The sequence below is a fragment of the Nycticebus coucang genome, chromosome 3 (genome assembly GCF_027406575.1).
Source record: "Nycticebus coucang isolate mNycCou1 chromosome 3, mNycCou1.pri, whole genome shotgun sequence".
NCBI lineage: Eukaryota > Metazoa > Chordata > Mammalia > Primates > Lorisidae > Nycticebus > Nycticebus coucang.
Window position 1 is genome coordinate 583251 of NC_069782.1, and position 239894 is coordinate 823144.

The 239894-nt window shown below is 50.6% G+C and overlaps 10 protein-coding genes and 2 long non-coding RNA genes across 25 annotated transcripts; 4 read left to right on the top strand and 8 right to left on the bottom strand.

The window, feature by feature from the left end:
* Positions 1-4234: 4234 nt before the first annotated feature.
* TRABD (TraB domain containing) lies at positions 4235-14703 on the bottom strand. 3 transcript variants are annotated; one of them, XM_053584444.1, is made up of 10 exons: positions 14491-14703; positions 8433-8495; positions 7997-8063; positions 7211-7377; positions 6677-6817; positions 6023-6133; positions 5792-5931; positions 5408-5580; positions 5225-5336; positions 4235-5081 (listed from the first exon to the last, which is right to left on the bottom strand). In XM_053584444.1, the coding sequence occupies exons 2-10, from the start codon at positions 8457-8459 to the stop codon at positions 4904-4906; spliced, it is 1116 nt and encodes a 371-aa protein (XP_053440419.1). In that variant the 5' UTR covers positions 8460-8495; positions 14491-14703; the 3' UTR covers positions 4235-4903. The 3 variants fall into 3 exon arrangements, with proteins under 3 accessions (XP_053440419.1, XP_053440418.1, XP_053440417.1); XM_053584443.1 differs by having other exon boundaries at positions 4235-5054; positions 14405-14650; XM_053584442.1 differs by having other exon boundaries at positions 14405-14646.
* Positions 14704-15585: 882 nt separating this feature from the next.
* On the bottom strand, positions 15586-31446 carry PANX2 (pannexin 2). Its single transcript, XM_053584445.1, has 4 exons — positions 30865-31446; positions 21578-23032; positions 20325-20647; positions 15586-15686 (listed from the first exon to the last, which is right to left on the bottom strand). The coding sequence occupies exons 1-4, from the start codon at positions 31088-31090 to the stop codon at positions 15663-15665; spliced, it is 2028 nt and encodes a 675-aa protein (XP_053440420.1). The 5' UTR covers positions 31091-31446; the 3' UTR covers positions 15586-15662.
* Positions 31447-33061: 1615 nt separating this feature from the next.
* Positions 33062-91435, bottom strand: MOV10L1 (Mov10 like RISC complex RNA helicase 1). The gene is made up of 27 exons (XM_053586548.1): positions 91430-91435; positions 91087-91249; positions 84436-84548; positions 83722-83909; positions 80858-81001; positions 80366-80604; positions 79710-79842; positions 77376-77570; positions 74797-74911; positions 69300-69477; positions 68757-68827; positions 65102-65193; positions 60933-60991; positions 60128-60225; positions 56258-56262; positions 54329-54432; positions 53620-53798; positions 52715-52865; positions 51698-51815; positions 49022-49121; positions 48402-48566; positions 46422-46595; positions 39832-39981; positions 34919-35026; positions 33856-33993; positions 33652-33743; positions 33062-33377 (listed from the first exon to the last, which is right to left on the bottom strand). Exons 1-27 carry the CDS (start codon positions 91433-91435, stop codon positions 33368-33370), a joined length of 3288 nt encoding a protein of 1095 aa, XP_053442523.1. The 3' UTR covers positions 33062-33367.
* A 7186-nt stretch (positions 91436-98621) lies between these two features.
* Positions 98622-99125, top strand: LOC128581501 (SH3 domain-binding glutamic acid-rich-like protein 3). The gene has a single exon (XM_053584447.1). It carries the CDS (start codon positions 98622-98624, stop codon positions 98901-98903), a length of 282 nt encoding a protein of 93 aa, XP_053440422.1. The 3' UTR covers positions 98904-99125.
* A 20640-nt stretch (positions 99126-119765) lies between these two features.
* MLC1 (modulator of VRAC current 1) lies at positions 119766-135438 on the top strand. 7 transcript variants are annotated; one of them, XM_053585350.1, is made up of 13 exons: positions 119766-119809; positions 120062-120127; positions 120229-120412; positions 121348-121437; positions 122664-122717; positions 122986-123087; positions 125152-125253; positions 125566-125637; positions 127815-127931; positions 129137-129193; positions 129835-129957; positions 132562-132726; positions 133430-135434. In XM_053585350.1, the coding sequence occupies exons 3-13, from the start codon at positions 120233-120235 to the stop codon at positions 133502-133504; spliced, it is 1137 nt and encodes a 378-aa protein (XP_053441325.1). In that variant the 5' UTR covers positions 119766-119809; positions 120062-120127; positions 120229-120232; the 3' UTR covers positions 133505-135434. The 7 variants fall into 7 exon arrangements, with proteins under 7 accessions (XP_053441325.1, XP_053441324.1, XP_053441326.1 ...); XM_053585349.1 differs by having other exon boundaries at positions 119772-119913; XM_053585351.1 differs by having other exon boundaries at positions 119772-120127; positions 132565-132726; positions 133430-135438.
* Positions 135439-135581: 143 nt separating this feature from the next.
* On the bottom strand, positions 135582-136855 carry LOC128581952 (spidroin-1-like). 2 transcript variants are annotated; one of them, XM_053585356.1, is made up of 3 exons: positions 136353-136855; positions 135988-136059; positions 135582-135713 (listed from the first exon to the last, which is right to left on the bottom strand). In XM_053585356.1, exons 1-3 carry the CDS (start codon positions 136782-136784, stop codon positions 135687-135689), a joined length of 531 nt encoding a protein of 176 aa, XP_053441331.1. In that variant the 5' UTR covers positions 136785-136855; the 3' UTR covers positions 135582-135686. The 2 variants fall into 2 exon arrangements, with proteins under 2 accessions (XP_053441331.1, XP_053441330.1); XM_053585355.1 differs by having other exon boundaries at positions 135988-136855.
* A 243-nt stretch (positions 136856-137098) lies between these two features.
* Positions 137099-189727, top strand: TTLL8 (tubulin tyrosine ligase like 8). The gene is made up of 13 exons (XM_053584663.1): positions 137099-137254; positions 141852-141943; positions 144616-144754; positions 145353-145426; positions 149273-149401; positions 149538-149652; positions 150289-150414; positions 154278-154464; positions 171507-171655; positions 174420-174660; positions 176040-176475; positions 177361-177853; positions 187503-189727. Exons 1-13 carry the CDS (start codon positions 137191-137193, stop codon positions 187661-187663), a joined length of 2406 nt encoding a protein of 801 aa, XP_053440638.1. The 5' UTR covers positions 137099-137190; the 3' UTR covers positions 187664-189727.
* LOC128581605 (uncharacterized) lies at positions 155726-171704 on the bottom strand. The gene is made up of 2 exons (XR_008378888.1): positions 170015-171704; positions 155726-155931 (listed from the first exon to the last, which is right to left on the bottom strand). It is a non-coding gene; the product is annotated as an uncharacterized LOC128581605 (long non-coding RNA).
* Positions 189728-192142: 2415 nt separating the features above from the next.
* On the top strand, positions 192143-205755 carry IL17REL (interleukin 17 receptor E like). Of its 3 annotated transcripts, XM_053584660.1 has the most exons (16): positions 192143-192867; positions 193741-193768; positions 198228-198377; positions 198583-198692; positions 198878-198992; positions 199225-199269; positions 199499-199638; positions 199878-199949; positions 200021-200078; positions 200461-200624; positions 200691-200735; positions 200985-201042; positions 201282-201445; positions 201641-201727; positions 201841-201898; positions 203214-205755. In XM_053584660.1, the coding sequence occupies exons 1-16, from the start codon at positions 192760-192762 to the stop codon at positions 203330-203332; spliced, it is 1521 nt and encodes a 506-aa protein (XP_053440635.1). In that variant the 5' UTR covers positions 192143-192759; the 3' UTR covers positions 203333-205755. The 3 variants fall into 3 exon arrangements, with proteins under 3 accessions (XP_053440635.1, XP_053440636.1, XP_053440637.1); XM_053584661.1 differs by lacking the exons at positions 192143-192867; positions 203214-205755 and adding an exon at positions 192874-193463 and having other exon boundaries at positions 201841-202772; XM_053584662.1 differs by lacking the exons at positions 192143-192867; positions 193741-193768; positions 203214-205755 and having other exon boundaries at positions 198241-198377; positions 198790-198992; positions 201841-202772.
* On the bottom strand, positions 194943-201288 carry LOC128581604 (uncharacterized). Of its 3 annotated transcripts, none has more exons than XR_008378886.1 (3): positions 201110-201288; positions 197548-197667; positions 194943-196631 (listed from the first exon to the last, which is right to left on the bottom strand). It is a non-coding gene; the product is annotated as an uncharacterized LOC128581604 (long non-coding RNA). The 3 variants fall into 3 exon arrangements; XR_008378887.1 differs by having other exon boundaries at positions 197548-197671; XR_008378885.1 differs by having other exon boundaries at positions 194943-197671.
* A 3276-nt stretch (positions 205756-209031) lies between the features above and the next one.
* On the bottom strand, positions 209032-210283 carry LOC128581606 (deaminated glutathione amidase-like). Its single transcript, XM_053584664.1, has one exon. It carries the CDS (start codon positions 210279-210281, stop codon positions 209373-209375), a length of 909 nt encoding a protein of 302 aa, XP_053440639.1. The 5' UTR covers positions 210282-210283; the 3' UTR covers positions 209032-209372.
* A 12608-nt stretch (positions 210284-222891) lies between these two features.
* Positions 222892-227048, bottom strand: PIM3 (Pim-3 proto-oncogene, serine/threonine kinase). The gene is made up of 6 exons (XM_053585189.1): positions 226830-227048; positions 226619-226728; positions 226464-226514; positions 226014-226383; positions 225034-225210; positions 222892-224959 (listed from the first exon to the last, which is right to left on the bottom strand). The coding sequence occupies exons 1-6, from the start codon at positions 226912-226914 to the stop codon at positions 224772-224774; spliced, it is 981 nt and encodes a 326-aa protein (XP_053441164.1). The 5' UTR covers positions 226915-227048; the 3' UTR covers positions 222892-224771.
* Between the last annotated feature and the right edge of the window lie 12846 nt (positions 227049-239894).

Below are 239894 nucleotides of genomic sequence, written 5' to 3' on the forward strand. Positions count from 1 at the left end.
ATTCTGCACCAGAAGGAGCACCAGGGGGAGGCCAAAGCTGAGTGTGGACAGGCTTTGGTCAGGTGCCTACCTGGGTAAGGCCTACCTGGAGCATGACTGCGTGTGTGCACCAGTTCCCCTGTCCCTTGTGGGTGCCTCCTGCCACCTTGGATTTTTCCTTGCTTTGCAAATCTCTCTGGGGCCCTCTCCTGCAGTGGGCAGAGTCCTTCCTTTTAAGGAGCATCCTGAGGCCCATCCTCTCTGAGCCTCTGAGCCTTCCCCACCTGGCCTGCTGGTGGATCCACCCATTGGTTCCCAGTATCTTGCTTTGTAAGATACTGCCATGGAGATCTGGCCAGAGCCCAGCATTACCTTTTCCTCAATCCCATCCACACTCTGGAATCTGGTGGGAATGGGTTATAAGGGCCTGAGGGGACAGATGGTGGGTGATAAAGGTTCCAGAAGGTCAGTATGGAAAAGCAGCAGCTTCCCTTAGCTCTGCTGACTGCCTCTAGTCTCACCATTGAGCTCCTACATGGACTCCTCTGAGAAGCCCTCCAGAGTGCTGTTGGTAGCCTCAGTACAGTACAAGAGGCTGGGCTGAGTAGTCCAGTCCCTTCCCTATTCTGACACAGAAGGAAGCAAGGGCCGATATTAAGGCATGAGCACTTTTTTTTTTTTTTGCATTTTAAAACTATGATTTTGTTTTTTTGTTTTTATTTTTTTTTAATTAAATCATAGCTGTGTACATTACTGCAATTATGGGGTACAATATGCTGGTAGGGCATGAGCATTTAATGAGCAAGGCTTTACCTGCTCCATCCCAGCATGGCACCTAGGCCTCCTGGGTCTGAGTCCTATGAATGCGCAGCCTGCCAGCTTGCAGGGCCTGTTCGCCACTGCCCATGGTCCAGAGTTGGTCAGAGGGGGGACCCCCTGCATGTCCTGCCCATGGCCCATTGAGGTCAGCCTGGCCACAGTTGCTGTACCACCAGCCCATGCCTGAGTGATCAAAGCTGCAGCAGGTGAAGATGTGGGCTGCATCCATGCAGAGTGTGCAGCCACACGTTTAAGTGACTGCCTTCCTGGCTGTCACTGTGGCCCAAGCCCTGGAATGCATCCCTCACACAGTGTGGGTGGTGGGCTCAGCAGCCCCTCACGCCACCAATGCCCCTATGGCTCCTCAGATAGAAACTGCCTCAGCATCTGGGACACCCAGGGCAGGTTCTTGGGGAGCAACAGACTTTCCCAGAGTGAAGGCTAAGAAAGTCAGGGGTCTCAGATCCCAACATCCTCTCCCCCTTCTTGCCTCCTTTAAGCACCCCCCCTCACATCCTATTACAGCATCTTAGGAAAGGAGAGCCCCTGCCCTCCCAGGAACTCACCAGCATTCTCTTGAGTACAGACCCAGGGTCAGCCAGTAAAACTGGGCCTCCTTGTCAACATGGATGTGAGGTTGTTCAAGTCCCTCAAGTCTATGCTCAGTTTTGTCTGCAGGTCCAGCTGCAGGTCAGGTCTGAGATGTGCTGCAGCCTCAGCCAGTGGTCATCTGTAGGAGTGGGCACTGGGCTCAGGCCTGCACCCATCCTCTGGCTGCACCTCCATTTTTGTTTGATCTGTTCTAGATACCCTGCCCCTCCCACATCCCACCTCCATGTTCCTGAAGGGCTCAAAGGTAAAGCCCTATGCCCTGTGGCCAGCACTACCTCCTACCTTCCAAGTTTGAAGCCCTGCTTGTACTTCCGCCAGCACCTCTCAAAGTCCAGGGGCTTCTCCCTGCCCCAGTCTCAACTCTGAATCACTGTCCAGCCACTGTCCTTATGCATGTAACACAGAACCCGGCATGGACAGAGGTAGTCACTGCCTTATCCCATCCACATAAGCCTGCCCTTCCTTCTCCCTTCTGAGAGGACATCCTCACTCCCCTAAGCACTTTTTAATTTGAAAAATGCATAGTTTTTCTTTCTTTTTTTTTTTTTGCTTATCAATACAGTACAAGCATGCATTATAACAGAAATTCAAACTTTCAAGGATGGGATAAAGACCTATGGTACGGCCCAGGCCAGCTGTGCTGCTCTCTTACCCTCATCCTGGGCAGCTTCCCTGCTAGTCTTCAGAGTCCTTTCTTATTTGTGAAAACAGCTGTACCCTGACTTCTCTGCTCATTCCCATAGGGGTGGACATCTAGGTCTCCCAAACCCCTCCATTAAGAACAGTGCTCATTGTTGAGGCTCATGCCTGTAATCCTAGCACTCTGGAAGGCCAAGGCAGATGGATCACCTGAGCTCAGGTGTTTGAGATCAGCAACAGCGAGACCCTGTCTCTACTAAAAATGGAAAAACTAACTGGGCGTTGTGGCGGGTGCCTGTAGTCCCAGCTATTTGGGAGGCTGAGGCAAGAGGATCGCTTGAGCCCAGGGTTTGAGGTTGAGGTGACATGATGCCAAGGCACTTTACCCAAGGTGACAAAGTGAAACTCTGTGTCTAAAAAAACCAACCAAACAGCACTCAGCAAACACCTCTGTGGCCAGGTGTGTGTGGAGAGAACCTCAGGAAGGAAGTCACAGCGTCCAAGGTGCCACCCACAGGGCCAGGCTTTCCTCTTGCCAACCACAAACATTAGGGCCTCTTTTGTTTTAGCCAAACTGATGGGCATAAAATATCTCATCAGCCACTGGTTCCCCCACACTGCAGGGAGGTGTCCCTGGACAGGCTGCTCACCTGGAAAGAGGTGCTGCCCCCCTCTGGCTGTATGGTGTACACACACCACTGTGGGCCCAGGTCTAGTTGTCCTCTGTCAGGGATGCAGAGCCAGGCAAGGTTGGCCTCTGAAGATCCAGCAAATAATTTGCTAGCCTTGTGCTGGCAGCCAGCTGCCACTGTTCATCTCAGGACACACCTGTCCCCTCTTCCAAGTGGCAGTGCCTTGGTCCCCTGGATGGCTTCTGCCCTGCCCTTCCCAGCCCTGGCCAGAGCTTTGACTCTGCATTTGTCCCACTGCCTGGATACCTCTTATCCATGGGTCTGATGTGGACCACAACTGCTGCCCTGGCTCTCCTTGCCTTCCCCAAGCCCATGTGTCCTCCTGACAAGTGGCTAGGGAGGCCTGTCCTGCTGATGACCTGACTGGGCCCCCAAGGCGTTCCTGGGCAGGGAGGCACAGACTGGATGGGGTCCTACTTCACAATGCCCCACCAGCCAAGAGCTTGGGTTCCCAGCAACTCCACCTATGGTTGTGGAGCTAAGACCTGAGGTGAGGGCAGCCTCACAGCCCTAAAGCCCCCAGGCCCACCTCTGCAGTTACTGAGGCTTACCTGTTGGCTATTCTTACCAGCCCTTGCCATGCAACATTGAGCTGATGTAAGCCAAAGAAGTAGAGGACAGCAAAACTCAAAATAAGGTGGGCTGCCAGACACATGGGAAGGTAAGAGAAAGGGGTAGAAGGTAGGGGAAGGCTGGGCTCACCTAGCACCCACTGGTGAAGCCCCCGCACATCCACTTCCCTCTATCTGCAGGACAGCCCATGTCATGCTTAACACTGTCAGTCTTTCTAGGCATGTCCTAGTTGCTAGTCCCACTGGACCTTTTGTCCAGGCCACCAGCTGGCTGCACCTCCTCTCCACTTCAGGGTGGGGTGCTGAGCCAGGGTCAGGCTGGGTGCCAGTGGCCCAGGACCCGCATCCTCGAGGAAAGGCAGGTGACAAGTGCCCTCAGCATCTGTGGTGCCGGGAGCACAGAGAGATGGCCAGGACCTACACCCCTATCATCTGAGTCCCATTTCCACATAGTTCACAAAACAGGAACTTCCAAAATTAGAATTTATTTCAGTTTCTAAGGAATGAATCCATGAGTGTGGTTGCCCCCACACCCCCTGGGCTCACAGCTGTGGGCGTCACCTGATTTGACTGGACACAATGACAATCAGAAGTCACCCTGTGCTGGGCTGGGGAGGGGGCACAGCTGGTGAAGCCTGAAGAGATGAGGAGGGATGGCCCCAAACAGATGGTGGCCCACGCAGGAGGGCTAAGCAGGGCAGCCCCATCATGACCCTAAGGCTGAGGCCACCACAAGCTGTCTGTCCATTGAGGGTCAGGTGACGCCTATGCTCTCCAGCTGGGGCACAGGAAGTTAGGTTCCAGCCAGGACAGCAGCTCATACCTGAGGCATCAGCCTGGACCTCCAAGGCTGACCTTCATCAGGACAGAGACCCAAAGAAAGGGAATTCCTTTTTGTCTCACTTAGATTTAAGGCTTATATTTCCTGACATTTGCTTCAGTTTATTTTTTTTTCACTGAAGTTAAAATTACCTGAGTTAAGATTTTCAGACATTTAAAATAGCCAAAACACAGAATATCTGCAGGCAGAGGCAGGGCCAGAGAGGTGGTAGGACAGGCCCAGGATACCAGGGTGTGTCCAGGGTCAGCCAGAGCTCCTGGGGGCCCACACTAAGGAGCTGCAGGGGGCACCCAGCCCTTCCCAAATGTGTCTGGCCCAGAACCCACTGATGTGTTCTGGGGCCAGATGCTCCTGCAGCTGGTGAGGACTCAAGAAGGCACAGTGAGGTAGGGACAGCAGCTGGCTTCCCAACACCCTGCCCCCTGGGGGAAGGAGGGTGCGGTGGCCTCAGCCCTTCCCTCAGCCCCTGCCACCCTGGGAGCTGGGCCATCTGGTCTTGACCTGGGGATAGCCTCTGCAGCCTCCATGGGGGAGATCAGGGGAGCTGCTGGGAAGCCCGGGCTCAGACAGTTAAATAATCTTTTATTTGGGTGGTGTGGGACTAGAGCGCAGGTGTGGCTGGCCTAGACCCCCACAGGGGGTGGCAAGGACCTCAGGGGTGCTCGGCACCCAGGATGCTCCCACGAAGCCCCTTGGCAGCCACTGGAGCAGCCCCTGCCCCAGCGTGGTCGCTCCCTTGACAGCGCCTCCTACGTGTGTGGCCGGGCCACGGTCACCCTCTGGAGGCAGTGCTGCGTGGCCGGCAGCGACAGGACCAGGCTCACAGTGCGGCGGCCCATCCAGTACAGGCCGTAGCCCAGCAGGCCGAAGAAGGCGGCCTTCACGGCCAGCCGGGACACTCTGCCGGAGATGGACGGCGGGGGGATGCTGGGGAGGGAGGGAAGGCTAGGCCTGGTTGGTGTGGGTTCCCCTAGCCCCAGTCCCCACACTGGGGACCCCTGGTATGCTCCCTGGGACCCGGCCTCCACTGGGGGCTCTCAGGGTGGACTCAGCCCCGGGCAGGTGCTCACGTCATGATCTCCTGGATGTTGAGGTCAGCATTCCAGTTCTTCTCAATGCCAGGCACATGGCCCATGCCCACCACACCCACGACCACAGCGGGGACACACTTCCTGGGCTCGGCTGTGGGACAGCAAGTCAGTGCAGGCCCAGGAAAGCCTGAGAACCCTGAGCCCGTGGGGACGTCAGCTCACCATCAGAGGCTCGCGGAAGCTCAAGGCGCCGGGCCGCCTGGCGCAGCACATAGGTCAGGTAGATGTCGCGCTCTGAGACGATGGTGCGGTGCAGGTCAGGGAACTCGCCGATCATCTCGGCCATCATCTGCTCCAGCAGGTCCTTCTGCTTACAGCGCTCCACATCGTCCTTGCTGGGGCAGAAGGTGCAGCTGCTATCTCCGTGGGATAGGGTAGGGACAGTGGGGGCTGGTGCTGTTGACCCAGGGCAGGGACCATGGCACTATTTGTTTGGGATTCACTTCAGTAGGGAGGGGCAGGGAGGGCCTTGTCTGAAGAGGCTCGGCTGGCTGGGACCTGGGCAGGTGTGGCTGTGCCAAGGCCACTGTTCCCAGGCTGCCCTACCTGATGGGGTCTGACAGGAAGCACAGGCCCCAGGCCAGCCTGACCTTCTGCCAGAAGGAGAGCGCGGCGATGGCCCTCTTGAAGGTGACAGGGATGGGCCGATCACCCAGGTGGAACTTGCAGAAAGGCACCTTGCTGGCCTGGAGCAGAGGTGGGCATTGGGGAGCCATGGGGGCCCTGGACAACTTCCCCCAGCCACCCCCCAGTTGCCCCCAGCTGTGCTCTGCCCACCTCCTTGAATGCCTCCCTGAACTCGCCCCCAGGGGCCATCCCCAGCTGCTCCGTGATGTGTGCAGATACTTTCAGCAGCAGCATCTGCATAAGCCCAGACATGAGTCCATTCTGTAGGGAGAGAGGGGTGAGGCTCAGCTGCGCACAGCAGCGGGGCAGAGCTGAGGTGGAAGGATGGTGGGTAGCCCCGTGACCATGGGCATTCTGGCCTGAAGAGTCGCTTTTCAAAGCTAGCCAGCCCCTCTTAAGAAAAGCCCTTCATAAAACAGTCAGGGATTGAAAAGGGCCATCTCACCATCACAGATGCCTAACCCTGGGCAAACACGCCGGGTACAGGGCCTTGCCAAAGCAGCCCTGTCTCTCCCATCTGCTTGCAAGGGCCAACAGATAGTGGCACAACCCCAGGCACCAGTCCTAGGCAGGCCACGTCACACTGATCACAGCACAAGGCTAATGGCCTCTGGGTCTTGTGGGTCAAGGCAGGGTGGGTCAGTACTTCAAGGAGTATACTTGCAGTAGGGGTGAAGCTCCTTCAGCAAGGATGAAACTCTGGAGACAGGCCCACCTCTCTCCCTTGGACCCACCCTAAGCCTCCAGGTGTAATCTGGGCTCCAGGCGTACAGGTGCAGAGCAGGTCCCCAGCCACCTGCGCACCTGCCTCACAGCCTGCTGCAGCTTCTCCAGGCTGAGCTCCTTGGCCTCGCGCAACAGTGTGCTCTCATCCATCTTCAGCATGGATACACGGTACTGGCAGAGCTCCACCACCACCACGTCAGGCTGCACCTCCCGAATGGTCTGCAACGGCCAGGGGTCAACCCTGTGGGCATGCAGCTTGCCCCTCAGTGCCCCCTGCAGAGCCAACGCAAGTAACAAGAGGCCCCAGCCAGGGGTGGCCAGTGCTGGCGCCACCTGGCACTGCCTCACTCTGCTGCTATGACAGCTCAACTCTTTAAGCAAAGAAAGAAATAAAGCTATGCAACAGGCTCATTTATTAAAATAGAAGACAGAGCAAAGCCTCACAGCTCTGTAGCACACAGGGAGGGGGTCGGGCTCTTGGAGTGGCCACTGAGGCACTGGGCCCCTGTGAGGCCCTGAGTTCTGGACATAGGAGCTCACCATTAATTAGCCCGTGTCCCTGTCATTGGTGGGGTGGCCAGTGAGGTCAGCCCAGTCGACAATGGCACTCACCTTCACAACATCCCTCTTGCTGTCGTCACTGAAGTGGGCCGTGCCCACCACATACACCCGGCTCCCATCCTCTGCCACCAGCTGGGTCACAGTGCGTGGCAGGTTGGGCTGCTCTTGCCGCCGCTTCAGCTTCATCTCTAGGAGTAGGTTGAAGGCGTCCACATCAGCTGCAAAGACAGCAAAGGCCATCACAACTCTGGGGACAGCTGCTGGCACAGCGGCAGTCTGGGCTCTGAAGACTCTTCTGGGTTCTCAAGATTGCATAGGTGTGGAGTGGGGGCTGAGACTCAACATGAAACCTAAACTCACAGAGGCACAAGCTCCCTGTCAAGGGTCAGGGTCCATGTACCTGGCCAGCCCAGGTGACAGCATGTGCCGTCTGACCACCTCTGAGCCTGGGTCTCAGGAGCCCCTTATCTCAGTCCATGAGGGTGAAGGCCCAGGCTGCTGTGGGGAGTGGCATGGACGGGGGACAGTGGGGACTGGGTGCCCCAAGGGCACTGGCCTATATCAGCTCAGCAGGGGGAGGGCTCTGAGAAGTTCGGGCCCACCTTCAGGAGCTGGGGCTCCTGCTCTGCTCACCCCACCTGTGCTCAGGAGCCTGCCCTCTGACATCTGTTCTCCCTGTAGCCCAGCACCATGCAGTTGGCCCTCCAGGAGACTCAGCCTGCAGCACCTACTTGGGTCTTGGCCGGGGTCCTGCTTGCCCAGGCTGCTACCTCCCCACACCCTACACCCCCATGTCTCAGCACTGCAAACATGTTGAGACCCCAAGGAAACACGTACATAGGTTCTGGGGTTCTCCAGAAAGCACCCTGGGCACTGGCTCCGAACCCCCTGCCGTCACGTCGGCCTGTAGATGGAGGGAGAGTTCAAGTCCAGGTATCCAGGGGCCTTGGACTGCCAGAGTCCATGTGGCTGCTCCAGCAACCTTTGGGCCCTGTGGGTCACATATTTGCAGGACTCCACTCCCTTGGCCACCTGGTGGTCTCTCCTTTCACCACCAATACCTGGTAAGGTTACCAGGCCATCTCTGCCGCAGGGCCCCTCTCCAGCAGAAGCGCTTCCAGACTCCAGAGAAACCTTGTAAATTTCTTCTTTGCAGAGAAGCAGCCAGAACGACCCCAGGAAGCCCCACCCCGGGTAGCTACTATACAAATGCTACTTGGCCCTGGGACTGAGCTTGTTTAGGGAGAAGACCCTTGCAGACCCTGCCCCTCACCTCTTGTGGCAGCTGTTCCTCCTCCATAGCGGGGTGGTGGCTGCCTGCGTGAGTGGGGGGAGCCTGGGGAGAAACGAGGTAGCATCTCACCTGGAGCTCCAGGGCCTCCTTGCCCTAACCACAAGTTGCCTCTGGCCAATCACAGGCTTCTGAGGCTTAGGGTCCTTTCAGGAGGTACCAGGCAGGGAGAAGGGGCATTCACTATGAGCGAAACACAGAGAGGGGTCTGCAGGGTACAATGCTGGGGCACAGGCACCTGAACAGAGCCAAGACGCCCCAATCCTCACTCCACCACTGTGAGCAAACACAAAGGAAGAGGAAGAAGCAAATCCCTGTACCAACTGTGCAGAGCTCCTGTGAGTGGGATCATTTCAAGAGAGTAATGTGGCCGCTGTCCTGAGGCACATGGCATGGACCCTACAGCCTTTGTAATAAAGTCACTTCAAAGAAAGTCCTAACCCCTTCAGTAATCCCAGTGCAGCTGACAATGTCAGTACAGCTGCCAGCACAGACAGCAGCAGACTCAGGGAAAGCAAGTTAACGTCAGAGGAGCTGAGGCTTCCTCAGCTTAAAAGACAGGAACAACGCGGAAGGAGTCAAGTCAGAGGCCCTGATAAGGCCTGAGGCTGTGCCCCAAAGAGGGCTGCCAGGCACACATGGGTCTTTGCCCACACTCAGCAAGAAACCTGCAGCCTGGGATGGGGGTGGGACACAGACACCAGAGGAACCACTGCAGAGCTGGAGAAAGGAGCTTGGTGCTGAGGAAGAGGGTCATGTTGAGCATTAGAGAAGCCCATGGGGCCAGCCATGGACCTGTGTGGCCATGGAGCCAGGATGGAGTGATGCACTCACAATGCCAACAGGCTCCACACAGCTCCCAGTGGACAGGTGTGTCACCACCTCATGGGGTCGTTAAAACATTCAAACCAAAATTTGGAGCCTCACACAGAGCCACAGGAGCCAACGAGCATGCTGACCACACAACAGGGACAACTAGCACATGCACACACACTGTCTCTCTCCACAGACAGTGTGGAGAGCATGGAAAAGGCTGAAGGACACACATAGGTCTTTTAACAAACACTGCAAAGGAACAAGGCCTTTGGGGAGGTGGCCGTGAGCAGCAAAGGGCCAGAGTCAGACCCTGACTTGATAAAGTTGCTTAGAAATGCTGAGCCCATCAGAGAAGCCTGCCAGGGTGAAAGGTGAGACATCAAGGAACTATGCTGGGCGGCGCCTGTGGCTCAGTCGGTAAGGCGCTGGCCCCATATATCAAGGGTGGCGGGTTCAAACCCGGCCCCGGCTGAACTGCAACCAAAAAATAGCCGGGCGTTGTGGCAGGCGCCTGTAGTCCCAGCTACTCGGGAGGCCGAGGCAAGAGAATCGCTTAAGCCCAGGAGTTGGAGGTTGCTGTGAGCTGTATGATGCCATGGCACTCTACCAAGGGCCATAAAGTGAAACTCTGTCTCTACAAAAAAAAAGGAACTATGCTAACTGGCCTTCAGTTTTGTTTTAAGCGTCTGCATCCATCAGAGTTACATGTCTGAGGCTTCTGGGATGTGCTTTGGAGGAGCCACTATGGGGACCACGCAGGACAAGCCTCTAGTCTCCACCCAGACACCCGCAGCTGCCTGGGGCACTCCAGTTCCACTATTGTTACACAATTCTCACAACTTTCAGAATAAAAAGTCAAGATGAATGATAGAATGTGATACTCTCTCAAGCTCCTTTCCCCTCTGTATCCTGCAGGCACATAGTTGCAGCAAGCACAGACCTGCCCCCTAGGCAGGTGTCTAGGCTTGAAGACCTGGGTTTGGGTCTGGCCCCACTGGTGATCCAAGTCACTGCACCTCTGAGCTTTAGTTTCCTCATCTGCAAACAGGATGGAGCTCTTAGCCAGGTGTCTAGGAGGGACTCAGGGGCTAAGACAGGCAGGAGTAACTCCAAGCAAGGGAAGGGTCTGACAAATCCCCACCTTGTATCCAGGGAAACACAGATGAAATAGGAAGGGGGCAGCCCCTCTGAGGGCAGCTGGGCCTCTAGGAAGGGAGACCCACCCTGTGGACTTAGCCCAGAGCGCTTGGAGCTCAGCTTTCCACCTGAACAGCAGTACCCTCCTCTGCAGCAGTTTGAGTCTCAGCTCCCACCCCGCCTGAGGCATATCCAGGAAGTGGCACTGCTAGCACTAGTCAGAGCAGCCAGGCCTCTGCCAAAGCCCGAGCCTTACCTAGGGGCTTCTTCCCTATGCTGTTTGCAGGGCAGAGACCTCCCCTAAAGCAAGCACCAATCGAAACACACAGAGGGAGGTGTGCTGAGGCTGGCTCTGCAGCCAGGGCCCCAGGTGGGTGGCCTGATGAGTCCAGCTGAGCACAGACAGCGAACAATCCCCACTCACGAGCAGCATAGGCAGCCAAAGCATGAGGAAGCGCTTCCAAAGCATTGCGTGGTCTGTGGGCCAGCAGACGGGCAGCAGCCACACCACCTCCACCCTTACCCTAGGGGCACAGCAGTCAGAGGTCTGTGGTCAGGCTTGGCCCTGGAGTCTTGCCCAGGGCATGCCTGTGATGGGGCATAGGGCAGGCCCTTGCCATAGGGCAGCCCCCTAGGGGCTGGTCCTGTTCTGGCCATGCCATGAGGTGTGGGATACATGTGTACTGGTCTCACAGCAGTGTGTCTGGCCAGGGGCCAAGTCTTGAGTCACAGGATGGTAGGGCCCCGTTAGCCCCAGCCCTGGCCCCTGCAGCTTCTCACGAGGGGCAGTGCTGCCTGGGAGGAGTTAGGCAGGAGGGCCACTGAGGCCCTTCCAGTGCAAGGAGTCTGTGACTCTGAGCATATCTCCTGTGACGCCACTGCATCCTTGCCCTCTCCAACTCTCTGGTTTCCCTCCCTCTCACTGCAGTGCCTGGCTAGCCTTAGGATGTGACTCTCTCCGCCTACCCTGCTCAGATAATTATGACTGGGACCCATGGCCCTACCAGCTGAGTGGAGGTGAGCAAGGGGCTGTGCTCCCTGCCCCCATCCTGCTGGCCCAGGTCCAAGTTCCCTGCTCCCTGTCTGTGTCCTTCCTGGTTTCTTCCCACACGATGTCTGGACTGCTGTCCCCACAGAGTATCACCTGAGGGTCTCTGTCCTTTTCAGATGAGCTCAAGCCCATCAGCAGAAACCAGCAGACCCCCTGCTGACACCCTGGGGGGATGAATGTCTCCTCTCTAAAGCCCTACCAGCTGGCACAGCTCTGGGACACTGGCACATGGCTTCTGGTCCTGTTACCCGGCCACACTATGAGGCCAACATGCCAGGAGCTCGTGGAGCCAAGAAGTCAGAGGACATTTCTGTAGAACAGCTCTCCAGGATGAGGTGTGTCCCTGGGATCAGGCAGGCGCTGGACACCACCAGTGGAGACTTCTCCTGGGCAAGGCTAGTTAGCAAATAGGCCAGGTACCAGTGGACTCCAGACCTCCACTGCACACTGTGGCACCTCAGGCAAGGCTTCAAGGTGCTAAGCCCCAGTTAAAGGAGGACTTGCAGCACCTACCCCTGGTCCTCTCTTGGTCAAAAATACAGGCCACATTCCAGTGCTATTTCAGCTGTGACCCTTGACCTCTCTGAACTTTTCTGCTGGGGTATCCCACAAGACAGAAAAGGAGACTTGACACTGTCTCTGAAAATTCTTTTAAGTACTGTTTCCTCATCCATAAAAAGGAATAACACTGCCATCTGGTTTGGGGAACTATTTTCCTCCACATGAATGAATCTCTTGCAGGCTTCCAAAGCAAAAACCTCAAACCGAGAATTCCCACTAACCCCTAAGCCTTAGGGCCTAAGGGCACACATCCAGAGAACAGCAAGGCTCACAGGGCAGAAAAATCTCTCTCACACCAAGATCTACCCAAGATTGCAGCCCTGGGACATAGGACCAGAGTGACACCTGTTCAATGTTTGATAAGGTTGTTGGCATCTGAATCAGACTGTGAGTGGTAGGGTGTGGGCTTTACAGTGACCTCAGCCACACCTCCCACCTGCCCAACTCTTTCTTCTCCTGGATCGAATCTTCTGCTATGGATTGAATTGTGTCCTCCCAAAATTCACAGGTGAAAGTTCTGACTCTCAATGTGACAGATTTAGGAGGTGGGACCTTTGGGAGATGATTAAGCTTAGATGAGATCATGACAGGGTGCTCAGGAAAGGGTCAGCCCTTTTGCAAGACTAACCATATCCCAGGTGGACCCCTAATGTGAGTGGGCTTTTCCTGTCCTGTGAGCCTGGCTCTTTCTCTTGTGCACCAGACAGGATGAGTGCTCTTGGGAGTTGGTGAGAATTCTCAGACATTTGAGTTTGTTCTCCTGGAAGCCTGCAAGAGATAGCAGGCTAGGCATAGTGACTCATGTCTGTAATCCTAGTACTTTGGGAGGCTGAGGCAGGAGGATCGCTTGAACCCAGGAGTTGGAGGCTGCAGTGAGCTATGCTGATGCCACTGCCCTAGGCTGGGAGACAGAGCAAGACCCTGACTCAAAAAAGAAAAGAAAAGGAAAAAAAAAAAAAAAAGAAGGAGGAGACAGCAGCTAGTTCTTGCTCCCCCATCCTCCAGGTGAAAATATGGCAACAGATGTCAAGAAGTCAGGAAGAAGGCCCTCACCAGCAGCCAATTGGACCACCTTGCCTCTGGATGCTCAGCCTCCACAACTATGAGACAATAACATTTTTTTTAAGTTCTTACAATATTTTGTCACTGCAGCCTGAGTTAACACTCAGGCTGTCCCCTTCCCCAGCTAAAAACTGCCTTCTAGATCCTAGCGTGGCTTAGCTCTCACCAAAAGCTGACCAGCACTAAATGGAGTTCCTAAAAAAACCCTCATCTCTCAACCAAACCACTGGCCCTGCTCAGAAAGCCAAGGGTCTCAACTAGACAGACCTGGGGGTCACAGAAAGAAATGACAGGCTGGGAGGTAGCAGGCTGTGGCCCAAAGGTCCAAAACCCTCTGCACACTGTTGCTGAAGCCCAAGCACCTATGGCCACTAGAAACCCCTCCTGGGTCTGATGGGACCTGCATATGCAGGTGTGGCAGAGGTGGGAGTGGGGGGCTGGGAAACTCAGTCACACCTGAACTGGAGAGGTCTGAAACCTCCTTGGCCAACAGCAGGCCACCCCTCCTGGGACCGGGTCACTGTCCGATGCCAAAACACCAGCAGCCTCAACACTACAGTATCGTGCAAGGCTGTGCAGCAGCACAGGGGGCAGAGACCTTGGAAGAGCAGAGCCACACAAGAGCAGCCAGCCCCGCAGCCTGTACATCCTCCTCCTCAAGAGGCCACCAAAGCTGGGAGGAGTCCACCTGGAAACTCCCAAGCTGCCACGACCCCGAGAAGGAACCTAGCGCGTCTGAGAGTTCCTAGTTGTTTCCGGGCTGCCAATGCTGAGACAGCTTGGACTCCTCATTTCTTGTGACAGTTTTGACAAAGACTCACATGTTAGCTTTTTATTCCTCAGTTACAAAAACCTTTTAAGGTGGAGGCGGGGAGACCTTGTGTCTACTCTGGCCATATGGCAACCTTGCTTTGCTCCACTTGAAGGGCAAAGGCGCCTACAGACAAGCAAACCCCAAGGTCTTGGTGGGACCAGGGGACGGCAGGGTCCAGGCTGTCTGCCGCTGCCCCACCCCCGGAAGAGGCCTGGGCAGCCCTCCCCTCCCCGCGGGTCTGCGTGGGGAACTCAGGTCCCGCCGGTGGCGCCTCCTCTTGAGGCCAAAGCCGACCCTTCCGGTTCCCCAGCCGGCAGCCAACGCGGGGCGGGGGGCGGCAGGAGCTGAGCGCTCCCCGCCCGTCCCCCACCTGATTCGCCCAACCCCCCACGCCGGACCGGCTCGCTCTCCCCTCCGACCTGACCCGAACCCCTTCTGGCTTGACCCGCTCCTACCCCGACTGACCCGCGTCCCCTCCCCGCTCCGGCCTGACCCGGGCCGGTCCCTACGCACGCGCTGTCCGCCCCGCGAGGCCGCCGGGCGCAGCAGGTCCCTCGAGTCGGCCCGCCCAGTCCCGCGGCCCAGGACGCGCAGCATACCAAGGTGAGGCTGCAGCGCTCCTCAGCCGGCCTCCATGCGGCTAGCCGCCCCCACCGGACGGGGCGGGTCGGGGCCGCGGGGCGGGGCGGCCGGACGGGCCGGACGGGCCGAGGGCGCCGGGCGGCCGCGCGGCATGCCGGGAAGGGCAGTCCGGAGCGCCCCCCACCCGCCCGGCGCTGCGCCCGCCCCGCCGCCGCGGCCTGCACTTCCCAGGGGGCCGCGCGCGAGCCGCCGCCCTGCTCCGGTGGCCCCGGGTCCTAAAGCGCGCCGGCGGGCAACCCGGGTTTTCGGTTCGAGTCCCGCCGTTGCGCGGCACCGCGGCCTTGCGACGCGCTCTGCAGTTGTCGCCGCAGCTCCCCGTCTGTGGAATGGGGATAATATTCACAGGGCGTGCGCAGGATGGGTTTGCGTCAGATGATGTTGAAATTCAACTGTTCTGTGAGCCGTGAATTCGGCACGAAAGGGACTGCCGGGAGGCCGTGGGAGGCGAACGCGGGCTCAGGAGCCGCGCACGCGTGGCCTCGACCCCGCCCTTGAAGGCCCCTCTCCTCCGCAGGGACCCAGCCGGCCCGTGGGCTGGGGTCCTTGGAGGTCCAGCCCAGTGGCCCTGAGGACAACTCGGCGGAGCACGGGGCCCAGCGCTCTAGGAACCTGGGCGGGGCCGGGGTCTTGGGCCTCTGGGATGCGTGGTTGGCACCCCAAGGCCGCTGCTAACAGAGGTGCAGGACGGGAGGCGTCCCCTGGGGGCCCAGCTGGCTTCAACCATCCACAGTGCTGACCCCCACTGGCCCCTAAGACGTGAGGGCAACGGTGGGGGCTGTGCAGGGAGACAGTAGGGAGGGTCCCAGACCCGCGACCCCCGGGGGCTACCCCTCCCTCCTGGGCAGCTCACTGGGGGTCCTGCGCATAACATCTGGCTTCTACAGCCCCAGCTGGGGTTTTGGGCCAGTCTCTGCAAGTAGCTGCTGTGTCCTGCTACCCAGGTGCCCATTAGAAGGGCAGGGGGCCTCAGCAATGAGGACCCAGAGCCGGTGTCCAGCTGGCACTGGAAGAGTTACCTACCATCCAGCCACCAGGTCTGTCCTTGGCCTGCGTGTTGGTCCACTAGGACTCAGGGCTGTGGCCAGCTTCCTTCCAGGTTCCAGGAGAGGTCCTGTCCCTGCCCCAGGCTTCAGAGGAGCTGCACCCTGATGACCTGCAAGGGTCACAGTTTCCCATGTCCTGAGTCTGCAGGGGCTCCTATTAGGTCTGGCACTGTGGGACCAGGGTGGGCTCCTCCCAAGGCTGGGGTGGCTGCCCCAAGGTCTTGTGCACAGGTGTATCTGCTGGGCTGCCTGCCACCTTCATACAGCTTCCTGAGCCTACAGGGCCTGGCCTGGCCTCAGTGGGGCCTCTGTCTCCTTGGTCACTGTTCCAGCTCCCTCCATCCATTCCTATCCTTTGCTGCTTTTATGCCAGCACTTTGGGGTCATTTGTACCTTCCCCACTATCTCAGCCACATTCACCCAGGAGGACAATGGGTAGTGTCAGGTCTAGAGCAGACCACTGGCTCCACACCACTCATTTACCAGGTGCTGTGCTGATGTCCACCCTGGGCCTCTTTCCCGGCGTCTGCAGTGAGTCTGGCTGCAATTCCCAGCAAGGGGCTTGTGTGGTGGGAAGAGGCTTGGCCTGGGGGTCTGGGATGAGTACAAGGCTCTCTCTGAGCCCTTCTTATATGAGAAAGAGGGCAGTGCCTACTTGCTCTGCCAGTCTCTGCCCAGGGCTGTGGGGGAAACAGGTGTTTCCTTTCCAGGTGTTTTCGTATGAATGGTGGCCAAACAGTGCCCCCTGGGCTTCTAGAACTGCTCTCCTGCACTCACCAGGGCAAGGTGGCCTGTTGGGGGGAGGAAGACACCCCAGGCTTTGGCAGACAGTGGACACTGGAGGAGAAACTGGAACTGCCCTCTAATCCCTGCAGGAGCGACCTAGACTGTGAGGGGTGGGAATCAGCAGGGGGTGGAGCTTGCGTTCTGGCAGGGAAACTGAGGCAGGTCCTTGTGCTTGTGAGGACATGACAGGGATAACCTTAGTTTTCTAAAGATCTTGTTTCCAAGCATGCTTTTGTTTGGGAAGATTCTGCTCCTTGCACACAGCAGGGTGGTACTAAGGATGCCTCAAGAATAGCCAGGCGACAGGGCAGAAAGTACATTCTGACCCTAGGGCCTGGCTGTGCCAGAGACCCCTTGTTTATTGCTAAGAGAAGGGGCTGCTTGAGTGAGCCACAAAGGGCAAGGAGGAGACACGGGGTGGGAGTGGGGCAGAGGAGCAGTGACTAGGGGCCTGTGCTGTGCCAGAGGGTGGCCCCAGGGCCCTTAGAACAGTGAACAAAAAAGGTTTGAGTCATTTTTGCTGCAGAGGGACTGACTCTGTCCCCACCAGCTTTGTGGGGTGGATATTGACAAAGGGCTGGGTTTGATACAGAGCTAGATGAATCATCCCCATCCCAACAGATGCCACTGAAGCAGGCATCTGGGGCAGTGTCCACCGTCTGCCAAAGCCCGGGGTGTCTTCCTCCCCCCCAACAGGCCACTTTGCCCTGGTGAGTGCAGGAGAGCAGTTCTAGAAGCCCAGGGGACGCTGTTTGGCCACCATTCATATGAAACACCAGCCTACCTCTGTTTCCCCCACAGCCCTGGGCAGAGACTGGCAGGGCAGGTAGGCACTGATGTCTCTCTCGTGTAAGAAGGGCTCAGAGAGAGCTTTGCACTCATCCCAGACCCCCAGGCCAAGCCTCTTCCCACCACACAAGCCCCTTGCTGGGAATTGCAGCCAGACTCACTGCAGATGCCGGGAAAGAGGCCCAGGGTGGACATCAGCACAGCACCATGAAGGTAAAGGGTTTGGGCCTATTCAGCCCTTACTTGACCCCCAGAGCCAGCATTGTCCTTTGAGGTCTCTACCCACCTGCTGCCCAGAACTCCCAAGGCTCAGGAAGACATAGGTCTGGGGGTCTGGGGATGAGATGGCAAAGTCTGCCTGGGAGAGGTGGGAGATGTATCCTCCCCAACCTGCAGCAAGGTGTTGGCTTCTGCAGAATGCCACCTGGGCCTCTCCCCACAGAGGGGGTCAGAGTCAGCCCCGCACAGCAGGGTGGTGCTCACTTGTCACACAAACCTCTTTCCAGACAGGACTTGGTCTGAGACCTCCTGCCAGGTTGTGGCCAGAGACAGGGGTGGACAGGGTGGCCACTACCCTGAGCCCTGGTCCCACCAAAGACACTGAGGTGGCCCCATGGGACCCAGGGCCTCCCATATCTGCACCGCTCTACTTGAGCCCAGTGGCCAGCATCCTCAGCCCCTGCCAGACAATGCCAGTTCTATGTCTGGTGACACCTTCCTGCACCAGCAGGGAAGCAGGGCCTACAAAGCAGGCTGCAGGAGTTGGACTTGTCACACTGCCTGGGCCAGGGGGCACTGAGGGACCCTGGGCACCTCCCATGCCGAGCAGAGCCACGGCATACACAGGGTGAGTTGGGACCTGCCACTGGCAGGGGTGATGGGTGTGGGAAAGCAGTCCACAGATGTGTGGGTGTGAGGGGGAAGACAAAAGCTAGGACAAACACTGTCACCTGAGGCCAGCATCACATGAGTTCCCTTGGGTCACCTCAGCTATCATAGGCCACATGTGGAAATGTCTAATACCATGGGGATGCCGTGCTGGGGAGTATCCTGGGTCAGGGTGCATGAACCACACCCTTTATTTTTCTGGGACCTCACTGACCCCTGCAGAGCATCCAAACCCCTGCCCTTGTCCTCTGGGTTCTCACACCCTGTGCCATAACCCACCTGCCTCCTCACTCTGGCACAGGGGCCAGGGACAGCCTCGCCACAGCATGGCCTCTGCTGCCTGGAAACTACAGCAGGGGCTTTGATCACATCCCCTCTCCAACACCCCACCTGTCACAGGAGGTGGCCCCTCCTTGGGGATCTGAGTAACTATCTTTCAGTGGGGGCTGTCTCTTGATCTGTTGGCATTGCCATGCCTGAATAGTAAAAAGACTTCCATTTTAGGGGGGTGCAGTGGCTCACTCACGCAGTAATCTCAGCACTCTAGGAGGGGGAGGTGAGAGGATTGCTTGAGGCCAGGAGTTCAAGAGAAACCTGGGGAACTTAGCAAGACCCTGTCTCAAAAAACAGGTACGTCAGTCTTCTCTGTTAAAATGGGGATACAGCCTCCAGCCTGTGTCCATGTGCCTTGCTTCTAGGTTCAGGCTGTGGTGGCCACTCTTGGCCACTGCGGTGAGGTCCAACATCTTACCCTGAGTACTGGGATGTTGGGGAACCTGCATATGCTAGGAACACCTCAGTGGGGGAATATCTAGGCCTGCTCTGACCTCAGCTGAGTTTACTCTTGTGATTCCTGCCTATGAGCTCCACCCCACCCTTCAAGGAGCCTCCATTCAGACGCTTGGGTCACCTGCTGTGGCCTGCAGGGCATGAGGCTCCAGGACACTCACAGGACCTGTGTTCCACCAACCTCTGGGCCAGGGGCCACCTGTAGAAATGTCCAATACCTGGTCAATCTATGCCTAGACCCCATGATGTTCCCAGCATCCCCAGACAACACAAAGGGTACCTCCACGGGCCCTTGCAGTTCTCTGGGCCCCTAGCAGTACACCTCAGACTGTCTTACACGGCCAGGAAGACTGGTGGGGGGTCGAGTATTTGTCTCCCCTGAGCCTACGAGCCCAGGGGTTTAGGGCCACACCTGAATCATCACCATGTCCTGCTCCATGAGGGACAGCCAAATGCTCCTGCCTCACTGTGGGTGCAGTGGGAGCCTCCCACTCCCTCCTTATACTTCTGGATGAAGGCAACCCCCCCACCATTTCTCAGCACCACCCAGTGAGTTGGGGGACAGGCCTGGGACTTGGGCAGGAGGCAGAGCACAGGCTGTTATCAGAATAACATTTATTGATATGCTCAGTGCTACCTTGTCAACTGTGCCACGTTGCCTCTGTGGCTGAGGTAATGGGGCGTGACCCACAGGGTGCCAGCCTGGGCTCCCACAGGAAGCGATGTGGGCTTCGGCGGTGGCTGGGGCCTGGGTGGGGGACGTGGTTATTGCATTGGACGCCTTCCCTTGCTCACACGTGGCTCGTGCCCACTCTCATGCACTCACACACTCACAGGCTCAGGCTTGTCCTGCACACCTGTGTGCCCACACTGTTCAAGCATACCCTCGTGCACACACCTGCACACTCACCATTCACACATCCCAAGTCTCCTGATGATAAATGTCGTTAGTAACAGTAATCACAGTAAAATAAAACCTATGTCAGGCGACAAGGAGAAAGTGCATGTCTCACTCTGACCCAAGGGGGCATTGCAGCTCCTGCTACGGAGGGCACCAGGCCCCTGCATGGGTGAGGCCCTGAGCACGTGGCCCCAGGCATGGCTGACCCAGCTGGTGCTACGGTCCCCAACTTCCTTTTGGCTTGCCCTGGGCTGGAGCAGCTGAACTGGGGCCTGTGACAAAAATTGACTAAAAAAATAAACTCTTCATCTTGCAGCCCAACCACCCACAGCTGAACGCCTGGTGCAGGGGGTGGGGAGCAGCTCCCTTGGGCCACCACCTGTCCTGCCCCAGCCAGCACCCTGAGGCTGCCACAGGCAGCTTCCCCATCAAGCCAGGCAGGGTGCTGAACCCCCAGGCAAGCAGTGGAGAGGCTAGGGCTGGGGCAGTGCTGGCCGAAGCAGAGGCCTAGTTGAGGCAAAGCAGGGGCCAGCCAGCTGGGCCACACACATTTTGAGGGGCACCCACAGGCCTCTCAAAACTCTACAGTACTCACGACTGTTCTGGGCTCGTCGAAGGTGGCGATGAGGATCTGCTGAGGGGCAGGGATGGTGATGAGGTCGCCCATGTCCTGGGGCACCCGGGGAATCCCTTCCTCCTCCTCCCGGGCCTCATAAAGCGTGTTGATGTGCAGCAGAGGGTGAGTGGCGTTTCGGCTCAGGATGGTGAGGGGCTCGGCCTTGCCCAGGCCAGCTGGTGACAGAGGGGCTGCAGCAGGGGCCACAGGGGGCGAGCAGACGTGGAAGGGCCCCCCAGAGGGAAGCCCTGCCAGGGATGGCTCTGCTGGGTATGGGATTTCCTTCTCAGGTAGCGGAGCCTCTGCAAACAGCCGAAAACACAGGCATCTCACACAGTGGCCCACTGCCGCCCTCCTGGTGCCCACCCAGGGCAGGCTGGTGCGAGGGTTGAGGGGTGGTCCGTGACACCCTGCAGCCAGCAGCCAGCCTGGGCCAAACCCAGGCCGGTGCCCATTTGCAGACCTTCCTCCAGGGGGTGCTGTCTGCCTGGGACCTTTAGTCAACCATGTGGAGCCAAGGGAGAGTGAAGGCTGTCCCTGCTTTGGTCTTCCTCACTTGCTCCTCAGGGTTCTCTGGGGTCCTACCTGGCCTGTGACTCACTTGTGTACCCTCTCACCTGCCTGCCCTGCCTTTTTTTTTAATTTTTTTTTAGAGACAGAGTCTCACTTTGTTGCCCTCGGTAGAGCCGTGGCATCACAACTCACAGCAACCTCCAGCTCTTGGGCTTAGGCGATTCTCTTGCGCCTGCCACAATGCCCAGCTATTTTTTTTGTTGCAGTTTGGCGAGGGCTGGGTTTGAACTCGCCACCCTCGGTATATGGGGCCGGTGCCTTACTCATTGAGCCACAGGCGCTGCCCCCCCCCTTTTTTTTGAGACAGAATCTCACTATATTGCCCTCGTAGAGTGCTGTGCCATCACAGCTCACAGCAACCTCAAACTCTTGGGCTTAAGTGATTCTCTTGCCTCAGGCTCCCAAGTAGCTGGGAGTACAGGCGCGGCTGCAATGCCCTGCTATTTTTTTTGTTGTAATTGTCGTTGTTTGGCAGGCCCTGGCCAGGTGCGAACCCTCCAGTCCTGCTGTACGTGGCTGGCGCCCTAGCCACTGAGCTACAGCACCAAGCCTACCCGTCCTGCTTTGATCAAGCCAGTTCCATCCTTAACCTTTTTTAGGGTTCCGGTTTAAAGGCGCCCTCCCCTCCCTGGCACCCTGCACAGGCCCCCAGCCCCTACCTTGGGTAGGTGCTGTGGCCAGGCCCAGCCCACGCTCTTCTGCCTGGGACAGGAAGCCTCCTTCCTGGCTCCGTGAGGTGGGCAGAGCAGCAGGCACCGCCTCAGGCTTGGCCTTCTTAGTGCCCAGGATGTAGGGGTGCACGTCTAGCGAGAAGTGGCGGGCGTGCTTCTTGTCGGGGGCAGGGGGCGGCGTGGGGCCCGCGTCGCCCCCGCTGCCCTTGTAGTGGTGAGCCGCCCGCGCGCCGGCGTCCAGCAGCGGGGCGATCAGCGTGTCCGTGGCCGTCTTCCTGCGCACAGGCTTGGGCTTGTCCGCCTTGCTGTTTTCCACGCGCATGATGGCCAGCGGCTCCTTGAAGGGCTGGGGCAGCGGGTTGCTGGTGGGGATCCACTTCATCTTCTTGCGCGGCCGCTTGACCACAGGCGGCTCTGCAGAGCCGTCGGGCTCCGCGGGGTTGGCGCTGGGGTCCACCGTCTGGATGCCCGAATCGCGCACGGTGGGCGTGGCGTCGTGGTTGGACTGGGCCAGCGCGGCCAGCAGCTGGCGCACCACGTTGTCGTACATGAGGTCGCTCTCGTTGGTGATGAAGTCCAGCCGGTTGAGCGACTTGATGTGGTCGCGGTTCTCGTTGCAGAACATGGCCAGGATGTTGATGTCGCAGAACTGCGAGCGGCGCCACTGCCGGCGGGTCTTGATGCCCACCTTGTGCAGCTTGTCGAAGATGAAATTGCTCTTGCGGAAGATGAAGAGGTGGATGAGGTTCACGAGGATGATGAGGTTCATGAAGCAGAGCAGCACGATGTCCACGCCTGCGATGATGCGCTGCAGCTGCACCGAGGGCAGCTTGCAGCTGACGCGCACGGCCAGCCCCCCCGCCGCCGGCCCGTCGGGGGACGCGCCCAGCGCGCAGGTGAACTCGTTCTGCTTCTGCGTGGCGTAGTAGGTGCACAGGTAGGAGATGGGCAGCACGCTGAGCAGCAGGATGAGCAGGTGCCGCGCCAGGTACAGCTTGGCCAGGAAGTTGCTACGGCCCCGGCGCTCCAGGTACTTCTCGAACAGATTCTGCTCGGGGCTCTTCTCTTTCTCGGCGTTCTCGATGATCTCGCGCCGCTCACGCTCCGTGATGCCGGGCCCCTTGGACTGGATCTGCTTCTCGATCTTGGGGGCCCGGCCCTCTGCCGCCCGGTGGTAGCAGTTGTCGATCTCCTGCAGCAGGAAGTTGAGCTCGGAGGTGAGGCGCGTGGAGGCCAGGAACTCCCAGCCCAGCGCCGGCACATACATGATGGCAGCGAAGGCAAGCAGCGCGTAGGGCAGGAACTTGTGCTCAAACAGTGACGGCCACAGGCTGGCGTCCACACCGGGCAGCGCATCCCGAAGCTCTGTCCAGCAGTAGCCACGGGCGTACAGCGCCTGGTCGCGGGTGAAGTTGTGCGGGGTGTAACAGTAAATGGGTTCCTCTGGGGGGCAGAGAGGAGACAGGGCTGGGGCAAAGGGAATGGGTGGGCTGCTCACTTCCTCCCACACAGCTGCTGGCCTTGTGCAAGGCCTGCTGCTCCCCAAAGGCAACCCCCTCCCCCAGTTCTCAGGCTGGCTTCCCACCCGCCACCCCCATGTCCTGCCCATGGTGGGGTAACCTCTACTAGCTGTCAGTTCCTCCAGGCCCCAGGAAATGACCAGAACCACAAACCTCACAGGTTGAGTCTCTATGCAGGTGTCCCAAAGACCTGTGTGCCCCTATGGTGCATCTTAGAATGGGTACAGGCGAAACTTACTAAAGGCAGAATACAATTGTCTACATACAATAACTAAGAAAATGCCATAAAGGCTACTTGGAAGTTTGATGAGAATTTTTCAGATTGTATATGAAACCAGCACATTGTACCCCTTGATTGCACAAATGTACACAGATATGATTTAACAATAAAAAACAAATATGGATTAAAAAGGTTTTTAGATGTATATGAAATATTAAGCAAATGAAATATAATGCCCTAAATTATAATACTTTATTATCGAAAAAATAAAAGTTCTTTAAAAAACAAACAAACAAACAAACAAACAAAAGACCTGTGTGCATGGAAGCCAAGTACTAGAGAGGACCTGGACAGGCCACACCCCTCAGCCAGGGTCCCTCTTCTAGGTCCCGTCCGCTGGGCTCACACTGCCCTGAGATGCCTGCCCTCTTTGAGGAAGAAGGTTGGCTTGGACAATCCTACCTGCCCAGAGAGTCTAAGGCAGCACATCATCTAGGAAAAACCAACATAGGGCTGTCTGCCCTTCAGGGGTGTCCCGTAGGACCCAGTCATTGTCCTGGGAACCCTGGATCTTGAAGACCCTTCAGCAGCAGTACCAGCCGCTCACGTGGAGCAGAGACAACTCCAACCTACAGGACAAACGGTTGTTCCTGAACTTTGTGGCTTTTCCCACACGTCGGTCTGCTCCTATACAGATACAATGGGCAGCAGCCAGTGGCCAAAGAATGTTGTGGACACTGGGGCCCTCACCCTGCTCAGCCATGCACTGGGCCTACATTTTACTTTTTTTTTTTTTGAGACAGAGTCTTATTATGTCGCCCTCTGTAGAACGCTGTGACATCACAGCTCACAGCATCCTCCAACTCTTGGGCTTAGGGATTTTCTTATTTTTATTTTTATTTATTTATTTTGAGACAGAGCCTCAAGCTGTCGCCCTGGGTAGAGTGCTGTGGCATCACAGCTCACAGCAACCTCCAACTCCTGGGCTCAAGCGATTCTCCCGCCTCCACCTCCCAAGTAGCTGGGACTACAGGCGCCCGCCATAACGCCCAGTTGTTTTTTTTTTTTTTGTAGAAACAGAGTCTCACTTTACTGCCCTCAGTAGAGTGCCATGACGTCACAGGACTCACAGCAACCTCTAGCTCTTGGCTTACGCAATTCTCTTGCCTCAGCCTCCCTCCTCATCGTTTTTTTTTTTTGCAGTTTCTGGCCGTGGCTGGGTTTGAATCCACCACCTCCGGCATATGGGGCCAGTGCCCTACACCTTTGAGCCACAGGCACCGCCCTTGCCTCAGTCTCCCAAGCAGCTAGGACTACAGGCACCCTCCACAATGCCCAGCTATTTTTTGGTTGCAGTTTGGCCGGGGCTGGGTTTGAACCGATCACCCTCAGTATATGGGGCCGGCACCCTACTCACTGAGCCACAGGTGCTGCCCTTAAGGGATTCTCTTGACTCAGCCTCCCGAGTAGCACACGCCACAGCGCCTGGCTGTTTTTTGGTTGCAGTTGTCATTGTTGTTTAGCAGGCCCAGGCTGGGCTCTAATTTGCCACCTTCAGTGTATGTGGCCAGTGCCCTACTCACTGAGCTACGGGTGCCAAGCCTGCATCTTACCTTTTAAGGCCTCTCCAGGGTGGAACTAGAAGGCTCAGAGGCTGAGGCCAGGCTAAGCCCATGCGCCCACCCTCTTGGTGTCCACAGGCCCAGCCCCACCCCACAGAAACAGAGACCAGGGAGCAGCCTGTGCCGCATGCTGGGAGACCAACGCTCACCCTCAATGACGCACAGGGCCCCTGTGTAGGAGCTGGGGATGGGCCCCCATGGCCTCCAGCCCCATGCGCCCCAATGGCCCCAGCTCTTGGGAGCCTCAGCCCCTTGCTAACCTAGCACAGAGCCCCTGTCTGCCACTGCCCATGGCACCCACCAGTCTTTTTTTGTTTGTTTCTTTTTTCAGTTTTTGGCCGGGGCTGGGTTTGAACCCTCCACCTCTGGCATATGGGGCTGGTGCCCTACCCCTTTGAGCCACAGGTGCCGCCCGAGTCTTTTTTTTTTTTTTTTTTCTGAGACAGAGTCTCACTTCTGTCACCCCTGGTAAAGTGTCATGGCATCATAGCTCACAGCAACCTCAAACTCTTGGGCTCAAGTGATTCTCTTGCCTCAGCCTCCCGAGTAGGTGGGCCTGCAGGTGCCTGCCACGATGCCCGGCTATTTTTAGAGATAGGGTCTCATCTCCCCATCTGTCTGGCAGCAGGAAGGGAAGTTTGAGACCCTGAACACTTGCTCGGGGTGTTGAACTCGTGAGCTCAAGTGATCTGCCTGCCTCAGCCTCCCAGAGTGCTGGGATTACAGGCATGAGCCACCGTGCCTGGCTCACCCACTAGTCTTGACAGCTCTCGCAGCAGGGGTTCATGGGGAGTTTGGGTTGGGCCTCAGGTTCACCAGAATGTGGCCCAGCCAAGGACAGCCTTGGGGTAGTGCCCACGGTTGAGTTCTCACCCTGGAGAACGTCTTGGGCACTTGTGGACAGTCCAGAACAAGCTCTGCTTGGGAGCTGGAGCTGGGGCTGGGGCAGGAGCTCTGGGGTGTCCACAAGAGGTGATAGGCAAGGTGGGGTGGAGTCCTCAACAAGAAGGGCTCAGAGGAGAAAACCGGAAAAGGCAAAGGAAATCAAGTCTCTTGGTTGAGAAAATGGCCTTTTATTTACTTATTTTTTGTCCTTACAGCCAAGCCCAGGGGTCTGTGGGGAAGAGTACAGGGCCAGGTTTGACTCTTGTCACTAACCTGGCTGGGGTGCACCCTTGCTGGGTGTGGGTACCCAGTGCGGGTGGGTGAGGCCCTGGAACCCCTGGCCTAGGCCCTGGGTCCACAGGGGAATGGGAAGAGGGCTTCTTGCTCTGGGGCATGGGGTGGCCTGTCCCTCTAGGCTGGGTGAGAGCAGAGCCCTGCAGCCCCCAATGTGCCTCCTGTGCTGCTTCCATGTGGACGGGGTGTGGGGTTCCCATTTGGACTCTACTGCCATGTCCCCATCTGTTTGGCAGCAGCAAGGGAAGTCTCTGATGGGCTCTCAGACCCCTGATTCCTCATCTCCTCAATCAATGATTTTAGCATGGCTCTGGAGGCGAGATGTGCCCAGGGGCATATCTAGCAAGGCTCCCTCCTCCCTGGACAGGCCTGTAGCTGCAGAGGTGCACAGCGCTCCTCACTGCCACAGCAGGGTGCTGCCAGGCCTTGTACTGGGCGGGACAACAGTGGAGGCTGCTGGGCTTCAGGAGACCCTAGCCCAGACAGCAACTGCCATGGGGCCTCTAATCAAGGACCCGCCTCTGGGATCTCCCAGGGATGGCAGGGCCCTGCCCACCTGATAGGGTGCACTGGGTAGAAGGAGCCACCCCCAAGGCCCCTTTTCATAGGAGGACAGTGCTGCATGGACCGCAGCCAATAGGGGCTCAGAAACAGAGGATATTTGGCTTCCCAGCCAAGGAGATGGCTCAGCAGCCAGGTGCCCACATGGCCTGTCCACCCAGGGTCCTCCAAGCCCATCACAATGCCGCAGAAAGGTCAAAAGAGCCAGGGCTATCTTCCCGAACACAGCCTCAGGGAAGAGCAAATCTGAACTGTCTGGGCATAATCCACAGGGCCAGGCCTCAGGAGAACCCTTGTCCTCAACAGCATATGCTAAGCCATGCTCTGGGTTGGGGTCCTACCAGGCCCAAGCACATCTCCACTCCTGTGCCTGTCTGGCCTCCAGCCTGTTCCCACGGTGCAGCCCACACAGGGCCCCATGGCTCCCTCTACCGCTGTTCCTCTCCATCTGGGCAGTGGGGATGCCCCCAGGACCCCCTGGCTCTGCACAGGCTGCTCCTCCTACTGGCCAGACCTGGTTACCCCCAGGCCATTACTGCTGCCTCCTTGATGCTTACCCAGGGAAGCCCTGACCCTCCCGGGCTCCCACGACCCTGTAGGCTTCCAAATGGGGTGCTGTAGCCAGTGGGATAATGGCTGGCAAAGATGTCCCCGACCTAGCCTCTGGAACCTGAGGCTGCATCACCCTGCACGGGAAAGGGGCAGATGTGATCTGGGTTACAGACCTTTTTGGACAGATGACCCTGGATTCTCTGGGTGGGATGGGTTAGGTGGTGAGAGGACAAAGAGTGAAGAGGTGAGGACAGCAGGGGGAGGCTCCTTGCTGCCACTTCGAGGTTGAAAGAAGAGATTGGAGGCTGAGGACTAGGTAGCAGTTCCCCCAGAAGATCCAGCAAGGTGCGGCCCTGCCCACTCTGGGACAGCAGCCCCACTTGAGGCTTATCTCAGGTTTGTGACCTGCTAAGTTTGTGTAATTGTTCTGGCAATCATAGGAGGTTAACCAGGGCAACTGGCACTTACTAGCTGCCTCCTCTGCATGCTAGGTGTTGAAATAGCTCCCTATCCTGGCACCTTAGCTGGGGACCTTCAGGGAGAGGGCTGACTCTCTGGCCACAGAAGAGGGTGGATGGAGGGGCCCCCAGCTCTTCCTGAGGGGGAGAGGGGTCTGCACTCCTCACAAGCCCACTCTGGAGACCCTGGGACTTGGCCGTTGACCTGGATGGTACCACATCCTGACAGCAGCCGGCCCAACACTCTCAGGACCCCAAGAGGACCCAGCCTGTGCAGTTGTGTTCATACTCCCCGGTGCTGTGAGACACCTGCCTTCTTCCTTGAAAAAGGGCTGAGCTAGGGAGAACATAGCTCTGGCACTGCAACTCTGCTGTGGTTGGAAACATGGGCCAATTCTATCAGGAAATATCCCAAATCATCTGGCTACTCCAAAGAAAGGAGGTCCCCTGAGGGGCTGAAGAACCTGGTCACCCATTCTCCCTGGCTGCAGGTCTGGGCTCTGCGAGCCTGGATGGGCTCCACAGCTAGGTGGGTTCTTGGGTCGGTACCTGCCCACTGGTCTCCTGGGGGAGGCACAGTGTCTTCCAGAGCCTATCCTTTTCCCGGCCAGTTCAGCGCTCTGGGGGATGGGGCCACTAGTGCCTTGATGGAGAAACCTACTGGCACAGAGGGCCTGGCCCTCCTGAGACGGTGCGTCAGGCTCCAGAATCTGGTCCAGCCCCAGACCAGGCAGGCGCCCAGTGTCAACTGTGGCTGACCATGTGCCCACCCAGCCCTCTCACCACAGCCCTATGGATGATGGCATGTGGTTGCCCACGTGTCCCCATGAACAGACCAGGGCATACAGCAAGGATGCCAGCAGTGGGTCCCCAAGAAGCCTCCCCATGTCGTGGAACAGCTCAGCCAGGCTGAGAGCAGGGCTTGGAAAGAAGGGCCCCAGCACTCACCGGCCACAGCTCTGCACCTCTCCCTGGGCTCACACCCTCACAGACATGGTTCCGATTTGGGGCCTAGGGAGCAGGGTCTGCACCTCCCAGAACCCGGCACCTGAACTTCTGACCATACCCTTGCTAATCTTAACTCAGCCCAGCGCCCCCCTGAGCCCATAAGGCCCCTGGAGTCTACCCTGTGGCCAACTTTCTCATGTCGGGGGGTAACCTCACCCCAAGAGTTGACTCATAACCCAGGGACCTGAGGGGCATCCTGGTTCTGAGTGAGGCGCCAGGGGAAGCTCCTAGGACACTCTGCAGCACCCCAGGGAGCCACTGCCCCGTCCAGCGCTGACTGAAAAAGCAAGAGAAGCAGCTGATGCTTCTAGAAACACAGAGGGGATATAGCACTGTATGTGGACTGCTCATCACCAGGGTAGTGGGCTAGGGACACCTCTACCAGCCCCTGGCTTTTTCTGTGACTGGAAATGATTTCCTCAGGCAAACCTTAGTCCCACCGGGCAGGCACAGTCCACAGGGCAGTTTCAGAACCTGGAGATTTGGGCAGCGGGTACCAGCACCCACAGACCCTGCTCAGAAGAGCTGCCTGAACTTACACTCGCAGCACAGGGAAGAGCCAGGCCCGTGGGACGCAGTCAACACAGACACATCCATGTGCAAATGCAGGTAGAGTGTGAAGGCAGCCCACAGAGACCAAGGACACATCAGGACCAGGATGAAGGACACACTTGGGGAGACCCAAGCAGCCCTGGCACAGTTGGACACCTCTCGTGTGATGAGCTGGACCCAGCAGAGTAGGAGTGCTCACAAGGGGTCTGGGTCCACATGTGCACCCACATCCAAACCCACCCTAAGTTTGAACCGTGTCCCCTGCAAATTATAGAGATCATCCTGGGCCAGCCTGTGACTCATCTCTAAGAAAAGGGATTTGGACAGAGACATGAGGAAGATACCCATGTGAAGACGGAGAGTCTGGGTCCTGTGGCCACAAGCCCAGGGACACCAAGGACTGTGGCAGCCACTACAATCTGAAGAGGAGGAAGGACTCTCCCTGGAGCCTCTGGAGGGCCTTGCCAACACCTTGATTTTGGACTTTAGCCTCTAGAACAGCGGTTCTCAACCTTCCTAATGCCACGGCCCTTTAATATGGTTCCTGTGGGTCATGACCCACAGGTTGAGAACCCCTGCTCCAGAACTATGAGACAGAAATTTCTGCTGTTTCAAGTCACTGAGTCTGCGATACTTTCTCACCACAGTCACTAAAGGAAACTAACTCAGGGTCTGCTGGCCTCGAGGTGACCCCAGCCCCACTATGATCCTGAGTGTCCAAGGGGAGAGACCAGCAGAGGAGGCCTCCTCCACACCCACGATGGACTGTCCAACCCTGATATGTCCACCCTCAGGTCTGGTGTCCACAGATCACAGGGGACACCTAAAGATAAGGCATCTGAGGTTCATAAAGAACCAACAGCAACACGGTGTCTGCCAATGTTGCTCAGAGGCTGAGGGGACAGCATGTGACCCCCTCGAGGGGGGTCACAGGACCTCAACAGTCCCTCTCACTGCACGCTGGCTCTGCTGGGCCACAAGCGCAGCCCATGGGTACCTGGACTGCCAGGGAGGGTGAGCCCCTAAGAGCCCCCTCCTCTGGTGTTGCTGGGGCATTGGGAGGCCCTCTAAGAGGACTCCTACAGTACCCCCCTCACCTCACCAGACTGTGTTCTGCTGACCCATACCTCAGTGTCTCCTGACCTCCCTTTGCCCATCCCTCTGCCCTGGCCCTGTCCCACCCTCTCTACTCAGGGCTCCAGCTCTAGGCACCCCACCCCTGCCCATCAGCCAGAGACCGCTCCACCCCCCTCCTACCCACTGCCTGCCCAGGGCGCCTGCCCAGCAGTACTGGCTCTTCTCTTCCTTCTAAACATCTGGCTGTTCCTCCAATCCTAAGACTCTGCTGTGACATTCTGAAGGCCAAACCCCACATCCCCTTGGCATCTGGGATGGACAAGACAGGTCCAGGACAGGCCTAATCCCGCTGCAAAGCTCAGGGAAGGAAAAACAATAAAACAGAAATGGGGGCCTGGGAGGTGGTCCCAGCGACAGGGACACCTGCGAGGGTGGGGGCGGATGGGGAAGGCCAGGCCACTGGGGTTAGCAGGCTGGAGAGGCCGGGTGGCTGCTCGGCGCCCCGACACCCGCGCCCCCCCCTCACCTGCGAAGTTCTTGGTGAAGACCAGGGTGACCAGCAGGATGGGGACCAACACGGTGCCGATGGTGACCACGCGGTCGAACGGCAATTCCAGCTTCAGCTGCAGCAGCAGCGCGGCCAGCGCGCCCGCCTTGTCGTCCTGCGCGCCCGGCAGGATCAGCTCCCGCAGCTTCTCGCCCGCCAGCAGCGCTGTCGCCATGTCCGCCGATTGCTCCAAGAGGTGGTGCATGGGGGGCGGGGCGGGGGCGGCCCGCGGGGGGCGCGGGCGGCGGGCGCGGGGCGCGGGGGCGGAGCCGCGTGGGGCGCGGGGTGGGCCGGGGACACGAGGCAGGCGGGGCGAGGGCAGGGAGCTGAGGGGGTGATGGGGAACGCCGGGGGCGAGGGAAGCGGGCACGTGTTGGGGCGGGGGGCGCTCTGTCGCTGCCCCCACGGGCAGAGGACAGGGGGGCAGGGGGCTTAGGTCCCGCCGCCGCCCTGGCGGCCGCCCGCCCGCCTCCGCCGCAGCCCCGCGCCCGGCGTGTCCCTCTCGCGGGGGCGGCGGCGGGACCCCCGCCCGGGGCGGAGCGCGGCTGCGGTCCCTGCCTGGGGCCGGGCGGCCCGCTCCCGCGCGGGGAGGGGCTGTTTACCTGCGGCAAGTCCGCGGCGTGGCTCCGCCCCCTGCCACGCAGATGCGGCGCTGCGATGACTTGGCAAAAACCGTTTAAAATTAAATTAGTGACTGGTCCCTTTTCCTCTGGACTCCGGGGCAGGGCGGCCGGGGTTACGTTCGCCCCAGGCGTGTGAGGGGGTGGAGGGCGGAGATGGCGACGGGGACTGGAGTCCAAGGAGTCCATCCACTGTGCCGCAGCCCCGGCCCAGTCCGGGGGTCCCGGAGTTGCGTCTGGCGCTGGGGGAGCCGGCACCGCGGGCGCGAGGCGGCCCCCAGGTCGCGTCCATATCGCTCTGACCCCCACGCCATCAGATCTGAGGTTTTCTGTCCGTACCCCCAGTTCCCGACGGCCGCCTTTCCCGCTGCCCCCTGGGGACAAGTGGGCACCAGCCCTGATCTGGCCGGCTGTCTGCACGACCCTGTGGTTCAGCGACTTACTTCGTGCGGGTCCCCTTGTCCCTGCATACGTGCACCATCTTTATAAAACATTTAGTGTGGTTGGGAGTTTTAATTCAGTCATTCAAGAAGTCTCGAGCCCCAATCCTTATGGCTGTGGGAGAACCGTTGGGAACATGGCTCTGAATCCTCCCTGGCCTGAGGAGGAAGTGTCCTCTGATGTACTGTGATGTGACTCCCCTGTCGCCCTGTGTGTATCTGAGCTAAGACACCACCTGGCTTCCAAGAATGTTGCTGAGGCAGCCCAGTACGTCCAGTACCCATCCTCCTCCCCGCCCAGGGTAACCCAGTCACCTGGGAAAACACTGCGCACAAAGTGCTTCTAGGAGCCAAGGCCACAGATCTCGGTGCACGTGAAGAGCTGTGATCCCAGTTATCTACAGAGCTTCGTACTAGCGGTTTCTGCCTCTCAGCAGAAGCTACCCTCTCTTCTTCGTGCACCAACCTGCCTGTCTTGGAGGTAATGGGCAGGACTGTGTCATGAGGCACCGGACCTGAGCTGGGCCAGCTCCACAGCCACTTCAGGCAGCTGCTGGTCCATGTCGGCCTGTAAGGATGGCAGGCACAGACCAGGTCAGACCCTGACTGCCTTCTCTGGGCTACAGAGAGAGTGTCTGTAGGGGGCATTTCCTGTTGTGTTCCCCAGCTGCTGCTGAGCATATTTAACCTGACAATCTGCAGCTCAGGTTTGGGACAGTGTGGGACTTGCCATGTCAGCCCTGCCCTGCTCCTCCAGATGTCTCAGGACCCATCCTCAGTGCCTGGGGGTGTGCATCTCCAGCCCTGCACTGTTCAAGGAACCACCCACTTATGCACAGAGCTGCTGTCCATGTGGTACAGGGATGGCCACTCTGGGGCAGAAGGGATGGGGAGGGGGGTTCCAGCACAGTCCACCCAGCTGTACCCTCTTGGAAGCAACCCAGGCCCAGGTGAACCCTGTGGCCTGAGGCTCTGTTGGCTCAGGTCAGAGTAGAGGATGGGGCCCTCTCTAACCACTGTAGCCAACAGGAGCCAGAGCTAACACAAAACCTTGGTAGTCACCCACACAGGTGCACCTCAAGGTAGAAAGGCAGCTGGGGTTACTTGGGCATTTATTTCAGAAGTGGATGGCAGTGACTGCCTAGTGCCAAGAACAGGCCAGCTGGAACCAAAGTATAGCAGGAACAACTCAGACTGACCCCATGGCCCTCTCCCACATATACGGCCCCACCTATAAGACAAAGACAGGCCACAAGAGTCACAGGACAGATAGGAATGGTGACATGAGCTAGGTCAGGTGGAGCTCAGGGATCCTTAGGGAAGGTACACGGTGGGTCAGTCACTGTAGATCAACCGGGCATCCAAAGTTTCTCTGGACTCGAGGATCCTAGCATTGCCAGACATCCGGGGACAGGGCAACACTTAGGCACAGCTGCATGTGGAAAAGCAGACAGTTGGGATTCCAGCTGGTTCCTTTGCCAGTGTGGGTTTTACAGAGGTACCGATTTACCCCTTAAGCTGCACAGGGAAGGGTGATGCTGATACCAAGTGTCCAGAAGACAGGGGCCACAGCAGTCCAGGAGGCAGGATGAGCTGAAGGGGCCGGCCTGGGAGCTGAGGCTGTAGCAGGTGTATGCAGGGGTCTGGGGGACACCAGGGGAAAGGCAGAAAGCCCATCCCTCGAGAAGACAAGCAGTGGTGCTCACCTCTGCAGAGACTGCAGCTCAGGAGGTAAGTTGCATCCTGTGTAAACACCATGGGTGATGCTGTACTCTAACAAAGCGCCAAAACAGGGGTCCTGGGAGCAACAAAAAGGAGCCTGGCATTAGTTGAGTGAAGGTCCCAAACCTCCTGGGGGCAGTGCACCTGTCTCAAAGGCCAGTGATAGCCCACAGTGCCTGTGAACTCACTCGCACAAGAACATGAGGGTTTCCCAGCACAATCAGCAAAGCTTTGGGTCTGGTGATTGCAACGTTAAATCTTTTTGAGTTGGACAAGAAACCCAAAAAATAACGATCATCTTCAAATCTATCTTCATTTGACCGTACCTAAAAAAGGACAAAAATGAATAAAAATAGTATTTTAAGTTTTTTGTGGGCATGATAAATGAAAACATTTAGAAATCTTAAACAACAGTATGACTGCATTTTTGGTTCAAAGAGCAGCAGGGTGTGGCAGGGAGCAGAGGGGAGCAGCCTCAGCACCTCCGTCTGCAGGCCCAGAGATGCCCCCCTTCCTCTCCCTGCCCCCACTAAAGGGTTACTTCCAGATGGTAGGGTTTTGGTTGATTTTTTTCTTTTTAATTTTTTTTTTCTTTTTAATTTCAGTGTGCTTGTTCATTCTTCTTTGTTTGAAGTACTCCTTTTTTGTTGATTTTCTTCTTTCTCCTGCGGTGCTGGCTGTTTTTGATGTTGTTAGTAGAGACGGGGTCTTATTCTGGCTCACTGCTGCTCATATGGGTCTTGAACCTCTGAGCTCACGCAATCCACCCACCTTGGCCTCCCACAGCGCTGGGACTACAGGCGTGGGCCACCACGCCCGGCCTGGTTGATTTTTTTTGGTATATAAATTTTCTATACTATCTGCAATTAATATGTATTGCTCAATACAAGATACTGCAACTTAAAATAAAGAGCAGAGTCTAGAGAGTTGGATTAATTTTTTTCTTAGTGGCACCACAGCTGCCGTGGTGCAGCTGGTTGCCTGCCCTCCTGACGTCTGCCCGCTCCTCTCCTGTCTTTTGACATTCTGCCTCTTCACCATTCTGTCCTGGATCCCTTCCTTTTTACTCCTCTGTCTCCTGATCTTTGAGTATAATTTTTAAAATAACTTCCTATGGTTTCTCCTTACGATGGTGCAGGGACATAGCAGCTCCATCCTGCACCTGCCCTTCTGCCTCCCAAAGGACCCAGAACCCCAACACCAGGTGACTTCAAGCACACTGTTTGTCCCTACTAAAAACAGGATACCTACAGTTGAAATGATGATAACCAAATATTCTTGCCCTTGAAACTCCTCTACTGATCCAACCTTTATATCCATTAGATCGACATTTCGCAGAAGGATTTTGATTTTCTCCACCTTCAAAACAGATTAAAAGATTAAAGATGACACTGCAAATCTGACCAGTTCTTTCACACCCAAGTACAACAGTGCTTTTCACGCTGCACCCTATTTCTTCAAATCTAAATTGATGAGAACACAAATCCTCATTTTAGATCACTTGGGGAAAGGAGTCAATATTCATTAGGAGAGCCAAGTTTCATAGGGGAAAATCTTCCCTCTGCCTGCAAGCACATGGCAAGGATGGAGGAAATACATTTGCTGACAAGTGAGAGGTTGAGTGCTTGCTGCTTAAAATTGAGATGAGTATCTTGGTGGACAATGCCTGAACTCACAGCTGATGCAGCCCCGGGATGCTGACAGGTTGCTGTGGCCAGGACTGCAGGGCCCAAGCACAGAGGCCCATGGTGGTAGGGCCAGGCCGAGATGGGAAAATGATTTGAATCCAGGAGTCTGAGACCAGCCTAGGCAACACAGTGAGACCCTCTCTCTAAAACAAAAAATTAGCTAGGCGTGGTGGCAGGTGTCTATAGTCCCCACTACTTGGGAGGCTAAGGAAGGAGGACCCTTTTAAGCCCAGGAATTGGAGGCTGCAGTGAACTGTGATGCTTGTGTCTGGGCTGCAGAGCGAGAGCCTGTCTCTATAAATAATTAAGTGGATAAGGAGACAGGGCTTTAAATCAAGTATGTTTTAGACCTTTGGAGACAGAAGAATAAATCCACAAGAAAGACAAGTAAAATATAAAAAGGATCAATTTGAAATCTCAGAAAAAAAGTATTGAATAAAATAAAACTCGATGGATGGATGAACTGCTGAGCCACAGAACCAGGCAGCCTGCTGAGCAGGTGTTCACCCTGAATGCAGTTCTCAGGGGCCACCCAGACAGGTGAGAGACAAACACCCAGAGGCTAGAGGGTGGACTCGGAAGTTGGACATGTGCCCACCAGCAGCTCCAGAGCAGAGACTGGAGGGGCCATGGGGGCCTGAGGAGGGAAACTTAACATTGTCTCTGCTATACAACACCAAGAATAAGGGAACTAAAATTATGGAAAAAAGACATTACTTAAAGATAAATTAAAATTAGGCAAACTGTAGATGCCTCGCATGCTCAGAAAATCCACCAAAGACAACACCCAAGCAATTTTTTTCTTTGTTTTTCTTTTAGACAGTCTCGCTATGTCGCCCTCAGTAGAGTGCCATACTGCACAGCAACCTCAAACTCTTGGGCTTAAGCGATTGCCTCAGCCTCCCAAGTATCTGGGACTACAGGCGCCTGCCAACGCCTGGCAGTTTTTTTGTTGCAGTTGTCATTGTTGCTTTAGCAGGCCCGGACTGGGTTCAAACCTGCCAGCTTTGGTATACGGCTGTGCCCTGCCCACTGAGCTATGGGTGCCACCACAACCTGAGAAATTTTATGCTTCAAAAGCTGCTGGTGACAACAGTGAAATCCCAGGAGGCTCAGGTCTGGGGCTCCCTCTCTGGGTGGTGGGCAACATTCAGAAGCCAATGACTCCATGAGCCCTCCTGAGGCTGGACATGCCAGGAGACAAGCAGGTCCAGAGCAGAGGAGCAAAGCCCAGCCTGAGGCTTCACAGCCTGGCACTGAGCACAGCTGCTGCCTAACTGCTGGCCAGCCAATAAGCTGCGCAGACATAGGAGTGACCCCTGGAAAGCCAGGCTTAAAAAATAATAATTAAATAAAACTCAACAGGGACATTAGCTGTCACCTACTACGAGGAGAGACATTACAGATTTAGTTCTAAAATCAGGTAATTGCTAAACAAAGAAAACAAGAACAACAAAGCAACAACAATCTCCTGGGGGGAGGTTATCATAATCCAAATTTATTAGAATATATTTTCTGAAATTCCTAGTTTTGAACCAAAGATTATAAAATATGCGAAGAAGGCCAGGTGCGATGGCTCAAGTCTGCAATCCCAGCACTCTGGGAGGTCAAGGTGGGTGGACTGCTTGAGCTCAGGAGTTCAAGATCAGTCTGAGCCAGAGCCAGACCCAGTCTCTAAAAATAGCCGGAGCTTGGCGCCTGTGGCTCAAGCAACTAAGGCGCATATACCTGAGCTGGTGGGTTCAAATCCACCCCGGCCCGCCAAACAACAATAATGGCTGCAACCAAAAAACAGCCGGGCATTGTGGTGGGTGCCTGTAGTCCCAGCTACTTGGGAAGATGAGGCAGGAGAATCACTTGAGCCCAGGAGTTGGAAGTTGCTGTGAGCTATGACGCCACGGCACTCTACCCAGGGTGACAGTTTGAGGCTCTGTCTCAAAAAAAAAAAAAAAAGAAAAAAATAATAGCTGGGTGTTGTGGTGGGTGCCTGTAGTCCCAGCTACTTGGGAGGCTGAGGCAGGAGGATCACTTGAGCCCTGGAGTTTGAGGTTGCTGTAAGCTGTGATGCCACAGCACTCTACCAAGGGCAACGCAGTGACTGTCTCAAAAAAACAAAAGTAAGATAAATACAAAAAGATCCATAGCTAGACACATTATAGAGAACTATTGAAGCCCAGAGGCAAATGCTGAGAGCAGTGTGTGCAGAAGGGCAACTGCTCATCTGTAGTCAGGGCCCAGGAGGCAGTGGGGTGATGTGCTCAAAGTGCTGAGAATAAAACACAACAGATACCAGCCAAGAATTCCACACAAACCTACCCTTCAAAAAGGACACAGAGGCTGAGCTTGGTGGTTCACGCCTGTAATCCCAACACTGGTAGGCCGAGTGGATTGCCTGAGTTCAGGAGTTTGAGACCAGCCTGAGCAAGACCACCACTATTAAAATAGAAAAACTACCTGGGTGCTGTGGTGGTGCCTATACTCCCAGCTACACAGGAGGCTGAGGCAGGAGGATTGCTTGAGCCCAGGGGTTTGAGGTTGCTGTAAGCTATGAAGCCTCGGAACTCTAGCCAGGGAGGATAAGAGTGAGACTCCGTCTCAAAAACAACCCCCACTCCCACAAAAGTTCAAAGACATCCCTGAATTAAACCCAGATAAAGAGTTTGTTGCTTTGATTTAGGAGAAATACTCAAGGCGGCCTTAGTCTCAAACAGTGTAATAGTAACTTTTTTCTTTGATCTTATAGGCCAAGGATTATCACTCATTTCCATCTGAAAGGATTTCTTACAATATTTACCACCTCAAAAAAAAAATAGCAAGAGATTTAAGAAAGGCAGATTGGTCACTTAGTTGGGAAAAATAAAATATAAAAGACTGGTACTCGGGAACATGAATATGTTTGCACCCAGAGATAGCCCAGCACAACTGCGGAACATACCTGGGAACTCTTCGTATCCACAGCCAGGCCATGCTGTGCCACAGACGGCCTTACAACCTAACTGTTGAGAGGCAGGGCTCCTGGTGTGAAATTGCCTTAAATCCAATTAGCTATATGACACTCAGCAAATTACTTACCTCCTTCAGGCCTTTGTGATCTTCTCTTTACCCTCAGAACTGAGCGCTGCCCTCGGGAGGTCCCTTATGGAGGGCACTGGACGTCAGCCGTGTGCTCAGTAAGAGTGTGTCATGACTGCCTATGGGCTCAATCTTTTCTTCTACTTTGTGGGGGTTTCTCTCAGATGCTGTTTTGTGGTACGTATGCCAAAGGGAGACACTCCAGCAGGACTGTGGTCTGTGAACCTGGCATGGCCTGTGCCTGCGCCCTGGCATAACCCCAGAGTTGCCACTCTCAGCTGGCAACTGAGAGTGACAGATAATGTCCCTGTTGAGTTTTACTTATTATTTTTTAAGCCTGGCTTCCCAGGGGTCAGTGACCTCTGTGTCTGTGCAACTTATTGGTATTCCTGAGAGTAGCACCTGAGGGCCAGGAATTATCAACGCCCCTATAATAACATGATGGTCATATGATATGAGAACTGTCCGATTCAAAATGTAATAGCCCCTGCCCCCCACTGGTTTATAGCCAGGGTTGGCAAACTTTTTCTTTTTTTTTTTTTTTTGTAGAGACAGAGTCTCACTTTATGGCCCTTGGTAGAGTACCGTGGCCTCACACAGCTCACAGCAACTCCAACTCCTGAGCTTAAGCGATTCTCTTACCTCAGCCTCCCAAGTAGCTGGGACTACAGGCGCCCGCCACAACGCCCGGCTATTTTTTGGTTGCAGTTTGGCCTGGGCTGGGTTTGAACCCGCCACCCTCAGTATATGGGGCCAGCGCCTTACCGACTGAGCCACAGGCGCTGCCCAGCAAACTTTTTCTTAAAGGGCCAAATACCAAGGATTTTAAGTAGTCCTTATGCTGACTTCTAAAATGTCACCATTTAGAAATATAAGAGCCAGGCTCAGCGCCTGTGGCTCAAGCAGCTAAGGCTCCAGCCACATACACCTGAGCTGGCAGGTTCAAATCCAACCCGGGCCCGCCAAACAACAACTACGGCTCAACCAAAAAATAGCCGGGCGTTGTGGCTGGCGCCTGTAGTCTCAGCTACCTGGGAGGTGGAGGCAAGAGATTTGCTTGAGCTTAGGAGTTGGAGGTTGCTGTGAGCTGTGATGCCATAGCACTCTACCCAGGGCAACAGCTTAAGGCTCTGTCTCAAAAAACAAAACAAAACAAAACAACAACAAAAAAAAACAGAAATGTAAGAGCCATTCTAGGCTCTGGGCTGGAGCAAGCAGGCAGCTGGACCTGGCAGTCAGCTGTCATTTGTTGGCCTCGCATGTAGACCATCACTTAGGTGTGGTCCTGCTTCTTTAGAAACCTATTGCTCTTCAAATGGAGCCTGTTGCTGCCTCTCACAGACCCCAGGGACTGTGGAAGGGCCACGGGGACCTCTGAGAACAAGGCTGTCTGAGCACGAGTACCTGCTTCCGGTAGGGCGTGATGACGCCAATGTTGCTAGCAGACACCTGACTGGAGACACTTCGGGCCAGGAGGCAGCAGTAGCGCATGACCTGGACAGCCTCAGCAGGGTTGAACCACGATGGGCTTCTCCCTTCACGTGCCTCGTTGCCCTGAGTGGATTGGAAGAGAAAACATCATTTATGCTACAAACATTTGCCAAGGGCCAATGGCCATGGAGCTGAAGTAGGTGCCAAGAACAGGACAGGACAGCAGACCCTGCTCTAATGCAGAGCTTACATCTAGTGGGTCAGGTGTCATCACAGAACTGGCTGGAGGACCCAGGGGAGGGAGGAGGGAAGGGCTCCTGGAGGAGGCCAGCTTGTGCTCATATAGAGTGTACGGGTCTGCCTGCAAAAAGCTGTGTATGCTAGGGGAGCTGTAGAGCCTGGGCAGGTAGCAGCACAGTATGCCGGGTGGGAAAGAATGCCAACTCGGCTGACCCCAGGGGGCCACAGCGAGAGCAGATTGGACAGCCAAAGAGGAGGCCACAGCCACGGCCAGGCCATGGCAGCTGCAGTGAGGCCTGGTCTCAGGTCAGGAGCTGCCCACTCACTCAGCCATGGGGCTGGCACTCTTGGCTCACCCTCAGCTGCATCTGAAGCACCGTTTACTCTTGGGTCCTTCCTATCTGAGAACAGATGACACCCCTCATCTCCCAGACATTCTTCCTTCCTTAAAGACCATGATGTACTGGCATAAAGACAGACATGCAGACAAATGGAGAGGAATAGGATAGAGAGCCAAAGTAAACACTCACATCTGTGGTCAAGTGACTAGACAAGGGTGCCAGGACCATTCAATGGGGAGAATAGTTTTGAGACAGAGTCTCACTCTGTTGCCTTGGGTAGAGTGCCATGGCATCACAGCTTACAACAACCTCAAACTCTTGACCTCAAGTGATCCTCCTGCCTCAGCCTCTTAGAGTGTTAGGATTACAGGCTTGAGAATAGTAGGAGAATAGTTTTTCAACTAATGGTGCTGGGAAGACTGGACATCCTCATGCAAAAGCATGAAAATGAACCACACCTTACACCACATATTAAAATTAATTCAAAATGGATCAAAGGACAACGTCTGTAGCTCAGTGAGTAGGGAGCCAGCCACATACACCCAGGCTGGTGGGTTCAAACCCAGCCCGGGCCAGGTAAAACGACAATAACAACTGCAACAACAACAAAAAATAGCTGGGTGTTGTGGCAAGTGCCTGTAGGCCCAGCTACTTGGGAGGCTGAGGCAAGGGAATCACCTAAGCCCAAGAGTTTGAGGTTGCTGTGAACTGTGACGTCATAGCACTCTACCTAGGGCAACAGCTTGAGACTCTGTCTCAAAATAAAAAAATGGATCAAAGACCTAAGCATAAGGCCTATATCTATGGAACTCTCAGAAGGTCCCCAACACTGGATTTGGCAATGCTTTCTTGGATATGAACCAAGAACATATCCAATCAAGAGCATATCACTGGCAGGAACAAAATAAAGACTACATCAAAATAAAACATTTCTGTGCAAAGGTCAGAGTCAACAGAATGAAAACATAACCTACAAAATGGGAGAGAGCATTTTTGAATCATACAAGGTCTGACAATTAAGTCTGTGAACTCATTCTAGAAAAAGTGCTGCATACCTCCTTGCTGAATATCACTATGGTTGCCTTTGAAGTCCTCCCTTGGGAAGCTGTGCACCAACAGTAGTGCCTAGTCCACCCTTCAAAGTAACTTGGGAACTCTTTTTCTGGAATGGCCATCAGAGCTGTTGTCATATTACCTTTGATGTCCTGAATGTCATCAAAATGTCTTCCTTTCAATATTCCCTTTATCTTCAGATAAAGAAAAAAGTCACTGGGGGCCAGATCAGGTGAGTAGGGAGGGTGTTCCAATCCAGTTATTTGTTTACTAGCTGAAAACTTCTTCACAGACAGTGTTGTGTGAGCTGGCACACTGTCCTGATGCAAGAGCCATATAAGTTGCAAAAAGTTAGGGTGGTTTTTGTCTTGTTCATACAGCCTTTCCAGCTTTTCCAAACAGTAAACTTGGTTAACTATCCAGGTGGTACAAATTCATAATGAACAACCCCTCTGATATCAAAAAATGTTATCAAAAGCCAGGTGCTGTAGCACACGCCTATAATCCCAGCACTCTGGGAAGCCAAGGTGGGTGGATTGCTTGAGTTCAGGAGACCAGCCTGAGCAAGCGCCAGACCTCATATCTCTATAATAACAACAACAACAACAACAACATAAAAACAACTGGGAGTTGTGGCGGGCACCTGTAGTCCTAGCTACTTGGGAGGCTGACGCAAGAGAATTGCACAAGCCCAAGAGTTTGAAGTTACTGTGAGCTATGACTCCATGGCACTCTACCCAGGGTGACAAAGTAAGACTTGTCTCAAAAAAAAAAAAAAAAAATGTTAGCAAGATTGCTCTGACTCGGGCAGCGCCTGTGGCTCAGTCGGTAAGGCGCCGGCCCCATATACCGAGGGTGACGGGTTCAAACCCGGCCCCTGCCAAACTGCAACTAAAAAGTAGCTGGGCATTGTGGCGGGCGCCTGTAGTCCCAGCTACTCGGGAGGCTGAGGCAAGAGAATCGCTTAAGCCCAGGAATTGGAGGTTGCTGTGAGCTGTGTGAGGCCACGGCACTCTACTGAGGGCCATAAAGTGAGACCCTGTCTCTACAAAAAAAAAAAAAAAAAAAAAAGGATTGCTCTGACTCTTGATGGAACTTTTTGGTTGTAGAGAATTAGCCGACTTCCATTGTGCACTCTGACACTTTGTTTCAGGGTCATGTTGGTGCATTCATGTTTCTATCACCCCTGGTAACATGGCTCAAAACATCATTTTCCCTTTCCAAAAGGTCTTGGCAAACTTCGACTCTCCTTTGCTTTTGTCACCAGAGTGCTCCTTTAGGACCATTTTTATACACACCTTTTTCATGCCAAGATTTTCAGTTAAGATTTTCTTAACTGTTTCTCTATTGGTGTTCACTTGGTCTGCTATGCTTCTCATAGTCAGCTGACAATTTTGATATACAATCAATGAATTTTTGTAATATTTTTGCCAGTTCTGCTCTTATTGGCTGCCCTGACCTCTCTTCATCAATGATGTTTTCTCTCCCCTTAGAAAACCATTTAGTCCGTTTGTCCACTGCCATTTTCTTCATGGCATTATCCTCATAACCTTGGACTAACACGTCCCTGATTTCACTTCCACAATGTGAATATACTTAACACTATTGAACCTTACTTTTAAAAATCGCTAATATGAATTTTGTTATATGTGTCATATCCCAATTTAAAAAACAGAACAGACAAAGCAGTAAGAATTTCTTTCTTTCTTTCTTTTTTTTTTTTTTTTGAGACAGAGTCTCATTATGTCACCCTTGGTAGAGTGCTGTGGAGTCACAGCTCACAACAACCTCCAACTCCTGGGCTTAAGCGATTCTCTTGCCTCAGCCTCCTAAGTAGCTGGGACTACAGGTGCCCACCACAATGCCCTGCTATTTTTTGTTGTAGTTGTCATTGTTGTTTTAGCTGGTCCAAGCCGGATTCTAACCACCAACTTCGGTGTATGTGGCTGATGCCATAACCACTGGGTGTTGTGGCAGACACCTGTAGTCCCAGCTACTTGGGAGGCTGAGACAACAGAATCAATTGCTTAAGCCCAGGAGTTGGAGGTTACTGTGAGTTTTGACACCATGGCACTCTACAAAGGTGACAAAGTGAGACTGTCTCAAAAAAAAAATAATAATTTCTTAATTTTAAGGATGTATTTGTTATTTTTAAGCATATATAATTTATCCCTTTAGATTTATAAAAAATGAGTGAAGTGCTAAAAAAGCTTAACAAGATGGAGACTTATAGCAGAACCTCTGAATTGATGGGAAAAAAATTCAATGAATCACACAGAAGAATCATGCAATAGAGGAAACACAATAGGTGGGAAAGGCAAAGGTGAAGGAAGGATGTTAAACAAGCAGAGACTGGGCTGGTGCATCTAATTAGATGAGTGACACATCTAAGACAAAGTTGAAAGAAGGAAAGTAGAGGGCAAAGAAATACCAGGTGTAAGAAAAAAGAAGTGGGAATGTTAACATTACAAGGTAGAATCTGAGGCTAAACACACAAAACCAGTATAGCAGGACATTATACACTGAGGAAGATAAAACAATGATAAGTAACATGCACAAAACACAGTTAAATACATAAGGCTAGAAAGATTAGAAATCCAAAGAGAATTTGATTAAAAGCACAATTACAATGTGAGAATTCACTGCCTTTGCCAGTGAGGGGTACCTAACAGACAAATTCTAGGTTATTCAGAAGAGCTGAGTTGCAGTGTCCATGCATTTATTTAAGAGACCTTAAGACAGGGTAGATGCTCTCAGAGCCTCTACCAAAACTGACACCCAATCGGCTATAAGATTTTAAAAGCAACAAGTCAAGTTTATATGCCAAAGTCCTTGATCAGAACCTAATAAAAGTAGAAAATTTTTTTTAAAAAAAAGGCGACCAAAAATTTCTTTGCTACTTGAAAATTAAGAAAAAACTTCTCTGTCGCTTTTTTTTTTTTTGCAGTTTCTGGCCGGGGCTGGGTTTGAACCCACCACCTCCGGCATATGGGGCTGGCGCCTTACTCCTTTGAGCCACAGGCACCACCACTTCTTTGTCACTCTTGAATCAAACAAGAAAATCTGGAGCAAGTCCTGCTGTCTGGAGAGACACAAAAGGGGGCTCCTGAGACTCAGGTACAGCTGGAGGACGTGAACTCACTATTCACCTGCAGGGACTTTCAAACAAAGTAAGTAGAGATAAATCAATAAGGTAAGTTGGTAAAGATGAAAAATTGAAGATAAAGCTGAGAATTGTGAGGCAGAAACCAGAACACATGACCGAGTCCAGAGCTGGTCTCTCAAGTAGACCAGAGGTGGGGGCAGCTCTTCTGCAGAGGAGCAGACTGTAATGGTATCCAACTTTGCCAATGTGGCAAAGAGAAGACTGAGATCAAATGGTCTGTCCACAGTGGAGTTTACCTTCCTTATGGTGGCAAGACCACAGCAGCCTTGGTGGCTCATCCTGCAGTGTGGGTGTGGTGCCAGGAACTAGAGGCACAGGTCTTCCCAGAGCGCCCCCAGGCACTGCTGCCAATGAGGTGGGGGAGAGGGCTGTGCCCAGGAAGGGGCGTGGGGAGGTCCTTTCTGGTGCAGAGCAGCCCTGTGGGGTGGAGGGCAGGTGTGCAGGGGAGCAGGCATCAGGCCCTGTCGTGAGGCTCTCTCTGCCCAAACTGCAGCTAAGCCTTGAGGCGGCCTCAGGGACCCATAGTCTCAGCTCCCATTTTATCCTCAGGGCCAGGAACATTGTAACCAGGCAGTGGCAAGACATTGAGTTATGTTCCTGGATGGGGCTGGTCAACTATTTGTGTTTTATGCTATACACTTTTATTTGCCATAACACTGTAGTATGTTTTATCTAGCAGACTAAATAACTCCTTTCTCTTCTGGAAAACTTTTTGCAGTTAAAACTCCATCCTATGATCATTTTCCCATGAAAAAGCCTTGTGATTTTTACTTAGGTCATATTAAAGATATGGGTTAATGTGGAAAAACTGAAGTCTTTAAACACTGCTCTCTCCATTCACAAATGCACCAGTCTTACCCTATCCACTCAAGTACACTTGCACAGTTTTTCTGTAGGGTCTTACTTGTTTCATTAGGCTCATTTCTCATTTAGAGGGATTCCCTTTAGTATAATTTCGTTCTTTCCTTTCTCTTCCTTTACTTCCTTCCTTCTTTCTCTCTTTCTTTCTGACAGGGTCTTTTCTGTCACCCAAGCTGGAGTGCAGTGGTATCTTCACAGTTCACTGCAGGCTCCAACTCCTGAGCTCAAATGATACCACTGTCTTACCCTCCCAAATAGGTAATAGGTACCAGCCACTGTGCTTGGATAATTTGAAAAATTTTTATAGAAATGAAGTCTCTCTATATTGCCTAGGCTGGTCTTAAACTTGGTGAGAGAGGCCCTGCCATCTGTCACCCCTCCTACTCAGGCTCAAGCCTGTACTGCTGCCTCTCAAGCACACCTGATCCTCAGGGAGATGGCCCAGCAGAGGGTGGTGGTGCTGTCTGTGGTGGTGAGCATCCTGCTACCCAGCTCCCTGGGTCCACCCCGCCCCCCCCCAACTCCCAGCCCCTTAGCTAACCCCAAACCCTACACCTGCAGGAACTTTGCCAGCCTGGTTCTCTTTTCATGCCACTCTGTGGTCATCTGACATGAGTTAAATGGTGCCTGTGATTACTGCTTGGTGCCAGGCACCATTCCTTTCTGGGTAACTCACCTGGCAGAGGCTTTAGAACCTGGGCTCCAGGGTACCAGCCTCTGATAGTGCTCCATCATGTAGAGACCGGGACATCTGCCTGCCACAGGCACATGGCGAACACCTGGCAACTGACTCCATCAGGTGAGACTCACCTGAGTGCAGGGACCCTGACCTGACAGAAGACTTCCCACTACTTTATCCCCATGTGGCAGTGGGTCAATTAATATTTTAAAACACAACTCACTCTCACACCATGGAAGATGAGTGGGAAACCTTTCTGAGGTAACTTCTCCCAGCCCAGCAAAGAGGTCACTACTTTGGGGTCTGCACACACTTCCAGCTCCCTGTGATAGAACAGCCGTGAAGGCAGCGCCAACAGGGCCTCGTGGGATCTGTAGTTCTTCACGAGCTTCGTGACCTACAGGACAGGACAGGCAAATCACAGGCAGATTATCACACGGGCCCCAATTTTCCACCACAAAGGTAGACTCCCAGTGCCTGCCCACCCCACAACTGCCACCTGCCACCAGATCAGCCCCTAAAGGTCCATTTTAGTAGAAAACTGAACATCAGGAAAGGAGAGGAAATTGCCTTCTTTGTTCCTTTCCTGGACCTGGTCATAGCAGAGAAGTCCCTTACATGGTAGCAGAGCCAGGTGGCCAGGCTGGAGGCAGGCGGACAGCTCCCTGGTGTGCTGCAGGCTCATCCTGATTCACTGTCTTGCTACCCCAGGCTCTCAACAAAGCCCTGTGCAGCCTATTCTCAACTCCACTACAGGCAAGAAGAACTCCTGGGCTCTTGGGTCCTGGACCTAGTGACCCTGAGGACTCTGCCAGCCCTGAGCATGCCTGGCTGTGACCTCACCAATGGACGTCACCAGCATGTGAAACAACTTCACAGGGTACCTCCAGCTGGCCTGAGTGTCCACTCAGCGCAGGTAAATTCCTCTTTGGTCCTAGTGTAGGACACCAGTCAACCCCATGACATCTCATAACCCAGGGAACAAACTTTAACTCTGTAATTAAAACATGTCCAGCCTCCAAGGTGCCACTGCAAACTCTGAACTTGATCTTGTATCACAATAGCTCTGTGTTAGCTGGACATGGGTAGGTAACAGGAAGGGGAAAGAACGCTTGCTGCCCTAGAGGTCCCCATGGCTTCAACCACTCTGGGAAAAAAGGTAAAAAGTGAGGCCTCTGGCCAGGCCTTGAGCAGGACAAAACCTTTGTCTCCAGTGTGTCAGGGGTTGGCCTGTACCTGTGGCCATCAGCTGAGAGTGTGCCTTGAAGGTCTGGGTGGAGAGGGTGGTGGCGAATGTTGGCCTTCTCTGTCAGGACATGTCAGCCTATCTCAAGGGCAGCACCCCCTCGAGAGAAGCAGCTGGTAGGTCACAGGGGCATATGGGTGTTTGGAGTGTGAAATGCACCTCTTGCCACAGAAGTGCCCTTGTGTTGCTTCCAGGCCCAGCAGTTGTTCACAGCCACTGCCTTGTCTTGGGGGTCGTTGCATATGAAGCCTTCCTTAGCCTGAAAACCCCCGGCCCCTCACTGCTGGTAATTGAGAATAGATTCCAACCATCCTCCCTGAAAAGCTGCCCTAACCATTGCATCTTGTTGCCTGCCCAGTGTTGACCCCAGTGGCAGTGTTGGACGGGACCCACCCTTCCATGTGCACTACAGGAGATTAGAGAATAAAGCTGCCTGGCTCAGGCAGGGATGCACCTGACAGGCTCAGGCTCAGGGTGCTTGGGGCTCCAAAAGATGCTGATCCCAAAGTCCATGCCTCAGGTCCGAGCTCAGCTGGGTGCCCAGAACCTACATTTTGATGAACTGCGCTCTCAGGTAAAGCTGCAAAAGCTACTTCCTATTTGTCCCACATTAGCAGAGTCACAGACTTGACTTCTCTCTGATCCCACAGAATCTCAGACAACAGCGAGAACCCTGGGAATTCCCTCACCCACAGGGGACGAAAAAGAAGCACGTTTCTCAGCTCCTGGGGCTAGAGGGCGGGTAGAACGAGACCCATCTGGGAGGGAGGGAGGAGGGGAGAGAGGAAGGAATGGCCACATCCTTTATGTATGTCTGTGATGTTCCTGCTGCCAGGCTCAGGGACCAAGGAGAAGGCTGGGAGAGGTGGCTTTTCTGTGTGGGGGTGGGCAGACCCCTCTCCTACACTCCCTGCTCAGGTGGAAGGACTCAGGTAGCAGGGGAGGATCTGAGCTCACCAGCAGGGGGTTGTACGCGCCACAAGCACCGAAAGCAGTTTCATCCCTCAGATACGCTGGTCGGGACATTAGCCTCTCCAACATGGACACGTTCAGCCCATAGGCCATGGCCAGTCTGGACTTGATGACTGGGCCGAGCTGCATGGGGTCTCCAGCGAGCACGATCTGTGGCACACAAAGCAGTGGCTCAGCTTTTGAGGGGGATGGTCAGTGGCCGTGTGCACCGGTTACACATCCAGAATGGAGCACGGGCTGCTTGGGTGGGCCAGGTGCCCCACAGTCACTCTGGCTGCAGATTAGGGCAGTCACAGCTAGAATTGCTACTGCAAAATGACAACAGTCTGGACAAAGGCAGCAGACACACAGGAAAAACCAAGCAGGCCTCAGACAGGAGGTCCCTTGCAGAGCACCCCACTTCTCCCGCTGTCCTGTAACTGCTCCTGCCCACAGTCCAGCCTTCTCTCCTCATCTCCCAAAGCGGTAAGGGCTTGGGGATGTGGCCTGTTTTCTGGAAATTTCTGTTAAGCCCAGCCCTGGTAGGCCCCCTGACCTGGTAGGCATCCCATCCCTTGGGGAAAACAAGATGAGAAGGAAACAGCACACACCGATGAAGGCCTCACCTGGCCACTGATGTCTGAAATCAGCCCCAGAGGAATAAGGCACTCCGGTTCGCTTGCCTGCCCGGCCTCGTCCACAAACACGTGAGTAAAGTGTCCAACTCTAGAGCCAAAGAGTCCTCAGTGGTGATCTCTGTCAAAGCTATTTAGTGACTGGCACCTGTGGCACTACTGGCAAGGCCGTGGTGGACACTCCATGTGTCCCAGGGGGATGCGGGACGGTGGGTCTGGGAGTCACCAGGCCTGGAGCATTGTAGGCCTGACTGGCGATGTCAGCTGCCCTCACGGCAGCCAGTGCTCTACAGCCCATTATGTGCCTGTTCACAGGTTTGGAGAGGAGGAGGGTGAGGGTGCTTCTGAGCACAGCTCAGAGAACCTCCTGGGTGGCTTATGGCACAGGGTTCCCAGTGCACTCTCTACCTCAACATCAGGTTTCCAGAGATTAAGAAAATGCCCAAATGGCAGTGCTGGTAGCTCAGTGGGTAGGGCACCAGCCACATACACCCAGGCTGGTGGGTTTGAACCCAGCCTGGGCCTGCTAAAACAATTGACAACTGTAACATTCGGGCATTGTGGCAGGTGCCTGTAGTCCCAGCTACTTGGAAGGCGGAGGCAAGAGAATCGCTTATGCCCAAGAGTTTGAGGTTGCTGTGAGCTGTGATGCCACAGCGCTCTACCCAGGGTGACAGCTTGAAACTCTGTCTCAAAAAAAAAAAAGGAAAATGCCCAGGTATGAGCCCTGGCTTCACCACTTCCTTGCTGTGTCCCTGGACAGACTGCTTCACCTCTCTGTGCCTTCATGTCCTGTGTCATGTGGGATATGGCTGAGGGGAGCATGGTGTGCACTGGCCCAGGTGCCAGAGCAAGAACAGACCTGACCAGCCCAGTGGTCACAGATGGGACCGCTCCCTCCACCTGGTCCCTTCCTCTTGATTCAGCCTCGAGAGCCACCCTCAGCCAGTGTACTTCCCCAATCTGCCCAGGTCAGTGCTGGGTCAACCCTCTCACCAGACCTTCACCACAGCCAGCCACGAAGCAGCAGTGCCTGAGAAAGCAGATTGGAAGTAGACTACATGTCTGGGCTGTGCTGACACCTGGCAAAGGAGCCAGGGCTGGCCCATCAGGCTGCTGAGCCCAAGTTCCCCCTCTCCACCCTGGACGTAGAAAATTCCACCACCTAGCGCCTTGGGTGTCCCACAGGAGATGGGGCCTGCGCTCAGATAGGTTCTTGATCCCACTCCGAGTGGTGCCTTCAGTGCAGGCCTGGACCTACAAGTCCCAAGATACCAATTGCACACATGCTACCCACTGACTCCCAAAATCAGCCGCTTCCCCACCTCAAGTCCCAATTTCTGTTGGAAAAAATTAACATTATGTGTCTTTCCTAGAAAATAAACATTTAAGTTTTCAATTCTGCATTAATTACAATGATCTGAAGGCACTGTTCCTGCCCCTGAGAACCCCCCATGGCTCCTACTCAGCTTCTCCGTATCAGTAGCCTTCCTGGCTGGCCACCTCTGTCACCTCCCACCTGGAAATTAGTCCCTCAGAGTATAGCGGCAGTCCCTGCACAGAGCCCTGTGAGCACAGCGCCACAACTCCCCGGCCCCTAGGTGGAGCAGAGATTTGTTCCTGGTGGGAATTTCTTCCTCTCAGGCCCTGACCCCTGACTCTTTGGCACACGTTACACAATCTCCCTTGCTGAGACCTGTGGGGGCCAGTCCACTAACCAGGTGGCTCTAAGGCTCCTCAGGGTGTCTTGTCAGAAACACAAGATGCTCAAAATACAAAACACACGGCAGATTTTGAAGGGTGGAACCAAAAAAATAAGTAAGATGTCTCACCAGCCATCTTTTGTATTAAGAACATTTTGTATACACAAGAGCTACTGAACATGCTGAAGGAAGAACTGCTGACACACAATGACAGCACAGCTAGCTGCGCATTGCTCCTGGGTGCTGTCGCCATGTGGTGCCGGTGGATACAGGGGGCCCATTGTGGAGGCAGGTGGGGGCTGCAGGGTAATGGAGGCTCAGGGAAGGCCTGACCCAGGTGGTCATCCTCACAAAACTGGGACACTGTCCGAGGGTGGCCTGGCCAGAAGCTTCAGAGTCTGTCTAGACTGTCTGAGAGGGTAAGGCCTCTTCTGAGGATCCTCCATCTCCCTCTCACCCTCAGCCCACCACACCTCCCCCATGGCCCAAGAGTGCTTTGATCCCTGCTTAGTAACCCCTGGGCATGTAGCCTTCCTCTCAGCTCCCAGAGGGTGTCCACTCATGGTGACCCCTCACTACTCACTCCTGCTCAGAAGCCCTTCCACAGGCCCTAGGCATTAGGTCTCTCTGTCTTGTTCCTTTTCCCCTGATCCTGCTCACTGGTCTCCAGCGCTGCAGTCTTCTTCAGGTGACATGCTCAGTCTTTAGACATAGGACCTTTGAAAGTGCACACCCACCTGCCTGCCTGTCCCACTGTTGGGTCCTTTGTATCTTTGGGGTCTCAGCACAAAGACCATATCCTTGTCCCACCTGGACAATCGTCTCCCCCCGTCAGCCACTCTCACCCCAAAGCCCTCCATCCTGCAATATGTCTATCATCAGCCTCCCCTAAGATAGAAGCCTAGAGGAGATACAGACCTTGTTTTGGGTGATGCCCTGCCCCCTTCGATGCTAAGACACTTACCTCACTCCTATCTGGTAAAAAAGCCCAGCGCTGCTGCAGGTTGTGATTATTATCCGGAAGCGTGAAGCCTTCCAAATGTCTTCTCCATCCTTACAGTATGGTTTGATGGCATCAATGACTGTCTGGGAGAAAGGAGGGGACAAGTCAGTGTTTTTTTCACAGTATTAAGTATTACTTTAAATTGTACAGAATCACAAAGCTGAAAGGAATTCTAAAAGATAACAATCGTCCTAGGCCCTGCGCAGTGTCCATCCACCTTGACCTCCCAGAGTGCTAGATTACAGACATGAGCCACTCTGCCTAGCCCAGCAGTTATCAACCTGTGAGTTGCGACCCACAGGAACTGTATTAAAGGGCCACGGCATTAGGAAGGTTGAGAACCACTGGCCTAGCCAATTTAATCTCTTTTTTGAAATCTCTCTCTCTCTCTTTTTTTTTTTTTTTGTAGAGACCAGAGTTTCACTTTATTGCCCTTGGTAGAGTGCCGTGGCGTCACACAGCTCACAGCAACCTCCAACTCCTGGGCTTAGGCGATTCTCCTGCCTCAGCCTCCCGAGTAGCTGGGACTACAGGCGCCTGCCACAACACCCGGCTATTTTTTGGTTGCAGTTTGGCCAGGGCCGGGTTTGAACCCGCCACCCTCGGCATATGGGGCCGGCGCCCTACTTACTGAGCCACAGGCGCCGCCCTCTCTCTCTCTTTTTTAAAGCAATACTTTTAGAAGTAAACTAGAAATTTCTAATTTCCTTAAAGGGATATTTATAACTAAACCGATAAAACATAACTAAAAAGAAACAATACATTAAGGGATAAAATAACAGAAGAACATGAGAATTTAACAAAGCTAAAAATGCCCACAGAAGAGTGTGAGCTATAATAAAATATTCAGGAATTAAAACTCTCGCATTTGGCAGAGTCATGGTGCATGGCAGAGCAGTTTCTCAAATGACCTTGTGTGGTTACCCCTCTTGGCTTGTCTTGCTCTCCAGAGATGTTCCTAGTGGCAGCCCTCCCCACTCACCTCCTCAAATCTGCAGGTGGCATTCACACGGACCATGGCCGCTGGCCTCAGTACCTTGCTTTCATGCAGTCGCAAACACACAAGGTCAGCAGCACTGTTTGAGGGTGCACAGACCAAAATCCGACTGTCTGGCAAAGCAAAATGTACCTTTAATCCAAGACACAAGAGAGACCAAGGGTTATAAACATTGACCTGTCAGAGTGGAAACCAGAAGTCAAATGTCCCACTGCATAGGCTCATACAGGGACTCAGCTGCATGGCTGAGGTGTAGTCCCAGATGTCTCTGAGACGCTGGCCCATGTGACAGCAAAGGGACAGTCAGCCTCATCACTCTGCTGCTGACACCTGAGCTGGGGTGGGAAGTTCTCTGAGCCCTCCAAGACTCTAAACCACTTTCTCGAGACAGAAACCCAGTCAGATTTACTCTCACACACAAAGGGCAGCGCAGGCGCATCCCATGGTACTGAATGCTAATGGCCGTTGACTTAAGACAATGTGAGAGCAACATGCATTCAGCGTTCCTTGACTGACAATGGGACCGTTGTCGGCTATGTCCATCCGGAGTTGAGGAACACAGGGCACAGTATTTTCATAAATTTCAAATATAAATGGAGTTGCTCAAAATGTCTGCAGAATGGAGGCTTTGGCTACTGTGTAATTTCTCTGTGGCAACATTTCAATGAAATAGTTCACTACTCTAAAAATGACATTTTCTTCTAAATCTCTGCAATAAGCCTTTAAAATCTATGTATATTTTAAAAACCCTTAACTAACTATTATGAAATCACTGAGATTTCTCAAGCTCCTTACAACTTCTGATCCTGCTATTTAAACTCCTGCTTCCTCAAGACACAGGCATGCTTCACGGCAGGGACCACAGCACTCAATGGCGCCGCCTTACCTGCAGGACAGCCTCTATTATGGTCACCGTCTTTCCAGTCCCAGGAGGTCCAAAGAGAACATATGGGAGCGGGCGGCAATCCCCACTCAGAATCCTTTTAACTGCTAACTTCTGATTTTCATTTAGCACTGGATTGAAAAATTCCTTCTCTTTTGCTTTAGGGGCCGGAATTTCATTGACTGCATTCAAAGTGGAGAGACAGTTTCAGTTAGGTCCAGCTGTGGCACACATCCTTGCATGGGCCAAGCATCACCACAGCCGAATTAAAGGCTAAAGCAGAGCAGCCCTTCAGGGTGGCCCCAGACCGAGGAAAACCATGTCCTCCCTTTGATAACTTAGCTTTCTGAGAGGGGAAAAACTGGTCATTCAATATACAGTTTTGCCTTCTATATGCAGTAGAGACATGATTTTAAAATGTTTATATCTCAAAAGAGAACATGACAAAAAAAGTCCATAATATAAGTCTTTTTCAAAGTATCTATCCTAAAACTCTTGAGTCACTAGCCAACGTGAGACCACACCTTTCCCCTAGCTGCTGTTACTGCCACGTGTCAGCTTGTCTCCTGTCAAGTAAAATGAAACCTGAATGGATCCCCGCTTGACCAAGGGAACCCTGAAAGGCCCTAAAGCTGAGCAGATGGCCCCAAGGTGGGAGGTGGGACATGCCAGGCAGGGCCATCTAGCTGCTCCCAGCCTCACAGACACATACCCAGAGTGCTCGTTTCCAGAGTCAGGGCCTCCACCCCAGGCAGGTCCTGGCCACCAGCACGCTTCTTTGCTCCATGTTTACTTTGGTCCTTTATGGTTTTCTTGCTCTAGAAATTACCACGCAAAAAAAATGGTTCAAAGACAAGTTTTGTGTTTACACTGGTTTAAAGAGAAAATATAAATGTCTACTTATTATAATTAACATCCACTTATCAGCTCTACAGATGGGTCACAGGTCAGACCCTTTGAAACATAAAGAGAATACAAAGTATCTGACAAAAATCTGCTAAAAAGGGCTATGCTTCTTTTGCACTTGCTTTTAAACATAAACGAATTTTTGTGATTATGAAACCAAAATAAAGGACTATTACTTTATTTTATTAATGTGTCTTCCCTGGGCACATCCATCCTGCTGGCCCATCTCAGGGTCACCCTCCCTGCTCTCCACAGAACCTCATATGAGAGTACAAAGCACCAGCACCGCCTATCAACTACATTCAAGATTCTGCAAAAGAATTGGTTTTCTGTCTTTAGACATAAATAGAATTTTTTTCTGGACCAACTCAATTTTTGGTTTTTCCATTACAATGTTGTAATTCACAGCTTGACATGTATATCTTTGTGCAATCACTTGATTACTTTCATTGGATAAATTCTAGAATCTATAAAATTGCTACATCAAAAGTTTTCACATTAAAAATGTAGCTCAAAGGGGTAGGGCACCAGCCCTATATGCTGGAGGTGGTGGGTTCAAACCCATCCCTGGCCAAAAACTGCAAAAAAAAAACAAAAAACAAAAAAAAATTTTCCATGTACTGCCAAATTTTAGTGCAGAAGATTATACCAACATAATTTCCACTACTGTCCTGTGAGCTTTATGGAGTGTAACTTGGGACAAGGCATATATATTTGAAGTGTGTGTGATGAGCAGACCCATCCATCTGGAAGTTTCCTGTGCCCACGAGACAGGACCCTGCTGTCACCATGACCAGTTTTCACGCCCTAGAACTTCACACAGACGTCCTGCTCTTCTTGGTCTTCTTTCAGGCAGTGTAACGGACTGTCTAGGACCCATCTGTGCTGTGCACAGCTGGCTCATCCCCTCCCTGCAGAACAGGGCTCCACTGTAAGAACACCACAACCCACCTGTTCATCTCCTGCTGATGTAGACTGATGTGTCCAGTTTTTGACAATTACAAATAAAGCTATGAACTTCATGTATGAGCCTTTGGCCATCTGTGTATGTTTCTCTCTCTAAGGTACACACCTAGGAAGAAAACAGCTGGAGCATGTGGCAGGTGCACCTTCAACTTCCCTAAGTGGTACCTCTCTCCTGCCCTACCAGCAGGGTGCAAGTTCCAGTGGCTCCACACACTCGCCAAAATTCACATGGTCCATCTTAAATTTTGGCCATTCTAACAGGTATATAGTAGTATCATTTCATTGTGGTCTTGTGTTTCTCTAACAACTAATGATGAAACTTGTGAATCTTTTCACAAGTTTATTACCATCTGTATGAACTTGTGAATAACAAGTTCATTTGTATGAACTTGTGAATCTTTTCACAAGTTTATTACCATTTGTATACATTCTTTGGTAAAGTGTTTAAATCTTTGGTCCATTCTGAAAAATAGTTTTCTCATTTTGTTTGCAGAGTATTTTAATATATATTCTGGATACAGGTTCTTTATCAGATATGTGATCTGCAAATATTTTCTCACTCTTTTTATTGCTTTTAACTATGTCTTTTGTTTTTCTAGAGATAGGGTCTTCCTAGTTACCCAGGTTGGCTCTGAATTCCTGGGCTAAAATGATCCTCCTGCCTCAGTCTTCCAAGTAGCTAGGACTCCGGGTGCCTACCACCACGCCCAGCTACTTATATCTTTTGAACAGCAAAATATTTAATTCCACTTAAGTCCAATTTATCAACTTTTTCTTTATGGATCATAAAGCTCTTAAGTGTCACATGTAAAAACACTTTGAAGGGTGCAAAGATTCTATATTGTTTTCCAGGAAGTTTTGTTTGGGGCTTACATGTAGGGCTATGAATCGAGAGTTAACTTTTGGCTCGAGCTCACAACCCGCAAACGCACTGCGTTCACACATCAGCTTGGGCAAAGCGGGGACCCTGATTATGATGGAGCTTTTTGACCCACAACATGACACATCTTTTTATGTAGATGTGTTTACTGTTTACTTCTGTTTACTTCTCATCAAAGTCTGTCATTTTTAGTAGACAGTCTTATATATCTCTTGTCAGATTTATCCCTATTTGAAACATTAAAATACTATATTTTAGAAAATCCAATTTCTTAATAATTTACTGGACATACATAGACATAATGATTTATTTTTATATATTGATCTGTATCTTGCAGCCTTGTCAACATCACTTCTTTGCTCTGACGGCTTCACTCTGTGTTCCCTTTGATGCCCAACATGATGTGGACGTCTTTTCTTTTTGTCTGGTTGCTGGTCTACAACACACGACGTTACACAGAAATGTTGAGAGGACATGCCTTGATCCTGATCTCACAAGGAGAGAGCATTTACTTACTTACCACTGAGTTGGTTTTTTTGTAGGCAGTTCTTTTGAAGGCAGTTCTTTTCTATTTATAATTGCTGTATGTAAGTTGGATTTTGTCAGATGGTTTTCCTGTACCTACTGAAATAATTATGCAATTTTTTTCTTTTTAGTTTGTTAATATGATGCATGACATGGATTGTTAAACCAGCTTTTCATTCCCAGGAAAAACCCTTCTTGGTCTATGTTCATGAATGATGCTGGTACGCAGTTTTACTTTCTTGTCTTTGTGGAGATGTGTTGGTTATCAGTGTAGTGCCATAAAATGACTTTGGAATTAAATTTCCTTCAGTTGAACTGATTGTACATAATTGGTTTTATTTCTTCCTGAAATATCTAACAGAATTTACCAGTGAAGCTATCCAGGCAAGGGATTTTTGTGGGTAATGTTTTTTAACTATAAGTCTAATTTCATGAAGTCAATTTTTAATTTATTATTGAGTGAATTTTGGTAATTTGTCTTTCAACAAATATGTTCATTTTATATAATTTGTTGCCTTTATTAGCACAAAGTTGTTCATAACTACTGTATTAGTTAGGGTTCTCCAGAGAAACAGAAACAATAGAATCAACAGTGTGTATGGGGTGGGGAGAGAGAAATTACAAGAAATGGGTTCATGCCATTGTGGAGGCTAGAGAAGCTCCCTCAGTAAGCTGGCAACCCAGGAGGGTCAGTGGTATAAGTTACGGTCTGAGCCGGCAGGCTCAAGGCCCAAGAAGACCAGATGTTTTAGTTAGAGTCCAAAGGCAGGAAAAGACTGATATCCCAGCTCAAGGCAGTGAGGCCAGAGGAGATTTCTCTTACTAGCAGGGATGGGGGGCGCTCAGCCTATCTGCCTCATGCAGGCCTTCAAGGCACTAGAAGCTCCAGCAGGCTCCAAATCTGTAGCAGGCTACACAGGGCAGTGCACTTCCCCAGTCTGTTTTATAGATTCTGCTGTTTAGTTCTTTCAGGTAGGAAGGTACATCTAGCCCTTGTAATTCCATCCTGGCTAATGTATGGAATGCTCTTTCATTCCCCCTCAGCCTAGCTAATCTATAAGATAACATTCTACATTTTAAAATATTAAGATTTAGCCAACTGACATAAAATGCCACCTAAACGGCAACTTCCCTGCCCTAAACACTCTCCGAGTATCAGGGAGCGGGGTGGACCAGCACGAGGTGGTGGTGGTGGGAGCACTGTGGATGGCACTGCATCTGTGCCAGTGAAGACCCCTTTCTATTTTCAGAGAAAAATACATCAAATATAAAACACACACAGATGATTTTCATAGATAATGTCTGCCCTTTCATTTATGTAGTATTTTTGTACGACTGCATTCTAAAGCTATCATTTTTGCATTTTGGGGGAGGTGCTGTAAGTGGTAAAAGCATTTCTAAATATCAAATATAATTTAAAAATTTCATTATACATGTTCACAAAACCAAATTCCAACAGTCTATTTTAAAGTTATAAGCTCCACTATGGGATAAATGATTTTTCTTGTTAGTAGAATATAAAACCACTTCTATTTCACAGAAATGTAGTGAGCATCTAGGATAATCCACAGCCTGTGAAAGGCACATCACAACTGATGGCACGATGGGCTGTGAAGGAATAAAACACCTCTCTGCAGCAGGCACAGAGGTTGTGAATGTCAACAGTCTGCTGGGTGTTTCCTCCCATTTTCTCTGTATACTCAGTCACATAAATGTACTTTTCTGTAAATAAAAAATATGTAATTTTCTTTTTTTATTTTTTGTAGAGACAGAGTCTCACTGTACCGCCCTCAGTAGAGTGCCGTGGCGTCACATGGCTCACAGCAACCTCTAACTCTTGGGCTTACCCGATTCTCTTGCCTCAGCCTCCCGAGCAGCTGGGACTATAGGCGCCCGCCACAACGCCCGGCTATTTTTCTGTTGCAGTTTGGCCGGGGCTGGGTCCGAACCCGCCACCCTTGGCATATGGGGCCGGCGCCCTACTCACTGAGCCACAGGCACCGCCCAAAAAATATGTAATTTTTAAATAAAACTGTGCGATCATACAAACACCTGTGTCTTGCTTTTCCCCTACTTAATATATTGCAGCTATCTTAGCACTACATATAATGACATATAGACTTTACCACTAAATCTATCTTATTAGTATTTTAGTTATATTTTATCTATGATTTTGGGTTGTGAACTACATTCTTCTAACAGTGATTTTCAACCTTCCTTACCTCGAAGCACCTAGTTGAGTCTGAAGGACTTTGAAGGACTGAGGGGTTACTGTACTCCTAGTTTAATTGAACCTAGTTAAACTTCCACGACACACTTAAATTATGTTGATCAAAACAACAAAAAAGAGTAAAATAAAAGAATATACTTACTGTGCTTTGAACTTCTTTCAAAAATGATTAATGATCTTTAAAAATTTTTGAGGCACACTGGTTAAAAATCACTGTTCTAGTCTTGGCACCTGTAGCTCAGCAGCTAGTGCGCCGGCCACATACAGCAGAGGTAGCGGGTTCAAATCCAGCCTGGGTCTGCCAAACAACGACAACTACAACTAAAAAACAGCTGAGCTTAAAAAAAAAAAAAATAGCCGAGCTTTGTGGTGGGCGCCTGTAGTCCCAGCTACTTGGGAGGCTGAGGCAAGAGAATCGCTTAAGCCCAAGAGGTTGCTGGGAGCTGTCATGCCATAGCACTCTACCAAGGGTGCAGCTTGAGATTGTCTCAAAACAAAAAGAAAAAGAAAAGTCACTGTTCTAATACTTCAGTCAAATGAGAGGTCATGGGGGCGGCACCCATAGCAAAGTGGTTACAGCGCCGACCACATGCACCGAGGGTAGAGGGTTTGAACCCACTCTGGGCCAGCTAAACATTAATGACAAATGCAACAACAACAAAAAAATAGAGTGGTGTTTGTGGTTCAGTGAGTAGGGCACCGGTCCCATATACTGAAGGTGGTGGGTTCAAACCCGGCCCTGGACAAAATGCAACAACAACTACAACAACAACAACAAAAAAAAAAAATGAAAAAGAAAACAGCCGGGCGTTGTGGCGGGCACCTGTAGTCTCAGTTACTTGGGAGGCTGAGGCAAGAGAATCACTTAAGCCCAAAAGAGTTTGAAGTTGCTATGAGCTGTGACGTAAGACTCTGTCTCAGAAAAAAAAAAGTGAGAGCTCATGTATCTAGTAGTGAGTTTATGTTACTGTCTATTAAATACATGAAAGTTATCAAACCATTACCTTGGTGGTAGACTGTCCATCATTTTTGGTGTCTTGTGCATGGTTCCAATTCCCTGTCACTTGGGGAGACTGTAAAATGATTTCTTCTGGAAACAACACTTTTAAAACAAGAAAAGGTCAGAGTATAGGTATTACTGAAAAGCTCAGACATGTTCATGGCTGGACCTAAAGTAATTCATATTGTGTTTATTCCTTTCTGGACCCCCACTTTGTACTATTCTTTTTTTTTTTTTATTGTTGGGGATTCATTGATACTCGCTACTTTGTACTATTCTTAAACTACAGGATTATACCGAGTGCTGCATTTTCTTTCAACAAAGCCATTTCCTTGTCTATCTATAAGTATACAAATGAATTACAAATGAATTACATTACAAGCACCATGAATTTTTTTTTTTTTTTAATTTTTCTTCTTTCTCCTGCGGTGCTGGCTGTTTTTGATGTTGTTGGTAGAGACGGGGTCTTACTCTGGCTGACTGCTGCTCATATGGGTTTTGAACCTCTGAGCTCAGGCAATCCACCCGCCTCGGCCTCTCACAGCGCTGGGACTATAGGCGTGAGCCACCACGCCCGGCCAAATTGCTCATGAATGAATTTTTTTCAGTTATTTAACCATGCTATTTTTAGTTGCTTATTAAGTTGACACAAGATAATTCTGAAATCCCCCAACAGATACTTAAAAAAATTATTGTATAGTTTTACCTTTCATACTATGATTGAAGAAACTGTTTTATACAAAACTTTACACAAAGCCTATAAAAACACTCTGGGAAGATGTAATATTATTACTCTATAAAAATAATACCTTTTACACCTAAGTGGATGACTTGTTCAAGTGCAAAGTGGCACCGTCTGCTTGTGGTCCTGCCAGAAATAAAACATAAAATAACTAATCTTAAGTTTAGAACTATTAAGGCTAGCATTTAGCATTAAGTCACAGAAATCTGATTACATAATCTTTAAATCAATATACTAAAGTAACCTCTACAGAATACTTATAAATGAGGACCAAATTAGAGATCAGGTCCTATGAGGTCTCAAAAGTACCACTAAAAACTTAAATCTGAAGGACTGAGGGGTTACTGTACTCCAAGTGTCTAAACAAAACACAAAAAAACCTTTAAATAGAAATATCCTACATATCAGGATAGCAGGAACTCCTCCCTTTCTGAGAATATTTCTGTTCTAACAGAGAAAGTGAACTAAAATACACAAAGAAAATACAGCCTACGTAGTGCGAGGGAAATATTAAAATTATTGTGTCAGCATTATTGAAAAGCAATCTTGAACCAGACCCCGTAGCTCTTGTGATCCAGCTGTTCAGGAGGCTGAGGCAAGAAGATCGCCTAAGCCCAGGAGCCAGAGGCCGCAGCAAGCTGTGACTGTGTTACCAGGGCCACAGAATGCAACCCTGTCTAAAACAAACAAAAAGACAAAGCCACAAAGAGACAGAAAGCCACGAGAGAAAGATAAAACAGACCAGGGGACCAAGAGGGCAGTAAGCAGAACCCTGGAGGAGGAACAGGAACAGAAAGACACATGGTGAAAGAACTTTCTGGAGCACAAACTGCTGTTCAAGACAAAGACTCAATATTGCAAGATGCCAATTCTTCTTATATTTTAACATCATTGCACAAAGATGTAAGAATATTGCTATGCTGTAATAGTAAAAATCTGTGAGCCTCTGTGCCCAGCAACAATTGCTGGCTGAGCAGCTTATGATGCATCTGACAAGATGACTCTGTCCAGCACTGAACACCTGTGCCAGGAAGGAAGAGCCTCATGTCAGTGCCCTTGACTTCCACCATCAGAAGTGAGAAAAAGAGCAAACGAAACAAAATAAGCAGGAGAAATAATAAAAACGAGAGCAACAATCAGTGAAACAGAGAGCAGGAAGATACCAGAGAACACCCACGAAGCCGGGGGTAGGTTCTTTGATAAGGCCAATAAAACCGACAGACATCAAGCCAGGCTGATGAGGGGAAATGACACAAATCGCCAATATTAGGAACAAGAAATGTGACATCACCGTAGATATTAAAAGGATAAGAAAGTAATATTATGAATAACTTTATGCAAATAAATTAGACAACTTAGATGAAATGGACAAATTAAGGAAATTCCTTACCAATGTCCTATAAGCAAGGATACAAAACTGTACCTATGTCCAGCACCTAAAACTAAAGCCTGATTCCACACTGATGATGAATTACGATTTCATCTTACAGCTACTAGAACTGGAGACAAATATAGTTAACTTCTCTACTCCCCTATGTAAATTGTAAATTTCTTGGACTTCACAAGAATATAGCTACTTTGCCTCATAAGCTGCCACTCTCCCTAACCCCTGCTGCCTTTAAAATGCTGATTGTTCCAACATTCCCCTTGGAAAAACAGCCACAGCTTGTCTGTGGTTCATGTTTTTCCCAAATCTTGACTTAACAAGTGTCCATTGAGATTTTAGCATCATTTCAGTTGAGGTCAACAAAGATTACAAACGAATGGCAAAAGAGCACACAGAAAGATATTCCACGTTGTCATCAGAGAAATACAAATTAAAACCACAATGAAATACCACTATGCACCTATTGGAATGGCTTCACGTTCTAGAGTACAAATGGGTCATTAGAAAGATGGGTCCACAAAACAGCTACAAGCTCTGCTCACCATGACAGAGGCCACATGCCTCCTCCAAAGGCTGCCCTCCAGCCTGGTCCAGAACCCACCAGCTCACCGAGCACTCAGCTCCAGCCACAGAAGCTGTGGAGTTGGCATCCACACTTGCTATGCCTCTCACCTTGAGCAGCATATCCTGGGCCTCATGTGTCTCTTCCATAATCAACAAACATCTCTCTCTTCATCTTGCCCTCCCTGCTTTCAAGGCCAAACATCACAAAAAGGAACAAACTATGACTCTTTATTTCTCTAGTCTGTTACTAACATATTCTAATCTGGCCACAGCCCAGACACTGGATGACTTCTCTGACAGACAGAAAAAGCACTATTATAACAACAAAAAAAAAATCAATAAGTTTGGCTCGGTGCCTGTAACATAATGGTTACAGTGCCAGCCACATACACTGAGGCTGGCAGGTTCGAACCCAGCCCGGGCCAGCTAAACATCAATGAAAATTGCAACAAGAAAATAGCTGGGCATTGTGGTGGGTGCCTGTAGTTCCAGTTACTTGGGAGACTGAGGCAAGAGAATCGCTTAAGCCCAAGAGTTGGAGGTTGCTGTGAGCTGTGACGCTAGAAAACTGCAACAAGAAAATAGCTGAGCATTGTGGTAGGCGCCTGTAGTCCCAGTTGTTTGGGAGGCTGAGGCAAGAGAATTGCTTAAGCCCAAGAATTGGAGGTTGCTGTGAGCTGTGACACTACGGCGTCTACCGAGGGTGACACAGTGAGACTCTGTCTCAAAAAAAGAAAAAAAAAAAAGCAATAAATTTGACTACATTAAAATTAGTACCTTTCAGAGGATATTTTACAGACAGTTAAAGGATACAGAAAGGACTCCTACAAACAATAAAAATTAGATAAGTTAATAAAAAAGAGGGCAAAAGACAGGAGCAGTTCACAGAAGATAAACAAATACTCCATAATTAAGAAACACGGCAAATCCCAGCGTTACAAGCAGTCAGATGTGGGAGTCAAGACTGTGTTGAGACCCACACCTCCCACCTCCCACCCAGCAATTCCACCCCAAATACACAGCAGCTTGTTCCTGAGCACAACACACAGTGAAAATGTTCACGATAAGGCCAGGCATGGTGGTTCATACCTGTAATCCCAGTACTCTGGGAGGCCAAGTCAAGTGGATTGTCTGAGTTCATGAGTTCGAGACTAGCTTGAGCTAGAGCCAGATCCTCATCTCTAAAAATAGCCGGGCATTGTGGCGGTTGCCTACAGTCCCAGCTACTTGAGAGGCTGGGGCAAGAGAATCACTTGAGCCCAAGAGTTTGAGGTTGCTGTGAGCTATGATGCCATAGCACTCTACCAAGGGTGACAAAGTGAGACTCTGTCTCAAAAAAAAAAATTTCACGATAGAAAAACAGACACAGGGAGGGATATTCACACAAGAGCATAAATGCAGTGCCAAAAACAGATGAGCACAAGTTATAAGCAGCAATACAGAGAAATCTCAGTGACAATGTTTAGTGAAAAATGCAACTTGTAGGAAGTACATACAACTTATTCCTTTTATAAAGTTCAAAATGATTAAAACTAAAGGCTACATTTCTCATGTGTATATATACATAGATACAAACTGTTCCTTTAAAAAGTTAAGGGAAAGAATTTTTCTTTCAAAATTGGGGCTCCCCTGGCTAAGCGCCTGTAGAAATAGTGGTTACGGCACCGGCCACATGCACCAAGGCTGGTGGGTTCGAACCCGGCCCAGGCCAGCTACACAATGACAACTGCAACAACGACAAAAACACCTGGGTGTTCTGGCAGGTACCTGTAGTCCCAGTTACTTGGGAGGCTGCCAGCAAGAGAACTGCTTAAGCCCAAGAGTTAGAGGTTGCTGTGAGCTGTGACACCACGGCACTGTACTCTACCGAGGCCAACATAGTAAGACTGTCTCAAAAAAAAAAAAAAAAAAAAAGATTGGGTCTCCTGTGGAGAAAGGGTGGCTGGGTGAGGAAGCAGCAACTCTCTCAGCCACTATATGAACAAGGCCAGGGAGCCAGCAGTTGACGGGGAGGGTACGGCATGAGCCAAAGATCTGGTGCATGCATGGTCCAAACAAGAATGAGTGCAAACGTACACACCTTCACATCTCAAGAGATACTTGGCAACAAAGCTGTTTACATGTGCACGTAAAACTGGCAGATGGAGCCCAGCCTCTCCACACAGCCACAGGCCCTGTGGGCACCCCCTGCACCACCAAGATAAGATGCCAGCCACCGCCCTGACCTGAGGGACTGCCTGATCCAGTGAAGAAACAACTGAATCAAGACTTGGGGAAAGCATTACCTGTTATACGTAAATTCCACATCCATAGGTTCAAAGTTATATGCTTGTTCAAATTCTGGATTCAGTTTGAGAGTTACATCTTCTTCATGAATCTAAGAAAGAAACAAATTATTTAATTTTCATAACATTAGATTTCTTGGAATCATCTTTTATCTATATCCAGCAACACATCATGAAAAGTTTGTTCTTCAGTTTTGAGCTAAATTTGGTTATCTGCAAAATTAGCTGAAAAGGATCAAATTGTTATGCAATTAAATTACATACACAGGAGCTGCTATAGCAGAGCCGTGGTAGAAAGGTCATTGTGAGAGCCCTTGTGGTGGTGCAGGGGACCAGCTACCCTGGGAAACCTCCAGCTAAAACACTTTACATGTTCTTTAATGTTCAAGCAGGAAAGAAAGGAAATTTTTCAGAAAATATGGGATAAAAAATTAGAAGGAAAACCTTGAGCTAAATAAGGGGCTCAAATTCTTTTCTAGGTGACTAAGGCAGTTGGTTTCTTGAGGGCCAGGGCTGACACCCAAAAAGGGCGTCCTAAGCTGTGAGTTAAGCCCACTGTTCTGGACAAACCTGCAGCTGGCGGGTTCACTGGTGTTCAGGCCCCCCTCACTCTCAACAGGAGCCCCAGTACTCCTGAGAAGACAGACTCCACACAGGTCCCTAGGTTCTCCAGAGATCAAGAGAAATGAAGACAAATCCTTGACCAGAGGTCACCAAGCATGCAAAGATAATAGAAGTAGGGTCAGTGCAGGCAGCCAAGGACCCCGTACACTGATAAGACTACCTGAAGGAACAAACGGCATGGAAAATGGGAAGTGGCAACACAAGGACCAGATAAGATGAGAAACACCAGAGGGCAGCAGGGACGTGGCCTGGAGGCAGGGGTTAGCGCTGGGCACTGGACTGGCCAAAGGAGCCACCTCACCCTGGTGGGCACACAGCCCACCAGCAGCAGAGAACAGCTCCTCTAGGGACTGTCCCAACAGCTTGTGCCTTGCTGAGTGGTCACAGGAGGGACTGACATGGCTTTCGGGGACAGTTAATCATTCCAGATGTTGTCTTCTGCATATCACAGCAGCCCACATCACAGCTCTGGCCAGGAAATTAGATCACAGAGAACCAAGTACAGCCATGGTCTAAGACTCAAGAATTTATGATCTTTACTGTGAACTCCACAGCCCTGGAGCAGCAGCTTCAAGGACAGTGGACCTCCAAGGGGCCTGACCCCTCCAGAGGCCCAGGTGACTGCAGCCTCAGCTCTGGATTAGTCCCCTGGGGTGCTGGCTGCCCATAGCCAGACTGTGAGGCTCAGGAACAAAGGGTGGAAGAGGGTGGAGGGTGGTGGGTGCCCCACCCCTATGATCCTGACTCTACTGCTTTTGTGATTTTTGGCACCCAGGGCCTCCCTCTTGGCAGACCCGGTCTACTCTTTGGAAGCCATGATGGTCACTTGGGCATTCTGGGCTCCTTGTGCCACCTTGGTTAACAGCAAAAGTGAGCTATGCAGAGCCAGTGAGTGCAGGGGGTCCTGCAGCACAGGCTGAACAGCTGCTGTTATGCACAGGGCAGGGGTGCCCATTGCACAGCCACATCACCAGGGAGTGCAAGTGGGAGGCACAGGACTGGGGGACCAACTGCAGTGCTGCTTAACTTGGAGAGCCAGGAACAGGCAGAAGGGGAATCACTAATTCTAACGCTGGTCTCACCGTCAATTGGATCAATTCCTCTCTCACATGCTAGATGATGCCCCCCACTCCTCAGATGGTGGTACACAGCAGTTAACTTTTGGATCAAGTCCACAGCTATAGGCAATCCAGACAGTCCCAGAGTGCCCGGAAAGAGATGCTCCCAAGACTTGGGATCTAGAGGTGGTATAGTGGCAAGATTCTGGACATGACCTTTGGGAGAAAGTAGGGTATTTGCTGCATATAGATAAGCATAGGAGTTTGTGAAGGTTCTTCACAAGGTCAAGTACAAGAAGAAGGTGGTATGCACTTTTGTGAAAGAAAGATGCTTTTGTCCTGGCTCCCAGAACCCAAGCCCCCTTTTCATAGTGGGATCGTGGGCTCCAGTGAGCCTCCCCAAGATGCAAAATGTGTCAGGTGAACCTTGTCCTGTGGCTGGAGCTCATGTCGTGACCAGTTAAGGACTCTAGACTTTTGGTCAGAATCCAGCTGCCCTGGGCACAGGGATAGAGGATCCTAAAGGGTGGCCAAAGCACGGGCATCTTGCACTGAGACACAGCCCTGCAGCTGTGCTAGTTTCTGTGTGAGGTTAAGGGAGCCATGTCCCCAAGACCAGCCCTTACACTTTTTTTTTTTTAGTGGTAAGATAGGACTTTTATTAGAATTTAGAAAGGAATCCAGAAAAGCATCAGAGCTTCTGGAAGGGGGAAAGAACTGAAGAACTCCCTCCAGAGTCTCCATGTGGGCTCTTCTATCTAGGGGTCTTCAGACCTTACACTTTTTTGCTGTGATTTACCCAACAAACTCTCCCTGACCTCTGTTCTCCAACCCTGGCTTTCTCACTTCAGGGCAATTGTGGGAGCTGCCCACTAGTCTCAAAACAATGTTCCTTTTGCTGCTACCAGACAGTACAGGCTTCTTATGTGCAGTGAAACCCTAACTGCTGTAACTAGCTGTGCGGCCTAGCTGAGGAAATCCACTCTCCAACTGTGAGGCACCAGCTTCTATGGCACTGCTGAAGCCCTTCATGCCACCTGAAATGACCTTCCATGCCCTTCCTGGACACTACATTTTTGTATTTTGGTCATTTAAGGTCATCTCAGATGCCACCTCCAGCTCCTCTTAAGCAGACTGAACTTCCTTGCAGCAAAGACATGCCATTCCCCTCACCTCCACTGCCTTCCCCTCTGCGATTTTTTACCCTCCTCATCACACTGGAGGCAAACGTGTCTCATGAGTCACTATGAGATCTCTGAAAACCTGCCAAGATTATGTCCTCTGGGAAAATACCACATTGTAAGAATTGAGCCACAGCGTGAACAATGGATTAAGGTGCAGAAGGGAGCGAAGGAGGTGGGAAAGGCCAGAGGTCGCCTCTTCTCTGGATCCTTTTCAGACTCTGCTAGATCTTTCAACCCTTTCTCCTGCCAGGGCAAAGGCTTCAGCATTTTTCCTTTTCCTTTTCTACATTAAGTGATGAGTATGTCTTCTACTTGTGCAGATCCCAGTGCCATAATGAGGATGTGAGCAGTAAAAATCGCCCAAGAGCCGCAGGTGCCACATGCAGAATGACCTGGAGCACCAGAGTTGGGTGAGCCAATAAAATCCCCTCACACAAGCATCAGAGCTGCAGACTCTCACATGTATTTTTCCTTCACAGATTCCACTATGCTAACTCTTCCAGAACATGCAGTGCCCAAATTTTACTCAATGCAAACATCACAACTGAAATCAAACTTAAAAGGGAAATATGTTTTACATGTTTGAAAATTATAGTATTTTTTTAAATATTAAGTTCCCTTTACGTATCAATATTTAAAGATTCACCATAGCTCTAAATTTTCCAAAATATAGCCAACACCCAAGAGAGCAGTTTCTCCAAAAGAATAAGCTGGACAGGATGTTTACCTTTCCAACTGGTTAAATGGTTTCGCTGAGTGTTAATTCTTACAAAGAGAGTGTCCTCTTACCTCAATCACATAGCCGATGTATTCGATGACATGTCCATTGTACTCTTGAGTTTTTAAAATCAATTTATCACCTAGTTAAAAATATATTACCATGTGTAGAATCAATACAAAATCGTAAATTTCTGTACTGTGCTATACTACAAAATCCAACCCTGAAGACTTGCAATAAAACAAACACTACTGGGATTACTACACTGCCTCACAATGTAGATGTGACAAATGTGCTTGCTGTACTAAGGTTGCTGATCAGGCTTTTTGTTGTTGTTTGTTTTTTGAGACAGGGTCTCACTATGTCTCTGGTCTCCAACTTCTGGGCTTAAGCGATCCTCCCTCCTCGGCTTCCCAAGTGCTGGTATTATAGGCTGAGTCACCATGTACAGCCTGCTCAAGTTTTTAGAGAAATTCTAACCCAAAGGAAAAGGAAAGGCAATGAGATAACACAACTGCAGCATGACTGCAGTGGTCCCAGTTAGAAAATATTCTTTTCCCTGAGTGGTTTGTCTGTTAGTCTGCCCAGGAGAACATGCTAGGTAACGCGCATACCTGCATACAGAGAGGGCCTGCTTTCAGCTAACCCTGGGACCTCCAAGACCAGCAAGTCCCCGTTCCTCTTTAAGGTGATGCCACTCATATTATACTCTTTCAGTTCTATTTCTGCATGAATCTCCTCAAGCCACAGCAAAGTTGAAAACTTCTCCTTGTAATTTGACATGTTCAAAAGCTGGGGAAAAAACACGCAAACATTAGCAAGTCAGTGAGAATAAAGCAATACATCAAACACATCCACATCCAGGAAATCTCAGCTCTGGGGTTAGAAAGTCCAAACTGCCTAAATTCAAGGCAAGGTGATCCAAGGTCATATAGTTCATGAGTGCATCAGCACATTCCTGGCCTTCAGCAGGGGTCTGCAGGGCTGCAGCTAGATAGCTCCCCTCTTCAATGCCCACATCATTGTCAACCACCCCGTTGTTGTCCTTTTTCAGGTCTTCTGAGGTCGTTCTGGGAAGGGTAGAGTTTGGCTGCTATAGACATGTGTAAAAAAAGAACAGAACTTCCAGGTCTTGACCAGATGAAGCAATGAGGACCAGACTTTCCTTCCTACCAAAAATAATTTAAAGAAGAATAGAGAGAGTGGAAACATAGTTTATGGTGACCATTAAGTAGCTCAGGATAGTGGCCCTGAGATTCAGGAAACAAGCTCCATGGCTCCTCAGCTGTAGTCTAGACGGAGTTCTCAGGCTGCAGCACAGGGAACCAGAGAGACACATGGCCCCTGAGTTGAAGAGATGGAGCCATTTCCATCAAAACAAAACAAAAAAACAAAGGAAGGGTGTGAGACCTAAATCAAGAATTACTCTAGTCCCACTCAACACACAGGCTTACAAAGTCTCACTGTTTCTAGCTATGGCCAGGCCAGGCCACCCTAAGCCCAGTCCATCTCACTTGCTTCTAAGTAACTTGTGTCCCATAACAAAACTCAAAAATAATTTTAGGAAAACAAAATATTCAACACCCAGCATAGTGTTGGGTGTTGAATTGAGAATGTCTGGCATCCAAACAAAATTACCAGGCATCGGTGAAGAAGAAAAGTACAACCCATAATGGGAGAAAATGCCACCAACAGAAATAGAACAAGGGATGACACAGACACGGAGCTGGACATGAAGACAGCTGTCACAGAGGCACGGGGAGGACCTGGCACGGTAGGTAGAGATACGGAAGACCCACAGGGAACTCGGAGACACGGAATTACAACATCTGACAGAAACACACTGGAGAGATCACATGCTACAGAGAAAATATTGGTGACTTGAAGATGCAGCAATACAAACTATCTAAAAACTCAATGAGGAAGAAAGACTGGGAAATAAGAGCAGCCTGTGAGCCTGAGAGGAACCGAGGGAGGCAGCAAAGGCACCTTAAGATGGGAAGGTTGCAATTTCCAGATTTGAGGAAAACTAAGCCAACACCCCCAAGAATCCCAATGATCCCCAAGCACAAGACCTTGGTGAGAAAAACAAAACCACAGCATACTATAAATTAAATTTCTCAAAACTGAGGATGAAGATAAAATCTCAGAAGCAGAGCAGCTAGAAGCCAACATACATTATGTGCAAAAGAACAGAGAATAAAATCAAAAGAAGAAATAATGAGGGAAAATAGAAAATACCAGGACACGAATGACAACAAAACATACCAGATTCACAAGAACAGTGAGGGAGGAGCTCAGGAGACTCACAGCTGAGAGCTCCACATGGAACTCGTGCTGGGAAAACAAATGGACCCTTGGCTCCTAGGGGAGAGAAAGACTAGGGCAGAGATAAAGAAAAGAACTACCCAGAAAACTGCAGAGAACTAAGGAGAGATTTACAGACAGAATCAATAAAACCAAAAGTTTGTTCTCTGAAAAGATCAACAAACTTCTAGCTAGACAGACTAGGAGAGAAGACTCAAATTACTAAAGTCAGAAATAAAAGGACATTACTACAGATTCTACTGAAATAAAAAGGACTATGAGAGATTGTGGACAGTTATATACCAACACCTAGAGGAAATGGACAAATTCCCAGTAACAAAACCTGCCAAGTCTACACCACGAAGAACTTAGAAATCTGAACAGACATGTAATTACTAGGGAAATTGAATCAGTAATCAAAAATCTGAAAAACAAAAGTTCTGTATCTGATGGCTTTATAAGTAAATTTCTACCAAACATTTAAAGAATAACATACTAATAATTACCTTCCAATTTCCAAAAAATTAAAGAGTAGGGAACACTCCTCACTTCTTGTCTGAGGCCAGCATTTACCCCATATCAAAGCCAGACAAAGACACAACAGGAAAAGAAAACTTTCAGACCAATATCCCTTATGAACACTGGTGCAAACATCCTCAACAAATAAAAAACAAACTAGCAAACAGAATTCAGCAGCTCATTAAAAGGACTATGCACCATGACCAAGTGTGATTTATTCCTAGAGTACAAGGATGGTTCAATGTACATAAATTGTTCAATGTAGCACATTAATAGAATGAAGAAAAACACATGATCATCCCTAGAGATGCAGGCAAAGCATATGACAAAATTCAACACACTTTCATGATAAAACACTGAAGTAGGAAAAGAAGACAACGACCTTGATATGATAAAAGCCGTATGTGGAAAACTCAGTGTGAACAATACACTCAGTGGTGAAAGACTGAAAACTTTTCCACTCAGATCAAGAACAATGCCACTTACTCAACATAGTACTGGAAGCCCTAGCCAGAGCAATTAAGTGAGAAAAAGAAAAAGTATTCAAACTGGAAAGAAAGAAATAAAATGATCTTTGTTTGCAGATGGGGTGATTTTAGATGTATAAAATCCTACAGAGTTGGGGCTGGGCGCGGTGGCTCACACCTGTAGTCCCAGCATTCTGGGAGGCTGAGGTAGGTGGATTGCCCGAGCTCATGAGTTCAAAACCAGCCTGAGCAAGAGCAAGATCCCGTCTCTAAAAATAGAAAAACTAGCCAGGTGTTGTGGTGGATACCTGTAGTACAGAAACACACTGAGGAGGCTGAGGCAAGATAATCGCTTAAGCTCAAGGGTTTGAGGTTCCTATGAGCTATGATGCCACAGCACTCTACTGAGGGAGACATAGTGAGACTCCATCTCAAAAAAAAAAAAAAAAAAAACCCTACAGAGCTCACAAAAACTGTTAGAATAAATTCAGTGAAGTACCAGGATACAAAGTCAAAATACAAAAATGATCTCCATTTCTAAACACTAACAGTGAATTATTGAAGAGAAAAGTAAGAAAGCAATTCTGTTTACAATAGATAGCATCAAGAGCAGCAAAATATGGAGGTGTTAATTTAACCAAAGAAGTAAAAGGCTTGTACAGTGAAAACTGCAAAACATCGCTGAAAGAAGTTAAAGACAACATAACAAATGAAAACACTCTCATGTTCATGGACCGGAAGACTTAATAGTTACTGCCATCTTCATGTTCAGTGCAATTCTCATCAAAATTCCAATGACTGTTTTTCAGACATAGAAAAGCCCATTATAAAATTCATACAGAAGATCCAAATAGCCAAAAAAAAAAAAAAAAGCTGGAGGACTCACATGGTCAAAATTTACTGTAAAGCCACAGTAATCCAAACAGTGTGGTGCTCCCATTCCTTGAGTTAAAAACTCACCTCCTGAAACTGCCTGCAACTGCCCCAAGTAGTTATAAATTACCCTAACACTGCCGTCCCAGACCCTATAGATAACAACGCACAGCCAATTGCTAATCAGTGTTATCCAGGGGTCCTCAAACTATGGCCCGCGGGCCACATGAGGCGGTGTGATTGTATTTGTTCCCATTTTGTTTTTTTACTTCAAAATAAGATATGTGCAGTGTGCATAGGAATTTGTAGTTTTTTTTTTTTAAACTATAGTCTGGCCCTCCAACGGTCTGAGGGACAATGAACTGGCCCCCTGTTTAAAAAGTTTGTGGACCGGGTGGTGCCAGTGGCTCAAAGGAGTGGGGCACTGGCCCCATATGCCAGAGGCGGCGGGTTCAAACCCAGCCCTGGCCCAAAACAAAACAAAACAAAAAAAAAAGTTTGTGGACCCCTGCATGTAAACCAATGAGAATTGTGGACAATCGTATCAGCCCATTCCCTGTCCTTTTTTTGATTTTAAAAACCTGCTTATAACCAAGGGCAGACAGAGCCATAGTCCAGGTTACTTGTGCTCAAGTCTCCAGCTGGCTGTCCTCATGGTGGCTCAAGTAAATGCATTACGATGTATTCTGTGCTTTGGCCTCTTCCGTTTAGGTCATCAGGCACCAGCCAATAAAACAAGTTTCCCATGGGAGACACCCTAGTCACAGCAGGACAACTATGAAAGGGAGGCCCCAGCGCAGGTACACTGCCAACCCTGCACATCTGGCTCTGCTCCACATCCGTGAGAGCAGGAGTGCCAGCTGCTCTTGTGCTGGAACCCCAGTTTAGCTAAGGGCTTTCAGAATCACTCAAAGCCCTATAGAAAGCACCCTCCTGAAGACAGTGCAATGATCTTTCCTCTGTCACAGTTAATAGACTTTCTCTCTCCTGGACCTTCCTTCTACAGCCACTGCACTCAGAAGTGCCATCATCCATGCAGGTCCATCAGGGCCACTACTTCCCTGCAGCCCCATGACATCATCTGTACCTCAGAACGAAGCAGTAGCCCAGTGTAGGGGAAGGAGAGAATGCTCTGGCAAAGGCTGACCCCTGTATGAGGCTGACGTCCCAGCCTTGCTCCCGACCTTCAGGAGAGGCCTGTGTTCTACTATTAGTCAGTGCTGCTCCCAGTCTTACTCAAGAGTCCTCTTTTCATCAGGTCCTTTTTTTTTCCCCCAGACGGTTTCACTCTATGCCCTGAGTAGAATGCCATGGTGGCATCATAGCTCACAGCAACCTCAAACTCCTGGGCTCAAGCAATCCCCCTGCATCAGCCTCCCAGGTAACTGGGACTATAGGTGCTCACCACAATGCTTGGCTAGTTTTTCTATTTTTAGTGGAGATGGGGGGGTCTCATTTTTGCTTAGGCTGGTCTTGAACTCCTGAGCTCAAGGAATCCACCTGCCTCAGTCTCCCAGAGTGCTGGGATTATAGGCAAGAGCTCAGCTCCTCTTCTCAGAGAGAATTCCTGCCTGTTCCTAGTGTGAAGTTCTGTCACGGGGGCAAAGCAGCTAAGAGGCTGGAGCACCTCTTGCCCTTAACAAAGGCCACCTGGTCTGGAGGAGGGAGGCTGGGTTGGTGGCAGAGCTATCCCCCAGCCTGTTCCCTGCCCCAGCCCCCACAGCCCCACTGCATGACCTGGAGGCTGCAGGACACCTCTCAGCACAGGGTCTGGGGCAGAGGGGCTGCTGTGGGCAGGTGGTGGAGCCCAGACATTCCAGTCCCCTGTGGTAAAAAACAAACAAGGTCAGTTCTGAACCCAAAAAGGGCTTTTCCTGCTTTTATCAGAAAACAGTCAGAGTGGTAGGAGGCAAACATTCTACATAGCATCAAACACTTTTCCTACCTCAGCGAGTAGTGGCTGAAAAGTCAGGATGTCAATTTTTTGCTCCACACATTTTTTAAGTCTATCTGGAATGGGATACTGTGGAAGAAAACTGGGAAGTTGTCGTCTTGAATTCCTTAAAAAATAAATTCTGAAGTTAAAAATGATTCTTAATTACTAGGCATTTTATACATATCACAGTTTGACTTAGCCTTTTCTATTTCAGAAAGACCAAAGTTTATCCAAACACTGAAAATAACTAATACAGAATGACTACCCTATAGCAGTGGTCAGCAAGTTTCATCTCAGCTTTGGGACCCTCTCCTTAAATGGCCCCCCGCAGAGCCCCTGCTTTTGTGGACAGAGGCAGATGCAACTGTTCTGGCTTCACAATAGTGATGGGGCCCCCAGGAACCTCCTAAAACCAGTAAGCTTGTCAGCGCTTGGTTTTAACCTTCTATCAGCTGAGTTCTCCCTGCTGAACTTCTAATAAAAGATGTTGCATCAGCACTGTGCCTTGCCAGGGCACAAAGCCACCTGCAAAAGGCTGCTCCGTCAGCGCCATGCCTTCAACTTGCTTTCCTTTGTTTTTTAGGCCTGTAATTTCTGGGGGAAATCTGGTCTCACCCTCAAGCTTCCACCTTTCCCCAGAAATGGCTGTTGGAATTCACCAAATTCCTGGCACCAGCAGGATGAAGCACATCACTGCCACAGGCCAAGTCCCACAGGGTAGCAGGGAGGAGAAAGGGAAGAATGGAGAGAAGAGGTGCTGGGAGGGGACAGTGAGGCTTGGAGGTGGCCAGGTGGCCAGATGGCCTTTGACCCAGAGGTAGCGCTGAGTGGGGGGGAGAAAGGGCTGCCCAGCCTCTGGATCCCATCAGCTGCTGCCTCCTATTGGGGTGCCTTCAGCTCAGCCCTTCACAAGCAGACAGGGAGGTATCCTTTCTATGGTCTGTGGCAAGAGTCCCTTTAGCACTCGAGTGTGAAGCCTACTCAGGAGGCAGTGGGCACTCCTAAGTACTGGTCAAGACCTGGAGACCGATATGAACAAGACAAAAGGTGACCAGGATGACCACTACACGCTTAGGTAAATGGGTCCAGCCACATGGCCAGAAGAGCTAGATTAACAGAATGTTTTCAAGCTGTCTGGAAACCAGGTGAAGGAAGCACTGGTATACAGAGGGCTGCCAGCACAGCTCTGCTAAGTGACAGCCCTTCTATCTGAGAAGGGGTTGAGGTTGAACACTGCAGCTGTTTGATGGGGTCCCAGAGGTGGGCAAGGCCTGTGAGGCACCCACTAGCACCAGTGTGGGCAGCAGACTCCTGGCCTTCCAGTGCACTCAAGTCAGCCTGGACCAGGCACTCTGGGTCACCAATTCGCCAGGAAACGGAGCCCAGAGATGCTCCTGGGCAGTGATAGTACTTTAGTGTTCAAAAGCAGATAACTGACTGGGCTTAACATGCGGCTGGTCTGTATTTTTCCCTTCTTCTAGTTAAGCCAAATGATAACGACAAGGTTGCTTGTCATTGCTTGTACCACTGCACAAGAACCTATCATTACACCCAGTCTTCTGTGCTGTTCTGTAGGCCCTGGTGCCTCAGGAACATCCTGCTCTCTTTCTGAGCTCACTACTTGCTCAGGGACTTCTGGAAGGAGACTGGTCACTTTATAAGCCTTTCCTCACTGTACTCCTCAAACCACATCAAGTAGCCATTATTTTACAAATAAGGCTAAGGCACTTTGCCTAAGGTCACACATTTTCCTGGGATTCAAACAGTCTAACACCATAGGTGAATAACCACACAATACGCCTCTGCTAGCGGATTCTCTCTACAGTTTAGTAAGCATCTATAAGCCCTTATATTTTTTAAACTGTTGCTGGGCCAACATGTGACTTGAAATTCAGAGTTTCCAACATCAGAGAAGTGACACTTCTCATTCCCAAGGAGCACCTGAGCTCACACACCTAATCTGACCTGAAACTAACAGGGGAGCATCCATCCGTCCTGCAGTGAACAGGGGAGTGTTCGCTAGCTACCCTCACAGGTTGATAGTTTGGATTTTTTGGCAGCAAACTTAAACACTACTTTTCGAGCTTTTTGGTTTCACAGCTGCAGAAGAGAACATGTGGACCCAAAGTACTTTCCAGAGATGACACCACAGGTAAAAAATGGGTAGCCCTCTCCCCCTCACCCCAGCCAACCTCATGCTGCCTTCCTCAGTGTCCCTCTTCCACAGGCTCTCTCACGTGACCAGCACTCCTGCTGTAGCTCACCTCCACATGAGCTACACTGAGGTGGTGGGAGCTGAGTACAAACTCCACCCTACTCTGGAAATTGCCTGAGACATGCTGGGCCGAGGGGGTTGGGGGCATGTGGTCCCCTCTTTTGGACTTCACACTGCTGCTGGGCAGGGGTGGAGAGCCTCACCTAGGAGCTCCCTGGAGACCCCAAACAGAGCAGCAGGAGGCTCAAACCTCAGCTTGACCTCCTGTATCACCTCCCCCAGCCAGGCACTGGCCATCATCCGCCAGCCATGTCTGCTTCCCTTAACAGATAAAGGCACCAACCAAAAGCCTTGTTGTACTCAGCTGCTGTACCTTTTCTGTGTAGTCACGACAACTGTGGTTTTTGTGGATGCCAATGCTTGGGAACTTTTAGGCTTTTTCCAAGAAAATGGTTCACGGATAGCTATCAGTGACTCCTCTCCACTCACAACATTTACTTCAAGGTATCGCCCAATTAGGAAATTAGAAAAACAAAGCAAAAGGAGTTCCTTGCAGCGGCCAGAATTTCTTGGAGAAAAAAAAATTAAATTTAGTTTTAATCATAAATAAGATAGGCAAATTCAACATAATTTCTCTTGCAATATATAAGGAAAGTTACAGGGCTTTCAAAAAATAATAATCCTTGGTTTTTTTGCTATTTTTTTTTTTTTTTTTTTGAGACAGGGTCTCACTCTGTCACCTAGGCTTGAGTGCAGTGGGGTCATACAAGCTCATAGCAACTTCAAACTCCTTGGGCTCCAGCGATCCTTCTGCCTCAGCTTCCTGAGTAGCTGGGACCAGTAAGCACATGTCACTGTGTCCTGCTAATTTTTCCATTTTTTTTAGGAGACAAGTCTTGCTATGTTGCTCAGATTGGTCTTGAACGCCTAATCTCAAGTAACCTTCCTGTCTCAGCCTCCCAAAGTGCTGGCATTACATGTGTGAGTCACCCTGCCTAGCCCATCCTTACTTTCTGACAATTCTTTTTACAGAGAAAAGAGAATTTCTAAAATAAGCAATGTAATACTTTCTAAAGATAAAATCAAGGCTCGGTGCTTGTAGCACAGTGGTTACAGCGCCAGCCACATGCACTGAGGGTGGCAGGTTCAAACCTGGCTTGGGCCAGCTAAACAAAAATGACAACTGCAACAATGTTTTCCCCATTAAGTTTGAGAATAACAGAAAACACTATTTTAGGTGCTTGATTTTATTTTTTCTTTCCTTTTTTTTTTTTTTTTTTTTGTAGAGACAGAGTCTTATCTGATCGCCCTCGGTAGAGTGCCGTGGCATCACACGGCTCACAGCAACCTCCAAATCCTTGGGCTTAGGCAATTCTCTTGACTCAGGCTCCCAAGTAGCTGGGACTACAGGCGCCAGCCACAACGCCCGGCTATTTTTTTGCTGCAGTTTGGCCGGGGCTGGGTTTAAACCCGCCACCCTCGGCATATGGGGCCGGCGCCCCACCCGCTGAGCCACAGGCACCGCCCGGGGAAAACATTTTCATCAGAAAAACATTTTCTAATTTTAAATTAGAATTGTGTAACATGACCCAAAACATGCACTACTTTTAACTTGCTTTCTGCCTAATTCATTGCTATGCTCTAGCTGAGTTTCCTCTGTGCATACTACACTTGGCACTCACTTAACGCTTTTTTGGCTATTTCTATGTTGTCATAAGTGATAAAACACTTAAACTAGTTGCATCTCACACAGCCAACTGAAGAGACACCCCCCCCCTTTTTTTTTTTTTTTTGAGAGAAGTCTCACTCTGTCATGCTGGGTAGAGTGCCCTGGCATCACAGCTCACAGCAACCTCAAACTACCGGGCTCAAGTGATCCTCCTGCCTCAGCCCCGCCAGGTAGCAGGGACTATAGGAGCCCGCCACAAACACTTGGCTAGTTTTTCTATTTTTAGTAAAGATAGGGTCTCACTCTTGTTCAGGCTGGTCTTGAACTTCTAAAGCTCAAGGGATCCTCCTGCCTCAGCCTCCCAGAATGCTGGTATTACAGGTATGAGCCACTATGCCCAGCCTAGACTATATACTAGTCAACTATTGTTTGATGTTGATAGGCTTGAAGCAAAGCAGTAATTTAATCAGATTAAACAATTAGAATTAGCAAATTTAGAGGAGAGGTAAGAAGGCCTAGGGCCCAAATGTCTAGTTGAAAGTTGACCACAGACTTTCAAGCAGCTTAGATGGTGTTGGGGATATGGGAGAACAGGAAGAGGGACCCACATGGGCCTGGGGGGCCAGCTGGATGGGACCAACCTACAAGGGAGAGTGGAACTGCCCTGGAGAAGGAATGGCAGCAGATGGCAGCCTCAGGGCTCATGAGGAAGGCAATGAGTGGAGTGGCAATGGCTAAGGAAGGCTCAGAGAAGTGAGGGAGCTCATGCCTCACAGACACCTGATATTCTTTGTGAAGGTGAGGGTCAGGTCCTATGTTGAGGCCCATGGTGGACATCCCAGGCTATAAGCGTCCATCGTCTCAAGTGGGGAGAAGCCCATGTAGCCATTTTTTGACCAGTGCTTTTTCTTATGATTTTGTCACATCAAAATGCTCTTGAATGTTTTTTATGATATCCAACCAAGAAGTATCACAGATGAAACTTTAAAATGCACATGTGCACCTTAAGGAGCTCTCTCCAGACCTCTGATTACGTACTTTGCGTCACATACGACCACCATGGAGGCTTTTTCCCCTGGAGGGACAAGCCCCCCTAGCTCGGGTGCTGTCCCCTGCTTCCTTGGTGAAGTGCCTTCTTTTTCTCCACTTTCTCCTCTACAGGTACAGTCATCTAGGAATGAAATTAGACCCGTAGGTAAGTTTTCCCTCCTAGAGTTATCATTTCTACTGGGAAACGAACACACCCTGTACATATACGCACGTGCTCAGATGCACAGAAACAGTAGGCAAACTCGGATGATGGCTGACAATCCACAGGAAGCAGAAGCAGGAAAGGGCTACGTGGGTAGCCTGTCCATGTCCCCGGGAAAAAGCCACATACCATGTAGTCTTTGGTCCCTGGAATGCCCCATTGGCCCTCCCCGGTTTAGAAGCACTCAGGAAATGGCCAGCACCTGAAGCACTCCTTGAGGCCCACTGGCCATACTACTTCTGTCTCTCTCCCAGCCCCAAAATATCAAGAGAGGAGAAGGGTCCAAAACCAAAGAGCTCTGAGCTAAGGCACAACAGTGGCTGGGGTATTCTGGCCACTGCACCCACCCTTTGCCCAGAGCGCTATGCGAGGCCACCCCAGTCACGGGCCCCAGGGTCCCCCCAGCCCATTCGCTTTATATAGTGAGAGCTCGAATGTCTACCTGGAGACACTTTTCTGTCGTCCACCAAACTGCTCTCTGATGTCTGACAGGTTATGTTTTTTCTATAGTTATTTAATGAATTAATATTTTCATCTGATAAATTCTTCTCAGGAACAGAAACGGAAGATACCACTGGGCACATCTGGTCTTTATCCAGCACTTGGAACCTGAACTGTTTAGCTTTATCCCAGCCAGCCAGTTTACAGCTGACTAAGTTTTGAGGAACATCTCCTTTATTCCTTGAAAAGGAAAATTAGCCATAAATACAGTTAGGATTTCTAAAGCTAAAATAGTCATTTATCATAAAGCACAAAATTCAGACTAGGAAATGGTGACTACAAAGTCTTTATGAATATAAATAAAAGGAACATTTTGTGTTGAAAAGATCTTCATTAAGGAAAAAAATGGGCAAAACTGGTTCTACAGAAATTCTTAAGTTATAGTTTAAAGGCCATTAATGTAACATTAAAAACTTGTAAGTAGTAAACTTACTCAATCCAGATCACCATACTCTTACTTCCTCCTTCCTTGAGTGTTCCAAAATGTGTCATCTGAGTAACTTCAATACCACCTTTGTTCTTTAATAATAGGGCTCCATAGGACTCTTCAGCCACCTCACCAACAGCAGCAGAATCTCTGCAAAAAGTGCCAGACAGAGGTGTCCCTCTGCAGTGCCACAGCCCTCTGCCTCTGCCTAGCCCAGAGGACAGACTGCAGGATGGAGGGCAAAGACTCCCCAAGCCCCAGAGAAGCTGCCTAAGCACAGGCCCAAGGTATCCAAAGATGCAGGCAATCATTTCACACCAAGAAAACTGCAAACCCCATGAAGTCTGGAGAAAAGGAGAACACACAGGTGGTATCTTGCAGGTGCCGACCTGAGAATGGTCCTGACCATGCTCCTCAGTGAACCCTCACTTCCTACACCCTTGCCCCTCTTCCCTCCAGCACCTCTAGGCTCTAGAACAGGAGGCACAAAACTTACTAAACTGACCTTTGCAAAGAGTTGTGTTGCTCTGAAGTATTTGAGAACAATCAAACAAGAAGTTGCTCCTTGGCAAATGACAGGCTTTTACCTTCCCCTCAAAATGGACTCACCTCCTCCCTTTCTCCTACTGACACTACCGTGGGAGGAGGCTCCAGTCTCCTTGCTGCCTGTCCACAGGCTCTTTCCAGAAGGTAAACCTGCCCCTGAAACCATATAAGAACACAGGGACTCTGGGGTGAGCCCTGCCCTTAATCCAGTGCAGTTTCTAGCCACACAGACCTTGGCCTGGCTGGCCCTCTGCTGCCCTGCCTGCCTACCCCCAACCAGCTGGGCACAGGAGCATAGGGAGCAGTGAGACCCTCAGTGTTAGTGGCAGACAGCTGACAATGTTGCTAACAAACGGGAAAGGACTAGGAAGAAGAGCCAGGACGGCCAGGGTCCTGACTCGATCCACCCACAGAATGGGGCTGTTTAGCTCCCACAACTGTTTAGCTCCTCCTCCAGGAGGTGTGGGGCCAGGCAGAGGCTGGTCTGTTGTCTGCTCTGTGCCAAGGGTTAGACTCAGCACTGGGATGCAGAAGCTGCAAGCCCAGGACCAGGAGCCAGAGATCTCCTGGCTCCCCAGCAGTGGCTACACGAGGCTAGAAGGCCCGAGGGGAAGAAGAGAACAGAAATGCTGCTGGGCGGAATCAGGCCTTTTCCCTTCTTTTTTGAGACAGAGTCTTATTATGTCACCCACGGTAGAGTGCCGAGGCATCACAGCTTATAGCAACCTCAAACTCTAGGGCTTAAGTGATTCTCTTGCCTCAGTCTCCGAAGTAGCTGGGACTACAGGCGCCTACCGTAACGCCTGGCTATTTTTTTTGTTGCAGTTGTCATTTGTTCAGCTGGCCCAGGCTGGTTTCAAACCTGCCAGCCTCAGTACATTTGGCTGGCATCATAACCACTGTGCTGTGGGCGCCAAGCCAGAATCAGGCCTTTTTCAAGCTTTCCTGGCCTAGAGAGAAGAGTAAGGAGAGGGAATGTTTAAAGACACAGCACCTCGGGCGGCGCCTGTGGCTCAAGGAGTAGGGCGCCGGTCCCATATGCCAGAGGTGGCGGGTTCAAACCCAGCCCCAGTCAAAAAAACCACACACACACAAAAAAAAGCACCTCCACGGAATGTTCATGTGACCACAGCAGTTGAGCCAGGGCATGCAAGAAGGGGGCTCATAGCCCCTGCCCTGCTTCAGATGCAGGAGGTAGTATAGGTCAGGGAATCTGGCCCTCTTACCTCCTGCACCACCAGACTCAGCAGGCTCGAGTGAAAGCAGAGTTCCTGTGGCTACTTGGCCCTTGGTGAGGGCCATGTGACTGGCTTCCCTGTCCCAGACACTCCACAAGGAAAGTAGAGTCTCATGGGAAAAGACACTTGGTCACCAAGTGGCCAAACAAGCATCTGGCAGGAGCAAGGGCTGGCTGCACAATTCTCCAAGGCCAAGCTCGTACAGGATCTTGCCGTTCTGGCACCCCACTGTACACACAAACCTGTAGGTCATGCAGGCTGCACATGGCTGTTTGTCTGCATCCAAACGCTGAGGTGGGTGAGGAGGCCAAACTAAAACATGTTCTCCATGTAGAAATCACACTCTACCAAGGAGACGGGACAATGCTAGGGTAACAAAGGACCCCTCTAAGCAGCTCAAGGATTGTGAAGAGAAAAGCAGTCAGGGAAGGAGACTAGGCTGGGGCTGCTGTGAGAACAGGGTCTCAGGGAAGTCTCACCACACTCGGACTCCGAGTAGGAGGCGGGTCTCTATGGCACAGACATAGCACACAACTTCAAGAACCTACTATTATATGTGCTTTTAAAAATGCCGAAATGTGGGGCGGTGCCTGTGGCTCAGTGAGTAGGGCACCTGCCCCATATGCCGAGGGTGGCGGGTTCAAACCCAGCCCCAGCCACACTGCAACAAAAAAATAGCTGGGCGCTGTGGCGGGCGCCTGTAGTCCCAGCTGCTCGGGAGGCTGAGGCAAGAGAATCGGGTAAGCCCAAGAGTTAGAGGTTGCTGTGAGCCTTGTGACGCCACAGCACTCTACCCGAGGGCAGTACAGTGAGACTCTGTCTCTACAAAAAAAAAAAAAAAAAAATGCCGAAATGTGAAAGAACAAAAGACAAAGAATCCACCAAAAATGTTGGTCACCAACATAAGACTAAGGATAAAGAGGGACCCTTGAACTCTATATAGTCAGGCAACCTCCAGAAGTCCCTCCTTTTAACAACCAGCTCAGAACCTGGGATGTCTGCTCACTGGGCTTAGAGCAGCAACTCTCCAGAACTCACCCAGGCCAAGCCCTCCCCTCCTAGAGAAAAGAAGTGCCCTCTCATTACCGCCTCTTCACTGGGGTCATGCAAAGTGCTCTCCAGATGTAGCATGACTGGCTGCTTTCCACCACCACTGAGTTGACAACATCACCTCTGCAGGGAATGTACCCATCTGGCAGTTTCAGAGAGTCCAAGGAGAAGAAGATACTGTCTTCGATCACTCCGTTCCTCCCACAGAGGCTTGAGATGCAGACCTGTGGGCACACGGCTGGACGTCACGGGAAGTCCTACAGGTCAGGTCTCGGGGTTGGAGCCCTCCTCCCAGGAAAGAACATCCCCCACTGTGACGCATGTGGGAAGATGCCTTGGCACTGAGATGGTGGAAGGGGCTGTGTGGGCTGCATCATAGTTGCGCTGGTGCCTCTCATGCAAACACCTCCCTTACGCCCAGTCTCCTTTCCCCAGACCACATCCCTCTGCCAGGCAGCTCACGCCATCTTTTATCCCACTCTTCGTAGAGCCAGCATACACCTTTCCCCCAGAGCACTAACACTTCTGTGTGACTACTGCCTCGGCACCTAACTACTCGCACTCTCTAGATTAGCCTCTATTTCCTTGAGGAAACAAAGCATTTTCAACAGGAAAATAGGTTCCTCTTTGGCCAAGACTAAACTTCCTATACCTTGGCTTCCCAACACATCTGGAGAACCCTGGGGCAAGGAAACTATCCCCAAGAGCAGGTCTGGTAAACACAAGAACAACTGCTTGCAGGCACGATACCTTGTCCACACGCTTGTACCTCAGCGGCTTCACAGAGATGGCCTCGCTGCTCCATGTGCCAGGCCGGATCCAGTACTCAGCCTCCACCCAGTCTCCCTTGCAGGGCTCAAAACCTGAAGTGGCCAGGGAGGAAACCCCAGCAACACCAAGTGTACAGTTTACTTGGAAGTTGATGCACAGAAATAATTTCTATCATATCTGTGATATATTTGAACTTAAAAAAAAAATACTTCTACCAGGATTAGAAGCAGGTTTATCAACCTCAATTCTCTTCTAGATTTACCACAGTTAAACAGAACAGAGAATGGTATAGACCAACCATTCCACAGCCTCACCATCCCAGCCTACAAGGGAAGGTGTGGGAATCCAGAAGGAACAAGAAGGGTGGGTGCCCTGCTCATGCCCTGCTCAGCACGGAGAGTCCCAGTTTCAGTCTATCATCTCAAGACTTCATCTGTTCATCATACTCCCTACATTTTGCAATTAAAAACAACCCCCAAAATACTACTACTAACCACCCAAATAAAATGAGTTGCCATCAGAGGCTTCAGATTCTGGAAGGTGCCAGTGCACATGCAGTGGACAACTTCATCAACACGCATCCAAGAGGCAGGTGGCTGTGCCTATGCCCCCTTCCCCAACAGTGTTTGTACCCCTGCCCTGCTGGGAACGCATGCAGGGAGCTCATGACAGAGGTACTCAGGCATCCCAATCCAGGCATGGGAAGCACCCAGTGCCCCAGCCAGCCCCTGGGCATGCCAGAGAGCTAGACTGTGGCCCAAACCATGGTCTGTAGGACACAAAATGCCACAGGGGCTGCCAGTTGGTGTTGGGCTGGTGGGAAACCTCAGGTCCAGCATCGGGAAGCAACAGAGCCATCCTGACAGAACAGAAGGCACATCCACATCTGGACAGGTCTGGTATGGGATGAGGTATAAGACAACAGTGATTTCGCCCTTTTGCAATAATAAGTAATAAGCTCAAAAACCAAAAGCGTAAAGTTTCTCCAGAAAGCTGGTTATGAACCAATAACTGAGCCCACACATCTGTTGACAGTAGACATTCAACCCAGGACTGTGAGAAAACAGAAGGCAGACCCACTGCAGGGGTCCTCAAACTTTTTAAACAGGGGGCCAGTTCACTGTCCCTCAGACTGTTAGAGGGCCGGACTATAGTTTAAAAAAAAAAACTATGAACAAATTCCTATGCACACTGCACATATCTTATTTTGAATTAAAAAAAAAACAAAACGGGAACTAATACAATCACACTGCCTCATGTGGCCCGCAGGCCATAGTTTGAGGACCCCAGATGGTACAGTGCCCTAAACCCACAATGCAACAGGTACAGTTGTAGAGATTGTTATACAGTGTTTACAAACCAAGCCTTCATTTATCACATAATTATTTAACATAATTTTGATCATTTTTTATTCTAACTTTTCCTGGGCATGTATGAAAAGTTGAGCAATAGTGGTTAGTGTGCTAGTTCTATAAACAATTGAAGAAAAAAACAGGCAAACAAACTCTTTTTCCCCCACCAGAATCAGAATCAAAGTAAAGATTCTAGAGCATTGTATTAAAGGAGAAATATCTGACCTTATTGTGAACACTATTATAAATTCAGTTTAAACATCTACTCCAGGAGATTTTTTTTTACAGTGATAATATGATTTTGATGGAATAAAGTATAATACAAATAAGATCCCTACATATTAGAAAACTTATGAAGCAGAAACATTCTTGGTGTAACCAAACATGCTTAGATGTTCAGCCCATGCAATACAAGCTGCAGCAATTGAGTGACAACTCATGTGTAACTGAGCTGCAGAACTGCTGCTGCACAGCTGGTGTTGAGACACCCCCAGTGCAGTCAGCGGCCACGTCTGCTTTTTGCACCCTCCCCCAATTTGTACTTCACAAATCTTTGGACCTGAAGAACCACTTTGTAAATCAACTTGAAGGTTCTATGGGTTTTTTTTTTTTTTAATTAGACCTCGAAATTTTAGTTACACTTTTTCAAAATCAGCTGAAATCTTCAAGCATTTAGTAAATGTAGAGCCAAAACTTTTCAGCTCTTGATGTCTTCTGCAAATTATAGTTACTGAAAATACAGCTTGTAAACAAGGTACAAAAGCAATGGGAGAAATAAACTAGGTCCTGGAAGCGTGACTGGTATATTCAAATTGATTTTACAATTCTATGACTGTTGACTTGAGAATCTCTCATCCTCTAGGAAGTCTTTATTTTTCACTGAGTAGACTGGTTTTCTGTAATGGGATGAATGAAACTGAGAAGGCCTAACATTCAAGCGAACTATCGAGATGACTCATTTGATGAATTTTAGTTCATAAAAAAAATTTGAACAGTTATGTACTCTGAATAGTCAAAAAGAAAACCTGAGAAATCATTTGGGCTTAAATAGTTATACATTTCCATAGGGGAAAAAAAGAGAATTGTTAAACATCTTATATTTTGCAGAATATGCTGAGCCTATCAGTATTTCCTCCATTAAAAATATAGCCCACGGGAAAGATTCAATTAGAGGTGCCTACAATTTCAAATCTGTCAACCTCAAAATGCAACTTTGAAGAAGACTCCAGGCAATTATATGAAAAAATAAAATTAAGATCACACTGGAAAATGTATTTTCAGAAAAATATCACTCAGATGCTAAGAAATTAAAATATGTTAATACATACCAATAATGTAACATCCAGATAATATGAACACTGACTTAATATACCTAGTTATTTTTCTTTTTTAATGAAAGATTTGAAAATAACTTCTGATCTGTTTTTCAAAATTATCTTTTACTTTTATTTATAAATATTAGTTGTCTATTTTTTGATACTTAAAAAAATAAGTTAACTGATGATCCATACTGAATCTCAGAACATTATATAATAGACATACTCTTATTTGACAATGTGAATGTTACTTTCTTTGCATTATTATTATTATTACTGCTTAATATTTTGATGTAGCATTGTTTGATTCCTTTTCTGAATGTATTTATGTTCCTTCGTTCTTTATGAGGTTTTTATTTCTAGTCCTTATCTCAAACATTGTTATCATTATTAAATTTTAAGCCTTTTTAATTTTGTGAAGGCAAAAAAAATGGAAACCTAATAAACACATGTATATGTAAAAATAAAAATAAAGAAAATAACTTCTAACACTACTACTTCAAGGATCTACTAATAAGATCAATGTTAGCCAATGTATAAGCATTTCAAAATATTTTAATTTTAATTAATTTTTATTTTATTTTATTTTTTTTTATTTTTTGTAGAGAGAGTCTCACTTTATGGCCCTCGGTAGAGTGCCGGGGCCTCACACAGCTCACAGCAACCTCCAACTCCTGGGCTTAAGCGATTCTCTTGCCTCAGCCTCCCGAGTAGCTGGAACTACAGGCGCCCGCCACAACGCCCGGCTATTTTTTGGTTGCAGTTCAGCTGGGGCCGGGTTTGAACCCGCTGCCCTCGGTATATGGGGCTGGCGCCTTACCGACTGAGCCACAGGCGCCGCCCTAATTTTAATTAATTTTAACATCTCTTTCACTTCTTGAATGTGTGCCAGTTTGGACAATTATGTGGTTATCCTGGCTGTGGCTAAAGCTGTGAAGGGAGTCAGTCCACAAAAGCTGTGGCCTGGGGAGGGGTGACAGAAATCTCCACTGGGCACCAGGTAGGGAATGCCTATCTCAGACTCCTCCCCTGCTGCCCCCCAACCTCTGCTGCTGCTTTCCCTGAGCACTGAGGGCCACATGGCACGAGCTGGGCCTGGGGAGGCTGTGGAGACTGGTGTGGCAAGGTTAGGTTTCCAGCCTGGAGACTGGGCTCAGAAAACTGGGATGGCACTTCGGGGACATGGCGGGTGCAGACAGGCTTCAGAATAACAACCTGAGGACCTCAGGCACTACGGGCCTGAGAGCACATCCTCAGGCAGCTGCACCATAGAGGCCTCTGGCATAGGGCAGAGCCTCCAGGACAGGCTAGCACTAGGTGCATGGACCTAGGGAAGGCCTCAGGATGGGACCTGGGGCTTCCTCTTAATCCTCTAAGTGGGTGCATAAACTAGTTTACTTAGAAAATAAAGAAGCATCTGGTGTGACTCAGCAGCGTACTGTGGCCACACTGTTCACTATGGCCTTTTACATGAGGACATGCATCATTACAACCTTGCTGCACCTGGCATTTACCTGGGAGAAGAGAAGTGAGACTGGGACCACCATACACAGTTCAAATCCCACTTTTAGCCAGGGGACTCAACCACGGGCCATTCGGCAATGTCTGCAGACATCCTAGGTTGTCACAACATGAGGGTGGGGACAGGACATGGTGCAATACCCCACAGTGCACAAGGCAAACCCAACCACAGAAAGGGATTCCAGATGAAAGGGATCATCCTGTTCAAATATAATTGAGCACACCCATCTCCACAGATGTACCCCCAAAACATTGTAGGCATTCACTCACCTCCCACGCTATAGTTAAGTCTCCACCTCTGCTGCCCGAGTGAACTGGACCTCACTCAAGGCAACCTCAGAAGGTTATCTTTAGGATGGAACCCAAGCCAGTCCAGCTTGCTTCACCCAGCCTCTCCTGCTGCCTGGATTGTGACCCTCGGCTGCATTTCCTTGAGTTCATATGCAGGAAGGAACCCCAAGCCACCTGCCCCAGTTCTCCCACACAACCATGTACAGTATCTGCAGAGCAGAAGACATCTAGCTATTTTATCTGCTCACTGTTTTTGTTCCCATTAGAATGTGAATTCCACAAAGCAGTATCAGCACATTAAGGCACTCCGATATTTGTTGAATTAATGTCAAGAAGAAAATACCATTTCCTGACTCTCCCATAAGCAAATTAAAAAACTAACAGAATTCTTCCTTTTCTCACTTTTAGATCAAAGGTTATAAACAAAGTTTCACGGGGACACAGCCACACCCCCTCATTCAGATATGTCTCTGGCTGCTTCTGGCTACAGATGCCACTGTCCCAGAGAGGACCTCTGAAGAGACCTCTTGGGCCAAAGACTGCACTGCCTGGCCCCGTATGAAGTGTGCTGACCTCTGTTTTAGATTCCCATTTTTTTTTCCACACTATATATTCATCTGAGTATTATTTTGCTATGGTCATTAGTTTTTGTGACTGTTATCAACGGCAGCTATGATATCTGAGCATGATTCTCTCTCAGCCTTGAGAGAGTGACCTTAGTCCCCTTGAGTTTCTGGGTACCAGGAAATTCCCTGGCCTGAGGTTGGGATCCCTGCCCCATCTTCATTCCTCAGGGCAAACCTCTTCTGTGCCTCCATCAGTACCCACAGCATCAAATGTTCCTGGTCTTCTCCATCTTAAGACATCCTCCAGTGAGGCCCCAGGAGGGGCTTCCTGTCCACATGGTTGAAGGGTCTGGATAATAAGCACCTTTCCCAAGAACTGAGGCTTTCTCTGACAGGACAGATATTTTTAAAATCCCAGGTGTCACCAATCAATTTCACCCTGGGACCCAGGGTTAGCAATCAAGGTCAAGAAGAGAAAAAGAGCTCCTGTGGGTAAAGCCAATAGCTCTCTGCCCACAGGCTGCAGGGCCCTGACTATGCTGAGAAGGCATAAAACCTTTCTCCTAGTCATCTACCAACATGAGACTGCAGGGCTGCACAAGGGGATGTCACTGGGGAAGGTACTGCCCCAGGCAACTTTCCCAACTCCTGCCATAACATAACATAACATAATATAACATAACATAACATAACATAACATAACATAACATAACAGCTGAGCCTCCCCTTGGTGCAGAGTGTCTAGCTCTCTGCTTCAACGGCTGCAGGCAGCAAGTGCACAGTAAATAGCTGTTGATTAAATTCAATAAATGGCATCAACAGATTATTTCTATAGGAACAGGAACAAAACCTGAGATCAGCTAAAAACAAAGACAATTAAAAATGGTATAAACCCTTGGAAACATACAAGGCTATCCCTAAACCTAAACGTTTTAAAACATTTGAAGTACTTTATTTGCATTATTATTTATTATTTTTCAGGTCTCACTCTGTCAACTGGGCTAGAGTGCAGTGGTGTCATCATATCTCACAGCAACCTCAAATTCTTGGGCTCAAGTGATCCTCCTGCCTCAGCCTCCTGAGTTGCTGGGACTACAAGTGTGCACCACCACACCTGTAGAGATGGGGTCTCTTGCTTAGCTCAGGTTGGTCTCCAACTCCTGGCCTTAAGGGATCTTCCTATCTTAGTCTTCCAAAGTGCTAAGATTACAGGTGTGAGCCACCACTTTAAAAAGATACTTCATACATATACATACGTGTGACACTGTTGAGTTACATTAGCGACTCAGTCATTATATGGAAGGAACCACCACCCAGACATGAGTGACTGCATCCAACAAAGTCAGCACAACACAAATGAGAGACTAGTTAAAATGGTGACTGCCTCCCAAAGCCCACCCTACACTCAAAAGCCTTTACGTGAAGCTAGCTCCTGGAGAAGCCAATCTAGTCCAAAATCCCTTTGACAAACAAAGCCCAGATTTGATCCTTTCAAAGATGTATGTAGCCATCTCAAATCTAATCCATAACATTTTTTTAAAAGACAAACTTTTAAATGTGAAACAGAGGCCCCCTCCAGTGTACCTTCACACACACTCTCCAGAGAGAAGTACGTGGTCTGACTGATGTAGCCTGCACTTTCCACCAGGGAAGTCACACAGCCAATCAGCACTCGGGGGCTGGAGCCTGAAAGTCCCCCACTGTGGCTTCTGCTATCATCTTCCCATCTATCAGAGACAGCCTCTACCTGCAAGACAGACAGACACACAGCTTTTTAAATCATGATAAAAGACCTTAAGAACAGCATACTACAGACCAGCATTCCTGTCTTAGTACCTTACGGCCGGGAATCCCAAGACCCAGGGGCTGGTGGGTCCTAGGGCAGGTGAGGGGGTGTTCTCTTGGGTATGTTTCATAAAGGCTTTACCCTCATGACCCAGTCACCTATGGAAGCTTCACCTCCTAATAACATCACACAGGGGTTAGAATTTCATCATATGAATTCCAGGGGGACACCACCACTGAGTCTTCAGCAATGAATATAGATATAAAAATCCTGAACAAAATATTAACAAACTGAATGCCAAAGCATATTAAAAGGCTTCTACACCAAGACTAAGTGGGTTTGTCTCAGGACAGAAAGATGGTTCAGTATATGAAAAATAGTCAACATGACACACATTGATAGGATGAGGGGAAAAATTACATGAATGCCTCACTTGATACAGAAAAATAATTTCATAAAATTCAATATCCTTTCAAGATATAAATACTCAAACTAGAAATTGAAGGAAACTCCTTCAACATGTTAAAAGTCACAAGTGAAAAGCCCACAGCTCACATCACACTCATGTGAAAGACTGAAAGCCAGGCCTACTTTATCACCTCTTCTACTCAACATTGTGCTGGAAGTTCTTGAAAGAACAATTAGGCAGGGTGGCACCTGTGGCTCAAGGGGTAGGGCGCCGGTCCCATATGCCGGAGGTGGCGGGTTCGAACCCAGCCCCGGCCAAAAACCAAAAAAAAGAACAATTAGGCAAGAAAAAAAAAAAGCATCCAAATCGTCATAGTAGTAGTAAAATTATCTCTGCACACAGATGGCATGATCTTATCTGTAGAAAACTCCAAAAGTTCTATATTTACAAAAAACAATTAGAGCTACTAAAAAATTCCACAAAGTGGGTGGCGCCTGTGGCTCAGTCGGTAGGGCGCCGGCCCCATATACTGAGGGTGGTGGGTTTAAACCCGGCCCCGGCTGAACTGCAACAAAAAAAAAAAATAGCCAGGCCTTGTGGCAGGCGCCTGTAGTCCCAGCTACTCGGGAGGCTGAGGCAAGAGAATCGCTTAAGCCCAGGAGTTGGAGGTTGCTGTGAGCTGTGTGACGCCACAGCACTCTACCGAGGGCCATAAAGTGAAACTCTGTCTCTACAAAAAAAAAAAAAAAAAATTAAAAAAAAAATTCCACAAAGTAAGAGATACAACAAAGTCAACACACAAAAAAGTTTTATTTCTATTTACTTGTAAGAATAAAACCATTCTATTGACAACATTAAAAAGAATAGAATACTTAGGAATCAACTTAAGATGGAAGACTTAAACACGGTTGATGAGTGAAACAAATACCGAAACAAATGGAAAGACATCCATGTTCATGAACTGAAAGACTAAAGGTGACAATACTACTCAGCGTCTACAGATTTAATGTAAATTCTATCAAAATCCCTTTAGTGTATTTCTATATAAACAGAAAAACTCATCTTGAAATTCATATGGAATCTCAAGGGACCTGAATAGCCAAAGAGTCTTGAAAAGGTATAACAAAATGAAGGTCCTACACTTCCTAATTTCAAAACTTCCTAAAAGCTATACTTGCCAACCACATGTGGCACTGGTATAAGGACAGACACACAGGCCACTGGGATAGAATGCAGAGCCCCAGAGTAATGTTTGGTCCGGCTGATCTTTGACGAGGGTGCCAGAACCACTCCACAGGGACTGCACATTCTCTACTGCTCAGTCTTTTAAAGAAAAACAGGGAAAACTGGATATCCATTTACAAAAGAATTAAGTTGGACCTTACACCAAAAATTTACACAAATTTAAAACAAAAATTAACTCAAAATGGATTTAAGATTCAAATTTTTTAAAACTATAGATAGAGCTCTTTGTAGAAAACTTGGGGGGACAGGCAAGGTGGCTCATGCCTGTAATCCTAGTAACTCTGGGAGGCTAAAGCAAGAGGATCACTTCAGGTCAGGAGTTTGAGATCAGCCTGAGCAAGAATAAGACACTATCTCTACTGGGCATTGTGGCAGGTACCTGTAGTCCCCAACTACTCAGGAGGCTGAGGGAGCAGATCGCTTAAGCCCAGGAGTAGAGGTTGCTTCAAGCTAGGCTGAGGTGATGGCACTCTACCCAGGTAATAGAATGAGACTCTGCGGGGGATGTGGGAATAAAGAAAACACAGGGGGACTCTACATGATCTTAGATTAGTCAATGATTTCTCAAATGTTACATTAAAAGTACAGGCAATAAAAGAAAAGCAATTCACAAGACAAATAGACGACATCAAAATTTTAAACTTCTGTATATCAAAGGATACTATAGAGAAAATACAAATGCCTGAATGAGAGAAAGCATTTGCAAATATATATATGATAAGAGATTACTATCTAGAATATGTAAAGAATTCCTACAACTCAACAACAATCCAATATGAAAATGGGCAAAGGATTTGGATAGATATTTCTCCAAAGAAGACACAGGGATGACAATAAGCACATGAAAAGATGCTCATCAGGGAAATGCAGATCAGAACCACAATGAGACACCACCTTACGCCCACTAGGGATGGCTGCCAAAAAGAGCAGACGAAAACAGCAAGGGTTGGCAACAATAGAGAAACTGGAACCTTCGTGCACTGGTGGTGGGAACATAAAATGCACAGCCACTGTGGAATAACATTCACTAATTCTTCAAATAGTTAAATGCAGATTTGCCATATGACCCAGAAAATGTTACTCCTAGGTATATATCCCAAAGAACTGAAACAGGGGCTCACACAGATACTCGCTCATAGCCAAATCATTCATAGTCAAAAGGAAGAAACAACTCAAGTGTTCATCTACAGATGAATGGAGAAACAAAAGATATATCCATTCAGTGTTTTATTCTTTAGCCATAGAAAGGAACAAACTGAGGACATGGACCTTCAGATGGGGTATGCCAGCCTCCTCTCATCGCAAGTTAGTAACATCCCCTGAGTGGGCCCACTGCTGTCCCAGAAGGAATGGTACCCCACAACTACTACAAGAGGCGGGGAGCAGCTCCAGGTCAAACCCATGGGTCTTTGCAGGTAGGAGTTACTTCTTTTTGAGGTGAGAGAACAAGCGATAGCCCCAGCAGCTGCTAGAGTTGGTTTTAGCTCCAGGGAACTCCCATTGCTTATCTCCCTAAAGTAGATGCACCTCACCCACATTCTGCCAGTCTCATTTGCTGGCAAATAAACTTCTTTCCTTCTTAAAACAAACAAACAACAACAAAAAAAAAACACATGAATTTTTGATGCATGCTACTTGGATGAACCTTGAAAACACTGAATAAAATAAGGGAGATACAAAAGGACAAATATGATTCCATTAATAGGAGGAATTTTAGAATAGGCAAATTTACAAAGCAGAACAGTGAGTAACTAATGAGTACAGTGTCTACTGAGATGCTGAAAAAGTTCTGAGAATAGATCATGGTGATGGCTGCACAATGGGGATGTATGTAATGCCACTAAATTGTATGATTAAAATGGTAAATTTTATGTTATGCATATTTTACCACAAGAAAAAACTCTCAGAATACATTCTAATTTATGCCAAACAGGAAGCATTTTCATACTGTGAAAATACTTAAAAAATCTATTATTGGTTTATGAAAACCGGGTGAGGTGGCTCATGCCTGTAATCCCAGCACTCTGGGAGGCCAAGGCAAGTGGATTGCCTGAGCTCAGGAATTTGAGACCAGCTTAAGCAAGACTGGAGACCTTGTCTCTAAAAATAGCTGGGTGTTGTGGCAGGTGCCTGTAGTCCCAGCTACTTGGGAGGCTGAGGCAAGAGAATTGCCTGAGCCCAAGAGTTTGAGGTTGTTGTGAGCTATGATGCCACAGCAGTCTATTAAAGGCAACAAACTAAGAATCTATCTCAAAAATAAAATAAAATAAAACAAACAAAAAACAAGAACTGTGAGTAGAGATAAAACACTCTTTACCATAACAAAAAGGTCCTGCGTTCCTTATAAAATGGGAATAAGCAAGGGAGAGCTGTCTCACCAATAGGACCAGGATGTGCTAGATACCCAGATACCTGTTTTTCTACATTTTAACATTTCTGCGATCAAGGTGGTTTCAGAATCTGTTTCCATCTTTAATTTTTTCTTCAGACAGTCTCATTCTGTCACCCAGGCTAGAGTGCTATGACATCATAGCTCACAGCAACCTCAAAGACTCGGGCTCAAATGATCCTTCTGTCTCAGCTTCAGCTGCAGCTGGGACTACAGGTGCCTACTACCACCATGCCTGGCTAGTTTTTCTATTTTTGGTAGAGGTAGGGTGTTGGTTTGCTCAGGCTGGTCTGGAACTCCTGAGCTCAAGGGATCCTTCCACCTTGCCCTCCCTCAGTCTCTCAGAGCACTAGGATCACAGGCATAAGCCACTGTACCCAGTCTCCATCTTAAATTTTCATTATTAAATTAACAAAGTGTCTTAAGATTGACAGGAGGCTTAAGAGGGAACCTGCTGGGGAAGGACGATGTATAAGCTACATGACGTCAGCTCAGACAACCAGGTTTTCAGTCCCAGATCACCTTTGTAGGATTTTGAAACTAGAGTGTATCTTTTAAGACACAAAAAGGGAGAACTATGGTGAAATTTGAAGTTACAAAGGTGATCTTTATAGAAAAAAAAAAGCATAAAAAATTTTTAATAACCAGGAGGGCAGTGTAATAAGTCAGTTATACATCTAAGACAAAGGAGGCCGATAACTGCTAATGCTGCTATGGGAAGAAAAAATACAAGCTTACTGTCCACGTAACTCAAGAAAAAGCTACCAAAAAAGCTAAAAATGAAAACCCAGGGAAGCATTAGAAGAGGTGTGACAGTGCAGGGGGAGAGCTGGGAGGTTCTACCTTTCACTTCAGAGTCACTGGGCCAGACCCTCCCATGGGACTTTGTGCAATGACAGAAATGTTCTCTGTGCTGCCTAATTGGGCAGTCACTAGCTATACTTAGAACTTGATCTCCACTGGTGAAACTGAGGAACTAGTTTTAAATTGTATTTACTGTCTTAATAAATTTAAATAGCTGCATAAGGGCCCTTGGCTACCGTATTGAACAAAGCAACTGGAGAATTAGTATTTTTTACTTTTCTATGTAGGCATTATTTTTAAAATTTATGAATGATAATAAGCATTAAGATGGCACTTACTAACTGTAATTGTAATAAATGCACGTCAAGAATTTTACCCTAACAGAAGGCCCACACAGGCCACCCGCTCAGGTACCCCTTCTGGTGGCCCAGAGTTTCTGCTCCCCTCTTTCCCTAATCTGTCAATAAAATCTGTCCTTCTGCTTACTCACATGGTCCATGGATTCATTCTTTGAATCTCCAAGACCAAAGACCCAGCAGAGAGGGAGGGATTCTGGCTAAGATATATATTAATGAGCTAATTCCTTTCTTAGCACTCTCTTTGCTCTTTCCCCTCTGCCTAAAGATCAGATTCAGTCACATCATTTCTTCCCAACCTTCTTTCTCTTCCCTCAAAAAGGTGGCTGCCTCTCTGCCTTTTAGTGAGATCTTTAACACCTACTTATCCCTAAGTACAAGTTCATACATGGAAGAAGAAACTTGTTCCCTTTTACTGATCTCATTATTGAACCACTTCCAACAATGAATCAAACAGATAAACTTAGTCTTTCGGAAAATTTTTCTGTAAGTTCTTTGTCTGAAATTTAACACAGACTGTTGGCACTGTGTTGGAGCTGTGAGCATTTATTAAATTCACATGTTTATAAAGTCTTGACACTGCTTAGTAATATAATGCAATTTCACTCTGGAATATGCATATACTATGTATCAGATGTGACAGGAGGATCGCAGATGCATCAGCTGTTTTTTTTTTTTTTTGAGACAGAGTCTCATTATGTCCCCCTCTGTAGAGTGCAATGGCGTCACAGCTCACAGCAACCTCAAACTCCTGGGCTTAAGTGATTCTCTGGCCTCAGCCTCCCAAGTAGCTGGGACTACAGGTGCCCGCCACGACACCCAGGTATTTTTTTGTTGCAGATGTCATTGTTGTTTAGCTGGCCTAGGCCCAGTTAGAACCCACCAGCCTGGGTGTTATGTGCCTGGCACCATAACCACTGTGCTATAGGTGCCAAGCCGCATCAGCTGGTTTTATATTTTCAACTGAATAAATATTTTATGAGAATTCATAAAAAGAAAACATTTTTAAAGTAGTTAGGAAGTCAATAAGTTTGCTACATTCCAAAATACATTTAAAAAAATTAATACCTGGGCAGCGCCTATGGCTCAGTGAGTAGAGTGCCAGCCCCATATACTGAGGGTGGTGGGTTTGAACCTGGCCCCAGCCACAATGCAACAAAAATATAGTTGGGCGTTGTGGCGGGAACCTATAGTCCCAGCTACTCGGGAGGCTGAGGTAAGAGAATTGCCTAAGCCCAAGACCTGGAGGTTGCTGTGAGCTTTGATGCCACAGCACTCTACCAAGGACGACAAAGTAAGACTCTATCTTTAAAAGAAAAAAAAATTAATACCTATCCCATAAAATAAAAAGAGGTTAATTTGAGAATACAATGTAAAATTATATTAATAATAGAACACATAAAAATTGGAACTAAACTTAAGAAATTTGCAGAACCTAAGTGAAGAAAAGTATTGAACTGAAAACTATAAAGGAAAGTTTAAGTAAATGGACAGACATAAGGTATGGTTGCAAAGACTGTGTATGATTCAAATATCAATTACCCAAGAGGCCATCCATAAATCCAGCACCATCCAAGGCATATCTGAGTGGAGGTGGAAAAATAACACTCTACAATTCATCAATAAATTCCACCCACAGATAAGAGCAGGAAAGGAAACATGCTTATAACTGCAACCATGATACTGGTTGGTAGGACAAGCACCAGGACTGACAGCTACATGCATGTGGGGTTCAGGTGTATGATAAATTCTAGTGTATGATCAAGGAAACTTCCAAACCAGAACTGAAAACGTAACTCAGCTGGACGATTGGCTACCTATTAGAAAAGAATGCCTAGATCTTTCCCTATGCATCAAAATAAATTCCAGAAAGATTAAATATTCAAATGTTAACAAATGCTTTTCAGAGGAAAATCTGAGAGAACATTTACAGTAAGAAGTGGAGTTTCTAAAGATTCTGAAGAGTCTTAAAGCTATATGGAAAAGATACATTTAACTATGTAAAATGAAATCCATAAAGCAAAGTCAAAAGATGATCTTAGGGAAAATATCTGTAATACTTTTATACAATAATTTTCCTTAAAAAGCAGGAGGGAGGACTGCTCCTCCTCATGTCCGTCTGCCTGCGGCATGAGCGGCCTCCACGTCTACAGCACTTCTGTCACCGGCTCCCGTGAAATCAAGTCCCAGCAGAGCGAGGTGACCCGCATCCTGGATGGGAAGCACATTCAATACCAACTAGTGGACATCTCCCAGGACAACACCCTGCGGGACAAGATGCGAGCCTTGGCAGGCAACCCCAAGGCCACCCCACCCCAGATTGTCAATGGGGACCAGTACTGTGGGGACTATGAACTCTTCGTGGAGGCTGTGGAACAAAACACGCTGCAAGAGTTCCTGAAGCTGGCCTGAATCAGGCCACCCTGCAGATTCCCCACTGGACTCCCATGTCACCATGTTCTCCCCACAGCCCTCACTTGGCCATGAATGACCTTATGACCAACTCTCTGCCATTCCTAACTTTCTGACCTCAGAGTCCCTTCCCTGCAACCCAGGCCCCTTCTCCACTCTCTAACTGTAGCCTCCTCTTCTCCATTCAAAGGCAACATTCCTTATCCACTTAGTCTCAGAAATTGTCTTAATAACAGCCCCAAATGCTAGCTGTTCCCAGCCAGGCCTTGGGAGTGCCACTCTGCCTGGCACTAGGTGATGGGCACCACTGTTGGTTCCATCAGCCAGAGCTCCGCCAAAGGCCCCGCAACACCCCCCAACAGGAGCACCCTAGAGATGATTAAATGCCCATTCCACTGGCAAAAAAAAAAAAAAAAGAAAGAAAGAAAAAAGCAGGAGGGAGCAACATGGCAACCAAGTAACAGCTTCTTTGCAACCAGGCATGGTGAGATTGGGGAGAGAAGACTCCAGGCATCTCTGACTTGTGGGCTCGGCCCAGAAACATCCTTTTGGGGATGCAGGGAGACAGCAAGAGGCTTCTAGACCCCGGGAGGACAAAAGCAGTGGAGAAGAGGCAAGTGGTTGCGATTGTTCAGTATGAGGCCATGGTTGCCACAGCTGTAACTTCAACAGCAGCAAGATTGCAAACAGGGAAGGCCTTCCCTGTGGGTTGTTTTGGTATGTATATATATATATTTTTTTGGACTCAGGCATTCAGCTGAACTACTTGGGAGAACTTGGGTGAGAGCGTGGATGACTTTAAGCGTTGTCTAGGGCCCCGGACTCAGTTGCTGAGCCAGAACGGAGCTAATATTGTTCAGCTACGGGCAGGGTGCACAGCCATTGTGGGAGAACTGCCCCTGCAGGCTCCACCCTCAGGGTTGCAGAGTGAGGCTCGGGCTGGGAGACCTTGGGCAAGTGATCTAGTGACTGAGCAGTGCCAAAGGCTGGGACTGACATACTGGGGAAGAGTAGAGCTTTCAGTGTTTGGCAGTAGGAGGGCTGCCTTGCAGTTTTGGCCATCAGGGGCATACAGTGAGACCAGTTTTGGTGCACTGGATAAGCAGGCAGCCACTTCAGGAGAGATCCCAGTGGCAAGTGATCATCATCTTTAAAAACTTCATCTTTGCTAGTGTTTCTGGAACCTTCTACTCAGCCAAGGTTAATGGTTTAAAGTGTCTTTTAAGCAGGCTGGAAGAGATTTAGGCTTTCAACCCTGTGGGGTTGAGAAGTCAGCAGAGGCCTCCAGTCTCCATCTCATACAATGTATCAGCATTGTGCTTAACATTTCATACCCCAGAAGATCACCTGCTGCCCAGACAATATTCAGCCAGATACATATAATACTGCTTTAGTTTTTATTTCAACGTTTTCTCTCTAGATTTTTATTTTTTTTCTTCATTTTTCTAGTTTAATGCAATAATTTTCCATTGTTGCCTTCTTTAATAATAAGAACTTCATTTTTGCTAGTGTTTCTGCCCCTATTATTTGGTTTTTCCCCCAATTTTATCCCATAAGATTTTCTGTTTGTTTGTTTTGGTTTGATTTATAGTATTTTTGTCTTTCCTCTCTATTTGGTGGAGGTAGGGTACTGTGTCTGCTCAGGCTGACAAAGAACTACTGATCTCAAAGGAACCACACAACCCGGCACCCCGAGAGGTTGGGGGTTTTTAAGGTTGGGTCAAAGTACCCTACTGTATACCTTTATTACTCCTGCCTCCCTCTTTCTGTGCCTCTCTTCTTTTTGTCAATATTCCCTTTTACTCACCCCCTCTCCTTTTTCTTTTTTTAAAATCTTTTTTCCCTTCTTGCTCTTCAATCTTCTCATCCTTTTGGTCCTATACCAAAAGGACTCACTGAAACCTTAGGCCAGAGGCATGGTAACTTGAAGAGCAAAAGGAAGTGAAAAGAAAATTAGGGCAAGGGAACAGATAAAAGAAAACACTCATGAGGAAGGATCAGCAGAAAAATCCTGGCAACATGAAAAACCACTCCAGAGCAATCCCCCCAAGGGACCATGAGGTAGCTACTGCAGAGGATTCCACCTGTAAGGAAATGTTAGAAATGACAGAAGGGGAATTTGAAATACATATGATGAAAGCAATGAAGGAAATTGCTGAGAAAGTGGAAAATAACCAAAAAACAATGAAGGAAACTTTTGATAAAGTGGAAAATAACCAAAAGGAAATCCAAAAACAGAATCAAGTAAGAGATGAATGATATGAAGAATATATAATGGATATAGCAGAGCTGAAGGAACTGAAGCAATTAGGGAACTTAAAGATGCAATAAAATATCAACAACAGATTAGACCATGCAGAAGAAAAGAATCTCAGAGGTAGAGGACAAAGCTCTTGAGATATCTCAGATAGTTAAAAAGGCAGAAAAGAAGAGAGAGAAAGCAGAACGTCCACTGACAGAATTATGGGACTTTATGAAGCATTCAAATATAGGAGTTATAGGTATCCCAGAAGGGGAAGAAGAATGCCCTAGAGGAATGGAAGCCATACAAAAGAATATTATAAATAAAAATTTCCCAAATATCACTAAAGATTCACACACACTCCTTTCAAGAGGGGTATCGGACCCCAGGTCGCCTCAACTCTAACAGAGCTTCTCCAAGACACATTGTGATGAACCTGTCCAAAGTCAAGACAAAACAAAAGATTCTGCAAGCTGCCAGGAGTAAGTGCCAGTTGACCTACAGGGGCAAACCCATCAGAGTGACTGCAGACTTCGCTAATGAAACTTTCCAAGCCAGAAGACAATGGTCATCTACCTTTAATCTACTTAAACAGAACAATTTCCAGCCCAGAATTCTATATACTGCTAAGCTAAGCTTTAAAATTGACAGAGAAATCAAATCTATTACTGATATGCAAACATTGAGGAAATTTGTCACAAAAAGACCAGCTCTACAGGAAATACTTCAACCTGTTCTACACACTGACCATCACAATGGACCACCAGCAAAGTAAGCACCCAGAAATTAAAGGACAGAACCTAGCTTCCACAATGATGTAAAAGATAAAACTAAGCAATGAACTTTCACAAAATAAGATGAATAGAACACTACCACACTTATCAATGATCTCAATAAATGTTAATGGCTTGAATTCCCCACTGAAGAGACATAGATTGGCTGACTGGATTAAAAAACACAAGCCATCCATTTTCTGTCTGCAGGAAACACACCTAGCCTCAAGAGACAAAACTCAAGAGTTAAGGATTAGAAGACAATTTTTCAGGCGCACAGAATTCAGACGAAAAGAGGGGTTGCAATCTTGTTTTTGGATACATGTGGATTTAAAGCAACTAAAGTCAAAAAAGACAAAGATGGTCACTTTATATTGGTCAAGGGAAAAATACAAGACATTTAATTCTAAATATTTATGCACACAACTTAAATACTCCCAGATTCTTAAAAAAGACCTTAATTAGAGCAATATGATATTCTATAACATCATATTAACAGGGGACTTTAACACTCCTCTTACAGAGCTGGAGAGATCCTTTAAACAGAAATTAAACAAAGATATAAGGGACTTAAACGAGACCCTAGAACAACTATGCTTGATAGACATATATAGAACATTCCATCCCAAAGATAAAGGATATACATTCTTCTCATTGGCCCATGGAACATTCTCCAAAATTGATCATATCCTAGTACAGAAAACAAATCTCAACAGAATCAAAAGAACTGAAATTTTACCTTGCATCTTCTTAGACCATAGGCATTAAAGGTTGAACTCAACTCCAACAAAAACGTTCAACCCCACACAAAGGCATGGAAATTAAACAACCTTATGCTGAATGACAGTTGGGTGCAGGAAGAAATAAAAGAGGAAATCATTAACTTCCTTGAGCAGTAACAACAATGAAGATACAAGCTACCAAAACCTGTGGGACACAGCAAAAGCAGTCCTGAGAGGAAAATTTATCGCTTTAGATCAGCAATTCTCAACCTGTGGGTTGTGACCCACAGGAAGGGCCACGGCATTAGGAATGTTGAGAACCACTGCTTTTATCCAAAACCAGAAAGAGAATGCAACAAACTCAAAAGCCATCTTATGGAATTGGAAAAAGAACAACAATCTAAGCCTAAAAATAAATATCCAAACTTAAATCAGACATTAATGAAATTGAAAACAAAAGAATTATTCAGAAAATTAATAAAACAAGAAGCTGTTTTTTCGAAAAAATAAATAAAATAAACCTTTGGCCAGACTAACTAGAAATAGAAAAGTAAAATCTCTAATAACCTCAATCAGAAATGATAAAAGGGGAAATAACAACTGATGCCACAGAGATACAAGTGACTATCTCTGAATACTACAAGAAACTCTCTACCCAAAAATTGACAATGTCAAGAAAACAGATCAATATTTGGAATCACACCCTCTCCCTAGACTTAGCCAAGAAGAAACAGATTTCCTGAACAGACTGATTCCAAGAACTGAGATCAAAGAAACAATAAAAAATCTCCCAACAAAAAAATGCCCTAGCCCAGATGGCTTCACACCAGAATTCTATCAACCCTTTAAAGAAGAGCTTATTCTCATACTTCAGAAATCATTACAAAAAACTGAGGAGGGAGGAATCTTTCCCAATATGTTCTATGAAGCAAACATCACCCTGATACCAAAACCAGGAAAAGACCCAACAAAAAAGGAGAACTTCAGACCAGTTTCAGTAAGGAATATAGATGCAAACATTCTCAACAAAATCCTAGCCAATAGATTACGGCTTATCATCAAAAAAGTCATACATTGTGATCAAGGAGGTTTCATCCCAGGGATGAAAGGCTGGTTTTACATATACAAGTCCATAAACATGGTGGCGCCTGTGGCTCAGTGAGTAGGGTGCCAGCCCCATACACTGAGGGTGGCGGGTTTGAACCTGGCCCTGGCCAAACTGCAACAACAACAACAACAAAATAGCCAGGTGTTGAGGCGGGCACCTGCAGTCCCAGCTACTTGGGAGGCTGAGGAAAGAGACTTGCCTAAGCCCAAGAGCTGGAGGTTGCTGTGAGCTGTGACGCCACGGCACTCTACCGAGGGTGACAAAGTGAGACTTTGTTTCAAAAAAAAAAAAAAAAACCCATAAACATTATTCACCATATCAAAAGAAGCAAAAACAAAGACCATATGATCCTCTCAATAGACGCAGAAAAAGCATTCAACAAAATCTAGCATCCTTTTCTAATTAGAACACTGAAGAGTATAGGCATAGGTGGCACATTTCTTTTATTATTTACTTTTTTTTTTAATTTTTAATTTTTTTAATTTTTTTTTTTTTTTTTTTTTTGCAGTTTTTGGCTAAGGCCGGGTTTGAACCCGCCACCTCCAGTATATGGGGCCGGTGCCCTACTCCTTTGAGCCACAGGCACCACCCAAGCACATTTCTTAAACTGATTGAAGCTATCTATGCCAAACTCATAGCTAATATTTTACTGAATGAAGTAAAGTTGAGAGCTTTTCCACTTATAACTGGAACCAGACAAGGTTGCCCTCTTATCGCCATTACTATTTAACATAGTGCTGGAAGTTCTAGCCACCAATACAATCAGGCAAGAGAAGGAAATAAAGGGCATCCAAATGGGTGCAGAGGAGGTCAAACTCTCCCTCTTTGATGACGATATGATCTTATACTTAGAGAACCCTAAAGACTCAACCACAAGACTCCTGGAAGTCATCAAAACATATAGTAATGTCTCAGGATATAAAATCAACGTCCACAAGTCAGTAGCCTTTGTATATGCCAATGACAGCCAAGATGAGAGGCTAATTAAGGACACAACTCCCTCCACCACAGCTTCAAAGAAAATGAAATACCTAGGAATATACCTAACAAAAGAGGTGAAGGACCTCTATAAAGTAAATTATGAAACCCTAACAAAAGAAATCGCAGAGGATATTAACAAATGGAAGAACATACCATGCTCATGGCTGGGAAGAATCAACATTGTTAAAATGGCTATACTACCCAGCTTGGCATCCATAGCACAGTGGTTATGGCACCAGCCACATGCACCAAGACTGGTGGGTCTGAACCCAGCCCAGGCCAGCTAAACAACAATGACAAGAAAATAGCCCGGCGTTGTGGTAGGCACCTGTAGTCCCAGCTACTTGGGAGGCTGAGGCAAGAGAATCGCTTAAGCCCAAGAGTTTGAGGTTGCTATGAGCTGTGATGCCACTGCACTCTACCGAGGGTGACATCATAAGACTCTGTCTCAAAAAAAAAAAAAAGTCTGTACTTCCTAAAGCAATCTACAGATTCAATGCCATCCCTATTAAAATACCAACATCGTACTTCCAAGAGTTGGAAAAAATTATTCTTTGTTTTGCATGGAACCAGAAAAAAAAATCCGTATAACTAAGACCAGAGGTCCTCAAACTGCGGCCCACGGGCCACATGAGGCGGTGTGATTATATTTCTTCCTGTTTTGTTTTTTTACTTCAAAATAATATATGTGCATAGGAATTTGTTCATAGTTTTTTTTTTTTTAAACTATAGTCCGGCCCTCCAACGGTCTGAGGGACAGTGAACTGGCCCCCTGTTTAAAAAGTTTGAGGACACCTGGTTAAGACAGTTCTTAGTAATAAAAATAAAACCGGGAGCATCAGCATACTAGATTTTAGGCTGTACTACAAGGCCATAGTAGTCAAAACAGCATGGTACTGGCACAAAAATAGAGACGCAGACATTTGGAATAAAATAGAAAACCAGGAAAGGAAATTAGTATCTCACAGCCAGCTGATCTTCGATAAACCAAACAAGAACATACACTGGGGGAAAAAAATCCCTATTCAATAAATGGTGCTGGGAGAACTGGATATCCACTTGTAAAAGACTGAAGCTGGACTTGTACCTTTCTCCACTCACAAAAATGGATTCAAGATGGATAAGACTTAAATTTAAGTCATGAAACGATAAAAATCCTCAAAGAAAGCATAGGAAAAACACTGGAAGATATCAGCCTAGGGAAAGACTTCATGAAGAAGACTTCCGTGGCAACTGCAACAACAAAAATTTAAAAATGGGACTTAAACAGAAAAGCTTCTGTAGCTAAGGAGACAAATAAAGCAAAAGACAACCTACACAATGGGAAAGGATATTTGCATATTTTGAATCGGACAAAAGCTTGATAACTAGGATCTACACAGAACTCAAATTAATCCACATGAAAAAAGCTAACAATCCCATATATGAATGGGCAAGAGAGATAAATAGAACTTTCTCTAAAGAAGACAGGCCAAAGGCTAGCAAACATGAAAAAAGGCTCATCGTCCCTAATTATTAGAGAAATGCAAATCAAAACCACGCTGAGATATCATCTAACCTCAGCAAGAATGGCCCATATCACAAAATCTCAAAACTGCAGATGCTGGCGTGGACGTGGAGAGAAAGGAATACCTTTACACTGCTGGTGGGACTGCAAACTAATACAACCTTTTTGGAAAGAAGTATGGAGAACCCTCAAAGAACTCAAGCTAGACTTTCCCATTTGATCCTGCAATCCCATTACTAGGCATCTACCCAGAAGGTAAAAAATCCTTACCATAAAGACACTTTCACTAGACTGTTTATCACAGCTCAATTTACAATCACCAAAATGTGAAAACAACCTAAATGGCCACCAACCCAGGAATGGATTAACAAGCTGTGGTATATGTATAACACTGAATACCATTCAGCCATTAAAAAAGATGGAGACTTTACATCCTTTGTATTAACCTGGATAGAAGTGGAACACATTATTCTTAGTAAATCATCAAAAGAATGGAGAAGCATGAATCCTAGTACGTGGTGGGGGTGGGGGAAGGGAAAAGCAGAGAGGGAAGGAGGGAGGCGGGTGGGGTCTCAGAGTGTGACACATCTTTTGGGGACAAAACAATTATAAAAGGGACCTTACCTAACAAACGCAATCAGTGTAACCTCATTTCAAGTTAACGCACTTTTGTGGAGCCTGACCTACTGTTCTGTACCGGCAGACTCCATCTTATACATGGTTCAAAACTTTGTAGCCCCCACTGCCCCTCCCCTCATACACTGTTAACAGGTCCCTGAGCACATACACCCTCCAGGAACAGAAAGATAAGTTTAGAGTTGCAAGACCTTGAAAATTCCCAGTTTGGAGCAACACCTACTTTTCATAAAGGCTTTTTTTGTGCCCACTTACCCCTCCCTATAGACTTTAATCTGGCAAGTGTTGCTTCTGTAACAGCTTTGCTCTTAGAAACCCCCTCCCCTAACTGAAAGCACAAGTTAAAAACCCTGCTCCCCTGCTTTTCTTGGCCGGCTAATAAAGGACCCTAAAACTCAACTGGACTCAGTGTGCTGAAGTAATTATTTACAATTCTACTTGCATTTGGATACAACACTTTAAGGTTTCAGTGAGAATTAAAATTATTTTCACTTACTAGATTGGCAAGGATTTCAAAGATGAGTAATATTCACATCATTGTCAACAATGGGCTAAAGCTAGTCAAATTCTGCTCCCAAGAGTGTAAATTAGTACATTACTAGATGTTAATTTGATGATAAACCACTAAATTGTTAAACCTGTATACTTTTAGACCTAGCACATCTACAAGAAAAGGAAGTTGCTGAATAACAGAATCACGGATTATCTTTGCTAATCGGATAACAAATGGTGCGGTAACAATCACCTTTAACAATTTTTAAAACACTAGAAGAATAGATAACTTCACTTTCTGAATTATAAATTTCTGCATTGTTTGAATGATTTACAATGATCAATGCTTATTTTTTACAACAGTAATCATTACACGGTAAAGATTAGGAGAGCTGGGGTGGTGCCTGTGGCTCAGTGGGTAGGGCGCCAGCCCCATATACTGAGGTTGGTGGGTTCGAACCCGGCCCCTGCCAAATCGCAACAAAAAAATAGCCTGGCCTTCTGGCAGGCGCCTGTAGTTCCAGCTACTCCAGAGGCTGAGGCAGGAGAATCGCCTAAGCCTAAAAGCTGGAGGTTGCTGTGAGTTGTGATGCCATAGCACTCTACTAAAGGCGACAAAGTGAGACTCAGTCTCTAAAAGAGAAAAAAAGCGGTGGCATCACACAGCTCACAGCAACCCCTAACTCCTGGGTTTAGGCGATTCTCTTGCCTCAGCCTCCTGAGTAGCTGGGACTACAGGCGCCGCCACAATGCCTGTCTATTTTTTGTTGTTGTTGTTGCAGTTTGGCTGGGGTGGGTTTAAATCTGCGACCCTTGGTATATGGGGCTGGCGCCCTACTCACTGAGCCACAGGTGCCACCCCGAGACTCTGTCTCTTAAAAAAAAAAAAAAAAAGATTAGGAGAGCTGGTTCACGCCTAGCCCTTTCGGAGGCGGAGGCTGGAAGACTGCTTGAGGCCAAGAGTTCAGAATGAGCCTGTGCAATATAGGCAAGACCACCATTTCTAAAAAAAGAAAGGAAAAAAAAATTAGCTGGGTGTAGTGGCACATGACTGCAGTCCCAGTTACTAGAGAAGCAGGAGGATCACTTGAGCCTGGAAATTTGAGGCTGCTGTGAGCTGATGATGATGCCATTGTACTGTATCCTGGGCAACAGAGAAACCCTGTCTCAAACACACACACAAAAGCACCCCCTCAAAGGTACATTCACTCACTCCCTCTTGTTCAAGTCATGTCTGAGAGGTTAACTAAATATGAGGAAAGCACCATGAAGCCCCATGGTGAGGATAGGTTGTTCCCAAATGAACACTTACCCTGATCGCTTTCAGTCCATTTGATACTTTATTTTCTTCTACAACTGCAATAACTTCCTGTCCAACATTCAGAAGCACTTTGCTAGTCACAGCTTCACTGGAGAAGTAGATCAAATCATCAATCATGCCATAATCACTGCAGTACCTTGTCACAACACCTTGTACGGTTTTCAGCTTAGTGTCACCTGAGATGGGTAAAAAAAAAGGTTAGAGTAACCACACTAAGCCCTGACAGAGAAAGGAGAGGACACAAGTATCAATCAGGGAGAGACAGGAGCTGAATGGGCCAGATTTGAGACAGGGAGACACTGCCAGGCAGTGGCATGTTCGGAGGGAGGTGGCCCAGATTCTTCTGAGGGGTATAGGTGGTGGCCATGGTGGGGAAAGCCCTGACTTTAGAGCCTGAGTAGTACTGACAGTGCATGTATAGACCTGAGTGGCTGACAGGTTAGGGTGCAGCATAAATTGCTACTCCTATGTCAGCACTTGGGGAGCCACTAACGTGCACTTCTTACTATTATCTACTTCTATCACATCACCAGCAGCAGCCTCAGAAGACTTGGGAGTGTTTCTACAAACATGGCCCCAATAGATGGTCAGGGCTCAGGCAGGCCCTCAGCCACCCAGTGACAGCTCGAGAACCAAAGCAACACTGTCTTCAGTCTATGATCCATCTAATGAGATACAGGAAAATCCCCTAGTACCCAGGCTACACTACAGGCATGGAATCTCAGGACCATGTGCACTTGCACTCAAGCTGTCCTTCAAAGCAAGTAATTTACAGATGAAACTCAAACCAGCAAAGCAAGCTGTTCCAGGCTACAAGTCACTTATACAGGCAGTAGTGCATCTGGACACTGTGGCCTTCACCACTGGCATGTTTCTGGCTTCTCTCAAGGAGAATTTCATCATTCCGGAGGTTAAAGAAAGCAACCAGGAAATTACCACTGTGAATTCTCCTATAGGAGGAATTGGGAAAAAAACATCGATAACCTTAAGAGGAGGCAGCTGTGTAATTCTGACCAATGGGGAAGGGGCAATCTGCCAGGACCCCAAGTACACCTTCAGGACCAGGGGTCCTCAAACTGGTCCCCACGGGCCACATGAGGTGGTGTGATTGTATTTGTTCCTGTTTTGTTTTTTTACCTCAAAATAAGATATGTGCAGTGTGCATAGGAATTTGTTCATAGTTTGATTTTTTTAAACTATAGTCTGGCCCTCCAATGGTCTGAGGGACAGTGAATTGGCCCCTTGTTTAAAAAGTTTTGAGGATGCCTGTTCAGGACCATGAGTTCAAAAAGAAAGAAAAGAGTGCACTTCACTACATACTGAAAGGACAACTTAAGATAGCTGGGATTCTTATTTTTCAGAACTTTCTAAACATACAATTTCAAGTGATAATAATAGAAAAAGAACAAATAGGTAGAGCTGTCTTTTTCCATTACTTGACATAGATAAAAATGCAAAGTGGAAAAAAGGAAGAATGACTTGTAGTGGCACACACCTAAAAACACAAATGTCCAAAAACATGCAATATGTTACACGTAGTGAAGTGCCAGAGGTTGAGGCTAAGGAGGTTCACACTGGATTCAGACAGACCAGAGAAAAACTGAGAAGCCCCAGGTAGCTGTGACAGGCCCCTTATTTAGCTCTTGGTGGCCAGTGAGCAGGCATGGGGACATCCGCCTTCATCTAGCTTGTGGGGGCAGGCGAGCTGGCATAAGCAGCTTCCCCCCATAGGAAGTTCACCTCAACAAGCTGGCAGCAAGAAGTCCCCACAGGCAGGAAGTCTCAGAACCCAATAATAGTGGCCAGAACAATAGCAGCTCCAAATCAAGCACTAATGATGATTACTTAAATAATAGGCACCTACAGCTTAATCATGGTTACTCAGAACAAACTGGCACCTTATGGCCTTAAGGAGAGAAAACCTAGCTGACTAATCTTTCCCACACTCCACTCCATTAGGGTTTCTCACCTCACAACCTAAACAATAAAGTCTCCCAGGGGCTCCTGTGGGGAGTGTGGAGCATTGTATCCACACACCACAATACACACTATGACAACAGCATGAGCAATAGCAAACAAAACCACAACGGCCATTAGATGCCACATGACCATCCACAGGGTCAACCCCTCTGCCCCAAGACAGCCCACCTGATTGTACAAGTCACTAGCAGCTACGGCTCTTTAGTGACCACTAGCCATAATGCTCAGAATTCAGCACACCAGCTGCTTTCTATTGGTGGGAGGAAGGCTGTCCACCACACAGGCTGCCTGCAACCTGAGCCCTCAGTATATCAACACAACCTCACTGGCTTCCCCAGCAGCCGCCCCTAACCTCTGTAGGTATCTATTATCTAAGTAATCATCATTAGTGCTAAGGAATTGGGGCACACTCCTCCTTAAAGGGGGTAGCTTTCAACTCCTTGGGCATTCTGTGCCCCAGCATCCATGCAGGTCATAGGCCCAATACTTCCTGCTCTGCCTGTAAGGGGCTGAGACTCGGAGCACCATGCTGCTGTAAACATGCTCCCCCGCCTCACCAGGGTCAGTGTCTGCTGTGCCATTGCATGGCTCAGTGGTCCAGTCCTGTACCCAACCTCCAACAGCCTGTAGGGTACAGACAGTCCAGGGGCTGTGGCAGTGACACTCTCCGTTGCCAGTAGGGCCATAGAGAGCTCTGAAAGCAGAGCCAGCAGGGCCTCCCTAGCCTGTGCCTCGGTCAGGCAGCGCCACTCCTCTGACTTCTTTTGACTGGGAGAACAGTTTCTCCTCGGAGGCCCGCTTGGCCACAGCCAATGCCTCCAACGCCTTACTGTTGTTCACCTGCAATACTCCACAGCCCCCGAGCTCAGTGGCCTTTCTCCAGACACGACATCTGGAACTCCACTTTCCTGAGGTAGGTCTACTGCTGCTTGGCTGGCCTGGGTGTCCCGACCCCATCCACCTCTAGCACAGCCTCGATGGACCAGATTCTGAGCTGTGAGCTCCACTCCCTGGCCTTCTTAAGTTGCCCATGGAGACCACTCAGCCCCTCACATTTACTCCTCACCTCCACTTCAGAGAACTGACTTGCTGGCAGCTTGGACACATGCTGCTGCCGCCCTTGGGCCCTCTCCATGCCTGCCCAGATGCTTCTGCAGGGCCTCCCTGCTCTCCTTGGGAGCCACCTACAGATGCATAACCTGCTTCTTGAAGGCAGCTGCCTTGACTTCCAGAGCCTTCTGTTGCTGCTCCTCCTGCCATGCGGCCTCTGACTTCTCCACCAGCTCCCTGCTGAGTCCCTGGCTGGAGCTCAGCCAGCTGTGTTCTGCCCAGTTTCCACCTGGTTCATGGCATCCTCACAATGGTGTCTTCTCACTGTAGACAAGCCAGCTGTACATCAGGGCCATTCTCCAAATGAGGAGTCTGTATCTTACCCTGGTTGGGGGACTCTTCTATATTTTTGTCTTGGTTTGGTGTCCTCTGCTTTTTTCCCTCTTCCAGAAGAAAATCCTGTAGGCAAATGACTTACACACCTGGCCTCTTACCTTCCCTGGTTCTGCCTCTCTCTTACTCTGCCGTTTCAGGGGTTGGAATTGCTGCTCTGGAGCAAGCTATTGCTGTCATTTTCTCAGTCAAACCAGGCTGACAAAGTATCTACCCACATCTGAGTGCCCATGACCCTCACTGGCTTCCCCAGCAGCCGCCCCTTCTCTTGCCTTATCATCTCTGCCTCCCCTAGAGCTGCTATGGTGCTAGTTACTTCATGTATTGATCACCTCATATAAGATGACAATACTGCTATCAAGGACCCAAATAGGGTGGAGGGTGAGCTCTGCAGCACGGTGTCCCCATACCAGCTATAAAGTGTTCATCGTCAGCCCTCAGATGTTCATGTTAAACGTGACATTCCGCATACCCAGTTCCAGAATTCTGAACAGGTTAGTCAGTAACGCACAGGACCTAGGAGATCCCTAGCACAGTCTATATGGTGTGGACTTCGGCTACGACCCAGGTCAGCAGGGGTGGGTACCGTAGCCACGGGGCAGAGGGGTGTTGGGGAGGGGGCAACCCTGCAAGTGCTGCTGCAAGGACCGCTGTGTCCCGACAAGGCTGATTTGTCCATCTCTGGGGCACCCAGGACAACACCGTCCACCCCTAGATCCCATAAACACAATGCTGCATCAGCCAGGGACCTGTTAGTTTTCTGCCTAAACTGTTCCCACAGATCCACCAAGTCTGAGCACAGGATGAAAAGAGGGTGTTCCGTCACTGGTGCGGGTGTGGCTGCCCACCCTCCTGGGGTCCTGTTGTTGCTTTTTACTTCTTCTGTTACTACTAGCTGTGCCCTAACTGTGCCCTAAAGCAATGTTCGTCCTCGAGGAGTCCACTGCTGCAGCCCCCAGGGGGGAATGCAACTGCTCCCGGGTCACCTGCCTGGGGGCCACTGCTTCCCCTCCAGGGCTCCACTCTGCCCTCTCTCAGCCTCCAGCTGGTCCCACAGTGCTGCCTTCGTCCACGCAGAGCTATAAGAATAGTGGGCTCGTACCAAAAACACGTTATCCCAGTTTAATCATAAGAAAAACATTAGACAAATTTCAATTCACAAGCACTCTACAAAATACCTAACCATCACTCTTCTAAACTTTTTTTTTTCCCCAGAGGATACATTTATTATATTCTTTATCACCAGGTTGAACTGAAAGGGCAATAAATCATCTCTGAATACATTTATTATTTTCAATGTATTTTCTGTTTATGTCATTCTCTTTCTTTCCGGTATTTCCTCTTTATTTTTATTTTTTTATTAAATCATAGCTGTGTACCTTAATGTGGTCATGGGGTACCCTACACTAGTTTCATAGACCGTTTGACACATTTTCATCACACTGGTTAGCATAGCCTTCCTGGCATTTTCTTAGTTATTGTGCTAAGACATTTACATTCCACATTTACTAAGTTTCACATATGCCCTTGTAAAATGCACCTCAGGTGTAATCCCACAATCCCCCTCCTTCTGCTCCCCTCCCTTTCCCCTATTCTTAGGTTGTAACTGGGTTATAGATTTCATGTGAAAGCCATAAATTAGTTTCATAGTAGGGCTGAGTACACTGGATACTTTTTCTTCCATTCTTGAGATACTTTACTAAGAAGAATATGTTCCAGCTCCATCCATGTAAACATGAAGTGGTAAAGTCTCCATCTTTCTTTAAGGCTGCATAATATTCCATGGTGTACATATACCACAATTTATTAATCCATTCGTGGATGGATGGGCACTTGGGCTTTTCCCATGATTTAGCAATTATGAATAGGGCTGCATTAAACATTTTGGTACAAATATCTTTCTTATGATGTGATTTTTGGTCTTCTGGGTATATGCCTAATAGGGGAATTATAGGACTGAATGGCAGGTTTATTTTTAGATCTCTAAGTGTTCTCCATATATCTTTCCAAAAGGAATGCATTAATTTGCATTCCCACCAGCAGTGTAGAAGTGTTCCCTTTTCTCCAAATCCACACCAACACCTCTGGTCTTGGGAGTTCGTGATACAGGCTAATCTTAAGAGTTCAAGTGCCATTCTCATTCACATCATATCAAAAGTATATGCTATTGATATAACTTACCATTATTGATGTTAATGTTAATCAACTGGCATGAGATATCACGTCTCAAGTTCCTCCACTGTAAAATTACCCCTTTCACGAGGCACCCTGTCCATACTTCCTTCTTTGGAAGGAAGTCACTACACAGAATCTAGACTTAAAGAATGACAATTACGCTCCACTGTTGAGGTCATTTTGAAATAAAAGGTATATTGTGAAAAAAAAAAAAAATAGCGGGCTCGGCCTTGCAGCAGTGCGGTGTTTTTTTTTTTTTTTTTTTCCCAGAAGCCTTGCCCACCACTTGGGGACCGTCTCCATGCGACCCACTGTGTGCGGCTCCATCCGCATTGGGCCACTCCTGGGGGGCGCCCGGGTGGACAATGCCCAGTATCCGCGCATCACGCGGTCATGGCAGGTGTCCCTCTCGGCCTCTCCAGGTTTAGGAGACCCTGCGCTGGCCCACACCATCCTACCCAGGTCACCAGTTGTGCCAGTGTCGAGGCCAAAGAGGCTCGCCAGGGATTCAGGCTGGAGCAGACCAGAGGAACCCAGGGCACACAGCAGGCGCCCCAGAAGGCGGGCAGGAGCCCCGGCCTCGCAGCCACAGAGCAAGGCCTAACCCGTTCTCTTCCTGCAACAGTTAGGAAGCCTGTCCACGCCGCGCTGGGCGAGGGAGAGAGTGGGTCAGGAAGGAATGTTCCTTAGCGTTAGCGACCGGACACAGGCATGTTTCACGGAGCACACGCCTCACTCAAGCGCCGCGCAATGGCAGGTGCGTGGAGACCACGCTGCAGCCTCACTTCAAACATCCGCGTGCGCAAGACACATCCGGGAGACCTGCCCGCGGCCCAAGGCGAGGCCACGCCCGCTCCCCGACTCCGCTCGCCCCGCCTCGCCCGCCCCCCACCGGACCAAGGCCTCCGCAGAACCTGAGGACGCCTGAGGAACGCCCGGGGTTCCGCAGGGCGGGGCGCCGCACCTCCTAACCTGCGCCGCGCCCGCGCCCCCCACGCCCCGCGGCACCTTCCGCGAGCTCCTGCTTCTGCCTCCCGGCGTCCTCGTCGGGGGGGTCCGCCTTCCTCCAGAAGAAGGCCACCAGCTTGGCCGCGAGGCGCAACATGACCCGCTGCCTCGGCCCTGCCGCCCGCACAGGACGCGTAGGATGTCACCACGCCACGCGCACGCGGCCCGCGTCTCTTCCCTCCGCCTTCAGCCAATAGGGTTGTGGCGTCTGCGCCTGCGCCTTCCCGCCGCCGCGCTAAGGGATCCCAGCGCTTGCCGCGACGGTTAGCGGCTAGAGATTGGCGGTTGGCTGCTGTTAAGATGTGAGAGAAGCGAGGCGCCAGGTCGGCGTGACGTCAATGGGGCGTTCTGACGTCCTGACGCGGCGGGTGGGGATTCCCTGCGCTGTGCTTTGTGGGAAGCCCCTGAAGTTGCAGTTCCTCCTTTTTCTCCCCAGCCCTCCCACCCCGCTTTGGCTTCGCGCCCCGTGTGAGATTTGCTGTGGGGCTCTTGCAGGCAGTTTACAGTCCGGCCTGTTAATGGGGTGGACAAGGCTGCTTGGTTTTCAGATGTCGGCGAACCAGCTCCGCTGTCCCCGGGACACTCACCCCTCTCTGCACATCGCATTGTTTGGCGGCGGACCTTGAGCGGGTGGACGTTGCTTGTCGCCTCGGTTTGTGCCTCGGGGCGGGCTGCGCGGGGCTCCCCACTCTTGCTGAGGAAGGTCCGACATCGGGGATCCAACCTGCCCTGCGCTGAGGGGCTGGTCCAGGCGTCGGTGCGACGCGAAGCGCCCCCGGAGCCCTCGCCCGTGGACACGGCCGCCTAGGACAGTTTTGCTAACTTGTCTCTTGAGGACTTTGTGCGTTTTACCCAATGTGTCAAATAGGCCTAAAGTTGCTCATGGTATTTCCTTATTGTCCTTTTCAAGTCTGTAAGGCCTACACGGTGAGCATCTTTCATTCCTAACCTGGGTGATTTAAATCATCCCCCTCATTCTTGATCAGCCTAAGATTTGTAATTTTTTTGTCTTTGTTTTTTTTTTTATTATTAAATCATAGTTGTGTACACAAATGCGATCATGGGGCACCATACACTGGTTTTATAGACCGTTTGACACATTTTCATCACACTGGTTAACATAGCCTTCCTGGCATTTTCTTAGTTATTGTGTTAAGACATTTACATTCTACATTTACTAAGTTTCACATAGATTTGTCGTTTTTATCCACCATGTTAAAAAACTACCTCTTGGTTTTATTGTTTTTTCTCTGTTGTTTTTCACTATTGCAATAATTTCTGTTCTTTATTTCTCACTGCAGTTTGGGGGGCTTAATTTCTGTTTGTTTTTTCTTTAAGCTTAAGTTCGAAAATTAGATAAGTTTGAAACTTTCTCCTACTTTTAAGCATTTTAAAAACTATAAATTTGTCTTTAAACTTTGATTTCACTGCATCCTACAAAATTTGACTTCACATTCACTCACTTTCTAACTTGTGATTTCTTTGATTCATGGGACTGTTCTTTGATATATTATTCAGAGATTTCTAAGTATTTGGTCATTTTCCAGATAATTTTCTGTTCTGATTTCTAATTTAATTTTGTCCTGGTCAGAGAATAAAGTTTGGATGATTTGTCTTGTGAACTATGTGTATTCTGTTGTTGTTGGCTGGGGTGGGGAACTTCAGTTTTGATTCCAATTTTGTTATTTACTGGGCCAGACCTTGCAGTTTATGTGGCAGGCTGGGCCTTGTCTGTCTCCACATGCACAGGGTAGTAAAATTCTTTCCTGAGAGACAGGGAGAGCAACTCATTCCCTGACAGTTGAAGACCACTGAGTCTTCACCTGGTCTCACTTCTGGTGACATACGTGGTGTATTGGGAGGAGACATTGTCAGTAAACAGAGCCCATGTGAGGGCTGACCGGCTTGGGCTTCCCACAGTGGCCATCTGCATTGGCAGTTACTCCTGCAGGACCAGCCCTGACCTGCACTAGCCAGAGCTGCTCCTTGGATTCTGGACTCCTCAGCAGAATCACGTGGGTGTCCCACAGCATCTCAGCCTCTTTAAGCTTACAATGAAACTCACAACCCTTGCTCTAAATCCTCCCACTACCTGACCCTCCTGCCTCCACCCTCACTCAGACCAGACTCAGCCCACATGCCCTCTGGCCCCCACCTGCCCAGATGCTGCTATGCCTGGCCCCTCCAATAGATCCATCTCAGAGTCGTGCAGTTCCCTGTGAACTAGAAATAAAATCCTAAGCCCTTGGCTAACTGAACAGAACCCTTTTGGCCAAGGGGACCACAGAAACACCATAAAACCATGTTCCCAGCCATGGCAGGGTGGGAGAGGCCACACAGCTGTACCCATGCAACTTTCTTTTATGAACATTCATGACTCCTATAGCTTGTTGACTGTGTATATTTGATCACCGCTTGGTGTACCGTCCTGTTCCTTTTGTCTCTTCTTGGCAACACCAGGGCTCATCTTCCCAATCTGTAGGGATGGCCTCCCAGTAAGCTGCTGCCCTTTATGAGATATAAAGTGTCACTTCTCCAAAGCATAAAGCTCGTTAATTGTCTTTTAGTTAACATCCATGTCCACAGGTATCTGGTACCTGGGTGACCCACTGCACCCACCTTGTGTGACCCGCACCCACTCTCCTGCAGACTTGGCCTGCCCTGCCTCCTACCTGTGGCCTTTGCTCTGCTCTGCCAGACTCCCCTCCTTGCCTTCTGCACAACTGTTGCTCAGATGCCTCCCTCCTGCTGAGGCCTGCCCTGACTCTGTAGACAGCAGCCCCTATTCTCTCCCCCACCCCTGTCCTTATTGGGGAAAATGGAAAACGCTGCCCATGGCTCATTTCTCTCTCCTGTGTGCTCCTGCTCTCACTGGATGCGAATACACGTGGCCCACTCTATTCACTACATAAATATTTGCTGAATGGCTGCATAGATGTGGAAGTGTGTGTGGGGCCTGACAGGCAAAGAGGAAGGAAGTACCTTTTAAGAACACTAATTTGTTTGAAGATAGAATGTGAGAACAGGACTTGTTCTAGAAACTATTAACACTGTTGCCAACAGAAACAGGGAAGCATTTCTCAGGGAGCCAGAGGGGTTTGCTCTGCAACCTGTGATTCAAGGCAGTATTTTGCATTTCTTAGTAGAGAGCAACTTTTGAAAGGCATAGAAATGGCGAAATCTTGTAACTTTTTTCTAAACAAAAAGTAACACAAAAGGATTTAATCTGATCAGGCCAATCCCCACTAATTCCATTTATAGCTGTAAAAGACAGTAAAGAAGTTTGGGAGGTTTCTCATTCACTCAAAATAGTTCTTGGCTTCGTGGTTATAGTTTCTGAAAATTTTTTCTTTTCTTTTCTTTTTTTTTTCTTTATTTTTTGCAGTTTTTGGCGAGGGCTGGGTTTGAACCCACCACCTCCGGCATATGGGGCCAGTGCCCTACTCCTTTGAGCCACAGGCGCTGCCCTCTTTTTTTTTTTTTTTTTTTTTTTGAGACAGAGTCTCACTATGTTGCCCTTGGTAGAGTGCCGTGACATCACAGCTCACAGCAACCTCAAACTCTTAGGCTTAAGCGATTCTCTTGCCTCAGCCTCCCAAGTAGCTGGGACTATAGGCACCTGCCACAACTTCTGGCTATTTTTTTGTTATAGTTGTCATTGTTGTTTAGCTGGCCCAGGCCAGGATCAAACCCATCAGCCTCCGTGTATGTGGCTTACCTTACCCCGGAGCTACAGGCGCCGCCCTGAAAATTATTTCTAATCTTTCTGGCTTGATTGAAACTAAGACAAAAAATCACGGGACCATGATTTGAAACCTGATGCTCTGCTCAAGGTTTATGTGGGTTTGTGGTCTGAGGAGCTTATTTTTCAGAACACGCTGGTTCAGGCCTTTCTATAGTGTACACAAAGCCATCAGGGAGCTAGTGTCTCTGGGTGAAACACATTCATGTCCTTTTTCTTCACTTGCTGAGCAGAAATAAAATGTGCAGAGACTGTGCTTGCCAGCCATCGGGGCTGCCCTAGGGAACGGCCCAGGCAGAATCCTAAGCCAGGCAGTGGTCCCACTAGCCAAGTCGAGTGTGAGCATGTTTATGTGGCCTTGTGAAGGAGTTTCCACTCTGTTTTCTCGGGGGAGAGAGGAAGGCTGCTTGAAGAGATGTGGGAGACCTTGCTGGGAAGTTACTTGTTGCCAGGATTCTGTGCTTGTGGGTCCTGTCCTACTTGTGTTTCTTCTGACCCATCCTGCACCCAGCACCCGTGTTGAGTGGGGCCCGGTGGCCCCTTCCTTTCCTAGTTGGGTTAAGGCCATTCTGGCCCAGTAGTTACACAACCACCTCGAAAAACAACCAACGCGGAGCGTTTCCAGGATCCACTCAATTCATCTCCTCATTGAAATTCAGGGAACAGTCCTGCTCCTCCTGGCCTAAGCATGATTTTACTGAGCTTTTGTTCCATCTGTGAATAGTTCTTGCTGGAAACCCCTCGCCCAGAGCTCCCAGCACCAGAAAGCAGGAGAGGTAAGCACTGGGACCAGAGCCGTTTTTCAGTCTCTGCATCAGTTACCACCGGAGCTGAATGTTGCTGAGTCCACAGCATCCTGGGCTCATAGACGACGCTGCTGGTGAACAGCTTTGTACCCACAGGACCAGATCAATGAAGCTGGATTTACAGCCTAAAATTTTGCCCTGAATCCAGAACGTTGAGGTTTGTTTTACAATGAAAGTGATTTCATTCACTTTTAGAATTAAGCGCTTATTTTCTCCCCCCAGATCTGTGGAGCTTCAGTAGGAGCACTGTATCTTCATTAAGAAAGGATTTCTTGAAAATCACTTGCGGTATTTTAATTGAAGTTTTTTCAGAATGATCAAAGGCAATCATAATTCCATAAATAGCTGGTGACACAGTGGTGACAGTGTAATGATCATCTGTCCCCCAGAGCCATGACGCGGGAGGAACCATTCAGGGAGGAGCTGGCCTATGACCGGATGCCCACGCTGGAACGGGAACGGCCACACCCTACGGGCTACAGCACAGACTCGGAGCCTCACGACCTTCAGCTGCCGAAGAGAGTGCCCCTATGCCCCAGTGACAAAGCAGGGGTCTTCTCCATGCTTATGGGGGTGAGTAGCCCAGCCTGCTCCCTCTGAGGGCCAGCCACAGAGCCCCCAAGGGTCCCTTGGCATGGGCACCCTTCCAGGTGTGGCGGGAAGGGGTGCTATCTGACCAGCCCTGTTGCTGCAGAGCTCTGAATGCTGGCCTGTATACTTCCCATGTTCTCTGAATTGTTTTCCTCAATTCCTGAGTATCTGTGGCACCTGCCCCGAGCTGGCCTCCAGGCTGTGGCTGAGTCCCCCCAGGGAGGAACAGTCTAGGGGCCATGCTGAGTGCACAGGATTGTGAACCAGGCCATGATTCCTGCAAAAGGCCCACAGGGAGGGGATGGACGGCAGGGCCAAGGGAGCAGGCCAGGTGGGCAAGCAGCCTGAGCATCTGGGGGCCTTCCCTGGGGCCTTGGGACATTTCCTGTCATACATGTGACTGCTAGATAGTCAAGAGTCATTTCTGCCCAAGTGTGCACAGGGCCCAGAGCCCTGCCTCCTGCCAGGCCCTTCACCCACAGAAGCCCTGGGCCTATAGCCCTGACTCAAACAGTCCTTTTCTAGGTGTTGGCTTGGCTTACTAGTGTAGAGGCCACAGGCTACATGTTGGAAACTGGTGGGGGATCCTGAGGCACCTGAAATCGCACTTCTAGGGTGGGGTGTTTCCTGGAGAGAGGCAGGTGGGGTATCTTCTGGGGAGAGGTACTGTTTCCTGCTTTAAGTATTGACAGGCCCCTTCTCTCCCCCAAATAACAAGGTGGGACCCATGCTGTGACATTGGGTCCATTTCTAGGGTGTGTCCATCCTGCAGGAGAAGCCTGGGTCTGGCAGGATCTGGGTGCAGGGACAGTGGTACTGGGGATGCTGGTCAGTCACTGGAGCCCAAGGGTTGGCCGTTCCCCTCGTGTCCAAGACAGAGCTGCATTTTGACCTGAAATTGCATTGCCTTTTTGCAGAGCTGCCTCCTGGTGACTTCGGGCTTCTCACTCTACCTGGGGAATGTGTTCCCTTCCGAGATGGATTACTTGCGCTGTGCCGCAGGCTCTGTAAGCAGTGGTCCGCAGCTGGTTGTCCGTGCCCAAGCGCATTGGTTTCTGTCACTTGTTCCTCATTCAAAATCTTTTCGTGTGACTTTGGCTTCAAACAGGATTTACTGCTCTTGACAGTTACTGATGAAGCAGGTCTGAGTCTTGCCCCTTAGGATCCAGGGCAGGAAATAGTACTCACAGCCAAGTCCCGCTCCAGTGGGCCTGGGGGCTGGTGGAACCCTGCTGCAGGTTTGGGGCTGTACCCCACGTCCTCCGGAGGTCCTATGCTGTGAGCACCTGCAAAGGTCAGCTGTCTCTGCAGAGACAGAGACAGTGAGAAGAGAGAAAAGGAAAGCAGAGACAGCTGACCTGTACCCCAGCCCTCCCTGCTCTCTGCCTCCCAGGGGTTCAGCCGTCTTGAGTACAGAGCACTTGTCTCCTGGGGTTTTGTGTGTGTGTTGTCAGGGAGCTCCGCTTCCAAGGATAGCATAGGCCTGCCTTGGCCTTCCCACCCCCATGGGCTTCTGGCCCCACCTCCAAGCCCATGGTTGATGGCTGTATCCCCAAAGGTCTCAAAAACAAAACATATACAAGCTTTCCTTAACCCTGTGCCCCACTCGGTGTCCCGGGTTTCTGGGTCTCTGCTCCCTCAGGACAAAACTCCTCAAGGGAATGTGACACCCTCCCTGCCCAGCTCTCAGGGACCTTCCCTTAGGGCTTTTGTCTTCCCTGGAGCAGCACACCCAGCCTCCCAAGCCAGCCCTGCTCACCCTGGCCCAAGGCCCCCTTCTTTCACAACCTTGAGGGCCACGACCCACACCTGAGTCACACCCAGGCCTCAGACAGCTCCAGCCACCAGCCTCAGGGGCTGGGGTCCACCACAGACTGGCTGGCCCTGCCTCTGCCTTAGGCCACAGTGGAGTCCTCCCTGATAACACCTTGTCCATCAATTCCTCTTCCTTTGTGCAATTCTCAGCTGAGACCATCTGAGACTTACATTCTGGAGTCAGAAGCGTGTCTGGCTAGGATAGTATTCATTATCAAACATCTTTTTTAGCTCATCAGACATGTTAAAACTTTTCCCAGAATAAATTATTTTGGAGCATTCGGGGCCTTTTTACGTTAAGTGAGCCCCTTGCCTTGAGTGGATGGGCAACTCTTGTTTTGACAAAGTGATTTGAATCCCTTGGGAAATGTCTTGGTTGTGGTCTGCCTGCAGGCTCAGGGCACTGGTCTCTTTGCAGTGCATCCCCTCTGCGCTTGTGAGCTTTGCAGCCTCCAGGAGGAAAGTCAACGTGGTGAGTGCAGCCTCCTCCCTCCAGCTCCTGTGCTCAGGGTGGTGGCCCCCGCACAGCCCACATCCAGGTGGCATCCAGGGGTGCCAGGAGTGCCCCACAGCCTGTAGAGCTTCCTGCCTGCAAGAGGGGTGGACAAGGCTGCTCTGATTCTTACCTGTCACAAGCTTGAGGACTTTCAGTGAAGGACTAAAAGTTAGTTTGGTGTGATGTTACTGTTTATTTCTTTAGTTATTCAAAGAAGCAAAACCCCTTCTGCCTTGTTTTTCAGATTCCCAACTTTCAGATACTGTTTGTTTCCACGTTTGCTGTGACCACTACATGTCTGATATGGTTTGGATGCAAGCTAGTCCTGAACCCGTCAGCCGTAAACGTGAGTGGTTGTCCTGCAGACCTTGGTGGGTTCCCTACCTGTGTCTTCCAGCTGATACCAGTTGTGGCTGGCCGCCCCCTCACCCCCCATGCCCGTAAGTGTCGTTTGTCCAGTCATAAGCATGTGAAGGTTTATTTATCATAGCTCTCCAGTTAGACAGATTTGAGAGTTTTATTGATGCTACTGAAGAAAAGAATTGTCTGTATTGGACTCTTTTAATTGATTCTGGTGGGTAAATTTATTGATACGCAATATTTTTATTTATTTATTTATTTTTTTTTTTTTTGTAGAGACAGAGTCTCACTTTACCGCCTTCGGTAGAGTGCCATGATGTCACAGGACTCACAGCAACCTCTAGATCTTGGGCTTCCGTGATTCTCCTGCCTCAGCCTCCCGAGCAGCTGGGACTACAGGCACCCTCCACAATGACCGGCTATTTTTTGGTTGCAGTTCAGCAGGGGCTGGGTTTGAACCGGCCACCCTCAGTATATGGGGCTGGCGCCCTACTCACTGAGCCACAGGTGCCACCCGATACGCAATATTTTTGAAACAGTTCTTAAAAATTAGCAGTCACATAATAGCGTATTTCATCAAATCTGTGATGCTATCGATTATAAGGCATAGTAATCTTATGCACCTCTAAGAAAGATGGGAAAATGTTATTTAAATGACACCAAAAGAGAAAAATTCCATATCAAACCAGGACCTGATCAGAGATACCTCAGAAAAAGCCTCCTGCTTTGTGTGAAACACTCAGCACACTTTCTGTCTCAATCTTTTCTTTTTTTCTTTACAACTGTAGCCAAGATCCTGGACTGTCTCAAACAGTGTTGTGTTCAGGATGTCCCTAGCTTATTCCTAGTCTTCCTGAAATATCCAGAAAGAGTCTCCATCCACTTTTTGATATGTAACTTTGGCCACGTTAAAATGTTTGGTTGAGGGTGGTGCCTGTGGCTCAGTGAGTAGGGCGCCGGCCCCATATAATGAGGGTGGCCGGTTCAAACCCAGCCCCAGCTGAACTGCAACCAAAAAATAGCTGGACGTTGTGGCGGGCGCCTGTAGTCCCAGCTGCTCGGGAGGCTGAGGCAAGAGAATCGTGAAAGCTCAAGAGCTGCAGGTTGCTGTGAGTCCTGTGACATCATGGCACTCTGAGACTCTGTCTCTGCAAAAAAAAAAAAAGAAAAAAAGTTTGGTTGAAGGTCTGGTTTGCTGTGAGTTTTTTATTTCAGAAACACAAATTCACGTAGACCTTTGGTATGGCAGCTGCTTTTGTGCATGCATGAAGCAGTCTTTCCTCGGTTCAGCTCATCCACAAGGGGAGCCTGGTGGACGGGATCCTTGCTGGGCTCTCTGTGGGCTGCGCTGGGTCACAGTTCCACTCTCTGCTGCTGGGTGGTGCCAGCAGCATGGCCCCCAGGGCAGTGAACAGAGACTCATGGGTGAAGTGGGCCTGGGTCTCCAATGTCTGGGTTTGCTGTGGGTTTCTCCACTTTCCCCTGTGGTTCTGTTAGTTATTACTTTATGTATTTTGAGGCTCTATTGTTAATTGTACTATCATTCTGCATTCTTTTTAAAATTTATAAGTTATCATACGGTTAATTTGACTTTTTAAAACACAGAGTTCTACAAATATTAATCCATGTACAGATTTATGTAACTGCAGTACAGTCAAGATCCAGAAAAGTTCCATCACTACCCCCCCAAAAAAAAAAAAACTTGTGTTTTCAGTTTTTGGGAAGCATGCGTGGAACTCAATGGACATTTGCGTACAGGTTTTTGTGGGAACAAGAAAGTTCTAGATCAGGGATTGGCAGACTACAGCCCAAGGGCCAAGTCCAGACCTCAGCCTATTTTTGTATAGGATTCGAGTGAACAGTGATTTAAAAAACCAAAGGAACATAAAGATGGAAATAGAAATCGTGTGTGCCTCACAACACCTCCTATCTGGCCTTTGACGGAAAAAGTGGCTGAGCAAGGTCTCCAGCTTTATATAGGCCAGTCTGGGAGAGCATCTGTCAGGAGCCAGTGAGCAAGGTGGGGCTGAAGGGCATGTTTCTTCCTCAGATTAACTTCAACCTCATCCTGCTGCTCCTGCTGGAGCTCTTCATGGCAGCCACTGTGATCATCTCTGCTCGGTCCAGTGAGGAATTCTGCAAGAAAAAGAAGGTGGGTGTGGAAATGTCCCCCAAGGAACGTCACTGCCCCTCTGCAGGGCAGCCTCAAGGAGGCAATGGCAAGACGCTTCACCACTCTTTCCCTAACTTGTCCTCAATAGCATCACCAGGAGAAATATCTGCTAATATATGTAAGGAAAATGTTTGTGTTTGAGCTTTTCCCTCAACCTGACGTCTACTGAGGACACTGAGTTGGTCACGTTTCAGAAAAGGCAGGCCAGCCTCGTCTTCTGCCCATGACGGCTGGACATGAGCAGCAGAAGCTGGGTTGCTGCTGGTGTGATGATGTTCTGTTTCTCCTCAGGGCTCCATCTCTAATAGCTCCAACATCTTGGAGGAAGTGAGGTTTCCAGCTCGGGTCCTAAAATCCTATTCAGTAAGGAAAATGCTCCTTTTCTTTATTTTTTACTCTTCTTCTCATTTTATCTTATTGAGGTGGGGGTTGAGGCTGGGTTAAATCATCATGTTTATTTTTCGAGATGACTAAGGTGTGGCCGTGTGGACTGCACGTGGTGTTGTGGCTCATCTGTGAGGGCTTCTCAGTCTGTTTATCAGAATTGCTAATGACAAAGCACCTTATCTTAAAAGGCGCCAGTGTTCTTTAGTTTTTAGGAGTGGGGCTTGATACTGTTGTAGATAGTCTCACATGGAGTGTCCCCAAGGAATCCATCTTCTCTTGTTCTTGGTGTCCCAGTCTGAGGACAGATTACGGGGCCACTCTCCCACCAGTCAGAGCTGCAGCCTCCTTACCTTTAGTCGCGCCATCTCTCTGAAATGTGTATTAATAGGTTGAGGGACACCAGGGACCCTCTGGTTCATGTTTGCCTGATATGCCTTTCTCTATCTCCCCTTCGACTTTTCTTGTTCTCATGTGTGGGTATGTTTGCTACAGACAGTGTATAACTGCTTTTTGTTTATCTAAAATGTCATTCTCTCTCTTTAGCCATTTAAATTTAGTCTGTTCACTTGGAGAGGGATCAGTGACTTATTTATATTTATTTTTGCCATTTTTACTGTTTTCCTTTTTCCCTGGAGATTTTTTTCTGTGCTTCCTCCCATACCCACCCTTCTTTTGAGCCAAAGCTTTTTCCTTCCTTTTCCCTCTAATTTCAATATTTTTTAAGAGGTTGTCCTTAATATTGTAACCTGCCTGCTGATGAGCCGAGTGACATCTTCACAGGGCAGTGTCTGCCCCTGCTCCCTGGCCTGCCTCCCGACCCTGGCCTGCCCCCTGTCCCTGGCCTGCCCCCCCCGTCCCTGGCCTGCCCCTCCCCGTCCCTGGCCTGCCCCCTGCCGTCCCTGGCCTGCCCCCCGCCGTCCCTGGCCTGCCTCCCGTCCCTGGCCTACCCCCTGTCCCTGGCCTGCCCCCCCATCCCTGGCGTACCCCCTGTCCCTGGCCTGCCCCCCCATCCCTGGCCTGCCTCCCATCCCTAGTCTGGCCTTCCTCCCCTCCTACCCCACTCCACTCTCGGTTCCTGGCCTACCACCTGCTTGTGATGTTTGGGCCATTACGCTTCTTGACTCCCAAATCAAACAACTTCCAGTTTGCTTCGCCCAAGTGATTTTTGTTCCCAACACTTTCCCTCCTGTTTCTTTTGTATTTTTTTCTTTCCTTTAGACATTTCTTGAGAGAGTGTAGTTTTGATAGGCTTCTCAAGTTTTTGCTGGTTTCCTCTCATTCTTTCAAATACTGCACCATTTTTTTTTTTGGCCGGGGCCGGGTGTGAACCTGCCACCTCCAGTATACAGGGCTGGTGCCCTACTCCTTGAGCCACAGGCACCACCTAGTTTCCTCTCCTTCTTAAATAACTTTTCGTGGAAGAGGATTCCAGGTTCCAGCCTCCCCTGAGCATTAACAGCCCCCTACCTGCTGTGGCCCAGTTACCATCCTTTGTGGTGGCTTCTGATTCTAGGGTTTTGTGTTCTGTGGTCATGGTCCCTCAGGTGGGAATTCAGTTGCATCTGTCCATCTGGAGTCCATCCCTGGGTATCCCAAATGCACAAATGTCCCCCCGACACTGGCCCCTCGCCCCCTGGTGCCAGGCTTTCCTGGTCTTGGCCCTGCACTCGGACCTCACGGCTGCTCCTCATGGCTGTTTATATTTATTTTTGCCAATTTTATTGTTTTCCTTTTTCCCTGGAGATTTTTTTCTGTGCTTCCTCCCACACCCGCCCTTCTTTTGAGCCGGTCAAAGCTTCTTCCTTCCTTTTCCCTCTAATTTCAATATTTTTTGTGTGTGGGGTTTGGGGCATTTGCTTCTTTTCCAGTCTCCTGTGGGGGAATGCCCGGGGCTTTAGGTGCCCCACCTGTCAGACAAACGCCTTCAAGTCTGTAGAGAAGATGACTTGAAGGAGATCCCTACTTCAGCAACACCTCACCAGGAAGCCACTGCTGTCCTTGAGCCAGGGATGCCCCCTAGCACACCCTGCTCCTGGGGACTCCGTGGCTGTGTGCTGTGCCCCAGGGCATCTGGGGGCACCCTCACTTCCTGGGAGGGGCATAGACCCTCTCAATTCACCACTGAGGAAATGCTGTCCCTTGTCATCCTCCAGGTCGTTGAGGTGATCGCAGGTGTCTCCGCCATCCTTGGAGGGATCATTGCTTTGAACCTGGATGACACAGTCTCGGGCCCCCACCTCTCGGTGACATTCTTTTGGATCTTAGTGGCTGTGAGTACACCCTGGCCGCCTTCCTGGTCTGCCTGGCCAGGCCTGGGGCCAGTGGCCTCAGATCCGGCAGGGCAGGTCTGGGAACCCAGTTTGGTGCATTGGGACTGAAGCACCAGGAGAGGTTCCTCACTGCCCAGGCTGAGAAATGGCCAGAGAGGCCAAGGACCTGGATTGTGGAAGCGAGGAAGCATCCAAGGCCTGGAGCTGACCCACCTTCTGCTCACTGCCCAGGCCAGTCCCTGCCTGGTGCCTTCACTCTGACCGCCTAGCAGGTGCAGCCCTCCTTGTGGCAGGGCCAGGGCCTGTTACCACTACCCAGGGTGCAGCAGTCCCCTCTATGGGTGTGGATGGGTGAAATCATTACTGGGAGATACAGCGGGTCATGAGGTCATGGAGCTGCTGGGCTGGGAGGGCGGCCATCAGCCCTGGCAGCTGGCACCTCAGCCTCCAAAGCTCCCAGGGCCCAACCCCAAAGTGGCAGCTCCCACCCAGCAGACAGGCCTGTGCTCGGAAATGTCCCTTGATGGGAGTGGCAGGGGCCAAGGTGACTGGTGTGTCCTGGGGCTCAGCCCATGCTCAGGGTCTAGGTGTGGAGCCAGAGGTCAGTATTCGGTGGTCCTGGGGTCCTCGGTGCCCATCACACTGTTCTTATAGTGTTTCTATAGGCCTGAAAATTTACACAGATGGCCAAAGAAAAGCACACAGAGCCTCTTTTAACTAAGACAGGTAACCGGTGTGTGCTTTGGGTAAGAGCTTTATTTTTCAGAGGGCAACAGCCTGCAGGCTGCTATTCCAGCCAGCTGGGATCCAAGCCCAGGAAGAGCCAGGTCTGTGTGTTAAAGAGGAGACGGAGGGTTAGGACTTTACGCTGAGTGGCGGCACATACGTGTACACTCAGGGGCTGTAGGAGCCCTGCGTGTTCATGAAGGGAAGTCACACACGTGTAGGTGTACTGTCTCCCTCCCATCCCATCACCACTGGGAACTTAGTTTTAAGGTGTTTTTGGGGTCCCCCTTGGCTGACAGAGGTCTGTCAGTTAGTAAAGGGCTCAGCATTTATTACTAGCCCACCCCTTCAAGAGGACACCTCTGCTGCCCAAAGCAGCCCAATCCCTCAGGTCTATCTCAGATATGGTAGAGCATTCATTTGGAGCTGGACTTCTTGGACCATGACTTCTAAAATGTTTCTTTTTTCTTTTCTCTTAGTGTTTTCCAAGTGCCATTGCTAGTCATGTGACAGCAGAGTGTCCCAGCAGGTGTCTGGTAGGTGAGGTTCTGTTCCCTGGGTACCAGGGACCCAATGGGCTGCCCCCTCCATGGCCCATGTCATCACTACCTGTGGGGACCAGGCAGCAAGAGCTGGGAGGAGGGCCCTGGCTGAGGCTGGCACCCGCCACCCAGTGGCAGGACTGTCCAAGGGCTCCACTGACCACAGGCTGCCCTGTCTGTGAAAAAAGCAGGGATGAACATTTTGTGTGATAATTAGAGCTCCTTGTGATCAAGCAACAGAGAGGGGAGACAATTCCAAGAGAGTGACACATTGTTTCTTTACAACTGCCATTAAGCCAGGGGCCCCAGTGCACTGTGGCCCAGATACCTGGGCCTGTTCAGCCTATTTCTGAGGCTTGACAGGGCCATTGCTCCATAATCCAGGAAGATTTCAGGGAGGTCAGAGCCCTGGACAGGGGTCCACAGAAAAGTACTATTTTCGAGAGAGGAGAATTGTGCATCCATTTAAAAAACCTTATGTGATGCTCTGCTGTGACTTAACAGGGAGAGTTTCAGCAGAGCCGCACACAGAACCCAGCGCCATGTGACTCCAGCCGTGGGCAGGTGTGGCTGAGCCCTCCTCCCTGGAGGTGCAGGCCAGGGCTGGCAACACCTGTACTCTGCTCTCTGACCAGGTGGAGGTGCTGATCGCTGTGACCAGCCTCACGGCCCCGCTGCTGTCCACAGCCTCTGGGTACTTGTCCTTCAGCGTGATGAGGATCGTGGAGACTTTCACAGATTACCCACCAGCCATAAAAGTATGTATTTTATTTTAAAACTCTCTAGAAACACGGGGCCACTGTGTCGTCAACACACATCTTAGGGAGGACCTGGGCTGCATCTCCTGGGGAACATGGGCCGCACCCTAGGCAGTGGCCGGGCCAGGTGGGCACTGGTCTATGAGGTTGACTTTGCCCCATCTGCTCTGGGTGGAGCTGGACTTAGTGGAGCTGGAGGTTGGATCTCACCTGCTCACCTTGCGTGGGTGGTGAAGTGACACTACCCTGTCCCTGGCCAGCCTGTTTGACGCCACTACCTGTTTGGCCCCACTGCCTGGGTCTGCACCAGTTGCCCTGCTTTTCTGCCGTTTCCACAGCTTGGATCTCCGGTTTTCTCTCTCCTTTGGCACCACACACTTTTCAGATTCTGTCAAGTTTTATAAGATGCTCTGTTGGGATTTCTCCTGGAATTGCATTCTTTCTTTCTTTCTTTTTTTTTTTTTTTTGAGACAGAGTCTCCTTATGTCACCCTCGATAGAGTGCTGTGGTGTCACAGCTCACAGTAGCCTTAAACTCTTGGGCTCAAGTGATTCTCTCGCCTCAGCCTCTCAAGTAGCTGGAACTACAGGTGTCTGCCCTACCACCTGGCTATTTTTTTTTTCTATTGTTGTTGTGTTGCAGTTGTCATTGTTATTTAGCTGGCCCAGGACGGGTTTGAACCCTCCAGCCTTGGTTCATGTGGTAGGTGCCGTAACCACTGTGCTACGGGCACTGAGCCTGGAATTGCATTACGTTTACAGATAAATCTGAAGAGACTCGTAACTATGACTTTGAGCCTTTCCAAGTTTGAATATGTTTCTAAATAGGACTTCTCTAGAGTCTCAATAGCATCACATAATTTTCTCCATAAGGCTTGGGCGTTTTAGGATTTTTATGGTATGTTTGAATATATAAAACCAAGGCTATATAAGAGGTGGGCTCACACTGTGGTCCACAGCCTACCTGCTCTTACGGGCACCATACTATCATTATTTTCCTTCCTTTCTTGCAAGATGGGCTGCACACTATAATCACTGTTCTGTGCTCTTTTTTAAAAACTTGGTAATTTATCCAGGGGTTTCCTCAGTATGCATGGCCCAGAGCTCTTCTGTGTTTTTTCATTGCCCCTGCTCAGCAGCCCAGCAGCCCAGCCCATCCTTGGGATGGGAGCTGTGTCGCCCAGCCTGTTCTGGTCATGGGAGCTGTGTTATTCCCAGCGTCTGCTGTTGGGAATGACGCCTTGATGAGCTGCAAGAGTGCACACTTGACTGTGAGCCCATGGGTAGGGAGAGGGACTGTGGGCCAGGAGGGCAGATGCATTTACTTTGTATAACATCAGCATATTGAAAACACCCCATTTCCCCTCCTGCCAGTGGTGACAGCACTGCCTTCCCTTTGCCTGCTAAGAGGGGGGGTCTCCTGGAGCTTTTGTGACACCCTGAGAGCACATCTGACCCCAGGGTGCTGAGGATCTCTATGCTTCAGGCCACTTGCATTTCTTTTCCAGAAAACTCTGCTGTCTTTGGCACATTTTCTCCTGGGCTTTTGGGAGTTCTGCTAGCATCTGGGAGACCAGCCCCACCCCCCACAATGGGATGTGCAAAAATAGTGGCCTCAGCCTGCCAGTTTTTCATTCCGTTTGTCATGATTTTTGTCATGTGAAAGCTGTTTTGTTTTTACACAGCTAAATTGATCTATCTTGTCCTTAATTGCTTCTGGATTTTAAGCAATTGTTAGAAAGGCTGGTACATGTGCTTCCAGTTTTGGTCACACACATTTCTGCCTTGTTTGGGTCTGTCTCTGTACTTCCTGTGGTTGTCTGTCCCTCATTCTGGCCGCCTGCCCAGGCCCAACCCTGTCCTGTTGATAGAGGTTTTATGACTTGCTTTAATACTATTCCAATAGGACTAAGTGCCCCATTGTTAATTGCTTTTCTTTTCAGAATTTACCCAGCTTGTATTTTTTGTATGAATTTTAGAATCAACATGTGTGCTCTAGAGAGTGGCAAGGTTGTTTTTATTGGCACCACCTTGACACTGGATGAGTGCTGGGCTTTTTGTGTCAACATTTAGTTGCTTTATACTCCTGAGCCAACACTGGTGAAATCCTCACATGGCGCATGGAGGGCGGGGGTGCCTCGAGGATGCTCTGAACCACGGGTCTCAGGCCACAGAGAACCTCTCGGCTCTTCCATCCTCCCAGCAGGGCCCCTGCACCTGCTCCTGCCCTCTTTGGTGCTCCCTCTGGCCCGTGTGCTACTCAGCCCCTTCCTCTCCAGCAGCTGGTGCTCAGTGTGTCTGCTGGTGGCCTGAGCCCCACTGCCTGGGACCCCTGCCCCACTCTCCGTCTGCTCAGGGCCCTCCAGAGCTGTCAGCCTCCGCAGCGTGTTTACCACTGACACAGAGCTGGAAAGTTTAGTTCCTCTGTCTCATATGCCCGCCCTTGGGTGGCCACCAGTGCCTTTGCTGGTTCACTCACTGACCCTTGTGGTTGCTGGGGCAGAAGTGGGTGGGGAGATGTGGACACCAGCATCCAGAGCTGGCCACAGGGCTCGCAGCCTGGGGTCACTCCTGGGCCCCAGCTCACGGCCTGCTCTGCCCACAGCAGTCCTATGACCTGCTGCTGCTGCTGCTGATGCTGCTGCTGCTGCTGCAGGCGAGTCTCAACACCGGCACTGCCATCCAGTGCGTGAGCTTCAAGATCAGTGCCAGGCTGCAGGGCACGTGCTGGGATGCCCAGACTGACCCGCAGGAGCACCCGGCCGGGGAGGTGCGTGGTCGCCCAGTCTTGCTCCCTGGAGCCTGCCCTGAGAAGCCATGGGGCATGGCTGCCTTGCTGGCACCCTTCAGGGCTTGTCACACCACTGTGGGTTTTCTAAACCCCACAAAAAAATCTAGAAGTAAAATTTGCTTTTAATCTGTTTCCTAAGAAGACAACCACACAAACCCAAACCCATTTCTGGAAAACATTGTGGACTTAATGCTTTCAGTTTTGCTCTTACAAACATAGGACTTGGGGGTTCCCCCATCACCAAAGCTGCCTCCCTAACCCCTGGTGAGGATGCCAAGCTGTGCAGGGGAGGGGGCACCCCCCAGCCTACTACATGAGTTCCCCAGAGTGTCAGTGACCTCTGGCCAGCAGGCTCTGGGGTGCATGGTGCCCTTGCGTCTGGGGGCATCTGGTCACCTCTGCCTCACTGTCCTCTTCCTCAGCCATCAGCACCTGCTCCCCTTGGGCATGGGCTGAGTTAGGACCAGGCTCCCCGCTGCAGAGAGCCATCTGAGGGTCCTGTGTGAGGGCATGGGTGACTTGACAGTGGGCAGGCCTTTGTCTCTTTTCCCAGAGGTCCAGGGCATCATTTCCTCTTCTTACACATTCAAACTTCTAAACTAGGAGAATGCCCATTGCTGCTGGTGGTTGGGCAGTGTGTATATGGCCTGGTGAAACAACAGCTTTCTTGTCTTGGTCACAGGTAGCCAGAAGCCCCCTGAAGGAGTTTGACAAGGAGAAAGCCTGGCGAGCTGTGGTGGTGCAGATGGCCCAGTGACTGCAGCATGGGGAAACTGAGTCACAGTGTGGGCCTGGCCCAGTGGGTCACTGCGCATAGACGTTAACTGCCCTTGGGCTGCTACCTTCTAACACAACTGCCGCACGGGCAGATGGGGCTATGCGGTGGTGTCCTCACGTCTTATGTAGTTTAGAACACACGGCTGACTCCTTTGTGCCTAGCCTGGTCAGTCAGGTCAGCACTTCCCAAGTGGCCCAGGGCTCCTGGGGCTGAGGAAAGGCTTTGGTCCTGCCTGCCAGAGCCCATACCTACATGCTCCAGCATGGTTCCCCACCCGTCTCATGGCTTGGCTTGGGCCAGAGTCAGGTATTTGGGTAGACGAGAGACCTCTCAGCCTCCTGTGTCAGCTCTCCCTGTGCCCTGTGTTGTACTCAGCCTGGCTTGGATCCCACCCATTCCAGACTCTTCCCTGGACGAGCCCATGGCAGAGGTTGGCCTCCTGATGTGGGGGGGATGCAGCTGTGCACTTCTCTCCTGTGGCGGGTGTCACAGGGCCTCTCCTCCCACCTCAGCTTGCTGCCACTGCTCTTCGTATGTGAAATCTACATCCTGAGTCTCTGTCCTTTCTGCTGAAATCCTTGTGCATGTCCCCAGATGTAGTCATATCCAATGTGCAGCTTCACTCGACCACGGTCAGTTCAGAGTTCTTTGGGGCATGGCCAGGTCCAAGGCTTTGGAAACTGGCTTGACTGTGTCACTGTGACACAGTCATGCTGGCCGAGGTATCTAGGCGAGTTACTCCCATAGTTACTCCCCTTACTCAAAATGCAAGGTGACCCTGGTCAGAACTTGGAGTCCTCATGGGGTCATTGCTGTGCATCTCTGACCATGTCACCTCCCAATAGGTGCCATGGCTTCCCCCTCACTCACCCGAGGTCTGGCCTGGCCCAGGGACATTCTACATCACTGCAGCTTTGGGGTCTTGGGGGCACTTACATGCTCTCTGCACAGCCTGAGTGGTCACTGCCCACCTGCTGGGCTGCAAGGACAGCTTGGGTGCGAGAATAACCTTGGCTTCGATTGAAATCATGGCCAAGAGCGGGTTAGTATGCCATCTCCTCACTCCGCAGGGACGTCCAGGTTCTCCCAATTGGCCAGACACCAGTAAAGCCACAGAGAGTCGGGGGCACTTATAAAACTGGGACTGTTGCTAATGGTTTTACTGATTATTTTTCTGGCCAGTCCTTTCATGCACAAGGCTACTCCTCAAACTGGTTTTGTATCTTTTCTTCTGGTATGAGGGCATAAACAGCAGCATTAAGGGAGAGGCTTTTTGCTTTTTCCTAACTTGGGGTGTACTAACTGGTTCCCCAGGGGCCAGTGGGGATGTTCTTTGTGGCCTGAGGCTGCTAGGGTCAAAAACTCAGTAGTCTCAGCCCCAGAGACGAAGGCTGGATGGGGGCAGGTGGGCCTGCACAGGAGCCTCCCAGGTGTCTCATCTCTGAGCAGGACTGACTCTGGATGCCTCTGGGCCCCTTGGCATCAAACTTTAGGAATGGGGAACACAGCAAGACATCTGGAGATGGGACCTGCCCTCCAAGGAAGCTCCAGGAGTCAGGAAAAAGCCAGGGGCTGGCCAGGCAATCCCCAGACAGGACCACCACACTCACCCACACAAGTGCAGGCCCTTTGTGCTCAGGCTAGGCAGCCTCTGCCTTCCTGCACCTCTGAGGTGGGAGGCCTCTCCCTTCCCCAGCTGCTGGGCAGGAGTGGAGTACAGGGACTACTGCGGGGCTGACAGTGTTCTGGGGTTGGGGGTGGGGAAAAGAGAGTTCAAGTTCTACAGCCAAAATCAGGCACCTGGGCTGTTAATCCTGGCTCGTACTTTACTATTTTAGAGTTTAAAAAATAGTCTCTTTCAATTTATGCTTTTGTTTGATGCAGTTTACCCTTTGAACAATAAACACTAACATGTAAATGTGGCCTATGGCCTATTCAATGCTGGTCTCAAGATGGGCATGAAGGATGGGCGCGGTGGCTCACGCCTGTAATCCTAGCACTCTGGCAGGCCAAGATGGGTGGTCTGCTTGAGCAAGACTTCATCTCTAAAAATAGTCAGGTGTTGTGGTGGGCATCTGTAGTCCCAGCTACTTGGGAGGCTGAGACCAATCACTTGAGCTGAGGAGTTTGAGGTTGATGTGAGCAATGCCGCCATGGCACTCTACTGAGGGAAACCCAGTGAGACAGTCTCAAAAAAAAAAAAAAAGGCATGATAAAAAGGGAAGTAGAACATGGGGGGGTGGGGGGGCAGCACCACCCCTGTATTTGTTCTTCATTTATGTAGCCCCAGGGGTAGAGTAGGGGGAGCAGGCAAGAGCCCCATGGCTTTCCTGAGTGAAGGCAGGAAAGACACCACACGGGGTTGGGGGGATATCTTGGGAAGGTAAATGGAAAATAAAGTGGATTTTAAACCAAATAAGAGAAGGTTTTGGAAAGTTAATAATAAGGTTTTACAAAGTTACCATGCGTGAAGGCGCAGAATGGAGGGGGTGTCTTTCTGGAGCAATGCAGGTGCCAGACCAGAGGCGGGACAGCTGTTGCAAACAGTCCAGGTCCGGGGGTTGGACAATCCTGACCGCGCCCACGCGGTGGTGGGCTTAGAACACCCGACCCCGGAGGGGACGCTAGGCACAACCCCCAGACCCGGCCCCATCCCTGCCTTCACCAGCAGCTGGGAAGGGGGGGCGGAGCTGGGGACGACGGGGCGGGTGTGACCTGTGCCTCCTTTGTGACTTCGGGGGGTGAGGTGGAGAGCCAGGGCGGGTCTGTGACCCTGACAGCCGCGGGGGCGGGGCCGGGGGGGCGAAGCCACACGCGGACCCCCTACCTCTGCGACGCCATGGCCCGCGCGGTCCCGCGCTGCGGCCCCTGCCTCGGCCCCGGTCTCTCGGATCGCTGCCTGGGACTTTCCCCGGAACCCTGGCCCAGACCGAGCGCCGTGGACTGTGGCCAATCCCGGCCCGCGCCCCCCGCGCGCCGCCCGCGTCGCCCCCGCCGCCGCAGCAGCGCTGGCCGCCCCCGGCCACCGCCCGCGCGCCCACGAAGCCCCACGCCCCGGGCAGGCCGCCTTGCCGCGCGCCCCCAGCCCCGCTGCCCGCTCCCGGGGGCTGCACAATGCATAGTGCCACCCAGGCCCGTTGTCCCGGGCAACCGCAAGACACCAGGTGGCGCGGTGGGTCGCGAGGGCGCCGCGCCAACCACCGGGCGGGTCCCGGGTGAGCACCGCCCCGCCCAGCGCTCGGAACCCAGGCCGGTCCATATCCCGGGCATGATCCCCTCCCCCACCCGCGCCCTCAGAACCCCGGACTGCCCCGCTCAGAACTGCGCCTTCTCCCCTCCTCACGCCTGCCCTCCGCTCTCCTTGGCACACTAGAGCTGCCCATTTCCCTGCGCCTCAGACCTGTAACCCCAGACCTGCTCCAAACACCAGATCTATCCCCCAAATACAGACCCCCCATCCCAGACCTGTCCCTTAACTGCAGACCTGCCCCCAACCCAGAGCTATCCCCCAGCCTCAACCGGTCCCCAACTCAGGCCTGTACCCCAGCCCCAGCCCTACCCCCCAATCAGGACTTCAGACTCTTGGCCTGCTCCCTGGCTGTCCTCCTAACCAGTTCTCTCCTCCAGGGCCCAGAGGCAGGAAGGCTGAGCTGCTGGAAGCAAGCATGGAGCCAGGCAGGAAGAGGCTCTCGTCTGCTTCATCGGATGGAGACAGGAGAGAAGAAAATAGTCCGTATCACCCACGTCCTGTCCACTGGCTTAGACCCAGTGGAGTTCAGATGCGCTGTTCTAATTGGTCAGCTGTACCTAGACACAGGCAGGGGGAGAGTTTTCAGAATGCGGGCGCCCTGTGCAGGGCCCTCCAGGGCTACATACAGGGCCATGTCTGGGGCTGCACAGGGTGTGAGGCCCTGTAGGGAGCTGTGTGTGTGTGTGTGGGGGGGGGTCTCCCACCGCTCCTGCACCCTGCTGAGAATGTGGACAACTCAGCATGCTGCTGTGGGGGCTCCTGATGGTGCTGTGGCGCCCCCACCCGGCCCCGCCCCAGTCTTCATAAATCCCCCTCTTCGTCCTTGGTCAGGCACAGAGTGTAAAATTGCTGGGGGCACATTTAGTTCTAGAAGATTCCACCAGGCAGTTTACTGGTTGGAGTTCCTCCTGGTTTACCCCAGAAACTGGTGTTTTCTTGCTGTCTGGGCACTTGGGGGTGTCTGTGGGCATCTCACTCTGGTTTCAGTTTGTACTTCCTTGACAGCTGGTGCTGGGTCCTTTGCACACATGCAGGCCAGTCATAGCTGCTCATCTGCGGAGGCCTGTACCTCCTCTGAAGGCCATTGATAAATTGGGTTGTGGTCTGGTCTTGCTGACCCGAGGGACCACCTACGTGTGCTAGTACCAGTGCTTTGGCAGGTAGATGTCAGCATGTCAGGACGGTCAGCATGTTAGGACGCAGTGATTCCTTTTGATAATCACAACTTCTTAATTTTATTGAAGTCTAATTGTCCATCTTTTCTTCTGTATCTAGTATATTTTGTGTCTCATTTAAGAAACCTTCATCTGTTTCATTGTCTGGAAGATAATATCCTATGTTTTCTTTTAGAAGCTTTGCAAGTTCAATTTTACATTTAGGTCCATAACCTGCTGGGAATGATTGTTGTGTATGGTGTGAGATAGGGGTCAGTGTTCATCTCCCCCCACCCCCATGAATATCCAGTTGATTCTGCCTCCGCCTTGCAGTCTGGTTCTGGGCTCCATTCTGTTCTGCTGATCTTTCTCCCAACCCTCTTTGCTGCACTGACCTGCTTGAATTGCAGGAGTTTATGTCTTATTGCCTGGTTGTAGAAGCCCTCTGACCCTGCTCTTCTTCAAGATTGTATAGGTTTGCTTGGACTTTTGCACTGTCATACAAATTTTAGAATCAAATTATTAATTTACACACATGTGCAAATCCTGCCAGATTTTAATTGTGGTCACATTGAATCTCTAGATCAAGTGGGGAAGAATTAACATCTTGAATCTCCTCACCTGTGAGATGTACTTCTCCTTTACTTCTTTTATTTCCTTTTTATGTTTTTTTTTTGTAGAGACAGTCTCACTTTATTGCACTCAGTAGAGTGCTGTGGCGTCACCCTGCTCACAGCAACCTCCAACTCCTAGGCTTAGGTGATTCTCTTGCCTCAGCCTCCAAGTAGCTGGGACTACAGGCGCCCACCACAACACCCAGCTATTCTGTTGTTGCAGTTCGACTGGAGCCGGGTTTGAACCCGCCACCCTCGGTATATGGGGCCAGCACCCTACCCACTGAGCCACAGGCGCCGCCCTCTCCTTCACTTCTTAACAATGTTTTGTGGTTTTCAGTATGTAAGTATTCCAGTCTTCTTTTGTTAGATTTACCCCTAGATAGCTGATGGTTTTTAATGTTGTAGATGACATTCTTGAGTTTTATTTTGTAATTGTTTCTTGTATATAGAAATACAGTTTCTTTTTATATACTGTCTTGGTTTTGGGTGACCTTACTAGACACATTTACTAATTCTAAGTAGCTTGTAGATGTATTTACGTTTTCTGTGTGCACAGTCATTATCTACAAAGTTTTCAAGCTTTATATCTTTTATTCCCTTTTCCTGAGTTATTGCATTGGCCATTACTCTCAGTGTAACTGAGAGTGGTATGTACATCTTTGTTTTGTTCCTGAATTCAAGGGGAAAACGTTCAGTATTTCACCATGAAGTAGGGTGTTGCTCTAGGCTTTAAAAGTTCTCTTTTGACTCGGCACCTGTAGCTCTGCAGCTAGGGTGCCAGCTACATACACTGGAGCTGGCAGGTTCGATCCCAGCCCAGGCCTGCCAAACAACAATGACAACTACAACTAAAAAATAGCTGGGCATTGTGATGGGTACCTGTAGTCCCAGCTACTTGGGAGGCTGAGGCAAGAGATCATTTAAGCCCAAGAGTTTGAGGTTGTTGTGAGCTTTGATGCCATGGCACTCTATGGAGGGTGACTCTAAGTGAGACTCTGTCTTAAAAAAAAAAAAAAAGATCTTGTGTCTATTTTTATGAGAGAGATTGACCTGCACTATTCCTTTGTCATTGTAACATTTTGGTTTTTGATTTATGGCATCATAAAAAGAGTTGGACGAGTTTCCTATTTTCCCATTGATGAAAGCATTTACATAAGGTGTTTGTTCCCTTAAATGTTTAGAAAGATTGACTTGTGATGCCATCTACACCTAGAGTTTTCATCTTGGGTAACATTTTAATTATGGAATTAATTTCTTTAACAGAAATTGGCTTGTCCAGGTTTTCTGTTTCTTTTATGTCCATTTTGATAAGCTTGGTCAAATTGTTGGCACGTAGGTATTCATAATGTCTTCTTTTTATCATTTTAGTACCAATACAATCATTAGGGATATCCTTTATTTCATTCTTGATATTTGCAATTCATGTTTTTCCTTTTTCTTCTTGACCAGAGGTTGGAATTATAGGTTTCTCAATTAAAATGTTTCAAACATCCGGCTCGGTGCCTGTGGCTCAAGCGGCTAAGGCGCCAGCCACATACACCTGAGCTGGTGGGTTCGAATCCAGCCCGGGCCCGCCAAACAACAATGATGGCTGCAACCAAAAAATAGCCAGGCGTTGTGGCAGGCGCCGTGGCAGGCACCTGTAGTCCCAGCTACTTGGGAGGCGAAGACAGGAGACTTGCTTGAGCCCAGGAGTTGAAGGTTGCTGTGAGCTGTGACGCCATAGCACTCTCCCCAGGGTGACAGCTTGAGGCTCTGTCTCAAAAAAAAAAAATGTTTCAAACATCCAACTTTTGGTTTCTCTATACTACATTTGTTTTTTATTTAATTGCATTCTCCTCTCACCTTTATTACTTTCTGTCTTCTACTTTCCTTGACTGTAATTGTTCTCTTTCTAGTCTCTTGGGATAGTAGCTTAGATAATTTCAATTTGTTTTCTGTTCTAAAACATGTGCTTAAAGTTATAAATTCCTTCTAATCACTACTTTAGCTGCACTGTAATGCTTTGATATGTCATATTTTTACCTCATTTAATTAAAATCATTTAAAATCTCCATTTGCTTTCTCTTTTGATCCATGTTTTATTTTAAAACTGCACTATTTATTCCAAACATTTAGGAAATTTTCTGGTGATTTTCTTGTCATTACTTTCCAGCTTGATTCAACTATCGTCAGAACACTTGATCAGTATCATTTTAATTCTCTGAACTTTGTTGAGGTTCTGCAGCTCTGCCCATGATCTGTGCTAGAACACGTTCTTTGTGTGAAGAGAATGTACCTGTATTTAACTGGATAATTAACACTTTTTGACCCAAATTTTTGAGGGGAAAAAAAAGATGTGCATTATACATGGGTAGTGTGGCTCAGGAGTGGGGGAACTCTGTGGGCCTCCCAGGCTGCCACACTTTCCCACCTGGGCACACGGGGTTCCAGTCCCGGAGGATTCAGGATCCAGTGGGAGTGGCCAGAGTGGCCTCTGCCAAGCACCGCCATCAGGGGAGGGGGCGGTGGCAGGGCTGGTGAGGTGGGCCATGGCTATGCAGGGCAAAGGCTAAGGCCTGAGCAACCGTGCGAAGGGGACTGGAAGCTCCCAGGGGCTGAGCAGCCTCAGCAGCTCCCAGAATGATTATCTTAGCCACTGCCAGACATATGGGGAGGGAAGAGCTCGGGAAAGAGAAAAGGGGCAGCCTTCACAGAGCTTGCAGCTGTGGGAGAGCAGTACCATCTGCACATTTACCAGGGGAGCCTTAGTCCTCCCCAGATTTGTCTCTCCTGGCCAAGAGCCAGCCACTTTCTTGAGGAGTGTTTTCCTGGAAGTTTGAGCCATAAATTTGGGTGCCCAATATGCACAGAAGCACTTTACTCAGCAGAATACAGTACACATGCAGCTATTGGGTGTGGTGTCTGTGTGTGTCATTGGTGCGTGCTTGTGGGAGTTCTGGCGCCCAGGGTCAGAGAGGGTCAGCTGAGGCATTGGTTGTGGGGGACGTCAGAGGTAAGGTGGGCACCAAGTTGGAGCAGGCTGTGGAGCCTAGTGAGGACTGCAGGTCCCTGAGGCCAGTGCAGCCAGGGCATGGGCAGGCAGGGGACAGATGGTGAGGCATGGGTAGGAGGGTGGGGAAGAGGGGGTGGTCCACCTGCTCCTGGTGTTTGGGGAACCAGGTGTGTGAGGTGAGGAGTGCAGCTGTCTCGGGGTGACAGGGACTTTGCAGTGGGTGTCTCTGTGGTCCAGCACTAGAAGTTTGCTGGCTAACAGCGCTTAGGTGCTCTGGTCCTTGCTTTGATGTCCTGTTTCTCTTTTGCAGAATTAAAACGAGGAATTTCCCAAGATTTGGCTTCTTCTCCCAAATTGGACAGATATAAAATAGCAAGACAATTAACAGAAAAGGCAATCAAGGTGAATCCTCGTTTGGACTCTGTGGGGAGGAGGGTACTTTTTAAAAATGGAAATTTAGGGGCCGTGCCTGTGGCTCAAGGACTAGGGCACTGGCCCCATATGCTGAGGGTGGCAGGTTCAAACCCAGCCCCAGCCAAAAAACTGCCCCAAAAAAGGGGGGGAATTTATCTCGGAATTTGGAGTCTGCTGACCTGGTCCTGATACACTCATGGGCAGAGCTGCCAGCAAGGCCCAGCCTCCCCTGGTGAGGAGGCTTATGTTTGTAAATAACAGAGTTAGCTTGAAAACATCTGGCAATGTGCCTTTTACTGGAAGCACCTACATGTGTGACTGAGGCTGTGTGGTCAGTGCTGTGGCCTGCTTCCCTCCCTGGGTGTGTCCTGCCTGTCAGAGCAGGACCAGTTTCCTTCCTTCTCTTGAGCCTTCCTTGGGCTGATTACATTTTTCATTTCACGTCTCCTCATATATGTTACAAGTCTTACGCTTTGCTTTTGTTAGTTCCATGATTCCCTTAGGAATTGTATTCTGCTAACTTACTAAAATTAGCTTCTTCCAAAGTTACTCCTTTGACCACCACTAAGTGGGATGTCAGGTGGCAGGAGGTATCTCCTGCCAGCTGCCCAGCTCCCTAAGAAGCTCCTGCTGGTGACTAGGCCCGTCATGTGCACAACCGCCTTGGGGGGCAGGCCTGGCACCAATGTCCTCTAAGGCAGCCCAGGGAAGGCCCTTGACCTGCCAGATCCCTCACGTGGGCAGGAACTTACCCCACAGTGTCCAACCACCTGTTCTGTCAGCCTGCACTCCTGGGTGTGGCCTGCATCTTCCTGTGGGGACCTGAGTTGTCTGAGCTACCTAACAGATACCCATAGACTTAGCCACATGAAATAGCAGCCATCTGTTCCTGCTTGGCACAGGTCCTGTGGGCACAGGTCCCTGTGGACAGGGAGCTCTGGATGAAGCTAAGTGGGGTCCCCTGCTGGGGCGGAGGCTCACATCCCTCACATCCCACTGGGCTACTGCTCCCCTAGAGCTGAGTGGGAGGGTCGGCTTACCCTGCACAGGCTGCATCGAGTCCACTGCCTTGTGGAATCTTGCTCCCTCTGAACTGCAGTGGGCAAAGGAGCCCCCCCCATGTGCGTCTCCAACGCCAAGGAAGAACTAGACCTGCAGCCAAGGGCCTGTCAGGTCAGGGCCACCCCAGGCAATCCATCTTTTCATTAGACTGAAATCAGTTGATTAGGGGCCTTGATGGTATCTGCAAACTCCTGACACATTCACCAAATAATGTCAGTGATCATGGGGGACATCCCATCTCTGGCTGTTGCAATACCCCATTGGTTAGAAGCGGGTCATGGACTCTGCTGCACCAAGGGAAGGGACGATGCAGGCTCTGGGCAGCACAGGCCTCTGGGCTTGACCATTTCCCATCCTGCCCTGACTCCTGATTTCAGCACCTGTCACTGACCCCACAGGTGCTGGTGTCCAGACCAAGTTCTCTGTCTTTGTCCACAGCCTGAGTCAGGGCTCCAGCTGAGGAGCCCAAGACAGGTGTGGGTCTGTGTACACCCTTGTGGCCCTCTGCCTGCCACAGCCCCCACAGCAGGGCAGTTTCTCAGGTGCTGAGTGCAGGGTCCCGGCTGCCACAGCCCCCACAGCAGGGCAGTTTCTCAGGTGCTGAGTGCAGGGTCCCGGCTGCCACAACCCCTATAGCAGGGCAGTTCTCCAGGTGCTGGGTGCAGGGTCCCGGCTGCCACAGCCCCCACAGCAGGGCAGTTTCTCAGGTGCTGGGTGCAGGGTCCCGGCTGCCACAGCCCCCACAGCAGGGCAGTTCCTCAGGTGCTGGGTGCAGGGTCCCAGCTGCTCCCACTGGCCTGTCCTGCCACCCTGCTGCCCTCAGGCCCTTCGGGGTGTGAATGGCTCCTCTGAAGCCTCAAACCTTGGGGACCCACACTCCTCCCAACACAAGGGATGGTCACCCTTGTGGGGAAGAAGAAGCTCTGTAGGACAGGGCCCCACCTGTCCTCAGATGCACAGCCCATATGGCCTCCTCTATTCTGGGCTCGCTTCCAGCTTCAGCTCAGAGAGCTTCCCTATCTGCTGCAGCTCTTGGGCTGCTATGTGGGAGTGCAAAGTGAGCGTGTGAACGTGCCAGTGTGCAGGTGTGGTCACATGTGAGTGTGGCGTGTGAGGACGCATGGTGTGTGACCGTGTGCGTGTGTGAGAATATGAAAGTGTGAGCACCTCTGCTCTAGACCCCCGTGAGAAAGGGACGCGGGTGGAATAGTGACTGACCCTCTTGCGTTTGGGGGCATGTCCAGAGCCTTCACCTGCACCCCTGAGCACTAAGCAGCCTCTGTGCTTTGAGTGTGTCCAGGGTCCTTCTCTGGCAGAATGTCCCCCCACTAACTAGGGCATGGCCCATCTCAGTCTGCTTTGAAAGTCCCTTTTACTGAGAAATAGTTAACTTATTGTTCAGTTTTTTTTTATTTTAAAACATGCTTTTTTTCTTTTTTGAGACAGTTGCCCTGGGTAGAGTACCATGGCATTATCATAGCTCAAGCAACCTCAAATTCCTAAGCTCAAGGGATCCTCCTGCCTCAGCCTCCCAGAGTACTAGGATTACAGGTGTGAGCCACCGAGCCCATCCTTAAAACATGCTTTTGCCATTTCAGGAAAAGAAGATCTTCTCTATCTACGGACACTACCCTGTGATCCGGGCGGCTCTGCGCAGGAAGGGCTGGGTAGAGAAGAAGTTCTACTTTGTGCCCAAGGTCGTCCAGAATGCCGAGGACATGGGGGAAGGGTCTGCTGGTAGAGTATCTCCTGGTGGGCGTCATGTCTGCTGGTGCACGAACCAGTACCGTTGAGCAAGGGATCCTCCACAGAGTCCCTCGCACGTGTTGGGAGGTCTGATCCCACCTCTCCACAGCCCCCCTGGCCTTCCCACCCCAGTGTCCATGTCTTTGCTCAGGGTTTCTGTGTCAGCCCAGGCTGGGCTTCCTCCCGTTGAGAGTGGGTTCTCATCATCCTCCCCAGCCCAGCCCAAGCTGTCCCTCCTCTGGCTCTGGCTCCCACAGTGCTGGGTATACCTTGCGATCCTGCCACAGCTGTGTCTGTGTCCTCGGGCCCTGTTGAGGCCAAGGCCCAATGTCCCCTCCTGTGGCCCCTGCTCTCCAGTCCTGGGTTCCCGAGTTCTGAGCCTGTTCATACACCTGTGCCCTGGGCTGCCCCAGGGAAACGTGCAGGGGAGGCTTCCTGATGGACACACAGGGCCCTACTGGGGGTCCCTCATGTGGAGAAAGGTTCCAAGTGGCAAACAGGTGCCATTCTGCCCATAGCAGGGATACCCGGCCACTGTGGGTCTGGCGGTGCCCAGGTGTCCAGGCCTTTTCCTGTGATTTGTTTGCAGCAAGTAAATGTGCTGAAGTCAAAGAAAATCAAGAAATGGCTTTGGAGAAAATAGACAACATCCATGATGTGATGGTACGTTCCTATGTGCACTGGGGTGTGCCGTGGCCCCGCCAAGGGGATCCCATGTGCATTGGGGTAAGCTATAGCCTCACCAAGGGGGTCCTTACATGCTCTGGGGTGAGCTGTGGCCTTACCAAGGGGGGTCTCCTGCTGCCACCTGCCTTGGTTCCCATAGGGCCTGTGTTGGGGGCAGGGACAGTAGCTGGTGGGTGACAGGGCCAGAGAGGCACCAGGACCCTAGGCGGGGGCACAGGGCTTGCTGGCCCCAGGGTGAGACAGACAAGCTACTGTACCAGAGGGTGGGGCCTGGTGTGCCCAGGTCCCCGCACCCGCTGCATGCTCCTAAGGGCTGCACAAGCTGACCTGCAACAGTGTGGGCACCCGAGGGGCTCTGAGTGGCCTGGTTGATATACTACAGGGGGCCTGGCCAGGGGTAGGACAGGGTCTCCAGGGACACAGTCACACCCCCACCTCCCCGGGCCCATCCTGGCCCCCTGGCTTCTCAGGACTCTGCCCCTGATAAAGAGTCAGAAAGATCACCTGGAGTGGGAGGGATGCTGGCTGTGTGTCACGTGGCCCAGATGTCCAGAGCACGTGAAGCTCACACATGGTGACAGAAGCATAAACGGGAAAATGGGCACCACCTGTCCAGGCACTCACAGTGGCCAGTGCATGGGACACCTGCCTGGATTTATTCCATTGCTATGGAACAGGGATGTGTCCTGTACAGAAAATGCACAGAGGGGAGCAGGGCTGCTGTGTGGCTCAGCCGCTGTGGGTGCCTGCCCTAGGCTTACCAAACAGAATAGACACCAGGCTGGGCTCTGGGGACTCCCTGCCTCATAGGTGTCCGAGTGCTGTCCTTATGGGGTGGGGAGGGACAAGGTCTTTCTGGGCCTCTTCAGTGAGGGCACTGCTCCCATATTCAAGGGCCCACCCTGGTGACTTGTCTCCATCACCTAGGGGCTGAGGTCTGGACAGATGCACTTGGGTGGGGAGAGACATCCTGTCTGCTGCTTGAGAGAGAGACTCAGCAGTGAGCTGGGGGACCTGGAGAGGGGCCACAGTTCTGTGGATGACTCTGTCCTACCCCAGTGTAGCAGCTACTGCCCTGCTCTGTGCTTTTATATTCCCAAGAGAATTCACAACATTCTCTGCAAAACAAGACTTCTGTCTGAAAGCACCAGCTCTAGGTGCAGGAAAAGGAGGTCAGACCATGTGAAAAAGAGCAAAGTGCTTGGAAATCAGCCAGTGTCCCTATGGGATGGTATCCCTGTGGGGCCCCATCCCCTCCTGGCCCTCTGCACAAGGCGGGCCCTGTGCTAACCAGGGAATCACAGTGGAATGATCCACGTCTCGGTGTGTTTTGTGTGGGGCTGTACAGGTGCCCGTGTGTGTCATGCCTTTATGTCCACAATGTTGTCTGCAGAGACTGACCCACAGGTGCTGGGTCAGGAGTTATGCCTGGGGAGTAGGATTTCAGAGAATATTCTGTCCTAGCATCTCTTCGTATGGCTAGAATTTTTCGCATGCCATTGCTGTAAATAGAAAAGCAACAGCAGCAGGACCCCCCCTTGCCCTGCACCAGGCAGGAGCTCCACCCAGGCCCCTTCCCCTTCTCTGCCATGCACAGTGGAGAGAGAGGTCACCCTCCAGTCTGCAGCCTGCCTGGAGCTGCTCCTGTGGGCTTGGTTCCCAGGTCAGGAAGCATCTTAACATCTCAGGCAAGTGGTGTGTCCCCAGCCCCACAAAGACACCCAGAAGAGGGCTGAGACCCTACGTTCACCCCACACCTGGGACACCATAGGCACTCAAGGAATGTGCGTTTTTTGCAGCCAAGGGGGAAGAAAAGGGAATTCTGACAGGTACTCCAAGATGCTCCACCCTCCAGCGCCTTGCCCTGCACCTCCTCTTTCATGTCCTTCCTTGCATCTTCTCCTAAACTAGGAAACATGTTTGGAATTCTGACAACACAGCAAATGTTGACAGCAACTTGATCAAGATTTGGGGTGGCCCGGCGCCTATGGCTCAAGTGGCTAAGGCACCAGCCACATACACCTGACCTGGCAGGTTCAAATTCAGCTCGGGCCTGCCAAACAACAATGATGGCTGCAACCAAAAAATAGCCAGGCGTTGTGGCAGGCACCTGTAGTTCCAGCTACTTGGGAGGCGGAGGCAGGAGAATCGCTTAAGCCCAGGAGTTTGAGGTTGCTGTGAGCTGTGATGCCACCGCACTCTACCCTGGGGGATAGCTTGAGGCTCTGTGTCAAAAAAAAAAAAAAAGATTTGGAGTGATATCGAAGAAGTAGAAAAAACCGGTGAAATAACAAGCGTCAGAGTGCATCCTCGGGGAAGGACTTGATGGCCAGTCAGAGTGGGAGCTGCCTCAGGCGAGTGCATGCCATCACCTCAGTCGGTAAGGCGCCGGCCCCATATACCGAGGGTGGCGGGTTCAAACCCGGCCCAGCTGAATTGCAACCAAAAAAAATAGCTGGGTGTTGTGGCGGGCGCCTGTAGTCCCAGCTACTCGGGAGACTGAGGCAAGAGAATCACTTAAGCCCAGGAGTTGGAGGTTGCTGTGAGCTGTGTGATGCCACGGCACTCTACCGAGGGCGATAAAGTGAGACTCTGTCTCTACAAAAAAGAAAAAAAAGCTCCCAGGTTAAATGTGCACCAGCAGAAGCCAGACTCAATGCAGATGGCCAGGACCTTGGAGGGAAGTGTGTTGTTCTCCTTAGCCTCCATTTGATCAGCAATTTGAGATTATTAATGGGAGTTATAATCCTACAGAAGAATGAGATTGGGAGCCAGATGAAGAAGATGAAATTTCAGAGGAGCCAAAAGAAAAGGGTGTGGCTGAAGATGAGGAAGAAGATAGAGAAGAAGAGACCAGTGGGAGCCGTGACTGTCCGGTGGCTGCCTTTAGGGATGTTGAGGCACCCAGTGTTATCCAGACGCAGGAAAAGCCTGTCCCAGGATTTTGAAAGACATTAACGTGAACTTCTCAGGCACTGGACGGCCTGTGAGTTCAATCCTGGAATTTGACCTTGAACCCCGGGCATATTGTACAAATGATGTGTTGACAAAGATATAGTGACTCTCTGACACCCGCCTCCCCTAGAGGGTGAGCTGCACCCTCTGACACCCGCCTCCCCTAGAGGGTGAGCTGCACCCTCTGACACCCGCCTCCCCTAGAGGGTGAGCTGCACCCTCTGACACTTGCTTCCCATAGAAGGTGAGCAGCATCCTCTCATGCCTGCTTCCTGGAGAGTTGCCAGCTTTCCCTAGCGCAGTGGTTCTCAACCAGTGGGTCGAGACCCCTTTGTAACAATGAAAATACATCCTGCATATCAGATATTTACATAATGATTCATAATAGTAGCAAAATTACAGTTACAAAGTAGCAATGAAAATAATTTTATGGTTGGGGGGTCACCACAACATGAGAAATTGTATTAAAGGGTCGTGGCATTAGGAGGCGTTAGGAAGGTTGAGAACCACTGCCCTAGAGGGTGAGCTGTGCCCTCTGACACCTGCCTGCCCCAGAGGGTGAGCTGTGCCCTCTGACGCCTGCCTGCCCTAGAGGGTGAGCTGTGCCCTCTGACGCCTGCCTGCCCTAGAGGGTGAGCTGCGCTCTCTGAAAAGCCTACTTCAAGCCTTCTGTTGTTCTTTGATTGCTTGTTTTTTTTTTTAGCTTAAAAGTAAAATGTCAAATTCAATTTTATTTCTCACCGGAAAAAAAGAATTCTCACGCTGCGCATCATTTAAGCCTGATTTCGTTCTTCTTAGTTGCAGGCCTGCTAGTCTTGAGGACAATCCTCGAATGCTGGGTATTGATAAAGACTTTTTTCTTGCCAGTCTAGGTTGGTAAAAAATGAAATGCCGTACTTCCTCTGGACCATTAAGAGGGACGTGGTTGACTACCATAGCCTGGCCTGCGACCAGATGCTGAACCACTATGGAAAGACGGCGGCCTTCACCACCAAGGTGTGGGCAGGGCATGGGGTGCAGGGCGGGGCTGGTCACCTCCCTGCCACCTCCTGCTAACCGCTGGGCACCTGCATCTCCTGTCTGCCCCCCATGAGGGGCCTCTTGCCTGGCCCCTGGTGGGTGCTATCTGCAGATTGGGCTGTGCGTGAACATGCGGAGCCTGCCCTGGTACGTCCAGGCGAACCCTGACTCCTTCTTCCCACGCTGCTACAGCCTCTGCACCGAGACCGAGACACAGGAGTTCCTGGGTAAGTGACTCCAGCAGGGGTCAGGGACAGGACCACCTAGCGAGGGCCAGTCCAAAAGCCTCCAGGGGCAACATCAGGAAGGGGAGGCTGGAAGCTATGGAGTGAGGTCTGTGGGTTCCCAGATGGCAAGGAGCCTCCCTGGCATGGGCCCGCTCCAGCAGCTCTGCCCTGTCCCTCGTGGACCGCATGTGGCCCCTGCTGCCCAGAGCCAGGCGGGGGCTGGAGCCTGGTGCCACCTTCTGAGATGGTTGCACTCACAGAGGGTCCTGGTGCCATCAGCCAGAGGGGCTTCTGGAAAGATCCCTGTAGGGCACTGCTGAGGCAGATTGATGGGGCAGAAGCTGAGGACAGAGGACCAGGCAGAGGACTGCCCTGGCTATGGTTATGGGGGTGCACAGGGATGATGGTCCTGGGGAGGGAGCGTGTGGATCTGCCCCAGGCCCATGGACAGGGCAGTGAGCAGCTGGGTGGAGGGCAGTTCTGTGCTGGAGGCTCAGGGTGTAGCCAGACTCAGTCTGCAGAAAAGCAGGGGAAGGATAGGCCCTGGGTCGTGTGTGTGGGCTGGGGCCCCTGGGGAGCTTCTGCAGGCCTGGCCCCAAGTTGGGCAGAAGGGGCGGGACCGTGGTGTCCTTTCAGATGACTTCCGGCGCACTATGGCGTCCAGCATCCTAAAGTGGGTGGTCAGCCACCAGAACTGCAACAGGAGCAAACCCAAGAACAAGAGGGTAGAGACCTGGAGCAGTGACCCCAGCAACAAGAAAGGTACGTCCCGCCAGGCCGGTGGGAGGCCTCCACCTGGGACCTTAGATAGCCTGGCTACAGACTTAGTGACTTTTTTTGGTGTTTTAAAAAAACAGATTTTTGTTTCATTGTTTTTTCTGTATTGATTTGTTTCTCAATTTCATTGATTTCGACCCTAATTTTGATTCTTTCTTTCCTTCTTCCTACTTTGGACTTAATTTGCTTTTTTAATTTTCTAAGGTGGAAGCTTAGATCACAATTTCAGAACTTTTTTTTCTTTCCTTTTTTTTTTTTTTTTGAGACAGAGTCTCAACCTGTTGCCCTGGGTAGAGTGCCATAGCACCACAGCGCACAGCAACCTCAAACTCTTGGGCTTAAGCGATTCTCTTGCCTCAGCCTCCCAAGTAGCTGGGACTACAGGCACCGGCCACAGTGCCCGGCTATTTTTTGGTTGTAGTTGTCATTGTTGGCTGGCCCAGGCTGGGTTTGAACCCGCCACCTCTGATGTATGTGGCTGGCACCCTAGCTGCTGAGCTATAGGTGCCGAGCCAGAACTTTTTTTCTAATATACGCACTTAATGCTATAAATTTTCCATTAAGCTTTGTTTTTGCTACATCCCACTTTTCTTTTTCTTTTTCTTTTCTTTTCCTTTCCTTTTTTTTTTTTTTTTTGTTTGACACAAGGTCTCACTCTGTCACCCCAGCTAGAGCACAGTAACATCATCATACCTCACTACAACCTCAAACTCCTGGATCAAGTGATCCTCCTGCCTCATCCTCCCAAAGTGCTAGGATTATAGGTATGAATCACCTCACCCTGCCCCACAAGTTTCCATGTTATGTTTTCATTTTTACTTAGTTCAATATATTTTTTAATCTCTCTTGATGTCATCTTTTGACATGTGTTATTTATAAGTATGTTGTTTAATCTACAAATACTTTAGGATTTTTCGGTTGTCCTTTTCTTGTTCATTTCTAGTTTAATTCTGTTGTGGTCCAAGAGCATAAATGTTGTAATTTCTGTTATTTTAAATTTGTTAATATGTGTTTTATGGCCCACAATGTGATCTATCTTGGTAAATATTCCATGTGAACCTGAGAATATGTGTGTTGAAGGATGAGGTCTTGTACAGAGGTCGATATACCCAGTGGGTTGATGGTACTATGGAGTTCACCCAGGTCCTCCTGAGTTTCTGCCAGCCAGATCCATCCGTTACTGATACAGGGGTGCTGAAGTCTGTAACTGTAATAATGGATTCATTTCTATTTGTCCTTGAAATTGTCAGTTTTTGCCTCACGTATTTTGAGGCTTTGTTGTTAGGCACATACGTTTTAAGGATTGTTAATATCTTTCCGGGGAACTGAACCCTTTTTTCATTATGTAATATTCTTTTTTTTTCTTTTTTTGAGACAGAGTCTCAAGCTGTTGCCCTGGGTAGAGTTTTGTAGCATCATAGCTCACAGCAACCTCCAGCTCTTGGGCTCAAGTGATCCTCTTGACTCAATTTTTCTATTTTTAATAGAGATGGGGTCTTGCTTTTTCTCAGGCTGGTCTCGCACCTGTGAGCTCAAGCAATCCACCTGCCTCCCCGAGTGCTAGGATTATAGGCATGAGCCACCATGCCTGGCCTATAATATTCCTTTTATCCCTGATAATTTTTCTTGCTCTGAAGTCTTCTCTGAATGAAATTAGTGTAGCTATTCCAAGCTTCTTTGTTTAATGTTAGCATGGTGTGTCTCTTCCCTTTGCTTTTAATCTATGTGTATCTTTATATTTAAAGGGTTTCTTACAGGAAGCACATAGTTAGGCCTTGTTGTTTAATCCACTCTGACAATCTCTGTCTTTTAATTCGTATATTTATTTATTTATTGAGACACAGTCTCAGTCTATGCCCTGAGCAGAGTGCAATGGCATCATAGCTCCCTGCAACCTCAGACTCGGGCTGTGGGCATCCTGCTGCCTCAGCCTCTGAAGCTGCTGGGATTACAGGCGCTCACTGCAGTGCCTGGCTGGGTTTTTCTTTTCTTTTTTTTTGCATTTTCTGGCCGGGACTGGGTTTGACCCACTACCTCTGGCATATGGGGCCGGTGCCCTACTCCTTTGAGCCACAGGCACTGCCCGGGTTTTTCATTTTTTTAGGAATCCAGGGTCTCACTTTCGCTCAGGTGAGTCTCGAACTTCTGAGCTCAAGCAGTTCTCCCTCCCCAGTCTTCTTATAGGCGTGAACCACTGCACCAGGCTATTTTCATTATTTTTAAAATTGGTATATGTATACCATTAACATTTAAAGTGATTTTGATGTGAGTGGATTCTTATCTACCATGTTTACTAATGGGTTTTAGTTGTTACCCTTGCTTTTTGATTCCTATTTTTATCTTCTTCTGATGGTTTGGGCTTTCTGCTTTTCATGGGATGACCTACAGCAGGTCACCAGTTATGTTCCCGGTTCCACCGAGCACCTGCTGCTGTAGGGTTTCTCCCTCAGTGAGTGTGGTTCTTTGCACTCACTTTCCCGTCTCTCTGGTTTGGAGCAGTAGGTTTGCCTTTGACCTCACTTGTCTGATAGGTCTAAAAAGAGCTGTTGATGTTGCAGTCGGTTCAGCTTTTCACTTGTTTTTAGGATGGAGTGGGGACTTTCAGGCTCCTTACATGTTGGACCAGAAATGAGACATGAGATCATTCACTTTAAAATGGTTAACTAATTCTGTGTTCTGTGGATTTCACCTCAGTAAAAATAAAAAATAATGCCTGTTGTAATCTCTGCAGCTATGACATAAACTTGGGTGCTTCCTCCTGCTCCATCGTGACCACCCTGGTTCAGTACCCCAGCCAGCCCAGCACCTGATCCCCGGTGTGTGGTGTTGATTTCACATTTTAGCCCCATAGCTAAGGGATGGTGACTGTTCTCAGACCATTGCTCAGATTCCTGAGGCCATCTGAGATCCTTTTTAGTCCTTTACTCCCTGAAACTTGACAGAGATCTTGAGTTGTGTGTTCCAGAGGAAGGTGAGGGTCCATGTGAGAGCAGGTGCACAAAGCCTGAGAAGGGCTTTGGTTGCAGGTCCTGGGCGTCCATGCAGTGCAGGGCTATTCACAGAGCATTCATTGTGTGCCTAATGTGTACTCAGAAAAGGATAGTTTGGGGGAGTTTGTAAGAAGTACTGGCTGGGTGCAGTGGCTTGTGCCTGCTTTGGAAGGCCTGGGCAGTAGGATTTATTGAGCCCGGGAATTTGAGACCAGCTAGGGCAACAGAGTGAGACACTATCTCTACAAAAAATTTTAAAAGTCAGCCAGGTATAGTGGTACCTACTTATAGTACCAGCTACCAGAGGGAGACCCTATCTTTAAAAAAAGAAAAGGAACAAGAAGTATTATTTCACTTTGGCACCCGTAGCTCAAGTGGCTAAGGTACCAGCCACATACACCAGAGCTGGCAGGTTCGAATCCAGCCCGGGCCCGCCAACAATAGTGACAACTACAACCAAAAAATAGTTGGGTGTTGTGGCAGGCACCCGTAGTCCCAGCTACTTGGGAGGCTGGGGCAAGAGAATCACTTAAGCCCAGGAGTTTGAGGTTGCTGTGAGTTGTGATGCCAGAGCACTCTACCCAGGGTGACAGCTTGAGGCTCTGTGTCAAAAAAAACAAAACTATCTCTTTGCTACTGTGAAGAGCTCAGAGTCGAGCTGCAGTGTGGGTGAGGAGGTGGCATACACAGCTGTCTGAGGACAGGGCTGCTCTGGACAGGAGAGGCCAGCCCCCTGCCCAGATGCAGGTGCATCATTCAGGGTGGGCACAAGAAGCCTTGCAGCCTGGAGGGGTGGGCAGCCTTTGTGTTGGCTTGTGGTGCTGGTCCACATCCCGTGTGCCTGTGCTTGGGTTTCAGACCCCGAGAACGTTGACTCAAAGCTCAGGGGCCTCTCAGGGCAGCTTGTGGACACAGCGTGCAAGGTGTGCCTGGCCTACCTGGGGCAGCTGGAGCACGAGGACATCGACAGGCCGGAGGACACCACTGAGGCCCTCACTGAGGATGAGTGGAAGGACCTGACCCAGCAGTACTACTCTCTCGTTCAGTAAGACACCTGCCGCGTGCAGGGCCCTCTGAGGCTCGCTGGACACCAGCAGCCAGGGTGGAACCTGGGGCTCACGTCACTGCCTCATGTAGGGGTTTCTGGAGCTGCCTGGCAGTGCAGCCTCTAGGCTTAGTGGGCATCGGGACACCTGTCTGGGCATGAGGCTACTGTCAGGTGTTGGGGCACCTGTCTGGAGGTCTGAGATGGTTTTAGGGAGCCCCGGTGCCTGTCTGGCTGTTGAAGTACCTGTGTGGGTGTTGGGGATCATAGGTCCTCTGTTGCCTGTCCTGCCAGACCCTCCGTTGCTGTTGAGAGGATGACACACCCGTGGGGTGCTCTCGTCCATGCCACCGGCTCATGCTCCTGTCTGACCCCTTGGTGTCTTGGTCTCAGTGAACCCCACAACAGCCTGAGACAGTCAGGGAAGGCTGGGTTTTTTTAACTTCAGTTCAGCTTAAGTTTTAAGTATTGAGTTATAATTTGAATACTGTAAAACTCACTTATCATAAATGTAGAAGTCAGTGATATTAGCACATTCATGGAGTGGCACACCTGTCACCACGGTCCAGTTTTATAGCATTTCTGTTGCCCATAAAGTCCCTTCACACTTGTCTTAAATCCCTTCCAGCCCTATGCAAACACTCGTCTTTTTCTGTCTCAGTGGATTATGTTTTCTGGTTTTTAATAATATTGAGTCTTCTAATCCATGCACATAGACTGTTTATTCCTCTATTTAGATTTTATAAAATTTATATCAACAGTGTCTTACAGTGTTCAACGCCCAAATCTTGGCACTTCTCTTATTCAGTGTATTCCTATGTATTCTTTTTATACTATTATGAATGGAATTATTTTCTTACTTTTATTGTAGGATTTTTTTGGTATCATATAGAAATATAATAATTTTTGTATGGTGTCCTTGTATCTGGGACCTTGCTAAACTCACTTATTAGATCTAATAGTTTGTATGTGTGTGTGTGTGTGTGTGTGTGTGTGTTCTTTAGGATTTTCTAAATACAGGATCATATTAGCTATGAAGGAACACAATTTTATTTCTTAATTCCCAGTCTGAATTATACGTCACAATATATATAGTATTAATTTTATGTCACACATATAATAAGGACTCACATATATGTGTATGTGTACTCAAAATGGCTGTATGATTCTTAGATGTGTGGTGAAAATCAAGAATGTATATTGTCAGCTCGGCGCCTGTGGCTCAAGTGGCTAAGGCGCCAGCCACATACACCTGAGTTGGTGGGTTTGAATCCAACCTGGGCCCACCAAATAACAATGACGGCTGCAATAATAAAAAAAAAAAAGCCAGGCATTATGGCGGGCACCCATAATCCCAGCTACTTGGGAGGTGGAGGCAGAGACAGGAGAATCGCTTGAGCTCAGGAGTTGGAGGTTCCTGTGAGCTGTGATGCCACGGCACTCTATCCAGGGTGACAGCTTGAGGCTCTGTCTCAAAAAAAAAAAAAAAAAAAGAATGTATATTGTTATCTCTAGAGTGACCACTGAAAACTGACATCAAATCACAGCTAACATCTATACAGGAGGAAAATTAAACACCATACAATACCAGACAAATACAAAAGAATAAAGAAGAGAAAGAATGAACACCGAAGACACAGGACAAGTTAACACCCTTTGTGACGGATTTTAAACTCAACTGTATCCACTGATACTAATTAAATGAAGCAAACACTTTAATTAAGGTGAAGCTTTTCAGAATAATATTCTTTTTAAAAGAATTGACTATGTTTATGAGACATTGAGTCTCTCTTTGTCTCCTTGGGTAGAGTGCCATGGTGTCACAGCTCACAGCAACCTCAAACTCTTGGGTTCAAGTGGTTGATTCTGTTGCCTCATCCTCCTGAGAAGCTGGGACTACAGGCACCCACCACACACCCGGCTATTTTTAGAGACGAGGTCTTGCTCTGACTCTGGCTGGTCTTGAACTCATAAGCTCAGGCAATCCACCTGCCTCAGCCTCCCAGAGTGCTGGGATTACAGGCATGAGCCACCACACCTAGCTGAAACAGCTTTTAAATATGATTGAATAGATACACTGAAAGTTAAGGAAGAGAAAAAAATATGGGAAATAATAGCAGAAAGGAAGCTGGTGTGATGTATTAATATCAGACAGAGCAAGAAATATGACTAAATATATAGACATTTCACAATAATGAAAACACCTGTTCAGAAGGACATAATTCTAAATTTATAAGTAACTGATAAAATAGCTTCAATATATATGAAGGAAATAGTCACAGAACTAAAAGAAATAGACAAGTCCACACTCATAGTTAGGATTTAAACACACTTTCCTCAGTTCCTAATGGAAAAAGCTGGCTAAGAAAAACATCAGTAAAGATGTAGAATCTTTGAGTAACACCACCAACCAACTGGGCCTCACAGAGGGTTTTAGAGCACTTGACCCAGTAATGAAGCAATATTTATTTTTTCAAGGGCACATGGTAGACCATAGAGTGTTGAATTTCAGAGGGTTGAAATCATGGAAAATACGAGTACTGACAAAAATGGAATTAAGCTAGAAATCAACAGCAGAAAGACGATGGGGGATTCTATAAGATCCCTAAATGCAAATTAAGCAGCACATTTAAAAATAACTCATGGGTCAAAGAGGATGTGACAATGGAAATTAGAAAAAACTTATTGAATGAAAATTAAGATAAAAGATTAAAACCTGTGAGGTTCAGTTAAGCAGTGCTTACTGGGAAATTTATACCTTTAAGCATGTATTCCAGAAAATAATAAAAGTTGGCTCGGTGCCGTAGTTCAGTGGTTAGGGCACCAGCCACATGCATGGGGGCTGGTGGGTTCGAGCCTGGCCCAGGCCTGGAAAACAACAATAATAACACCAATAACAACAACAAAAATAGCTGGGGATTGTGGTGGGCTTCTGCAGTCCCAGCTACTTGGGAGTCTGAGGCAAGAGAATTGCTTAAGCCCAAAAGCTAGAGGTTGCTGTGAGCTGTGACATCACGACACTCTACCGAGAGAGACATAAAGAGAAGCTCTGTCTCAAAACAAAAAAAGAAAAGAAAAGAATAAAGATTGAAAACCAGTTTCAGATGAAAACCTAGTTTCACCTCAAGAGATTAGAAAAAGAACAAAAAAAATTAATTCCAAAACTAAGTAGAAGGAGGGGTGGTGCCTGTGGCTCAAGGAGTAGGGCACCAGCCCCGTATGCTAAGGGTGGCAAGTTCGAGCCCAGCCCGGGCCAAAAGTAAGTAGAAGGCTAAAAATAAAAATATAAGAGCAGAAGCTATAATGAAAAAAGTACAGTAAAGAAAAATAATTAAATACAAAGTTTTTCAACTGACAAATTTGATAAACCACTACCAAATCTGGTCAAGGACAAAAAAGAAAATGCAGTTTACCAAAATCAGTAATCTAGTGGGGGACATCACTACAGCACTCAAAGAAATTAAAACAACGATGAAAGGATCTGTTGAATGGCATTATGCCAATAACTTTGGCAATCAAGATGAAATGGACAAATTCTTTGAAAAACATAGCTTATGGAAACATATTTATAAAGAAAATTGCAAACAAACAGATGAAACTACTTACCCAGATTAATTTTTTTTTTTTTAGTAAATCAAGAAATGAAGAAAAAATATTTTTAATTTGATAAAGTTTATCTGTAAGAATCCTACATCAGCCAGAAACAGTGGCTCATGCCTGTAATCCTAGCACTCTGGGAGGCTGAGGCAGGTGGATTGCCTGAGCTCCTGGGTTTGAGACCAGCCTGAGCTAGAGCTAGACTCCGTTTATAAAAACAGCTGGGTGTTGTGGCAGGTGCCTGTAGTCCCAGCTACTGGGGAGGCTGAGGCAAGAGAATTGCTTAAGCCAAAGAGTGTGGGATTGCTGTGAACTGTGACACCACAGCACTCAACCCAGGGCAACAAAGTGAGACCCTGTCTCAAAATAAATAAATAAAAGAATCCTACATCGGCGGCGCCTGTGGCTCAGTCAGTAAGGCGCTGGCCCCATATACGGAGGGTGGCGGGTTCAAACCCGGCCCCGGCTGAACTGCAACCAAAAAATAGCCAAGCATTGTGGCGGGCGCCTGTAGTCCCAGCTACTCGGGAGGCTGAGGCAAGAGAATCGCTTAAGCCCAGGAGTTGGAGGTTGCTATGAGCTGTATGATGCCATGGCACTCTACCGAGGGCCATAAAGTGAGACTCTGTCTCTACAAAAAAAAAAAAAAAAAGAATCCAACATCTAACATAGTAGACCCTCCATAGTTGACTGCCTCCCTACATTGACCACCACTTTAAGTTGACCCAATTTTCATAGACCACACATGAACCACCTGTACTCAATGGAAGACTGACATCTGTATATTGACTACTTCTGTAAGCTGCATCTTGATACATGGACTGTGACACACAACATACAGTATTAATTTTACTTTCTGTAACTGGGCCAGTTAAGTCCACTCCACACCAAAGGGTAGAAGGTGTGGGCTTTGACCTTTAGTTGTATTATTTTTTTCTTTAGTCTAAGTTCTTTTTTGTGTGTTTTATTATTACCACGTGTTGGATAAAGCCTAATGTCTTATTGTTTATCGTGTGTTGTGGAAGATTTTTCAACATGAAGGACTAGTCTGAATTGTAGGTACGCCCTACAATTACTGAAAAATTTTACAGTTAACCAAGACATCATGTCCCAAGGGAAAGAACACAGAGAGCTGATGTCAGGGACCAGGACTGGCCAGGGCGCGGACACGGACCCCTAAGCTACCTTGCTCAGGAACAATTTCTCTTAGGTGCCTGAGGGCTATCTATTTTAGCTGTAGAGAGAGTGTCTTAAAGAGAGTAAAGCAGTTTTAGAATAGATAGGTATTAGTCTTTATTAGAGCTTGGTAATCTTCAGCAGAGACGCTGTGCTGGCGTTCTGCAGGCAAGAGAGGAGACAGTCAGAGTAAGCGGGTCCATGTTAGAATGCACATGCTCCCGACTGCCTTCTCCTCCAGCCTAATATAAGGCTGATCTTGTGCCTATCAACACCACGGGTGTAGAGACTGCCAATTCACCAATACTCTTATCTCACGAGCTCTCATGCTTGGCAGGAGAGCTAAATCCCTCTCCATGCCCTTTTCACCAAGGTGTTCCATTATTGAGCTATACAGGTATTTCTTATAAATCCACTCCTAGCCATAACCTATATGGGTTGCTACAAGCTGACATTGAAGGAAAAGGTTGATCTTCTACATCTTCTGGAAAGCAGCAGCCAAAGAAAGATGGCCGAACGTTTGGTGTTAGCAAGATGACAGCAACATCCAAAAATGTAAACACGAGTACTTGGAGAGAGACAGTGAAGAAAGTGGACACCTACAGAGGAAAAGGAGGAAAGCTTCCCTCGAAGTCAGTGAAGCCGCGTCAAGCTGGTTTACTCAAATGAGGGCAATTAATGCCCCAATGTACAGGGTAATTAGCCAAAAAGCTGTTAAAGAATTCACACAGGAATTCGGGGTGACAGATTTCCAAGCATCAAGTGGTTGCTCAAGAAATTTAAACTAAGGTGGCACCTGTGGCTCAAAGGAGTAGGGCACTGGCCCCATATACTGGAGGTGGCGGGTTCAAACCCGGCCCTGGCCAAAAACAGCAAAAAAAAAGAGAGAAATTTAAACTGTGGTTTGGCACCCATAGCTCAGCGGTTACGGTGCCAGCCACATACATCAGGGCTGGTGGGTTTGAACCCAGCCTGGGCCAGCTAAACAACGACACTTGCAACAAAAAAATAGCTGGGAGTTGTGACAGGCATCTGTAGTCCCAGCTACTTGGGAGGCTGAGGCAAGAGAATCACTTAAGCCCAAGAGTTTGAGGTTGCCGTGAGCTGTGATGCCACAACACTCTGCCGAGGGTGACATAGTGAGACTCTGTCTCAAAGAAAATGAAATTGACTGTGACATGAAATCCCCAAGTCTTGTGTGATGAATCCAATGAAGGCCCAGCAGATGCTGGGGAAGAGTCCATCAAAAAATTCCCAGGCCAGGTGCAGTGCTCACACCTGGAATCCCAGTACTCTGGGAAGCCCAGGCAGGCAGATTGCCTGAACTCAGGAGTTTGAGACCAGCCTGAGCAAGAGTGAGACCCCTATCTACTAAAAAATAAAAATAAAAAAAGAGAAAAATAGAAAAACTGAGGCAAGAGGATCTCTTGAGCCCAAGAGTGTGAGGTTGTGAGCTATGATGACACCACGACATTTTACCCAGGGGGACAGAGCAAGACTGTTTCCAAAAAAAAAAAGTTCCCAGACTTCACCAGAAGCTTCAAAGATGATGACATCTTTAACATTGACAAGTGCCAACTCTCAAGTCATTGTCTGACAGGAGCTAATGAGCAAATGTAAGAGCTAATAACTTTCTAAATAACATTTTATGGTTCTGCTTTGTGCTAACTCAACTGGAGAGAAACTAAAGCCCTTGGTTTCTCAAATGCTCTTAAATGCTCATGATGACTGGTGCCCTATTAGAGGAGTGGGTAAAGGGTATTTTTTTTGGGGGGGGTGTTAAAGGGTATTGACTGAGAAATAAAGATGAAATGGTTTGTTCTTCTGACAATAAACAATTGTTCTGCCGCTTGCAAGTGAATCATCCAATGAAATTTCTGCCTCCAAACACAACCTCAAATATCCAACCTCTTGACCAAGCCATCACTAAAGCATTTAAAATGCACTACCCAGCCAGTTCTTGCAGGGGGTCATCACTAAAACTCACACCTATGGTCACCTGGGGAAGCAACTTCACCTGCTGCATCAGTTAACGCACTAGATCCGGCGTCCTCAAACTGTGGCCCGTGGGCCACATGAAGCGGTGTGAATTGTATTTGTTCCCGTTTTGTTTTTTACTTCAAAATAAGATATGTGCAGTGTGCACAGGAATTTGTTCATAGTTTTTTTTTTTTTAAACTATAGTCCAGCCCTCCAATGGTCTGAGGGACAGTGAATTGGCCCCCTGTTTAAAAAGTTTGAGGACGCCTGCACTAGATGCTGTCCTCTGGGTCAGTTCTGCTTAGAATAAAGGTCAACCAGAAATGACACAGAAGTGTTTCAGTGAAGTTGGATTTGTCACAATCCGAAAGCATGATGCTTTGGCCCATCAGACAGTCCATTTCTCATGGCAGAATTCAAAGGAGTAGATTTCGAAGGTTTTGTTGCCATGGATAATGAGGTAGCAACCTGTAACGAACCTGAGAAGCAGTTTTCCACGTGATGTTGACCAAAGTACAGACCAGCATAGAAGTGCATGAAGCATCTGATGAAGTGGAAGGAGCAAGGGAGGATGACACAGAAATGCAGACACCCCAAAAGAAGAGGATGTCAGGCATCTGAGAATGCAATTGGAGTCATTCGCTGTAGAAAAATGCCCAGGTGTGCTGAGGGGTGTGGCCGGCGCTGAGAGTGCTTTCTCCACTTATGTTTGTAATAAGAATAAGAAAAGGTCAGCAGGGACTGTTTTTTCAGAAAGAATGATCAAACATGAGAAAACAGTGAATGTATTGATTTTGTATGACACTGTGTGTGTTATTTTCCTGTGTTTTGATTATGTATGATTTTATATGATACTCTCTCATAAAAGCAGTACAAGTAATTAGAGTCCACGTATGTGTCAGTACAGCAGGTCTGGTTCTTTAGGTGACCACCTCCGTATGTTGACCAGCTTATGACAGTCCCTTGGGTGGTCAACTTACAGAGGTTCCACTGTATTTCTTTGTGGTTTCTGATGCTCACCATCAGAATTCTGCACAGCACTATCTGGTGTGGTACTACTAGGAAAAAAAAGACAAGACAGATCAGAAAGGAAGAAGGTAAGACTCTTTATTTGCAGATGACACGACTGCGCACATAGAAAAATTTCAACCATTATATGGTTTAGGGGCAGAGGAAGATGGTGGACCAAAAGGATTATTCAGTGAGCTCTCCTAGAATGATTGGGGGAAAAGAGAGAACCCAGGCATACTTAGCATGGGGTCCTCACCCAGAGCCATAGCTCAGAGAGCACAGCAAGGAGGTGGTGAGCTGGATACAGCATATGATCTGGAGCAGGGAAATCTGATGAATTAGGCAAGCAACTGTGACCGCTGGGATGGGCTGGCCCCACCTTGGACGTGCGGGTTGGGAGGAAGCCTTTCTGGAGTTTTCAGTTGTTGGGGGAAGCTGCCTGTTGAGTAGAAAGTTTGGAAGAGTGGGCAGACTTGAACAGTATACAGCAACCAGACCTGAATACTAGTTGGAGTGGATTTGCCATAGGTTTGGTGGTTGGAGAGGCAGCCATACTGAGAAGGTCTTAGCGGCCAGGGGGTGGCCATTGTGGGAAGGTCCTGAGAAGGTCTAAGCAGGGGCTGAAAGCACGGCCGTCTTAATTCTGCCTGCTAGGATCAAAGCTCCACTCTTGGGACAGGCTGAGGGACTCTCATACCCCACGGAAACTGGAGTCAGGTGGTAGTGTGTGATCTGCCCCTAAAGGATTCTGGTGAACCTTAAGATCCCAACCCTGCAGGGTCTGAATGTTGAGGAAACAATCAAGCAATCACCAAAGACAACTAAGTTTGGGGTAAGGACCATAGAGGTTGCTGGCTGTGCTCTCTGTCTTTGAAAAAACCACAGCACCACCTGGTGTTCTGGCAACATACTGCACCATACTGTCATCAGGAGCAGGGACTTCTGTTTAAAGCAAAGGAGGTAGTGAGAAGGAAAAAAGGAGAAGGTGGTGAAAAAGAGGAAAGAACACTGCGGCGCCTGTGGCTCAGTGAGTAAGGCGCCGGCCCCATATACCGAGGGTGGCGGGTTCAAACCCAGCCCCGGCCAAACTGCAACAAAAAAAAAAAAAAAAAAAAAATAGCCGGGCGTTGTGGCGGGCGCCTGTAGTCCCAGCTACTCGGGAGGCTGAGGCAAGAGAATCGCTTAAGCCCAGGAGTTGGAGGTTGCTGTGAGCTGTGTGAGGCCACGGCACTCTACCGAGGGCCATAAAGTGAGACTCTGTCTCTACAAAAAAAAAAAAAAAAAAGAGGAAAGAACACATGAAAAAGAACCAACAGAAAAATTTGGGCAACACGAAAAATCAAAGCAGAGGAACTCCCCCAAGGGACCATGAGGCAGCTACTGCAGAAGACTCCACCTATAAAGAATTAATGGACTTGACAGAAAGGGAATTTAAAATACAGGTGATAAAGACAATAAAAGGAAGGGATGAGAAAATGGAAAGACAGAACCAAAATTCAGACGAGAGATATGTAGACTATAGAAAGGATATGGCAGAGCTTAAGGAAATGAAGGAGACAATCAGGGAATGTAAAGATGCAGTAGAAAGTGTAAAAAAATAGACTGTGGAGAAGAAAGAATCTCAGAGCTAGAGGATAAAGTTTTCAAGTTAAAGTTTTCAGGTTGTTAAAGAGGAAGAAAAGAAAGCAGAACAGGCGCTTAGAGAACTACAGGACTCCAGGAAGCATTCAAACAGAGGGATGATAGGGATTCCCGAAGGGAAAGAAGAAGCCACACTGGAGACGATCATAAATGAAAACTTCACAAGTTTTACCAAAGACCCTGACACACTCTTCAGAAGGACATTGGACCCTGGGTCATCTCAGCTCTAACAGAGCTTCTCCAAGACACATTGTAATGAACCTTTCCAAAGTCAAGAGGAAAGAAAAATTTCTGCAAGCAGCCAGGAGTAAGTGCCAACTGACCTACAGAGGCAGAGCCATTAGGATGACAGTAGATTTTTCAACTGAAACCTTCCAAGCCAAAAGAACATGGTCATCCACCTTCAACACTCTTTTTTTTTTTCTAGAGACAGAGTCTTACTTTATCACCCTCAGTAGAGTGTCATGGCATCACACAGCTCACAGCAACCTCCAACTCCTGGGCTTAGGCAATTCTCTTGCCTCAGCCTCCTGAGTAGCTGGGACTACAGGCGCCTGCCACAATGCCCAGCTATTTTTTTGTTGCAGTTTGGCCAGGGCTGGGTTTGAACCTGCCACCCTTGGTATATGGGCTGATGCCCTACCCACTGAGCCACAGGTGCCACCCCACCTTCAACATTCTTAAACAAAACAATTTCCAGCCCAGAATTCAGTATGCTACTAAACTAAGCTTCAAAATTGGTGGAGAAATCAAATCTTTTGCAGATATACAAGTGGAAGAAATTCACCACAGCAAGACCAGTTCTACTGGAAATACTTAGACCTATTCTCAACACTGACCAACACAATGGACCACCAGCAAAGTAAACACCCAGAAGCTAAAGGTCAAAACTTAGCTTCCACAATGGCACAAATGATAAAAGTACACAAGGAACTCTCACAAAATAAGATGAATATAACTCCTTCACACTTATCAATCCTCTCAATAAATGTCAAAGGAATAAATTCACCACTAAAGAGGCACAGGCTGGCTGATTGGATAAAAAAGCACAAGCCATCCATATGCTGTCTCCAGGAGACATACCTAGCCTTGAAAGACAAATCAAGACTCAAGGTTAAGGGATGGAAAACAGTATTTCAAGCAAATGGAAATAGGAAGAAAGGAGGGGTTGCAATCTGATTTTCAGATACAAGCAGATTTAAAGCAACTAAAGTTAAGAAAGACAAAGATGGTCTCTTTATACTGGTCAAAGGAATAATACAGCAAGAAGACATTTCGATTTTAAATATTGATGAACCCAACTTAAATGCTCCCATATTTATGAAACAGTCCTTGATGGGTATAAGCAATATGATATCCCCTAAGACCATAATAGTAGGAGACTTTAACACTCCTTTGACAGAACTGGACAGATCCTCTAAACAGAAACTAAACAAAGACACCAAGGACTTAAATGTGACCCTAGAACAAATGGGATTAATAGACATATATAGAACACTCCATCCCAAAGCTAAAGAATATACATTTTTCTTGTCAGCCCATGGCATGTACTCCAAAATTGACCATATGCTAGGATACAAATCAAACCTCAGTAAAATTAAAAGAGTAGAAATTATGCCTTGTATCTTCTCATACCACAAGGCAATAAAGGTAGAACTCAGCTTCAACAAAAACAATCATCCCCACATAAAGATTTGAAAATTAAACAACCCTATGCTGAATGATAGTTGTGTTCAAGAAGAGATAAAAGAGGAAATCATTAAATTCCTCAAACATAGCAGCAATTAAGACACAAGTTACCAAAACCTATGAGATACAGCAAAAGCAGTCTTAACAGGAAAATTTATTGCATTGGATGCCTACATTCGAAAAACAGAGTGCACCAAAAACTCATGAACCATCTTATGGAACTGGAAAAAGAAGAACAATCTAGTCCCAAACCCAGCAGAAGAAAATAAATAACCAAAATTAAATAAGAGATTAATGAAATTGAAAACTAAGGAATCATTCAGAAAATTAACACAACAAAAAGTTGGTTTTTTAAAAAAATAAGTAAAATCGATAAACCTTTGGCCAGATTAACTAGAAACAGAAAAGTAAAATCTTTAATAACCTCAACCAGAAATAATAAAAGGGAAATAACAACAGATGCCACAGAAATACAAGAGATCATCTCTGAGTATTATAAGAAACTCTACGCCCAGATATTTGACAATGTAGAGAAAATGGATCAATATCTGAAATCACACTCTTTCCCTAGACTTAATCAAGAAGAAATAGATCTCTTGAACAGACTGATTCCAAGAACTGACATCAAAGAAATAATAAAAAAAAAAACTCTCCCAACAAAAAAATGCCCTGGTCAGATGGCTTCATACCAGAATTCTATCAAACCTTCAAAGAAGAGCTTATACCCATTCTACAGAAACTATTGCAAAAAACTGAGAAGGAAGGAATCTTCCCCCAACACGTTCTACAAAGCAAACATCATCCTGATAACCCAAACCAGGAAAAGACCCAACTATAAAGGAGAACTTCAGACCAATTTCACTAAGGAATATAGATGCAAAAATTCTCAATAAAATTCTAACCAATAGATTACACCTACTCATTAAAAAAAATCATTCATCACAATCCAGTTGGTTTCATCCCAGGGATGCGAGGCTGGTTTAACGTACACAAGTCCATAACGTAGTTCACCATATCAACATAAGCAAAAACAAAGACCATATGATCCTCTTAATAGATGCAGAAAAAGCATTCAGTAAAATTCAGGATCCTTTTCTAATTAGAACACTTAAGAATATAGGCATAGGAGGCATATTTCTTTTCTTTTTTTGAGACAGAGCCTCAAGCTGTCGCCCTGGGTAGAGTGCTGTGTTATCACAGCTCACAGCAGCCTCCAACTCCTGGGCTCAAGTGATTCTCCTGCCTCCACCTCCCAAGTAGCTGGGACTACAGGTGCCCACCACAATGCCTGGGTATTTTTTTTTTTTTTTTTGGTTGCAGCCGTCATTGTTGTTTAGCAGGCCCAGACTGGATTCAAACCTGCCAGCTCAGGTGTATGTGGCTGGTGCCCTAGCCACTTTAGCCACAGGCACCGAGCCAGGAGGTACATTTCTTAATCTGATTGAAGCCATCTACAATAAACCCACAGCTAATATTATACTGACTGGAGTAAAACTGAAAGCTTTTCCACTTAGAACTGGAACCAGACAAGGCTGTCCTCTATCGCCACTACTATTCACCATAGTGCTGGAAGTTCTAGCCAATACAATCAGGCAAGAGAAGGAAATAGGGTGGTGCCTGCGGCTCAAAGGGGTAGGGCACCAGCCCCATGTGCCGGAGTGGTGGGTTCAAGCCCAGCCCCAGCCAAAAACTGCAAAAAAAAAAAAAAAAAAAAAAAATTAAAGAAAAAAAAGAAGGAAATAAAGGGAATCCAAATGGGAGCAGTGCAGGTCAAACTCTTGCTCTTTGCTGACGATATGATCTTATACTTAGAGAACCCCAAGACGCAACCACAAGACTCCTGGAACTCATCAAAAAATACAGCAATGTCTCAGAATATAAAATCAATGTCCACGAATTAGTACCCTTTGTATATGCCAATAACAGCCAAGATGAGAAGCTAATCAAGGATATAATTTCCTTCACAGTAGCTTTAAAAAAAATGAAATATCTAGAAATATACATAACAAAAGAGGTGCAGGACTTCTACAAAGAAAATTATGAAACCCTAAGAAAAGAAATCACAGAGGATACTAACAAATGGAAGAACATACCATGCTCATGGCTGGGAAGAATAACATTGTGAAAATGTCTATACTACCCAAAGTAATCTACAGATTCAATGCAATCCCCATTAAAATACCATCATCATACTTTTAGGAATTGGAAAAAACAATTTTTTATTTTGTATGGAACCAGAAGAAACCCTGTATAGCCAAGGCAATTCTTAGTAATAAACAACAATGACGGCTGCAACCAAAAAAAAAAAAAAAGTCAGGCGTTGTGGCAGGCACCTGTAGTCCCAGCTACTTGGAGGCGGAGGCAGGAGAATTACTTGAGCCCAGGAGTTGGAGGTTGCTGTGAGCTGTGATGCCATGGCACTCTACCCAGGGTGACAGCTTGAGGCTCTGTCTCAAAAAAAAGGTGAAGGACCTCTATAAAGAAAATCATGAAACCCTAAGAAAAGAAATAGCAGAGGATATTAACAAATGGAACGCATTCTTCTTAGTAAAGCATCACGAGAACGGAGAAGCAACAATCTAATGTACTCAATTCTAATATGAAGGCAGTTGATGAGCTAATACAAAGAGGGGGAGGTAGGGGAATGAGCAGAGGATGGGGGTCACGGTGTAAAAAAATAAATATATAAGCAAACAACAAAAAAAGAGCAGCCTGGGCAAGAGTGAGACCCCATCTCAAAAAATAGCCGGCAGTGTGGCACCTGTAGTCCCAGCTACTTGGGCAGGTGAGGCAAGAGGATCACTTGAGCCCAAGTGTTTGAGGTTAATGTGAGCTATAATGCCATGGCACTCTCCATCTCAAAAAAAAAGCATTAATAATACTGAATTTTAAAACTTAGTACATGATGGCTCAGCGCTTGTAGCTCAGTGATTAGGGCACTGGCCACATACACTGGGGCTGGTGGGTTTGAACCAGGCCTGGGGCATGCTAAACAATAATGACAACAACAACAACAAAAAATAGCCAGGTGTTGTGGTGGGTGCCTGTAGTCCTAGCTACTTGGGAGGCTGAGGCAAGAGAATGGCTGAAGCCCAAGAGTTTGAGGTTGCTGTGAGCTGTGATGCCACAGTATTCTACCGAGGGTGACACAGCGAGACTCTGTCTCAAAAACTAACAAATAAACAAAAACTTAGTACATGAAAAAGAATGTAAAATATTTCATTAATAATATTTATACTGATTATAGTTGAAAAATAATATTTTTAATATATTGCATTAAAAAGCACACTATTAAAATTTTTTTAAAAGAATTATATGAGGGTGGTGCCTGTGGCTCAGTGAATAGGGCGCCAGCCCCATATACTGAGGGTGGTGGGTTCAAACCCAGCCCCAGCTGAACTGCAACCAAAAAATAGCCGGGCGTTGTGGCGGGCGCCTGTAGTCCCAGCTGCTCGGGAGGCTGAGGCAGGAGAATCACGGAAGCCCAAGATCTAGACGTTGCTGTGAGTCCTGTGACATCATGGCACTCTAATGAAGATGGTAAAGTGAGACTCTGTCTCTACAAAAAAAAAAAAAAAGAATTATATGGGCTCGGCACCTGTGGCTCAAGCAGCTAAGGTGCCAGCCATGTACACCTGAGCTGGTGGGTTCGAATCCAGCCCGGGCCTGCCAAACAACAATGATGGCTGCAACCAAAAAATTTGCTGGGCGTTGTGGCAGGCGCCTATAGTCCCAGCTACAAGGGAGGCGGAGGCAGGAGAATCACTTGAGCCTAGGAGTTGGAAGTTGCTGTGAGCTGTGATGCCACAGCACTCTACTCAGGGTGACAGCTTGAGGCTCTGTCTCAAAAAAAAAAAAAGAACTCTGCTTATCAAAAAACACTATAAAGAAGATGACAAGAGCCACAAAATTGGGAGAATGTATTTACAACATGTCTCATATCTAGAAGGTACAAAGAATGCCTGCAAATCAGTAAGAGAGAAAGGAACCAGTGGAAAAGACAAAGCACTTGGAAGACCACGTGCACATGGCTGACAGGCACATGGACAGGTGCTCACCAGCGTTTGCACCAGAGAAGTGAAAACTCAAGCCACAGGGCGATTGCTCTTCACACACACCTGTGGCTAAAATTAAAGGCAGACACCAAATGTCAGCCCACGTGTGGGGCCTCAAGAAATCCCACATGTGGGGTGAGAACTGGCACGTCCCCTTCAGAGAAGTCTGCAAAAGTGTCCTGTGCACATAGGCGTGCTCAGCACCCTGTGGCCCAGGTTCTTGTTGAAGGGAAATGAACACATCCTGCCAGAGTGCCACTTGTAATCGCCCAGACCTGGAAACCGCTGGCCTGGCTGACTCGGTGTTGGGCTGAGAGTGGCCAGACGCTCTCAGAGCAGAATGTGCTGTCACAGTGATGGAAATCAGGGTGGGGGTACCTGGAGGAGCCAGACGGACTTACCTTTGCTGTGGGTGGCCCCACACCAGAGTGTGTCCCTGAAGTCCTGCGGCTGCTCCTCAGACCCCGTGCTGTGCACGTTACTGCATTTTCTCAGGAGTCACCACCAGGTGGCGGCTTTGGCTCCCACACGGCCCTTGAGGCTGGCGCATCGCCGGCCTAGCAAGTCTCCCTCAGAGGCCCAGCGCAGGGACCCTGTGTCCTTACTCACTGCAGCTCCTGGCTCTTGGCTCTGGGGACCGCAGGGCCCCCTCACAATCAGCTGGTGTGGGATGCACAGCTCTAGGGCAGCTCAGGCATCCTCCTAGGGTTCCCCAGCTGAGGCGTAGATGGCATAAGGTTATGCCAGGATGACCTCAGACTTGCAGTCGAGGGTGGTCCTGCCCAAATGCCGACCTCAGCAGCATGTGGGGTTGCTCTGGGGTGGGGCCTGTCCTGTCCACACAGCTGCCAGGGCATCCTTCCCACAGGGCGGCAAGTCCTTTCTGAGTCACCGAGTCAGCAGGAGCCTGCTGGTCTCCTGGGGGCTTTGGCCATGACCAGCATAGTAGACAACATTGCCTTGACTTGTGTGCACCACAGTGGTCTGGGGCCAGTCTGTGCCAGATAGGGCTGTCACAGGGAACCATGTCTGGGGGCACCATGTCTTGTCCAGGCCACACTGAACTGTTGTCATCCTGGGCGTGACACCTACTACAGAGGGGTGCGTGCCAGTCCAGTGGAACCCAGGGAGCGTGGCCTTGCCCGCTGCATGGCATGCTGCAGGCACCCAGGGAGGAGCCTGTCACTACGGGGCCATGCCCCTCCAGTCCCCACTGCAGCGCCACACAGTGGGGCCATTCACACTGCCAGGGCCACCCCAGCCTCACTTTAATCTTCTCGCTGTCCCTGCCACAGGAGTGAATGGAACACAAATGTCCCAGGTCCCCGAGGGCTCTGCTCCTCCACCCCCAGCCTGAGCCATAATGTGACTGTACCACCCATCCTTTGCTGCAGCTGCCTCATCAGGAGGCTGGGGGCCCCACGCCCATACCTGCTGCTGGGGCTCTGGGTCTCCCCACATATGGAAGTTCCGATGGGCCTGGGGCAGCTGCCATTTCAGGGTGGGCTTCTCTCCCCCAGGCAGCAGTAATGTGCCCTGAGCTCTGGAAGCCACTGGAACAGTTTTACCAAGCCCCTCCTGTTCCCTTACATAACAGTGACTTCTTGAGTCAGGCCCATGGCTGCCACAACTCTGCAAAGCCACCAGCAGGGTCCTGAGGTCACACTGACTGCCCAGCTTGCATTGATGGAGACACAGGCAGGCTTGCACAGGCCAGGAAGCTTCCTAACAGGATCATCCTGTTGGGGTGGCAGCACCGAGGTCCTGCACCTGCCCCAGTCCTGTCCCACCAGGTGGGACCTAGACTGCCCCACAGCCGAAGCACCCGCTTGTTCAGTGGGGCCGGGCTCTGTGTCTCGGAGTCTCATGCACCTTCTGGATCTTGCTTTGTAGCGGCGATGCTTTCATCTCCAATTCAAGAAATTACTTTTCGCAGTGCCAGGCTCTGCTGAACAAAATCACATCTGTGAACCCTCAGATGGAGATTGACGGGCTGCGGAACATCTGGATCATAAAGCCTGCGGCCAAGTCCCGGGGCCGAGGTGAGTCCCTGGCAGTGGGTGCTGCCTTTGCGCCAGTTCACTGCCCTGAGGCCACCAGCTTGGCGCCAGCCCCCACGGGCTAGGCTCAGCTTAGGCTCCTGGGCTCTGCGGTGAGGCAACAGAGAGCAGAATGCCATGTTCACAGGGCTCAGGACTGGTGAGTGCCCAGGTGGACCTGACCAGGAGGGAGAGGTGTCTTTTTTTTTTTTTTTGAGACAGAGCCTCAAGCTATCACCCTGGGTAGAGTGCTGTGGCATCACCTCTCACAGCAACCTCCAACTCCTGGGCTTACGCAATTCTCCTGCCTCCACCTCCCAAGTATCTGGGACTACCAGTGCCCATCACAACACCCAGCTATTTTTTTGGTTGTAGTTGTCATTGTTGTTTGGCAGGCACGGGCTGGATTTGAACCCGTCAGCTCTGGTGCATGTGGTTAATGCCTTAGCCGCTTGAGTTACAGGTGCCAAGCCAGAAGAGGTGTCTTAATAGCTTGTGTTCCAATCACAAAGCTCATTAATTGGGGTTTCCTCATCAACTCACAGCAACCTCAAACTCTTGGGCTTAAGTCATTCTCTTGCCTCAGCCTCCCAAGCAGCTAGGACTACAGGCGCCTGCCACAACATCTGGTATTTTTTGGTTGCAGTTGTCATTGATGTTTAGCTGGCCCTGGCCAGGTTTGAACCTGCCACCCTTGGTGTATGTGGCTGGCGCTATAACCCCTGTGCTAGAGGCGCCAAGCCCTAAGCTTTTTTATTTCCACTCTTTCTTGTGCAATAATAGAAGCCTTTAAAACTGTGTCATTTCCTTTTTTTTTAGACAAGAGTCTTGCTATGTTGCCCTTGGTAGAGTGCTATAGCATCACAGCTCATAGCAACTTCCAACTCTTGGGCTTACGTGATTCTCTTGGCTCAGCCTGTCAAGCACCTGGGACTACAGGCGCCTGCCGCAACACCGCTATTTTTAGAGAGAAGGTCTAGGTCTGACTCAGGCAGGCCTTGAACTCATTAGCTCAGGCAATCCACCCGCCTTGGCCTCCCAGAGTGCTAGGATTACAGGCGTGAGCCACCATGCCCAGCCTAAAATTTCCTCTTGGTATGGCTTTAAGCTGCATCATCTTGTTTGGTATGGCTTTAAGCTGCATTCATCTTGTAATGTTGTCATTTTCCTTTAGCTTCTAATAGGTTTGACTTTAGTTTGGATATTGTTTGCCTCTTAAGCTATTTTGAAGAGTTCATTTAAAAGAAATTTACAAGTGGGATTTTTATGTGGTTAAAAAAACTATTAAAAAATTATTGCATTCAGTCCTAAACATCTCTCCGGAAACATTGTTTTCTGAGCATGTACAGCCCACACCCTGGGGGTCCTGCAGACTCTCAGGGCTTGTGCCTGCTCTCCCAGCTGTGTGTGGTGAGCTCTTCCCTAGGCTCTGTCCTGAACCCACTCCTCTTCCCAGGCAGCATTTGTCTGCTCTGATCCATCTGGCCAGAACGTCCTCCCACTGCAGATACCTGCATTCCCTAGGCCTACTCCATGAACACTCGAAAACCAAATGCACCTTCCTGCCCAGTCACTGTGCCCGTTCTGTTCCAGGTCTTGTGTTAGGCCAGGGTAACTACAGTGGTTTGCTGCTGGGTCCTAAGCTTTTGTTCCCAAATGGCAAGGTCTTAATTTACTACAACTGAAGAAACAAAGGTCTGGTATTTTTTAACCAGATTGTAGACCAGGGGGTATCCAACATTTTTTTCTCTGCCACACACTGGATGAAGAAGAGTTGTCTCGAGCCCCATTAAATACATAAACACTAAGGAAAGCCGATTAGCAAGAAAAGGTCCGTGCGTACTTTCCATGATATCCCCCACAGATAAGCAAAAAATGTTCTCACAAATCAGCACGTGCCATAAAGGCTGCAAGTTGGACGCCCCCTGCTGCAGACAGTGCCCCTCCGCCTTTGTACATGTTCAGAACAGACCAGTGGTTCCCTTAACAAACAGCACTGAAAATCTCAGTGGCTCTCAGCAAAAGCGGCTTCTCTGTGACATGCTTGTCATCCTTTGTGGGCTAATCCCAGCCCTTGAGGCTCAGGGCTGTCACAGCAGAAAAAGAGTGGCTGGGGGCAGCGCCTGTGGCTCAAGGAGTAGGGCCCCGGTTCCATATGCCAGAGGTGGCGGGTTCAAACCCAGCCCGGGCCGAAAAAACCACAAAAGAAAAAAAAAAAAAAAAAGAGTGGCTGGCATTCGATGCTGCAGCTCAAGAGTGACCTGAGGCCCTCGTGCTCAGGTCACTGGCCACCACTACTCATGCCGGCTTTGGGTTTGAGGTTGGGGAATTGTAAAGCCCAGTGCACCAGCCCAGGAGAACCAGCTGGGATGAGGGCCTGTGTCCCATCCTGCCCCTCTCATCTCCTCCCGGGCACCCTGTAATGTGAGTCCTCACGGGACATGGAGGCCCCTGAGTGTGTGTTTTTTCACAGCCTTCAGAAGACCCCCGGCGTGTGCCCCAGGGTCTGTGGAGTGGCCCTACTCCCTTGTTCACACCATACTGTGGAGCACAGCCAAAGGCCGGCTCTCTGGCAGCCTCTGTCCTGGTTCCTGCTCCTTCACTGACCTTTGTCCCCTCTGGTGTCCTGGGCTGACCATGGTGGGAGAGTGGGGTGGCCTCTACTGAGCATAGCCTTCCCTGTGCAGCCCTGCCACATGGTCCCCGGGTGTGGCCCAGAGCCAGCGCGGGTGGCTGTGCTCTGGAGCTGACTGGTGGCGTCTTGCAGACATAGTGTGCATGGATCGCGTCGAGGAGATCCTGGATCTGGTGGCCACAGACCAGCCTCCTGCCAAGGACAAGTGGGTGGTCCAGAAGTACATTGAGACCCCAATGCTCATCTATGACACCAAGTTCGATATCAGGCAGTGGTTCCTCATCACAGACTGGAACCCGCTGACCATCTGGTTCTACAAGGAGAGCTACCTACGGTTCTCCACACAGCGTTTCTCCCTGGACAACCTGGACAGGTCAGTGGCGCGGGCCTCTCCCTGTCACCCACCACCTCGAGAGGCACAGATGGGGAAACCAAGGCTCAGGGAGCTTAATGGCCTCCCCAAAAGACATGCTTAGCCCACTGGCCTTCAAAGCCGGTGCTCTACATCCCCCGATGTGTGTATCTTCTCCAGAAAATCTCAGAAGGCACCACTTGACCACACATCTGTGGGTGCAGACAGTCTGTCTGCACCTGGGCCTGAGTGCAGGGCAAGCAACTCGTGGAGGGGACAGGGACAGATACCCACCTCTCTGGGCACCTCAGGTGGGCAGGATGGTGGGAGCCAGGCTGTGAACCTCAGGGACCTGCCATCCACGTAGCAGAAAATCCCCACTGGCCTCTGTGGGCGAGGGCTTCCTGTGCAGGTTTTATGACCAACACTTGGCCCTCCTAGACCTGGAGGTTCTAGATGCCTGGGGGTGGGGCTTTGCTAGGGATTCTGTCAGAATCCAGGAAGGGCTGGAGGGAGTGAACTCTGCCCCCAGGGTAAGGGCTACAAGGTGAAGCCTGAAGGGTAACACCCAGGGTGACTGGGGAGGAGTTGGCAGGAGCTTCAGCCCTCCTCTGCCTGCTGCCTCTGGCCCAGCAGCCTGGAGGGGAGTGCAGGGAGGCCCCCGTGCAAAAGAAGCACCTGCCAGTGAGGAGCCAGGGACCCGAAAATCTCATTCCCTCTTTGAGCCCTGTCTCTCCATCTGGGACCATAAACGCTCATGCTGGAGACTGTAAGTCCTAGAAATGGCCTTTGAATAGGAGTAGCACAGGGACATGTAGTGACAAATTAAATAGTAACATGTTAGCGGTAGGTCCATGACCCTAAAACCACTATTTTTATTCTCACCTACCTTCTAATGGAAGTAAAACTTACGTACAGTTCCAAAGTCAAGTCTCATCCCCTGAACAAAACCAAGAATTCCCAGCCCCTCGGCACCTGCCTGGCATGTCTGCCATTTAAATGAAAATGCCCTGACCATGTCCCTGGCATTTAATAATGTCTCAAAAGATGTTAATTTTGTTAAATCCTATTTAGAATAACACAAGAGTGTAAATAAATTAGTTGAAAATTTTAGCTGGGTGACTTTCTCACCTTGTCTCACCAGATCAGCCCTTCTGGGTCCAGTGTCCTTATCACCACAGCAGATCGGGGACCAGGGCTTGGGGAGATTGTCACCTGCCAGAGGCCCCTCGTTGGTGGCCCTTGTGTGTAATATAGTCCCTGGCATGGCCGGGCTGGACTGAGGGCTGTCCTGAGACGGCTTCTGGTGGGGGGGCCATTGGAGCCCTGCCCCCCATCCCCCATGGCCACCATGCCTTGGGGTCCTTGGGGGCTCGCCTCACGTGCCCATTGCCTTGCAGTGCCATCCACCTGTGCAACAACTCCATCCAGAAGCACCTCAAGAATGACAAGGCGCGCAGCCCGCTGCTGCCGGGCCACAACATGTGGACGAGCTCGCGCTTTCAGGAGTACCTGCAGAAGAGGGGCCGTGGGGCCATGTGGGGCAGCGTCATCTACCCGGCCATGAAGAGGGCCATCACCCACGCCATGCGCGTGGCCCAGGACCATGTGGAGGCCCGCAAGAACAGCTTCGAGCTCTATGGCGCCGACTTCATCCTCGGCAGAGACTTCAAGCCCTGGCTGATAGAGATCAACTCCAGCCCCACCATGCACCCCTCCACGCCAGTCACTGCGCAGCTGTGCGCCCAAGTGCAAGAGGACACCATCAAGGTGGTGGTGGACCGCAAGCTGGACCGCAACTGTGACACCGGCAACTTCGAGCTCCTGTGGAGACAGGTGAGTGCAGTGTCCGCCCTGCCTGGGTGGGGAATGACCCCCTCCTCGTGAGTGCAGTGTCAGCCCCGCCTAGGTGGCGTGTGGCCCCCTCTCCTGGAGAGTGCAGAGTGAACCCTGCCTGGGCGCTGTGTGGCCCCCTCTCCTGGGGAGTGCAGTGTCCACCCTGCCTGGGTAGCCAGGGGCCCCCTCTCCTGGGGAGTGCAGAGTGAGCCCTGCCTGGGTGGCATGTGGCCCCCTCTCCTGGGGAGTGCATTGGCTGCCCTGCCTGGGTAGCGTGTGGCCCCTCTCCTGGTGAGTGCAGTGGCTGCCTGGGTGGGGAATGACTGTCCTGGTGAGTGCGGTGGCCGCCCAGTGCTGCAGGCACTTCTACTTTGTGGTCACTGGGAACAGCACACAGCTGCTGGTGTGGAGGACACTGATCCTGTGCCAGCAGTCGTCAGAACTTGGTCTTGGCTGTTGAGAGGCATGGGGGGCCAAATGCCCAGTTTGCTTTCCCCCTCGCAGAGCTGGTGGGGAGTTTGGTCCAGATACCTGGACGACCTGGGGAGCTGTGCTCAGCCCCAGGGGTCTGGGGTTCCGTCCTTCCCCTCCTCCTTCCAGCCCCTCCCTCCTGGCCAGAGTGAAGCCAAACCCCCCTCAGGTCTGTCCTGGCCTCCCCGCCACAGGAATTCCCTGGGGGGCTGGGTGGTGGTTTTGTGTCCATCACTGGCCTGTAGGTCCAGTCCCAGCCTGGAGACAGGCCAGGCCGCGGGAGGCTGGCAGAATCAGGGAAGGGCCCATGGGTCCTGGGCTTGTCCCAGAGCCAAGCCGGGTCTCTGGCCCTGGCCCCTCGCCCGGACAGCTCCGTCCCCACCTCCCGCGTCCCCACGCCCCTCCTCTGCCCAGCCTGCCGTGGAGCTGCCACCGTTTAGCGGGTCCGACCTCTGCGTGGAAGGCGTGGGTGTGAGGAGGGCCAGGCGGCCGGTGCTGCCCGTCTCCAACTTCAGTTTCTCAGCGCCATTCTCGGACATTCAGACACGGACAGCGCAGTGCACCTTGGCCACACTGGACACCACCCGCGGACCCCAGCGAGCGGTTCCCCTGCAAGACTTGAGGCTGAAGGACCAAAAGGTCCCTCCCTGCACGTTGCCTGCGCCCTTGCAGAGGCCAGCGCCGAGGAGCCGTGTGGTGAAGACAGGTCAGGCTGGGCCTGCCGGGTCAGCAGAGCTGGCCACTACTGACTGTCAGCGCGTAGCCTCGGAGGCCCCAAAAGCCAGTCTTACAAAGGTCCCCGCTGCCAACCCGGACACTCCCATGCCGAGCACGCAGCCCCCAACGTTGGGGGAGCAGAGCACAGTGGTCACACAGGGGATCCCACTGCAGCAACTGCCAGGCTCAGGTAACTGCATTGCCTCTGTGCCTTTGCCTGGGGCCACCTGTCTGTTCCAGCCCCCCACCCCAGGAGGCCCGGGGAGGGTTTGGGTGTAGGGACTATGGCCCCATCCTGGGCCCTGCGTCTCTGGGGAGTGATCTCCTGGGAGTTGGGATGGTGAGGTCCCTCCATAGGACCTGGTGGGTGACACTTTTGTCTCAGTGCCTCTCTGGGTGTGGTGCAGATGGGGAATTTGAGACTGCCAGAGCATTCCACAGCCCTGGGGATCTGGATAAGCCAGGTGCCAGCAACCGGTGGGCTCCTGGTTGGGCTTTGGAAGGTTCTGAGGGAGCTGACGCATGCGTGGCACAGGGAGGTGGCACTATATGCACTTGGAGCTCCCCAGCCACTTGGCCCCCAGCAGCAGACCAGGGTGCATGATCTATGATGGAAAGACACAGCTGGACCCGGCCCGACTTGTTCTTGTTCTGCCCAAGTGCCCACCCCTGACCTGGGAGAGCTCTGTCTGTGTTTCTGTCTCTCTCTCTCTCTTCCACTGCACCTCCAATACCTGGGACTGTGCCTGGCATACAGCAGGTGCTTAATATTTGAGGGCTCAATGTCAGGGCTGCCCATGGAGGGCTTTGCTAGCCCTGTCCTCCTGTCAGCCTCCTGTGCGGGTTCCGGCCAGGTTCTGTTGCTGTGGTCAGTGTCTCTGGACACAGTGTGGCTTTCTGCTGCCCCTTCCTGGGAGCCCAAGGTTGGCAGGCACACATGGCCTCAGCATAACTACGTGTATTTGCTACCCTAACATCGTACCAAAAACTGGGGGACTTCCAACTGTAGAAATTTCTCCCGTATAATTCTGGGGGCCAGAAGTCTGAAATCCAGGTTTTAGCAAGACTGTGCTTCTGAGGGCTGTCAGACAAGGCCCTTCCTGGTCTCTTCCATCCCCTGGCAGCTGCTCACAACTCCTGGAGTCTTTGGCTTGGCATCTTCCAAGTATCTCTACATCCAGCTCTTTCTCTTTTTATGGGGATGGCAGTCACTAGATGGGACCCCCCAGCACAGTGTCACCACTGATTACATTTGCAGAGACCCTGTCTCCAAGTAAGGTCACTTGGAGATCACTGAACCTCCAACTCACGGGTTCATGAGTGTGGACATGAATTTGGGGGACACCCTGAACCCAGGACATCAGCTGTTGCAAGTGTGGCCAGAGGGACATGCTGATTTGCACTTTGCATCATGGCCGTGGCCCTTGCTCCTGCTGTCGCCAGCACATTGTGTCCACAGGGGCTCCACTGTTTGAACAATAATGCTTTTTTGCATTCTCCACTTACTAAGGAAATGGCCTATTTTCAGACACCTATTGGCCATTTAAGTCTTTTCTCCTGAATGCGCTGGCTCCGGTTTTTTGTCAGTTGTCCGTAGAATCGCTGGTCCCTTCCATCTCTGTTGTCCTGCACCTGCCTCTCAGCTGATCTGTGCTGCACGTGGTGACTTTTCTCTTCCTTCTATCATGGAATCTTTGATGTACTGCCATCTCAATTTTCACAAAGTCAAAGGAATGCACCTTCCTCTCTGAGGCTGGTGACTTTTGCAGCCGGTGTATGGGTGTCCTTACTCTGTGGTCATGGAGGTAACCCCCAGTGATGTCTTCCAGAAGCACCATTGCTGCTCTCCACAATCACATGTACACACAGGTCTCCTAGAACTGACTTGTGTGGGTCACAGAGTGACTGTTCACGTGGGTACCCGTGGAAAGTGCCTCCCCACTTTTCTTCAGGGCCCCTCTGCTGCCCACGCACGGTCTGTGTCAGGACCCCTGGTCTGCAAGCTGGGCCCCTGCCCCAGTGTCTTCACTGCATAGCACTTCACTACAGTAGGACTTTCCAGGACTCTCAAGGCAAATTCCCACAGTCTTATTTTTCTTCTTTGGAAATGTCTTGGCTGTTTTGACCTCCCCATCCTTCTCTATAAATTGTAGAACCAGGCTGTCAGGATCCACCAAAAAATCACCAAAACAAGAAATAAAACTGTTGGAATTTTTATTAAGTTAAATTCACATACCAATTTGGGTAGAACTGACTTCTTTACAATATCGGGTCTTCCCATATATGAACATGGTATATCTCTATTTGTTTATTCTTTTTTTTTTTTGTAGAGACAGAGTCTCACTGTACCGCCCTCGGTAGAGTGCCGTGGTGTCACACGGCTCACAGCAACCTCTAACTCTTGGGCTTACGCGATTCTCTTGCCTCAGCCTCCCAAGCAGCTGGGACTACAGGCACCCGCCACAGCGCCCGGCTATTTTCTTAGTTGCAGTTTGGCCGGGGCTGGGTTTGAACCTGCCACCCTCGGTATATGGGGCTGGCGCCCTACTCACTGAGCCACAGGAGCCGCCCTATTTGTTTATTCTTTAATGTTTCTCAATAATCTCCTGTAATTTTCTTTGTAACAATTTGCACTTTTCTGTTAAAAGAATAAGTGTGTTTATTCTTATTCTTATGTGTAAACACACATAAGAATAAGTGTGTTTATTTTATTCTATTATAAATGATATCTTTTAAAAAAAAGATACCTTTTCATCAAAATTTTATTATTTCCACAAATTATGGCTGGTTTATAGAGATGGAATTAATTTTCTAATCCAGTCATCTGACTAAATATTTTTTATCAATTCTGTTAATTTATTTGAAGATTCATTTGGATTTTTCCCACAGTTATATCATCAAATGAATTTTCTTTTTCTTTAGGATCATTACCCCTTTCCTTCCTTTTTCTCAGTTTATTGCACCGTCTAGGACGTTACTTCATTCATTCACTCACTCATTATTGTCATCCTATTGGGTCTCAGAGGCACACAATCCGGTTAATCATAATTCTTTGCTCATGACATAGTTTCATTGTTTATCCTTGAGGGGCCCACTTTTATTTAGACTGTTGCAATAGTTTCATAAGAACCTGAAAACCATGCCCTGTACCCCATGAACCATCATTCTTAAGGCATACAGTTACTATACCTTTGCTTTCAAATTAGTTTTGTTATATCTATATATTTAAAAGATTTAAAAATTTTCAGGTGTTTTTATGTTTTAAACATTCTTTTTATTTTTTAAAATTGACACATCAGTGTCCTGTGTTTTTACTTCTTTTTTCTTTTGAGTCTCACTTTGTCACCCTTGGTAGAATGCTGTGGCATCATACCTTAAACTCTTGGGCTTACGCCATCCTCTTGCCTCAGCCTCCCAAGTAGCTGGGACCAAAACCACAATGCCTGGCTATTTTTTTTTGAGACAGGGTCTCGCTCTTGCTCAGGCTGGTCTCGAACCCGTGAGCTTAGGCAATCCACCTGCCTCAGCCTCCCAAGTGCTAGGATTACAGGCGTGAGTCACCTCGCCTGGCATGTGTTTTTACTTTTTAAGGAGGGCATTGTCCTGTGTGCTTTACTTGGGGATTTACACTTTCACTAAATGTCGTATTGCTTAGACTCACCTGTATTGCTATAGATCCTTTGTGTGAATGTATCATGATTTGTTGCTCCGTTTTTCTGTGATTGTACATGTAGTCTCCAATTTCTGCTCTCAGGAATAGTGCAAACATTATTCTCTGCCTTTTGTTTTACATTTGCAATACTTGCTTGTGAGTAAACATGTAGACAGGGAATTGCTAATCCAGGGGATATATGAATGCTCAGTTTGGAGGGATAACAACAGACTGTTTTCTATAGTGCTTGGAACAATTTCTTCTCTCAGAATCTGTAAGAGACTTTATGGATCTGTAGAATCACCAATACCTGAAGTCCTTGGGCTTCCTCATTTTCACTAGTCGTATGGATTTAAAAATACTTTGCTGCAGCCTTTATCTGCCTGGTTAATGGAATAAGAACCCCACTGACCGACGGCACCACACATCCTGGTGTGTGCTTGTTGCTTGTTGGATTTCCTCTTTGTGAAATACTTGTTCATATATTTTGCCCATTTTTCTATGGGGTGATTTGTGATTAGAGTGTCTATTGTGAGTATCTGCTCCCAGATTGTAACTTATGTTTTTAGTTTTTCAAAGTTGCCATGGAGTCTAGAGATGGAGTCTGTGTTTGCCTGTCCAGTGGTATCCACTGAGGAGACGGCCACGAACACCACTTCCGTCCCTGCTGAGTCCCTAACGAAGGCTGAGGGCAGCGGCTGCACCTTGGTCACTCACCCAAGGCCAGCCTTTAACTAAAGCACTTCTCAGTTTCATCTTTTACTGGTTTGAGATGAGGACATGTTTAATGCGCCCATCTGACCTCACTTATTTCTTGCCTGGTCATGTTCTGCAGACCCCATCAGGCTCTTCTGAAGCCTCAGCTAAACCAGACTCTTGGGACTGCCACAGGCCGCTGAGAGGGATGTGGGACAGGGACACGCTGGCCAGCAGGGCAGCATCAGACATTCTTTGTTGGGGGGCGGGGGGGTCCTTACAACAGTTCGAGCAGCTGTGCTCACTGCCCTCAGGTGCTGTCACCTCCCAGATGCCCACTCAGGTCCAGGGCGGTGGGACTCTGCCTGCCCAGACATCTCTTGCCCCATTGAAGTTAACGTCCCTTCTGCAATAATCTGCAGGCAGGGCTGGCAGAGACACGCCCCGTCACAAGGGTTGCTCCAGAAGGCCAGCAACGTGTCTGCCCACTGGGCACCTGTGGCTCTCCCAGTCCCTGTGTGTCCTACCTACCAGGCGTCATTTTTGCTATACGCACTGTTGCCCACCAAAGCAGTTTCTGTTTCTGTTTCCAGGTTACCATGAAAGAGCTAGAAGATTAGCCTAATGCCAAGTTCTCACGCTGGGAAAGGTTCTGCTAACCCTTTACCTAATGTTCCAGCTGTGCTGCCACCCTTCTGCCTCACAGCACCTGCACCTGATCTGTTCTGAGTCCCCACAAACCACAGTCTTACCTGGCGTTTTGCTCCCACCTTGAATAGGTCTCCCTGTTTCTGGAGCTACATAGCATTTCCTCACCACAAACTGGCTGGTTCCAAGGCTGAGCCGGGAGCCTGAGCCCCGTGTGCTGCCAGCATTTACCTTGCCTGGAGGATAATTCAGACTCTGAACTTACAACACATCTCAGTCACCTGAACTTCAGCTGGGCACGCTTCCTGGTCCCCAGGTGGGTCAGGCCAGCGCCACGTGACCCTCACCCTTAGGCCAGGGGCTGTCCAGGCATGTTTGTTCCCTGAGACCCAGCCAGCCATGACTCATAACCTTTGCTACAAAGTGCCTGCAGGTGACACAAGGTCACCTGGCCACAGTGGCCAGAGGACAAGGATCACACTCTGTTCCCCAGCCCCCAGCTTTTCCATGTGCCTTTCGGAGTCAGCTTGTCTGATGGAAAACCCAAACTTCTGGGATTCTGATTGGGATCAGCTGGAATCTACAGAGTGTCTTGGGGAGAACTGACATCTTTTTTTATATTAAGTCTAACTGTGGTCACAATCCACTCCGTTAATCAGGTCTCCATTTTCTTTCCTTAATCATGTGCTGTGGTTTTCCAGGGCAGAGGTCCGACACCTCTTTCATTAGATTTTTTTCCTTGCTATTTGCTGGGTTTTAATAGCCAGTAAATAGCATCTCTTTTTATGTTGCATTATGAAGGTATGGCCTACAGGCAGCAAGGACAGATCTTAGGTGGACACCGCTACTGGATTTGGGGTGTGTTGTACCTGCACGATCACCCAGACCACGTGTGGAACACTCTCACCCCAGAAGTTCCCTTATACCCTTCCTGGTCTATACTCCATTCCAAAGAGATAATAATCACTGTCTGACTTAAGTCACCATAGATTTCTTTCAATTATTCTACTACTTATGAGGGGACTCACTAGGCGAGTTTTTCTGTGTCTGAGACACGAGCTGTCTCGAATACTGATTCCGTGCTCTCTTCCTAGCGGAATGGTATTCTGCACCTGGGTAGCTGACCTGGAAAGTGGCCTTACTCTCAGTCAGAGCTGTTATAAAGTTGCTCGGATCACCCTTGTACAACTCTTTATGTGGACGGACCTCGAAGTGCCATTACTCGGCTGTGATAGGCCCTGAGGTTCCAGCCTGGTAGAGACAGTTCCCAAAGCAGTTACACACTTTGCACTCCCATCGGCAGTGTGAGTCCTGGTTGATCCACATTCTGGCCAACACTGGGTGTTGTTAGACTGTGCAGCCTTCTGGTAAGTGTGGGGGCTTCTCTTTATGGTTGTAATTAGTATTTCCCTGATGTCTAGCCACACTGAGTGCTTTTTCAAATGTTTTTTAGCCGTTCAGATAAGTCTTTTAACCCTTTTAAAATTAGGTTGTATTTTGGTCATTTATTTGTAGTGGTTTTATGTATTTGGTATATTCATTTGTCAGATATCCATGTTGGGAATATTTCCTCCCTTTTTGCTTTCTTAGTGAAATTCAGTTTACTAATTTTCTCTTTGCAACCTGGTGCTTTTGGCATGTTGTCTGAAGTAACTTTGCCTACTCTGAGGTCACAAATATGTTCTTCTATGTCTTTTAGAAGTTTTATAGTTTTGACTTTTCCATTTTGGTCTAGTAGGCATCTTGAATGAATTCTTATGTGTGTTGTTATAAAAGTTATACAAATTGGGTTGTACCCAACCAAATCAGAGTTGAGGGACTGGAGAAAAAACACTCAGAGCACATTGCATCTGCTTCAAAAATTTAATTCTCTGCAAGCCCAGCTAGTAAAACAGCCTACTATAATCTTAAAACCAGTAGCTGCTACAGTTACCTGCTGTGATTCTAAAACTGGTTTGCCACTGTCACTTGCCAATCAGGCCTTGCCAGCACCCCAAGACCTCACTAGTGTCAGTGAAATTTATTTCCAAACCATGTGTAGCATTTCTTTTACTGTCAATAGCAAACTCTCAACTTTCTCCTTGTCCTTCAACCATACTAAGGACCACCTGGTCTGTTTGTGTGCCCAAATTGCAATTCATGCTTCCCAAGTAAAGCATTAGACTTAAAGATTTGTCTCTATATTTTAATTTAGTGTGAAGAGGTCAGGGTCCACTTCATTTTCCTGTGGATGTACAGTTGTTCCAACACCACTACCAAAAGACCATCCTTCCTTCCACTGACTTGTTTTGGCATCTTTGTCAGAAATACACTCTCTCAAATCAATTCTGATTGCCTGTGCTGTCCACCAATCTGTTTACCTGTACTCAAGCTGTACCACGGTCCTGATTATTGTAGTTTTGAAATAAGGTTTGTCAATTTCTACAAAAAAAAAAAACTTGCAGGATTTTTATTTGGATTGCATCACATAAATATCTTAGGGAGGCTCAGTGCAGGTAGCTCAGTGGTTGGGGCACTGGCCACATACACCAGGATTGGCGGGTTCGAACCTGGCCTGGGCCTGTTAAACAACAATGACAACTACAACAACAAGAACAACAACAACAAAAATAGCTGAGTGTTGTTGTGGGCGGCTGTAGTCCCAGCTACTTGGGAGGTTGAGGCAAGAGAATCGCTTAAGCCCAAGAGTTTGAGGTTGCTGTGAGCTGTGATTCCACAGCCCTCTACCGAGGGTGACATAGTGAGACTCTTGTCTCAAAAAATAATACTAATAAATAAATATTGTAGGGAGAATTGACATTGGAACTTCTAATGTCTGCAGCTGATGTATGTCAACAGTTATATATCTTTTAGTTTCTCTAAGCAGTGTTTGCTGCATAGATAATTTTCTTTTTTTTTTTTTTTTTTTTGTAGAGACAGAGTCTCACTGTACCGCCCTCAGTAGAGTGCCGTGGCGTCACACGGCTCACAGCAACCTCCAACTTCTGGGCTTAAGCAATTCTCTTGCCTCAGCCTCCCGAGCAGCTGGGACTACAGGCGCTCGCCACAACGCCCGGCTATTTTTTTGTTGCAGTTTGGCCGGGGCTGGGTTTGAACTGGCCACTCTCAGCATATGGGGCCGGCACCCTACTCACTGAGCCACAGGCGCCGCCCTTTTTTTTTTTTTTTTTTTTTTTGAGACAGAGTCTCACTATATCGCCCTTGGTAGAGTGCAGTGGCGTCACAACTCACACAGCTCACAGCAACCTCAAACTCCCGGGCTCAAGTGATTCTCTTGCCTCAGCCTCCCAAGAAGCTGGGACTACAGGTGCCCACCACAATGCCCATCTACTTTTTGGGTGCAGTTGTCATGGTTGTTTAGCAGGACTGGGCCGAGCTCCAACCCGCCAGCTTCAGTGTATGTGGCCAGCACCCTGCTCACTAAGCGATGGGTGCTAAGCCTGCATAGATAATTTTCATTGAATTTATTCCTATAGGCTGGGCGCAGTGGCTCACACCTGTAATCCTAGCACTCTGGGAGGCCAAGGCCGGTGGATTGCTTGAGCTCACCAGGTTGAGACCAGCTTGAACAACAAGAGACCCCGTCTCTTCTAAAAATAGAAAAAGTGAGGCAAGAGGATCACTTGAGCCCAAGAGTTGGAGGACGCTGTTAGCTATGATGACATCATGGCACTCTATCCAGGATGACAGCTTGAGAATGTCTCAAAAAAAATTATTCCTAGGCATTTGATATTTGTTGATACTTTTATAAATGGTATTTAAAATTTTATTTCCCAATTGTTTGTGGCTAAAGTATAGAAAGTGCCATTGTTTTTTTTGTTTGTTTGTTTTGTTTTGTTTTTTTGTAGAGACAAAGTCTCATTTTGTCACCTTTGGTAGAGTGCTGCGGTGTCACACAGCTCACAGCAACCTCCAATTCCTGGGCTTAGCCTATTCTTTTGCCTCAGCCTTCCCAGTAGCTGGGACTACAGGCACCCACCACATTTTTTTGTTGCAGTATATGGGGCCAGCACCTTACTCAATGAGCCACAGACGCCTCCCGAAAGTGCAATTGTTTTTGCACATTGGCACTGTGTCCCAAGTGGCTCAAATTTATTTCTTGGTTCTGGTAGTTTGGAGATGCCTTCGTATTTTCTACATAACCACTTCACCTGCAGATACACTCCCCGTTCCTTCCTCCTTCAAGCTTTTCCTGGCTTGTGTCCCACTGGAGGGAGGGGGCCTGGGAAAGTGGGTAGGGATCTACACAGACACATATCAGATGGATGACGGTTCTCTTCTGTCCTAATTTGCTAGGAGTTATCTTTCAGGTTTTGTTTTTAATCATGAATAACAATGAATTTTTGGAGTGTTTTCACTGCATTTGTTGAGATACGGATGTGGAGTCAGCCCTGCATCCCTTCTTTTTTTTTTTTTGCAGTTTTTGGCCGGGGCCGGGTTTGAACCCGCCACCTCTGCCAGCGCCCTACTCCTTTGAACCACAGGCGCCTGCATCCCTTCTTAATCTTTGCAGTCTCCGCTGTATGCGAGCCGAGCCGGTGTCTACATTTTTACCTCTAATACTTATTTGTGCTTTTCTCCCTTACCCCATCTTGATCAGTCTTATCGGAGGCGGGGGCGGGGGACGTGATCCTGGGGGTTGGGGGTATGGCCCTGGTGGGCAGCGGGGGTGGTCTGGAGGACCGCGGGGCGGCTGGGGGGCGTGACCCGGGTGGGCAGCGGGGGTGGTCTGGGGAACTGCCTGGCCGGGGGGCGCGGCCCTGTGGGCTGGGGGCGGTCCGCGGTGCACCAGACCGAGGCGCGGGCGGAGCCGGGCCTGGCCTCAGGGTCCCTCTCTCCGCAGGGCTGCCCAGGCCCCGCCGAGCGCCGTGCCTGGTGTGCCACAGCTCGCTGCCGCCGGTCGGGCCCTGCAAGCGCTGCCGCTCCTTCTGCGCTGCGGTCCTGCACGGCGCCTCCTTCGTGCCGCTCGGCGGCGAGCGGGGCGGCAGCCCGTGGACCCCCTGACGCGAGGACCCGCGCGGGACGAGGACGAGGACCCAGACGAGGCGTGCCTAGGCCCCTGCGGCCCTCGGGCCTGGCTTGTTTGTTTGGAGACCTGCACATAGATGAGGGACCTTGTATACAAAGCTATTTTAGAGAAATTGTGCAATTTCACCATGGTATTTCTTACCGAGCGCCGCCCTCTCCTGGTGCCTGCACGCACTTCCTGGTCCTGTCGTCTTACACCCACGAACCCCAGCCCAATCCCACGCTCCCCAACCCCCCCAACGCCCCAACCGCTGCCCTGGCTGCAGGATGGGAGAGGATGAGACCTGGCATCCAGGACGCTCCCTCCTGGCGGGAAGGTGCCCCTCTCTGTCTCCAGCAGAGGTCCCAGACAGGTCACTCTTCATTTATTCACTCATTTATTCAACAAAAGTCTCGCTGTGCTGCTCCAGGTTCTCTGCACCCACGTGTTTCCTTCCAACCTGGTGTTGTGTGGTGGGAGTGAGGGGTGTCCACCCCAGGTTGTGCCCTTTGGATCCGATTGAAGTTGGGCTTCTGGGCCCCTTGGTGGTCAGTGGGCCATGTGGGAGACCCAAGCATGGAGAGATACCCCAAGGCCTCCTTGGGCTCAGGCTGCGGTGCTCCCAGTTGCTGGAGCCTGCACAGGACAAGGGGGGCTCCCGAGGAGTCCCCAGGGCCAGGTCTTCGTGGACATTGGGAGGGTTCAGATCCTCCAGCCCTCAGAGACAGCCAGTACCCCCTTTGGCCTCAGACTAGACAGGGTGGCAAGGGGCAGGAGTGAGGGGCCCAGCTCCACCGTCTTTCCCTAGGCCTGAGACCAGCACCAGCCCCTGTGTGTTTCCTGTGGCCACTTCATTATGGTACTGGCATAGCATGTTTGATGTGACAGGTGTGTCACCTGGTGGGTGGGCCTGACTTGGAAAGGCCACAAAGAGGGGCTCAGAGTGTGAGTGGGCCCACTAGGTGTCATTCTTCTCACCACTCCTTGTGGGCCATGCCCATGACCTCTGCCACAGGCACAGCAGTCCCCACTTGCCATTTGTCAATAGGAGGGTACTTTGTGGCACTTGCCAGAGGCCTCAAGTTCAGGCTGGTGGAGTGAGGTGAAGGTGCCCATCTCAGGGCCTGGCCAGCCTGGGACCATGGGATGACCAGAGCCTGGCCTTCCTGGGCCACCCCCAAGCATCCGAGCCTGCTGTACTGTCTGGTGTGGAGGCTGGCATTGGGTGCTTGTTCTCCAGGGCCCTGGGGCCACAGGCACACCACTCACTGACAGGTTAGGTAGGGTGCCCAGTGCCCAGCAGTGACCGCAGGCACTCTAGATCAGGTGGGGCAGGCTGGAGGTGCTGGCCCAGCTGGGAGGGAGACTGGGCAGCTACTCTGGCATCTGGGTGGGGTGACGGATGGCTCCACAGTCATGGACAACCCGTGAGTTCCTGCTTTGTTTCATGCCCTGGGGCTGATGCCCCATCCACATGCTTCCCAGGCCTGTGTCCTCCCCTACCTAGGGGTAATGCTGCCCTGCACACTTGGGATTCTCTGTGGGGGTTCCCCGCCCAGGCCCTGCACACCCCATGGGCCCCAGCTCTCCAGCCAGACACCCCATTCCCTGCCTCTCAGCATGGAAGTGTCCCCCACCACCAGAGGCAGGTGCAGGGAGCTCGTGCACTGCTTAGCTGCAGCAGGGCGAGGGCTAGACATGAGACTCTGGGCCTGTCCTGGAGGGAAGGGCCTGAGGCACCCCCCAGAGCACAACCTGGCTCTCTTCTGCTGCCCTGTATGAGGCTGGCAGAGGCAGGAGGCAAACAGTGCTGCATGAGAAGCTTCAGATAAGAAAAGGAGCGTGGAATGATTCCCTGAGCAGCAGTTGGGCCCAGGTTAGTCCGTGGGCACTGCCTGGACTGGGGAGGGAGCCCTGAGGACTTGGGGTAGAGCCTCAGGTCCCAGGAAGGAGCTGTCCCTCAGGGGTTGGGGTGAAGCCAGCGGGTGAGATGTCCAGGACATTTCCTCTTCTCTCCGTGAGCCCAGTCAAGCTCAACCGGGCAATTGGCTACTGTCCCCCGTTGTCAGGACACATACCTGAGAGATAGGGGTGAAAACAAGTGGCTCCTCACCCCACAGGCCCATAGCCAGCCCTGTTCTACCAGCCAGCCCCACAGGGAGCCCTCTTACCTGGGATCCCAAAGGCCTCATGGGCTCAGGACACTTCTCGTGGTAGCCTGGAACTCTATGGGGTCTGGCTGGAGTCTTCAGGCCCTGGCGAGTGGACGCGTCTGGGGTTGCCGTCTGCCAGCTCAACTTAGGCCAGGTCTCACAGGAGGCGGAGTGTTCCTTGCTGTGGAGCTGAAGCCACTCCTCAGCTCTCTCTTGTCTATCTCTGGGGCTGGAGCTGCAGTCAGTCTGGATACTCCCCTCTCCTCTGCTCCACAGCCAGATGCCAGCCGGGCCAGCCCTTGCCTTTCTCTGCCTGGTCTGGGGCACTTACCGAGGCCTGGCCATCCCCCGCATCTCGGAATGTGGCCTCTCCTGTTCTCAGGTGAGGTCCTGGTTTCTCCACAGATGGGCACCAGTTGGACACTCTGCACACAGATGGAGGATGAGGAGGGACTGTGGGGGGTGAGGGGGGTTGAGGCAGGGGTGGCCACAGGAGGCTGTAGCTGGAAGTCCCTTGGGGCAGGACGAGCTGGCTCCCAACTCTCCTGAGGGCTGTCCACCTCGGAGGTCTTGGTAGAAGAGCAGCCTGCAAGCCCTTCTGGGTGTTTGGGGAAGCATGTTGCGCCCTGCAGGGTGCTGGGCTCCATGTTGGCATCCAGGCTTGTGTGGACACTGCTGAGGCAATGCTGGCAAGAAGCTTCATCCTCAGTCTGGAGGGAGCTGCAGGGGAGGACACAAGGCTGTGAATGGCACCTGGGACTTGCTTCAGGGTGGGTGACTCAGCCTTATGGGAGAGGCCCTTCAGCACCTGCCGCAAGAAGTGTACCTGGCACATCCCAGGAGCCCTCAGGGCCCAAGTCTGGCCCAGGCACAGTGGGGACACAGGCATGGAAAGAACACAGAAGTTGTCACAGGGAGGGAGGGGGGGCTATTTACTGAGCACCTGCTGTGTGCACTGTTCCAGTGTGGGGGACAGCAGGGAGCAAGATGTGCCTTTCTTGCAAGATGGCCTGGCCACCCTGGGGACACCTAGGGGACACCCAGGCAGCTCCACAGGCCTGGGACAGTGTCTGGCAAAGGGCTGAGTGAGTGGGTGGGGTAGTCAGGTTTAGGCCTGGGGGGCTAGAGAGAGGGTCAAGGAAGGGTGGAGGCTGGAAGACGCTCCCTTTAAATGGTGGGGGGAACCGGTGGGAGTGGAGCGGATGGAAGGTTCAGGTGGGTAGGGTGGTAGCCTGGGCCCAAGAAAGGGAGGGGCAGAACTGAGGGTCCTGGATGGCAGAGACTGGAGCTGAGACCTCAGGGTGCCATGCGCTCCTGTGCTGAGATGTTTCATGAGTTGGGGAACCTGGAGGCAAGTTTGGAGAGAGGTTTCAGAAGAGGATGTGTGCCCGCAGCATGTGTGGCGGGGTCTGCACCGACAGAAGGACCAAGGGGCTAGGGGCTGAGCCCTCAACTCTCTGAGAAAAGAGAGTGAGGGGAGTAGAGAGATCCAAGGCAATGGGGAGTCTGGGGGAAGTTGCTGGAAAGGCCCCCAGGGTTGCCCCTGCCCAGGACCGAGGGCTGCCTCTGGTCCTGCCCAGGACACCGGAGTAGGGAGGGCACGGGGGAGGGAGAGAGGCGGGGCTCCTGCATCTGGGGGCAGGGCTGCGGAGGCCGGGAGCCAGGGCGAGTGGGAGGGGTGGTCGCCCGGCAGAGGGGTGGCGCAAGCGGGTGGAGGTAGCCCTGAGCCGGGACCCTCTCTCGGGGGTGCTGTCCTACGTGGCGAGCAGGGGGGTGGGCAGTCCTGGGTGGCAGGCGGCGCCGCCCCGGGGCGCAGGGTCGGGGCTTTGGTTGACGCTGCCCCCCTCCCTGGCCAAAGCCTTGGGTGCCCCACCCCCGCAGACTCTACCCCCGCGCCCCGCCGCTGGGAAGCCCCGAGAAGCCCGACAGAAATCCCTGCGGGTGGGGAGGAGCAGCCGCTCCTCTGTCCCCGTCTGCCCCAAGGTACTCTCTGGCCTGGGGCCTTTGCGAGTCCCTTTTCCGGCGTCCCCGCGGAGGGTACTGGGGCGGAAGAGACCCAGGGCACGAAGGGCCCCCATGGAGGCCTCTCCTGCACCCCAGACCCACGGGGCTTCAGTGCTGAGCGCCCAGCTCCAAGTGTCCAATGGGCTGGGCAGTGCTCCCCCTTCACACCCCCAGGCCACCCTTCTGTCTTCCACTTGCCCGCCAGGGGCTCTTTCTTTCCCCTAAGCTGGTGGGTGCCCAGCGGGCAGAGGGTTCCACAGGGTGTGCTGGGCATCTGGGGCTGATGGGAGGAAGTGAGGGTGGCCAGGGAACCACTCCACTGCCCCCTCCTGTTACCCAGGCCAAGTCCAGGTCTCTGTGGGCCAGGCAGGGTCTCCTCCCATTGTGCGGGGAAGCTGGGGGCTGCCCAGACCTGCCCACTTCCCACCCTGACCTCTAATCAGACCATACTGGACAGAGGACCTCAGATGGGCTCAGCCTCTTCTGCTGGTCAGAACCCCAGGGCCACATCAGGTCAGGGATGCCCTGCTCCTCAGCAAGGGCTGAGCACTGGGCTGCAAGGACCAGGAGGCCTGGTCCAGTCTGTGCTCCTGTGACTCTGAGAGGGGTTATGTGTCAGCAGTCTCTGGGGAATGTGTTAGGGTGGTTAGAAAGTTCCTGTGTCAGGACAGGAAGGCTACATGCAGAGTGAGGCCAGGACTGGATCCAGCAAAGAAAAGAGACGTTGGTGGGAACAGGGTGAGTCTCCACGGAGGTTCCAGCCTGGCTTGTCAGAACACTGACATTGGTGCCCTAGTTTTTGCAAATGCACCATCACAATGTAAGATACTAACAGTAGGGAAGACAGGGTAAACTCTCTATAAATCTAAAATTATTCCAAAATTAAAAGTTTATTTAGAAAGAGGAGTAGAAGGACTGAGACTCCAGGGACAGAAATGGATCTGTCTGCTATTTCCTCATGTCTCTACGTGGCTGATCAGAGGTCCAGGGTCTCCATCTGCCATCTCCCCTTTAACAGCCTGAGCTGCCTGTGTCCAGAGCAGGTCAGTTCTCTCCCAGGAATGGGGTGACTGCTGTTGCCACATGGAATCTGTGCTGACCCCAAGAGGTCTTTGCCCAGAGCTCTGAACACATGGGGAGGCCTAGATTCCTATGGCCCACCAGGAACCCTCCTTGGCTTCGAGAGTGCTCAGCTAGGTAGACACAGCCCCACCTGGTCACTCTGGGTCCCTGTATCCTGCACCCTCAGTTGGCCAGGAGTAGCCACTCCCCATAGACCCTTCTGCCCAGTGGGAGCCTGGTCACAAATCCAGGTCCCTCCATCCTCATGCCTGGTCCCCCTCTCTGGACATTCCCTCAGGCAGGCAAGAATTGAGGTGGGGATAAGAATAAACTGAGGGCCAGGCGAGGTGCTCATGCCTTTAATCCTGGCACTTTGGTAGACTGAGGTGGGAGGATCGCTTGGGCCAGGAGTTTGAGGCTGTAGTGAGCTGTGATAATGTCACTACTCTAGCCTGTGTGATAGAGACACTGTCAAGAAAGAAAGGAAGGAAGGAAGGAAAGAAAGAAAAAGAAAGGAAAGAAAAAGAAAAGGAAGAATGGAAAAAAGAAAGAAACCAAGATCGTGGTTTGGAACTAGGTAGGTTTTGCACAGGCTCAGTCAAGATCTGCTGAGTAAGTGAACAAGAGTATGGGGTCAGCCTGAGGTGGGGCCCCAGGGTCACTCACTGAGTGACAGCATATGCTGAGCCACCCCCCACCCCAATGGTGAGCAGGAGCCAGGGGCTAAAGGCAACCCCAGGTGCACGGGGGCGTGGGGGCAGGGTTGGTACAGAATGGGGGCGCAGCCCATGGCTGGGTAGAGGTGGGAGGAGAGGTGGTCCCACTAAGCTCACCCCTCCCTGTTCTGTCCCCAGGGCGTTGCCTGCAGGAGCCACGTGAACCGTGAGTACATTCAGCCTCTTGGGGTGGGAGTTGGCTCAGGTTCTGGACACTCCAGTGCTGCCCTCCAAGTCCTGGGCCCACGTAGCTCTGAGGCCTACCCAACCCTCCAGGTCACTTTGTCCACTGGGAAGGCAGGTGTGCTCTGAGCCACCCTGGGCAGCCAGGGTCCCCTCCTGAGCAGGGTGAGCCACGGGCCCACTGGTGGGTCCCAAATCTGCTCACAGAGCCAAGGCAGCACTGTCCAGGCCTGGCACACGGACAAGTGCAGCCTGGATCCTGGCCGGGAGTGGGCCTGTGGGAGGTTGGAGTTGTGTTTGTAGGACAATGCAGTGCTTTCCAGATTGGCTGCACCACCTTACGTGACCCAGCAGTAGTGGAAATCCCCATTTCCTCTTAAGAAACTTTTCCCAATGTAAATGATACCCCAGTGGACTTTTAATAATCATGTTATTGTCTTTGTAAACATTGTATAAGTTTATGCTAAGACCATAATGAGAAAGTTAAAGCATACTCCAAAGCTCCCATGTAGAATCTCTTACACAGCTCTCACAATTTTTAAGGAATGTTTTTTCTCCAGAATAATCAGTTGTTTTCACCTGGTCTGCCGTAGTGCCAGGAATGTAAATCCCAGCTTATTTTTTAAGCACACACAGTCTGTTTCCAGCCCTCTCCTCTGTCGGTGCTGATTTGGACTCCCGGCCGTGCACCCCCAGTTCCTGTGATCGCGTTCCTCTCTGTAGACCACTTCTTCCTTTCGAGTCTCTGTTTCTCCTTGAAACACGTCTGCTGGGCTTTCTTAGAGTAAGACTCTGTAGATGTCCATTGTGTGCCTTATTTTGAGTAAGGCAAAATGTATTAGTTTCTAAGTCTTCATGATGAATCTTAGGGTCATGGTTATTTCCACATCCTTGTGGCCCAGACAATTCGTGTGTTTCTACCTCACTTGACGTCCTGCACATTCTCTTCCCTCGCTTGATTTTCTGCACACCCTCCTCCCCATTCTGTTAGCTTAATTTGGGACAAGAGCCTATTCTTGTTTTTATACAATTTATTTTATGATAAGCCACTTTTCCCTCTGGCCCGTTTCACTAGCTCTGTGTATCTTGTCAGTTCCATGCTCTTCATGAAGCCTGCTGCTCTGTCGCTTTGCCTTTTTTTATATTGTCTCTCTCTCTCTTTTTTTTGCAGTTTTGGTTGGAGCCAGGCTTGAACCCGTCACCCCTGGTATATGGGGCTGATGCCCTACTCCTTGAGCCACAGGCGCCACCCTATATTCTCTTTTTGACCCTTTTCTTGGTTGCCTGGAATTGGACTAGGTCTTTGTCTTTTTTTCCAGAAAAGGGCAAAAGGTGCTGATTTCTTATCTCTTGCATAAAGAGGGTAGTCTTTTTGTCACCCTCACACATCTGAGTGACAACTTAGATGAAGAAAGGACTTTAAACCACAGTCATTCCTCTTCAGGTCACTGTACACCAAGCTCTGTGGCCGACCCTCCCAGGGGGGAGACAAAGGTTTGGAGACAAAGTCCCCCCCACCCCCAAGTACCTGGCTTTTTAATCCCTGACCCATTGGGCTTTGTTATATTTTAAATATTTCAATGTGCAATTATTCTTTGCAAGAATATAGAAATACTGTCAAAGTGGATTTTTGTATATTGATCTTGCATCCTGTAACTTTGCTAAACTTACTAGTTTAGCACCTTTTCTGTAGATTTCATCAACATTTTCTTTTTCTTTTGGAGACAGAGTCTCACTCTGTTACCCTGGGTAGAGTGCTGCGGCATCATCATGGCTCTACGCAACCTCAAACTCTTGGGCTCAAGAGATCCTCTTGCTTCAGTTTTTCTGTTTTTAGTAGAGACAGGTCTCTGGCTCAGGCTGGTCTGGAACTCCTGAGCTCGGCAATCCACCTGCCTCCTGGAATGCTAGGATTACAGGCATGAGCCACCGCGCCTGGCTATTTTGACATTTTTTTGTAGTGTTAGCCTTCTGGTCATGGATCCCTTCAGCTTTTGTTGCTAAGTCCTTGTCTATCTTTCGTTCTGAATAACGTCTTGGTACAGGGTTCTCAGTTGGCAGATTTTGTCTGCCGGTGTTTTCATGGCGTTTCCCACACTTACGTCGTCTCAAACAGGAAATTTGCTGCCTCCCTTGTTCTTATTTTTCTGTGCATGTCTTTGTTTCCTCCGGTGGCTTTTATACTCTTTCTTTGCAGTTGTTTCGACAAAATTGCCTTTATGACATGCCTTGGTGTGTTTTCTTCATATTTCTTTTTTTTTTTGGAGACAGCCTCAAGCTGTCCCACTGAATAGAGTGCCGTGGCTTTAGAGTTCACAGCAACCTCTAACTCCTGGGCTCAAACAATTCTCCTGCCTCAGCCTCCCAAGTAGCTGGGACTACAAGCGCCTGCCACAACGCCTGGCTATTTTTTGGTTGTAGCCATCATTGTTGTTTGGCGGGCCTGGCTGGATTCCAATCCGCCAGCTCATGTGTACGTGGCTGGCGCCTTAGCTGCTTAAGCCACAGGCTCCGAGCCTCTTCATGTTTCTTATACTGGATACTTTGATCAGCTTCAATGCATGAGTTTATAGTTTGCATCAAGTTTGGAAAATTCCTATCATTTCTTTGAGGTTTTTTTTTTTTCATTTCTTCCTTTCCTTCAGGGACTCCAAATACACATACATTAGGTCACTTGACATTGTCACAATGCTCTGTCAGTCATCATCATTTCCTTTTGGGTAATTTCTAGGGCTGCGTCTTCAAGTTCCCCGTCCTGTCCCTCTCCTCCTCTCTGCTATTAATTTTAGATGGTGTGTTTTTCATCACTGGAAGTTGGATTTGGGTCTTTTTTATATCTTCCATGTCTGTAATTGTTTGAACATATGAGATACCTGTTATAATAATTTTTAATATTCTCTTACTAATTCTAATGTGTGTCAGTACTGTGTTAGTTTTAATTAATTGATTTTTCTCCCTATTATGAGTTTTTTTTTTTCCCTTACTCTCTGCAAGGCTTGTAGTGTTTTATTAGATGCCAGGTGCTGTAAATTTTACTCTTTCATGTGCTGGGACCAAAAACAATATTTTTTTAAGTCCAAACAAATATATCTTAGAGCCTTTTTCTGGAATATAGTTAAGTTTCTTGGAAACAGCTTAATTTTCTTGGGTCTTGCTTTTAAGATTTGTTAGGCAAGACTATAGTAGTGCTCAGCCCAAGATCAGTTCTTCTCCCTCACTGAGGCAAGACTCTGCTGTGCCGTGATCGTGAGGCTTCCAGTCTGGCTGGGATGGGGGCTGCTCACCAGACTGGTGTGAGTGCAGAGGCACTGTCTTAATACCTTTTGGTGGTTTTTTCCTCACATACATGTGTAATGTGTATATTGAATATTTCTCTCTCTCTCCCCCTCTCATGCTCTGTCCTGAAAACCCCAACCTCAGGAGCTGCCAGGCTCGACCTGGGGTCCCCCCGGCTACTCTTTGCTGCGCTCACGGGGACCACGTTGTGTGTCTCCTGTCTCTCAGGAATCATTGTCTTTCCTTTCCTCGTGTCTACTGTCTGGAAACCATATATTTTGTCTCAGTCTCCTTGGCTGTTTTGGGCAGGAAAATAAATCTGACCCCTGTGACTATCCTGGCCACAGTGGGGATTATCATGAGTTAGATTTTTTTTCCCCCATAGGCACATTCAGACTCTTAATCACTGTCATGCCTTTGAACCTGTTGTTTCTGACATCAGGTTAAGTGCAGGGTCCCCTGAGTGACCTGCTGCACGTGTCTTACCAATGGAATGTGGGTCCCATGTTTGGTGGCAGTCCTTGGTGGCAGTCCTTCTGTGGAATGGCTGGGTTGCCAGGGCTCTGCAGTTCATGTGGCTCTCCACTCGGAGTCCCACTTGCAAACCTAACTGACCAAAGGCAGCAGATATTTCTTAGCCCCCAGCGCCCAGGGCAGGACTCCACTCCAGCTTGCCTGTGTCGGGCCAGGCTGCCCCACATGGCCTTTGCTCTGGCCCTGGTAACCCATGCCCTGACCAAGGCGCCCAGGGCAAGTCCTGCCTATGAGGATATAACCTCTTGCCTGCAATGACCTCAGGGTCATGTACAAGTTGTCTCCCGCAGGCCCATGTTGCTCATCTTTGAACAGTGGTGATGGGACTTGCCAGTGAGACAGAGGTGGGCTCCTTTGCCCATCTTGCTGGTCAGGTGGGGCAGCATCTTTCCCAGCTCAGATGCAGAATGGTGGGCAGCCTATTCTCCCAACCTGGGCCCTACACCTGAGGTCCTACAGACATTTCTAGGGGTTCAGGGTGGGCCCCTGGCCAGGGAGCAGTTTCCCAATTGTATTGTGGCCAGACAGTGAGGACCCCTCCCCAAACTGTGCAGCCCTGTCACTAGACCACCCACAAAGCCCTTCCCAGCATCGGGGAGCCCTGAGTCCTCACCCTCCTTTCCCCATCCCAGGCAACATTTTTAACAGCTTCTGCCGGCCACCTCCCACATCTATGTCTGGATTAGTCCTGGAGACCCTGACCCTCTCCACTGTGTTGAAGTGTACCCCCGATGATGGCTGTGCCCTACTCCTGCGGGTTCAAGCCTCCCTGACCCTGCATGGTGAGTGATGGCCTTGGGGGTAGCCAGACAAGACTGGCCTGGCCTGTGTTGCAACACTAGGAGGTCTGGTGGTGGACGCTGGGCTCTTCAATCTCAGCCAACTCCTGGGTGTGGGGAACATACTGCTGACTGCACTTCACAGAGAGGAGGCCAAGGGCAGGGGGTCACACAGCCCTGATGTGCCTGCTGGGTCTTCCTCCCCCAGAGCGTCTGCGTGGCCTGGAGGCCTGCTCCACAAGCCTCTACACCCAGGAGACACAGTGTCAGAGTGTGCGCGTCCCTAGAGCCTCCCGCCAGCTGCAGGCGAGGCAGCAGGTGAGGCCAGAGTCCAACCAAGACCCAGACCTGCTGGCCCATCCAGGGCTTTGCCACCCAAATCCCGAGCACTGGGCACCCCTCCTCTGCCCCCCAGGCCCTGGGCTCCAGCTATGAAGGCAGAACTGGCCAGGGTGCTGGGCAGTGGCCTCTGGGTCCACCCAGCTCACACCTGCACTGTCCAGCTCCAGGTGCACTTCAACTGCTTCGAGGTGAGCGTGGCCCAGCACCTCCATGTCACCCTGAGGACTATCCCCCACTTCTGCGGGGTCCAGCTCGATCAGCAGTACCACGTGGAAGGTGGGGTTCCCATGTCCAGCCTGGGCACAGCTGCTTTCTGGACCTTAGGGATGGACTGTCTTGGGGCAGACCCACACATGATAGGGGTCAGGCCCCCATGCTGGACAGCTCCCAGCAAGAGCTTTTGGCTTAATGGAGACATGGGCAGAGGCCCAGCTGGAGGGATAGTTTCTGGAAAGATAGTGGCCAGGCCCAAACAGTGACCAGTGACGTCTGCCCCTGGCGTTTGCAGACTGCAGAGAGGAGGACGTGGGGAGGAGTCTGCCTGACTGCTTCGGTGAGTCTCCCTCCCGCCTGGACCACAGCCCTCCCCTAGAAGACCCCAGGCTCCTCCTCCCCTCCTCCCCTTCTTCAGCTACACTTGGGGAGTCCTGATGGGTCCTCAGGTGGGCAACTCTCAACCACCTGAACCGAGTAGTGGTCACCATGTCAGGGCTCTCAGGATAGATGGAGCCCTCGTTGGCAACGGCTGGCCCTGTGTGGCCCCCACTTGCCCTCTCCTGCAGCAGGGAAGCTCCACTACTGGGTGGACCGCAGGCGCAAGGCCATCCTGGTGCAGGTGCCTGCGACCTTCAGGAGCCTTGACTACTACGTGCGGCTCTGCCTCAGGTGGTTCACCTGTGAGGATGCCAGCGCACCTGTGCTAGTGAGCCATGTTCCTGGCCTGGCACCAGGACCCCCGCCTACCCCCTCCTTCGGCCCACCCCTCCCCTTGGCTCCCACCCCAACTCCTGCCCATATAGCAGTCCCAGGTGCCCCCATGCCTCCCCAGCTCACCCCCATCTCCCCCTGGCCCTTGGCTCCCTGCCCCCTGCTCCCTCCAGCAGGCCCAGTCCCTGCACTGCTGGCCCTAGTCTCCACCCCTCAGTCCCATCTCTGAAACAGGTGACTGCCAACAGCTCCACTAGGACAGTCTCTCTGCCTTACAGCCAGGTGCTACCCTGCCTGTGCCTGGAGGTCAGTGATGGTGTGGCCTTGACTGGGGGGCATAAGGGGCTGGGCAGCCATGCTGACCCCAGACCTTCCAGCAGGGCTGGGCTGCTGCCCCTGATGCAGTGCGGATCCAGATCTGCCCTTTTGAAGATGGCAAGTGCCCTGTGGTGCCCATGGGGATAAAGGAGGGAGTGGGGTGGGACGGCCTGGGGGGACGTCAGCCGAAGCCTGCGCTGCAGAGCTGTCCCAGGATGTGCCCCAAAGCCTGTGCACGGAAGTGGGTGTGCACTGTTTGTGTGCACACACAGGTGGGGGCCTGGCTCACACGAAAAAGCCAAGTCTGTGGAGAGGGACTCCCCAGATGCTCAGGGATACCCTGCTCTCAACTCTGCTCAGGGACACGTGTTCAGAGACTCGGGCCAGGGCTCAGAGACCCACAGGAGAGCTAACTTCTCCTGACCTCTGGCCTTTTGTGGACCCTCGGCAGCCAGGGCAGGGCCCAGCTGACCTGTGTTTGTGGGAAGGGTCCTTTCAGACACAGAAGTGCTATGGGATGCTATCCGTTACCACCCGGGAAGCCAGGCGCTGAGTTGGGAGCCCGCCTGCCCTGTCAGTGGCCATGTGAGCCTGTGCTGGCGCCTGGACCCTGGTGGCCCTTGCCAAGACCTGCGGCACTCCAGCCGCCAGGCACAGCGCACAGTAAGTGCCTCAGCAGGGGTAGGGGTGGGGGTGGATGGCCACAGCCCTGACCTGAGCTCTCCTCAGGTGCAGTACCCGCTGGTGGACACCCAGCCCCAGCTCTGCCTAAAGGTGAGCCGTCCAGTGCAGCTGGTCATGTGCTCTGCCCACACTGGCAGAGGGACAAGGAGGCTGGGGATCAGGGCGGGGGGCTGGGGCCTTTCCCTGCCCTGGAGTCCAGCCTCCTGGATGTCCCTCTGACCCTCTGACCTCCTGGATGTTAGTCTGACAGTGGGGAGAGCCTAGCAGTGTGGGAGTCCTGAAGTCCACCCAGCTCATCCCAGCCCCAGCCCCCCCCACACCCCTTACTCCTCTTTACAGTTCTCCACCAATTTGGGGTTCCAGGTGAAGTGCCCATTCCAACATCGTGGCTTCCCAGGTGAGCTGTCCTGTGGGACAAAGGTGGTCGGCCTGGGGCAGGAGTGGTGGGTGCAGCCAATACTCACCTTTTGCTCTGCTCAGTGTTGGCCAGGATCACAGGACAACAGGGTGCTGGGCCGGTGAAGGCCCAGAGGGACCAGGGAGGTGAAGTAGGTGGGTGTCGGGCCCACCGGGAGCAGGAAGGAAAGCAGGTGGGGTGCTGGGCCTGGTGAGGACCTTGCTCCTCCGCCCTTGCAGCCTGGAAGATGACCGTTCAGCCAGTACCCAATCGGGGCCTCCTCCGGGCTGCCTTCTTCTCGTCCAGCCCTGCTCACTTCCAGGCACGCCTGTGTCTTGGAGGAAAGTCACAGCTCCTTGCCTGCCAACCAGCACTCCGGGCCAGCCCCCTCCCTGCAGCCTCAGTGAGCTGGGGGGCACCATCCTGGGCATGGGCAGGACCCTTCACTTCCCCCGAAATACTCCTGTGGCCCATTTGGCCTGGCGGGCAAGGACGGAGGGCCAACCCTGCTTTTCTGGTTCAGGTGCAAAAAGGTTTGGGGAAAAGAATATGGGGTGGCCTGGTCACCCCACCCCATTGCCTATGACCTGCCCTCTAGATCCAGGGTGACCCCAGGGCAGACTCTGCAGTTGCATTCCTGGACATTCCCTGGGAAGAGGCCTGTGCCCCAGGCATCTGTATCCAGGTGGGTGGTGCTGCCCTCCCCTCCATCCCCATACCCCACCCCCACAGGCCCACACGGGAGTCCCCACTCCCCCCAGCAGTCTCTCAGGCTTCCTGCACTGCCTGTGCCTGCAGGGCTGGAGGGCTGATGTGCATGTCTCCATCCCACAGCAGCTGTGTGACCTCCAGTGCTGTGAGTGCTGGGCACTTGGGGCTGTGGGTGAAGGAGGGCAGAGGGGCCACCCTGTTCCAGAGTCAGGCGAGGTTTATATCCCCCTGAGCCGCATACCTGGGTCTCAGGCACCCCTCCCTGGGTGTCCACCTCCTCTGGCTAGGGCTCTGGTTCTGCCCAGTGGTTTGGGCTGTCCCTCCACTCACCCAGTCACTGAACCCAGGCTCCTAGGACCCAGGGCTCACCAGAGGAGGACTCTGCCCAGTGGACAGAGCTAATCACGTGTGTCCTGGGAGTGGCCAGGGGAGGTGGCCTGGCCTCCCAGTCCAGGAAGGATTGGGCAGAAGGTGGCTTTGGGCAGAAGGTGGGTTGCAAGAGCTACAGAGGCAGGAGAGGTAGGAGGGGCAGGTGTGGCCTTCATGCAGGCACCCAGGGCCAGGCCAGGCCACCAAGCCTGCTCAGCTCTGCTGAGCCACAGCAGTTGCAGGGCAGCCTGCAGCCTGCAAGGACCGCCTGGAGCCTGTGGAGGGACCACAGCCTGGTCTCTCCCCTCCTCCAGCAAGACTTTTAGCCAAGTCTGGATCCCACTTCCCAGCAAAGGTCACCTCCAGCAGATCTCAGGCCAAAGGGGTGGTGGCCACCCCAAGGCCTGGTGTCTGGATCAGAGGTCACCTGCTGGTCACTTGGCCCTGGAGGCTGACCCCAGCCACCACCAGAGCCCCAGTGCCACGTTGGCAAGTGTTAAGGTCAGAGGGTCAAGCCTGTGGGGCAGTAGGAGGGACTAGGCCCCATGCAAGTGGGGGATATGTAGGCGTGCCTGCTGCCTGGGGCACTGACTGTCCAGGCCTGGGCAGCCTGAATGGGGCCACAGCATCCTTTTCTGTCCTCACCATTACCAAAGTGCATTACAGGCTGCCCCCTCCAAACTGGCCTGGGGGAAGGTGTGTCCCAGGCCAGTTTGGAGGGGGCAGCCTGTGTAGCAGCCCCTCTCTCCAGCTGCTGCCTGGGACAGTGGCCTGAGGACAGGCATCTTCTCAAGAACAAGTAGGTGCTGACCACACTGCCAGTGGGGGCAGGACTCCACCTGATGGCCAAGGCCAGGGTCACCCCCATGTCCTGAACACGGCAGCCCTTCCCTGAATCCCTGAGGATGAGCAGAATGTGAAGAGCTGGCTCTCCCCAGTATCCAGAGCCTACTCTGCCCTTCCCTGCCCTGCCTCAGCTGGGTCCTGGCCTCTCTCCAGACAACTCATGGTCACAGCCACCAGTTATGGCCCTGAATTCTACTTCCCCTAAGCTCTGCAGTGCAGGGTTTGACCCCACCTTTCTGTAGCAGACCAGCCTGAGACAGCCAGGACCATTCCAGCTTCTTCTCAGAGCACTCGCATGTTGGCCGAAGTCTACTTGTCCCTTCACCATTCCTTCGAGGACTCTGCTGAGAACCTAGAGCACTGAGTACCACGTGTGGCACCCACCTCACCTGGACCCCTTCCCAGGGGTCAGGCCAGGGCATATGCCTCCCCAGGCTCCAGCAGCTCCTATGGTCCCAGAGCCACCTGCCTGGCCTTCTGCTGGAATGTGCAGTCCTGAAATTTTATACTCACTGAGAGCCAGTGAGGGTCACTGAGGCTCCATGCTAAAGGACCACAGAGGGACACTCAGCCCTGCAGTGCCACCTGAGCACAGCAGAGATGCTTGCGGCTCTGCCCTCCTAGAGGGCACTGGGCCTTTTCCCTCCTTCAGTGGTATCTGCTGCCCTGGGAGACTGGGAGTGCAGGGTCACAAGTGCCCTGTTAAGTAAACACCACTGCCTCTTCCCTTGAGGTCAGAGATTTCCATCTTGGGGCTGGTGGGGACAGTATCACTGCGCCCAGGTTTACCTGTTAAGGTGGGCAGGGCCAGGACTGGGCGGTGATAGCCTGCAGGGATGAGGCTGAGCAATGGCCATGGCAGAGCCTGCCCCCTGCCAAGCTGGACCTGAGAACAGTCCCAAAGTTTTGGGGTGCCAATGCTCCTGATGCCTGTGCTCACAGGCATGTGTGTGGTGCGGTGGGTGGGGGTCTGGGCCTGCCCTGGGGCAGGGGCCTTGGGACTCAGCTATGGGAGGCCAGGGTACTTGGATCAGACTTTGCATCAGGTGGGTCAGTGTCACTGGGTGTGAGCAGACATCCTGCGCAAGTGTGCCCATATGGAGCAGTGGAGAGGCCTCCTAAGGCATGCAGGCAGGGAGGCCAGAGGGGAGCATGGAGAGTCTGCCCCAGGTACCCACCCTGGGTGGAAGGCGAGGGGCTTGGCTCAGCTGAGCAAGTCAGTTCCTACTCCTGACCCCTGGGGCAGCCAGGGGCAACCCTGGCAATGCACAGACCCCAGCCCTGTCAGGGGCTGTTCTGGGAATCCCTGCAGACCTGGACGTGGGGTAGGGACCACCTGCTGGAGGTCTCTGGCTGAGCTCCCACCTGCCCAGTTGTGGCCTCCTGAAGACTTTATCATAACCCTGGCCATCCCACAGAGGGGGGAAATTGAGGCCCAAACAGAGGCTATACTCAGACCCCTGCTGCCTCATTATCCTGCACAGAGAAGGGAGTTGCTGGCTGGACAACATAAGTGCACTGCCACCAAGTGGTGGTTGCCCTCAGTGCCAGTTCTGAGACCCATCACCACCCTACCTCCGAGTCAGGATCCTGGGCTACACAAGGCCCCACTGCCCAGCGGCCCTTTCTTGGCCCCTGACCCTGTCCTACCCTCCACCACCTCTACAGAAACCATGCCCCTGTCCCAGGCAATATCCAATATCCCTTGTAAATATTGATGTAAAAATCTCAGTGAAATATTAGCAAACAGCAGTATATTGAAAGCATTATATACCATGAACTAGGGGAATTTTTTCCAGGAATGCAAGGATAGTTCAACATGCAGAAATTGGTCAGTGGAATACATTTATAGAATGAAGAAAAAATAACACATGATCAATTGGTGCAGAAAAAGCACCTGACAAAATCCAACATCCTTTCATGATAAAAATGCTCCAAAAACTAGGAGCAGAAGCAATTACTTCAACATGACAAAGACTGCCCATGAAAAACCTACAGCTAAAATCATAATAGCAAAGGACTGAAAACTTCCCCTAAGATCAGGAGTAAGACAAGGATATCAACTTTCTTTCTTTTCTTTTTCTTTTTCTTTTTTAGACAGAGTCCCACTATGTCGCCCTTGATAGAGTGCCGTAGCATCACAGTTCACAGCAACCTCAAATTCTTTGGCTTAAGCGATTCTTTTGCCTCAGCCTCCCAAGTAGCTAGGACTACAGGTGCCTGCTACAGTGCCGGGCTATTTTTTGGTTGCAGTTGTCGTTGTTTTAGCTGGCCCAGGCTGGGTTTGAACCTGCCAACTTTGGTGTATGTGGCTGGCGCTGTAACCACTGTGTTATGAGCACCGAGCCAGGATACCCACTTTCAACATTTTTATCCAATTAGTTCTAAAATCTTTAGCCAGAGCAATTAAATAAGAAAAATAAAGGTATATTCAAATTAGAGAAGAGGAATCAAAAGATCTCTATTAACAGACAACATGATCTCATTTATAAAAAAATTCTATAATCACAAGAATGGAGAAGCAAGAATCCAATGTATTCAATTCTGACATGAGGACAACTGATGCTGGTCCATGGTGGGGGGTGGCGGAATGGGGGAGTAGAGAGAGGGAAGGAGGAAGGCGGTGGGGGTCCCGTTGTGTGACACACCTCTTGGGGGCGGGACACAATTATAAGAGGGACTTTACCTAACAAATGCAAGCAGTGTAAACTGGTTCTTTGTACCTTCAATGAATCCCCAACAATAAAATAAATAAATAAATACTTTTCAGAAGATTTACAAGAGATTTTCCCATACCCCTTAGAAGAATCATTGTCAATGGTGGCTATAGATTCATGAAATGAATTCTTTAAATAAGAAGAAAAAAAAATCCTACAGAATCCACACAAAAATACTTTAAGAGCCAACAAATTTATCAAAGTTTCAAGATGCAAAACCAACACAAAAAAGTTACATATCTATACACTACTAATGAATAATCCAAAAGAACTAAGAAAACAATTCCATTTACAACAAACCCCAAAAGATAAAATGCTTAAGAATTAATTAAACTGGCTCAGCGCCTGTGGCTCAAGCAGCTAAGGTGCCAGCCACATACACCTGAGCTGGCAGGTTTGAATCCAGTCCAGGTCCGCCAAACAATAATGACGGCTGCAACCAAAAAATAGACGGGCATTGTGGTGGGTGCCTGTAGCCCCAGCTACTTGGGAGGGTGAGGCAGGCGAATCACTTGAGCCCAGGAGTTGGAAGATGCTGTGAGCTGTGATTCCACAGCACTCTACCCAGGGTGACAGCTTGAGGCTCTGTCTCAAAAAAGAATTAATTAAACCAAAGAAGTAAGTGAAAGATTTACACACTAAAAACTTGTACACGCTGGCTTGGCACCCATAGCTCAGTGGTTAGGGCACCAGCCATATCCGGCTGGCAGGTTCAAACCCAGCCCAGGCCTACCAAACAACAATGACAACTATAACAGAAAAATAGCTGGACTTTGTGGTGACCACCTGTAGTCCCAGCTACTTGGGAGGCTGAGGCAAGAGAACCGCTTAAGCCCAAGAGTTTGAGGTTGCTGTGAGCTGCGACACCACAGCATTCTACCAAGGGCGACATAATGAGATTCTGTCTCAAAAAATAAATAAATAAATAAGTAAAAAATATTGCTGAAGAAAGCAAACAAGACCCAATGATTGGAAAGACATCCATGTTCATGGATTGGAAGACTTAACACTGTTAAGATGACAAGACTACCCACACTGGTATACAAATTTAATAGAATCCATGTCAGAATCCCAATGGTGTTTTTTCCCACAAAAATAGAAAACTCTATCCTAAAATTTATATGTAATCTCAAGGGACCTGAATTGCCAAAATAATTCTGTACAACAACAAAGTTGGACTCATTTTCTAACTTCAAAACGTACTACAAAGCTATAGCAATCAAAATCGTGTAGAGTTAGCAACAATAAATATATAGATCATTGGAATTAAATTGAGAGTTAAGATATAAGCTCTCTTTGTCTGATTGGTCTTGTTGATTGAAAAAAAGAGAGAGAAGGAAAGGAACTGTCCCGTATATGGTCAATGATTTCCAACAGGGTAAAAAGGCAATTCAATGGTGGAAAAACATGGTGCTGGGAAAATGGATACCCAGGTGCAAAAGAATGAACTTGACCCTTCCCTTATACCATATTAAAAAATAAACTCTAATTGGATTTAAGACTGTATTTAAGAGCTAAAACTATATTCACGATCTTGGACTTGGTAATAGTTTCTTACATATAATACTGAAAGCACAGATCACCAAAAATAATACATATATTGGATTTTATCAAAGTTTAACTTTTGTGCATGGAAGGACATTATCAAGAGAGTGAAAAGACAACCTACAGAATGGGAGAAAATATTTGCTAATTGTATCTCTGATGAGATATATCCTGAAAATATAAAGAATTCAACAACACAAAGAAAAATGAACTTTCATTTCAAGAAAAATGACTTGAATAAATATTTCCACAAAAAATACATGCGAAGATTCTCAACATTATTTATCACTAGGAAACTGAAGATCAAAACCACAATGAGATACCACTTCAAATCCATTGGGATTTTTTTTTTTTTTTTTTGAGACAGAGTCTCTCTCAGTTACCCTCGGTAGAGTGCCGTAGCATCACAGCTCACAGCAAACTCAAACTCCTGGGCTTAAGCAATTCTCTTGCCTCAGCCTCCCAAGTAGCTGGAACGACAGGCGCCCACCACGATGCCCACCTATTTTTGTTGTTGTTGCAGTTGTCGTTGTTGTTTAGCTGGCCCAGGGCCAGGTTTGAACCTCCAGCCTTGGTGTATGTGGCTAGCGCCATAACCACTGTGCTATGGGGCCGAGCCTGCCTGGCTATTTTTTTAGAGTCGGGTTCTCACTCTGGTTCAGGCTGGTTTCCAACCTGTGAGCTCAGGCAATCCACCTGCCTCAGCCTCCCAAGTGCTAGGATTACAGATGTGAGCCATCATGCATGGCCTTCAGAGTTGGTTTTTATAATAAAAAGTTATAACATTATTAACAAGCCTAAGGCCATGTAAGACAAAGGTTAAACACACCTGCAGACCACTAATTTACTTAACAGATCACTTGAGTCTGGGTTGTCCCTAATTAACAGCCTTTGGTATCATAACTTAAAACGTCCCAAGCCTTTAGACAACACTTCATCTCTTTAATTACAAATCAAAGAATCTTTAAACCCATCTACAACTGCTAAGGCCCTGCTTTGAGATGTCCCAGCTTTTCAGGCCAAACCATTCCATGTATTGGTTTACAACTTAAAGTGTAAAACCGAACTATAACCCAACCATGGTGGCGAGACTATGACTCAAGGCATCTTGGGGTTGGCTGTCCAGGTCATGGTCCCACAAACTTGGCTCAGAATAGACCTCTTTGAACTAGTTTACAGAATTTGGATTCTCTTCTGCTGACACTGAAGTTTGGAGGGAGGGAGGTAGATACAGGTCCAACGTGACCCACCTCTCCGCCTGCACCCTTCTCCACCAATGAGGACCAGAGCGCAGGTTAGGGCTCCTTTCTGGCAGCCTCAGGCAGCCGTGTACACAAGGACCACCTGGTCTCCACTCCCATATCTATTTTGTGAGATTTACACCCAGGCATTTTTTTGAACTACTGTAAATGCCAACTTAAATTTTTTTTTTTTTTTGCTTTACAATTGTTCATTATATATGTGAATATGATTGATTTATATGTCTTGACCCTGCATCCTGCAGCCTTGCTAGACTCATTTGTTGATTCGAGGAGCATTGTATTTTTTTCCTAATAGATTCCCGGGGATTTTCTACATGGGTAAATAATCATGTCAGTCTGAAAATCAAGACAGTTTCATTTATTCCTTTATTTCTGCTTCTGCCTTTTTGCACTGGCTGGGACTTCCCACACTGTGTTGATAAGAACCCTGAAGGTGGACGTCCTTGCCTTGATCCTGGTCTTTAGGGTCAAGGACGACATGCCCAGTCTTTCAGCATTAAGTATGCTGTCGGTTGTAGGATGTTTCTTTTTTTTTTTTTTCTGATGATTATATATTTTTTCAATGCCAGTGCTGCTCAGCCCTCAGCATAACTTCAGTTTTCATGAAATAAACAATGACTAAAAATTCCACCTTTCTGAAACTGAAATCTGAGCTCAGGTGAAAGTTTCTTTCCCAATAAGCTGAGCCTGTGTTCCATCAAAAGTCAAGGTTCTCCAAGTGAGGGGAGCTCTGCCTGGGTCCAGCCTCTAAAGACATAGCAACACCAGCTAACATGGGGTCTCAACTCACAGATGTTAAGTCTTAAGACAGCAGGTGGCCCAGATGGCCATAGAGATCAGGCCTGCGGTGCTGGAATACAGGCAGGTGTTGGCGTAACTGTCACAGATAGTTGAGGTCGATCCGGGCAAGGCAGAGACCTGGCCCCTCAGAGCAGCGGGCCACCACTGTTCCCCAGGGGTCTACCACCATGCTGTGGCCATGACTTGCTCTCTTCTCATGGTGGCGTCCACATTGTGCAGCTGCCACTACATAGCACTGGGTTTCAATGGCACGGGCCCGCAACAATACCTCCCAATGGGCTGGGCCTGTAACAGATCCAAAAGCTGAAGGGTAGGTAAGTATTTCTGCTCCAGCTTGAGCCAATGACAGAGAGAGTTCAGGGAATCGCATGTCATAGCAGATAGCTAGACCAATCTTGCCTGCTGGTGTGCTGACAGGTGACTCCAGAGTGGGCCCAGGCATGGTAGAGTTGCTTTCGCGCATAGGCCCCTGCCCTGGAATCTCTACATCACACAAATGTGTCTTCCTGTAAGTGGCCACTACTGATCCCTTGCTGTTCAGAAGCACATGACAATTGTAGATTTTCTGAGTCTGCTCCCAGTCTTGGCCACGCTCATGGAAACCACCCAAGGACAGCCAGAGTCCACATTCCCTGGCAAGCTGGGTATATTCTCCCAAAAGAGTCCCACCCAGTGGCTCAGACAGGTGCAGCGTCTCTGCAGGGTCTCGTGCAATGAAGTCAAATGCCTCAGGTAGGAAAGCCAGGCAAGCACCCAGTCTGGTAGCTTCTCGAACCAGCTCAGCACATATTTTAAAGTTCTGTTGCTTGTCTGGTGTGGATGTTACCTGGCATACAGCCACCAGGGGCAGTTCCCAGGAGGAAGAGGAGCTAGCCATGGCTCTGGGCCTGGGCTGAGCACAATGTACCGAGAGTCGAGGTATCCGGAGTCTGGGACACAGAAGAAGGGACAGAAGTTGCTGAGGAGGCCTAGTGATGAATCCCAGCATTAATGTGAAGCGCCTTTCCCCTGCCAACGTTTCCGCAGTTCAAAAGTCATCTCTGGGAAACTTCCTTGGTTTTCCCAAGCCTCTCTTCTTGACCGTGCACAGCTTTACTGACTCAAAGCATATCTGCCCCCTTACACCAGAATCTCTGAGAAGTTCACTTTCCCTCATCTTCCACCTCCCCCACCAAGGTGGGCAGGAGGCACAGGAACCCAGATCCCAACCCGCGCCCCCACCCTCCAGTTAGCCCATCCTTCCCGGCCTGGCGCAGGGGCAGCATTTCAGTTGCACAAGGTAAGGCACCGCAGGTGGAATTCACCGCGGCCGGCAGGGTAGGCAGTAGGTCCTACATGAAGATATAGCCAAAACCATTCGCAGCATCCGATCTGTAGGATGTTTCTTGATGCCTTTATCAGGTTGGGGAAGTTTGCTGAATGGAGACCTCTGAACTGATGGTTCTTCCCTTAAAAAATGCTGTACCACTTCCTTCTGGCCTCCACAGTTTCTGATAAGAAATCCAGTCATTCAAATAATTTTTCTTCTGTAAGTTATACATCATTTTTCTCTGGCTCCTTTTAAGATTTTGTTTGTCCTTAGTTTTTTAGCAATTTGCTAATGGAATGTCTTGGTATTGATTTTTTTGTTTAACCTGGATGGGATTTGCTCTGCTTCTCAAATATGTGAAGTTTGTGTCCTCACTAAACTTGGTAAGTTTTCAGCTATCATTTCCTCAGATATTTGTCCAGCTTTGAGGTCTTTCCCACTCCTTCTAGGACTCCTGAGTGTCTGTTAGGGTTTTTTACATAATTTTTTCCTCTCTCTTGCTCAGATTAATTTCTAGGGCTAGACCTTTGAATTCCTTGATTCTTTCCTTTGTTGGCCCCATTCTACTATGAATCCAGTGTTTTTGGTCCAGTTATTACATGTTTCGGTTCTAAACTTTCCCTTTTTCTTCTTTAAGTCTTCTATTTCTTTGCCAAGTCATTCTGTTTTAACATTGTGTCAAGAAATTGCTGGGGGTGGCACCTGTGGTTCAAGGAGTAGGGTGCCGGCCCCATATACCAGAGGTGGCATGTTCAAACCTGGCCCTGGGCAAAAACTGCAAAAAAAAAAAAAAAAAAAAAAGAAATTGCTGGTTCAAGCATGTTAATAACATCTGCTTTAAAGTCCTTGTTAGCTTTCCAGCGTGTGTGTCATCACACATTGAGATTTTAGTTTCTATCCTGGAAATTTCTAGTGTTGCAAGACTCTGGGTCTTCTCCCCTGTGGAGAATGTGGACACTCATGTTTTAGTCCCCTGTGCCATATGGTCCCAGGTTCCAGTGATTTCCAGAGCCCCTGCTGGCTGTTCCACTCAGGGTCATCCCACACATGCACCCCCTGGTGGTCATGCTGAGGCCTGCGTGGAGGCTGGCCAGCTGAGGTCACTTCTCCAAGTATTTGATATGCTAATTAAATCAGATCCACGCCTGTAGACGAGGGGGTAAACACAGAAGTTCAAACTTTTAAAGCTTATGGGATCACTTCCCCAACCTGATACTTTCCAATTACCGGAGTTCCCTTTTCCTCCAACAGAAACCATCCACTTCTGCATTTGTGACATGTGCAGGGCTGAAGGTCAGGAGGAGACAGAGGGGAAGAGACTTCGAATAAGTGAGTCCAGGAGGTTTCAGGGTCCAAGGGCAGTATATAGAAATCCATTGAATTTCTATATGTTAGCAAACATGCCGCAAATGAAGTTGAGAAAACAATTTTATTCACAACAGCTCTAAAAAGTAGTAAAATACCTAGGAATAAATTTAACAAAATTAGTGCAAGACTGGTACACTTGAAATTGTACAACATTGGGCAGCCTCCGTAGCTCAGTGGCTAGAGTGTCAGCCACATACACCAAGGCTGGTGGGTTCGAACCCAGCCAGGGCCAGCTAAAACAACAATGACAACTGCAACAACAACAAAAAATATCTGGGCGTTGTGGTGGGCAACTGTGGTCCCAGCTACCTGGGAGGCTAGGGCAAGAGAGTCGTTTAAGCCCAAGAGTTTGAGGTTGCTGTGAGCTGTGATGCCATGACACTCTACCCAGGGCAACACCTTGAGACTCTGCCTCAAAAAAAAAAAACAAACAACCCAAACTGTACAACGTTTCTAAGAGATAATGAAAAATATTTAAATAAGTGGAGAGACATTTGATGCCGATGGATTGGAAGACTCAATAGCATTAAAATGGAAATACTCCCCAAACTGGTTTACAAGTTGAATGCAATCCCTATTGAAATGCAAATAAGCCTTTATTTTTTGTGGATAAATCAGTAATCTGATCATAAAATTTATATGGAAAGCAGGCTAGGTGCTGTGGTTCATGCCTATGATCCCAGCATTTTGGGAGGCCAAGGCAGGAGGATTGCTTGGGGCCAGGAGTTCAAGGTTACAGCGAGCTATGATCACACTACTGAACTCCAGCCTGGACAATAGAGCAATCCCCTGTCAAAAAAAGGAAAAAAAAAGAAAAGTAAATACAAAGGATGATGTTAACTTAAAAAAAAATTAATGAAGTTTATACTTTGGAAAAGGAGAGCTTGTTTCTCATAAAGGGTAGCAGCCTATTGGGCAGCTGTTCTGACTGGCTGGGAAGCAGAGCCCTGGCCAGAAGGGACAAAAAAACAGGATTTTATAGTCAAATACGTGAACTCAACAAGCTGTAGGAGTCACGAATATCCATGAGGGGAAATCACAGACGTGTAATCATGCTGCATCTCCACTGACCTGCCATGGCTGGGAACTTCGTTTTAAGGTGTTTCTGGGGCCCCCTTCGCCAAAAGGGGTTCATTCTGTTAGTAGAGGGTTTAGGATTTTATTTTAGTTCAAAATATCAACCTATATGTCAAAGGCGAGTCCAGAAACAAACCCAAACAGTTAACAAAGGTGCCGAGTATTTCATTTTTTTCAACAAAGATGGCTGCGATAATTAGATATCCACATGTAAAAAGGTGAGTTTTGACCTTTACCTCACACCACATACAAAATTAACTCTCAGTGAACCATAGACCTAAATGAAACTGTTAACAGGAACTATAGGAGAACATGTTTGTAATGTCGAGTTAGGCAAAGTGTTCTTAGGTGCCACACCAAAGATAAGGTCCTTGAGGGAAAAAAATATTTAAATTGGACTTGATCAAAATTTTAAAAAATGTGTTTTAAGCAACATTAAGGAAATGAAAATTGGGAAAAAATATTTGCAAGTCGTATATGTAAAAGGCCTTGTATTCAGAATATATAAGGAACACTTGCAAATCCAAAGAGGACAAACATACACTTAAACATGTTGGAACAGAAAGTTTTATGTATATTTTTCCACAATTTAAAATAAATAATATTTTTGGCTCAGTGCTTGTAGCTCAGTGAGTAGGGCGCCAGCCACATACACCAAAGATAGTGGGTTGGAGCCGGGCCTGGGGCTGCTAAACAACGACAGCTGCAATCAAAAAATAGCCAGGCATTGTGATGGGCGCCTGTAGTCCCAGCTACTTGAGAGGCTGAGACAAGAGAATCACTTAAGCTCAAGAGTTTGAGGTTGCTGTGAGCTGTGACGCCACAGCACTCTACCAAAGACGACATAGTGAGACTTCTGATTAAAAAAATAATAATAATGCAGCGTCTGTGGTTCAGTGAGTAGGGCGCCAGCCCCATATACTGAGGGTAGCGGGTTCAAACCGGCCCCAGCCAAACTGCAACAAAAAAATAGCTGGGCGTTGTGGCAGGCACCTGTAGTCCCAACTGCTCAGGAGGCTTAGGCAAGAGAATCATGTAAACCCAGAAGTTGGAGGTTGCTGTGAGCTGGGTGATGCCATGGCACTCTACCGAGGGTGAGAAAGTGAGACTCTGTCTCTAAAAAAAAAATAAATAATACTATTACTAATAATAAATAAATAAATTATATTTTTAAAAATAAGATAAACAGCCCAAGAAAAAAAGGGGGAAATTTTGATTACACATTTTAACAAAGAAGATATATAAATGGCTTTTAAGCACAAAATTCTCTTTCAGGAAAATTTTAATTAAAATGCAATGGGATAGGGTGGCGCCTGTGGCTCAAAGGAGTAGGGCGCTGGCCCCATATACCAGAGGTGGCAGGTTCAAACCCTGGCCCAGACAAAAACTGCAAAAAAAAAAAAAAAAAAGCATGGGATAAAAAAAAAACAAACAAACAACCCAATAGGATACCACTTTACCCCCAACTAGGATGGTTATAATCCAAAAGGCAGACATAACAAGAGTTGACAAGGATGTGGACACATTGGAAGCCTTGCTGGTGGAAATGTAAAATCAATAGCCAATTTCCTCAAAACATAAATTTACCATATGACCTAGCAATTGCATTCCTGTGTATCTGAGAGAAATGACAGCACATGTCCACACAAAGAATTGTACATGAATGTGTACAGTAGCTTTATTCATAATCGTCAAAATACGGAAACAACTCTAATGTTCATCAACCAGTGGATGGATGAACACACGGTTTATCCACACAGATGGGTGCTGTGGGCACTGACTGCTGTCATATGCTGCAACACTGACAAACCTCAGATGGTTATGTCCAGCGCAGGCATCCAGACGCCAGATAGATACTGCAAGACGCATGATGCATAAACCTCAGATGGTTATGTCCAGCGCATGCACCCAGACGCCAGATAGGTACTGCAAGACGCATGATGCATAAACCTCAGATGGTTATGTCCAGCGCAGGCACCCAGACGCCAGATAGATACTGCAAGACGCATGATGCATAAACCTCAGATGGTTATGTCCAGCGCAGGCACCCAGACGCCAGATAGATACTGCAAGACGCATGATGCATAAACCTCAGATGGTTATGTCCAGCGCAGGCACCCAGACGCCAGATAGATACTGCAAGACGCATGATGCATAAACCTCAGATGGTTATGTCCAGCGCAGGCACCCAGACGCCAGATAGATACTGCAAGACGCATGATGCATAAACCTCAGATGGTTATGTCCAGCGCAGGCACCCAGACGCCAGATAGATACTGCAAGACGCATGATGCATAAACCTCAGATGGTTATGTCCAGCGCAGGCACCCAGACGCCAGATAGATACTGCAAGACGCATGATGCATAAACCTCAGATGGTTATGTCCAGCGCAGGCACCCAGACGCCAGATAGATACTGCAAGACGCATGATGCATAAACCTCAGATGGTTATGTCCAGCGCAGGCACCCAGACGCCAGATAGATACTGCAAGACGCATGATGCATAAACCTCAGATGGTTATGTCCAGCGCAGGCACCCAGACGCCAGATAGATACTGCAAGACGCATGATGCATAAACCTCAGATGGTTATGTCCAGCGCATGCATCCAGACGCCAGATAGATACTGCAAGACGCATGATGCATAAACCTCAGATGGTTATGTCCAGCGCAGGCACCCAGATGCCAGATAGATACTGCAAGATGTATAATTCTTTTATATGAAATGTCCAAAAAAGGCAAATCTATAAAGACAGCAAGAAAGTTAGTGGTTGCCTAGGGCTGGAGTGGGAAGAGGAAGTGACTGCTAATGGGTACATGAGGACTGTGAGTTGATGGAATTGTTCTAAAATTGGATGGTGATGATAGTTGAACAGCTCAGTAAATTTACTAAAATCACTGAATTGTGGGTGGATCACTGAAATTGTTGAAAGTGGGTGGATTTTATAGATGTAAATCACACCTCAATAAAGCTGTTTTAAAAATACCTTTTTATTAGATTTCCATTTATCACTGAGAAATGTTAAGTGACTCAGAGTATGCGTTTGAGAGGAATTTAGAGTTTTATTAAAAATTTAGTCAGCTGAGAGAAATGAGCCTGTCCTTGACCTGCTCCTGGAGCTTCTCCCTGGTAGAGGAAGATGTCTGTGTCCCTGCCCCCATCAGCACCTGCTGTCCACCGCGCAGCCTCCCAAAGCCAGTGCCCATAGCCTCCCAACCAGTCTGGACCTGCTCTCAGGGCCTCCATGCCTGGCCCACCAGACCTCTCTTCACTGCCCTTGGCAGAGAGGCCCTTCCTGACCCTGAGGAAGGGCCTCATCTCCCCTCTCTGCCTCCCACCTGGGAGGTGCGCCTTCCACAACACTCATGCACTGCTGCTGTGCATACACCACACACACCATACATTCACACCACATTTACACACACCATGCATACCACACACACTTATACATTTACACACATACCACACACACATTTACACATACACCACACACAGTATTCATACACATAGTACACACACACACACATTTACACACATTTTATACACACAACACCACACACACCCGACACACTGGTTTACACATATACTACACATATGCTCAGACACACACCACAGATGCACCTGCTGTGTAACGGTGTGTTCACCCCTCTGGGCAACGGAGAGAGGCATCCCTCTGAGTGTGACCCCATCTGCTGGGATCTCCCAGACAGTGGCCCAGAAGGGACAGCAGGTAGGGCCCCCATCTCTCATGGGCAGAGCCACGTGGGACCCCAACTCCAGGAGGGGATTTCTCTAGGCCCACCAAGACTTGCTGGCTCCAATCCCTGTCTATTTCTCAATTGTGGGGCAGGGGCTGGAGGAGGCACAGTGAGGTCTCCAAAGCACCTGTGTAGACCAGAAAGAACCACAGGGAAAATGGGAGAGAGGGGCCTATGGGGGGGGGGAGGTGGAGGGGGAGTGCTGACTGTGGCATGGTCTGGAGAAAGCTGGAACCCAGGAAAGGGGAGCCCTCTGGAGCCGCCAAGGGGAGGAGCCGAATGTCTGCAGGAAGTGTTCTTGGGTAAGCGAGGTTGGAAGCTGGCTGGGGTCTGAGGGGCTGGCGGAGGAGGTCAGGGTCTCATAGGGTCCTGGGAATGCCCAGTGTCTGGATGGGACTGGTGAAGGGCAATACCTGGAGAAGGTTGTTTGGAGAGCAGAAGCTTCAGGGCCTAAGTGGACTTGGGCACTGAGGTGGCTGAGTGGACTGTGCCCCCAGCCTGGCCTCTCACCGCCGCACCTCTACACCATAGACCCCTGCCCAGGGACAGGGTCTTCCAATGCTCAGCCTGGAGATGAGGTTATCTTGTCGCAGCTAGGAGGAAAGATGGCTCCCACCTCCCACGCCCTCCATCAATAAGCCACCCACAACATTCTGTGCTGCGCTCAGCTCTTGCCTTCATGATATGGAGAGAGACCCCCACTGACCCTAAGCTGGGTTGGCTTCAGTTCCGTTTTCCCCTTGAGAAAACTGGATGAAGGATAAAAGGCCCAGAGATTGAGAATTGTGGACAGCTGCAGACTGTGCAAATTACCCAGAGAGGCCTGCCCAGGCCTGGGCTTTCTGCAGAGGGATGGGTCTGTCCTGCCCTGGTGCTTGGACCCAACAGCCCTGGAGACCACACCGGCAGGTGCCCCAGGTGACCTCGGTAAAGGCCCACTTCCATGGCTCTGGCCCAGCTACCCACCTCCCCCTCTCCCCTAGAGCGACTGCTGGGTAGTCTCCCAGGGACTCATAACTAATCTGGCGATCAGGGCACAGTGGCTTGGGCAGCAGCAGGGTGTGGGAATCAGGTGCCAGGTGGTTAGGGCGGCCAGGCCCTGGTGACCACATGTGGGGGAGGACCAGGACAGAATGTCCCCAAGGCTGGCCAGGGTGTCGGAGGAGGGAGGCCAGCAGACCACAGCTCTGAGTCCTCAGTCTCACCCTGGGAGCTGAGCGAGCCCTCCCCTGGCAGGAGCAGCCATCAGACCCAGGCAGGGTCAGCACGAGTTGGCCTAGGAGCTTTGGAGGGAGGAGTCCCATATGGCCCACGTCCAGGGGGCAGGGTCCTTCCTGTCAGTCCAGCCCCCTCCTCCTCTCCAACCTTCTCACACGCACCTCCTACCTGTCTTAAAGGACTGGACCAGGGCAGCACCTGTGGCTCAAGGAGTGGCCCCATATACCAGAGGTGGTGGGTTCAAACCTGGCCCTAGCCAAAAACTGAAAAAAAAAAAAAAAAAAAAACGGACTGGACCAGTCAGGCCTTGCTCTCTGCCCAAGACTCAGACCCATCGTGGCCTGTGCCTTTGTACCAGGCATCCTCCTCCGCACCCCCGCTGCCTACCCACGCCTCCCCCCACAGTCCTTGCTCCCCACACGCCCCTTCCCTGCTGTGCTCCAGGCCCGCCCGCCCCTCCTCCTAGGACTTCAGCAGGGGAACTGGGCCACCTTGCTGGGCTCCTCACGACTGCCAGGGGACTGCAAGGCAGTTGGGGCCCTCTAGCCACCTCAGGGGCCCAAGCAGTCCTTGGTGGTACAGCCAGCACTACACGAGAGTGACACGCCTGTGGCCGTGCTGCCACACCAACTGGTTGCCTTCAGGCGAGCATCCCGAGGCAGGAGGGCACACAGGACCTTGTGTGCCAAGTGCCACCCACCCCTGCCCGCCCCTCAAGGTCTCTGCCTCCCTCCGCTCCTGCTTGGGCACCTCTCCCCTGTCACCAGAGTCTCTCCCCCACCTCATGGGCAGGGCTGGCAGGGCCTCAGGCGCTGAGTCACAAGAGACTCCCCCACGTGCTGCTGTGCCCTTTGAGTGAGGGGAGGGTGAGTCACGCTGCTCAGGCTAGGGAGGGGGAAATACACTGTCTAGGTGCCAGACTCTGCCTAGGCCAGAGCCTGAGCAGGTGCACACGTGTGTGTGCACACGTGTGTATGCACACACACGGAAACGCACATGTGCATACATACATCCTGGAATATACATGCATAGATGCACACCCACACACAGTAGTGATCACACATATGCACACAGACCTACTTGCACAGACTCACATGCACTCACGTGTGTGCGCACATACATGCAGAGATTTACACACTTGCCGACACATTTATACCTACCTGTGCATGTGGACGTGGACAAGTGCATGCACACACACAGGACGACATGCACCCCTTTTTTTGCCTGATAGCTTCTGCTGGGCCTTTCTAGTGGGGACACTGAGATGGCTGCTTCTGAGTCTGGACAGCATTAGGGGCAGAGGTCGGACTCCAAGACTCTCCAGGGCCTGGTCCCATGTTTCCCAGCCCTCTGGTGGGCACTACACCAGCCCCTGACCCACTCCAGAGCACCCCCTACTGGTGCAGTGTAATGGGTTACGGTAGGGCAGCCTGTGCTGTCTCCAGGTCCCACTTGGAAGCACCCTGGCCAAAAGACTGGGGGTGGCCACTGAGAGCCCCACCCATGTCCCTGGCACATGTGAAATCTTCACACCAATTTAAGTCTGGCAGGGGTGGGCTCCTCTGCGATCCTCCATGAGGAGCTAGCCAGCGGACTGTGCATGTGGTTTGAGGCTTCACGTGGGCATTTCCTGGATCCTGGCCCTCTCTGCACTGACCCCCATGGACTACTCAGCCTCAGGCAGCACCCAGTAGCCCAAGATCCCTGACTGCCACCCCTTGCATGGCCTAGCCCAGTGGCCAGAGCCTGGTCACTGGGTCCTAGAACTCAGAACCTAAAAACAGAGCAGCTCCTGACAGAATTGTCTTCCTGTGTGCTGTGTGACCCCTGGCTACTCAGGGTCTGGTCTGGGCACCAGCGCTTCTCTCTGCAGAAAGCACAGCAGTCTGGTGGATCCCACGGGACACAGCACAGGGGCTGCTCCCAGGGAATCAAGGGCACCTGCCCATCCCAGTCAGGAGGATGCCTGGAAGCCTACCTCAGCACAGCAGCCTCAGGGGCCAAGGGCTGGGGGAGAGGCATGAACCCCCATTGTAGGTGGGGCATGGGGCACCTGAGGCTCTTCAGCTGGCCTCTGCCTGTGCCAAGGCAGGAGTGGAGGGCAGCTTTGGTCTGGCAGGGCTGGACAGGCTCCTGGCAGGAGGGTGAGCAGCAGAGGCTGGAGGCTGGAGGGCGGTGTAGGGCTGCTTATTGTGTCCCCTGAGGGCACCCTCCTCCTTAGGTCAGCTTGCAGAGCAGGTCCCTGACAATCTCCCACCTGGCTCATTCAGCACAGGGTACAGATGACCCACTTCCAAGGGAATTTCTACCGTGAACCTTTACCCTTCCCCCATCCTGGCATGGCCCCTGGGAGGGGCTTCCCTGTAGGGTCCTGGCCTGGTCACTGCAGAAGGGCAGTGAGGGGACTGGAGGGGCAGGCCCTGCCCCCATCCTGCCAGGCTAGGCCTGACTGCTGGGAACCCTGGGGTGGGGGGATATTTGTGTAATCAAAGCTCAGGGCTTCAACAAGACAGGAAGTCACATGTGGGAGCCTCAGCCCCCAGAGGCTCTGCAGAGAGGGAAAGGGCCACCAAGAAATGCAGCATGGGCTCCTCTCCACCCCTTGCTCTGGGGGCAGGTGCCAAGTGTGGTTAACACCCCTCCCTGACCATGTCTCTGACCTCAAAGGTGCCCACTCAAAGCCAGCTTCTGTCTGGGCTGGATTGTCCCTTCCCAGCCAGTGTGGTGACTGTGAGCCAAGTGGCCAAATCATTGACCCCTTACCCCTCACCTGTCTGGGCCTCCACTGTCTACCTAGCCAGCTGCCCAGCCTCCCTATGTGGTCAGGTGTGAGCAGCTGTGCCACTGTGTAGGGGACTTTGGACCTTCTTTTCGTGCTTCCACTACAGTACGGGGAATCCCAAGCCAGCTGGCGTCGGCAGGCCCATGGGAGCCAGCAGAACTCACTTCCCCTTCCACACAGCCTTGACACCAAAGCCACGCCAAGGTTTCGTTTCTGCGGCTGCACTGGAGGAAAGAAACTTAGCAAGGCCCTGACAGCCCCAGGACATCTCCATCCCAGCCTCTCTCTATGGGCAGTGGGTCTGGCCTCAGACCCAGAGGCCGAGGAGGCCAGGAGAGGCAGACAACACGGATGGCGAGGAGAGCAACCCGAGGGGGAGCTTTGCCATGCCGTGGGCACCCAGCAGATCAGCCTTGGCTCATTCCCTGACCTGCTTGCTGACCAGGCCACCCTCAGGGACCCAGCTTTGAATGTGTCCAAGGCTCCACTGTGGGGAAGATACTTTCCAGAACTTGACAGATGTTACTGAAGGATGGCCTTAGACAATAAATTGGGAAAAAAGTGGAGGAAGATACTAAAATATGTGGTGAAGAGGGACTAGCCAGCAGAGAACACTCAGACCAGGGGCAAGCAGAGCCCCGAGTGTGGATGGGAGGAGTGGGCAGCAAAAAGCCTGGGCAGTGTGGGGGGAAGAAGGGGACAGGTCAGGGTCCTGGGGTCATGCTCCCCAGATAGTCCTCACTCTAGGCCAGTATGGGCCTCAGGGGTCTTGCCAGTGCTAACATGCTGGACCCTCCCCAGGCCCTACAGACAGGGTTCCAACAAGCAAAGGAGGTCCTGTAGCCATCCAGGACACACAGAACTCGGTGTCAGTCAGCAGACCCTTGCCCTCCACACAGAGAGGGGAACAGCTGGAGGCTGGCCTGCCCAGAACCTATAGGCACCTCGTCCAGACAGGCCACTTGGAGCTCCCTCTGGTTGGGGTGGGAATGCAGGAGTTGTGGTCCTAGCAGGAGGGACAGATGTGGGCAGATCCTACCCGGGAGCCAGGAGCAGCCCCTGGGTGGACACTCAAAGTGGGTCTGCTGAGCTTCCTCACCCAGGAGAAGCAAGGCTTAGTGTGGGGACCACTCAGATCCTCCCAGAACCCCAGGGAGTATCTGGAGACAGGGAGTGACAGTGGAGCCCTGAGTCTCTCCCCCTTGTCCTGTACCCATCATGAGGCCCAGCAGGGACAGCATAGTTCTGGAATGCACCTGTCTCAAAGTCAGGACAGTTCTCTGCAATCTCACTGCAGGGGCATCCTCTGCCCCATTCCCTGTGCTGTGGGGCGCAGCCCTGCAGACTGAGTGGCTGAGAGGATGAAGAAGGACCAGATCTGACCAGGCTTTATCTTGTCCTGAATCAAGTGAGGCTGTGTCTAAAGCATGCCCCTCTTAGAATGTCCTGGGCCAGACCAGTGGAAGGCCGCTGGGAGCTGCTGCCCCACTCCCCAGGCCTCAGCCACCACAGAGGAGCCTCTAGCCCGGCCCTCTGCAGCTCCCTGAGGTATAAGAACACCACAGTAGGAGACCAGGGTCACATTCTGGTGCCTGCACAAGTTTCCTGTTTCCCTGAGGACAACCTAGGTAGAGTCTTTGCCTGGTAGAAGTGGAGGTTGGCATAGCTGGGCCAAGAACAGACAGCAGCAGTGCCTGAGGGCCTTGGGCTGGGTTTTCAGGGGCTGTTCACAGGGCACTGGGCCCACGGACTGGGAGACAGAGGGCCACCCATGGGGGTGAGACAGGCACTGGGCAACCAGGTGGCCTTGCTGCTTCCTCAACCTCTTTCCCCTGCGAAGGTGAGTGGATGGAGGGGTAGCCAGCTGAGCCTAAGAGAAGCCCAGATCCTCAGTAGCAAAGGGACAGTCAAGACCATGTGACAAGCGTTACAACCAAGTTACCATCACCAGTGAGGGCAAAGCAGCCTGGACCCTGTGCAGATGCTGACAACTGGGGCCAGCACAAGGGAGTCCCTCTGAGAGGCCCTCCACTGGCTATAGCCATGGGCTGTGCTGCTGCCGTGGCCCCATTTCTGGGGGATGGAGGAGGTGAACATCACAGAAAGACCCCCTGGGCCTGGTACACTTGGTGCAAGCTGGGCCGTCCTCCTCTGCCTGCCCCACATCACCACTGTCCAGCTGAGGCTGAGAGTGGAAGAAGGCCATCCCCTCCCATCCTCCCAGATGGGCCTCAGCAGTGGTTCCACAAGAAAGACAAGCTGAAGGCCCTCAGCCTCTCTGCCTGCCCTCCTGCTACACTAAAACTTCCTGCTTCTGCTCTAGCCCAGAGGTCCCAGTGCTGCTGCCAGCAGAGGCTCTTTAGCAGGTGGGGGCAGGGGTGGTCAATGCTCCTCATAGAGTGCTGAGAAGACAGTCCCTGGGATGTAGGTGGAGAGCTAAGGAGCAGGCCACCTGAGAGACCCTCCACCCAGGCCTCCTTCACCTGCCCCATATGCCAGAGCTCCACCCATTTCAACACTTAGCTCATGGGCGCCCCCCATGCCATCTGCACCACCTAGGGCACGCTCCCACCTACCCTTCAGAACCTATACTAGCCTCCTGAGGCAGTGTGGCCTCCCATTATACACACCTGAGCAGCCTAAGAAGAGCATACATGTGGCTTCTGAGAGCAGAGGCAGCAAGTCCTCTTGGGGCCAAGCCAGGCATGGCTCAAGATGGTGGGGTGATGCAGCCCCTCACAACCTGGCTCCCTGCCTCCACTTCTAGAGACCCCGCTTTCCTGGATGCAGAGAAGAGTCACAAGCCTCATCCAGGACCCCTCTGGCACCAGAGTTAGAACCATGCTGGGAGAGGATGTGCCCTCCACACACCCCAGTGGGCAAAGCTGTCCCCCGCTAGAAGCCTGAAATAATCCAGGGGAAGCCCCAACCTCTTCCTCTCTCACCCAAACAAACATAAGACATCCACTATGTACAAAAAATTTAATTGAAATACCTGTATAAAAAATAGGATCTCCAGACATCTCACACTTTTGAACTGAAAAAAACCCCCATCCTCAATGCCTACACATACCGAGACCACATAAACACAGTTGCTAAAATAAATTAAAGGCTTGAGACTCTGCCCCCCACCCCCATCTTTCAGAGCCAACAAGCACACTGTACAAAGTTAATAATTTAAAACCTGCCCCAGGAGCAGAGTGCCTCCAGGTAGCAGGGTCACCCGCTCCCCTTAAATTAGCCACTGTACAATCGTCTTCTGACAGACACAGGTGGGGCTAGGGACCTACACCAGGTGCAAGAGTCAGGACCCAGGATCCCCAGACCACGGTTGCCCTTCCCCTCCCTGCCACCCCCAGGGGCCTGGAGGAGGCCGGCTGCTCAGAGAAAATAACCTAAACAAATATAATAAATTAAACAATAAATAGCCACAGAGGGCCAGGGGCGCCCTCCACGGGGTCACACCATAAATAACAGACGTTGGCACGCGCAGACACAGCTTGCGTGGGGGGGTGCGGGGTAGGCGGGTGGCAAAGGCCCGCAGTTGCATTGCTTGTGCATGGGACACACCTGGACAAACACTGCACCACTCCTAGACTCAAGGTGGGCATGGGACCCCCATGCCCAACAGTAAGAATGCTTCCGGTCAGACACGTTCGCTGGACAGAGCAGCACAGAGAAAGGAATATCTCAGGCTCAAGTGTCCACCCAGAGCATGCAGGACCTTACTTTAACTGAAGCCGTCTTTGGACAGACAGAGCTTGAGAAAACCGGGTCCTGTGGGACCAGCGTTCAAAAGGCACTCAAAGCAAAGGTCGCCGGGGTCACAGATCACTGCTTCTTAGGAAGAAACAGCCCAGCAGGAGAATGCCAGTGTTCTGGGGTATCAGGGGCTGGCTCAGGCAGATGGTCCCTTGGCTCCTGTGAGCAAGGGGCAGCCCCAATGCCAGCATCCAGGTCCCTCCTCACAAGCTCTCGCTGCTGGATGTGGTGCTGGCCCCATCATCTGGGTCCAGGGCACATAGACGCAGGTCACAGCTCACTGGGGCATCCCCGTCGGCTCCCAGCATCCAGGGGTGAGCAGCAATCTGATCCAGAGAGGGCCGTTCCGAGGGCCGCAGGGACAGACACCACTGGATGAGCTGCTGACACTCTGGTGGGAGAAGCAGGATCAGCAAGGAGCCTGGCCCCCTGACCTTTCCCCCATGTGCCCAGCTTGAGACATACCTGGAGAGACTCTCCTCCGGAAGAACAGGTGGCCACGGAGAATTTCCTCGTCCTGTTCAAAGGGGATGTCTCCACACACCATGTCATAGAGCAGCACGCCCAGAGACCACACAGTGGCGGAACGCCCGTGGTAGCGGTGGTACCGGATCCACTCCGGAGGGCTGTACACCCGGGTGCCTGGGAAAACACCCATCAAGGGGTCAGACACGCATGATGCAAGTACAAGACAGATGTAAGACCCCACAGACGGGAGAGGCCGGGCATGTTCCCTAACAGTTAATTCCTGGGCCAGAGTTGGAAGACAGAGAGCCAGGCCTTGAAATCCTGCTCGTCATCACTCTGGAAAAGGCCCAGCTCTGCTCAGGGGGCGTGGCCAGGGCCGGGAAGGGGAGGGTTTGCCCCGCCCCCCAGCTGGGGGGATGGTCACATGAGTAAGGGCTCCGGTTTCACAACAAACAGAAGCACCCAGGGCGCAGCAGGTCCCTCACCGCCCCGCGCCTGCTTGCAGCAACCGAAGGGAGGGGAAAAATAGAGGGGGGGAAGGCGGGGAGCCCTGGCTTCCCCACGCTCTGCAATGCGGGGATTTCTACTGCGGCGTCCCCACGCTCAGCACGCACGCAGGCAGGCCCGCCTCCAAGCACAGGGTGGCCCCCACCAGCGCCGCTCTGACACCTGGCGCAGACCCAGCTGCGCCCCGCGTAACACTTTGGGTGCTTCCCCAGCCAAGAGTCTGGTACAACCACCTCCACCGCCTCCCAACCCCCGGCTGGGGACCTCTGAACCACCAACCCCCGCGTACGCAGCCGAGGGGACAGTCTCCAGCGCGCCTCTCGCTCCTCACGATCTCGCTTCTCAGCCCTCCCACTGCGGCCCGCACCACCTAACAGTCCCCAGCCCCTCGGTCAGTCCCGCGGGAGTAACCGCCGCCGCCGCCGCCGTTCCAGACGCCCGCCAGAACGTTTCTGAGCACCCGTGCTCACCGTCGAAGTCGGTGTAGACGGTGTCTTTGAGCAGCGCGCCGGAGCCGAAGTCAATGAGCTTGAGCTCGCCCGATCGCAGATCCACCAGAAGGTTCTCGTCCTTGATGTCGCGGTGCACGACCCCGCAGCCGTGGCAGTGGCGCACGGCGGCCAGCACCTGCGCGAAGAAGCGGCGCGCCAGCGGCTCGTCCAGGGCGCCGCGCTCAGTGATGAAGTCGAACAGGTCCTGCGCCGGCTCGGGACGCTCCAGCACCAGCAGGAAGCCGTCGGGCCGCTCGAACCAGTCCAGCAGGCGGATGACGCCGCGCGCGCCTCCCGCCGCGCCCACTTTGCGCAGCAGCACCACCTCAAGGGGTACGGCCACGCCACCCTGGGGGACACAGCGGTCAGCGCACCCAGCCGCCCGCCGGCGCCCCGTCGCCCCACTGCCCCGCTGGCGCCCCAACTTACGAGGCTGCCCCACTCGGTCACCCGCTCCTTCACCACGTGCTTCACAGCCACCTAGGGGGGTGGGGGAAGGAGGGAGAGATGGAGGGTCAGCCGACCTGGCCGAGCGAGGCGCGTGGCATACAAGAAACCCGAGTCAGCCCTAAGGCCCGACTCACCGGAAGCCCGTCGGCGAGGCGGCTGCCCGCATAGACCGTGCCGAAGCCGCCGCTGCCCAGTACGGCGCCCACCTGGTAGGCCTTCTCAAAGCTTTCTCTGTCCGCCTTGGCTGTGGGAACGGCGCGCAGGATTGGTGAGGCCCGCGTACACCGCAGACCCGCACCGCGGACCCCGCCGCCGCCGCCCGGCCGCCTCCCCCGACCCGCCTACCTGGCTGTAGGAGTTTTGCCGGGAGGTGGTCCGCGCCGCCGGGCCCGCACAGGTGCGCCAGCGAGCCGAACTTGGACAGCAGCATCGCGCGCAGCGGTCTCCCCGGCCCGCGGGGCGCCGGACCTCCAAGCCGAGGCGGCGGCGGGCGCGGGAGGCGGCCGGGCACCGCCACCACGCAGCAGCCGAGCGGCTCCCTGGCCCGGCCGCCTCGCCCCGAGCTTTTGGGCCACGGCGGCGCGGATCCCTCCGCGGGGGCGGGGCGAAGCCGGGGGCGGGCGGCACGCGAGCCGCCCGGGACTAGATGGCCGCAGTGTAGCCGCGGATGCGCACGGTGACTCGCGTCACACCCCGCCGCGCGCCAGCTCGCACTCTGCGCACGCGCGGCTCCCGCGCGGGCGGGGGCTGGGGCACCTCCGGCGGCTTAGGGAGGGGCCGCGTGAGCCAATGGGAGCCGAGGTTTTCAAGGGACCCGCGCTCCGGCCAATGGCAGTGTGCTCGAGAGGCGTGGCTTTTTGGGCTCCGCCCCCGGCTGCTGCGAGGAAAGGTCAACCGTCCCTCCCCATCTGCCGCACCGACCACGAGGTTCTATCCCGTCAGTGGTTAATGGTAAGGGTCCGGGGAGCGACCCCGAACCGCCCCGGGACCCTGAGAGGACACGCGCGTGGGCGTCCGCGGTCTGCGCACCCCCAGTGCACGTGGCCCGGCGCGGGGAGGCAGTGTCCCCTCAGCCTAGGGGCGCCCCTCCTCCTCCGCAGGCTCATACTGCACCCCCGCACTCTGGGATCCTCCGAGCGCCTCACCTACTCTGCCTGGAGCCTCCGTCCCCAGCCTTTTGGCACGGTCCTGGCTGCCCTCCAAGCCCAGCTACTGCCACCTCCGCCAAAGAGCTCTCCTTGACTTCTGTAATGGCTGAAGTTAGGGCCTGAGCAGCCCAGGTCCGCGTTTCCCTGATCGAGCTGGACCCCATAGTGCCCCTTCTCTGCCGTCTGTGCAGAACCCAGACTCAGATCCAACCCCACAGGCTGCTGATACGGGCCCAAGGTCACCAGCCTGAGAGCGAGGACTCCAGGATGTGATGGCTGTCTGCTAGCACGAGGCTGATCCCAAGAATGGGTTGAGAATTGGGGGAATTGGGGGACAAAGGGGCCAGGGTGCTCCCAGTGGCCCCCAAGGGCCAGGCCACAGTCAATATTGAGGCTAACGTCCCTGGGCTGATTATGGGACCTGTAAGTACCTGTATACGCTTGTCTCAGGGTCTTCCCTCAAACCTCTCATACCTGCACTGCCACCACCAATGTCTCTTTGTTGGTACCAGTGACCACCACCCCACTCTCACGTGTAGAGAACTTCCAAGGCCACTGCCACACATACAGGGCCCTGCCCTTTCAGGCTCCCACCCCATCCCCCTGCTGCCCAGCCCAAGCTTTTGCTTATGATGTGTCTTTTGCTGTCTTAACACCTCTGGAACCCTTTGAGCATTGTCATCTCCCAGAGGATCAGAGCCAACCCTGATGCCCCTCCCGGTTCCCTTCCAGCCCTTGTGAAGGCAGGGCTGGGGGCTGCCTCCAGCGTCAGCTTCCAGGTAGGCCCCGAGCCCACCCCTTCTACAGTTTATGCAGCCCCTGAAGGGAGAGTGGCTGTGGCCCACAGTGGCTCCCTGCAAAGGACCCTCTGAGGATCCAACAGAGCCTGCCTCTCCCATTGTGGGGACAGTCACACTGTCCTGGGAGTATCGGGCAGCATTCTGGTGACCACATTAAAATATTGTTCTGAAGGTGGGCTCAAGTAAGCTGGGAGGGGCTGGGGTCCCCTGGTGGTCTTAGTGGGCCCCCAACCCATCACATGAGTCCTCAGGTCATCCTGGCCAGGTGCCCCAGTGCCCAGGCCAGGATGAGCTGATGTTCCTCCCCCACAGTCTTGGGAGACAAGGACTCGGGTAAGGGTACCGTGGAGGGTTAGGGTTAGCTTTCCCTTGCTCCCCAACTCTTAGCTTTCCCCAAATGAAGAACAATATTGACTCAGTCCTCCAGAAAGGGACGTCCATACTTGGGACCACACAACCAACTATCCATAGCCTCTCCTTCCTTTCACCCTGAAGGTGGATCCTGCCACAAAGAACCTCTGCGAGAGCCTCCAGGGGAATCCGGGGGTGAGGAGGGTCCAGCAGCCTGGTCCTGGCGTAGACCCAGCAGGTGGCAGGTGGGGATTTCTCTGCAGACTGCTGTGGGCTCAGCTTACTGCTCTGTGTGCCTGTGTGTTGAGGACTTGGCACTAAGGTGAACTTCACCTCCACAGGGAAGCTGACCACTAGGGCCTCTGTTAGGGCACCATACCTGTTCTGTTGGGAGCCTGGAGTACCCTGCAGGTGGGCATGCCCTCACTGGTGGTCCTGGCAGTGGAGCCCCTGCCCTCCTTGTATACAGGGGTCAGATTGAATCTTGGAGGCTCAGAGGTCTCTCACCCTCTGCCCTGGGCATGGCCCTTGGGTTACTGACCCAGGCCCCCACTTTCCTGCTGGTCGGATCAGCACCCCCCCAGCCAAATCCCCAGCAGTGCAAGACACCCCACCCTGCCTGTCCACTTTGGGACCCTGCAAGGTCCATATGGGGGATCCCATGGCATATCTGGTCCTCTCCCAGCAGAGCAGTTTCTCCAGCTCCCAGCCAGAGAGGTGAGCCAAGAGGAGGGCTCAGGGAGAGTCAAGTTCTAAGTCCTGGCTTGCTTCCCACTAACTGCAGGTAGTCTGACATCCTACATATGTGTATAAGCACGCTTACAGACACCCCACAGAGCTGGGCATCACTGAAGGGAGGTGTGAGGGGGGCCATGCTCCAGGGTGCCTTCCCACTCGCTGCACCTGTGTCTGCCATGCCCTGGTCCCTTTGGCCCATTCCTGTCCCTCTTCCCTCCTTCCCTGGGGTTTTGTCCACTCCCAGTCCTCAAGCCAATGACCAGAGTTACCTCCATCAGCCTATTTCCAGCTGTCCCCTGGACATCCTTCAGGTTTTCCTGGCTATGTCATGGCTGTCTGTGATGCCCCTTCAGCACAGATGATGTCTGGGAAAGTGCCCCCTGAGCCATCACCAAGCCTGTGGTTTTTGTCCCACCTTCCAAACTTCTTTTCCACCAGCCCACTGCCCTTTTCTCTCTGTTCCCACCCTTACCTAGGCCCCAGTCTATGACCCTGTGGCCGCTCCAATCTTTCCCGCCCAACATCATCAGTGTGCCACTATCCTGCCGTGGACCTTCCGTGACTCCCCTGAGCCATCAACACAGCCATGGCCTGAGCCCCCAAACCCTGGGCTCCCACTGCAGAAACACCCAGCCACACCTGTGCCTGACACCTCCCAGCCCTCAGGCCCAGCTTGCATTCAGGGTCACTGACTCGGCACCCCAACTCAGCATTCCAGCCCCACTGGAGCCTGAGCCCCACCAGCCGAGTCCAGTTCAGCCTGGGCACTGCTGCATACCATCTGTGGCCTACACAGGGTGCCCTTTCCCCTCTTGCCTCTGCTTTCCTTTGTCATAGCCTCTTGCCCTCTGGGGAGAGGAGGGCAAAGCCCATGCCAGGATTTTGCAATGCTTCCCCAAAGGTATTCAAGGCTTTGGCCTGGGATGGGGTGGAATGGGCTGGGGCCCCAAATCAGTGGGAACCAGGAGTATTACCCCTGTGAATTCTGGCCCAGCCTTTGTGGCTGCCTCTTCCAGCCCCCTTCCTGCTCAGAGGACCCCTGCTGTCTGGATTCTTCAGCTGAGGCCTGCCCTGCATCTGAGAGGCACCCTAGGGCCTTGGCCTCCACATGGCTGCTTCCTGCATTAGCTGTTTGGGCTTTGGCAGAAAAACACCCTAAAAAAACAAGATGCTGGGAGGGGTGCCGCAGCCTACACCAGGTCCCCAAGAAGCTGATCATAAAACTCAATTGAAGAGAGCTATATCCACTGGGGGGGCTTGTGAATGGGATGACTATGGGGGAGGGACATCAGCTCCCCCGGCACCCCCCAAAGCAGGGGGTGCACAGTGGGTATGGCACAGGTCTGATGGGGTCCCTCCACACCCAAGGCCAGCCACCCACAGTGTCTGGACTAGCCAGCTTTGCTGTCTACTGGGCTGGACCCTCACAGCTCTTGGGTTCTGGTCCTGCATGCCTTCCTGGTGGTCCCTTGGGGCCATCCAATGACCCCACCCTGGATCCCCTCAGCCCAGGGACAAGATCCTACCCTGCCACTGGCCCATCCATGGAGTGGGGCCCCTGATTGCCCTGCAGGGCTGTAAGGAGAGTCCATCCCAGACGCCTGTAGTACACAGTAGGTACCTAATAGCTGTGGCTATTTTATATACTGGCCCCAGAAAGAGGCTCTCTGGGACGATTTGGTCTGGGCAGGGCCCTACAGCAGCCACTACTTCCCTGTGGAGACCCTTTGGGTCAAGAAGTCCCAATAGTCTGGGGGGGGCTCATGTTGTCCCCTTCTGCTTGCTCCAGCTCTCCACACAGGCTGGGGACAGGGACGCCCCATGCAGAGACTCATGCCTAACCCCGTGACTGGGTCTCACAGCCCAGACTGGGGATGTCCAGAGAGGCCTCTGTGGTGCCCAAGCTGGACAGGCTGCTGGGTCTCTGTACTGGTGTCCTCAAACTGTCCCCAGGGCACTTGCCTCCACTTTGTATGCAGTCCCTGTGGGCTACGGAGCTTCCAGGAGGGGAAGACTCCCAGGATGGGGGGTGGCAGGGTCACAGCATATGCAGAGGTGAGGAAGGGTGAACCAGGCTGGGGCCACAGGGCCATGGGTCCCAGGCCAAGGCTATACAGTTGGGAGCTCACTAGGTCTCCCAAATGGGTGGGGGCTTATGGCCTGGGTCCCATGGGGCTCAAGGCCCCTTGGAGCCCAGGGCCTGCAACAGTTGTGATGCCATCTTGGGGGAATTTCTGGAGCTGCCACAGATGGTTCAAGGAGTGACTTTAGTGCTGCTCAGACCATGCTCTGGTCATGGAGGAACCACACCTGCAGATGGGCACCTCGGGTCTCTGGGTCCCAGCCCCCAAGGCCTGGTCACAGCAAACATCCCCCAAAGCATGAGCTCAGGCCACAGTGGCCACCTTGGAGATGCACATGTGCCCCCGCTCCCGCCCTGCACTTCTATCACACTGTGTCAGAGAGAGTGGTGGCTTTCACGGACTTGAGGACTCCAGAGGAGGGGATGAGCTGTGGATGGCAGCTGGCCTGACTAAGGCACTCTGGCAGGAGTTCTGCTGCCAGGCCATGAACTCTGCCCATGAATGGCCCAGGCTTGGATGGAGCAGGACAAAACAGGAAAGCTTCAGGTCAGGTCCTGGCCCTGTTGGCACCTGGACAGGGTGAAGCTGGCAAACCTGGGTACCCCAGTCCCTGTGGCTCTCTGCTTTAGCAGCTCAGAGGCAGACGTAGGACTGGGAGAGTCCCCCATACCTGGGCTTGGCAGGGGCAGTTAGTGGTTCCAAGAAAGGACCACCTTGGCTCACAGTTCTGCTCGGGGACAAAGGTGATGCACGGCACCAGCGGAGGCCACTCTGCGTGAGGGCCCATGGCTCCCTCTGCCCCTGCCCCTTCAGGCCTGCTGGGGCAGAGGCTAGCTCTTGGCCACGGCCTGGACAGAGCTGAGCCGGGCCAGGGGGCCACAAAGTGATGCTGCCTTCTGGGCTGGGCTGTTTTGCAGCTGTGGCCTTGTTCCTGAGTGAGACCCCAGGGCCAGTGTAGGCACTAGGAGGCCCTGTAGATTAGCAGGGGCAGAGTGTCTGGACTCTGAGACCCCACCCCAGGAAGGGCACCCATGATGATATCAACACCCAGGGCCCACTGTCCAGGCCTATAGGGGTTCTGGCAGCCCTCCCAGGCCCTCTGGTTTCATCGTGTCATCCTGCTGTGGGGTCAGGGCAGCCTGGAGGGTCCTAAGTGGCTCCTAGGCTATTGCAGCTCCAGGCCAGACACAGGGTCAAGGCTTACACTCAGGCCTGGGAGAGCCCATAGGGGCCCACTGAGGCTTAGGACAGAGGCCCTGCCTGTCCACAACCCTGTTCTGAGCTCCCCTACCCCAAACCTGGGGGCATGAGTAGCCAGGCAGAGCATCTAGTTCAGAAAAAGTAGCTTGGCTGTTTTCCAGTCTCAGAGCTACTTCCCTATTCCTTGGAAGTGACAGTGGCGGGCAGGGGAGGAGCTAGCCACCCTTAGCTAGGGTGGCCCCAACTCTGGCCCAGGTCATCCCTGGATGCCCCACCTGCTCTTGCAGCCCTTCAAGCTGCCTGTGCTGCCAGGGTCTCCCCAGTAGAGGTGGTGGTGCCATGGGTGCTCCAGTGTCTAGGAACTGGGAGGGGCCCAGTCTGGCCCTGGAGGCCATCCTGACCTGTCTCAGTGGCTGGTCAGTCTGGGTCATGGCCCAGGGAGCGAGACACTGTGTGCACCTGTTCCCAGGTGAGCATTGGTGCATGTGCACATGTAGCCAGCCACACGTGTGCAGAGGAGGTAACCACTAGGGTGTGCACAGGCTGCCACCCCTCACTGCATGTGCAGCTCTGGTCTGGCACCTCCTGCCCTTTTCTCCTAAGCCCTAATGCAACAGGGAATACCCAGGCCCAGCCCAGCCATGGCAGGGGGAACTCCTGGCTTATAGCCTCCCCACCCTCAGGAGGAAGGAACCTCAGGGTCTTGCTGACTTAGCCATTGTCCAGGCAGGGAACCTGAGACCCAGGGACTCAGGGACACCCTGTCTCCTCCACCATCACACCTCCAGTGGGGCAAATGAGCCATATCAGGGTGAGGCAGTGCCTCATAGACCCCATGTGAACCCTCTCCCTGTTGTGAGCACCCGAGCAAGCTCCACCCAGGAATCAGGGCATATCATCTTGTCCTCATTAGCTCTGGGAGGGGGAAGCCAGGCTGGGTGTGCAGGTGGTCGTGGCCAGGTGGGGCACATTCCCAGACTCAACCACCAGCCCTGAGTCATCACAGAGAAATGCAAAGAATTCTATACTTTTACTCTCTGGCTGGGCTTCTCCATCCCTAAGAAATTCCCCATCTAGAGCCTCACCCCTTCCCAGCCCTGAACTCCCTCTGGTTCCATATTGTCTTGCTGTGACCTCAGGCAGGTGTGGGGGGTGTCAGGCCCTGGCCTGGGCATAGGAGAACCCATTCAGCCTACCTTCTCTTTGGGGTCAGTCTCATTACTGGAGAGACCCACATGGGCTGCAGGATGAGTGTTCCAGGAAGGCACTGACCCTCTGTGTTCAGATCCTCTTCACCTCTCTTGGGGGCAGCTTTTCCTGTTTCACCAACTCAGCTTTGAGGTCAGTGGCACCTTGCTGAGACCTATGGCCCAGAGGTGTCCACACAGAGCTCCTCTTCCCATATGTGAAGAAGGCTACTGGCCATACCCAGCACTGATGGCAGGTATTGTGGGGTCTGGCTGGGGAGACAGGGTGGCCTACAGGTACTTCCATTCCCAACCAGGCTAGGCCACACTTTCCTCACTGACCTTGGCCCTGCCTCTTAAATACTCCCTGTCCCCAAGCAACCATTGGTGCCCCTGAACTGGAGCTGTCCCCTCAAGAAAGGTCAGGGGTCTGGCCAAGCCTGAAATTCAGCCTGTCTGGCATAGAATGGGTGGTTGGGGCTCAAGAATCTGGGCTGGGCTGGGGAGAGCTGAGGAGCACCCAGAGAGGCAGCATGCTGGACCCTCCAGCCACCACCAAGGCCAGGGTCAGCCACATGGACCCCTGTAGGGAGGAAGACAAAGGAGAACCACTGGAACAATAAAGGTCAGGTGAGCCAGGGGCACGAACCCCACTGCTCCTTGACACCCAAGCTGCCTACTGCTGCAGACACCTGTCCCATATGCATGGGGGAGGGGGCACTGGAGTGCAGCCATACATCCACCAGGTGATGGTGGGGTTAAGTACCCTAACTTGGAATGGATTTTAGCTTTCTATCCTAGTTGGTTCTGCTGGGAGAAACTTCCCCAGCTGAGCAAGTGGTTCCAGGGGCCAGCTACACCCTGAAGCGCCCAGTTCTTCTCTCACAGCCCTGGGTGATGTTTAGGGAGCAGGTGGCTCCATGCTGGCCCTCCACCCAGGAGGACAGGAGGGAGGGTCACTGGGCTCCCCCGCATGTGCCACCTCTCCATCTCTGCTTTCGGGGCATCATAGTCTCTGCCACACCCTCGTCTGGGCGTTCCTAGAGTGGCTGTGCTGAAGGCAGTAGGAGGGCAGCCCCTGACTCGGGGTTTCTGGGACACACAGCACTGTTTTGGGGTTTCGACCCAGCCCTGTGATCCTTCCCAGATGCTCTGGAACCCTGGGGCTAAGGCCTCTCCCCAGACAGCAAGAGAACCAAGCTCAGATGGGCCACCCAACCTGTGCCCTGGCCCTGACCTGTCCTGCCTTCCAGGCCTTGCTGCAGCCCCAGGACCTGCCATGTCCCCCACCCCCACCCCCCGGGGGCCCTCTGCATTCCTCTACCCGATGACTGCTGCAGCCTGTGGAGCTCATTTCTGTACATGTCACTGCAGTGCCACACTCTTCGGTCAGCCTCCTACTGCCTGTGGGGGAGAGGCAGAGCCTCTGGCCTCAGTTCACAGCTGCAAAATGGGCCCTATGTGGGCACCCGACCCTTGCAGGATGCTGCAGCAGACGGCAGGTCCACAAGCCCCGTGCCTGCCTCCTGGTGCTCCTGCCCCTTCACCAGAGGCTACATCTCTTTTGGTGACCGGGGTGGTATGGCCCAGGCAGTAGAGGACCCCAGCCTAGGGCCCCTGCCTGTCCCTGGATCTTTTGTGCCACCTCAAGGATAGCAAACCCCTAGCTGGGTCAGTGTGTGCTGGGTTGGACTGGCCTTGGTGGAGCTATAGGATCTTATGTAGGCCAGGCTGGGGGGCAGATGCAGGGACTTACCTCCCGTGAAGTCCTCCCTTGATCCCCACAGGTGGGAAAACTGAGGCTCAAGGAGGCAGAGGGCTGATGGGGCCCCACATAGCTGAGGGAGAGCAGAGTGAGTGGCCTTGGGAGGCTGTGCAGAGGTGAGGCCCCCGTGGGTGTCTGATGGAGAGATTTGGTATTAGGGGGAGGGAGGCAGGCTACAGCCCAAGAGTAGGCACCAGCAGCCCAGAGTGCCAGGAGGTGGCTAAGTCTTGGAAGTAGGGCCTAGGAGTGGGCTGGGCTGGATGCTGGAATCCCACCTGGCCGGACTCCGGCTCTCAGCAGAGGTGACTCAGCAGCTTTCCTGGGCAGGGACTGCTTTTAGGGTGGCCTGGCCATGGCAGTCGCCGGCGTGTGAGAGTGAGGCACCCTACTTGACCTCTCTTCCTTGGGAGCTCAGGGGCTAGGGTGGGTGTGGTGGTGGATCTCTGAGCCTCTGACCTGTGGGGGTGGGCGTGGCTCTGGCTGAACCTGGCCTGCCTGTTGCAGGCCCCTCCCCTGTGGCCCAGCCTTCAAGGCGTGGCTGGACAGGCCCTGCTGTGTCACCCCCAAGCTGGGCAAACAGGCCTCAGGCAGGTGGGCTGCCTGCCCAGTCGTGGTGCCCATGACGCAGGTGGTGGCCTCTGTTCCAAATGCCTCCTGGCTGGGCCCTGTCCCCCCACACACGTGAGCAAGTATGCACAACTGCACACACGCACACGGGTTGCACCTGGTCTGACTGGTTCTACCCGCTGTCCCTTGTCCTATGCAGGGGCCCACGCAGCCAGGCCTACCAGGCTCTGTCCTTACCACCTCCAAGCCCTCCAGCCTTTGTTCTGGTGACCTGTCTCAGTTTCCTCACTCCCAGCTGGGTGTTCCTGTCCAACCTGGGCACTTGTGAGGCTGCCATGCGGAGGTGCCTTGAAGTGGGGTGGGGTAGGAGAGGAAGGGGCAGACCCTTAGTCAGTGGAGGACCACGGAGATCCCAAATGTGGCTGAGTGGGCAGGCAAGGCCATGGAGGTGACACTGCCCATCTCTGCCTGCAGTGTGCGGGCAGCAGCACAGCTGCCCCTGAGCTGCTGCTGACGAATCTGCACCCCTTGGCCCACAGGGCCTGGGAAGAGGTGGCCTATAGACCCCTCACGGCGCCATGAAGCTGGCCTTGTGGGGCAGCCACCCCAGAACTCCTGAAACTCCCAGTGCGTGCTGAGTCAGTTCCTGGGGTCTTCAGCCAGTTGGCAAGAGAACTCTTCATCAGCCTGACCTCTCCCACAGCCCAGCCCAGACAAGACCCCTGAGCCACACGCTCTCCTGTGGTTGAAGGCACCCCTCTTGCCTATCTTGGAGCCTGTGGGGTCATCGCAGTCCCTGGAGGCTACAGGGCTGGGGAGACATGTGTGCAGTGTAGTGGTGACACCCATGTGCACATGGGGGGTCTGTGTCTGTCAGGATGTGGATGTAAGGGTGCATAAGAGCCCGCTGAGCATGTCATGGTCTGGGGGCCCTGAGCCACACTTGACCCACATAGACTATGTGGCCCTGGGTGTCCTGGCCAGGTGCCGTGTCTTGCTGGATTGGCAGACCTGAGAGCCCCATTCCATAGTGCAGAGTCCACCAGCCTGAGGTCAGCAGTGGTGGCACCTAAGGCCCATACCTACCTTCAGCTCCCCCGGACTCTCCTGGGGGCTTCCATACCCACCCACTGCCCCAGCCCAGGGCCTCCTTCCCAGCTCCTCCAGAGGGAAGCTGGCCCCCTGCCGCTGAGGGGTCTGCTCCTGAGGGCAGAGACCAACCTGCACCTGCCCGGTCTGGCACACAGGTCTGGGGCAGCAGAGCAAGAAGTCCAGATCTGGCCAGGCACAGCAGCTCATGCCTGTAATCCCAGGCAGGAGGCTGAGGCAGGTGGATTGCTTGAGCTCACAAGTTTGAGACCAGCCTGAGCAAAAGCAAGACCCTGTCTCTACTAAAAGTAGAAAAACTGAGGCAAGGCTTGGTGCCTGTAGCTCAGTGAGTAGGGCGCCAGCCACATACACTGAGGCTGGCGGGGTTGAGCCTGGCCCAGGCCGACTAAACAACGACAACTGCAATCAAAAAATAGCCGGGCTTTGTGGCAGGCACCTGTAGTCCCAGCTACTCGGGAGGCTGAGGCAAGAGAATCGCTTAAGCCCAAGAGTTTAAGGTTGCCATGAGCTGTGACGCTACAGTACTCTACAGAGGGCAACATTGAGAGACTCTGTCTCAAAAAAAAGAAGAAGAAAAACTGAGGTAAGAGGATCTCTTGAGCCCAAAAGTTGGAGGTTGCCATGAGCTGTGATGCCATATCACTCTACCCAGGGCAACAGCTTGTGACTCTGTCTCAAAAAAAAAAAGGAGTCCAGATCTGGCCACCCTAAGAACTTGGGGCCCAGGGATCAAGGGTTGTCAGGGCATGGGAGGGGCGGACTGGGATGTGGGCAGGGCAGAACAATTCGTCACATAGGTCAAATGGGCAAGGGCAGGCCTGTGGGGTTGGAAGGTGTGTGCAAGTAGGGTCGGAGTGAGGGGCTTGCAGGGTAGAGTTGAGGGGGACAGGGTTAACAGGACAAGGGCAGTGTGGACACAGTGGGCATGTGGGGGTGTCACAAGGTGGGGGTGGTGTGGACAGGCCTGTGGGGCAGCCGGGGACACAATAGGCCCTTGTCCTGCCAGGGCTGCTCCCAGGTGCCCTAAGCAAACACACGCCCAGTTCCCGGCGGCACACCGTGTCCCAGGACGCTGTATGGCTCCGGGCCAGTGGGAGGACGGCTGCAGGGCCAGGGCATATGCCGCCAACGGCCCTGGCGCCCACTGGCCTCCTCTGGCCTCCATGTGGAGCCATTCCAGTGGTGGCCCAGGTGTAGACTGGCTCTGGCCACCCCCATTGCCACTCAGCCAGGTCCAGGCCTTCAAGGAGCCCTTTGGGGAGGGGTTCCTGGTTGGAGCTTTCTCCTGCCCAGCCAGGTCCCAGGACCCCGTTGGCCTGCAGGGCTCGCAGCCTCCATTGGGTGCCTGGAGTATGCTCTCCCCTGGCCTATCCTTCTGCCTCTGCCCTAGGGGCAGGGCCCATCCCAGTTTCCTGAGCCCACCCGGCCTGGCACAGAGGTCAGGGCCCTTCTTGGGTGTAGACACGCTCTGGGAAGTGAATGAGAGAAACAAGGGGTGCCAGGGTCCACATCCACCCTCACCTTGACGGGGGAAGCGCCTGCCTTTTCAGCCTGCACTGAGAGCAGGCCTGGGTAGCAGAGACAGGGATGGGCTCCTGGGTGGTGAGGAGAGGGGTCCAGGGCTGGGCTTCCATTTGTAGCTGGTGGGACCAGATACCACCCACTGGAGATCTGCTGTGGGATCTGGCGCTGCTAGCTGCTCACTTCTTTGCATTTCTCACCAGGCCTGGGACGCCTAGACACTGCCCTGCAGGCTGCGTGGGGCAGGGCACCAGCACCAAGCATTGCTTCTTCAAGTCTGCGACTCTGTCACTCTGCCAGTGTCCCCGCATGGTCCTTAGCCCCAGAAGCCAGCCAAGCCTGGAACAGGGGCCCAGCCTGCCAGCCTGGCTGCCCTGCGTCTGTGCTCCGGCTGGCCCTGGCTGGGCAGAGAGCAGGCTCAGCCCCACCTCTGGAGCCTGCCCTGCATAGAGACAGCCCTGGCAGGCTTAGTTCACTGGCTGGTGGGGGCTGCAGAGGAACTTTAGCAGGGGCTGAGGCCTGGCCTATGGGGCAGAGTGGGCACGGGGCTGAGGGACCCTCCCTCTTGGCTCACTGTCCTGGAAACTGTTAAGGAGGGGCAGGCCTGGGCTTGTCCCCACCCCACAGGACTTCTAGGAAGCCACAGGGAAGGCAGCCCCAGCACTCCCAAGAGTGGGGCTAGGTAGTGGCACAGAGGCTGCAGCCCCCAGCCCTGCCAGTGTCTAGAGCTGAGCTCCCCCTATCAAGGGGCATCCCTCGGCTGCCCATTGCAGGGGAGAGTCTGCATGACCAACAAGCCTGGGCCCCACCTGGACAGGTAACAGTGCTGGAACCCACCCGGGAGGCCTGCAGGGTCAGAGGGGGGGCATTTGCATAACAAATAGGGTTCCAGGAGTGTTTAGTGCTATGCAGGCCTGTGTGTGCTTGTGGGTATGCAGG

Excerpts from the sequence above, each read along its gene's own strand:
- PANX2 (XM_053584445.1), bottom strand. The coding sequence starts at position 31,090 with ATGCACCACCTCTTGGAGCAATCGGCGGACATGGCGACAGCGCTGCTG. Across the intron at positions 20,648-21,577 it reads GGCCACAGCACCTACCCAAG|AGGCTCCGCTACCTGAGAAG; the intron begins GTAGGGGCTGGG and ends GGCTGTTTGCAG. Across the intron at positions 15,687-20,324 it reads TCGACGAGCCCAGAACAGTC|GTCATCAGGGTGCAGCTCCT; the intron begins GTGAGTACTGTA and ends TGACCCTTGCAG.
- LOC128581501 (XM_053584447.1), top strand. The coding sequence starts at position 98,622 with ATGAGCGGCCTCCACGTCTACAGCACTTCTGTCACCGGCTCCCGTGAA.
- IL17REL (XM_053584660.1), top strand. The coding sequence starts at position 192,760 with ATGGATCTGTCTGCTATTTCCTCATGTCTCTACGTGGCTGATCAGAGG. Across the intron at positions 193,769-198,227 it reads CTGCAGGAGCCACGTGAACC|GCAACATTTTTAACAGCTTC; the intron begins GTGAGTACATTC and ends TCCCCATCCCAG. Across the intron at positions 199,270-199,498 it reads GAGTCTGCCTGACTGCTTCG|CAGGGAAGCTCCACTACTGG; the intron begins GTGAGTCTCCCT and ends CCTCTCCTGCAG.
- TTLL8 (XM_053584663.1), top strand. The coding sequence starts at position 137,191 with ATGGAGCCAGGCAGGAAGAGGCTCTCGTCTGCTTCATCGGATGGAGAC. Across the intron at positions 149,402-149,537 it reads CGGCGGCCTTCACCACCAAG|ATTGGGCTGTGCGTGAACAT; the intron begins GTGTGGGCAGGG and ends TGCTATCTGCAG. Across the intron at positions 171,656-174,419 it reads GGCCAAGTCCCGGGGCCGAG|ACATAGTGTGCATGGATCGC; the intron begins GTGAGTCCCTGG and ends GGCGTCTTGCAG.
- PIM3 (XM_053585189.1), bottom strand. The coding sequence starts at position 226,914 with ATGCTGCTGTCCAAGTTCGGCTCGCTGGCGCACCTGTGCGGGCCCGGC. Across the intron at positions 226,729-226,829 it reads GGCAAAACTCCTACAGCCAG|CCAAGGCGGACAGAGAAAGC; the intron begins GTAGGCGGGTCG and ends CCGTTCCCACAG. Across the intron at positions 226,384-226,463 it reads TGACCGAGTGGGGCAGCCTC|GGTGGCGTGGCCGTACCCCT; the intron begins GTAAGTTGGGGC and ends TGTGTCCCCCAG.
- LOC128581606 (XM_053584664.1), bottom strand. The coding sequence starts at position 210,281 with ATGCTGGGATTCATCACTAGGCCTCCTCAGCAACTTCTGTCCCTTCTT.
- MOV10L1 (XM_053586548.1), bottom strand. Across the intron at positions 53,799-54,328 it reads TCTGGAAACGAGCACTCTGG|TCAATGAAATTCCGGCCCCT; the intron begins GTATGTGTCTGT and ends CTTTGAATGCAG. Across the intron at positions 46,596-48,401 it reads GCGCGTACAACCCCCTGCTG|GTCACGAAGCTCGTGAAGAA; the intron begins GTGAGCTCAGAT and ends CCTGTCCTGTAG.
- MLC1 (XM_053585350.1), top strand. The coding sequence starts at position 120,233 with ATGACGCGGGAGGAACCATTCAGGGAGGAGCTGGCCTATGACCGGATG. Across the intron at positions 123,088-125,151 it reads TGAACCCGTCAGCCGTAAAC|ATTAACTTCAACCTCATCCT; the intron begins GTGAGTGGTTGT and ends TTTCTTCCTCAG. Across the intron at positions 125,638-127,814 it reads GGGTCCTAAAATCCTATTCA|GTCGTTGAGGTGATCGCAGG; the intron begins GTAAGGAAAATG and ends GTCATCCTCCAG.
- TRABD (XM_053584442.1), bottom strand. The coding sequence starts at position 14,488 with ATGCTGCGCGTCCTGGGCCGCGGGACTGGGCGGGCCGACTCGAGGGAC. Across the intron at positions 8,496-14,404 it reads CCTCGCGGGGCGGACAGCGC|GCTCCCCCCACTCACGCAGG; the intron begins GTGCGTAGGGAC and ends GTTTCTCCCCAG. Across the intron at positions 5,581-5,791 it reads TTCCTGTCAGACCCCATCAG|CAAGGACGATGTGGAGCGCT; the intron begins GTAGGGCAGCCT and ends CTTCTGCCCCAG.
- LOC128581952 (XM_053585355.1), bottom strand. The coding sequence starts at position 136,784 with ATGGACCGGCCTGGGTTCCGAGCGCTGGGCGGGGCGGTGCTCACCCGG.